This window comes from Atractosteus spatula, chromosome 2 (genome assembly GCF_055471065.1).
Source record: "Atractosteus spatula isolate fAtrSpa1 chromosome 2, fAtrSpa1.hap1, whole genome shotgun sequence".
In the NCBI taxonomy this organism is placed as follows: domain Eukaryota; kingdom Metazoa; phylum Chordata; class Actinopteri; order Semionotiformes; family Lepisosteidae; genus Atractosteus; species Atractosteus spatula.
In genome coordinates this window covers 15554637-15842994 of record NC_142707.1, presented here as the reverse complement: position 1 = coordinate 15842994, position 288358 = coordinate 15554637, and the positions used below count along the sequence as shown (strand labels likewise).

Here is a 288358-nt window from a genome sequence, read left to right as displayed (position 1 = left end):
TTCTGCAAACATTAAAGAAAGGAAGCAAAAAAAGGTCTTCATTACTGCCATCTAGTTATGTGTATATCTGTACTAGTTACATGTACTCATTTTTTCACTTGTTTGCTTTTTGAACATGTGTATTTTCTAAACAGACATATAATTTGGTTGGTTATGTCTTCCCTAGATTTCACATGGTCAATTATAGTCTATGACATGGGTATTGTCTGTACAATACAAATATCTGTGTCTATGTCTTTGGTCTATAAAAAACAAGTATCTATAGTCTATGAAGTGACAGGCACATATTTACAGTTATAAATCATTTAAAAATTAAAAAATGCACATTTTTAGAGAATGTTTGAATCACAAATCATTTGAGGATCCTGCCACATAAGAAAAGGTACTTGATATTGTATTAATATGTGTAGATGAATCTTTTAACATCATCAATAAAATGTTGTAAGGATTAAATACATACGTTTGAGCCAATAATTAAGTTTGATTAGGTAATTAAAAGGTGAGTGTGGAATAAACACTGAAAGACTCCGTGAGGACCAAAATCTTTTCTGGAAGGGTCTAACCATACATACTTCATAGTACAATCATAACATATAAAAAACAATAATGTTTTTTTCTGAAAATACACCAAATATACTGAAGCTGTTTATTAGCTTCGAAACATTCTATCATCACCATCAGCATAACATACAGCTGCACAACTTGACTTCTGAGGAATATTTGTAGCACAAGAAAAATGTGTTATCCTTCTTAAGATCAGTAGATGTCAGAAGTGGCTCATAAACTGTGCTGTAGCCTGTTCTCTAACATTGCAGAAATAGACATTAGGAGATGCAGTTCATTGGAGGGATACAAAATTAAAGCACCTCTGTTTAAAAATTGCTTCTGACTAGGAGGGATTGGGCAGTTCTGGCTCCAGGTATAATCCATTAAGGGTAATATACTGATTAATGATCTTAAAAGCTTTAATTTCTGTTGTAATATTATTTTATTTGAAATAGAAAGAACCTAATGAAAGTAGATAAATTACATCAATAAATAATTCAATATAAACAAATGCCAGTATAAACAAATGTAATTAAGAATCTCGGGCTTGTGATTAAATTTAAAAAATCTTTTTTTTTTTTCAATTGGTCAGGAACAGTGCTATTTCCCTGTTTAATAAAAAGCTGTGTCAAGAAAGCAAAGGTCATACATTTCAAGCAATTTTTCACTGAGCGTGTGCCCTTTCCTGTGCAACACAAGATTCATTACATCAACCTTGTTAATTTTTCTTAGAGCTCTAACTTTGTTGGTACAAAACACAGCCTAAAAGAAGACACGCGCAATCACAAATGAATAATCATAAAAAAGGATCACAATTAGTTTCATTGTCATAATGATCACAATAAAGCATTATCACATCACAATTCATTTTTAATGTTCATATACAGTAGGCTTTTTCAATTCATGCTTCAGTTTAGTTGAGTTTGCAAAGCTAGGTTTCTTGTACTCTTTTGAGTGCAGTGCATGTGGTTATATCACACTCAGAGACGAACTTTGATATTTTGCAGTTTGAAACGAAACATCTCTGTATCTGATTTTACAATGCCAAAGATGTTACAGCGTATGCCTCAGGAGATAAATTTGTAACAAAAAAGTACAGGTATTCAAATAAGTAGACTGGACCTGTGATTTCTTTTTAAGAATTACTACAAATACAGTAAATGTAAATTACATTTTACGTGTAAAAAATAAAAGCTTCTAAAGTCAGGTACTGTATATGACAATATAAAAAAACAAGGTAACCTTTAAAGATTTTAGAATATTTACCACAATTCTTTGAAAGCGTTATTATATTTTGCAGGTCCTAGTACAAATGAACCCCATGTTCTGGGCATGCCCAGTTGGAATAGAAAAGGTATTTATAGATTTTATACTTTCATAACATACTGTAGTAGGAGATGAAACATTTAAAATAGTTTCTTTCTCCACATTTCAGAGCAAAAATAGCTCAATTTTGAAGTATTTAGTATAATTTAAATAATTTAAAATTAAAAAATTCAAACAAGCATAATTATTAGAAAGAATAGGAGAATGACAGGTGCTTTTAGTAGTACGGTTTAGTGGAATAAACCTATTGTTCCTTTGTAGCCTACGCATGCTGACGCAGCTACCCACCTGAACTACTACAGTTTAGTACAGCACATGTACAGTAGTACAATTGATTGAAGTATAAGATTGTAACCAAAAATACTGTTGGGCATTATACATTGAATTAGTCCAGTTCTATATTAAATTCTTGAGCTCCTCAACGAGAATAAGACAAATAATCCCTTATAGCATTTATGACAGCCAACACACATAGCAAAAGTAAACAACAACAATAATTTTGAGGTGAAAATTCCCTGTTAACTGGACTTTTATTAAATTTCTGTATATATTTACTCAGCCAGTTGTAGAATGTAAGTGTTCAATTGCACAAACATGTCTATTTGTTATATACAGTATAGAAGAGAATCAGTCAAAACTTTATTTTTTGACTGTTTAACTATTCTGTTCAGGCCTAACTAATCAGTTTATCTGTGTTGTGCATTCATTCATAAACTCTTTTTTACTAATGGATTTTATTCCACATTCCTAAGAACACAGTTAGATTTAAAATTGTTTCATTTATTTTAAAATTAACATATATAGTAGTCAGTGCCATCTAATAATAGTACACTTATTTGAAGGTAATTTGTTTCCTTGTACTGTCTTGGTTCAAATGACATGGAATAACTGGAAAGAGATGGGGGCTTGTCATTGTATATTAAACAAAACACACACTATAGGAATAACCTAGAGCTGGAAGCCAGCAAAAAACAGAAATTGCTGCCCTCCAGGATGGATTTTTGTGTCACATTACCAACTAATGAGTTAAATAATGATTAGAATCAAATCTTCAGAATAACGTTTTGTGAATTTGTTATTAATAGGCACATTTTTTTGTAATTTTGGGAGCACTGATAAGCACTCTTTCTAATGGAGTGATGATTTTCAGGTTTTTAAATATGTCTCAGTATTAGTAGCAGTGTGCACAAACATAAATGCATCTTGAGTATTTGCTTCAGATTTGAAATACCATCTTCTGCTCTGCGAATGTTCTCTGTAAAGCAGGGGTCCTCAAATATATAACTCATCTTTTATCTTCTATTCATAGTAACTTACAGAGACATAGGGGTGTACTATACACAAGCAGCTGTTATTGCAGAAGTATTTATAAAAGGACCTATGTGTCACATTTCTCCAAAGAATGGCGTACAAGGAGGTTCAAAGTTCAATACCTTTCTCATGGCGACACACAGTGTGCCAGTGGCAGACCAAGATTTCAAATCAGAAAACTCTTGCTGCTGTAGGTCCTCTGTCTAAACCTCTGTTTGAGGCGTATTTTTAAAGGGGAACTGCAGACCAGATTTCTCAGACTTGTTATTAAATATCTGTAAAAAATAAATTAATTGACAGTATCACAAAATGTTCTGAATTCTGAACTAAGCACATTCTAGTGAAATTTGTGAAAGTACTGTATGGTCTATTTTGTCACAAACCACTGGTCTCACCATGGGCAAGGGCGAGAGTACACGCAAATTGCGATGTGAAGCACCCCTTCCTGCTCACTAGTTACCATAATGACTAATTTAATGCAATGTATATGTAGATAAGTACAGGTTGTGCAGCAGACATTTCACTACAAAAATTTGTATTTGTTAAATACTTTCTTCAAGTATTTAAAATCGCGTCAAAAGTATTGTCACATTCTCCTCAATCAGCCTTATTCACACCAACAGTAAGGGCCCTGATGACACACATTGAAACTACAAGAGTGCACTTGAGGGTTCAAATAAGAGGCACATCTAAACACAAAGGCTTGTGGATGTCAGAAAGAAACTGCCCAGATACACGGTTGGTGTGTTTTTTGTCTAGAAATGGCTTGATATGATCCAGATTAATGAGCTGGCTGTACAGATCTTGCATGTTCTCTATGTATTTGCATGAGTTCCTCAAACCTTCCAAATACATATACTGCATTTCTTGATTATTTTAATTGTCCTTTTGTGGGGGAATTTCATACCTGAACTTTGTTCCATCTGCTGCTAGTTCTATAGTACAAGCTATAGCAATATAGAGAAATAGAACCAAATGAGCCTGATGTACTTAATGGCCTCCTCTGGTTGGTGGCCTTTCTGATGATGTACCATCAGGCAATGAGCAAGATGGGTCAAATGGGTTCACAGCGGTTTTTCTGTTCTTATGATCATCCTAATCTCCTTTATCATCCACCATACTCATTTTTAGAAATAAACCTGGTCCTCCATCTGTCTGTACTCCATCCTCCATAAAACCTTTTAGAAATGTTTCTTTTAGCAAAACATACAGATTCGAGATTTTCATCTTTACACTTTCTCATCTATTCCAATGCGCCCTGGAAGTGTGAGGGTTTAGAGAGCTGACAGTGTAGTTTAGTACAGGAAATGCCAAGTGTTTTCTTGCTTTTTTTCACTTCATGAAGCAAGATTTGAAAAGCCTCAGCCTTGAGATCACAGCAACGCTCTTGTTAAGGACAACAACATCTTATTCAAATAAAATGAATAACATATAAAACTAACACGATACTTCATGTCATCTGTCAGTGATAGTTATATAAAAAATATGTATTCAAGTATGTAACTACTTGAAAAAATGTTCTTCTTTTGGTGAAAATAATATATATTCAAACAATGTTATATAAGATATACATTTAAACATTCAGAGGAAAATGTATGTATTAATATTTCATGTTATTATTATTACTATACATTTATTAATTTAAACAGAATGAAAGTTGGTTATAAAGCTGGCAGACTGTGTAATTAAGATATTGAGAGATATTAAGTTTATTAATTCAGTTATTTGTATCATACACTTTTCAGTTTTTTATTTATATACTGTAGGTGGGCACTCTGAATGTGTGCCACTTTGAAGTGCTTTGCTCAGAAAATTGACAGCAAGATTTGAAGCCACATCATTTCACTAGCAAAACCAGAGTACTAACAATTACACCACACTTGCAGTGCCATTTTAGATTTCTGCCTTTGATCTAGAGCTATCACAGATGTGCTTAGTTCTCCTGTAAGATTTTCAGCTGGTGAAAGATGGGAATCAGAATTTCAATGCCAGTCTTTATCTCTTTGACCTTTAGGGATGGATTAGCATGTGTTATTGAGCTGCAAGCTTCTATTTAATAACATAAGAAATTATGAAAATTAGGAGGCCATTCAATTCATCTGGCTCATTTGTCTTTTAGTAGCTAATGGACCTGAGGATCTTATCCAACTGTTTATCAAAAGAAGTGGTCAGCTTTGGCAACATGGCTGTGTAGCCTGTTCCAGATTCCCCTTGGCACTTAAAGGAGTAAAAGTACAAACCAAAGCACAGGGATTCATCAAACTAGAGCTCACCCTGATTCCTGTACATACAGCAGCGATATGAGTACAGCTCTACCTGGATGCTACACCAGTCCATCACTATGTTTACTCCCACATTGCTGGTCCACATTTATGGAGGTGGATGAACTGGACTAAAGTACCTCAATCAAGCACACAGCAGCAGTTACTGCAGTGGGAGCTTGAGCCCACAAACTCTCAGGTGTGAGTGTAGAGGCATACCCACTTACCCACTACTCAATGCTGTCCTCAGCCCTTAAATGATACAGATTATTACAGATTCCTTTCTTCATCTTCAGCATCCCATAAAAATAAATCAAATCCTTTAAAAACAAGGTTTCATGGAGGGATTTCTGTCTTCTCATCTCTAGGTAATACCAACATAATTACCTGTGAAGTGCTATTTATTTTTACCACATTCTATATTCACTATTTTAAACTGGAAAAACCTGAATATTGTGGGAGCTCTGATAATGGCAGTTGATATTCTCATCACCTGCACTTCTGCCGAATATGATAAAAGAGATGAGTTTTGATTTAAATTATAAAAATATTTTAATACCTTTCTACCTTTAAAAAGCACCCGAACATAATGCTTCCAGGGCAATGTGAATTTTTCCTGTGCATGTGATTCTAAGTGTTACATTGTACATTACAAATATTATGTTAATTCAATTTTTTATGCATTTTCTCTTCACAAATGTCACCTCCCAATAAAGGTGAGAACCTGAAAGTGGAGATCTGATTTCTCTGTGCAACACTCATCAGGAGATATCACACAAAAAATGCAATTAAAATTAAAAGTAAATTCCACCTTTGTGGGTCCTGGTTTGAATTAAAGATCATTGTCTCTTAGTAAATTAAAGGAAGGTCTTTAAAGTAATGCTTAAAATGGAGAAGTGATTTTCCAATGCTTTAAAGCTGCATTTTACCTTGATGTAATAAGATTTGTATCAAAATGTTTTACCCCAGGGTTCTGTTCCAAAACTCAACAATTTTTATCAAATGGGGTTGCAAAATATCAAATAGAACAATGAGGTTAAGCACAAAAATGTATATGTGCCTTTTAAATAAAAACAAATAAAATGAATTGCATTAGAATAGAGAACAATAGAGCATTTCGGAGCAAGTCAGAGGATGGAGATTTATATGCAATATACCTGTGTTGGATTTGGCATGAAAATACAGCTGGCTCCTGCACTATCTGGAAAAAACAGAATCATTTAATTGTCATTAGTGTGAGCATTGCTTTAATATGCTCTTTGACAAATTTCAGCTATCACAGCTCACCATGTCCTGTAAATTGACCAAACTGACTGTGCTTGTATAGATCATCTGTTCCACAGGGCATAGCGCCATCTGGTGGCCTGCCAAATTTCCTGCATCTATTTTTTTTGTAGACAAGGTGTCCTCAGGTCTGTAACTCATCAGATCTTTTCACCATGGTAACGTCCATAAGTAGACCGAGGTATTAGTGGCTGCTACTGCAGTAGTAATTATAACACAACCTAAGTGTCACATTTCTCCAAAGAATGGAACACAAGGGCAGCACATAGTGATTCAATGGTAGACCTAGATTTTGAATCAGTTAAAGCCTTTACCTAAACCTCCTGACCAGTGGCTTCCAGCCCTGTTTTTAGGAGGCAATGTATTAATTTTAGGGCAACCGATTTAAATTGTCTGTTTTAAAATGTTAAAACGTGCTCTCACCCCTTTAAGAATTTACCAGGTTCATAATTCCCCTCATTCAGCTGTGTTTATCTTAACTTAACTCGTAACTTAATGTTTATCACCTCAATTGCAATGAAAACCAGAAGACATAGGGGGTCACTCAGGACTGAAATCGACCAACACTTCTAGAACTAGATCACCTATAGTTTTTTTTTTTCTATCTCAGTTCTGAATTATTTAATTTAAACAAATGTATGATTTCCAGGGTGTGTAGCAGGTAATTATTTAACAAGACCAATACACCTAACCCTAACCTCTATGTGCTACCACTCTTACTGATGAATGGTCATACCTACTCTGGTTCTGTTTTTAGGATTTGGGAGACCTAACTAAAAAAGTGATAATAAATTAAGGCAATAAGTTTCCAATGTAAAAAAAAATTGTTCATCAGCTGCTAAATATAAGCTGCTTTATGTCAGAACCATTGATTTCTGCAGTTTCTTTGTGGTAAACCAAATGAAAACAGTACAATTTTAATGTTGACACTACTCATAGTGTAGTATAAGTGTATTTTAGACAGCACCCAAAAAGTGAAAGGGATCTTTATGTATCACATTAGGCAGTCAAGAAAGTAGTAGTTGTGGTATCCTTCTAAATAAGTTGAAATTCACCCATTGGTGAGGCCGTTGCTTACTGTAATAAAGAGGCTTAGTGTCTGTTATTCGGAAGTACTCAAAGGTTGTTGACTTTGTTATTATGTGACTGAGTTTTAAGTGCAGTATCAAAAACAAGAAGAAACAGAAATTCTTTTGGAGCTACTAGAAGGAATTAAAATTAGATGTGCTGTAGCTGGTGTTCTAACTTTCTGCTTTTTTTCCTTGGCATAGTTCTAGTTTAAGAGACAAAACTAAAACAAAACTAGGTACTAAGCCTTAGGAATTAATACAACCTTCTCTTCACATTTTTCTGAACTGGTGTACAGAAAATTGATGTATTTGTTGTTTAGTGGAGATGCTCCAGAAGGCCAAGACTTCTTGTTCTCACACTGTCATCAATTGGCAAATAAAAGCCATTACATTTTGTACAACAGTAAGTACAGACTGCTACTCACAAGATAAGATTGTTGCAGGACCTGAACTTTTCAATCTAGATTTGTTCATTCCATGACTACATCGACGAAAAAGCTAATGGTGTTATCTTGAAATGTATGTAGTTTACACAGCCAGGGGGAGGGGGATCACTTTTTCTTGTAAATGATTCAACACAAATGCAAAAAACAAATATATACCTTTCTGTAGCAGCTGGAAACTGCTCTCTCCATATACTGTAGATACAACTCAGGGATATTGTCTCTCATAAAAGACTTGTCAGCTAAGGTAAAATGTTTTTCCTCACTGCCTTTAACTATGTTAAAGAAAGAAATTACAAGGCAAGTGAATGGAAATTTTGAGGAAAGTAACTATTTACCATAGAGCAAAGCAGTTGCTATATGATGAGCAGTACCCTGTTTGCATTTCAGAGCCTTCAAAGGTTCTTTTGTGTTCATGTAAGGCAGTTTGCTGCTCATTGGTGACTAATATAAAGACAATGCTAAATTTTTCCAGGTGGAACTGATAAAGAGTGAATTGCTGACAGATAGGATGTATTTAAGCAGTTGCAGAGAAACTAATCATTTATTTAAGAAGCTTCAGATACATTTACCAGCAGGATGTATATAACATGCATAAAATAAAAGCAGCTGCAGATAAAACTAAGTAAATGACATCAACAGGGAGACTCTGTAAGACAAGTGAGAGGAACTTTGGAAAAACTTACTAGAAAGCTAAAAAAGAGAGATAAAAGGATATTGCACGAGGAGCTAAAATAAATATTCAAAGTTTCCTTTTGATATAAAACCAGTAATAGTATAGTAAAGGATGAAAGTAAAGTGTCTCAGCGATAATACTGGGAAACCTTTAGATGATGAAAGGGAAATTTCTAATATATTAAATGGGTATTTCACAGGTAGTTAACAAGGAAGAAATTAACTGTACGCCTCCTGCTGATCAAAGAATGAGTTCGATATTAAATAATATTAGAATAGAAGAGGCAGAAATGTTACAAGTACTAGAAGCACTTTATATAAACAAACCGCAAGGGCTCAATAGTATTCTACCAATTGTACATAAGGAAATAAGATATTATTTCTAGGCTTTTATAATACTCCAAACAGACACTAAACAGGTGTTAATAACATTGACTTAAAAATTGCTAATATAGAGCCCTCCTTTTGTCACTCATTTTGTGACCCATTCATTGAAATGGGTCACAAAACGAGTGACAAAAGTGAACCAAGTTTTTATAGATCATACTCTTATTTCTCTCATTGTGAAAGATTATGAAGTTATATAACAAAAGCAGAGAATAATCCATCTGTTTTCTGACTGTTTTATCCAGTACATGGGGAGAACATGCAAACTCCATACAGATAGTAGCCCAGGAATTGAACCCAGAGCCACAGCACAGAGACAGTAATACTAATCACTGCACCATCGTGCTGCCCAAGAGCATAATCTATAGTCAATTTACTAGAATGGACTATATATACATACTGTATATAGTACAGTAAAAAGAAACAATATACAATATACAGTATGTAGAACTATAAATATCGTATATAGCGCTTTCCATTACAAAAGACCCCAAAACATTTTACACTTACTGTAGGATGAAATGAAATTAATTTCACTGCTATTGATTTGCCATTAGGGGCAGCGCTTTCTAGCCTTTGATTTACTTACTTTTGGGAAAAATACATTCTGTGCTTCAGGCATAATATATTTAAAATTCTCTCATCTATCCTCTGCAGATTCCTTATTTATATTATACCAATCTACTTCTCTTAAGCTGTCATATTCCCTCATAGCCTTCACTGAAATTAGAAGCCTTTGAATTGTGCAATTTCAAAGAATACTTCTATATAGGCATACTGTACTTGCCATATTATAATCATAGTTCCCCAGTGGCTCTTTTCTCACTTCTCTTTTCCTCATTTTATCTTGATTCTTCTGAAAGGGTTGATCAATACAAACATTCCCTCTTGTAGGTGCTCTAAATGAGACAGCAATTATTACTGTTTTTTCACGGTCTGTGAGAGGAAAGTAAAAAATCCATCTTGTTCTACATCAAGGGTGCCCAAATCCAGTCTTCACGAGCAGCTGTCCAGGAGGTGTTACAGGTTGCTTTAAATCTCTAGTGTCTCAAGAACAAGGAAAGCTTATCATCTTAGCCAATCAAGCAAATATTAAGTTCAAGTAGGTAACTCAAGGTTAAACCAATAAAGTTCCTGGAATTCCTCAACTCCAGAACTCCAGAACTAGAGTTGTACAAGAGAGTTGTACATGTGCTCGTTTAAAAAGTTCCATCACGATGAAAACATCTTTATCTCAAAACATTATTATTATTATTAATAATAATATTATTATTAATATTAATTATTATTAATATATAATAATAATTCCTTACACTTATATAGCGCTTTTCTGGATACTCCACTCAAAGCGCTTTACAGGTAATGGGGACTCCCCTCCACCACCACCAATGTGCAGCATCCACCTGGATGATGCGACAGCAGCCAAAGTGCACCAGTACATCATCACACATCAGCTATCAGTGGGGAGGAGAACAGAGTGATGAAGCCAGTTCATAGATGGGGATTATTATTAGAAGGCTATGATTGGTAAAGGCCAATGAGAAAATTTAACCAGGATGCCAGGGTAACACCCCTCCTCTTTTCGAGACATGCCCTGGGATTTTTAATGACCACAGAGAGTCAGGACCTCACCCATACGAGGTTTACCAATTTTCACAGTTCTACGCTTATACAATGCATTTGATGTGCTCTATCGTGGTCCTTGTCGAACAATACAAAGAACTGTTATGGAGTTCTTCCTTTTCTTTTTGTGGACAACAACTGGAAGTCGCATACTGTTGGTATGGCAACTAGCACTGCCTCCTTCTTGAGCCTTAGGCTTGATTTAAAACAGGAGAGCTTTATGTGCGGAGCTTGCATATTTGCCTGTGTTTGGATTTTCTCCGTGGGCTCGTTACCACCTCTGTTAATCAGTGCCCTAAATTGCACTTGTGTGTGTTTTCTGTCATGGACTGGAGCTCCATCTTGGAAGTAGCCCCGTCTTGTACCATATGCTGCTGGGATTAGGTCTAGGCTGCTGTAACCTTTAGCAGCAATAAGTAGCTTTCTGAAAATGGATGACAAACGTAAACATATATGTTTAAAACAGTATCTGGAAACTTTTAGTTTAATATTTTTTATGTTTTATTTTGGATGCAAGGTGGCGTGGTGGTTAACATTGCTGTCTTGTAGGCCTGGAGCCCAGTGTTCAGTTCTGGACCTAGGGTGCTGTCTGTGTGGAGTTTGTTTGTTCTCCCTGTGTTTGCTTGGGTTTCCTCCCAACATCCAAAAACATACTGGCAGGTTCATTGACTTCTGGGAATACTGGCCCTGTTGTGAGTGTGTGCGTGTTTGTGTTTGTGTGCCCTCTGACGGAATACCTCATCAGAACATGCCCTTTGCTGAGACAGGCTCTGGCTCCCCTTGAAGTGGAAGAAGCAGTTAGAAAATAGATGGATGATTTTTCCCTGTCATATTTGTTCATCTCAAAAGGATGTTTAATTAGAATGATCATTGTCCATCATTTCTCAATTCTTTCCTGTGCTTCTTATTTGGTATATATCTATATACAGTATGTGGAAATGTATATATATATATGTAGTTGTTCAAAATTCTGTACTATCTCTATGATTGTCTGAGATCAAGGAGTCAAGGAATTTAGAGTGTAATGTTAGTATGTCCTGCAGCCTATAGGACATACAGCAGGAGAGAAAATCCATTAAGAAAGCTGTAGTAGAAACTCTACAAGGTTGTGTCCGTGGAACAGTTTTGTTGTTTAAAGCGCTCAGCACTCATCAATGACAAGTATAGGTTAGTGTAACCCTCAATCACCTCAGTCATTCAGGATGAATTGAGTCTGGTTCCAACTGTGAACCCATTAAAAAGGTAAATAGTCCTAGTCCGTGATGTCTGCCACAACAGAAACTACTTTGCTACCTTTTCATTTACATTTCATTTAGCATTATAGGACACATTTGAAGATATTCTTTTATTGTGAATACCACGGTAATTATGGTGTAAGAATTAATAGTTTTTCTTTAGAGATATTTATGATAGCAAAGCTCTGACAACAAACATGTAGAAGCTGGACCAATTAAAATATATTCACTGGTAGATTGGCTCTGTAAATCAAGTTGCAGGTGGCTGATATGTTTATGAATTTCTCATTTCCAATACTAGGCTATTTAAAGTTAACTGTGAAAATTAAATGTATTATTCTAGAAAGCCCTTTTTTAAATACTTCAAGATTTATCAAGGTCACGTCTTCAAAAATACTTGATACTAATCTATTTTAAAGCTCACATTTGCATACTGTCAATATCAGTCAATATCAGAGCATTTCATTCTAAGGTAACACTTTATAGGAATGGGTGAACGTTTGGAAAACAGGACAATTCTAATCCATTTACCAACCATCAGAAGCTGCTCACTTCCAGTTACAGAAAGCCAGACATTTTTCTGGAAGCACAGGGCTCAAGGTTTACAACCTGAATTGGAAGCCAATGTAATTAATGTGATTAATAATTTTAAAAGACATATTGATTTCCAACAGTATTGTGTTTTTTGTATCACAAAAGAGTTTTTTTAAGTAATCCAGTAAATTGTAAAATGTTCTACATTATGCAAACAAAATAGTATTTTAGGAGCTCTTGGTGAGGTGGCTGTCCATTAAACTCAGAAACGTTCAGTCAGCAAAGTCAGCTGTGAAAACGTTAGAAATTAAGTGGAGAGGTTTGAGACGGTTTGTTTTCTTAGCATGTGAATATTTGTCCATTCTGACATGCAAGTTGACTGGGTGCTTTCATCTCACATACAGGACAGTGTATTTTTTAAATAAATGAATTTGTTTTTGCTGCTTCCAAAGCTTGATATTATTGTTAAATATGTTCTCAGCTCCGAATCTCATGGGCCCAGGTCTGACTAAATTTCATTTCACCTGACCTTTTGATTGTGTATTAGCAAAGCCTCTTCTAGCCTCCCCAGCTCTTATGCCCTCTTTTTAGTGAAGCTTGTAAAAATAAGGCCATAATATGGCCTTTTCAGATGTGATGCAAATTCTCGTCATGTTCAAAATTATATCATATTGTTTGACCAACTCTATATCTTATATTTCATGGCAGCTTTCCATAGGATTGAAGGGTTCAAGAAGACTATAATTTTTCATTGACATTTTAATTATGTATTCGTACAGCCTATTCCACAACATGGAAGAGGATTTTAAACAGACCTACAAAAGCAACTATGAGGATCAGCACTTAAGATTCCTGATGTTTTATCTAATGAAATTCTTGTGATATTAACTTCCCTTATGAAAGCTTACCATGCAGGGTTTATTGTAGTTTTGCTTTATTTACTGTATGCATTTACTGTTTGTGGCTTTAATATGCAAACACAACTAAGGTGTTGAGTTACAGAGAATCACAACAACACTATAATTAATTTACTATGGAAATATTGTATTCTCACTTCATTGTATGTGTTATGACTGAATGATCATTAAAGCTTTCAGCCCATCTGACACTTTTGAACTATGAAAATGCTGAAGAAATCAGAAGCTAAGCTATTCCTAATTTTCATCATAGTCTGCCCCACTCCCCTCTTTTCTAACAAAAACTTTAAATCCTAGATTTAAGATTTGTTTTTGTTTCACCTCTTTTTATTCACAGTTTTCATTTGTACTGCAAGACGTTATAAGATCAATTTCAAAGGCCTTTGATCTAATGAAGAATTTATTCTCTTTCTTCTTAGTTTAGAATTATGTCCAGCTAAGTTTCCAGAACTGTGCTTACACCAAGTGAAAGAAAACAATCTTCATCTCATTTCTCTTTTCCATACTGTACCTACACTATTGCTCTCTAAATCTTTGCACTGTGTAAAAGGTTAAAATAGTTCTAGGAAAAACAGCCAATTCATCTAACTGTAGAGCATGCAAAAAAATTGTCTCCCTCCATACTAACCAGTCCAACATGTTTCTTACTTAAATACGTATTATTACATTTTATCTTATTAAGTATTATTACATCTTCCTTTTATGGTTATGCCATCTCAAAATGCTTAGGAAAGAGGCACAAAAGTATGCTATAGTTACAGAAGTGTAACATAGAAAATAATCACAGGAAATAAATCAAACTGGTAGTCTGCATAGATTTTTTATTTTACTTTCAGACATTTGAGTGGCATCCAGTCAAGGGTCTTTCTTGTCTTGCGCCTGTTGTTTACTGGAATAGGCTCTGGCTCCCCTGCAACCCTGTATTGGATAAAAAGGGTAAGAAAACTGATGGATGGATGGATATTTGACATTTTAGAATCCATGACTAGTAGATTAAAGTATTAATCTATGCTTCTGTATTTCAGTCTATAAATATATTACAGCAGTCAAAGCAATTATAAAACTAATAACATATATGCTGGTGGCATTATAAAATAATTAGCTACTTCTCAATTAAAAAGTTTGTGTGTTTTTTTTTGCAAAAAGGCAGAATGCTCAGAGCAATTCTTGGAATGTTTTAATTAAGCATCTTTTTCAGTATGGCATAATTAAAAATACGTATGTACTGTCACCAAAATAAATGTCTCACATCCTGTCTCTTTTTGTATGTGTTACAGTGAAAAGAATTCTTCAGATTTCTTTTCCTAGGATTCATGTTGCTTCCCCCAGCTTCTTAGAACACTTTTCTTCCACAGCATATACAAGTAGTGTGAATTCCGCTTTTAAACTGCTCATCATAGTGACAGATTTTCTTTATCTGCACATTGCTGCAGATTTGAATCATAAATTAAATATATTTGCAATTGTAATGTCTTTTAATAATTCAATTACTCTTATATTTGTTACTTTCAGATATACCACACTTACGTTTGCTAAATTATATTTGTTCAATATCTAAGAGACGTTTTGTGTGCAAAGGTGTTGCAGAACTTGGTAGAATTCTGAAATTCTATGTATGTTTTTGTCTCTTGGTAATCTAAGGCCCCTGTGAAGAGTTTGATGAAATACCTGCAACTATTGTTATACTGTATATGTTGCACAAAGCATTTGAGCACAATTTAGTCAAAATCCCAGTTGAAAGTGAAAGTATACTTTGTTACAATTATTATTGAAAATAATCAATGTTCAATAACCAGCCCCTGATTTATGACAAATGGTGTTCTATGAGATGTGGGAGAAAGCAATTTAAAAAGCATCTGACAGCTAGATTGACTCTAATATAATCATACTTTCTTTACCTTTTTAAAATTCTAACAGAATTAGACTTATTACATATATGAGAATATCTAGAATATGGACAGTTTTGAGTCATATTTTGTGTTTTGTATGCCTCCTTATGGAAGTTTTGGTCAGCTTGTCATTTTCTTGTAACTCAACATTCCATAACTGAGATTGTGTGTCTTAAACTTGATTCTTACATGGATGTTACCTGTTCTTTTTCAATAGCTATATAAAACTTTTAGACAGGCATGTATTTCTTAAAGCACTAAGGCTGTAAGCCATCACATTTATTTCCATGCTTAGACAAATGAAGATAAGTAAAGACTAAACCATTTGAAATAATGGTTTCAAATTTGATTTTGAGGCTTATTCTATGGCAATCCACCAATCAATGTGACATTTCCATTCCACCTCATTTATATAGAGTGCTTTGCGAGGTGAAAGTTACAGCTTTTTATGTCCCAGAAACCTTAGATTTTTAGCTTAGTGAGATCATCATTATAATACAATGAAATCTAACCTTCTTTATTTAACCATGAGGATATTACCATGTGTAATAGGCAATCAATTGACGCAGAAAAGAAGATACAGTTTAATATATTTAATTAAAACAATTTTTTTAAAGATAATTGCAATATTTTCCCTGAATGAAGTAAACACAGTTTTCAAAAATCTGAAAATACCTCTTGCATTTTGTTTGTAATGCAATAAAGATAATTTATGTTAAAATGACATGCTCTTTAAGATCGTTTTACACTTCTCTAATATACTTTTCTGTAATTTTCTGTAATTGTTTGTATGGTGTAATATTAACATAAATGTCAGAAATAGCACAACCTATTTGGATTATTTTTCATCCTGATATGGCCGATGTCACATATACATTTTATAATAAATACAGTATTAATTTAATAGAAAAACAGCCTTTGATTTTAAACTAGTTTTCTTTTTGGTTAAACAATTAACTAATCACAAAATAACTCTTAAAAAAACGCAGGTCTAGACTGAACATTACATTGAAAGGTCTTAAAAATTAAAGCTCTGTTAATTGTTACACATCAGCATTTATTATTTCTCTCTTTCAGTTTCTAAATGATCCTTTCTTCTAGCCTCTTTTATCAAGCAATTATAACTACAGTATTTTAGATCTCAGAGAATAACTGATGAATGCATTTCCTTCTGTTGCATACACTACATGTTTATTAGACTTTATATTTTTAAAAATGGCAGATTCTAAGATTAAATTTATACACCAGGTATGAACTGTAGGAATTTTAAGGATAAGGATATGATTGGTTAATTTCATCATTTTGATTTGTTATCTGACTGCACAACAACTGTATTGTATTATTTTCTTAAAGGACATTCTGCAGAGATAAAAGACTTTATTTTCTAACAAAAATACATAAATCTGTTTGTTTTTTAATTATAAATAATTGTGGGTTTGACTTGTTGGCTAGCCAGATTAGTGTATCTGCCTCATCTGGAAGATGATAGATATGCACATCAATCCGTAGAATGTGGGGTGCTCTCTTCTATGTCTTTCTTTGTATCATATTTGTTTTGTTTTGTTTTTTGCTACTTGAAATTCAAGAGCTCTTTGCACCCTACATGAATAAACTCCTTTTTAATCAGTCTTTAAAACATATACCCATTATCTTCGGAATCAGTGCCTGGGATTTAAAAATGCAAATGAGAGTCCACATTTAAAAAGCCATTTAGTATTGGTAACATGGTACAGTTATTCTTTGTTTTTCCTCTATAGATTCTGACTTACAGCTATACAGTGTTTGCATTAATCGATTGATTCAGTCATTGAAGTGAATTTCCTTCAACCAATTCATATGTTGACATTGTTCAGCAGTGTCTCAGCCTTGATTTTGTAATGCAGTATATTAAAATAATATAAGAGCTGTGTGAGCTATGTAGGCACATAAAAGTGTTCTTTCTTTCGATGGCAGCTAGTCTCTTATGCAGAGAACATGAGAACAGTTACAAATGAATGAAAACCCATCTAATTTGTGTTTTTTTTCTTCCAAGTTCATCCAAGTAATTAATCCAAGGACCTAATCCAACTGTTTCTTGAAGGGACTTGGATGAGCAGCTTGTTCCATACTCCAACAATCATCTGTGCAAACGAGCGCCCACCTTATTTCAGTTTTAAATTAACTTCTACTGGTGACTTTGTTGAATGTTAAAGCCTTTGATGATTTTAAATACTTGAATCATTTATCTTTGCAGTCTTCTCGGCTCAGGAATGAAAATATTCAGTGCTTTATACCTGTCATCATAGAACATAACTGAGAAACCATTTACAGCATTTTTGTTTCACAATGACGAAAAGTGGTACACAATATGCTTAATGCATTTTAGTAAGGCTTTGTACAGTTTTAACAATCCCTTGATTTAAATTCTATTGTTTTACTTCATATCCTAACATTCTGATGGCCATTTTTATCTGGTAAATAGAAATGATGCAGTCACATAAGCCTTTCACATACATAGCTTCTTTGGGGTCATCCATCCACATTTTCTAACACCTTCATCCAATTCAGGGTTACGGGGGAGCCAGAACCCATCCAACAAGCAATGGGTGCAAGACAGGGTACACTCTGGCAGGGCAGATACACAGAGACAAACACAGACACGCACACCCACACCAGGAAAAATTTTCCCAGAAGCCAATTAACCTACAATTATGTTTTTGGACAGTGGGAGGAAACCAAAGCACCTTGAGAAAACCCATATGAACACAGGGATATCATACAAACTCCACATAGATTGCACCTCAGGTCTGGAATTTAACTCAGGTACCCAGCTCTGCAAGGCAGCAATGCTAACCACTGCATCATTGCACCACCCTCTTAAAGTTCAGTGTGTTCTATTTTGTATTTGTTATTTGTTTTTGCTTCCTGCCTGCAACTCTCCGCACACATGTCTACAGTAAATATAAACTTCCAGGTGGTAGCCCAGTTTTGCATTTGGTCTTTGAAATTCTAGTACAGTTTCTACAGTCATTGCTAATCCTCCCAACTAGGTATTTTTTGTGAACTTGGCTATTTTGCGGGCTATATCAAAACCTAGAACATCGTCTTTCATTCTAGTACTGACAAGGCTCAGCCTTGCTTAGCTTCTGGGATCTGACAAGACCACACTACATGGCGATAGGGCTGCTGTCCAAAGCTAGTAGTTTGGATCTGTGGTCTGTCTACATGCTGTATGTTATACATTGAAGTAGCAGTGTAATCAGGGTAATTTAAGATCTCTTGAGATATCAACGTGTTTCTTGACTGAGCTTCAGATTCCTTTGCTAACCAGCTTTTATGAACAAAGACGTCTTCAGTTTAGAAAGAGCAGCTTTACGTAGAAAGACTGGAAAAAATTGCTCACATCTACACCTCGCTTCCTGCAATTTAAAAAATTTTATCCTCCCCCATCTTTTAAAACTTGAGAGGCACCAATGATTTTCTTTTATATTACATTCAACTTTTTGTTTGCCATTGTAAATCAGTTCCACTCTATGCCCTCATACCAGCACATGAGGAATGAGTATCTCTTATAATGTCTGTACCTCAATAATGACCACGCATGTCTTCAAAAATAAGTGCCTGTCGTATTCATTTGCCATTTTTTATGCTTTGTGTCTACAATGCCAACAGGAGAGCTGGAATAAATTGGAAGAGTAAGGTAACTCTCACATATTACAGTGCAAAGTAATAGAAGCTAAACCACAAATGTCACTATTATGCAGATGAGTGTTGATGAATTTAATGAATCAAGGCTTGGTGGTGCTTGTCCATTTGTGTGTTACAGCTTGGCATTGATGAAAATGGAACAGACTGGATTGGTTAGAAAGAAAACCAGAAATAAACAAGGTCTGCCTACACATGGACCAGTAATGGTGTGGAATTATAAATCAGACCTGGAATTTATAACACATCTAAATGTATGTATGTGTTGCACCAGGTCTATAGCAGAAAGTACTAAGGTTGCCACAGAAATGCCACTACAATCAGCCAAAACTGGCCTCCAAGACTTGAGTTATTGTGTGCACTTCACGATCAATAATTGCATTATTGGTTGCATTGCAATACTGAGTTCTGTGCATATAAGAGCGTGACAGTGTTACACTACACTCACTATACTATATTCTGTGTTTGAGTATCACATGGACGAAAATGAATGCTTCTCTTCTGCAAACGGCTTCATTTTGTTCAATTTCAACACTTAAAGAAACAGGTGAGCAAAAATGAGCAAAAAAGCTTTTCATGTATAAGGGGGGAGAAAAGGGTCAGGAATATGCAAGGAATAAGCAAAGGCCTTGATAAGGAGAATAAAAAGAATTTGAGTGTCGAAACCAATGGAAATCATACATCAGATGTATGTGCTTGGCCGAGAAGCCAGTGATGGAAGGATTATGATTGAATGCCTCTAAGTCAAAACTCTGTGCTTGTAAATCCCACCTAAAAGTGCAAAAAGCTTAAATCTGTAAAAGAATGAAGAGACTCTAAAAATGAATCTATCACTGAGACGACTACACTGGAAGATGTAATCCTAGTTTAAGGGTAATTTAGGCTTTGGGGCCTTTCTGAAATAAGAGTCTTGGAATCGTTGTAAAAAAGATGCTAACAGGAAGGACAGTATGTAAGTATATAGCTGGATATGGTGAAATGGAAAACTGTCAGAAACTTCTTTACTCCCTACTGATGTGTTGTTTTGCTAGTCTGCAACAGCAACACCCATGTCAGCTCCATTGGTAACAATATCATTCCTGTTGTGGTGTTATTGGAGGGCATGTGCCTCAACAGTGGTGAATATTTAAGAAACTTAAAAAACAACATCAGCTACAGATAGAAGTTTATTCTTTTGTGAAGCCTGACCATTAAAACGTCTTTGCTCATAGGCATTTATACCTCCTCTCAATATAGTCATTGAATGAAGAGTTCCCATTATGATTTATTGTGTTCTGATTCTACCATGTGCTGTAGTTTGTAAAGAACCTGACTAAATTTGCTATTGAGCTGTATAGAATAAACCTGGCTTTAAGCAATGCCGTGCAATTTCAGTGGTAAAAGAAGCACACAAAAGTTAATTTATCAAGCAGGACATACAGAACCACAAAGCAACTAAAGGCTCAAATAATGTGCGACTCTGTTGAAATGATATTTGTTTTTGTTTTTCAGATGGTATTTTACATCAAACACCCGCAGTGTTTTGTGACAATTTTCCGTGTACAATTTTCAGTATAGTCTCCTGAGCCAGTAGTCTCTGAGACCTGTGGAAATGTGTGATTGAAGAGAGAAGTGAAGCTTTCCAGATCCTGCTCCTTTTCCTCCCTTGTCTATATCTGCCGAAAAGGAAGAAAATTACTCTTGTAATCTATTGTACAATAACTATCTCCAGATGACATTTGAAAACAAATAAATACAATAAAAAGAAAAGTGCCTCTTGAACCAAGTGCCAAATTGGACCGAGACTCACACAAGCTGTCAAGCAATCAGTGGAGTCTGATTAGTGCAATCACCAAATTAAATGCTCATTGTCTCTGTAGCTACAGTGCTGATAAAATAACAACACCAAGTATTCTATTTGTCAGTCCTAACCTCTAATTAACTTCCTCCTTGTGCAGAACTGTATTTTTTTAGAAATAATTTTGTTTCTTGTTAAAAATCAAATGTTATCTCTACAGGCAAGCAAAATATAACTTAAATGATTGCTGTGTATAATTGTGTTGTGTGTGTATGTAGTGTATGTGTGCAGGTGGGGGTGTTAGGAAGTTTTATTACCAAGTACATTATAACACAAAAGCTTTAGGATGTTCATGATTTATCCCTTCACCTTTACAAGGCTCCAGCAACAAAAACAAGAGATAGGATTTTTTTTGTGGTCAACCCAGTATGCTAACATTCCTGGGAGCACCTGTGGGATTATTTCCATACATAAACAATTACAGCTGCTAACACAGGAGGACATGATGAAAGATCCATAACCTTGATTACAGTCATTGAATGAGTCAGAGCAGTGGGTATTTCATGCTGGTGCCTGTGCTATGGTAACGTTATGTCTCGCTCACGTCAAAAAGCTTTGCAAATGCAAATTGTGCATTACATGATCAACAGCTCCTGCATATTAACAGATCTTGGTATTTGCTTTGGAATTTGCTATAGGAGAAGTCATAAATCATTGAAGTCAGTGTAAGGTAAAAATATTGATTATGTGATGGTGATGTAATGTAGCCAGTAACGGAATCTCTAGTGGTAAGCTTACTGTTACCAATGAGAACAGTCTTACTGCACAGCATTGTTCTGGTAACATTTAGACCCCTGAGTGCCAACTGTTGTGACAGTAACACCAAAGTCAATATAAACCTTTACTTGGTAACTTGACAATGTTCATTTTCACATGGTAAATTATTGTGGTTCAAGTTGCACAGCACACTTGCACTCCAACTGGTACACAGAAAGGATGGTAAATCTCTGCTTGATCTGAGATCTGTGACACCACAACTGAACCTCAAGGGTTTCAAGATACACAGATATTTTCTACCCTGTAACTGGTTCGCTGCAGTGGAGTTGAAAGATGCTTACTTTAACTTTTTTGTCTGCCAAAGTCACAGGCAATACCTTCAAATTGCCATTATTCCAGGGCAAAGAGTACAAATATCAAGCCCTACCATTCAGTATTCAGATGGACTGAATTCAGTCTGTCTGTACCTTACAAGTTCATGGATGAGGCCTTCTTCTCCTGAGTCTACAGGGTGTAAGGTTCCTTATCTGAACCCTTATATACAGTGGTGTGAAAAAGTGTTTGCCCCCTTCCTGATTTCTTATTTTTTTGCATGTTTGTCACACTGAAATGTTTCAGATCATCAACCAAATTGAATTAGTAGACAAAGATAACACAAGTAAACACAAAATGCAGTTTTTAAATGAAGGTTTTTATTATTAAGGGAAAAAAAAAATCCAAACCTACATGGCCCTGTGTGAAAAAGTGATTGCCCCCTAAACCTAATAACTGGTTGGGCCACCTTTAGCAGCAACAACTGCAATCAAGCGTTTGCGATAACTGGCAATGAGTGTTTTACAGCGCTGTGGAGGAATTTTGGCCCACTCATCTTTGCAGAATTGTTGTAATTCAGCCACATTGGAGGGTTTTCGAGCCTTAACCGCTTTTTTAAGGTCATGCCACAACATCTCAATCGGATTCAGGTCAGGACTTTGACTAGGCCACTCCAAAATCTTCATTTTGTTTTTCTTAAGCCATTCAGAGGTAGACTTGCTGGTGTGTTTTGGATCATTGTCCTGCTGCAGAACCCAAGTGCGCTTCAGCTTGAGGTCACGATCAGATGGCCGGACATTCTCCTTCAGGATTTTTTGGTAGACAGCAGTATTCATGGTTCCATTTACCACAGCAAGTCTTCCAGGTCCTGAAGCAGCAAAACAGCCCCAGACCATCACACTACCACCACCATATTTTACTGTTGGTATGATGTTCCTTTTCTGAAATGCTGTGTTACTTTTACGCCAGATGAAATGGGACACACACCTTCCAAAAAGTTTAACTTTTGTCCCGTCAGTCCACAGAGTATTTTCCCAAAAGTCTTGGGGATCATCAAGATGTTTTCTGGCAAAACTGAGAAGAGCCTTTATGTTCTTTTTGCTCAGCAGTGGTTTTCATCTTGGAACTCTGCCATGCAGGCCATTTTTGCCCAGTCTCTTTCTTATGGTGGAGTCATGAACACTGACCTTAACTGAGGCAAGTGAAGCCTGCAGTTCTTTGGATGTTGTTGTGGGGGTTTTTTGTGACCTCTTGGATGAGTCGTCGCTGCGCTCTTGGGGTAATTTTGGTCGGCCGGCCACTCCTGGGAAGGTTCACCACTGTTCCATGTTTTCGCCATTTGTGGATAATGGCTCTCACTGTGGTTCGCTGGAGTCCCAAAGCTTTAGAAATGGCTTTATAACCTTTTCCAGACTGATAAATCTCAATTACTCTGTTTCTCATTTGTTCCTGAATTTCTTTGGATCGCAGCATGATGTCTAGCTTTTGAGGATCTTTTGGTCTACTTCACTTTGTCAGGCAGGTCCTATTTAAGTGATTTCTTGATTGAGAACAGGTGTGGCAGTAATCAGGCCTGGGTGTGGCTAGAGAAATTGAACTCAGCTTTCCAAAGATGTGATAAACCACAGTTGATTTATGTTTTAACAGGGGGGGGCAATCACTTTTTCACACAGGGCCATGTAGGTTTGGATTTTTTTTCCCTTAATAATAAAAACCTTCATTTAAAAACTGCATTTTGTGTTTACTTGTGTTATCTTTGTCTAATATTTCAATTTGTTTGATGATCTGAAACATTTCAGTGTGAAAAACATGCAAAAAAATAAGACATCAGGAAGGGGGCAAACACTTTTTCACACCACTGTATATCATCTGGTTGATTTATGTCCTGTCCAGAAAACACAGCATTATAGACTGCTGTGTTGGATCAGTCAGTCTCACAGTTAACAGAAAAGCTGTCTATTGCCAGACCAGCAATCTGTCTTCCTAATTCTGCAGATGGACACCCAATCAATATGTCTTGCACTGTCTTGCAACAGGATCCCCTCAGTTGTCCTGCGCCTGTCTCATTTCAAGCTTGGAGAGTGATTGCTGTTTGACCTGTTTCAAAGAAAATTAGGTCTAGGAGCAGCTGTCATTGAGGCTCAAACCCCAGCGCTAATGCAGGCATGGAATACCTTTGCATTGACACCAGTGTGCAACAAAAATCACCAGCTAGTGATGTCATGCTCTTGATGAAATGCCTTAGGCTGGTATTGAGACTTGATCAACTTCATCATTGGTGCTCCTTTGTGATGGATCTGCAGTCTGGAATGAGAAAAGTTCCAAGCCATTGACACTTCAATACTCTGGAATTCAAGGCAGTGATCCTTACTCTCTACACTAGCACACTAGCATTTCCTTCTGTTGTTCCAGGATTTACATGCTTATCTGGATTATAAATGAATAATGGATGTCAAAGGGGATTGAGATCTCACTCCCATTGGTGGTGATGCAGATTTACTGAATGCACCATTACAGTTCCATTGTCTTGCCACATAGGGTGCCACAAGCACTGGCAGCAGACACAGCTTCGCAGCAGAGGTGCAGACCACACAGATGGGTCTAGCCAATCACTTTTAGACTAGTATATGTAGGACTCCACACCACCCCTCCTCTACCCTATATAAACTGTGCTCCTAGTCCTTCCAGTGCTCAGGATTGTATACCTCTGCTTAATACCTCTACCTACCCTTTTTTTCACTGCTCCTAGTATTCTACTTCTTGCCTTGCTTCCTTCTCCTGTTCAGTTTCAGTCCTTGTTCTTCTTTTCATGAAAATTACCTTCTTGCTTCGATTATTTCCTTTTGGTTCTGCAAAACCTGCTTATTGAATTGGGTCTGTTTCTAAACTTCAGGTGTGGATTGCATTACATCTTTTCATATATTCTATTAGACATCCCTGTATGTTGGAACCTGCATAGGTTCCATTCCTTTGCTTTTTGGAGCTGTCTAGGCAGGCCTTACATGCACAGACCAACCTCATCTATCTCTGCGCAGTACACTTACCAGAAGCATAAATCAAGTGGAGGCCTATTGGCCAAAAGGTGAAAACTTTGTCCTCAGCTGGTGAACTTAATTTTAGACGTCAGAAATAGATCTTTTGCGAGAATAGCAAAGAATCTCTTGTTCCCTCTTGAAAGGAAGCTTAAACTCTTTGTTTCAGCCTTTACACACAAACAATCCAATAACATGTTCGATTTCTTGAAACCACCCCCTTTGCATTTTCACAAAGTACAGGTATCACGTAAGTCCGACAGGACCAACTGTGGAATGGCAGGAGAGCGATAAAGACCCTATGCGTAGCGGTGAGACGGGGGTTAGCCCGGGTTCAGCTGTTCAGGAGAAGCTGTATATAAACCTATGCCCTCAGGCCAAGGACAGGAGTGACCTGGTGCTAGGCGGGTCTCAGGGCAACTGATCAACAATGCTGAGCAAGTAGCAGAGCAGAAGCAGGAAATAAATAGGCTACACAACAAGACACACCAGAAAGACATGAATAATCACAGGGAACTAGGAACAGAAGGAACGTAGAGCGCCCTCTAGGTGTAATGAGCGTGACAACAGGCCTGGATTAAAATATAGGTTTGAAATAAACCAAAAAAACCTGTAAGGTTCCGAGAGAAGAAAGTTGTTTTAATTCACAGTTTTCTTTTCTGTTTTTATTCACATTTGAACTAGAGCACTTTTATCATCACTCTGGATTACTTAATATGTTGTTCCTGTGTCTGTCCAGTGTGTCGAAACAACCACCTTGGCTCTATACATTGCATCAGACCCAAAGCCAACATCCTAGAGCCAACTTGGCAGATATCCAAAGCCTTCTAATTTCTGTGCCCGAAGGTCCTAAATCAACATTTCTTCTAAATGTTGTTTCCCCATACCATGTTAACAAAATGTTGAACCCAATAGTCTTTTATTCCTCCATTTACCTTATATAAGGGCTGGAGTTTCATATTTTATGCCCTGGGCTTTCTTGGCACTGTTATGTGCAGTGGACTCAGCCAATATGCCACACTGGAAATCTTCTAAGTACGCTACAGTGCATCTCCACATTCACAGAAAACCTTTCATATCTATTAGCGACTCTGAGTCATGGTTTTAAAGCTTGTTTAAAAATGCACTTTTTATGCAATTAACTCTTAATACCCACATGTGTTTATGTTTATTTTGATCTTTTTAAATTTTTTACAGCAAGACAAGATGAATTTTCTCTGTTTTGTTAGAATAAAGATCAGTGAATCCTTTTCTCATCATCTATTTCTGCTTGTTGAGGGAACATGACCCTATAAATATTCCATCCGTCTCCAATCTTATTTGTATTTAATTTCATACATGGTATATTATAAAGTGTGTATCTATTTTTCCCCCAGAGATACAGGGATTGTAATGCTAATACACTGTGACCTTATGCACTGTTATTCATTATTTGTCTTGAGTTATTGTTTATATATTTGTTTAGATTGTTATTCACTGTTTTCAGATTCATAGTGAATATGTTCTCTTAATGGTAGGAAAACAAATGCAGACTAATTTACAAATGTAGACTAATTGACTAGTAAGAACAGATGCAGTTTCCATTTTGTCCAAATGGGATAGTAAAAAAAAAGATATCTCATATAAAATTTAGAATGTTAATCCTGTAATCACCGACGAGAATAAGTTTGAAAACAATTTGAACACCTACAATAAAAAATGTTGTTAAGTACAACTTGGTGATGAAATGAGCTAGATGGCAGAATTGTGTAATATTCTAAAAAATGAATGCTTTGGTCTGTTGAAGGACTTCTTAGAATTTCAAAATCAATGCATTTCTGTCCACAAAAAATAAATTGTTGTGAAGACTTCAAAACTATATATGAATCTGAAGAATATCTGGAATAAGCATATTTGATAAAATAGTCATCTGAGTAATGAATACTGTCAGAGTAGCAGACTGCACATGTAGCAGGTTAAACTCAACCAACTGATATGTAATCTCTGAAAATGGTTTATCTCCGTAAATCACAATCTTTCTAATAAAATCGTTCATGCACCAACCTAATATTTTTTGTCTCTGATGAAATTCAAGTCCAACTGAGCATCTCCATGACATCGTTGATCCTGGTGTTTATACTCATCTTCAACAGCCAGAAGACCTTTAGCAGGAGCTCATCAGAAGAATGCCTTTCCCCCGATTATAGCAATATATACCAATCTATCAATTATATATATCAACCACAGTAAAAGCGTTCCTTTGAGCCTGCCAGTGGTGTTCCTGTGTCAGGCTTTGCATGAAACTCAGATCCAGGCTACTGCTTAGTGATTTCGTCTGTTGGTGACCATGGTTATAATATTTTAATAACTTATGAATTGTAACCAGAATAAATCTCTACACATTATGAAATACTGTATGTCAGGTGAACAGTAAAAAAAAAACATTCTTTTGCAGCCTTCAGATTCTTAGTTGTGCACTGGCTAGCTTGGAATACTATGTCTTGTAAAAACGCACATTAATTCACATGAGGTTACGTGAGTTTCCAGGTCCCTTTTCCACTTTTGATATTAGTCAATGGAAACACACCACCAAGTTTTTCACACCACTATAGCTGAGTTCAAGTTTCCTTTCTCAGAAATGAATTGTAAAAGTCAGCATATACTTTGTAGTGATCGAGAACACTACCAGTCCTCCTTAAGTTGTTGAATTAGACATAAATAGCTCATACTTCACTAAAAGTCAAATGCCCCTACAAAACCTTGCACAGAAGCAATAGAATTCCCATACTGCTAATAACGTTTTCAGTCATGCTGAATGACTCTGTCTTGAATAGCAACTGGTCAAATGGGTTCAGGAATATGACTTATAGAAGATATAATTCATCTGCCACCTGTTTTATCTCCATGAAAAAGCAGCTTGCTGCTCACTTCATACATAAAATGTTAGTAAAAAGTAAGTATGAATATTGTTGAATGTTAGTCATTTGTGGTCAAAACCTAAGAGCTAGAATAAAAGTGGTAGGCAAAGACCTCCGCATGTGAGGTCCTGTCACATGTACAAATATCTGTATTGGTGTAATACTTTATGCTTTCTCATTCTTTCTTATTTTTTATATTTGTTGTATTTCAAAGTTTTTAGGCATAGCTTTCTAATGCTTTATTTACTAACTACATTAAAACTAGAAAGTTAAGTAATGTTACAGAATGTTATCTTTGATAAATTGAGTGAGTGGGATGAGGAAGTGTTATTTTAATTAAAGATATTTTTGTTTTTACATTTTCGTCTTCAGGGTTTCACTCTTTAAGCTTCTTTACAAAAAACATCTCTGTTTTGTTATTTTTATAATTCTAGCCCCCATTAAGGGGAACTGCAATGCGATTTGGAGATAAAAAATAGCAGTATTGATGCATTTCAAACCACAATGAAAGTAAAATACTGGGCACAGTAATTAATAAAACCTCCAATTTTATTACAGAGATTTAATAACAGGACTGAGAAATTGAGACTGCAGGTCCCCTTTAAGTGCAATCTGGATAAGAAGAACCTGTAACTGGTGTAAAGATGTTTTCTCCTGTTTCTGAGGTCAAAATTCCCACAAAAGCTTGGTACTAAAATGACTGAAAATAGTGCTCATATATGTTGAGTCCACTGATGTTTGTTTTGATTGATTTTCATTACATCTCAGTATCAAGGGAATGTTACCATGTCAGACCTTAACTGTAGTAACTGTAGTGTATTGACTATGAACACAATGCTCTTCTCTGTTTTGCGTTTTGTGATCGATTATAACTTGTATTAAGAAGTCATTGAACAAACTGTTGTTTTGTAAAACCCTTAGGATGTCAGTGATTCAGGAAAACATTTGGATAAAAAATAAAGCCAGACAATTTTTCTGAAAGGCCCTAGGAGAGGTTTCAGAGGTCACATCAGTTGTCATAACAACCTTGACATAATTATGACACTATTAATTGGAAATAGAGCTATTACTATTTTTCCAGTCTCTTACGTTCCACAAATGTAGCTTCTAAAATGTTTTGAATGTGTAGTGTGCTCTCTGAAGGCACCAGTTATGTAGGGTTTGTGCATTTACTGGGACAATTATTAATTGTAGCAGTAAATCACAAAATTGATTCTTTTAATGGCTTTAGAATCCAACCTTGCGATATAACTCAAACAACGCACACACACAGGTACTAATACATAAGGATACATTTATTAATACATAGAATATGCATGTAAACCTAACAGATCTTATCAAGAGGGATATCAGAATACAAAAGGTATATATTCAATCAGTTACGAAGAGTTACACATATCAAGAGGACATACGTTCAGTATATCATTCATTTAGACCGTTTCGTAATTGAACTTGGTTACAACTTCTACATTAGATATTCAAAACAAGTACATAACTCTTAGGAATTAAATTGATATCAACTGGTTGGGATAACAATTGAATTCTCGAGCTGTAATGCATTGAAGTTGAATACTCATCCAATCTCTGGGGATTCAGATCTCCTGCGGGCTCTCTGGCTCCGTGCTAGGCTGTGCTGTGCGGCTTGCAACAGTGCGCTGCTGATGCTCACTGAAGACCGGCTAGTTAGTTTTGGCTGAAACTAGCAAAGTTTGTGCACAGGAGGAAAGATGACTGTGGGTCCCAGCAGGTCAGGAAGAGGACCGGTTCGTTCCTGATGAAGCGCTAGTTCTGAATAGTGATTCAGCTGTCCACAGTTCCGACCTGTTCACGAGGCTTGCTGCTGATGCTAACCTCGGGTGGATCCTCTGGTTACTCTCTGGCAACCTCTGCTCTAGACTCTTAGAACAGAGGAAAGTTCTGGCACTCGGACACACTGGCCGTTCCGTGGTTGTCCGGGCTGTGTCTCAGGATGGTCAGGAGGCGCGCTGCGAGAATGTCCTGCCCTTGGGAGCCTGTTTTTGCTCCTGGGCCGTCCTGCCCTGGAATTGTCTCGCACCCCTGGAATTCTCCTTAGAATTCCCTTTAGAATTCTCTTTAGAAAAGTCCTTTTTAAATCTTGGAGCTCTGTGTTGCCTGTTTTTACCTGGAGGAACTTCAGCTCGTTCGTTGGCTGAAAGTCTCATGGGCATCAAAGACCCATGTGGGTTACTCGGCCCTACAAGTTCCTGATTGGATGATGATGAGTAACCATGCCCTCTGACCTTGGGGTTGTAAACCACTTGGATGAGGCTCTCCCTTGGAATCTTACAGACTTTTAGGCACCAATGGATGACCATTGATCATGATAGCCAGGCTTAGCTAAGTGCATCCCCATTTGGGAGCTGTCCCTTATCAAAAGAAAACATCTTTACATCAGCCTGCATGAATAGTTTCTCTGTGGCTGCACCACAGAGATGAAGAGAGAGATGGGGCCTCATTTGGGAAAGCACAGCAACACTTAATTCTGTCTTATTAACAAGCATTGCCACTACAAATGTAACTCATTTTATTTAACTTATTTCTATTATTTCTGCCTTATTTTGAAAAATGCAGCCTAGGAAACTACACTGCATTGTGCAATTCCAGTTGAGAAGTGAAGATAGAACTGAATCATAGAAGCAAGAGAAACTAAGGATCTGGAGAGACTTTTACTGTTTATCGTCAGACTTGTGATTCAAAGCATTTCTGTGTATTATTTTTGCTTATTGATGAGGAAGAGCTACATATGGGGTCTTCAGTCTTTCATTCCAAACCAGTTATAAATAGATTAATTTAAACACTTATATTAGAGCTCTTTACTTCCTGGGGGTCAATGACAGCAATGTTTTCTTAAAGAATGTAAGGACAAAGATATAAAACTCTTTTGAGAGTCTTACTGATTTGATCCATTTCAATTTTTACCACCTGCCTCCTCTTTTACATAAACCATTACTAGCTGTTGAATGATCTTGCCTCCTACCTCATTTTGAGTAAACATATATAGAACAAATTGTCAATCTAGAATATTGTTACAGTATAGGTGACTGGGAAGTATCTCTATCTGGTAGTGTAAACGTTACCAGCTTCAAAGCAGAGGGGTTGTTTGCTGAGATGTAGGGAATCCCCTGATCAAAAACTATTACAAAGTTTACTTTGGTTTATCTAGTTAATTAAGTTGTGGGTTAATTATGGTCAATGAGCAGACCAGAAACACACCGTGTAAGATCACATGAAGACGACAGAGAGGAGAGGGGAAAAGAGAAGAAAGATGGGAGACCACAACAGAGGAGTCAGGAGGAGTTGGAACTTGAAGCTTGCACCAGTTGAGAGCTCCTACTTCATGATCATCCAGACAAAACCTGATTGGAGCAAAGTATTTGAACCCTGCTAGACAGAATTTATCAATAAGCTACACTTGATATAGCCTGAAACAGATCCATTTGAATTTTAGATACAGTATCACATATGAGATGTGATAAACTTGGAAAGGGATGGGTTGATTCATATGCTACCTTATGGCTAACTTATCATTGCAATCCCCTGCTTACCTTCATCAATATGGAAGAGTTGGCCATTTTCATTAATTCATTGGGATGACGTGGATGAAACCCAAAACGGGATGATTCCCTCCAGGGATTTTGTAATTTATTGTTTTTCCAATAGCTGCATTTGTTTGAAATTTAAATTTCAGTCACGGTTCTTGTGTTTGGAACTCAACTGCAATGTGTGAAGTGGAGCAGAGAAAACATTTGAGTGATATTCACAACATTTTCTCTCATTATTTAAATATTCAGAATCTGGAACCCAGTACTCAATGCTTTTTTGCACAGCAAAAAGTAATTCTCGAGTAATTCTGAATATGACACTACTTTTTTCAGACATTTTCAAATGCAATTTGAGTTATCAATTTAATATTTATTATTTTTCTCAATGATATTTTTAAGCAAGCAACATGTTTATTTTTACCTGCTTATCTGCGTGCCTTCATTGTGAACTCTACTACCTAATTACAGTATTTATTTTAAGACCTCAACTGTCTTCTATGTATCAGATACTGTATATCAAATCTGTATGGATATCTGTCAGATTGTTATGTAGTTAGAGGGACCATTTAATAAACTCATTTAAGTGTTCAGGTGGGTAGCTGCGTCAGAATGGTTTTTCAGCATGGAATAAACCTATTACTTGTTCATTTAAGTGTTTTCCCATTAAGCACATATTATTTTTCTTAGTAGGTGTGGTTAGGTTGCAAGGTATCCTTTACCTTTATTTTTAAAAGTGACCCTTTCCTCAAAGCAATTACATTTTTTAACGAGCAGGAAGGCCTTAGCTGTCACGATCGCAAACCCCTCCTCTTAAGGGCGCTTCAGCCCTTCCTTGTTTGTTTCATCCTTCGCACCTGCTCCCTGTTCCAGACCCTTTTCAGTTCCCCCTTAAAAGCCAGACGCGGACGCTAATCTGGGCTCTACATTGGTTTCCGCATCATGTGAGCCCGGGACCTGGATGCGCCTGGCTCCGTTATGGTTTTAGTTTCTGTTTCTAGTTCCCGTTCCCGTGCCCCCTGCTGGTCCCGACCCGGTTCTGGATTTTAATCGTTTGTCTCTGATGGATTGCCTGGCCTTGGACTTCTGTCCTGTTTTTGGATTTCCTGTTTGTCTCATCCCTGGATTGTTTGCCTCGGCCACACCTCCCCCGACCACCAGCACTTCATGGACACACCCCCCCTGTTTTCATCCCCGTATCCTGCATGCCTTTTTTCCTCGTGTTTTCTCACTCAACCCCAGATTGTGTCGTCTTCATAGGGTCCGGAAAGAACTGTTCCTGACATTAGCAAGGTGTCAGTGTGCACATAAAGAGTTGTTTAATGAAATGTAAAAATTATATTTGGATGATCTTGTTTATTAACCTTTAAATGAGTGTTCTTTTGCATGTCTGTATTATTCAGTAATTTCATTGACTTTCCTATATGAATCATTATTTTTTTAGACTGTAGACCAAAGAACTTACATTACAGAATTTTTCTGACATCCCAACCTGTATGACACACAAAGAACCTACCCAGCTAGAGCCGTAGCTTCTAGTATGGCATCATCAAATCAAATGTGCAGAATGTAGCACTAGACTGTAGAACTTCAAGGCAGATGGCAATATCCCATTTGGAAAGATCTACAAGAGGCAACACGAATCATGTGGGTAACATATTTGCTGACTTGCTTTGAGGAGCTGTTGGGCTTCTGGGATTTGTGTAGAGCTCCCAGCACCTCTGAAAGAAAGGTATGGCATAGAATGATTAGAGCATCCTGAATAGTCATTCTTACCCCACTGAAGGAAATAAATGAGATAGAGCTAGATGTATTGCTGATCATAGGGGTGGCTTGATTGATTAGTGTGTTCCTGCTAAATTTTAAGAATACATGTTTGTAATAAATTGGTCCTTGGCCCCTCATTGACAACCTTTTAATAACTCATAGAAACAATATATATATATATTTCAAAGGCATAGTATGTTTCAAACACATGGATAAAAAAAGATGGCTTCTTGTTAACAGCACACTGTAATTCCGTTAAACTGATGTTGCATTATTAGAGCAGAGAGGAGGACAGTTAAACCCTGCAGGGCTGACCACTCTCAGACCAGGACAGACTTACAGGGCATTTATTTTTCCCTTGCCCTTTAACACAAAATTAGTATGCTAATTGTCACACAAAGGAGTTAATTGCAATCCTCAGAGAGAGGATATGAGATGTGATCTGCATGTGATTGTTTAGGTAAGGCTGTAGCTTCACATTAAGGCTCATTTGCATTATTTCCCACTGATGTTGTTGACAAGCAGTAAGACTGGTGCAGATTGAGTTGAATCAAGAATGAGCAGGACTGTAACAACAGAAGTAGCCACAAACTTGATCTCTTGTGCTCTGTTTCATGCAAAAGAACTTAAAAAAAGATCTTTTGGCAGTGGCCTTGGCTTACTCATTTATAATGTTGAAAGTATTCCAGTAGGGATTCTTTCAATTTCATTGTGGCTTTCAAGATAACATTAATAATTTGCTAAAACAATGGTGTGAAAAATGCACTTAGGACACAGTCAGTTGTTAGGGAAAACTATTTCTAGTTATTCTAGTGTTTATTACAGTTAGTATTCAATTGTTATTCAATTATATATTTCTATTATAAAATGATGACCATCATATTTACTTAAGGTATTTAAATATACTGAGTATCAAATGAAACTCATAGCTTTATTCCTGCATCCATTGTATTTTTTTAATAAAAATATGTGATGGATTTTGGATATTGATTAAAAGGCATTATTGTGATTAATTGATCGTTCCCGACTGTCCATAATAAATACATGACTTTGTTACAAAAACAGTAAAATCCTTGTGTACAGTTCATGAAGTGAATTAACCTGTTAAATGTCAAGCATGATGAAAATAGAAAAAGAATAACACAGTGCCACAATGCAAATGCCACTACCATTTGTGGTTAGACAGGAGGCACTACAAAACTCCAGATGTTGAGAGCACCCCTGACTACACAGTGCTACATTGATCAAGTCCTGGCACCTCACCTGTTGCCCTTCCTGCATGCTGATCCTGAGGTGACAAAATTCATGAAGGATAATACACATACTTATGCTATTAGCCAGCTTTATTGAGCAATGAAAATTTTCACATTATGAAAATTGTGGGCATGTAGGTTGTGGATGTCCTTTTCCCCAGACTTGCCTCATTTAATAAATATTTGCAGGGAGGGCTGGTATGGCAAGTAGCATCTAGAGCTTGGAGACCAGTGCACAAACATATGCTTGTCCAGACTTGATGAGAAAAATGGGACAGTATGACACAAGTCATGTAGAACCTGGTGCATTGTATGTGCTGCAGGTATACAGCTTGTGTTGTGAAATTAACCTTTGTCTTTTCAACAAAATGCAAGTTCCTTTAATAACACTGATCCATTTCAATTTCTTATTACTCATTATCTGTGATGCCAAAATATCTGAAATGTTAAAGATTATCCTGTTTCAATGATTTGATTGATGATTCCAATCAACCATTTGTAATTCAATAACACGAGATGTCATCGGAAGCAGGCAAGTGCTTTTGCAAGTCACTGTAAGCTCTGCAAAGGTGGTTAGCCTGTCATAGCTTGATGTCTGTAGTATTGTGCATGCTTGGTACATGCTTTTTTTTCTTCCATATTAATGTGCACTTGCTGTGTGTTTTGCCAAAAGCAGTGAGAGAAAAATAATTTTGCCAGCATTAGTCTGTCTCAAGATAAGCTGTAACTCTGACCAGATTTATTAAAAATTCTCTCAGAAATAGCCCAGCTTGAGGATTCTGAGTCTCTCAGAACCTGAGGATATATCAGTCCTATTCTGCTGGCATGAGCGTTCTGTCGTAACAACCAACCCCAGCAGACCCCCAATTACTGACCTACAGACTTGGATGTCCTGAATCAATGTACTAATGCTTACCAGGAGATGTTTTCCTGGCTGACATTCATTAAATTGATACATCTCAGCATGTAAAGGTGAGAAGATTGTTCACTACTGCTCTTTTCCATTTTTTAGTCAGATTCTGTTAGTAAGACTGTAGACGGTAAATGTTTATATTGCTGTAGACTGCTCTGATGAAATACCACATGGTTTTGGCCTATATAGCTATAAAAAGCATCACATCTGCCAGAAAATGTATGTCTTATGGTGTTTAATTGTATCTATTCAAGGATCAAAGGGTTTGTCTCTGTTATAACAAAAACAGGTAATGTAAGAGATTTCTATTTTAGAGTTAAGCCAATAGACCTGAACATCTGAGCAAGTACGTCAAGTACAACATTCTGTGCCTATGGCTTGTTCACTGCCTGAAACAAATATGTTTTGTTTTCCAAAACACATTTCTTATAATTTGAAAACATGCAAAAGTGTGTTCGTTAACACAACCATTGCAAAATCATGCCCATTTGCAACTTTGTTAGGTATGTGGAGTGGATGTAGACCATTAGACTACACAGATAGCTGCAGGAGGATGTTTGTGTTGATTACTTTTGTATTTCAAAATAGTTTATCCTCTGCCTCTAACTCTCTTGGTTATTGACACAAAAATGTTTTTCAACAATACCAGAAAGCAAACCAAAGATATGCTGTAATGTATCCAAGTGTTTTCCAAACACTTATACATGGGGTGCAGCATTATAGCAGGTGTGATACCCCAAAGATATATTACAAAAGCATAACCATCAAAAGAGAAACTTACAAGACAACTCATGTTCTGTCTACACAGATCTTAACTGTGGTGAATAAAAGTTCATGCTCAATGTTCTATACATCTACTCAGGACCTCAGTTTTACATCTAATCCGAATGACAGCACCTGTTTATTGTATAGTGTCCCCATCACTATACTGGGGCATTAAGACCCACACGGGCTGCAGGGTGAGCACCCCCTGCTGGCCCCACTAACACCTCTTCCAGCAGCAACCTTAGTTTTTCCCAGGAGGTCTCCCTGTGATCCAGGAACTGACCATGCTCACACAGACCTAATGACAACGTATCATACATTCTGTTTATATCCATGATGATTGCTGCAATTCAAGTCTAATAAATTAGTCAAGCAAGTTCTACCTTTTTCAATCCATATTGTATGGCCCTTCATAATTTTAGAGAACAGATAATTCTCTAGATTACTTCTAATCATTGTTTCTCTAAACTTAGATGTGACAGAAATAAGACTTAAAGGTGTATAATTATTTGGTTCAGACTGGCTGCTCTTGTCACAGTATTACTCATCTCGTTGAAAGTGGTTTGTTAACAGTCTAAAAATAATGTCTCTCCTTTTCTTCAATACAAAATATCCTAAAGGAATAGTAGTGTGGGAAAAGACATAAACCCAAATCCACATAAATCAAGGCTCCATATTTATCTTGGGTAATAGATAACATCAGTAAGAAGACACCCATATTGTTCTCCTGAGAATTCATTGTTGTTTATTTTTGTTTATGTTTATTGTGTCAATAGAAAGTCACTAGAATGTTGCATATAACCTTCCAAGCGTTGTATGAATTATTTACCTGATACTAATAGCTTTCCATCTATATTTTGTATTACTAACAGCCTAAGTCAAAGAATAGTTTTTCTGTAATGCAGTGGAACTCCAAAGGGATTTGGATCTCTTTAGTTAAGATATGTTTTAAAGGTGATCCCCAAGGGTTTCTACTACATAGAATCTGAGACTATGAAGGCAGCCCTTCTCTAAATTAATATATGCATGTGATTAGCTTTTAAAACTCTGCAAAGAAAGGGAAGCTGTACTTTACTAGAACATGATTAGGTTCATGTAACCAGGTCATGTTTCCTTGTAAAGAAAAAATATTTATTGGAATGTATTTTTGTATATGTTTGTGTTGTCTGCTCAGCATTTTCCAATATATCCGTGACAATTCACAGCAATCAGATTGCCTTTTTTGCACTTGTTGCCATTCCTTAATTTCCAAAAAATATCTTATTTTATTTTCAAATTCTTATTTTAATGTAATATTACAATACATACTATACTTGTCTTGGAATATATATTCCAATTTATATTATCATACTTCAATGTGTGAACATGTATATTGAGAATTTTAATATAATCCTGCAGCTAATTAATTCAATTAGCTGTTAACAATTATCTAGTTGTCATCTGAGTGAGTTAGTGGTAGAAATAGTTTTGCTAGCATAGATGCAGGCAGATCAGAGGACTCTCCAACAAGTCTGTGAATCTGGATAATAAGCTGTCGGACTGTTTGCGGGTGCCATTTTGATGATCTTTTCGTGAGTATGTTCTTTAAAATAAACATGTGCAATCATTTTTTTCACACACTCTCACTCTGCTTAGAGTGTCCTTTAAAAACATTTCTTTGATTCCTTCAACTGTCTGTGGATGCTACTCATAAGTGTAATGAAAGAGACAGAGTATAAAATACTGGCTAAATCAAAGAAGAACAAACAATTCTGAGTTCAGCCTTAGCCTTCCAGTGATTTGTTTCCAGCTTCTTTGAATCGCGCTTTCAGTCGATTCTGATCCATGCTGTGCAAACTCCCTACTGCAGCCATGAGTCACTAGTGACACTAAACTAGAACGCACAGGGGCTCAACTAGGTAGAATAATTTAGAATATTTGCAATAAAAGCCTGACACTTTCATGAAACAGAAGGAACCTTCTACCACGTTTCTGATCTGCATATTGGTTTAATGAGTCAGGTATGAGTCTAATCAAAGCATTCTTTCTTAGTTTCCAGAAATATTACTTTTTGACAACACATCCATCAACATTTTATTAAACATTATACTTACATTGGTTATCTATCCAGCACCTCTTGCTCCAGATTTTACCATCACCATAGAACAAGGAAATGAATTTGGAATGATCCCTTGGTCTTTAAATATATTTTGCTTCACAATGAGTGAGATCATTTTCTATATTTTTTATAGACAGAATAAGAATCATTGTGATGTAGGGTAGCAAAAGCTATTTATGAGACTGTCACCTTTTCTATACCAAACAAACGATGAATAACGATTCTTATTGGCATGTGTTATAAAAATAAGGAAAATAAAACAACAGTAACATTAACACAATCTGGTGGCATAGTTAGATGTAGGGGTACATTTTTAAAATTAAGAATCCCTACTTAACATTGCACTAAGACTAAATGTCTTTTCATAGTCCTGGCTGACAAATAATCAGATTTTAATTTTAATATATCAAGATTGACAGCAAAGCGGTAAAAGGAATTGATAACTTGTCATGTTAAACAAGTAGTTTTTAAAATTTGTTTTAAAATTTTCTCCTTCTTAGAAATGCATCCATGTTGCTTTCAATTCAAATTGCATGTTCATAGCTCTTAGGAAGACAGATCTACATTTACAGGTAGTGCAGTCAAAAATCTCTCATTCGGGCAGTGTTTCACATTCTCTCTGATGAGTGGATACAGAACAAGAAGACAAAGCTCCCTGAGAAAGTGTTTTTACCGATTGCTCAACTGTAAAGGACAAAGCGAAGAGACAATAAGGTCAATAACTCTCACTTTAGCTGTCGGAACTTTTTCAATTGCTTTAATTCTCCAAATTTAAAAACAAGAAAAGGTGCTGAAAAAGTAATTTCTCTTCTTTCTTCTGTGCCAGAGAGTTTTGTATTACTAAGACTTTAGGAGAAAGAGCTGACCGGATTAAAGAGACAGGTTACTTGGTGACATCAGTTGGTAGGAATTTAAAATTTAATCAGGAAGTAGAATATAAACGAAAAAATACATTTGATCTTTTCTCATGCATCTGTGAGACAATTAATGTAATTTGTTATGTACTTTGTAAATAATGAGAAACTGAATAATTTTGACTCTTAATTTGACTATTAATTCTTAATAGTGATAAACCAATTTAGGAACACATGACCATATTAGACCTCCAGCTGCTTGTGATACTATTTGTTACTTTTATTAAGAACCCTATTTTATTATAATTGCTTTTGAGCTGGTGTGCTGCATTGAGAGGTTGGAGAGTTAAAGGAAGACCATGTTCTTGAACTAGCTGAAATTGTCCATTTTCTCAACCAGATGCAATGCAATCAAAGGACCAGCAGTTGCTATTTATTAAAACTTAGATGGTGGAAGATTGCTATGCAGATGTATTCAGCCATTGATTTCAAAAGAGGACAGGATTTCACCTGAACAAAGGAACAGGAAATGTGCTTAACACTCATAAGGTGATACTTCAGAGTTTGCGGATTGATGTGGCCATAATGGATACAATCCCTTTATAGTTTCCAGTTTTGGTGTTGCAGAAAACCTGTGTTGACATTATTCCAGTGGATAATGGATTCCAGTGGATAAAAGTCAGGAGTGATTATTTTCAACCTTTTTTTTTCTAAAATGACATACAATTGTTTCTGAAAGAAGACAGGTGATCTGGCCTCATTCATTCTGCTGGGGACTATGTGCAGCAGCTACACCTGCTTTAAACAGTAACTGTCCAATCACCAATTTAAACTAACATACTGTCCTTTTTAATTGTATCCATGTTGCTCATTGTCCTTCATACTGGTTGTGGGCTGCATCTGATTATTTTGGAACAGGAAACAGTTATTACATCTAAATAGCTCACTTCCTCAGATCAGATGGAGTTATACCACTATCATTTATAGAATAATAACATTCCCTGTGAAATTCCCTTGTTATGATTGTGTACGAGTGTAAAATCAGACCAAGCAGTATTTTGTTTTGTATCAGATTCCCTTTTTATGAGACGTCATAAGGGTGGTGTAATAGGGTGGTGTAATCACAGATTTTTTGTAATAAAGTAATTATCATTGGGGACTAAGGGCACAAACTTTCTTTTACATTTATAGTTTTATCCAAAGGACTACCTGTGTTCTTTGTGTTTCTTCAGATACTGTTCTGTTTAAAGGCATGCTCTTTTCAATGTAGAATGTTTTTCTAGTGGTATACAAGAGTGAAGTTTGTTTTCCCTAACGGTTATTGAGTGAGGTTAGTGCAAACTCTGAACCAAGAACATTGATAGTGAAATGTCCATACTTACCTGTGTACGTTGCTTGGGTTTTCACACCACAGATGTGGTGTCTCTAAATTATGTACTCAAGTAAGTGTCCCAGCAGGCACAAATTACATTCTACTTTCCTTTAATATTCCTTTAACTTTATTAATATTTCAGCACCTAGCCTCTTAAATGACAATTACTGTGAACTCAGAAATTCCATGTGCACAGATGTATTTGGACACATTTTTACAGATTCCCTCCAAAAAGATTCATATAGCTTTGCCCAGAATAATGTCTGTACAGCTACTGTAAATATATTTTTACATTTTCACTTATTTAGTGAAGAGGCTGCATATTAGTTATTAGTGCAGTAGTTAGCATTGCTGTCTTGCAGTGCTGGGGCCCGGGAATCAGTTCCAGACCCTGGATGCTATCGGCATGGATTTGTATGTTCTCCTATGTGGCGTTTTTCTGGGTGTTGTGGTTTCCTTCCACAGTCCAAAGACATTCCGATAGGTTAATTGGCCTTTGTGTGAGTGTGTGCGTGTTTGTGTCTGTGTGTTTGCCCTGCAACATACTGGCATTGAGTCCATAGTGTATTTTGATCATTGCTTGCTGGGACAGGCTCTGGCTCCCCCACAACCCTGTATTGGAGAAAGAGGTTTGAAAATGGATAGATAGGTACGAAGGAAAACTACTATGAAAGGTTTCAGTTATTCATTAATAATTTCATGGAGTTTTCAATATTGTTGGGTTGTGGATAAAACAGGATGCAATGACAAATGACAAAATAATGCTAATTTACTCCACCAATATACAACACTCCACCAAAATATCTTACTTATAATTTGGAACCACCTCCATATATTTAAAAAAGGTACAAGGATGTGCAGTTGTTATTCTGTGTATAGCCTCAAAAGAACACTTAATGAAAGCACACAATACAAAGTTCTGCTGCAATCATGTTCATTTCAGATTTCAAACCCAAATGGCAGCAGTTGTCAATGCCTAAGAAAAATCTGTCCATAAAGACAAATCTATGAACACCTTTTGAAAGGGACTCAGTACAACCTTCTTGCCTTCTCTTCTCTGAAAAAAAAACAACAAATAATTTGAGTCGTTAGTGGAAATTCCTTTTCTAGTGGATTGGATTTGTTCAGTGGGGATCTCAATTTTCTTACTATTTGTGCTCTGCTGTCTCTTTCAGATCTTTCCAGGATTTGAAAAGGTTCATTTTCTACATTCAATGTGCCAGTTACCTCAAAGAGGAGTTACTTGTAAGTATTTCAATAGTCTTACAGCCACTGTGGATATACATTTATGATTGCAACAACATAAAAAAAAAGTTTTGTAGTTTGATTTGATTCTTTTCTGCCTGTACTGCATGTTCTTTCTTCCCTCTCACTGAAGTTTCACCACTTGTAGGCTTGTACAATCAACCCAATTGGTGTTATTTCATTGTAGATGGCATTTATTAAGGAAAAAGAAAAAAAACTTCTATAACATCTATGTTTTTCTCTTAAATTCATGCTTTAAAGGCAGGCCCAAAAAGTGACAAATCTCAGCTGGTTACCATCGCACAAACTGTGCCTGAAACAGACCTGCAGAAAAAGATCAGCTTATGATTTTCTTTAACAATTTGCCCTAGATAAGTCTTCTTTGCATTTTTACTGTATGTTGTAATGTGTATTTTTATGTCAAGCTACTGCAATACATACAAAAAGCACAAACCTGGACAATTAGTGGATCTTTTTTGGTGTTTTTATCTACCACCAGTTATTAGAATAAAAATGGAATCTAGGACCAGAGCAGCAAATTAAACTGGAAATGGATTTAATACAAAAAAGAAAAAAGAGTAGACTTGTCTACATTAATATATCAGCAGCAGTGTGTCACTGTAAAAAGCTGTAAAATCATGTTTTACAAGTGGATGCTGCTTCAAAAAGCAGCCTGATGATTTATATTGATCAATATGCTACAAGATCCCAGATGAATATCCAAGAATCACCTCCTTTCATTTCTGACCTCTCTTATGTTCTTATTGTTTCTCTAAGACAGATCTAGAAATAAACCCATGAGCTTTACTCTTTGGCTGCAAGTTATTTTTCATTTCCACCTTTTCATAAATAGTGATGAAAATGGCTATACATTTCTGGAAGAAACCAATGAACAGACTGTAAATTAACAACCGTAAATGGCAACTTAACATTAAAAAAGATTAAAGCAGAATGACCATTTTGCAGCTGGATTTCATTACATCTCAGACCTAACCAAGGATGGTTCTGTACAGTGCTGAGACTAAGGGAAATCAGGAGCTACTAGAAGGGTTCTGTTGGACCAGTAGATGGCACACTTCTCTATGGACCAGAATCTCCAAACCAATGCCAGTACCCCCAGTGTGGCGACACTACACTGTTGGAGATGGCATCCTTCAGATGAGATCTTAAACAGTTAACAGACGTCGAACTAAGATCCCGGTTACTTGGACATGTTAAATATCCCACGGCACTGTTCATAACAATAGTTTTCTAGCTAAATTCTCCTTTGGGTTTGCTTAATCTGACCTACCCATATTTCCTTCATAATTCAACTGGTGATGTAAATTTCCACTTCTCCTTCTTATCTTCTGTATTGCCATCCTGTGCAGAAAGATTTTCTTCAAGGTTGGTGCTGCAATTTAGTAGCAGATGAAATAGTGGACTCCTCGGGATACTATATGTAAATTATTTTGAGATCCCTTATAGAAGGAAAATGCTATATAAACACACATAGTATAGTATATCAGGTGGGTATCAACTTCTCCATCCACTTCAGTCTATTACAAACTCACAGATTCACACAGCTATCTCCTGTATAGCTCATTTCACCCCAAACACACTAAAAACTCTCTCCCTTTTTCACAGTCCCTTCGACTATGATGATTATGCAGCGACGGCATTGACTTCCAGAACCAATCCCTCAAAATGTACTCCTTTTTCATCAACAGAGGATACCCCAACAATGTTATTGACAGGGCCCTTTCCCTAGCCAAAAACACCCCTTGGACCATCAACTCAATCAGGAACCCCCGTCGTAACAACCGCATTCCTTTGGTGCTTCCCTACCACCCCAACACACTTCCTATCCTCAGGACTATTAACAACAACTTTTCAATCCTACAGGATGATCTCTCCATTGGGGCCCTCTTTTCTGACCACCCTATCATCTCATATTGCCAACCACCTAATCTGCGTACCCTTCTTGTTCACAGTTCCCTTGACCGCCCTCAGCAACCATCCACAACAGGCACTTTCCCTTGCAACAGAGCTCACTGTATCACCTGCAAGTACACATCTAACACCACCCTTATTCAAGGCCCCTCAGGACAGTTCCAGATCACCCAGATGGCATCGTGTACCTCCAGCAACCTTATTTACTGTATCTCTTGCAGTAAATGCCCAGCCATCTACATTGGAGAAACAGGAAGGAGACTCGGAGACCGCTTCAGAGAACATGTTAGGGCTGTGAAGATTAAAGATCTCTCCAAGCCCATTGTCTCTCATTTCACCTCTGACGGCCATGACCACTCTAATCTTTCTGTCTGTGTTCTCAAAAATGGTTTTCCGAACTACATCAGAAAGACTACTGAAACCAAAATTATTGTCACGACCACTAACCGGCCCAGACCAGCTCCTAAGAGGTCTAATCAGTCCCAGCAGCAGGGTGATAATTACAAACGCCGCCGCACGTGTTAATTCTCATCAGACGCCTTACCGTGCGGCAGGCTGCATTATTTAAGCCTCCCTTACCCGCATATCACTGCTCGGTATTGAGTTCACAACGTGTTGCTCTACCTAGCGTTTCTTTCCCTTTTGCCTTTCTGGATTTTCTGACTTCGCCTTTTGCCTTTGGACTTCGATTCTCGTCTCGACCCTTGGATTGTTTGCTACCAGTGACTATTTTTCGGTATTGACCCTGCAGCTCTTGTTTCGACCACGTACCTGTCTCTCGTTCTGGATTGTTCGCCACCAGTGCCTTTATCGGATCTTGACCTACCTTACACCTTCGGATTACGACTCAGCTCCTGGATTTGCTCTGTCCGCCTACTCACCGCCCAGGTTTCCTGCATCTGCATCGGATCCTTTTCACCACAACCTAGCTTCGTTACAGAATACCGAGCCATACAGTATGGATCCTGCGGATGCGCAAGCTTTTCACTCCCTCCTCCACCAGCACTCCCAAGCTCTATCTCAGTTACAGCAGTCTGTTCAACTTCTTACCAATCACGTTGCCTGGCTTTCGTCACCCCCGGTGCCCCCAGCACCTTCAACAGCTCCTCCTGCAGTTTCTTCCGCTCAAGCCGCAGCCCCGCCCCCCCCCAGCCTTACCGTTTGTTCTTCCTGAAAAATATGATGGAAATCCTTCTGGTTGCAGAGGATTCACTCAATGCTACCTCTCTTTTCATCTGCATCCAGAGCGTTTTCCTACGTCGCGATCTCCCTGTTGACAGGCAAGGCTTTTGATTGGGCTTCTGTTTTTTGGACCATAGCAGATTCGCAACCCATGGATTTCAATAGCTTTGCGGATCGTCTTCAGGCATGTTTTTCGCAGAACAATCTGGACCTGGTTCACCTTCGGCTCTCAGCAATTCATCAGGGTGATGAACCTAGACCTAGACCTCTACAGGATTATGTGGAGGAATTTCAGTCTCTTCCCACTGAGTCCGCCTGTAACCCAGAGGCGCTTGTTTGCCTTTTCTGTAAGGGTTTGTCAGAGGAGTTGAAGGAACACTTGGTATTCATGCCAATCCACTCTCATTCCCTGGAAGCAGCGATCTCCCAGGTCCTGGAATTGGACACCCGCATCAGAATCAGGAAAGCAGACAGACCCACTGGATGCAGACATGGCCCTCCCAAGGCATCGCTTCCTGCTTTGCCAGCTCTGCCACATGCTCCTCTTTCCCTTCAAGAAAAGGAAAGGCGCCGCCGAGAGGGACGATGTTTGTACTGTGCTTCTCCTAACCATCAGCTTGCTACTTGTCCTTCAAGACCACCGTCTGCACCTCGTGCTCTACCGCAGCCTTCAGCTAAGGTCAGCAGTGCTGTTTTTTCCCCAGCCTCTTCGGGCACTCGGCGGAATTGTCATGGTCTGATACTCATCTTCCCCTGTCGATTTTTGTTGTTTCAGGTGCAGAAGGATCATTCATAGACGCTTCCTTCGTCCACCGATGGAATATCCCCGTGGTTTCTGTGTCACCCCCCGTCAGCATTCTAGCCCTGGATGGTTCTCCACTCACCCCTGCTCAGGTTTCTCTGCAAACCATCCCGCTCTCTCTCAGGGTTGGGGCCACTCATACGGAAGATATTTCATTTCTTCTCCTGGACTCGCCTGCCTACCCGCTGATCCTGGGCCTTCCCTGGCTCAGGAAACACGACCCCCACATCTCCTGGGCGAAGAATGAGATCATTGCCTGGAGTCACACTTGCCATGCCAATTGTTGTCGCCTCCCTGTTTAGGTCTCCGCCGCTATCCTCCCTGTGGATTCTCCACCTTCTATTCCACCTCAATACGTTCACCTGAAACAGGCATTCGATAAACAACAGGCTCTCTTGCTTCCCCCTCATCGAACTTGTGACTGTGTCATCGATTTATTGCCAGGATCACTCCCCCCCAAGGGTCGCATTTACCCTTTAACCCAAAAGGAGAATCAGGCCTTACAAGACTACATTAAGGAAGCCCTGGACTCAGGTTTTATTCGCCCCTCCTCTCCTCCTGCCTGTGCTGGTTTCTTTTTTATTGAAAAGAAGGATGGCTCATTGCGCCCATGCATCGACTACAGGGGGTTGAACTCCATCACAATTAAACATCGCTACCCTCTGCCTCTAATTCCAGCAGCTTTGGAGTCCTTACGTGGAGCCACCATCTTTTCGAAATTGGATTTATGTGGGGCTTATAACCTTATCAGGATACGGGAGGGGGACGAATGGAAGACAACCTTTATGACTACGCATGGGCACTATGAATACCAGGTCATGCCCTTTGGCCTTGTCAATGCTCCGGCTGTCTTCCAGTCCTTTATGAATGATATTTTTAGGGACATTATTGGTAGCTTTGTTCTGGTATATCTCGATGACATTTTGATTTTTTCTACCAACCCTCAGGATCATGTCCGCCATGTACAGGAGGTCTTGTCAAGATTGATTGACAATAGGCTCTATGCTAAGCTGGAAAAATGTGTGTTCCATGTCTCCAAGATCCATTTCCTCGGTTACAGTATCTCTCCTCTGGGTGTGGCCATGGACTCATCTAAGGTAGCAGCCATTAACGACTGGCCAGTTCTGCGCAATCTAAAGCAGATCCAGCGTTTTCTGGGTTTTGCTAATTTTTATAGGCGGTTCATTAGGAACTTTAGTTCAGTTGTGGCGCCCATCTCTGCTCTAACTCGCAACCGACCTGGCCGAGGTAAGTGGAACCCGGAGGCGGACAAGGCATTCCTACGCTTAAAGCACCTCTTCAGCACTGCTCCTCTTCTCCATCACCCGGATCCCTCCCGGCCCTTTGTAGTGGAAGTGGATGCCTCTGCCTATGGGGTTGGGGCAGTCCTCTCCCAGCGTCAGGAAGAAGGACAGGTTCTACATCCATGTGCCTTCTTCTCCAAGAAGCTCTCTCCTGCCGAAGTGAATTATGACGTGGGTAATCGCGAGCTCCTTGCTATCAAGCTGGCCCTTGAGGAATGGAGGCACTGGCTGGAGGGGGCTCAGCATCCTTTTGTTATAATCACGGACCACAAGAACTTGGCCTACATCCAATCGGCTAAACGCCTCAATTCACGTCAAGCTCCCTGGTCTCTGTTCTTCTCGCGCTTCAACTTCGTGATCACCTATACCCCTGGATCTAAGAATGGTAGGGCGGATGCTCTTTCTTGACTTCACGACCCCCCGGATCTGGATTATGCACCCGAACCGATAATTTCAACTAACCGTGTCGTGGCAGCAGTTCGTTGCTCGATTGAGGATCAAGTCAGGCGGGCCCTGGACAAGACTACCATCCCGCTCCATTGCCCCGTGGACAAATTGTTTGTGGTGGATAATTTACATTCGGCAGTTTTACAGTGGAGTCATGACTCACAGTTCGCAGGCCACCCTGGGGTCAAACGTACTTTGGATCTCCTGAGTAGGGACTTCTGGTGGCCTACCATGAGAGCGGATGTAGCAGACTATATTCGAGCATGTCCTACCTGTGCCAGAACCAAGACCCCGCGTGCCAGGAAGATGGGTCTCTTGCACCCCCTCCCGGTCCCCTACCGCCCTTGGTCTCACATAGCGGTGGATTTCATCACGGATCTCCCCAGCAGTCAAGGTAATACGGTTATCATGGTGGTCTCCGATCGATTTTCCAAATCAGCCCACTTTGCTCCGCTCCCAGCCTTACCCACAGCCCAGGAGATGGCAATGCTGTTCGTCCAGCACGTATTTCGCCTACATGGTTTGCCCAGGGATGTGGTCTCAGACAGAGGTCCCCAGTTTGTCTCGGCCTTTTGGAGAGCTTTTTGTCAGGCCTTGGGCACTCATGTGTCCTTAACGTCGGGATATCACCCTGAAGCCAACGGGCAGGTAGAGAGAACTAATCAAACGCTCCTGGCTTTTCTTAGAGCCTTCACTTCATCTTCCCAAGATGACTGGTCATCTTTACTTCCCTGGGCAGAGTACCCTCATAACTCCCTTACATCCTCCTCCACAGGTGTCTCTCCCTTCCTTTGCTCCTTTGGTTACCAACCTTCCCTCATCTCTGACGCCCCTCTGGTTACAACAATTCCTTCTCTGTGACAATACATCTCGAAGTTAAGGAGGATCTGGAAGGTGGCTAGAACATCTCTTCTCAAGTCAACTCAGCGCCAGGCCGCTTTTGCCAACAGACGTCGTAGACCTGCCCCTCGGTTCAGGAAAGGTCAGTTCGTCTGGCTGGCCACCAAGAACTTACCCTTGCGCCTGTCCTCCAAGAAGCTAGGCCCCAAGTATATAGGTCCTTTCCGGATCCTCTCACGAATTACACCAGTCACCTACCGACTAGCGCTCCCCCCCACTTTCAGAATCCATTCCGCTTTCCACGTCTCTCTTTTGAAACCATTTCACCGTTCACCCCTGGTGGCCCCTCCTGCTCGTCCACCACCTCCTCGTACTATTCAGGGGCGTCCGGCATATACAGTTAATAAGATCCTGGATTCAAGATGGCACCGTAATACCATTCAGTATCTTGTGGATTGGGAAGGGTATGGACCGGAAGACAGATCTTGGGTTCCGGAGGGAGATATTCTCGACCCAGCTCTCATCACCGATTTTCATCCTTATTTTTCCCTAGCGACCGTCTCGGGCGTTGGGAGCCGCCCATGAAGGGGGGGGGGGGTACTGTCACGACCACTAACTGGCCCAGACCAGCTCCTAAAAGGTCTAATCAGTCCCAGCAGCAGGGTGATAATTACAAACGCCGCCGCACGTGTTAATTCTCATCAGACGCCTTACCGTGCGGCAGGCTGCATTATTTAAGCCTCCCTTACCCGCATATCACTGCTCAGTATTGAGTTCATAACGTGTTGCTCTACCTAGCGTTTCTTTCCCTTTTGCCTTTCTGGATTTTCTGACTTCGCCTTTTGCCTTTGGACTACGATTCTCGTCTCGACCCTTGGATTGTTTGCTACCAGTGACTATTTTTCGATATTGACCCTGCAGCTCTTGTTTCGACCACGTACCTGTCTCTCGTTCTGGATTGTTCGCCACCAGTGCCTTTATCGGATCTTGACCTACCTTACGCCTTCGGATTACGACTCAGCTCCTGGATTTGCTCTGTCCGCCTACTCACCGCCCAGGTTTCCTGCATCTGCAACGGATCCTTTTCACCACAACCTAGCTTCGTTAAAATTATCCTGCAGCTAGGATCACACCTTCCCCCTTCTCTTAAGGACAGACTACTTTTCTTCTAAATTCTCTCTATTCATTGCAGGTTTCAATTCACACCTCTCTACACCTATCCTGACTTCACACCTCTTGATTGGACTCTCTTTCTGTCCCCTGCTCCTGCCCCTCGCTCCTCCTCTCTCCCAGCTTTTGTTCTCCCACTACATTACCTTTGCTTACTGCCCGGTCTTTCTCACACCTGAAGAAGGCTCCACGGCTGAAATGTTGTGTTTTCTTTCTTCTTTTTTCAGCATGGAATAAACCTATTACTTGTTCTCTAGTATCTTATATGGTATAGTATGATATTACCTCGTTTGTTTTCAGGAGTCATTTATTTAAAAATGCCTTGCTCAATTATTTCCAGCAATGCAAAGCTGACATTCACCCAAGGATTTCATTTCAGTTATTCCTTATTGCTTTTGCCTTTGATGTATTTGTATTGCCTTTACCTGAAATAGGCCATCCATCTCCAGCTTTTTTCTCTGGCCATCTCTCTTTGATTCCAGTCTGCTGAAACTGGAAGTAAAAAATGGCTCACATACCCATCTGCTTTGTTTTATTTTGTCACTTTGTAACGGAATAACAGCCTGATTCTGAATCACTGATATTTTTTGGACCTGCTTGGAGTCTGGATGTGGTTGTTTGAAGAAAAATGTGTTCACACCTCGATGAAAACTCCTTGGAAAATAATGTAATTGTTGATGAAGTTATAATGCTAAAACATATAACACAAATTCAGGAGGAAGGTAGGATCCTAATCTTGCGCCCTTCCACTTACGTATGCACCTGTGACTTCCCATAGTGAACAGTAGTTCTCTCAGATGGTGCGCATCCTTCTCAGCACTTAGTGTCTTGCTTCATTGCAAATGGACGTCTTTGCATACGCATTTGGAGTTACCCAGATGGTCAGGACGCCGGGGAATAAGACCTGCCCTCGGGCTACCTGCGAGCCCGGGTGATAGGCCAGCCTTGTGGTGTCCATCTTCCAATACCGAGCCCTAAAATCTGGAGATGCCAAACTTAAGTAGAGAGGAGGAAAATAGGAAACAGGTGCACGTAATGATTAAACTAAAATACAAAAAGGTCAGAGTGCCCTCTAGAGGAGGGATGACGACTCTGACACCATCATCACTGTCTCTTTCAAGAACTATATGCTAATATTTAAATCCATTCATCCATTTTGTCTTCTTTTGCTCAAAGATTGTAGCAGAGCATTTTGTGTGTCAGAAGTGTTCTTCACACATTTATGTTAAAGCACAAGGCAGTGGTTTGTTTACACCTTCATATATGTGAAAAAAGGTTAATACTTTTAAACCTTAATGGAGGGCGTAATTACTTAAAATCTGTCATTTACTTCACAATACTGTAATTCTGCACAGAAAAGAGGAGAATTTGAAACAGTTGTACATTAGCTGATTTGTTTGCTTGTACACAGATTTCATAACTAACTGTGGAGGATTTTTTGCCTTCATTCTTCACTGACAGCAACAGAATACCAGTAAGTAGAATGATTTTTTAGTGACAGCACAGGAAACCTTTTGAAACCTGTTTCGTCCCTCATGTTTAGCAATATATGGGGTATTAACATCTGAATTTTCATCTTGTTTTATCAGTTCAGCTCTTTGAGGATCATAATTTCAGACCACACTAGGAATCAAAAACAGATGTTAAGTTTGTTGGTTTATCTCACCTGAAGTCTCATCCCCTTTCAACTGGTGTTTGAAAAAAATGGTTTTGGAATGACTATTTATTATTTAATGTTGTCAGAAATGCATAAGGGTAATGTATATTTATAGGTTTATCTTAAAGCCTACATTTAATTATGACAAATCACTAAGGATCACTGATGTATGCAGCCCTTCTGATGTACTGTTACATGCATAAATTGGAGATAATTTCTGCATGGAATTTTCTAGTTATCCAAAGACTCTGGGAGTGTTATTTCTCCAAAGGTGGAAACAGCAGTTTCTAAAAATATGTAATACGTTTGTCTCAAAATAGCTAGATGTTACCTGAATGTAGGGACCCTTTAGAAGGAGGTATATCTACAGGTTTTCAGTACAGCTGGGCTCTTAACTACCTAATTCAGCTCATTGCAGCCTACTTGGACCTACTTAACTCTTAACTTGTCCCAGCTCTTCAGATGTTGCTGCTTCAAAAAGAATGAGAAAATCCACATACAGTGATCCTCCAACACCAGACCTGTGAACACATCACTTTAAGATAAGATCACTTTACTGGCCATATACAATTTCTTGTATTAGGAATGTCTTTTTTCACATATCCCAACTTGTTCTCCATGAGATACACAGACAGGGAGAGAAGCTTGGGGTCAGAGCGCAGGGTCAGGCATTTATACAGCACCCCTGGAGCAGTTGGGGTTAAGGGTCTTGCTCAGAGCCCCAACGGAGTAGGATTTCTCTGCCGACTGTGAGATACAAACCGGCAACCTTCCAGTCATAGGCGCAGATCCTTAGCCACAGAGGCACTGCATCGACCAGGAATTTAATAAATATAGTCAAAACCAAATCTGAGATTGGAGGATTTTTATTCTACCATATAGAAGACTGCACAGAATGGGTAATAAAATCTTATCTTGTGCAGCTCAATGTCACAATCTATTAAAAACTGTGAACTGTTTAGTCACTTATTAAAAATAATTGATTTATTGTAAACAGATCAGTGTTAAAACCTAATCTCCTCCTCATGAATCTAGTGCACTGTGAGCCAGAGAAATGTAGGCTTTAAATTTCACCTTTAAACCATGACACATTTCGCAAGTATAGCACAATTCTTTGCCATAGTGTCTGGGTTTTCATTCTACCTCTGCTCTTAAAAATCCTGTTGAGCTGATCATTAGCTTAAATGAACCAATTTAACACTTTGCAAAGGTCTTCAGCTATTGATACTTTAGTATTTATTAGTAGCCCTCATGGACTGGAATTGTCAGGAATGACCCGCTGAGGAAACGGGAAGATGGACCCTATGCAGTACCTAAGGGGGCTAGACGGGAGGCGAAGTCCGAGTCGAGTTCAGAAGATCGTAGAAAAAGGCAGGAGAGAAGGTTTCCAATCCAGAATAGGGCAAGGCTGAAGTCGTAGTCAAAAAGGCAGTTCCGTGAGTCAAAAGGTGAAGGTCAACGAGTACGCTTCCAAATCCGAAGGGGCAAGACAGTAGACAAAGTCGAAAGAGAGTTCCGTGATTGGTAACAAAGAGCAAGCAGGAAAACAGAATCTAAGGCGAGGTAGGTATACAAATGAACAACCAATACCAGGCAAAGAACAGGGGCTTCTGGAGGGTTTAAGTATTGTGCAAAGGAGGAGGTGCGCTGATTGATGGAGTGTCGTGGTTGGCTGATTGGCAGGAGCGGTGTCGTTTAGCAGAAGTGCTCGGGACTGGAGTGTGATTAGTGCGAGTGCGCTTCCATGTGAGAATGTGGTGGGGAGAAGGCGTGACAGGAACAGTGTACCTAGGCAGTATGTAATAAAACTGAATGCAACTGACTGCACATAAATCGGGCTGTGTACTATGATCTTAAAGAAAAGTGAAATTTATAATTACAATCATTTTAAGATATGCCTCAGTGCAGAGTGTGTAGCCCTACAATATGTAAAAAAACACTTTTGTTTTGCATCTATTTTTTAGTTTAAGTCTGACACTGCTATGTCTTGCAAAGAAACAAGTAATAGGTTTATTCCAAGCTGTAAAAAGAAGAAAAGAGACACAACGTTTCGGCTGTGGAGCCTTCTTCGGGTGTAAGAAAGATAGGGTAGTCAGCAAAGATAATAAAGCATGGGGAAACAAAAGCCAGGAGGGGGGAGGAGGGGAGAGGCAGAGTGGCCAATCAAGTGGTGCGAGGTCGGGAGAGGTGAGGAGAGGTGTGAAACGAAACCTACAAATGAATAGAAAATTAGAAGAAAACAAGTCTGTCATTGTCTTTCTGCTGTAGGAGTTAAGAAACCCTACTTTGAGAAAGCAGATGGAGAGATCAGTGTGATCATGGCTGTCAGAGGTGAAATTGCATGGTAAGTATGGTTGATGATATTGAACAATGCTTCCAAGAAAAAAAGAAAGCGGGTGCTGTTCTTGTGGACTTAACAGCAGCTGGCATAAAGGACTCATACTCAAACTGCTTCGTATTATCCCAAACAAGAAAATGGTCCTCTTTATCCAAGAACTAATCTCTAACAGATCATTTACCTTAACACTGGGCAACGATACCTCCAGGAAATTTTACCTTAAGAATGGTGTCCCACAAGGTTTGGTGCTGGCTCCAATGCTATTTAACATCTACACAGCTGACCTGCCATGTACAACTGCCAAAAAGTATATATACGCAGACGACATTGCTATTATGCATTGCTCCACAGACATCAAAGCAATAGAAACTACACTATCGAATGATCTGAACAAGCTGAACTGCTACTTCAAAGACTGGAGGTTAAAACTTAGCATCACCAAGACAGTGAGCAGCATTTTCCACCTCACCAATCGCCTTGCCAACATAACAATCGACGTCAAGTGCGAAGACAAAACTATTCCATTTGAGAAAAGCCCAAAATATCTAGGAGTTGTCCTTGACCGCTCACTGACCTTCAAACAACATCTCGAACAAACAGCAGCAAAAATCCAAGCAAGGAACAGCCTCCTACGAAGACTAGCTGGCACTAGCTGGGGTGCAAATTTCACCGTCTTAAGCACCTCTGTGCTTTCTCTAGCCTTCTCGGTAGCTGAGTACTGCTCTCCTGCCTGGCACAACAGCAGCCACACAAAGAAGGTAGACACAGCCCTGAACAACAGCATGCGCATTATAACTGGGTGCATTAGATCTACGCCCACTGAATTGCTACCGATTCTCAGCGGCATCTCTCCACCTAACCTTCGCAGAGAAGCAAGTTGCATCAACCTTGCACTGAAAGCCTCGGATGACTCCAACCACCTGCTGCACGATGCCATCTGCAACCAGAACACTACAATCCTCTGATTAGAAAACCGGCACTCACCTTCTAACACAATGAGGCGCCTTATGAAAGAAGCAAACAACGACAATGGCACTAATTGGGCTAACAAAAAGTGGCAAGACGCGTGGAATAATAACAACCACAGACTGAAACAATTTATTGACAAAGTATCCAACAAACCCGCTGGAAATGACCTACCCAGACAAGCCTGGGTCAAGCTGAACCGACTAAGAACCGGACATGGCCGTTTCCGGGTCACTGATGACCCAACTTGTGAATGCGGCGATGGCAAGGAGCAGACGGCCGACCACATCCTATACTCCTGCCCTCGCTTCAGATGCCCCGGCAACTTTATCGATTTGGATGAAGGCAGCTGCAACTGGCTGAGGCACCTGACTGTGACAATATAACTATGTAACCTCTGCGTGTTAAGCTCATACAAATATATATAGAGGTGAAATGAGAAACAATGGGAAGCAATGGGAGAAATCTTTAATCTTCACAGCCCTAACATGTTCTCTGAAGAGGTCTCCGAGTTTCCTTCCTGTTTCCTCGATGTAGATGGCTGGGCATTTACAGCAAGATATACAGGAAATTAGGTTGCTGGAGGTACAAGATGTCATTTGAGTGATCTGGAATTGTCCTGAGGGGCCTTGAATGAGTGTGGTGTTAGATGTGTACTTGCAGGTGATACAGCGAGCTCTGTTGCATGGGAAAGTGACTGTTGTGCATGATTACAGAGGTCAGTTGAGGGAGCCGTGAACAAAGGTTACGCAGATTAGGTTGTCGGCTATATGAGATGATGGGGTGGTCAGAAAAGAGGTCAATGGAGGGACCATCCAAAAGGATAGGAAAGTTGTTGTTAATGGTCCTGGGGATAGTGTGTCAGGTTGGTAGGGAAGCACCAATGGAATGTGATTGTTAGGCCAGTAGTTCCTGATCGAGTTGATGGTCCAAGGGATGTTTTTGGCTGGGGTGAGGGCCCTTTCTATAACACGGGTGGTGTATCTTCTGTTGATGAAAAAAGTGTGCATTTTGAGTGCTTGGTTCTGGAAATCGATGAAATCGACGAAGAGTTGTCACAGCCGAAGGAACTGTGAAAAAGGGAGAGAGTTTTTAGTGTGTTTGGGGTGAAATGAGCTGTACAGGAGATGGCTGTGTGAATCTGTGGGTTTGTAATAGACTGAAGCGTAGAGTCGGGATGATTAATGGATAGGTTTATGTCTAGAAACAGAAAAGTAGCGGAGGATATGTTAACTGTATATTTGAGGGATGGGTGGAAGATGGTGAAGTGATGCAGTAAGTGCTCTAGCTGGTCATTAGAGCATGTGTGATGCAGAAAGTGTCTACTTGAAAAAATAATCGCCTTGCTGCGTAAACTTCAAGAGTTGATATACACTGAGCACCTCTTAGTGTGTACTTTTTGCATAATTATTTTTGTGCAATATTTTACAACATTTTTAAAAAATTAAGATGCCATTTGATAGAAATATTTTAGAAATGTGGAATGTGTGAAAGGCAATCATGGATTATAGGTCATGATAATAGTTTTCTTTTATTTTTGTGTTGTTTTTTGTATTTATTGTGTTTGAGAATTAAAACATTCAAAAATAATCTGAATGCTGGTTGTGCCAATTCTACTCCACTTATTTGAGCACACTTCAGTTAAAAGGGATGCTTAGAAGGCCTTTCGAATTGACATTATTTCCAGTGTATTTGAAACTTGTTTTATTCGTTTCTAGCTCTGTCTGTTCTGTTTACATTTGTTTTGCCTTGTTTATTAGACACACTGACCAGACATGCATTGGTAATGTACACCCCAGAGATGTTAACTGTAGAATGAGTAATATTATACTTGATAGTCCATGATTACATGTAATGCATGAGTTATCTGTTGGTTCATTTTAAAACTTGAACTGTATTGACCATTTGACTGTGATTTTTTCTGTTTTGCCAAATTAATATTTATGCTTCCTCAATTACAGAATAAAAATCAACAAAACCCCTTTCTTTTGAAAGTAGTAACTGGAGGAGGACTAACCTGGTCTGATTTTTTATATTCTTTAGATCAAAACGAGAGAAAAAAGCAGCAAGAATTCACTCAGGATACCGGGAAATATAAGCAGCTCATATATCTTATTATAACAAAGAGGTGGGAGGAAAGAGGAAGGGAGACTTGGAGGAATTAAAAAGATTAAGTTTTTCCTTCTGCAAATCTATGATTGAAATCAGGCCTACTAAAAAGATTAATTCCAATTGCAATTTATCAAAATATTGTTTTACAAATTTAATGCCATGTTTTAAGGCACTTTTTTCAGTCTGTGATTATAATGAGGTTAATATATCTTTCAGATATTTATTGAATGTACATTTTCCATCGATACACCAAAGTGCTGGGGCAGTGCAAAACACTTTTTTATAATATGTATTGTTTTGCTGCTCTTTCCCTGAGTAATTAGGCTGTTAAATATCCTATAATAACGTAGACAAGTTGCTGCCTCAATGTTCTCTGAAACAAAGATGAAACATAAACCTGCAACATTTTACTGGCACATCCTTTTTAATACATTTAGTCTGAAATACATCCCATTCACAAAGGTTTAACATCCACAGCATGTACTTGTTACACTGCAGGATAATTTTTACATAGTACAGCATGATTTTAATGATTGGTAAAAACAGTCCGAATGTTTTACTCGAAGATTGGTTAAAACAAGCAGAAGTTTCATTTTGGAAATGCAATAAAAAGAAGTACATACTGGCCTGCTGTCACCATTCCAACACAGTGTGTCATACATAATTTTAAGATAATGGCAAAAAAACATCTATGAACCATGCAGTGCAAAAGGGTGTCTATTGAACAGGGGGAACTTTTGTGCTTTTTGCTTAAAACCAGAAATGGATTAAATTTGTTATTCAGGAGGCTTCCTGCAGTAAACAATCATAATAAAATGATGGCTTGTCTTCACAATCATGGTTCCCTGAAAAGAAATGTACTCATCACCATAGGGGGAATTTCTTGTTACTGATGTTGTACTGAGTCCTTATACCCAGTTAGACTGAAGGGACTCAATCACATCATCCTAGGGGTCCAGCCTTTCTTCTAAACATGGAATGGCAAGGGATGCTATATGATCAGGTGCGACTAGTCGCTGATGCCTGCACTGGAGCTGAAGGCTGCATCATACACCTTGGAACCATCTGCCATGAGGTTATTGGGTTCCAGTGTCCTGTTGGGCTGGAGCCATAACGAGCAGTGTCATGGAGTGGGGTCTCTCATGAGGAACATCTATGACTAGTGCTACTGGGGTTTTGGCAGGTTACATTTGTGCTTCTGGGCTGATAACATAGCAGGATGTAGTCTCACAGCAGCCAGGAGATCAGCTCCATGCTTTTAACCAGGCAGTGGGCTATGTCATCCACCTTCAGAAAAAGGCTCTTTTAAGGCTCTGGTGCCACAAGGCTGAAGGGAGAGCGAGGAGTGCTACGGCAGTTTTAAAGGGGATTCATAATCTTGCACCTCAACCGAAAGCAGAGGCAAATGCCATCAGAACAGGAAGGAGGTTCTGGAGATCAGTGTCAAGAGTTCTTAAGGTGTAGACCAATTCTTGAGGCTGAAGTTGGTGTTGTTGATTCCGAAAAAAAAGTTGCCGGAGCTCAGGGTTGAGGTTCTACCAGCTAATATCCTGAACTCTTGTAGTTGAAGAAAATGCCATTGAGGCTGTAGTGGAATTTTAGAGGCCCAGGACAGAGTTCTCAAGTCACAAGATCAATGAGGTCCAAAGCATGGACCTTTGTGCTCCACAAGAGTGATAGTTGGAGATGGTGACAGAGCAGTATAAGGATTATGGTTTATACAGCTGTGAGACAAAAATGGCAAAGAGCAACCTAGCCATTCTGAATTAAGGAGAATAGGCAGACCCCTGGGAAGACTTTGCTTGGTCCCTTCAGACTAATTTGTTTCAGTATAACTTTTATTCAGTATTGAAAAGGGACGTCACTATTTCTTTCTGACATATTGTATATTGCCAAGCCCTTATAGTTATGCACTATAACAAGCCAGGGGAAAACATGAATAATGCACTGAAATACTACTTCTGCCTTTCCCCCAATGAAATATAAAGTTTTTTTAACTGAGATGGAAATATTAAAAACCCATCAGGTATATTTCTGCTATGTAATGTACAACTCCTTTCATGCCTTTGTGTTGCAGATACATTCTTATGTGGCCAAAAAGGTTTCCAGAATGTATTCTGTATCACAGTTCTACAGACAGAATAATTCATAAGACATGTTTAAGGTTTGACTTTGTGTCTACTTCCTGACTTTTTATATTGGGAAAATACTCCAGAATTAAATGGATTGTCTAGCTGTTAAACGCATAAAATATATCTGAAATTGTGATATAGATAACAACAATTCACCCTTTTCTGAAAAAAAAAGATAAAGAAATCATTTGAAGTTGTTTTGTACACATTATAAAAATATTGTACATGTTTTCATTGCTTTTTAGACATTACAGAGAGTGTAACCAGATAAGGTCATCCTCAGTATCACCAGTTATCTATCCCCATAAGAGTACATAATGCACAAAAAGGTTTACGATCCAGACTGAACGGCACTAGAATTCACAAAAGGGTTTAAAATCCAAACACATTTGCACCACAGTGAAAGAAAAGGCTAAAGATACAAACAGAACTGCACAAGAAAATAACTCCCCTCCCCACCACAGTCCCAAAGCAGTAAAGGTAAGAGGGAAGTGTGATGACAACAAGTGGCAATTTTCTTCACCCGATGAAAGGACCAGCGGGATGGTAAACTTTGGAATCCAAGTTCTTTTTCTCAGTGCTGTGCAGGAACATTCACTGCAGATTCAGTCACAGTTCAGACTGCCAGAGTGCAGGGCTTTCAAACACGCATCACCAGCTATTCCTGAAGAGTGAGGAGGCTGTTCTCTATTGAACTGGGGTGGGAGGGGGGGATGGGGGTTTGATTTGAGAGAGAAACGACTCCATAATTAGTTCTGTTGTAGCCTCTGTGCTTTCTAAACCTTGGATTTCTTCAATTTATTCCTGTCAGAGGTGGCAAATGTTTCAGAATAGTCATTGATCCCCAAGTCACCCGTGACCTGTGTTATAAATTGTGCAGGTGAGGCTATGAGCCAACTTAGAATTGTGTGGACCCAGCAGAAATACACATTGTGCTCAATGCTTATCTCTGTTGCTAATCAATATCTCCTTTTGTCCTTAAAAAGTAAATAATAGTTTCATATTTATACACCTGTAACCTCTTCCGGAGCCAGTTCATAAACCACTGTAAAGTGGCTCACTTGAATAGCCTTTTTTTCATACAAAAGAACAGCTACAAATGTGAACAGGCCATTTGGTCCATCTAGCCCATTTGGTATGGTTCTGCATTGTTTTGTTTTTTTGCTTTTGCTTGCTGTTACATCCCAGTGTGTGGTCTATGTGTGTTTGTTGTTATGTTCCACACTGACTTTGATTGTTCTCCCTTCCCCATTGGCCAGCCATTACACTATTGTTTCCATATGACATCATCTTCAATTAGCTTCTCGATCAATCACAACTCATCTTATTCACTATATAACATGGAGGTTTACAGAAGGAAGAGGCCTTTCGTTTGACTTCGGTCCTGCTCGGCTTTGGTTTTCGCTTCGCTTCGCTTCGCTTCTGGTTTTCACTTCACTTCGCTTTGCCTCGCTTTGCTTTTGGTTTTGCTTCGGCTTTGTTGGTTTGTTGTTTTGCTTTGTGTGTGTGTGTTTTCGGATAGCTTCGGCTTTGTTGTTTTGTTGGTTTCTGTTCGTCTCTTTGTACTTTCGTTTGTTTGTGTTATCCTTATTTTGCCACTACCTTGCCCAAACTTGTTATTGTATCAATCTCTGTGTTCTTTTGTACCCTGTTACTTGTCTACTCTCGTTTGTATTCGTAGTTCACTTGTGTATTTGTGTGAACTTTTGTGTATAGAGTTAGTTCAGGTTGTTGGGTACACACGTAGTTGATTCTTGTATTAGTAACACTAGTTAAGTACGGGTGAGTGCCGTTTGTCTTGTAAGGTTTTGGGTAGTCAGTGGAAGTTAGCTAGGGTGTTGAAGACGCCGAAGACCATGTGTTTCGGGGTTTTTTGTAGTCAGGTTAGCTTTCCCTCATTTCCCTCATTCATTCTTAGCCAGCTCCATTTTGTTTGTTATTTTCTTTTCTTTGGCACCACTCTGTGTGTTATTGTGTCCAATTACAAACCAGTCACTTATTCAACTTAAAATCATCACTTTTGCACTGACCCTTAATATCACGCTTCCTAGTCCCTCACCAGAACCCACCTGCATCCAAAAATTATCCAAAATGTTACATCCCTTTACCCCTAGACACGTGGGGTTGTAACACTTGCTGTTTGACAATCGAAGGTCATTCAGTTAATTCACCTGTTTGACAATCGAAGGTCATTCAGTTAATTTCACCCTTCTGTGTTCAAAGTAAAATTGTTGTTGAAGCACCAGGGTATATTGGATGGGCTTTAATGTAAGATTATTATTCATGGCACCTGAAGTTGGAGATTGACACACAAAGGGAATGGATATTTTTCTCTCCGCCTGTGCAGGTATTTTCTTAAATTTGAATACTCAATCTTTCATTGTACAAGTATTTGAGAGTAACCAGTGTATCCACAGCCTAATATACCATTAGGACCATACAAGTAAATCATTCCTTTTCTGTTAGCTTTGGCAGAGATGAAAAAGAAAGCTCAAAGAATACATTAATTTAAAGGTCAAAGCTGCTATCTCCAGAAAAAAAACAACAACAACTGCTTGAGAATATTAGTTAAAGGGACAAAACGGTTGGAAAGCTCTAGCATTGTTTGCCAGATATAAACTAATGTTGCAAGATGAAATCCCATTCATTGTTGACTTAAATTGCTAGGAAATCCATGAAAGACTTTTGTAGTTATCATAGATTTCCAGGAGAAATATTAGGAGAATCTACCCACTTCTATTTTTAATCCTGATTACTTAAGAAAATGAGCTCAAAACAAACATTTTAATGGCACAATGGGTTTGACTGTGTCTACTACTTCACCTGAGAGAGGTTTAATTCACTATTACACCAAATAATATACAGAAAGAGTACATTAAGTTAACTGCTGCATGTCTCTAAACAAATGTAAAGTAGTGCCTTTTTGTACCATTCCCAAATAAATTCACAAGGGTCATCTGATGTTATTATATATTTGTGTTTTTTCATTAGCTTAAAAAGTGTACTTGAAACATATTTCTGATCTTAAGGCAGCACATTAAGGCAGTTACACAGTTCATTTGCAGAAGAAATAACTTTGTTTGAAGGAGTGTGTGCTACAGAAATACATGAGCTTTTATTACCATTAGGTCATCTGTGCCTTGGTAAAGAAAAAATAATTACACAATTCTACCCACAAAGACCAGTGAGTTGGTCTGTAAAAAGATAACTGTTATAATCTATAATAGTAACCCCTGTGGCTGTTACTTTATTTTAAGTGCACCTAAAATAAAGTAAATTAATAGCAGTTAGGCTCTACATTTCTGACAGCAGTGTTGCCACTTTGTAGCATGGTGCTGTCAAAGCACATGGGGTACTTTGCTGTAAAAGATAATGTTCTTTGGATAAGTCATTAAATTATCCTAGCTACCTGGTTATTAAAGCACTGTTCATAAGAGCAGAGATGTTAACTGATGCATCCTGACTGAATTTAGATTTGGACTTCCACAATCCTGTGTATACTGTGCTGGAACAAATCTGTAATATTAACTGAATGTTCCCTTGGTGTCATCAGTAGCTAAAATAGAGTACAGATAATCTTGGGACTACAACTATGTACTGAATTGTAAAGCACCATATTTCAGCTACAATGCCTATTCAACACAGGTTAACTTCTAAAGTCAGACTTAGAAGCTTTTTTTATCTGTTTAAGAGCAGATTAAAATCCTGTCTGCTCTCAAAAGTTCAAAGAATGTCTCAAAGATTCTAGGGACAGATGATTACCTTAGTTTGATGGGACTACTCAAGTACACAGTCCACAGATTTGAAGAAGCATTTAAGGTACAAATAAGGAATCACTTAATTAAAAAGAAACCTAATTCCTCTTTCTGCTACTTAAAGTAAGGCTCTTATGTAAGAAAAAATAGTTTCCATGTGATTGGTCCATCTATTTTCAGAAATTTGAGTCTATTTTTGCAAAGCACAGGCAAAACAAATACAGTCCTGTACAGGATGCCAGCTCATCACAAGCCACACATAAACTAATATGCACTGGCACTATAAGGCCAATTTAGAAACACAGAGGAACTTAAAATGTCTTTGGATTGTGAGAGGAATGCAGACCACTGGGAGAAAACACTAATGGAGAACATGCAAAGTCCACAAAGAAGCAGCTCAGACGCAGGACTGAATAGCAATAAGGCTACATTACCAACCCTACATTACACAGCTGTGACAAATTAATATATTTGATAAATAAAGACTGATATTTTACAGAGGGTTTTTAGGATCTCAAAGAGTAACACCGAAACTGGCTGGACCAGCGCTGCAGCTGTGAAGCAGTCTGTGTTCATTTGCTGCTAAGCAACAGTATTGTAAAAAAGCATCTTGCTGCAGCACGTTTTTGGATATATAATAAATCTTTGTTGCCACACTAATAGCTATAAACCTAAGTCTTAAAGCTGTACTGGTATTAGTAGGTTTGGTCAGATAGAATCTTTTGCCAAGAACTACTAGAACTCAGTGCTAACAAAGCAATTCTACTTTCTAAACAATCTCGACTCTTTTTTGTCTGTAAAGCAAAAGCAAATGTCTTAAAGATACATGTAGTTTGGAACATTAGAAACTGAAATAGCTCGACAGTGATGTTCATTCGTTTGTTCTATAGCCACTGAAAAACATTACAGATCTACTGTAAATAGCAAGAGCATGGATTAAGCATTTCAGATTGGGAACCTGAAATTGTGACACTGGTAGCTCCATTCTGCAGGATTTAATGGATTAAACAGCAGTTTAATTCAGCCATTTCCTTTTAAGTGTCTTTAAGTTTCTTTTTGCTGTCAATCAAAAACAAAATGTGGCTCTATTTTGTGAATGAGAGTATTATGATGGAAACATACCCTTCTGCTTTTGTAAAATGAATGTCACTGAGACCTGAGTCAGCAGTGATTGTAAAATCTCACAGCCCATCTTAACTCAGTGCCATAGTCCTGTTCTCTTTGCAATGGACAATAGTCCACAATGTGACTACCTCTGCTCCCTGTTCAGGGGTCCCAGGCCTGGCACACTCCAGCACCTAGGGGTGTTATCTTCTCAATGTCCTCAATATGGAGGCTCCTCTTGTGAGGTAGTTGCAGACTGTTGGTAACCCCTGTGACTCTGACTCCACCACCCCTTCCTGTACTCACAGCAAGAGATCCTCCCCGTCTGGCTCTTGCTGTGTTTATTGTCTTCTCCTTGTCAACAAATACTGACTCTGTAGAGTCTCCATCAGTATAGACTTTGTTTCGTACCCCAAAGTTGAGGCCATTTCCAGCACTGTCCCGTGTACAGTAGGTGTGCTGGGCCCCCCCACCACATGAGCAGCACTGGAATCTGAAGGCTGCCTGAAAGCCCCTCTTGAAGTTCTCATTGAAGTAGCCATAAATGATGGGGTTGACACTGCTATTGGAGAAGGCTAGCCAATGGGCAAAGGGGAAGATATAGCCCGTGAGCAGGTTCAGCTGTTCATCGCTGAGCTGGGCATAGTCTGTCAGCAGCATTAGGGACCAGAGTGGCAGCCAGGACAGCATGAACAGCAGAGCCACCACAATCAGCATCTTGATCACCTTGATCTTCTTCTTGGAGATGGGGCTTCTGCCCTCACTGTGGGAGTGATGGTTTTGGAAATCAGAAAGATGGTGCTCCACTCTCTGATTGCTTGTGGGAACTGAGGAGGTATAGAGTTTTGCTCCGATGCGCCCGTACATGAAGATGATGAGTGTGAGGGGGGCAAGGTAGATGTGGGCAAACAGCACGGTGGTGTAAATCTTCCGCATCTCTTTGTCAGGCCAGTCCTCATAGCAGGAGTACAATGGGTAGGTGTGGTTGAAGTCGTCATTGTATACCATGTAGTGGTTCTCCACTGGCCCCACCATCAGCATCACTGCCGAAGGGCACATGATGGCCACAGCAAGGACCCAGATCACTACAATGGTAACTATAGCAACCAGCAGGGTCAGCTTAGGTTTGAATGGGTGCACAATGCAGCGGAACCTAAACAGGAAAAAAGGCACAGTTAAAAGATTACACTTCCACTGCAGTGTTTCATATATGTAAACAGCTCACCTGGTGCACAATGGGTGCCTTGGCATAAACAATACTGTATAGATATAATTCATTGTTTTATTATTATTAAATTACTTAAAGGACATTTCTTCTCATTAATATAATTTATGGTTTTCTCTTGTACTATATTATATCCTTCCAACTCCACATGAACTTCAAATAATTTGCAAATAAAATCTGACTTGGAAAATACATTATCCACAGCTACATTTTGTCTCATGAGCTGCGGTACACTACACACTTTAAAATGTCAGGTAACTGAAAGCTTTCCCGTTAAAAGTAAGCTTCAGATGTCAGTATATGGCACACCACAGACACTCACAGTCTTTGACAGTGATTTTGTTGAGAAAGAAATGTAGTAAAATGTATTTTCTATATATATAAATAACAGAAAGTTAATGTACTTTCTATTAGAAAGTGAAAAATTAGGGTAATAAACAAATGCATTTTTAGAATCTTCTAGTAACTATCAAAGTACTTGGTACTCTGTCAGCAGCCATATCACCCTGCAGCTCACAACTGCCAGCCCACTGAAGCTAAGCAGGTGCGAGCCTGGTCAGTACCTGGATGGGAGACCTCCTGAGGAAAACTAAGGTTGCTGCTGGAAGTGGTGTTAGTGGGACCAGCAGGGGCTGCTCACCCTGCGGTCCATGTGGGTCCTAATGCCCCAGTATAGTGATGGGATACTATACTGTTGCAGTGCTCCATAGCGAAGGGCATGACAAGGCACAGAAATAATAGGCACAGAAAGGTGTCACGGCCATCCACTACAACCAAGGAGGTCTCCAGTTATAACAACTACTCGTACCACTGGACCCAGGCTTCTGAGGTTGAGAGAGTGGGACTGCCACAGTGCAACGGGTTGCCCACTTCAAAATGAGCTGCACAAAATACAACCGTCATCATCAGTTGGTACTCTGACTAAAGGCTAAAGGAACTGGACCTTTTTAGTCTTGATCAGAGACAACTACAAGGGAACTTCATTCAGGTATTCAAAATCCTCAAAAGCAGCAGTGAACAGTGAAACATGAACCAGACGGCACAAGTGGAATCTATGCAGAAGTGCATTTAAAACCGAGAACACCAGGCACTTCTTTACCCAAACTTTTGTGGGAGCATGGAACAAACTACCCAGCCATGTTGTGGAAGCTTATACCACAACATAATATTTGCTTATATTTGCAAATATAAGCTCATATTTGCTTTAAACAAATCAGGAAATTTCAGCTCCTGGCATTAAGTACTAACCACCAAACAGGCTAGATGGGCCAAATAGCTTCCTTTCATTAGTAACCATTTCTGTTTTCTTATGACTTTTAACTAAAAAATAGCAATTTTCCATATACCAAGAATGCTCTCTCGTTCATAACCTTTCAGCCCATCAAGTTCATTTGCTTTGAGAGTACCTAATTTCATCTAGCCACCGCTGGGAAGAAGACAGTTTGTCAGTTTCAACAACAGGTCTTGGCAAGTTGTTCCTGACAACCTTTTAAAGTAAAAAAGTACCTCCTTAAAGAAGTCAGTGAGATGATCAAGTGTCCTTGATTACTTGAGTCTTTTCAATACTTAAATAAGATAGCTTAAATTTAGAATATATACATTTAAGATATATAAAAATACAAAATCACACAAGAAATGTATATAAAATGTAGTGTATGAAATTAACTTATGCAAGCATGACAATTCAAACTACTATAGCAGTGCTGGAAGCCTGTATAAACAGCAATATCTCAACTGAATAATAATACTATTTGCAGAAACACAGCTGAGGCCAGTGACTTGAGTACTTCACCCTATTAAAGAATACAGAATGAACTAAGGCTTCCATGTTGGATCTAAAAGCAGGATATATGTTGAGAGGGAATGTACATTGCTTTTTTCCTGCTGTATATTAATGGAAATGCCAATGTGGAGTGTAGTCCCACTCACTCTTTGCTTTTAACCCTCAGCTTTTTTTTTCTTGCTGCAGCAAGACGTCTTGAGAGAGTTAATTGCATCTGTAATGCTCATCATGTCAGAATTTAGAATGTCTTGGAAAACTGTAAAACATTTACCAATTTGTAAATTGAAGAAATCTACAGTATATTAATTATTGATATCACAAATAGCATATTTTTATAAGCCAACTGTATGTTAATATTTACATTATATAGTACCATTATTCTTAATAACAGCTTATAAAGCAGTGTAAAGAAGTCTAGTTCTCTATTATTATTAAGCAACTTAATAAGCATGACATATTTAAATAGTTTGCATTATTTGAAAACATAAATGGAGATAATGGAGTTTTATTATGTCCATCTCTCCTTCTGGAAATTGAAAAAGTTGATGCCTATGTAGACTGTTATCTAGGCTGAGAGAATGGACACTTCTGAAGGTGTGACCCTGAGACAAGGCAGACAAATGAAAAATTGAGTTAGTAATAGAACTTGGAATACAAATTTTTATTTTAATTGTGGTCAAAGTAAAGACTTTATTTATTTGATGCAGCTTAGGTAATCAGCCTCTAGTCAGGGAGTGAAAAAATGAGTTAGAGCTCAGTAAGGGCTACAGGTAAGTGTTTTATCTGCACACTATTCCTAAGCTATAAAGTCAGTGTTTTCACCAGATCTCAGTCTATTTGTGCTTGTTTTTTATTTGTACTTGCTCAATTCAAAATAGTTTCTCGTTTACAAAGGTGATGTGTAAACCCATGTATACAACAGGGCAGGACTAGGATAGATCAGGTTGGTCAGCCCGTATAGCTGAATATTAAATTTGTGGTGAACAGTGCAGCTCCTGGGAAGAAACTCTCATACTGACTGTGGTCAGTATGTGTAGACTTCATTGGATACATCATTGATTTCTCTGCTCATCATGTGAGATTTTCTTGCGCATTCACCAGGCATTGCTGTTCAGCTTGGGTTGAGCTCATGTTAAAGAAGAGCAGAAAGTGAGTTAAAAGGACATCGTATCACAAGCCTGCTTTTCAAATTTGCAGAACAAGAGGGAGAGTCAATGACACGAAAGGTTTGCATTTTAAGAATTTAAGACAACTTGTGATAATTTATGCATAGTGAGTACACAAAAACAGCTGTCAGGAGAACTTGTGAAATGTTGCTCTCAACACCTTACAAAGAAAGATTTGAATACATCCTTAGTAACAGAGCTCTGAGAAATTGCACATATTTATGCAAGTACTTATTTAATAAATTGTATCTTGTGGCACCCAGAGGCTTTTGGTAGGGCATGTAGCGAGTGAGAGAGGACTTGGAATATGTACACGGGGGGTGTAGTGCTGCCCACTCCTGGCATTGCTGTTCATTGTTAAGAGTATGGTATCGATTCCTCTTCTGAACATAGCAAATCATTTTTTTTTCTTCTTAAGCAAAGTTCTGTTTATTATTAAAAACCCACAGCACTTGCAAGCACTACAATTTCTTAAATATTAGTGTGAGGCTGCTGCAGATCTCTCTCTTTCCCCAATACCTTGAGCTGCCTAAGGACTGGAGTGGCAATGAGCCAGCAGAGCACGGATTGGACAGCGCTGTGAGTCAACTGTTCCCCATCCTTCTGTGCGGGATTTACAAATCCACGGTTGTGGATGAGTATAATTAAATACTCACCCTCTCAGGAATAGTGTTATATTAACATGCTAATAGTAATTTAATTAATTGAAGTAGCCGTAGTTACTTAAGAGTGCCTGAAGGTTGGTTATGTTAATGAGACAGATTAGGAAGTTAGTGTATTCAACTGTATACTAACCATAGTATCCTTGTTTTTATATCTCTTTACTGTATCAGATATTGATATTTTGAATGTTTTTGTGCACATGTTGTTTTATGTATCAATAGATGTATTTTGTGTGTTGTAAATCCTTGTAAAGACTGTTCTGCTGATTGATTCCTAATAGCCAAAATAAAGTCACGCAATTTATTGTTACAATTAAATATCGTGCCTGTAAATTCATAAAACCCCTACAAAGCCAAAATGGTTCAAAGTATATTATACACTATAAATAGTTTTACAGCTTGAGTATTATAAACATAAAATAAAATAGAAAAAACAAGTGTTTCATGTGCACATTTTGTCTTATATTTGCACTGATCAAATAAAATAGTCTTCTTATACTCAATCCAGTGGGCCAACATTGGAATACCTAATTGTTAGTGATGTGATATTAGAAAAGAATGTTTTGAACTGGCAAAAGTTGGTATTTATAAGCAAACACCTCAGAGCACCGATCCCTCATAAGGTTAGTAATTCTGTATGATGGTGCTTATAATTTTAAGCAAAATTACCATCGTGGCTTGAATGTGGCACCTTAAAATGGGCATCATTTTAAACAAAAAGCATTTTCCTTCATGATGTTCCACTAACATTCTGTGGTACAATTAGGCGTTCAAAGGTTGTACCCAAAACCGTAGACCCCTCCATCAACCTTGAGTGTTAGCAAGACACTAAGTCGGTGGTTACAGCTCAAAATTAAATGAACAATATTAAATATTTGAATTATATTGTGTTTTTCATCCAAATGATCACAAAACGTTTTTACATGTAGGAAGAGAACTACTTGAGAACTTGTTTATGGAAAGAAAACAGAGGACAGATAAGGGGTAAATGCTAAATTAAGGTGATATGTTTAGTGGAGTACCACAGGAATCATTATTAGGATTATTTGTGTTTATTTCTTTCAATAATCTGCATTCTGTTACGGTTAATAGACTACTCAAGTTCTAACGTGATACCAAAAATAGGAGGATCAGCAAACATTATAAAAACAGCAAAGGAAATTTAAAAGACAAAATTGAAGAATGGACCAACACCTGTCAGGAGACTTTTAATGTAGGCAAGTTAAGAGTAGAGACCAATGCAGGTAATGAAAAAATACTTTTCGTTCCATAGGAATGATAAGGAAAAAGACTTGATAAAGAATAATAATGTATTTTACTTTTATCTTCTAGAAAATAGAGAAAAACATTTAAAATGGCAGTAAAAGTGTTAGAATATGTAGTTAAAAGTGTATAATTTAAATCATGTGATCTTTTGTTGAATGTATGTACAGTAGTGCACTACTGGAAGTCCATGTAAATTTCTGTGTACAATTTTAGTTGTTACCAAGCAACCAAAGATCTTCACATGTTTAAAAGAATACATATACTGACAGGTTAAAAGAACTGAAAGGTTTACAATAAGTTGTACTGTCGTGTTGCTGATGTGGATACTCTGGCTTCTTTCAAGAAACAGGTTGATGAGATCCTTATATTGCTTACTGTAGCTACTGACAAATGAGGTTGTTGTGTCAAATGGCCACTCATTGTAACCTTTCTTATGACATTAAAAAACAAAATGGAGATAGCACAATGACTAAAACAACTAATTGTGTGGAAGGTAAAGGGTCTCTAATTCCAGACAACTGTTTTGATGTACAGGTTTTGTTGTCTCTTATGGGGTTACCTTTCTGCCTATAACCTTGAATTCTTACTTGTGCGTTCATTTCCAGTATTTAAATTATTTAAAATAGTATAAAATGTTAAAACATTTTTTAAAAACCCAGAAAACAGCTCCGTATGAATTCATCTGGCTGCCGTATGAATTAATCTGCCACTGCATCAAGATCCATTCCTGAAGAAAGCTGAAGACAGGGTTTATGGGCAGAGAGAAAGGGTGTAGGGTCAAAGAGACACAGTGTAGGGGCAAAGAGACAGGGTGGAGGTGTACATCAGAAGGATCAGTGTTCGGTTTCTCCTACAGTGTGAGGATCTCGGCTCTGACTCATCTCGGCAGGGACTCCTACATGATTCAGTCCAACTTGATGGAAGGTTCTGACTAAATTGTAGACTTAAGGTAATTTTGAATTCTGCAAATGATCTTTCAGATGTACAAGAGGAGACTGGGATTATGATTCTTTGCCAGACTGACCAACGTTCACTTTTCTCATATATCAGTACGTTTACTACATCCCAAAATGCTGACAAATCGTCATTTTACTATGACAATTAGTATATCACAATAAAGCTGTAGAAAATCAGTGTCAATGTCCAGCTTGTTGACCAATGCAATGTATTTGCTGTCATGCCTCCCCATAACAAACTATTCAATGCTTCATGCATTCCCAAAAAGTTAAACTGAAGTTGTTACACAGTACAATTATTACAAGACATAATTGTACCAGTGGTAATGGTAGAATTGTTTGTAATTCTTATAAGAATTGAGACAGCACCTTATACAATCATCAGGGACCTTTTGTGTTCATGGTCATTTTGTGCTATCCAGATGTAACAATTCTGACTGAAATGTCTCATGTCTCATCTACAATAAGAAAGAAAAAAGTAATCACCATAAGTAATTCACAAAGTACATTCTGTTACATAATTGAAAGCATTTCATTTGTCAAATCAGTGAAAATTCAGTAGTAGACTGATTGCTCTAACCAAGTTTTTAATAATACTGTAAGTGACCCTGACACAGTATATATCTTATAGAAGACAATTTTCTTTAAAGTGCATCAGGCTTCTTTCATTCGGTTTAGATCACCAAATGCAGGCTGTAGTTAGATTAACATTCGCTTTAACGGCTGTTACTATGCAGGCTCTCACTAGGTTTTTCACTTGCAAACCTTCCTAAAGCCATTGGACTTTGCTGAACTTTTCTGAACTTGCTGAACTTTTCCTGAATGTAATCTCTGTCAGGATCTTTAGCTCTGGATGAAACTGGTGCTTGGATTTTAGCTACTGAGTCACAAAATACCGTTGACTCTGGGCTTGTGATTCAGCTAGTTCTAACCTACTGTCCCTGATAATATCTCTCACTTTTGTTGTAAATGGAGCTACCATGGACCTTACTCATATTAGTGTTGGTCACACTGGCACCTGATTTTGATCTTGGCCGTTTTATTTTTTCTCAGCATCTTCAGTCTTGCTCTGTTCAGTCTCAAATGTCACTATGCTGTTCCTCTCCTTAGTTTTCTCATCAGTAGGGAAGGACTTTTCTTTGCCTGATTATAAATCTATCCATAAACATGAAATGCACATACTATATTAACAAATGACATTATGAAACTGTTTTCTCACAAAAAGACATGATGTATGTTTTTCGAAACATGTGACATGATAGCAAAAATGCTCCTTAATCTGAATTATACAATATACCAGGGTACAGCAAATGAAGGGTAGAACAGGAAGTGATAATAGTCATGCATATGAAGGGATATGTGTGAAGGGATATTGTGATAGTTTTCTGCTTTTGCTGCTTTATCAACATAAGTGATTGTATATTCTCAGCTCTGGGGCATGCCTATGCACTCTAGGTGTGACTAGGACTTTCTCTCTGTCTTTTGCTTGGCTCCTTCTCATGCTAGTGCACAGTGAATCTGCCCTGTAGGACACAGAAAGGTGTTATATTTGTATATGGTAGAAAAAGTTGCCCAAAGAAATTATAAATAAAAAAATATGTTTTTTTGTGAGGGGAATCCTCTACTGTCCTGGAAGGTGGGAGGCTCTAACACATAAACCAACCAAACCTAATCAGCAATCCCTCTTGTCCTTGTTTTCAGCTCTGTAATTCTGACAACACAAAGTGTAACTTTTAGTTATGTCATGTATCAGACAATAAGCTCCTGTTGTTAAGACAGCCAAAATAATGGCAACACCCACTTGAGACCAACATAGCACCAGGACACCGACCTATTGCTAATAATGGGCACTTACTGTGCACTGTGAATTTTGAATGTACAATGAACTTATTTTTTGGAATCATTCAAGCGAGATGTAAAGTCACTAATCATGATTGTTAAATAGATTTAACAAAAACAAAACCAAGTTGATAAAACTGGAGAATAATTTAACTGACAGTATAAAAAGTTTTTCTGTAACAGCGTGTAATTACGGAGGACAGAAAGAACAAAAAGTGAACTGGAATAAAGAAAAAAAAGGTATGAAAAATTAATCATAAAAATGTATTCATTAAGTCACTACAATGAATAATTAAGAAAAATAGAAATCTCATACTGGGATTTGTATTAATACCACAATTAAATCTCTCATTAACAGGTATTTTTGTTACAGAGTATGTTAAAACCCATATATTATACACTATTTGGTAAGGATAAGAGTAAAATACATACACATATATTGGGTGGCATTGTTTTTGAGGATGTCCTATTCACTCTGAATTCCTGAAAATCCATAATCATGACAAAAAAAGAAACAATACATTTGGACTTTAAAAAACAATAGTTCCATAAAAAACAAAAAATAATTTAATGTGTAAAAACATCTGGTTATTTCATTCATAATAGCCTAGGAAAATCCCATTTGAGAGTAACAATATAGTCAGCATTCTTCGTGTACACAAGCAACATGAATATAATTCTGCTCAAGACGTTGTTCCCCATTGGTGGGTAAGCTGTAACCTTCTATATACAGGGGTGCAGCATTTGGAAGTTAGGCCCCAAATTTCAGCCTTCTTCTCAAGAAGAGGGAAATGACACGAGCTTATGATGCACAATGGTTTCTATTGCAGTCTAGCACTCTAAACTCTCCAGCACCTTTAGAGACTAATAAACAGCAGACCTGAGTCACAGCAATTATTGTACAGCAGCATATGAAGTCAGACCCCAGGTCTGAACCTCAATCTCAGAGAATCGTCTATCACTAAGCTTTGGATGTGAACCTCACAGCATAAAATAGCTTTAAGAAAAACCCAATCTTTGCAAAAAAGGAACATTGACCCTTGACGAAATAAGGGGATCTGAACAGTATGCAGAACTAGAGGAATCATGTCAACACAATACTCATTGTATACTTTCAGTAGTATGTACAGTATATGTGTAGGTAGATACCTTTTGATTAGGCAGGCCAGCAGCACTCTCAATTACAACACACAGCCACACTCACCTGTCAACTGCGATGGCCACAAGAGTGAAGACGGAGGCAGACACAGACATGCCTTGAACCAGACCACTCATCTTACAGACGGAGTTGGTGAAGGGCCAGCCTAGAGGAGTAATACAATGGAAGTTACTAGTCTACACATAAATTGTGAGCCCTGTGAGGAAAGCAGGTCACATTTCATAGAAAGCAGGCTCCTTCATTTCCTGTAGGTCAGGGCTACACCTTCAATAATCAGTGATGTCAATGTCCTTTAACATCATTAATAATCTTAAATCATGATAATGAAATATTTTATAGGTAAACATTTGACTTTTTCTTTCTTGTTTTAACATTCCATTGTTTAGATACTTGGCAAAAAATGGGCAAGGAGATCCTGCTGCAAAATCATTTGAAAAATGAAATAGAAGTACCTCAGGTACTTTCCACAGACTACTGCAAGTGAATAATGGAACTGGTGGACTTTGTATGAGAAATATTGCCCACTCCAAGTCTGAAGGCAGAGCTGTCTAGGAATTGTTTGGTGATAGTACCGCAGCTAGTGGAGTTCACATTAATATGACAGAAAGACAAAGAAAACAAAAATGCCCTACTCAATAACTTATTATTTTAAGAGACGCTCATGGAAAAGATAAAAAAATTAGTTATCTTCATAAAGAGTAAACAATGACTTGATCAGTGCTGAGATAGTCACAACAGGCCACCTTCATAAGATTTGAAAGAACCATGATAGTGAAACTGGTATTAATATCCATCTATTCAATTTCAATACAGGACTGAATTGCTGATATACAATAGACACAAAGCAGGATAAACCCTGGATGCCACTCCATCACTAGGACACACACAGAATTTAGAGATTCCAAATAACCCAGATAGCATGTTTTTTAGATTGTGAAACAAACCCTATGTAGCCAAAGTGAGAACTTTGTCTTCCACACAAAAGACAAGAATTAACCCTCATCCTATGAGATGGAAAACAGTTGCACCAACAACCACACTCCCATGCCATCCACTACTGAAAAAGTTCCATTATAGCTCCCACAATTATAGACAATACAAAATTCTTATAAAAGTTATGATTCACATAGGAACAACTTTACATTTATGGCAGATACATGTAAAATAAGGTTTTTAAACAAATCACAAGTATATACTGTAACATTGAGGGAGTGGGAGGAGCCACGGCAAACACCTGTAAAGTCGACGTCCCATTTGAGGACTGGACTATCCCTATCTAACAGGTTCCAATCTAGAAAAAAGGAAACCAATTGGAACAGCAGCAGCCAGACTGGACTGTCTCTGTTTATTGGGGTCCAGTCTGGGTGACAAGAAAGACCACTTGGAACAGCAGTATCCAGTCTGGACTATCCCTTTATAATGGGATCCAGACTGGAAGAAAAGGAGCACGAGGCTAAGTAAAAAGAAGAAAACTCAACCTGCCCGGGGGAGTCATCACAGTGGGACAGCAGAAAAGAAAAAGAAAAGAAAAAGAAGCAAAATCACAGTCTCAACACTCTCGTCACAATCACCTCCGGGACTGTCGCTGAAATGTTCTCCCCTTGTGGGGATGTGCTCGTCCCTCTGGGGAAGTGCTCAGTGTGTTCTTAAAGGGCCCCAATAGCTGTGGCTCATCCTTAATTAACCCCAATATATCAGCAGGCTGCAACTTTTCTTCCATATCCATGAGTGCTGCACTTGTGGCCCACTTGCAACCAGTTCAAACACCTATTTCCAGTCCAACGAATCTTCTCACCTTTGCTATCTCACAATATCATGACTTGGAGTACCTTAGTTGTTTTAAACTCTTCTACCACAGATCTTAGCAGTAGCTGCAAATTACTGTTTGTGTTATAAAGGCCAGAGGAAGAAAAACTTCTTGGAATGCCCAGCATCTCCTGAGAAAGTTGTTGTTGATTTTCCTCTCAAACAACTCCACTGTTGACAGGGGTACCTTGTTAACCAGCAGAGGCCATAGGAGTCTAGGAACAACTCCTTGTTGATAGCACCAGGCCTTAAATTTGCTGGGTGAGCCACTTCTCTCCAAAGATTTCATTTAAATAGCAGCTTGTAAAAGCATTTCCTTCATATTTTGCTTGTCATTGAGGTTGGCTCTATACCATTTCCACAAGCTCTTAACTGGTTTCTCGCTAAAGTAGTGATGGTAACTTCTCTAATCTTGAACCAGAATCAATCCTGAACTTGCCCCTTTTTCAAGAATAAACTTCAAGATTTTTCAGGCTTGAACTCCATTCTAGTCTAGCTTATGAGCTCTACAAGGTCTTCTAGTATCCACCTGGCCTCTGGCACTGACTGTAGCTGTAACTGTCAGATCATCCATGAACACACTAATTGCAACCTGCTGGATGCCACTTGCCAGAATTGCTCCTCTGCTCAAGTTTTCTGATTTCACAAGAAGGTTCATTGCTGCAGAAAACAAGATGACTGATATAGTGCATCCAGTGACGATGCAAAGGAACAGGTATTCCATGCTGAAAATAAAATGGAATAAACCCAGCATGGAATCAGCATGGAATAAACTCATTACCTGTTCCTTTGCAGCCTACGCATGCTGACGCAGCTACCTACTTGAACTAATCCAGCGATGATGCCTACCTCGAACCTCTCCCTCTTCCCTACTTGTGAAGTGTATCTTGAAACAACTGAAGCAGTCTTGAAGGAGCACTTGAAACCTGAACATAGTAGATCTATATCTTGGTGATAACCAACTTGTGAGGTATAGTTCCATATGCATTGGTTAGATCTAACCATAGGACTGCTAGGTCTCCTTGATTCTGCTTTGCACTTCCTATGATCTTAGAAATGATGCTTAAATGTTCAAGGCAGCCAGACACTCCTGAAATGCTGCATTTTTGCATAGATGTATCAATCTAATTGTTATTCAACATGAACCTAGTCAGCCTTGCCAAAATATTATTATCCAGAGAAAAAAAAAAGAAGAAATTAAGATTCCTCACTTTGTTTAGAGAAATTGGCAAAGATATTTTTCAACTAAACAAGATTTCAGCACAGTGGTTACGAAGGGCAGGCCATTCATTTGGTAGAAAGTAGCGAGTTGAATTGGCAATATTATTCAGCCATTATGTGAAAGAAGCCGCAAAAGGCTTTGTAACCTGACATTTTGTATAAAGAACTGCCAAAATCTTGTTATAACTCAATTGACAATTGTCAAACTCGTTTAAAAAAATACCCTTTTTTCAATGTATTTTTAAAAAATGTAACTTTCAAAACTCACTATACAAGGTAATTAAAGGTGCTCTATTCTCAAGTTACTATTATAGGTAAAATTACTAAACTAATCAACAATACAGAAGAAGAACATAAGTCAAATCAATTATATGGATTGACTGCTGGGCAAACACTATGTAAACTTGTATATAAACCCTGTATAGCAGAATGCATTCTCACCGATTCTGTAACGATCTTCGAGCAGACACGAAAAACAGATAATATTTGTTATTGTAGAAATGCGCTCACAGAGTTTTACAGCATGTGATTAGTCTGGCTCGAACTCCTAGATCTGTGTTCAAATTAAAGCATTCTAGCTACTTAAATGATAAGTGGGAGTTACATAATAAACCCTAATGGTTTATTAAAACGTTTCACAGACGGCAGAGTTTCTCAAGAAGCAACACTTACTTTTCATAACAAGGTGCATTACAAAGAATTTTTCCAGCTCTGTTACGATCTATTAAATGATTGCTTCACTTAATACATATTCATTGCCATCCACTGTGTGGTTTAAACTTGTTGCAACTACAATGTTGGAACTGTAACTCTTTTTACCAGAACCCCCAATCATGTCATGCCACATGTCCTAACACAAATACATTTAGTGTCCACAGTTTCCTTTGCCATTCAGTGCTGACATCCAAACATTTTCTTTCAGCTTGGTTCACATAGTTCACTAGCACTTAACAATTGACTAATCTCTGTTTAATCGTTTCATATACAGATTTCTGCTTACAACACTTTCCCTGGAATTCACTGCCCAGATGTCCATCTCTTTTAGCCCTGATTTCACCTACCCTACTCACTGTCACATTTTATGTTTTTTATCTTCCCTACCCTACATCTTTGCCTTATATTTCTGTTCTGTCACCCTCTCTTCTACATACTTAAAGACACAAGCTACTGTATTTCTACTTTTCAGATTCAAATTAACCTCTGTGTATTCTTTTCACACTACTGTTACACTGACTTTGTTTCACGTGACTTCCCAGTCTGATTAAGTGGACAAACTTAATATTCCTTTCCAGGTCTCTCAGATTTATTCAGATTGTTTTCTTTTAATCAAGAGTATCTTCAAACTCGTGAGCTATATCTTATTTCTAAGATGCCTGATGTATCTGATCGAGCACATGCATGACTCAACTTTACCTGAACACAGTAATAAGCGGCAGGCTCCCAAGAAACCTCCAAAAATAACAATACAGTGCTGCTCAATAGCTACAGAAAAGAAACAATTCTGCTTTTACCATAACATAAGACATCAATTTTAATAAGGCACAGTTGATCCTAGTGTAGTGTGACCCCAGCAGGAGGCTAACCTGTAATGAGGTTGTCCACCAGTGTAGTTGGGATGCAGAAGATTCCCACAAGCAAGTCGCTGATGGCCAGATTAAGAATGAAGAGGTTGGTGACGGTTCGCATTCTCTTATTCCGTAGCACGATTAGGCACACCAATCCATTCCCAATCATGCACAGGACAAAGATGAACAGGTATGCTAGGATGAAGCTTGCTGCCACAGAGGGAGAGTGCTGATAGTAAAAGGAGTAGGTGATGTTTCTTTCAGAGACAGTTGAGTTCATATCCTGTGTCTCTCCACTAAGCTCCTCTAACTCATTCAGCTCCTCAGCCATGGTTCCCTGAAAGTCAAAACATTCCACAAGTCAAAAACTCCTTGGTACAACAATATTCTTCAAGCCATTAAATCTCATGGGTGTAAATCTGAACGTAATTAAAGAGACACTAAACTACTGCATCTGTGTGTGGTTAGGACTGCTGCCTCACAGCGCTAGGACCCTGTGATTAATTCCTGAGGTATTATCTGCAGGGAGTTTGTATCTTCTCCCCATGTTCATGTGTATTTCCTCCATTTGTGCTGGATTCCTCCCACAGTCCAAAGATATACTGATCAGGTAGGTTAAATGACTTTTGGGATGAGTGTTTGTGTCTGTATGTGCACTGTAATGGATTGGTATCCCATCCAGGGTGTATCCTGCCTTGAGCCTGTTGCTTGCCTGGATAGGCTCCGGTTCCCCTGTCACCCTCTCCTGGATAAAGTGATTAGAATATGGATGCTTGGATAGATAGACTATTCATTTATTTGCCCTCAATCAATACCAACAACCCTAGTAATGTGTCATAACGTGTTTTTGGGCAAACAAGTGAAAGAAGAAAATCTGATTCCACTTCTGAAAATAACTCATTTAATGTAAAGTTTAAGACTTTATTTGCATCTTTGAGTTTCATTCAATCTGTCCTCTGCATCTATCTGAAATAGTTCAGGTGGGTAGCTGCGTCAGCATGCGTAGGCTGCAAAGGAACAAGTAATAGGTTTATTCCATGCTGAAAAAAAGAAGAAAGAGAACACAACGTTTCGGCCGTGGAGCCTTCTTCAGGTGTGAGAGAGACAAACATTGGAGAAACAGGAAGGAGACTCGGAGACCGCTTCAGAGAACATGTCAGGGCTGTGAAGATTAAAGATCTCTCCAAGCCCATTGTTTCTCATTTCACCTCTGACGGCCACGACCACTCTAATCTCTCTGTCTGTGTTCTCAAAGACGGTTTTCCGAACTCATACATCAGAAAGACCACCGAAACCAAAATAATTCTGCAGCTAGGATCACACATTCTCCCTTCTCTTAATGACAGACTACTGTTCTTTTAAATTTTCTCCATTCATTGGAAGTTTCATTTCACACCTCTCTGCACCCATTCTGACTTCACACCTCTTGATTGGCCTCTCTTTCTGTCCCCTGCTCCCACCTCTCACTCCTCCTCCCTCCCAACCTTTGTTCTCCCGCTACTTTACCTTTGCCTACTGCCCTGTCTCTCTCACACCTGAAGAAGGCTCCACAGCTGAAACGTTGTGTTCTCTTTCTTCTTTTTTTCAGCATGGAATAAACCTATTACTTGTTCCTTTGCAGCCTACGCATGCTGACGCAGCTACCCACCTGTACTACTAAACCTATTACTTGTTCCTTTGCATCTATCTGAAATGATCATCAATCATGACTCCTTAGATTATATTCCCTCTACCTTGATATATTAAAATTTTAAAAATAATATAAATATAAACATGTTCTTTGTTTGATTGTCACCCACATGATCATTAAGATCTCTATTTATTACCTTGCCACTTGTCATTATTATCCATTTGTTAATGACAACACAGTCTGCAGCCTAAGTAATTATCAGCAAATATTTAGCTTATCATTTCAACAATGGTTCTTGAACAGGCTGCTGCTATTCTATTACAAACTAATTTATCTACAAAGAAGTTATATGAGCTTTTTCATTCTGAGTACAGATTGAATCATAGTACTAATAGTACTACTATATATGAACAGCTCTGGTTAGTTACTAATAATCTGCCTATGACTGACAACTGTTTTTATCTATTCTTATCCTGCTAGACCACAGTGCTGCCATAGGTACTGTACTGTTAATCATATCATCTCACAGAGGGTTGTTGGTATTGTTCTATTATAAATCTTATCTAACTGACAGAAAACAATTTGTTTAAACTGGACATTGTTTCTCTTCTATAAGGATAGTAACAGATTCAGACTGCTTAAATCTTAACTACACTAAAATACATGAGCATACATCTTCTGCTTTAGCTTCTTTGCACTGGCACTGGATATCAGAATAAAATTAAAAATACTCCCATTAACATTTAAGGATTTGAAAAGTTTGGATACTGACTACACTAGAATTATTGTAGTGCAGTTTGTGTTGTTAAGCACATGTGTACATCAGTGAATTCAAACTTCTACACATCCATATGTCATTTGCACTCTTCAAACTGTGGCCTTTGACGCTCAGAACACAAGGGACAGTTGAATGGTCTCCCAGCTCAGATCATACAGGTCAGTGTTTGATTCAAACCCGGTCTTAGAACTTTTGTAATTCACATTTACATTCTTTTTAATTGACTAATATGGGCTTACCTGTATCTTTTGTCAATTGTTTTGTGGTATCCTAAAAAGTGTTTGAGAGATACTGCAAGGTGGCTTTTTGATTGAGATGCTTTTTAAGGGAAAAATATCTGTAGAATATTTGAAAATATCTTTAGAATATTAGAAATGGAAAAATATATGTAGAATAACACCTAAGTGAGTAATTAGCAATCAGAGGGAATGGAATTCCACATAAGGATGGAAGCTCATCCAACAGTCCAAAGACATACTGGTACTCTAATCGACTTAGGTGAAAATTTGTGAGTGTGTGTGTCTATATGTGCCAAGTGATGGTCTGGCATCCAATGTGTCCATTGTTTGCTGTGATAGACTCCAGCTCCCATGCAACCCTATACTGGATAAAGTAGTTAGAAAATGGATGGATGTAAAGGAGCTGTCAAAAGACCTATATGGAATTAGACAGTTCTCTAGGCTCATTATGAGGCTTACAAGTATAGCTAGGATGGAAAAGGCTTGAGTCGGTTCACAGGTTCTAAATAGGAAGGAATGTGAGTGCTCCAGAACAGAGGTTTCCTTTAGTAACAGGATGAGCTGGCTTACAATCCTGTAGGACTCAGCAAGGGATGTTTGAGAAAATGCAGCTTACTGTAGGTTATACTGAGGGATGTCACAAGTGCTGAACAGGCAGAATACATAATAGTTGTTTGCCATGATCAGTGGAGTTAAAGTGCACTGCCGAGGGACAGGACTGTCTCTCTGAGCCAAGGTTGTCTATCTGAACCAGGGATGACTGGAGACATTAACACCAGGAGGAGTGGGGCATTGCTTGGCAAGGTAGCACTGTAACTTCTCCCCACAACTGTGAGAGAGAGGACTGCAGGTGAACTTGGTGTGACAAAACTGGCAGCTGCTGTCAGGGGCACAAATGGTGGTTATAGAGAGGGATCCCTGGTTAAACAGGATCAGCCAGTAGAGAGAACTGTGACTGGTTGTTAGTGAAGATCTACTGCTTGGTAAAGAGTAGGAGCAAAGATTTGAGTTTATGAGACTTTAGGGACAGTTGTTTGGAGTGAGACTAACTGAATATGGCACTGCAGGATTGTTAGTAAATAATGAATAGTGAAGCTTATTCAAGCTATTACTAAATGAGAACTTCTCTCCATCACTCTCACCCTCCTTCTGGCTAAACCCTCTTTGTCCTAGATGTGCTTAAATGGCTCTTAATTAACCCAAGGGAGTGGTTAACTCCCTGCAGAGTCTATCCTGACAGCTCCATCCTCTCATGTGGAATTGCGCTTCATCTGAGTGCTAATTACTTGATCAGACTAGGTGTACTTCATTCTACGTTTTTTTTTTCCTTTAAGAGGTAGCTCCGTCACAAAACTGCATCTCATTTCCTCTGTGTTATATAAAACAATTCTTATTGAAAATATATACTTTATTTTTTCTTTTTGCCTTTTATTTATAATTCAATGTCCTATTACGGTCTCCCACTTCAATTCATTGTGAGATAAATCAAAGAAAGCTGCATATATATTGTGTCAGTCACCGCATCTCTGACACAGGTTCAAAGTACTATGAAATGATAACTATATATCTATGTAAAGAACCGTTACTGGCCCAGAGCAAGCTGACTTGTACCTACAGTTCACCGAGTTCTGGTAATGTAAATTTTAACTGTCTCATTTTGTGTAGGTGTTACCTTTATTATATTTTTAGCATAGTTTATTTATAAAGATATCTGGGGGTCACCTTGAGAACCTTCAAATCAAGACTCAAAGGCTTCTTCTTTAGTAGGGCTTTTATTTAACTGGTTCTGTATCTGCCCTTTTGCTTTCCTACTCTATTCCAAACCCTTAATGTAGTTGTGTAATTGTGCTGTCTCCTCTCATTGTGTACTTTTTTTTTCAAACTGTAAAGCTCTTTAAGAAGCCACTTTAAAAGGTGCTATATAAAATAAAGTTTACTAGTTATTATACTATTTCCATTGAGCTAGCCAAACTTTGGGCTTGGTGTTGTCATAATTATGACCAAACATTTCTGCATAGATTGATGTTTAAGTTAATGAATGAAAAGGCAACAAATGATATTGGTCCTGATACTCATCTTATTGGTTCTTCATACTGTTTATGCATGTCTCTGTACCTCAAACCATTTAGGAAAACATGGGAAAGATTATGCTTTGTCAATTTTAAAGAAATTAGCTCATCTGCATGCTCACTTCAGTCTGACACCGAGCCAATGCAGATTACAAGGCTTAACTGTAAATCTAAGGGGTAAATCTAAACTTTAAAAACCCTATGCAGTTAAACAGTCTTCCTGCACCAAATTTTTGAATGCAACTATATTTGATTTTAAGGAAGAAAATGATAGGAGAGCTGTTCATAAGAAACTTTTGGAGACTGTTTTGGAATACTAGTAACAAACACTAAAAACAAAATAATATACTGTATATATAGATATACAAAGTTATTTTTTAATTGAACAAAGGAGTGTTGTTCAATACAAGATACACTTGTAAGGAGATGGACAAAAGGCTTCATAGTTGTGTGCAATGTGATGAGAAAATCACTTAACATAGCTGTTCAATTCAGTTAAACATCTTGGTTTTGTTTGCCCAAAAACTAAAATATCATTTTGACATCAGATCAACCTACCATGTCTTCCCTTGCTAAACTATAAGCTTGGCATGCAGTGCTTGGGAACATGGGATCTCTCAATTCAATTACCAAGTTCTGCATTTTGTTTCCATGTCTAATCAAATTTATGTAAATATGTACCCCATCTTCAGAGCGCTCCTAAAAAGTAGTTCTACAAATTAAAACTCACATTGCATTTCTATGCCAGAATTTTCTAGAGAACCTACTGTACTACTAGAATATCTCCAAGAGTGTTATTCAGTAATATATGAATCACAAAAAATATCGTTTATAAACTAGACTTCTCTCTCAGTGATGCTACATCTGGTTGTTGAGTCAAAGTGAACTAAAGTGAATTGTAGGATCAACACTTCTACAATTTTACATTTATATACAAGATGTATATTTTAACACAAAAAGGATATGTACATATATACATTTACTACACTCATACACTACCAAATGCTATTTTGTTCTGCCAATACTTGACTCCAGCCTTACGAGACGTACAGTATACAGTTACTAAAAAATATATATTCGTTGAACAAGCCATTGAGAAATGGACTCTATTAAGCGGACTTAAACGCACGATACCTCACTATTGCTAATGTGTATGACATCTGTTCGCTTTGTTCTAAATACACGACCCTCTTTACAAAATTACAACTTAAAAAACAAAAGCAAAAAACGTGGTGTTCATAGTCCAGTCCTTTAATTTGCATAACCTTACTTACATTCGTTTATTACTATACTAGTCTGTAAGAATTTACCTAGAAGAAATGATCATGTGCTACTAATAAAACTACCTCTTTAATTCATACATATATATTTATAAGCCAAAGTATCTCTTAAAAAATAAAATACTTGGTCAATTTATAAAAATGAAACGCTTACTACTGCATTCATTTTCTGATTTCAAACACACATCTACTGAAAATAAAAAAAAACGTTATATGCATTATTCTGCACTTTGTAAAAAAATGCATGGCAAAAAATCATTTTGTAATAATAAATGGCATAATATTCATAATAAGAACTTCGTTTAAAGGCAATTTAATATTTTATGTTAAATTTATAATAAATAGTGCCGATAATAGCGCCTGCAAATGATATATTTACTAACTGTCCTCTTACCTTGGCATTAAAACGTGCGAAATCCGCTGTAGCCTTCAAAGACGCAGAAAAAGTATCGTTTCTGCAGTCTGTTAGATTTTTCGATTTACCAAGTTTTCTTATTTGGAAAAGTACGTTCAACCGCACATCTGGAATAGAAGGGTATGTGTTTGGATGCAAACCAGAGCTGGAGAAGCGTAGGTAAAAAGAAAGTAGTTCATGTACTGAAGAGAGATGGACAGATCTAATTAAAGTGAAATCCAGTGTCGTTTGTGGGCATTATAGCTCCAATAGACGAGGTTCTGTCTTCTCCCAGTCACAACGTCAGACAACTTTCATGCTCTCTTGCTTGTTCTGGGAAAGACATGAGAAGGAAGGGAAGAACGTTAGCAACACTTGCCGACGCCTGGATTAAAATTTTAAGATAACCATAATCGGAACCAAAGAATCACGTGCAATTTCTAAAAACATTGGCCGACAGAGTGCACCGCTTTCTGCTCAGAATATATGCTGCGATAAAAACAGGCATTCGAATTTGTAATTGAACCTCCGCAATTTTAAAATGTCACCTGTCAAAATGCAATTTGACAATCTCACATTGGATTTATTTTTAATCTGTCTTTCGTTCTATCTGTGAATTTTGGATCAGAAAATAAGCAACCTAAACATTCTTTGAAGATAAGAAGATACTGTTTGTAAATTTCTGGAGAAAGGCTGGTAATAGAATAAGCAAAATTCTATTTAAATAGTGCGCTGCGTGATATTTTAGCATTCCAGAAGAAGTGGTTTCCCCCCACATTTCATTTCTAAAAACGAAATATCACATTTTATTATCCCTTCCCAATGCAAGTCTTTATTACATCCATAATTAAGTAAATAATTATCAACTAATTAAGCAATAAACACCGGTTATGATAAAATGCTGCAATTGAATGTGATGAAAGGCGTGGCACGTGACTCCTCCCACTGTCTTTATGAAAAATTCGAGTCTAATCATGTTCCCCCGTAATGAGTGTATGACTTATCATTCCCTACCAGCTATTCTTTGCATGGTCCCGAAGTTATTAATATGTTTTCATATATTCATATGTTTGATCAAGAATACTGTAAGATCCTTATACTAATATCATAAATCAATTGCAATCTCACGTAAACTTTTTTCTGTTCTTTAATAGTCTTGTTTAAAGAAAGAAAACACAACGTTTCGGCCGTGGAGCCTTCTTCAGGTGTGAGAAAGACAGGGCTATTCGACATGATGTTCACTGAATAGACAGGTTAATCTCACATGACCAAACTATAGTGTTTTTTGCCACTGCTAAGCTTACTTGAACTGTTCTGTGTAAGGTTACCATGGTGGTTTTACACCATAATTTTACCTTTGTAGTACTGTAGTATTACGTTATCCTTATCTATGAATTGGCTTCATCACTCTGTTCTCCTCCCCACTGATAACTGGTGTGTGGTGACAACTGGTGTTAACATGCTTAGCAACACATGTGCTTAACAACAAAAACTGCACTACGATAATTCTAAAACTGAACGCAGCCTATATATATGATACTGCTTTATTTTCCAAAATAACCACCATAACTTAATGATGTTACATTAATATGCATAATTAAAAAGGAATCATTAAAAAATAAATCTAGGTCATTTTTGTGAAGTTTCATGAAATTATTATTGGAGCTTCACTGACTTCATAAAAATGTTCAAACAAAATTGATATGAGGAAAGCCAGCTTCATTTTTTGAAGGCAATGAGTTTACTTTTTTTATTAGCAATTTAAGCCACCGGTGGCTCCTGTGGTGTCACTCTTCTAACAGACCTGACCTTGAGTAGAAGTGATGGCACACAATGGCTGCCGGGTTTCACCCAAGATGTTGCTCTTCACTTGAGGATAACGGGGTGCCCTTCTAATTTGTGATTTGGGATCCAAAGTACTATGTAATTGCAAGGAATATCATTACCACTAGTATTACCATTACAACAACACTAGACTATGACCCTTACCAGGAATGAGTGGCTTCCTGATTATAGATGGGTAAATATATAGATAGGATAATGTGTACAAGGGCAAGTGAATTTCTCAATATCGTTACTCAATGCAATCTCATTGCATGTATCCAATTTGTCCTAATGACTACAAAATTCATGATAATTGAACTCTCCCCACTGTCCCTTTAGGCAGTCCTTGGCAAAGGAATTGTCTTTAACAGTGATCACTGAAATCAGATGTACTTGATCCAACTATTCCAGGTCACTTGTGCTCACACCACATGTGTCACTACAACGTTTTTCTGCTGCAGTTGGTTCAGTGAGCATAACCAGTATAATGTGTTCCTTGTTGATTTTTATAGTATGAAATTTATTATCAATAAAAGATTTGAATTCCAAATTATGTTGGCCATAAGCTTGCTATTTAAGCTCAGTCAGCATGCATCCCACAACTTTTAATGTCTGCTTTTTCTTTTAGAATAACTGCCCGTATAACACTTGTTTTGTCTGACAGATAATGTTTTCCTGGATTCTATGATGGCTATCTTGCAAACTGAAGATTTGGGGCACTAATATGGCAGAAACCTTTAGCATACCAAAATGTTCATGAATAATGACCTAGTTACTTGTTAATAAAATGTTCAGCTTCTACAGGTTCTGCAACAGATCAGACATTGTGCTTTCTGATATTCTCAGGCCTTGAAAAGTCCAGCATCTTCACAATTTATATAAAAAGGTCTGTCATGGGGCATCAGAGAAATACAAAGAGAAGGGTTTATGTCTGCAGTTTGGGGGGGCTTCCATGTATACTGTTTAGGTTTGCTTATGAAGCAAGCTATGATGAATAGCCAGGACCACCTGGAGCCTTGATTTACATCTGAGCCAAGGCTCTTCCACACCATTAAATTAGAAACCTTCATTTGCAAAGAAGGCCTGCTCAAATCTTGTTTAGATAATTGTGTTCATTACAGAAATATGAAATGTAAAATAATGGCTTAGCTGTTATGTCTTTTGTTCTTTATTATATATGATTCATGTTCTTAATGAATGATCCATTTGACCTTATTAGTGGTAGAGTCTAAGCTCAGCTCTTTTAAAATACACATTTCCACACTCAGGAAAGTTTCTTATTATGAGTGTGGTTTCTATTCCAGTTAAGTGAATGAACTGTGATGTTTGATCCTTATTAGGTAAAATTAATTTAAGCCATGCTCTTTAAAATTGAGTTTTATTGCTAATGAGATGGATTTCAGATATCATCAGAGAAATACAAAGAGAAGGGTTTATGTCTGCAGTTTGGGGGGGGCTTCCAGGTATACTGTCTGTATACTTTGGTATACTTTGTGATATCAGTGTTGTTTTAAATTGTAACCAAAATAAGTTCTTAAAAAGTTTGCAGTGAGTCACTGGAACTGCATCCTAATGTGTTTGGTAAAACATTTTATACACTCCTACCACGGTATCTGAACCTAATTCCTGAAAATCTGTTTGGAAGATGGGAGATAGTAAATTGAAAATAATTATATTAATTATTATAATATATAATAATTATATATTATAGCAAGCTTAGTAAACAACACACTTCTACTCAAATAAGCCAACTGTAGCTGTAAAATAATTAATTATGTTCTATTTACATTTTTCTCTTCCTTAGGACCCCATAATGAACAGCAACTACAAAACAAACAAAATCACTTTGAAAACGAGAGCAATTACAAGATACAAATTTTCATGTTCGGATTAGCAAAAATTCGTATACCGAACGTTCTTATACAGGGGTATGAGTGTACTGTGACGTTTTCAGGGGTTATCGGGTCACAACCAACTGGGACCTTGTACTTCCTGAGGAAAGCCAGTAAAGTACTTGTTCCTCAATTTCTTCACAAAACAGTATACCATAACACACTCAAGTTCCCACGTTCAGGAAGACTTGAGGGTCTTATTACACGGTAGACTGTGTAGACATAGACATGAGGGTCTTATTAAACTTTCCACCAGTCCATCTGTCTGAGGATGATACACTGATGTCCTGATGTACCTGACTTTTATTAATTTACAAAGCCCCTTTGTTATCTTAGACATGAAAGCTGTTCCATGGTTGGTGAGTATTTCTTTAGGGAAACCCACTTCGCTAAACATCAACATCATCTCCTTAGCTAGTCTTAGAACAGGTGTTACATAAAGGAGTTGCTTCCAGATACCATGTGGCATAATCAACAATTACCAAGGTGTGCTGATGGCCCTTTGCCAATTTAACTAGTGGGCCCACTAGATCCATTTCTATCCTTTCAAAAGGCACCTCAATTATTGGAAATGGAACTAAAGGACTTCTACAACCCAGGGAATTAGATGTTCTCTGACATTTTGCAACATCAGCAACTACACCAAGCCAATAAAACCTTGTTAAAATTCTCTTTCTTTGGTCTTTTCTATCCCAAGGTGTCCACCAAGCACGTGGCTATGTGCTTTATCTAAGACAGTCCATCTAAAAGCTTGTGGTACAAGCAGCTGTTCTATTTCCTCAGTGCCCCTCTTGTCAAAATGAGATTATACAAGAGATTATTTTTCAAAGCAAAATAGGAATAAGGAGTCCCATCAATTACATTTATATTAGCCTGTGTATTTGCAAGGGTAGGATCCCTTAACTGGGTGGAACCAAAATTCTCTATGCTGACTCCAAAATCAGGAACCTCTTCAGAAGCTGCAGACGATTTAGCCTGACCAAAGTTTGTTTAATCTCCTACGAAGACTGGAACAAGGGGTTCTTCAACCCTTTCATCACCAAACAGATCTATGTCTGTAAAAGAAAAAAAATTACCGTCTTCCTCCCGATTACTAGCTCGATATATACTACTATCCTTTGACTGACATAATACAGGGAAAACCCTCTACAATATGACAGGTTTTGGTAAGGATGGTACAACACCAACTTGGCAGATCACCGAGCCAGCCTCAGTCCTTATATTAACTTTGGCAGTAGGATATTGGTAGGTGTCACCATGTATGCACGTTACGCTTACCGTTCTATGTTCCTCAATGAGGGAAGGCTAAACTAACTCTCTTCACACCAGAGTAACCATACTGCCAGAGTCTAACAAAGCAGTAATTTGCTGGTTAGCAATCTTTGCAGTACACAGACGTTTACATCCATAATTTTCCCCCAAAAATTCTGTCTCCATGCAACAATTTTTTGTTCCTCTTTCTACACTTTCTCCCAGGTTACAATCCATATCTCCTTCCCCCAGGGGACATTTGCTGGCAGTTCTTGGCAGAAGAAACACTGTAGGACAAATTTCCTCTCTCCAGGTTGAGCAATACTTTTCTTTTCACAGGACACGTCCTTGGCTCTTGAATCTTCTCTCTTGTCCATATTCGTCTCCTTCCATTCATCCTTCTTGAGCTTGTCCAAGTTCTGTGCCTTTGTCTTAAAGTGATGTTCTGGCATCCCACTCCTTACCAGGTCTGTCGTGGTGAAATAGCTTTCAACCATGGCAATGACCTGATTAGCGCCCTTTGGGTCCCCCTGACTGACCCATCTTCTTAAAGGCGAAGGCAAACTCCTCAGAATCCGGTTCAGGACTATTAACTCTACAACCAGGGCTACACTGTGTATCTCAGGCCAGAGCCATTTCCTCGACAGATCAAGGTCAAACAATTGAGACCTGGAAGCCAGCCAGAGCTGGAAGGTTCAAGCGTGAAGTCTTTGGGCCTTTATGGCCAGTTTAACCCCAAGATGGGCCAGGATTTCAGATTTCAGCTTCTGGTCACAATCACAGGTGTCAGTGGCCTCAAGGTCGTGGTAGGAGGTCTGTGCCTCACCACTTAAAAATGTGGCTAGTAGTACAGTCCACTGGGCCGGTGGCCAGTGTTCTCTTTCTGCAGTCCGTTCAAAGGAGAGTAAATACGCCTCTACATCCTCGGTAGCTGTCATTTTCTGCAAGTAGTGGCTAGAGCAGATGTTCCGAGGCTTCTCCGTTGTCCTTGCTGCTAGACCAATCTTTTTGGCAATATTCTGCTTTACTAGCTGTAAACACTGGCTTTTGCACTTCTTCTCCTCTCTAAGTAGCTGATTCTATTCATGTTGCCTTACAACCAATTGCTGGAGTGCTGTCATGGCCCATATCATGGCCGTAATGTAATCTTCCATTCTTCTTTAAGCTTTTAACAAGGTGCCTGTATCCTCCTCCAAACGTGACATTTTCAGGGGTTGTCAGGTCACAACCGACCAGGACCACAACCTTGTACTTCCCGAGAAAAGACAGTAAAGTTGGTCTCAATTTCTTCACAAAACAGTGTCCAAAAACACACTCAATTTCTCACGTTCCGGAAGAATAATATAAACAAACAGAGTCCTTAACATAAACACCAAAACCTCCAATATTACTCACTTTGTCCTTTTTGCATCCAAGATAAGTCAACACCAAAACCCAGCCTAACTCTCTGGTCCTTTTCAAACAAAAAACACCAACTTGTGTTTGATACACCCTTTTAAAGATATCAAGCAATTTTTCAAGAAACAGGGTCAAAGAGGGTAAAGGCTTCTGAAAAATCTAGACCCAAAATGTTACGGGTGTTGGAAGGGCAAGCCATGGAATGGCCAGGAGAGAAATAAAGACCCTATGCGTAGCAACACGGAGGTTAGCCGAGGCTCAGGGGGTCGGACGATGTCAGTATAGAAACCTATGCCCTCAGGCCATGGACGTGGGGCGACCTGGTGCTAGGCGGTTCTCAGGACATCCGTAACCTCAATGCTGAGCCACGAGCAGAGCAGACACAGGAAGTAAATAGGCTACAAGACAAGACACACCAGAAAGACATGAATAATCACAGGGAAGTAGGAACAGGACAGAAGTAGAGCGCCCTCTAGGTGTACCTGGCGTGACACAAAGTACACTCTCTCTATGACCCTGTCCCACATATTGCCACAATATATTATCATATGACTTTACTGTAATTAGTGTGAGTGTGGATATTAATAAAGACAACACCAGCAAACAAGTTTTATTATTTCAGGAACACAACATATATTCATACAACAAAACAATGATGGCATCTCCTCTCTTCAATTCTCCCATGTCAATTGGAAGAGAAATTAATACAAACATAGACTCAACAATATAAATACACTATGTTAAACATGTAGGTTAGCCATCTAGTTATCATTTACCAGAAACAAAACTACCATGTAATTAAATTAAACGGGGCATATATATGATATATATATGATTGGAAAGATGCATTCCTCAACCCTGTGTTGTCTAAAGAGGTTAGAAAATATATGGGTAAATGTATGGATATTTAATACATTTTCTCTAATTTCCTCCTATATAATTTTTATCAAACTATCAGTTCACTTTGAGTGCTTCCAGACTTTACGTCTATGCCTAGATATTAGTTGGATAATTAATCTTCCTTTTTTATCAACACACTGAAGTGCATCTCTAATAAGTATACCCATTATCAATTCACAGAATCTCAGATAAGCACAATGGGTAGAATAGCCTCCACTCATTTAGGCTTGCTGATATTTGTGCTAATTGCTGAACACAGTGTATTACCTGGAGAAAGCTATTGAATTTTCTTGCCCTCTGGAGCACAAGATAGTGATGTATCTCTTATACTACAGTATAGTCTCTGTGATTTGCTTTGAACTAATATCCTGCTCACTTATTATTTGTTATTATGTCAACATAAAATGGTGGTTAAATAAAACCTTAAATTATTCCACCCTACAAAGTTTTGGAAAAATTATTATTGCGGCTAAACATCCATATTAACCATAAATATTAACTATATTAGGGAACAAGTAATACGTTTATTCCATGCTGAAATTCCAGCATGGAATAAACCTATTACTTGTTCCTTTGCAGCCTACACATGCTGACGCAGGTACCCACCTGAACTACATTAACCATATTAACCATGGACTTGGATTTGCATCATTGTAACATCTTTGCATAAAAGTATTTTCACAATAGCAATTCATATTACTGTGCTTCTTCCCAAGTCTTACTTGCTTGTTTTAATATATTTGTATATACTGTATGTATCTGTACATGACAGATAAGTCTGTATGTGCAATTGCTTTTAAAATGCAGTTAAAATTAAAAACACAAAATGTTGTTTCAGGGGCAAGAGTTCTTCTCACTCGACTTGCCCAGCTGAATGGGAATGGAAGGCCAATTGGTTTCATGTTCATAGCTGATCACTCCTTTCAGTCATCTGAGTTTAGGATCTTGCCTGACATACAATGAATCAGCACTTCGGAAAAAAAAGAGGAGCTCTCGCCTGTCTCATCCTTCCTTTACAATCATGAGGATTTTTATTTAGAAGGACGTTAGAAATATAAGAAAAGGTTTAGTCATTCATTTTGCAGTCAACATTCAGTAGACCGCTATTTTAGGCAGGTTTTTGCTGTTTTTCTGTGCCATGGCAGATCACAGCAGTCATGCAAAACATAAAAGTTTCCAGAGTTAACTTGCGCAGACAATAGAAGAATTACTTTGAAGCTATTGATACCTTGTATCACCCAGTCTTTGTGTACATATTCTTTTATACACGAGGTCTGCCCTTTTTACACAGATCTTGGAGAATATTCAAAAACTGAAATCTCTTTCGCAGACTTAGTGCTTCAAGGTGTTTTTTAGATGTAAGTAATTATAAGTAATATTTGATGTAAGTAATTACTTGTTGGACTGTAGATGAAATTACAGACATTAAGTAAAAATGTGCAATCATTTTATCAAAGGATTTCATTTAGCACAATGAAAATTTATGCATCTTTTATGTCTTACTCTCCAGTTTGAAGTCAATAGAAAAATTTTAAGGACTCACTTTTTAAAGTCTCACTGGGTTTATAGCAAAATGTAAAAACATTTTCTTTAGTGGTAAAAAATGTAAATTATTTTTAATTGTTAACAGAAAACTGTCTAAACTGTTATTTTTTTAATCAAAATTCATGTATTTCTGTGCAACATTCACTGTAGAAAATTATATATTACTAACACCTTCATTAGAGAACAAAAGTAATTAAGTGTAATTAATGTGTCCGCATACTTAAATACATTAAAGACATGGGTCTGTTTGTTACAAGGCTATAACTATGTTCTATTAATTATATTTTGTGTAATTATAGGTTAGAATAACTGGTTGTTAACTTTTTTTTCCTCTTCAGCTTTTTTATTCCAGCTGCACATTCAAAATAATTTCTCTGGCAAAATATGTAAACCTCATATCGCACCCCAAAACCCCCAGAAAAGAAATAAATCTTGTAGAAAAGTTAAAAGTATAGAAGACATATTTTGGCTTTCAGTCTTCTTTAGGGACCTGCTGCTTGTTTGGAATACAGAATGTGTTTAACATGGAAACATTAATTCTGACCACAGGTGAGCCACTTCAGGCTGAATAATCTACAACAGTTCTGCCCTTTGAAAGACTGGCACTTGTGCTTCTTCTTAATTTGTGTTGCTGCTCTCCAAAGAATGGGAAGCAACAACAACAAAATTCTAGTAAAACTAATGATCCGATAGGAGCTTTTGCTGCTTTCAACCCTTGAATTATAACATACAGTATGTAAGTACATAATGTAGAAATAAGCAAAAAGATTGAGCAAACCAATCAAGCATGATTATGCATTTGATTCAGGTCAATTGATTCGGAGTGGAACTCAATGTGAAATGTAACCACAATCTTTTTGTAACATGACTTGAACCTGACACTGTGACTGTAAGTAAATTATGGATGGCAACACAACAAAGAACTATTTACAACTGACTGATAGAGCTGTGGAAGAGGAAATGGTGGAAGAGAATGAAGTGGCTGCTATGTGACAGGAGATTCCTCATGGCACTCATGGCAGTCTGAGTGAGTGTCCAAGTAGATAATAAACCCTACGAATAGAATTTACTTATATAACCATATACTTTGAACCTGGAGTCTGGTGAGGTGGGAGAAAGCTACAATTTTGTGCACTGAAAAGTCTGCAGTACACGTGACACCTGTTGTGGACCTTATTCCTGTGATACTTGTATATCGTGTTGAAAAGGGTAGTTATTGAGTATGTAAGCATTTTTGGCAAGGCTATAATAAAGATTTTAAGCATGTCTTTACTTATCGAAACAAAACTGTCCTGTTTTAATTAAATCCTACTTTGTTGAAGTGATTATTTTTTTAAAACAGTACTTTATTCCTGCAATGACTGTATGAATAAAAGCATTTGTGTATAATTTGTATTAGATCCACTTAAACTTGCAGACATTGGAATGAAAGGTATTGCTGTGAAGCCCTTCAGGGAAATTAAACTAAGAATGAAGTGTGAAACACTTTTTATAAGTTTGGCAAAAAAAAGAGAATATTTTATTATTTTATATAATGCCACCCCCATGTACTAGCTTTTTTTGTCAGTTTTCACATCACATAAAACCTATTTATAACTGTACCTGAACCTCTTGTGTATTACAGTGTCAACAACTAGATGGAGCAAGGCATGAACTTGTAAGAGTAGCATAAATGGGTGGGCCACAAATTTGAAAAAGTATTCCAAACAACCAAGCTTGTTTGTAATATTTGCTATTTAGTGACCAAGTACCTGACAATAACAAAGCTCTGTGCAATGTTTGTTCTGTTTGTAGGGAGGGGGCAACTCCAAATAAGTAACAAATAAGCTCCAAATAAGTAACAAAGCCCCTATACCACAAGGCTGGCCTCATGACATAGAGAACTTGTCTAGTGTTCTAGCCTCAGGAGAGTTACCATAACATGCTAATTTTCTAATTAATGATACTGAAACTATACAATATGATACTGTAATGACACTATAACACCAGCTTGTTAAATTTGTTCTTATTTGAAGGTCATCCCCTCACTCTGTGGTAATGCTAGAGCTTAATAGCAACAGCATCAGGGACACTTCAGATTCTGACTGTGAAATCGAAATGGATGGCTTTCTGGTTTTCAGAGCAGTATCCCTGAATACCAAAATAGTATTCTTATTCTGGTAGCAAACAAATAGGAAATGTAACTAATTCAAAATTCAAATTTTCTATTTTGATTGTGTTTTTGTATTTTACAAGACAAGGTCTTTAGGAGTTGCCTATAAAGCCTGTACAAGAGAGTCGCGTTCCTACAGTACATAATCTTCACAAAGATAACCCACACAGTAGCAGTCAAACCTAGGTCTGGAGCTCTTCAGAATGGCAAAAAGATTTCCCTCAGGTTTAGTTTGGCCTGTAGAAGGGTTCATGTTTATTAGTTGTGTCATGGCTAGTCATTTTCCAAGCTCTACATTGTCAGCTACACTAATGTTTAAATTCCCTGATTTGCTCCTTCAGTTTTTTTCAATAGTCAAGTTTTTTTGCTTTTAAGCAGAACTGTCTCGGGTTTCTTTTTCTACAGTCTGTAGATTTAGGAGGCTACTGTGCTAAAAAAGAAATACCAAGAAATGCTAATAATGGACAAAGAGCTTCAAACTGTATGTGTGTGTGTACACATGCAGATTGTATTAGTCACCATTCCAAAATTAAAATTAATCAGATCCGATCACCCTGCCTCAGTAACAAAAGTGTCCTTCTTATTCTGAGCTGGATAGGTCTGTAAAATGGTCTGGAAATACACCAGCTTTACAAAACATTGACACTTAAAAAGAAGAGGAATTTTCTGTGTCGAAAATCAATGGACCCCATTGCTTTCAACCTGGTATGTGGTGCCACTGTGTGTCATTAAGATGCCACTCCAGTCAAAATGGGAACAAGAGAAACAAGGATGAAATAATATGTTCCATCCAGCTCCCAGATCACATAGATACACATGCATAAAAATGGATGTAGAATCCTTTGAATGAATTGAAATACACAGTATCATCTAGACTAAAGTCTGTAATTTTTCTGTCACAAGCAAGCCTTTGAGTAAGGTGGATGTGCTCTGGCTCTCTGGAAGGTCCTTCCTTTCCAATTTTTACTAATGCTATTGATGAGCTAGACTGATGATCTGTATTTTATTGGTAAAATATTCTGTGAATGGGCATTTGAACAACATAACAAATAGATCAGTGACAATACAAGCATGCAGTTCTACCAGAAAAAGGTAGCTGGATACAGTATGTGTTTGATTCCTGATGGCTGGGGGATATGTTTTATAATTGTGTTTTACATGGAGCCTAGAATAATGCTCTGTTTTTATTCTAGAAACTTGCATTGAGTATTTTATCTAAATCTGGCCGTAATCCAGACTGTTTTTGATGTTTTTTAATTATGTTTATCTGAATCTTGATTACTCGTTGAACATAATTGTTGTGTTTTACACTTACTATGGCAACCATGTTGAGATGATGTTCATCATGGAAATAAGCCACAGAAAATGGATAATTATTTCAGTTCAATCAACATGTCATGGAAAGGGTCATTGTACAGTATTCATTCTCATTTAGCTCTCACCCTGCATTTGGCAGTTACAAACTTACAGCTAGCGCAATTCTGATAAAAAGTGTAAGACAGCATGAGTTTGCAATGCATAGTTTCAGCTTTATTTTAAATACTCTATTTTATATCTCAATATTGACATTCCAGGTTAGTTATGGTGATGCAGTTACTTAGTTACCCGTTTCTATAAAACATATTCCTGAACTGGAATACATAAATAGAATCATGGGCATCTGAAAGGCAGTAAAAATAATTGTGTCTTACAGTCATACAGAGAGCAGATGCAGAGTTCACAGTTTGGGTCTAGTTTTTAGGTAGGTTAGACTGTATTTATTGTATATAGCTTTACTATATTAAAATATGTACCTCCCTTAAAAGGTAATAAATAACATATAATGCTAAGTAATATGCCAGCTCAGAATGTATCACAATGGATGCTGAAATTCTGATAAACATGGCTTCAGTCTGCAGAATATATTTATAACATGAGCAATATACTGTGTCTGCAAAAAATGACTCTGTACAATGGGCTCTGTAAAATGGCTCTGCACTCTGCTATGAATTTCAAGCATATTGGAAAAGCAGCTATAGAAATATTCTTCCAGGAGATGAATAGGTAAAACTGTGTTTTACAGTATATCTGTTAAGCAATCCAATTCCAATCTAAGAACAATAAATCAAAATGTGTGCCATTTCTTAATAACAAACTAAGAAAGGGGATATGAGCTGAATGACATTAATGTAATCTAAATCTTTATTTGATGTCTATGGGAATTCAAACCAGAGACAGTATAATCCATCACTACAGTCTGTTTCAACCAAATTCTGGACCTCTGAAACTATTAGCATTAATCAAACAATCACTTCTGTTCTCAATTAAAACATTTGAATACCCTAAAAGTGTAAATTGGCATTTCTGTTGATGTAAAAATAAATCAAATACAGAGAGAAAGAAAGAAATCAGTTCTGAACTGATAGGTGAACAGCCAGTTGCAGACAAAAGGCTTAACTTTTTGTGTTTATTTGGCCATTGCACACTTCAATACAACCCCTCCATTTTAATGAAGGATAAGCAAGATAGCTGCTGCAAGGGTGAAGATGGGGTGGAGGGAGGAATGTAAAAATAAAATGTGCAAACAAGTAAGAGAAAGTGTGATATTTATACATAGGTAGGCGTAAATTGGTGAGATAGGGTTTGATCTTTCAGACTTTTGTTTCAACCCCATGTGTTTTTTTTGCTGACACGTATAGAATGAAAAGCAAAATACTTCAATAAAATACTTTTGACTGTCAAAAGATGCTAAAATGGAAGTCTTGCCAGTTCAAGCCTGGGTCTTGTCAATAGACAACAGCATGCAGGATTCACAGAGAAACAGGGCACAGATGACATGGAAACCAGCAGGTTAGGGTTGAGGTTAGCTGATCGGGGCTGTCTCAGCTTTCTGGCATACAGAGACTTGTAACTTGTCAGGCAACAGCAGGCTTGCTGTAAGGCTCACCGCTCCATCAGCTGGTACTAATTCTCCTGTCAGATGTGGTAGAACTTCCAGCATGTCACAGGAGAATATCTGCTTGTCTCATTCCCTTCCAAACAGTACAGGATTTGTTGCCAAAGAGTTGAGTCAACACAACTGATGATTCCAAACTGAGTTGGTGTATAATAAAAATATCGTTCATTCAAAAATGATAAAAGTGCAATGTGAAATAGGATTTAATTATGCAAATTGAATTGTAAGGGAACAAAATATACCACTAAGACAGGTACACTTCTTTAAACAAGTTTTATGATGATTTCATTCTTTTTTGTGTATGTTACCAAGCAAGTTGTGCTTTAACATTAAGCTTTTATATCCTTCTTACACTCCTCTCCTGCCTATTCTTGCTTAGTAGAAGTAACATTATTATAAATGCTGTTGTTGTTGTTATTACTTCTGTTACTGCTGTTGTTGTCATTTTTCATAGAAAATGAATTATGTGCATTGCTGTAAGCATGTTGTAATTTCCTATCCTAAATGCATATATAAATTTGCAGAAACCTTTGTAACACAGCTTGGTAAGAATTCATGTCACTATGAGATGACATGATGAGGATACTGCCCTGAAAACCAGAAAGCTGCACATAAATAATTAATCAAATTTGAACAAATTACAAATTGGGTTACAAATAAGAAAATGTTGTTTGAATCATCTTTCTCACTTAACATATTAATAGTAATAGTTTCTCATAGTGACATATTAATTCAGGAATATCTTTAAGTTGTTTTTAGAGGTTACTACAGATTCAGCTTCTACAGTTCTGCTGGGAAGGTTTGTTCCTGAGACTCCTTTACTCCCAGAAAAGAGGTTTCCTATTTTCTATCCTGAATGCTCCTGTACATAATCCAGTGTATATATAATGTCAGTGTATCATCATGTCATTAATGAATTTGAACATTTCCCCTATACTGACTTTATATCTACCTTTAAGGATTTTAAATAAAGATTTCTGTAAGAATTTCCCAGACATTTTTCTGTTGTCCATCTCTGAATGCAACATTCACTCAAGTGCAGCAGGTAGTATGGTTAATCACTTTTGCATTGTCATCTAGGGCAGAAGTATTTATCTGGTAGTGTGGTCCTCTGTGACCCTTATACCTTATAGCTCAATTCTTAATAGTTTACTTAACTGATTATTTTGATTGAACTGTCTGCTTGATTGAGACCTTTACCTTTTCTGCTCTCAGTCCTGGATTTCACAAATACAATAGGTGCAGGTGTATTATTTATAGACATGCAGAAACTCTTTCAGTCTTTTTCTCAATGTGTTTAAGTGTTAAAGTCTTTGCTGCTTTACTTCTGTTTAAACAGCTAAACATATATGTTAAACACACACTGGTAGTGTCACGAACAGTTCTTTCCGGACCCTATACAGACAACACAATCCGAAGAAGTGAGGAAACACTGGGGAAAAGTCATGCAGGAATACGGGGATGAAAACAGGGGGGCGTGTCCAAAGTGCGCTGGTACACGGGGGAGGTGTGGCCGAGGCAAACAATCCAAAGGTAATCAGTCCATAGGCGAATTCCAAAAACACAAGCAAAAGTCCATGGCCAGGTGATCCATCCAAAACTAAAGATTAAAATCAGGAACCTGCAAGGGGAGCAGGAACAGGCATAGAAACTTAAAAACATAACGGAGCCAGGCACAACCAGGTCCCAGGCTCGCACGATATGGAAATCAGATGCAGAGCCCGGATTAACGTCAGCGCCTGGCTTTTAAGGAAAGCTGGAAGGAGGCTAGAACAAGGAACAGGTGCGGGGAATGAGGCAAACAAGGAAGAGCCGGAGCGCCCTTAAGGAGGAGGGACTACAATCGTGACAGGTAGGAATGTCCCTGCTTCAAATCCTCCCACAATAAGCATTATTAGCTGTTCAGAAGACTACTTGCCTATGATATAGGTACACAGATGAATTTTGATCATTTTGTAGTCTGAAGGTCCTATACCATGTGAAGTCCTGAAAGACTGAATTTACATTTTCAATGCCAGACAGGAACAAAGGGTTGTTTTTTCTTCTTTTCTAAAATGTGTAGGACATTTTCTTTTATTTAAGAAATAAGATCAGAATATGGACAGTACCACATTTAACTTACATCTTTCAGTCTAAAAACCTATACAGTAAATCTGATGCTGATTTGTAATTGTTTGAGTGGAAAAAATAATGAAACATTTTAAAGTAATATTAATAGATACATCTATGTATTTTCTAGCCATTTTATCCAACTCAGTGTCACATGGGGATTCTGGAGCCTACCCCAGCAAGCAATGGACTAAAGGCTGAATACACGCAGTACAGGATGCCAGTCCATTGCAAGGCAAACACAGACATGCACATACTTCGGTCATGTTATCCCAGAAACCAATTAACCTTCCAGTCTTTTTTTTTGGACTTTGAGAGGAAACTGGAGTACCTGGAGAAAACATACAAACTCCACTAGATAGCACCCCAGGTTCACAACTGAACCATTGCATCATTGTGCTGCCCTTGAATTAATAATTTAATATAAAAACCAAGATGCCCACACAGTGCAATTTTGACATTGTGGTTGATGTCTGGCCCCACATTGTGAAAGAATGATACATACCACTATAAAGTAGAGAATATGAGCTTTTAAATAAATAATGTTACTGATTTGTACAATTGGCACATTAAGTGAACCTTGAGAATTAATCACCAATGGTAAGGTGTTCAAAGAAGCACAAAAATATATTCTAGAAATATGATTAATGCTTTATACAGGTTGAAAAGTGAAAAGCAAAACATTGTTTTCATTTACCTTGAAAGCTCACTGAAGAATGGTATATAAAGATTTCACAGGAGGGAAAGAACAAAAACTCATTGTGTTACAAATTCAAGATTTAATAAACTGTAGATGGTGAGATGACACATAGGAAAAGTAGACCACAACATAATTCTCAACACTTCTTTTATACACCATACAAAAGAATAATTTTCCTAGCAAATTGTAGGGCTTTCACCATCATTTTTTTCAAACAGCAACACTGCAAACAACTTTCTGTCACTCATGTTGCAGCTAGTACAAGCCGGTAGCAATGTAATTGATTGCTACTTTCTGTTAAGTGATATTGAGTTTTACTTAACTCTGTGTATTGATTTTTTTAATTTTATACTTCTGAAATGTGCAGATAAAAACATAGATTATATAAGAACACTTGCTGAAGAGCATACATGACACCTCTTTTTCTTACAGATTGGCAGTTTTTGATCAGCTGAGAGGGTTTAATACTGTTGTTGGTTTTAATGTTTTTCCAAATTTTAGAACAGTTAACTTGAAACTGTTGACTCGGTTATACTGAGATACATTTCTACTGCTTTGAGAATTATAATTATTTCTTACTATACTGTAGTTATAGCTCAAATTAGATGTTTTGCTGATTCCACTAATGGATATGCACATGATTCAACTGCAGAACCTTTATTCCAATCAGTGAACACTCTTGTTACTAATAAACTGTGTCATGTTTTGTACCTTGCAGATACAGACACAAATAAAACAAGATTATTCTCATGTAGAACAGTGGTATATACAGATGTCATTCTGTACACACATATGTGGATATAAAGATGAAACTACATCATTATTTCCTCAGCTCGATCTTTCGTCTTTTTTGAGAGAAAATGGAGACAACTGCATCTGTGTAACCTCAGACCTCAGGATGACTTCTGAACCTCTCATGGTCAAAAAGCCTTCAATGTTCCCTCTTTCTCAGCATTAACAACATATTATGTATCACTGATCTGTGGACTTTTGGAATCCTCTCTTGACAAACATGGTCTGACAATCCTCACAAGATTTGAAGGATTTAACCTACTTGTCCTGCTTGAAAGTTTCAATTATGTTTCTGATTACAGGTTGAACAAGGTCTGAATACTAATTGAACTACTCCTGTAGAATAGGTGTTAGATACATGACCCTCTCAACAAGTTCCCAGAAGAGTTCAATTAAAGTCTTTTTGTGTCAGTCAGAAACACGGGAATGTGGTCTTTTGTGCTTTTCTCTTTCTGTATTGCATGGTGGGGTTACTGCCTTTTCATTCAGAGGCAGAAGATTAGCTTAGAGTGAGCAGAAATGTTAAGTGGTGTGGTTTTGTGATTATTATTTATAAATTCAGCTGATGCTCCTAAGTGAATAGTTATACAGTATTTGTACTCACTTTTTACTGCTGGGAATATTACTAAAGCAGCCTGGGATTTGAGCCCACAGCCTTCCTATTAGGAATTCAGAGCCCTAACAACTACTCTACTGTTTCCACCCTATAACTCTTTAACTCCTCTGGATTTCTGCATCTCTGCTGAGAATCTCATTATCTCCTAAAAACAAACTGTAGTACTGAAAGTAGAAACAGAAACAATGATAAAACTACATAGGTGTTAGGCTTCATCCGTTCCCCATCAATGTGTATACAGTACCAAATACTAGTAAAGAAATAAAAAGGCATTCTTTTCATCCTAAAGGATCCCAGAGCGCTTTGCATATACTGTGAACGTAACGAATGCTGTGTCCATGAGGTAGAGGAAGGACCCAGTGCATTGTTCTGAGAGTTTCAGGAGCTCGTTGGCTACTTTTCCAAATCGCTAGGCTGAAGTCGGAGTAAAGGGACGAAGGTAGGATGTCGAAGACCAGGGTTTCAGTCAGAGGGGATTGAAGGCTAGATATCCAAATCGCAGGGCTGAAGTCGGAGTCGAGGGACGAAGGAAGAATATTCAAAGACCTCAGTATCAATCCGAAAGAGAATGTCTCAATGGCAACGGAGAGGTAGGAGCTCCAAGAATAGAGGCTTATACCGAGCGCAGACCTGAGGCTAATGAGGGTTTAAATATCCCGGGAAGTGGAGGGTTTGGTAATTAGTGTGGTATCATGATTGGATAATTCATCAGTGCGCTGGCGCTTGCTGGAATTACCCATAGCTGTGGTCAGTTTAGTGATGTCAGGCTAACGTCAGGTAGTTTTCTGAGGATCCCGTGCATAGCTGTGAATTCTGCGGGATGCAGAGACAAACAATCCAAAATCGTATTCCAGAAGCAAGGTCGATAGGAGAAGCTAGAGATCAGTTAACCAGAAAGAGCCAAGACAAACTGAGAAGACAATCCAAAAGGCGAAATCCAAGAGATGAGATCGAAAAGGGAAAAGTTAAGTCCAAAAACCGGGAAATCCAACGAGACAAAAAAGCTCACTAGAGAACTCTAAAAAAGGCTTCTCAATAGTGAGCATGGGTTGGTGCGTGAGGGAACTTTAAATACTGAAGGGTGAGGGATGTGGTTGAATAATTGGTCTAGGAGTGAGAATCTGTGGAATCTGGTGCCTGTGAGAATGTGATGGGTTCAGTTAGGAATGAGATCATGAAACAGTGGGTTTGGGAATGTAATGGCGTTTGCGAGGGAGAGTGCAGGGCGTGACAAGCGAAAGGTCGTTTACGGTTGCTGGTGGACGTGACAGTAAAAGAGGATCCATTTTATCCAACGCTGTAGAGCTGCACCCAACTAGGTGATGCATGGCAACCATTATGAGAGCCCTACTATGCAAAAGATCAGGAGAACTGAGAAAAGGTTTATCAATTGAATTAAGTGGGAGCAAGTTCATAGTGGAATGTAGCCAAAAGCCAATATCCTTCCACTTTCATAAAGTTTCTTTCACTTTCAAAAATCTTTGATGATCAAGTAATCAGGACCTTGGATTAGCACCTTTCTCATTTGAACGACGGCAACTTCCACAGCACAGTGTTCCTGGTCACCATACAAAGGACATTGGTCTGGCAAATCTAGTCCAAACTGAGACGTGCCACCTACTGGCCCACCAACAAAACTTGCAACTCTGCCTTTTTTCCTTTGAGTTCTACCAGTTACAGCTTTTCTTAATATGTGAGATCTAATCAGATGCAAAGTGGGAACACATTAGCTTTTACTACTACTGCTACTACTACTACTAGTTTTCGTGTTCTTTTATTTTTGATTCCATGAGCAGAATTTAATTTCTTGTTAAGAACAAAAGCAAAAAGACCTCATTAGGCCAATCCCCCCAGTTGAGCAAGATATCATATCATGTCTCTAAAGTGGCTTTCACAACATTTTTATTAAGAATAACTCAGGAACATGAGCTGAATTTATAATAAGAAGAGAAGTGTTTTTCCTACATATTTTCCTTCTTCTCGCTGGCTTTAGTGGTTGCCAATGTACTTTATGATATTATTTTAATCAAATAATTCTATCACTTAAAAAAATATTCAATCACTTAAATTAAATAAATTGAACACAAGTAAAAGTCCTAAAGAACTGTCACTCATTCTTTTACGATGTCTGTTTGTTCAACCCAAGTCCTCCATGTGATGTTTTTCACTTCACTGCTTGCTTGATTGCTAGTGTGAATAATGTCAGGTGTTGCTCGAAGCTATTAATTAAGGATTATGGTCAGACAAGGGATCTGAGAGACATTGCTTTAACATTTGATTAATTCACTGCTGCTTACACTGAAAGCTGAGACCAAAATGCAATGTGCTTGACATAGCATTTTCGATGCAATACAATGTAGTGTGTAGTCCATTTAAAGGAGGAATCTAATATGTAATATCCCTTTTTCAAAAATAAATAACAGGGTTAAACAGTTTTCCATTCGGAGCATTCCAGACTTCTCATTAGGACTCTGATCTCACTGAACGATTGCTAGACCAAATTAAAATATATACAGTACAAACTATTTTTTTTCCTAAGAATGAACTTAATGGAACTGTCAGTGTCAGTGCATCGAATGAATAAAAGATACAGTTACCTTTGAATTGTATGTAAATAACTCTGACAAATATCTGTTTTTTGTCTATATCTCTTTTGCCACAAAGTACTGCAAGAACAAAATTTCTTCCACTTCTGTTTTGAACAAAGACCTTGCCTATGCCATAGCGTCTAGTGTATGCTATTTCTGATCTACTGTGAATAAAACCTTTTAAATTAAGGTAATAGTAGAGCAGCAGCAAGGCATATTACACTAAGAATGAAGTGTTAAGGAAAGATTTCTAATAATCTTTCTGTGGCCTTGAATGAACAATAACTCTGGCACAGCATGTCTCTGCTGATTCCAGCCCTTAGGAACATGTCTGAAATGCAGCCCCTTCTGATATGCATTATGTCCTGAGTCTATAACGCAAGCCAGAACATTGTAAATTGGGTCCATTTTGATGCTTTTAGTAATAATTTCCCAGCCTCAGCAGCTCTTTGTCTGCGTACCAAGACCAGCTCATATGGATGGTGACACTAGCTGCAGATAATGAGTCAGTCTTCCAAAAGATGACCAACCAGTAAGGAACCTGCTTGGTGGAGAACAACATTATCTCTGTTGACGTCACACCTAACCACCAGCCATGATTACTGGAATTTCTAAGGTATTCTAACACTATGAACTTTGCTGCCTTTCTCTGCTCAGCTCTCTCAATTAAAACCAGACAAAAGAATCAACCATATGATTGTAGCTGCCATTGTTCAAGTCAGGAAACTGAACTTTATTTGAAGACACCATACCAAAGAGACGTAATAGGAATTCTTCCCAATGGACCTGTTTTAGATAACCTGAATAGCAGAATATATTCAGTAACAGAGCTATCACATTTCTCTAAACGTATCTAAATTGACTGGACCTATCCAGTCCGACTCTCCATCTGTATGGAGCCATCTTTAGTACCAAGCAAAGAAGCACTCTCTATTCTTGTGCCTTTGAACATCCTGTCACAGAGCAAGCTGTGAGAGACTGTACACAGCAGCAATGAACCCAGTGGGAGTTTCAAACTTTTCATTGAATGCATGGCCAATGTGGTCAGTTGGGTAAAAATTTAATTTTCACATTAAACTTCCTGTTAATTAAATTATATTTTTCAGAAAACATATTCGATAAAGTTTAGTTCATGACAGAAACTCATTATTTACTTGTGATTCAGAATATGAATTTGAATAATTATATGAGAGATGCTGTAGATGATGTATTATTACATTCTTAGATTTATTTATCTCCAAGATAGACAACATTCGGCATCACATTCTCTCCACCATGCCTATCATTTCCATACCTCCTCCCTCCTTATCCAACTTTTCTGGTTCCCTTCTCTCCAACATCTCTCCTTTTGACTCAGCATCCCTCAATAAACTAGTTACACACATGAAACCCACCACACCTATTTTAGGTCCCATTCCCACCACTTCATTTCAGTCCTGTTTCTCTTCTATCTGTCCCATTGTCCTCAATATTATAAATAAATCCTTGAGCACTTGTGTTGTACCAACGGTCCTCAAAACTGCTGCCATTACCCCTGTGCCAAAAGAGTGTAATATGGCTCTCGACAATCTAAACAATTTTCTCTCCACTTAACCTTTGTTGCAAAAACTCTAGAACATGCTGTCACATTTCAGTTATATAACCATCTCATGTCAAATAATCTTTTCAAACCCCTCCAATCTGGCTTCTGTCAACTTCACAGCACAGAAACTGCCCTGATCAAAGTTACTAACGATCTTCTAATAGCTACTGATTCTGGTTCTCTTTCTATACTCATCCTTCTTGATCTCAGTGCTGCTTTTGACACTGTTGACCATGACATCTTACTTTCTCGTCTTGAGACTGTGTTTGGAGTTTCTGCCACTGCTCTCAAATGGTTCAAGTCTTACCTCACTGATCTCTGTCACTTTGTCTCTCTTAATGGGTATAGGTCTGAAATTGGTCTTGTTAAGTCTGGTGTTCCACAGGGCTCAATACTGGGTCCCTTGCTCTTCAGCATTTACATGTTTCCACTTGGTCAGCTTTTAAGATCACATGGCCTTAGCTATCATTTCTATGCTGATGATACTCAAATATACATCCATACCAAACCTGACACTAATGTGGCTGTCTCTATTCTATCTAATTGAATCTCTGACATAAAAACTTGGATGACTCAAAATGTCCTTCATCTTAACTGTGACAAGACTGATGTCATGCTTATTGGCACCTCCTATCAACTTTATAAAGACAGTCCTGTAACCCTATCTGTAGATGGTTCTGTACTTGAGCTTCAGTCTAAGTTGAAAAACCTTGGGGTGATATTCGATTCTGGCTTAACTTTCGTCCCACATGTGCATCATATTGTCATCTTTTTTTCACCTCCGAAATATCACTAGACTACGCCCTATGTTATCACTAACTGTGGCTGAAAAGCTGATCAACACTTTTGTGTTCTCACAAATTGACTACTGTAATGCTCTACTCACTGGGGTATCTAAATCTACATTGAACAAATTGCAGTATGTCCAAAATTCAGCGGCCAGAATTCTGACCAGGTCTAGTGCAAGTGATCACATTACTCCTATCATGGAGCTCTTGCACTGGCTTCCTGTCAAATTCCCTGTGGACTTCTTTTTGAAAAATTCCTTCAAAAAACACTCACAATTTACTGTTCCAATTTTTTATTCTTCAAATAAATCCACCCATTACATAACTACAGTAGTAAATAGAACAGTGATGAATTTGGAAATCTTTGGACACTCCTTTCACACACACACACAAAAGAGAGTCAATAAATTGCTCATTTTTCAGAATATTCTAAACCTCTCATTTCAGTAAATTCCATTAAAATTTAATTACAGCTGCTATGTTCTTAGCAATTGCCAGAACCATTTATCATGGTTGATATGTTTTTAGCAATGGTAATGGAAATTGTAAGAGACCTCAGCCTTGCTAATCCATTAAACATTTTCTCAACTTTTGTGGAGCATGTCATACTTTGTATGAAATGTGATGGCAAGGAAATAATTTTTTTTAGTTATTTTCCTTTCTGTCATTACACATCTATATTTAACAGTGCCCACTCTGTGGTAATAACATTTGAATGTAGATATGACAGAGAGGCATTATACACTCCTGAGTGCAGATTTAACATAGGTCAAGTCTTTAGAGAAACTTGTTGAAACAATGTGCCTCTTGCTGAGCTCTGTCCTTTCCATCAAACAAGTTAGATGATATCACGCTTTAGTGACCTCTTTTTAGCAATCCTCCCATTCTATATACAGTATTTCATAAAATAAATAGTAGCCAAAATATTTTGTATGCACAGTGTCATTCAAACAATGTTTTTTTCAAATTATGATTCTTTCTGATTTTCAATAAACCTTTTTTAAATAAAAAAATCTAAATCCCATTTTTCTTCCATCCTGGACATGACATTCACATGTTCTTGCAGGGATATGCTGCTTAACCCCACTCCTAGACCTACATTAAAAAGGTTTTGAGTGTGGCATTAAGAGATGTGTTTGGTTCACCTTCTCTGGGAGTTGCAGTACAGGTCTCAGTGAGACTATTTAACTTTTTTAGGTTAAATGAGAGCATTTGTGTATCCACAAGCTCAGAAATATTAATGGGACTTTCTTTTCCAGAGCTGGCATGGTGGCGCCATGGTTAGCATTGCTGTCTTGCACTGCTGGGACCCTGGGTTAAAGTCTGAACCTTGGATGCTATCTGTGTGGGGTTTATATGTTTTCCCTATTAGTTTCCTCTAGTTGCACTGGTTTCTTTCCACAGTTCAAAGACGTAGGTTAATTGGCTACTGGGAAAATTACCCCTGGTGTGTGTGTGTGTCAGTATTTGTGTTTGTGTGTGCCATGTGATAGACTGGCATCCTTCCTTGCACCTGTTGCTTGTTGGGATAGGCTCCCACTGGCCTTCAACTCTGAATTAGATAAAGCAGTTAGAAAATAGATGGATGGTCTTTCTTTTCCCAATGGCAGAGATTGCTTCTGTAAGACATAAAATGACACAAAACATCATACTGTACATAGCAACACAGGGTGTGAGCTAAATATGCTTTATTTTTAGCATCAAATTAAAGTAGACAATTTGATTTCATAAGGAATTACATTAGGACACCATTCAGCTGAAGAGGTATCTCTTAAATTCACATTTCTGCTTGTTTATAGAAATATATACAAACAATCCAATCTATAATTGAATACTATACATAATACTATGTGATCTTGTTGTTGCTGTTGTAGTGTGCTCTCACGAGGCACCAGTTCTGTAGGGTTTGGGCATTTACGGGGACAATTATTAATTGTAGCCGTAAATCACAAAATTGATTCTTTTGATGGCTTTAGAATCCAACCATGCGATATAACTCAAACAACGCACACACACAGGTACTAATACACGAGGATACATTTATTAATACATAGAATATGCATATAAACCTAACAGATCTTATCGAGAGGGTTATCAGAATACAAAAGGTATATATTCAGTCAGTTACAAAGAGTTACATATATCAAGAGGACTTACGTTCAGTATATCATTCATTTAGACCGTTTCGTAATTGAACTTGGTTACAACTTCTACATTAGATACTCAAAACAAGTACATAACTCTTAGGAATTAAATTGATATCAACTGGTTGGGATAACAATTGAATTCTCAAGCTGTAATGCATTGAAGTTGAATACTCATCCAATCTCTGGGGATTCAGATCTCCTGCGGGCACAAAGAAACAGTTGCAGGCTTGTTGCTGTCCAATCCGCGCTCTCTGGCTCCATGCCAGGCTGTGCTGTGCGGCTTGTGACGGTGCACTGCTGATGCTCACTGACCGGCTAGTTAGTGTTGGCTTTAACTAGCAAAGTTTGTGCACAGGAGAAAAGATGACTGTGGGTCCCAGCAGGTCAGGAAGAGGACCGGTTCGTTCCTGATGAAGCGCTAGTTCTGAATACTGATTCAGCTGTCCACAGTTCCGACCTGTTCACGAGGCTTGCTGCTGATGCTAACCTCGGGTGGATCTTTTGGTTACTCTCTGGCAACCTCCACTCTAGACTCTTAGAACAAAGGAAAGTTCTGGCACTCGGACACACTGGCCGTTCCATGGTTGCCCGGGCTGAGTCTCAGGATGGTCAGGAGGCGCACTGCGAGAATGTCCTGCCCTTGGGAGCCTTCTGCTCCTGGGCTGTCCTGCCCTGGAATTCTCCTTTGAATTCCCTTCGAAAAAGTTCACAGAATTCTTCTCAGGCCCTCTGTGTTGCCTGTTTTTACCTGGAGGAACTTCAGCTCATTCATTGGCTGAAAGTTCCATGGGCATCAGAGTCCCACGTGGGTTACTCGGCCCTACCAGTCCCTGATTGGTTGATCAAGGTGAGATATGAGTCATTTACTCCTGACACCTAGGAATGCAGTCCAGATGTCCATCTGGCACTCCATAGACAGATAGGCGCCAATGGATGACCATTGATCATGATAGCCAGGCTTAGCTAAGTGCATCCCCATTTGGGAGCTGTCCCTTATCAAAAGAAAACATCTTTAAATCAGCCTGCATGAATAGCTTCTCTGTGGCTGCACCACAGAGATGAACAGAGAGATGAGGCCTCATTTGGGAAAGCACAGCAACACTTAATTCTGTCTTATTAACAAGCATTGCCGCTACACTGTAAGGAAGCAAACTGTGATTATTTTTCACTGTGCTATGGGTTTAAGTAACTAAAGTTCACATTGTTTGCAATGAATGTTAAGATGTTACTTTGTCCATACAGTTAACCTTTGATTGTGTTCCTGGGAAATTACCTTAACATAGCGGGAATAGTGCAAGTCCTTACGGGCTACAAATGAACTGTTCATAATGAATGGTACCTAGGACCCACTGAGACCAACATACAGATTTATTATCCATTCAGGTTTCAAATTCTATATTTAGATATTGAGACTAGTCACACAGACAGCCAGCAGCCATGTCACCCTGCAACTTACAATAGGCAGCCCACTGAAGCTAAGCAGGTGTGAGCCTGGTCAGTACCTGGATGGGAGACCTCCTGGGAAAAACTAAGGTTGCTGCTGGAAGAGGTGTTAGTGAGGCCAGCAGGGGGTGCTCACCCTGTGGTCCATGTGGGTCCTAATGCCCCAGTATAGTGATGGGGACACTATACTGTAAGAAAGCGCTGTCTGAGGTCCTGACTCTGTGGTCACTAAAAATCCCAGGGTGTTTCTCAAAAAGAGTAGGGATGTAACCCTGGCGTCCTGGCCAAATTTCCTATGCCTCCTAATAATCCCCCTTTATGAATTGGCTACATTACTTTGTTCTCCTCCCCCCCACTCCGATGGCAGGCAGAGCGATGTGCTGGTTGGAGTATTCTTGGTCGCATTTAATGGCAATGTCAACTCAAAGATTTGGTTCAAACCACCAAATGGAGACCTATTAATTAACGCTAATTAACAGGATTAACGCTAGGATGAGAGAGACTAGTTAAACAGACAGAAGACTCACTAGAGGTCTGGGAAGAGTGGGAAGCTACAGTACCTCTGGAGCAAAACGCTTTGATAAATCACTAATAGCCAGACCAACAGAAATTTGCTAGATATAAATTTGAGATACTTGAGCATGCCTCACTACATGTCAGTTTTTCTACTTTATGTGCATTAGGACATTTCCAATTGTAAGCTAAATATAATCAATAAAATATCCAAACTTGGAAAGGCAGAATTATATTTTGATCTACAGATCCTTCCAATCAGCATTATTTTGACACTAAGAGAGACAGAATTTAATTTTTTAATCACACACCAGGCATTTCTGACATTTAAGGGAACCTAAGAGGTGAGCATTGTTTTGTTTTGATTTTGTGTCTTGTTTTTTATCATCAGCAATCAGTGCTAAGTAGTTAGAATTCCAATTTGAAATAAATAATAACATGTTAAGACCCTGTTCGGGGCTTTGCATTACTATCTGAGGGCTTCTCAGGATAGATGATAGCCACTTTAACCTTCAATAGATCAAATTGATATGCAGTTATCGGATAAGGGTGTTGGTTTTCTTTTAAATAAAGGTCACAACAAAAGCACAGGATGCTGCCCACATGCTATTAAAGCAGAAGGAAGAAATTAATGTCTAATCTCCTGATGTCTGCACAAGGGATTCAAACTAAGGCATTGCAGATAAACATGGTAATGCTATACAAAACATTTCAATCCGCATTTAAGACAGTTGTTCATGCTGCCTGATAAAAAAAGAGTGTCACAGGCAGCTGGATGCAGCAGCAAGATCTATAATTACACTTAGAATTAATTCTAATAATCTTTGTGTTGCTTTGACCAAGCAGCTTGGTGCCTCTTTGTAAGTGCAGAAGAATGTGACTGACACCTATAAGAAGAGATATCGTAAAGTTGTACAGTATGCATCAAATTATATGAAGTGCAGATGGGATCCATCGAGTTTATAGTCTGTTTCTTCCCAAGACCATGGATCAAAGGTCACTGTTCATCACCCAAAGGAAGATGGATCTGCAGGGTGGGTCGCAGAGCTATACCTGATAGCACCTCAACCAATCACTATCTGTAATGTTGTGCCTTAAAAGCTAGCACCCACCTTATTTTTGGTGGTTAAATCACTGGCTCCTCTTCTCTCTCCAATAAAGCTGGCTATCAGACTTTTCCAAAAATGTGACTGCAACCAGTCAGAGTCAGGACTTAAATTTTTCTCCAAGATGCCAGGCCAAGAGAGGGAGTCATTAAAGTGTAGAATTCTGCCTGATATTCTTTCTGCAACAGAAGAAATCTTGTGTTCGCGTTCCCACTGTTATTTTCATCTCATCAACAAAACAAGACAGTTCATCCTGAATATCCAAGAATGTTCAATACCAAGCTATGGCTGGGATGAACCGAGTTCTCCTACCTGTCTAACTTGCGGTCAGATCCAATAAGTCACAATGCTACTTCCTTGCAGGGCTGCTCAGTATTAGGCAAAGCTCTCTCTCCTCTCTGGCACTAGGACACTTCCTGCAAAAGCAAGCAGCTGCCAAGTTGCCTAGGTCTGTCTTCTCAGCGGGAAGTTTGAACTCTTCAAAAATGTTTAGCCAATGGATCTTTGAGTATAAAACTTTTTTATTCACATTATAATTCTTTAGAGGTGAACTATTATTCCAAACATGTTTGATGTTTAGTTCACAATAGTAAATGAATATTTACTTGTATCTAAGAATAAAAATGTGATTTTAATTCATGTTATGCATACTTATAGTGTCTGCAAGAAATTTAGGTTGTATATACTGTATAGCCAGTGAATCTGGGCAAAAAGGGGTTTGGCTACCTCTCTTTATATAGTTTAATTACAGGCTTCACACAAACCTATAGCAGTATTAATATTTAGAACAAGGACTTGAATGTTGCACGTACTGTACATCTATTTCTTGTATAATATAAGATTTAGATCTTGGAATGATCCATTAAATGTTTCCTGTTCCTCTTTATCATCTATCCAGTGGGCTATAGGGGCAACATTTTACATGTTTGTGGAATGTCCTGATGTAGTTAAGGTTAAGAATTGTCCTTTCCTTGTTTTTCCTTAAATAGGAATCTTCTTTGTTCTCCCTTGGTAATCTTCATAGATGATGATTAATTTGAGACGGTGATTAAATCTGCTTACAATCAGATAGGGGACCTATAACATATGAACATTTGTCTACAAAAATATTTACCCCTTCCAATGATGTCCCATTTAATTGAATTACAAGTGATCCTGCCTTGCTCTCATTGCTTGTCAGTGTATCCTGCCTTGGGCTAAAGTTTTGCCAAGTTAGGCTCCAGCTTCGCCTGTGAAAGTGGTTAGAAAATAGATAGATGGATGGATTCAACCAAGAAGCTCTCAGAACAACTCAGGAATAAAGTTATATAAAGTCAAACCTCAGGAAAAGAGTATAAACAATTTCAGGGGCCTTGAAATTTTCTTGAAATTTCCTTGACCTTTCAGGTGTATTGTAAAACCTAGACACTGCCCAGACCAGTCTCTCCAAACTGAGCAGCTTATGAGCCATGAATAGCTGAGATTTGAGAAAATCTCCAGTTATTCCACAAAGCTGGCCGTTAATGAAGAGTGGCAAAGTATTCACTTTTACAAATGTACCATTTGTAACTCATCAAAATGCAACTTCATTGAAAAGTGATGAGTACTTTTTGAAAGCAGGTTATACCTCCATCCTTTATACTGTGTAACTACACAAGCCTGAAATTAGACCATAGTAAATGGTCTTTGCTTTTTACATGAAGGGCAATAGGAGCTCATTTATCATCTGAAAAAAAATACTTTGCAAAGACAAACTTGATTCCTCACCACCAGCACTAGTTCAGGTGCAATGTCATAATAAATGTGAAATTTCCACTTTTGCACAGATTAAGTATCTGCCTTTCTCTTCTGGAGATTGCATCTTGGATGTTTAAAGGCTAAAGCACTTTATTTCTATTACACAACAATAATTTTCATTTTAGCAGGAGGTAAGTGGCCAAGAAAAAATGCAATCTGGGAATGATTTAGGAAGATTGCTGCTCAATATGAGTGCTTTAGAAATGTCCACTGTATTTTTTTAAATGATTATCTAATGCAGTGGTTACAAGCTCTTCTGGCTTTCTTTCTGACTTTATGATTTAAATTACTGGTGCTAATAGATGCCTTTAATCTGCTTGCTTGTTTACTTGTTTTACCTGTTTCTGCACTCATTCCTGAGATTTAGGCAAAATCAGCTTTAAGCATATTGTTTTCAAGCAGTTTCAACTTGCTTACCCTTATTTCTGACTAAACAGTTAATAGGTGATCAATTTATAATTGACAAACATAGGTGGGAATGAAAATGTCTCAGACCTTTTAAAATGTGTGTGTTTTCCTTCTGAAGTGGTCCAACTGGTTACACTTCAGGCAACCTGAATTATAGACATTATTAAAATTGCACAGTGTTTGTATTATTATAAATCCATCTCAACTTGCCAAGAACTAGAGGCAAATTTAAAAATATGCCCCAATTAGAAAACTGAATTCAATTATTGTGTAAAGCTGAGATTAATTATTATATAATTAACACTTTGGCTGTAGCAAAAATCAAAAGACACAGTGCAACGTATGCGTAGACAGGTTTATAAATCTGCAAATAGGGAATGGTGGGTATAAAACAGAATCATTTTCAATTTGGGATTAGCATACAAATGTTATATTTTATTCAATTTTGAAACTTTTACAGAGATCTTGTTTCATTTTGAGCCATTTCTCCTGCAGAGAAATTTAGAGCTGGCCATTGTTACAGGTCATCTTCCAGTACCTTTGGCTTTGTTATATACAATATTGGACATTTGTGCATCTTTAAACTGAGATAAGTTTCAATTGTAATGCATGCAATACGTTTCGTACCGAAACATTAGATTTGAGCTCAAAAACTGGTCTTTGTGACCCAGTAGTCTATGTAAAAGGAGTGTCACAGGAGCCGGGTCAGACTCCCATGAACTGTGTAATAAAGGCCCTATGCGTGACAGTATAGTCTGGAAGAGTCTGGAGAAGGACATCAGGGGAAGAAACAGCAGGGTTAGAATGGGTTGACAAACAGGGGGCAGTGACTGAGGTGATCTGGTGCACGGGTGGAAAATGCCAAGGCAACCAAATCCAAGGAAGTCCAAAAGGGGCAGTCAGGGTGCAGTCCGTTGTCCAAAAGCCAGGAGATCCATCCAAGACGAAGACAATTAAAATCCCCGGAAAGGGGAACCAAGACCAGGAACACAGAGAGATATAAGCATAATGGGACCAGGCGCTCCGAGCCCCGGGATCAGAGGTCAGGATGTCTGGGATGAATGCCTATGCCCTCAGGCTTCCTCCAAGCCTGGTGGTAGGTGGACCTTCAGACGTCTGTCTTCCAAAGCTGAGCCAGGAACTGCGGAGATGCTAGGCTTTTAAACCAAAAAACAAACAAGACACACTGGGAAATAATAGAACCTAATCGATAACAGAAAAGGGTAGGAACATGACAAGGAGTTATTATCAGAAAGGTCCTGGTTCAAGTTCCAGCTCTGACAGACTTGATGAGTGTTATTCTAAACAAATAACTGAGACTTCTTTGTTATTTTTTAAGATATCAAACCAGGTAAATCCCTGCTGCTGCAGTTGTTATATGGTTTCTCCATTATTTCTGTATGTTGCTGTAGGGGTTTTGTGAATTTACTGGGACAATTTATTAATTGTAGCAGTAATCACGAGATGATTTGTTATGGCTATTAGAAAATCAATCGATCAGCGATGCACACACACGGATTCAATAAACGAGATACATAAATTGTGCATATTAAAAATATAACAGCCTGTCTGGATACAGGTGGCAGATTTTACTGTGAGGGTTATCAAAGTGCAAAGTATATAATCACAAAGAGATGCAAAACACTAAGAGATACAAAGAGTATGCTACAGTATACTATTAGCTATACTATCATTAATCAGTCTACATTACCTACTCAAAAGTAAATACATTACTCTTATGAATTAAATTGACATCAACCTGTGTTGAGGTAACAATTAAATTCTCAAGATGCAGTGTAGAACATTGGGTTTATTTATCCACATATGGGTTTGTATTTCCCGGCACAGACACCAAAGACCAGCTAGCAGCTGCGTCCAATCGCTGCAGCGTTCAATAGGCATCGTCCCGGCAACTTCTGGCTCACAGCCAACCAGTCGGGGTGCAGCTCGGAGTCGGATGAATTAGGAGGAAAGATTTCTGCTGTGGCAACATGCCCGACAGTGTCTCTCTCAGGGACCTACTAGTAGTCCGGCTGACTAGTAGAAAGTCTCTATGCACAGAGGGTGGCCGCGGGTCCGAGCAAGTCACTTTTAAGGGGGAAGAAACTCTGTTTGCTTCCGGTGAAGCACTGCTATAATAAAAACTTATTCAGGTTGTCGACAGGAGTCCAAACGTTTACTCCATTGATCAAGCAAAATGTCCACATTGGCGTCGGCTAGCGATTTATGTACGAGCATTCCCCGGGCTGACACTTTGCTTAAACAAGTTCCCAGTCCCTATACAGACAACACTGGCCATCACGTGATTGTCTCTGAGGGTGTGAAAATTGGCCAGAAAAGCAAAGTTTCTGAGCTGTGCAGTGTCTTTTAAACCAGGATCAAGACAGATTTTGATTAGTTGAAAGTTTAGCAGGTATTTCAGACCCACATGGGGTTACCACACCCTACAGGTTCCTGATTGGTTGGTCAAGGTGAGAGATGACTAACAATGACCTCTGACATCTAGGACCGCAGTCCAGATGTTCCCAAGAATCTCACAGACAGATGGGTGCCAGGAATGGCCATTGATCACGATAGCCAGGCATGGCTGGGAGCATCCCCATTTGGGAGCTGCTCCTTATCTGAGAGAAAACACCTTAAATCAGAACTGCATGAATAGCTTAGAATAGCAAGAAAGTGAGATGAGGCCTCATTTAGGAAAGCACAGAAGCGCTTAATTCTGACTTATTAATAAGCATTTCTGCTGCATTGCTTTGGATAAAAGCCTTTACCAAATTATTTCCGTGTCACTGATTTCTTATGAGTCAGAGTCTCTCCTACATTGTTCTGTGAAAGTCATAATTGTTTACTTGTAAATTTAGTGTTTCTGCATCAAAACATCCAATACAAATAGATACTGAACACGCTGGTTCAATTTGATTTTGATACTCAAATCATTCAATACAATACCCACATGTATCCTGCCTATTTTTGTTATCTTTTACTGCAATACATGTAATGTGTAGTCCTGAAGGCCAAATAAATGCCCCTCTGAAGCCTATATATACTGTATATATTTTCCAAATATGTCATCTACAGTATACTGTATGGTGTGATATTGGCAGGTGGGAATTTCTCTGTATTTAAAATGCATCTTTAATTGGAACTTCTTCAGAGTCTACTTTCTTCTCCTTTTGCGCACAGAAGCTTTTCTGTTTGGTCTTGAAAAGATGAGCAGCATAAGAATGAGAGAGCACTTGGAACCAACAGATTCATTATTTTTTACAGGCCATTTGAAATGGGGGGCATGGAGTTTCCTGACCAGAGCGATTCTGTACCATATCTATTCTGTCCTTACTCAAATTGACCCCTATGTTACAGTTGGCTTTTCCAGATAACAATGACCTCACACTCCCAACATTCCAATCTCTCTTTATATAATAGTCCAGTTTATTCATTGTGATTCAAAGAGTTAACTCTGTGGCCAGCAGCCATATCACCCTGCAACTCACAACTGGCAAGCCATTGAAGCTCAGCAGGTGTGAGTCTAGTCAATACCTGGATGGGAGACCTCCTGGGAAAAACTAAGGTTGCTGCTGGAAAAGGTGTTAGTAGGGCCAGCGGGGGCACTTACCCTGTGGTCTGTGTGGGTCCTAATGCTCCAGTATACTGACGGGGACACTATACTGTAAAAAGGCGCTGTCCTTCGGATGAGACGTAAAACCAAGGTCCTGACTCTCTTTGGTCATTAAAAATCCCAGGGCGTTTCTCGAAAAGAGTAGGCGTGTAACCTCAGCTTCCTGGCTAAAATTCCCATTGGCCCTTACCAAACATGGCCTCCTAATCCTAATCCCCCTGTATGAATTGGCTTCATTACTCTGTTCTCCTCCCCACTAATAGCTGATGTGTAGTGAGTGTTCTGGTGTACTATGGCTGCCGTCGCATCATCCGGGTGGTGCTGCACACTGGTGGTGGTGGAGGGGAGTCCCCATTACCTGTAAAGTGCTTTGAGTGGAGTGTCCAGAAAAGCGCTATATAAGTTTAAGCAATTATTATTATTAATTATTATTATTCACAATCTTAGTGCCTCTCCTAAACTACAGATGTAACAACCCTACTGTTTTATTCATGATGTCACATTTACACACTGTGACACCTGTATGCAAATTGATGATTTGCACTCAAAGAGACTGCTGGGTCTCTTTATAGGACAATATGCCATGCTAATTGGAAACCTTACAATCACATTTCTAATTTTTGTCTCCCTGTACCAGACCGACACCAATATGAAGTCAATCCATTTGTTATTTGTAATACATAAATTGAGGCTTATGAACTGATGATTAAATAAATATTCTTTTGTTTTTCTCAAGTTGATGTTTTTATTCTCCACACTCAAGCTCAAGCTGGCAAAGAGCAGGCTTGTCATTTCAGCAGACAATGAAAAAAGAAAAGGTTGTGACATAGTACTTGCAGACAACACAGGAACACAACAAAGGCAGAAGGTATTTAACCCACCTTGCTGTTTTGACGGTTTGTTGTTCCTTTATCAGTGGATTTTATCCATATATTTATTGAAAGATCCCAAATAAAGAAGTTCTTCCTTTTCTTGGCTCAAAATACAGACAACATTCATATTTGCTTAGCGTACAATATCCACCGATGAATGAAATATAATCATATGTCATTGTTAACTGTGGGGCAAGTTCAACTCAAAAGTAAGCAGCAATACCAGAGAAGACACAAGATGCCTGGGAAACCAAGCTTCTTAATCTGCCACCTGGAATTCCCTGCAAGGCTTCTTTTGATAAATTTTCACATCGCCCTAGCTGGTATTACAGTGTTCCTTCGAGACAGATGTGCCACATATCCTCCTACTCAGCTCAAACATCTCAGTGGAGCAATCAGTGCTGTGAGGTAGTGAAGCCATGACAGGGCATCCACATTAATTTTTTATATTCCAGACCTGTAATCCATTGTGAACTGCAGTGTCAGAAACCAATGATTCATTGGGCATTAAGCATTTTTTGTACTTCTTGCTTTTCATGTATGTAAGTGGGGCATGATCACCAAAGTGAATTCCCATCCAAGAAGATAGTACATCACAGTAGTTCTATGATGAGGACTTCCTTCTTATCCTCCACATAATTACATTACCTACACAGTAGCTTGTAGCTTCAGGTAAAACAAGATTCTCAGATTTAGTTATAAAGATTTAAAGGGACAGCTGGAGCTTTCTCGTTTTTCTAGACTGATTTAGAAGTGGAGTTTAAAGGCTGTAGTTTATTTCCTTTTCTTTCAGTCAGTCAGTCAATATGTGGCAGAGCTCTCATTACTCTCAAAGTACTTTCTCTGTCTGAAGTCTGGTTATGAATTTCAGATCTCATAGTGAGCCTTTAAATACCTCTCTAGTGATTAGGAGTGCCTTCTTTGAAATTTTGACATGGAATTCCAATTCCAACAAGATATTGTGCCTTTCTTCAGAAATTAAAAATTTCACATTTAACTGCCTTACAATTAGAAATGATAGCTTCTTGTGGCTTTAGAAATGTTTGTAATTGTATATGATTATATCTTTGTTAGTGACACATTTTGTAAGCAGCATTTTTTTGACCATGTGATCAATTAACAGATTGTGATGTGTTAAATTAACAAATCTTTTGGTAATACTTCAGTGTAGGATCTGCACAGGTCACGGCCTGCTTAAGTAGGAAGGGAGACCATGACGTAGCTATTGGATTGAATATTTCATCTCTTATTGAATTAGGTTAAAATTGCTCTTTCACTCTCTGTAGCTAAGATGAAGAAGACCGCCTGTTTTTTTTAAATTTCTGTAGCTCGCGGAACAAAGTTACTGCTTAGTCTTTGAAGGTACGCCTGCAAAACAAAAATCACTCGCAATAAATCTGAGCCTCTAATTGTTCTATCAATATCTTTTGATTTTTTTCAAGCATTTTAGTTCTGTCCTGATTCTTATCCTTTTAAACCAGCTCACCCTGGATCAACGTGTGAATAGAGGTTTTGACTTCAGTCAGTATTAGTTTAAAATTCCATTTCTGAAATAATACATCTGGAAGTTGCATTAAACATAATTGATGTCTCATTTCTGAAAAGTTTCATATTTATAGAATTACTCTAAAACTGGTTATTTCCCCAGGTGGGTGCTGCACTTTAATATTGTCATTACCTACCTATAAAGGGCTGTAAAGTCCGTTGGGAAGAAAATGCTATATAAACATAGGGCCATATCATTATAACCTCAAGCACAAAAAAACAGATCTTTGAAGATCGCTATAACCAGAGATTTATTTTTTATTGAAACTACTGATACTTATAACACTTTCTTCCTTTGATGTCCCTATGCCAACATGTATGATGTAATATCATAATAATTGTGGAAATTTCCCTAAAGCATTCCAGTATTTTTACTTCAATCTCTGCCTCCTGGGACCATCTTTACCAACATTATTTACTATCAGACTACCTGTAATTCCTATGTCTTCTAGAACCCCTGTACTAAAATTGCCTCTTTGCCTCCTTTCCGAATCCTCAAAAGCATATATACTGTAACAAAAGGTTAATTCATCCCTTTAAAATCCCTGTGAATGAATAAGAGATAACTTTTTTATTTTGTATTTACTTAGGGGTTAAAGTGTTTATTTCTCCCACCCAGTGGGCAAGCCCTATAAACTATTTTGTTATACAGTATAATATATTGCTGATTATTAGCAATTATATTCTATTCCATGTGGACATCTAATAAGGGATAGCTTGTGTTTCCATATTTCTTACTAGTGCTATTTTAGTTTACTATCTTTTAAATAACAGGTCTTCATTATTAAAAAAAGGAGAGTACACATTCTTAGACATGACCTTTACTTCTTTACAGATATTCCACTAGAATGTCTCCTAGCAACAGCAACTCCAATGCAACTTACATTTAACTACAATCCTTTTTTTTAGGTGTAGTCTATAGAAAGTTTATAATACCATTTCAAATTTTCGCCTTTTGTTGCTTTTTATCTTTTGTAGCCTGGGATGAAAATTATTAAGCATTAAAATATTGTTTTCATCCCACACATCCTACTCCACAAGTTTCAAGTGAAAAAATATTTATATATTTTTTTAAATGTAATAATAGTGATAAATGCCCATCCCCCTTGTAATACCTATCCTAAATTAGCTCAGGTAAAACCAATCAGCTTTGTAATCACTCACCAAGTTAATTGGTCTCCACCTGTCTTGTTAATTGCAGAAATTAACATGATTTCAAGAAAAAACCCAGTAGTCCCTGCAAGTTCTGTCTTCTGTGTAGTGCATTTCAAAGCAAAGTTTCAGCCATGAGCACCAACAATCTTTCAAAAACACTTGTGGAAATGAACTGATCAGGGAACGGGTCTAAAAAATTCAGTGGCCTTAATAAGATTTAATAAGAAGTTGCAGGTGTATGGCACTACAAAGACCCTGCCTAGATCAATCCCTCCAAACTGGACACCCAAGTAAGAAGAAGACCGATCACAAATGTTACTAAGAGACCAATGGCAAATTTTAAGGAGCTACAAGCTTTTATGGCCAAGACTTGTCAAAATATGAATATGAAACTATTCCAAGCACTCCACAAATCTGGCCTGTAAGGCAGCTTAGAAAGAAGGAAGCCAAGGTATTTATGTGATACTGCAAACATGTGGCAAAAACGTTCTGGGGCCTTCCCAAAATAAAATAACACTTTTTTTCCTTAATGTAAAGTATTATGGTGGCACAAACCCAAACCTACTGTAAAGTCTGGTGATGGCAGCATCACGTTATGGGGATGTTTCTCACTAACGCAGTTACCGGGATAGCAGGACTGGAGCAAAATACAAAATAGTCCTTGAGGAAAACCTGCTCCCCTGGCAGGAAAGCTGGAACTGGAACGGAAGTTCACCTTTCAGCATGACAACAACCAGAGGAACATAGACAAACAGATTAACTGGAGTCATTAAGGAACAAAAATGTACAGTAAATATCCTTGAGTGGCCCAGTCAGAGCCCTGACCTAATACAATTAATAATTTGTAGCATGCCTTGATGAGAGTAGTCCCTAAACACTTCCAAGGAACTTGACAAAGCTTGAACAGTTTTGTAAAGAACAATGATCAAATATTGCTAATTCTGGATGCACAAAGTTGATAGAAACCTATCCCAACAGTCTCACAGGTGTAACTGCTGCAAACTTAGTTTCCACCCAGCATTAGCTTGGAGGAGGGGAGGGGGTGGAGATCTACCTAGTTATGATCTTTCAGTTTTGTATTTTACTATATATTTATTTCCTTATAAAAACATTTTCTCCTTAAGTCCTGAGTGTTATATAAATAAATTCATCGTTTAAATGAATGAAAATTCATGGAACCCTGAGGCACTGACAACAAAATGGGAAAAAAGTTCAAGGCATTTAGACTTTTTATAAAGGGCTGTACATTTCTTTTATGTATATGTACTTGTTTATGATAAGGATCATTTGCTTGTTTTACAAGCATTAAGCATGTTATAGGATTAAATAGTACTCAAGGATCAGTTTAGGTCTGAAACATAAAAAATAGATTTGATTAACTGTGGAAATCTATACAGTAACGTCTTTAGAGATAAGAGCAATTTTAAAATGGGCTAAAAACTATTTGTTCAAGTTAGAGTTAATAAACTGAGAGCAAGATCACAAAATGCAAGAATGCAACACCCTGCCCTTACCCCCCCCCCCCAAACTGACAAATTTAATTACAAAATTTGACATCTGCTTCTTTCCCTGCTTAGTGATGCTTTTTTGTTGTAGCCAACCGTATTATTTCTATAGCACGTGAGTGTATCGCAGGGATGTATTTGCAGGGAATACACAAACACACCAACTTAGACAAATCGCCTCATACAACATAGATTAGATGGAGGAATCACATGTGTCGTATGGCCCATTTCTCAGACAGATGCAAGGTGGAAGATAATAAGACCAAATTACCACAGGTTGTTCAGTCTGTCTTTTGTTAAAGGGCCTCAAAAGACTGAAGAACATAATAACGAAAAAGCTCAATTCAACCTCACTTTCATGCAATTAAATGCAAATAAACTTATGCTTAAATAGGCTAATTAAAAGGGCCTAAAAACTGAATGAAATGCCCAGTAAGATAAGCGCTTTTAAATCCCTGTCATTGATTTTTTGTTCTCCCTGTTTTTCTATTAATTGCATTTCTATACACAGTTCATTTTTTCCTGCACCAAATCCTAACAGGTGCAAATTCCAAAGATTGTTTAATTTATTAGTTCATTTTTCTCTGATTCCATTGAACTATTTGATTGTGTCATCATAACAACACTCCCACTCCCTCTACCCCACCCCCAAGAAAAAAAGCCGTCTGGCTGCCCATATATTTGGCAATACTGATCTTTACAAATAAGGAAGACTCGACTGCAGGGGTGTCCAACCCTGACCCTGGAGACCTGCTATATCTGCAAGTTATACAGGCCATTTTAAAGCAACAGCTCTTGAAGACTAGACTCAATTGAAGAGTGGAAGTTGATTAATTGGTCCAATTAAGCCAATAATAAGCTCACGTTATTAATAGCCAAATTTAAAGGAAACTTTCAGATGCACTGGCCTTGCAGCACCTGGATTGGACAACCCTGTCTGGCTGTGAATATCTCAAAGTTCAAGCACTAGTCAATGATATAATGATATGTTTGTTGCGATATGTTGCAAATATTTTAGTGGGTTAATTACTTTGCAAGTTCATAAAACAAACAGCACCGCTATTACTACTAAACTACCATTTATTTATATTATTATTATTGTTGTTAAACACACTACATAACAGGTGGTAAAACCCCACCTGTCAACCATGAGCTCCTTTTAGAAAACTACTTAGTGATGGAACCCCTGTTATATATAATATATAAAACCCCTGTTATATATAAAAGTTATATATAATACCTGTTCTTTAGGGCCACAGTACAAGAAAAAAGCATGCATCTCTTTAAATTATCTGCAAATGAGGAACTAGAGGTGGTGCAAGAAATGGCCGCATCATATTTGTCTTCTTCACAGGGTACAGTATGGGATTTATTGAGACACAGGAAACCCACTTCACTGTGGTCCATGATAATTGTAACAGGGGCCCTGGTTTGAATATGGGGAGAATCTGAAAAAGTGACCAAGAGGGGTTCTGGGTAAATAGGGGAGATTTGACATCTTTTATGACACTGCTGACTGTACTGCCTCTGATTTAGTTTGCTGGGTGCTACAAAGCACTATAAAAGATTGAATTCTGTAAGCCCCACAGAGGTCCACATAGTGTTTATATGTTACCCAAAAATAAATTAAAATTATCCTCACAAAGACTGACTGTACACAGGAAAGCTTGTTCTGTCTATTCCATTTCAAGAATTTTGGCACAACCTGGAGTTCAATGACTTAATTAGCTGATAATTAATTCAAATATAAAGCTAAGGGCCTTATTTTGGCAATAATCTGCTTCTAAAAGATTTGGAAGCAATGCATTTTCATTGTTTTTTTTCCTTAGAAGTTCAGAGAACGTACAGACAGTTGGTCATACATAGAGGCAAAAGGGGAATCTTGATAAAAAGTTTGCTTTTTCCACTAATGTACTGTATTACAGAAATGTTTGTTTCCATAGTGACTTGCCTTTAACTTTAAAGCCCTGTAAGGAATGTTTACTTTAATTACGTTAATGAGTGTGGGAGGCCTGTTGATTTACTCCAATAATAAAAAGAAAGAGATGCAGAAAAAAAAAGAAGACATGAAATATTTGAAGTTGCAGTGGAGCAGCAGTACTTATGACACTGGAAGTTCTCTCTCTCTGTGAAGATTTCATTATTGCTGTAGGCTTTCTTCTGTTACTATAATAAATATTCATTCCCACGATGACTTTAATTTCTGGGAGCTGTTTGAAATACTCTGCACTGACCCTTGAGTGGCTCTTTCTGAAAAATAATAACTTTTTAAACATATAAATGAATATAGAAGGAGTAAATACACACCTTAATACTTCCTATTCATTACTGAAATACACCCACACTTATACGAGATTCACTGTTAGGGACATGGGATTCATGTTCAACATGGGACCTTGCTGTCAAATAAAACAGCAAAGAGTTATAAAAAATATAGCTTGTTCACATTAATCCTTCTTCCTATTATTCTTTTTCTTTTCTTTCCTGTTTTTTCTTTTCCTTTTGTAGTGGTGGTGATGTGCTCTCATTGTTACTGCACTCCAGCAACACAAGCATCAGAATTGGGCCCCATCAAAGGCTGCAGGTGGTTTTTGCTTTTCATTTCAGCCTGAGGTCTTGGTGGCAGATCTATTCTCTCAATTAGAAATGCTTCAGCCTTTTTGTGAGAGATAGGCAGTGGTAAATGCAGTGGTAAATGGTAAATGAGTCCGGTAAAATTACCCAGCTGATTAAATACTTATAGCTACTAAATTGACAAAAACCAGCCTACAGTCAAAATGAGAGGCTGGTTTGTTGCAGGGAATTCAAATTTGATTAAAACAACTACTTTGTTACTATCTCTCTATAACCAATGTGGCCTGAAGTCATCCCATTGGAATACTGGCATGCGGGAAGCAGGAGGGATGCTTTGTGTCTTTTCCTCTTTGTTTAAGCCTACTTAACTGCTTTCTTGCTTCTTACAAACTGTATAGGTTTTGACCTTGGGGATGATCCCCTTTTAGTGCCTAAATATTTAGAGACGTTTGCTGCTTGACTTTAAAGATAGCCCAATGTCATAGGTGTATGAAAAGTAACAGTAATAATGACAACAGTAATATTTAGAAGATGGCATTTTTAAATTTGAGATTCATTTTGTTTTTTGTAATCAGTATGTGAACTCATCTGAATTTGACAATAATCAACAAACATTAAAACAATAGATCAATTAGGCATTTGTAACTTTGGATACTGCAAAGAGGATCCCAAAGAGAAAACTATAGCAGGTGTTGACTATTCCACTATTGTACCACTTATAATAATAATAATAATAATAATAATTGCTTACACTTATATAGAGCTTTTCTGGACACTCCACTCAAAGCGCTTTACAGGTAATGGGGACTCTTCTCCACCACCACCAATATGCAGCATCCACCTGGATGATGCGACGGCAGCCATAGTGCGCCAGAACGCTCACATAGTCTTATAGCCTAATAAGCTTATAGTCTAATAAACCATAAGGAAATAAAGTAAAAAATATGCTTGACTGTTTTGTAATTCCCTAAAACATTAAAACTATTTGGTGTATAAAAAATATTCACTTGGTGTATTTAGTGCATTCATTTTAGGCTAGTCTATTGTTTTCACAGACAAGCTCTCAATTCGTGCAGCAGATAACATTTTCCCCAATTACTGTAAAGTCAAAACTTCCTGGACAAAATGACAGTTGCTAAGAAAGCAACGTTCAATGTTTGCTCGTTTCAACCCTTTTGGAGAGATGAATATGGATTTCATATTCAGTATAAATATCCAGTTAAGTATAAATCTCGAGGATTGTACTCTGTTGTGAGAGCGTCGTTTCTCACATGTCAAGTGTCCCACAACATTTTCAGACAAAATACGACAAAGGATGAGGGCGGACAAGGCTGACTGTATTAAACGCACCATAGAGGGATACAGCAAACAAAGCAGATTCTTTACAAATTTCTGTGTAAGTAAAGAGCAAGTCACAGGACGTTACAAAATCACGCAATGCGTCGCGTTACATGGAAGCCTTAGATGTTCGGAAGTTTTGTCTAATGGTTTGCCCAGCAAAGGCACGATCATTTCTACATTTCTAGAATTAAGGACTTAACCTGTGTCTGCTAGAGCGGTGGAGAGACACATAAGTGAAATGGCAAAAATGTTAACAGTCATTGGCGTTAAAAGATGTAAAAGTATTTATTGTTGCTCTTGATGAACACGGACATGAACAACCTACCGCAATTAACTATTCTTACAAAACACTGACTGAGGTGGAGCTGAACTGCCAGAAACCCGTGCATGGCACACCTACGGGGAAAGATATAGATAAGCCGTTTATTAATCATTTTAAGAAAAGAGAAATTGACATCAAGAAAATATTTTCTGTGATAACTGACGGTGCCACTGCTATGGTTGTAAGACAGAAATGATTTGTAAAGATCATTGCATATCACGTTGGCAAAACCCCATGGCAAATTTTGTTTGTTAGCTAAGCTGTGGGAAGGTTTTGGCATTCTTTGTGGACCTCCCTGTTGCAATCAAACACTACTCCAAACTGCATGATGAAAAATGTCTCATAGGAATGAACTCTACTTCCGCAGGGTGCAGCTCAAACTATTGTAGCGCCCTCGCCTGAAGCACACCTAGGCACTCGGGGGTACCAAAGCAGGAGGCTTTGGGTAGGTAGGGAGGTGTTCCGAGTGTGGGGTATCAGACCCAAGCTGCGTGTCCCACTCTCTGACACATGCCCTGCAATTTATGGGATAGTTAAAAGTTTTCTAAGATCTCACCCAATTGGCCATATTCCCCTCCGAGATGTCAGCATCCAAAAACTGGAAGACTTCGTTGCACCTCAGAACAATAGGCAGACCCCTGTGGGCATTTTAACATCAGCCCAAACAAGGAAGGTGTGGAAACACACATCCTCTAAGTTTCTGTGCAACGTTCAGAGAGACTTAGCCTGGAGTGTCATCCACCAGTGCTTACCGGTGCAAACCTTCTTGTACCACAGGAGCCTCACCCCCAGCCCTCGCTGTGCTAGGGTGGGCTGTGGTGAGGAAAAGACTGTGACCCATCTCCTGTGGTCCTGCTTTTTTGCTAAGGCCTTCTGGGCCCAGTTTGAAGACTGGTTGCAAGCCCTCTCACCCCAGTTTTCCCTGACCGCTGCTTTCGTTATATACGGCATCTCTCCTGTCAAACTTTCTTCTGACGTGTTTGACAGGATCTGGGCCGTGGTTAACAGTGGAAAAGACACCCTGTGGAGAGTGAGGAACATGGGGGTTTTCAAAGGCGTCGAGGTCCCAGTCAAGGCAGCAGGTAGCCTGGCCTGTTCATCACCCGAGAGAACTATTACCTCAGAGATCTGTGGAGAGAAGGGAGGGAGGAAGCAGAAAATCTGTGGGAAATAGACGGCATAGGACAGTATCTCAAGAAGCTGTGAAAAACATTATCATGTTAAAGTAAAGAATGGGATTTGCAACAGAACAAGAGAAATTGTTGCTATGTAACTGTTACCGTGTCAAAACTTAATGAGATGTGATCATATATACTGTTTTAAGTATGTATATTAATGTAAAGCTTTCTATTTTTTGATTTCCTGTATTTTTTAGTGAAAAGAAAATAAAGTTCTTAAAAATCAAAATCGATGTCCTATCTCGTCTCCACTTGTCCTTTGTCCTGCGTGAACCCGTAAGTGATACACTATTATGAATCTTTTTGAAATGTGGAAGGCATGTCTTGCAAAACGTGCAAAACGTGTCTTTTTCTCTTGGGACATTGATTGACACATTTCTGCTATTTCCAGCGACTTAAAGAATTTTCAAAACATTGCACAACCCGTTTTGCTGAGTTTGGAGCGTACATGCAAGAATTGGCATCAGCACTTTCTGTTAAATTTCAGGATTCGAAATGTTTTGGCCCGATGTTTTCTTTTCTTTTAAAACCAGACAGCTTAGATACCAGCAACGTAGATTTTTTTTTTACCGTTTCATTAGATGATTGTTGAGAATTTTTAATTGCTGCTATTTGAATTATAGTTCACAGCCTTATGGAACTTAAAGTTCCACGATCTGCAAAACACACTTGAGGCTGTTGAAAGTGATCACAGCACCTCTGTCATTACCTGTTGGAAGGCCCTGCCAGTGAAATTTTACTGAAAAAAGTGGCATTTTCACTGGTCTCAGCATTGGAATCAACATACGATACGTCACTGTTTTCATAAAATCAGTTTAATGTCCCTCTCATAGCCAATTTACAACTTGCATGCTGCTTAAAGTGTCAAGCTACGAGCCTGAGATTGAAGAACTCAACGAGGGCAGTAAGGGCAAGGATAACACTAAATGGTAATTGGACCCAGATATTATTATTTTAATATTAAACTTTTATTGATTGATATATAAGTAGGGCTATTATGGACATTAAAAAGTATCAATGGCACACAAAATCGCAAATCCATAAAACCAAGTACACGGACTAACTCTTTGAAAGCCCCTGCTGGGAGGTTGCTGACTCCTGATCTTTACTACTGAGTCTAGCCTAGTAACCTAAAATAGGATATAATCAATGTGGAGAGATTAAAATCAGTAGATTCGGTTAGAGGTATACACAACTGTTAAATGGACCTTGTATCAGTATATTAAAAACATAATGAAGGTTACAAAGGAGAAGAGACCATTCAGTACATCTAGTTAATTTGGTGGTTAACAACTAATTGATCCAAATATCCCATCCAGACATTCCCAGAGAGAAGCCAGGGTTTTGGCTTCAACAACTTGGTTGGATAACCTATTCAGTGCTCCCACAATGACTTGTATAAAGAAGTGCCTCATGTTCTCACATTTAAATGCACTTCCACATAGTTTCAACTTGTGACCTCTGGTTCTTGTTTCGTGTGTTGAAAGACTGAAGATGTTCTCTGAGTTTGTTACGGCCTTTGATGCTTTTGAATACTCAAAGCAGATCTTCAGTTCCTTTAGTGTGTCATTGTATGACTTTTCTTTAAGCCCGACAAAGTGTCATATTGCTCTTATCTGGACAGATTCCAGAGAAGCAACATCTTTTTTTATAAAGTGGTGATTCCAAATGAGGTCTACTTGTCACTGTACAATTTTAAAAATAATATCCCCTTGTTTTAAATTCTACACTTTAATTATATGTTCTAACATTCTGCTTGGCATGGTGTCTACAAGATAGAGAGCCTGTATAACCATTTTTTTTCAAGCTTGGTGTTTTTTTTCCCATGTACAGGCAAATTAGGGAGCAGAGCAATTAGGGAAATGGATGACTGTTGTAGTGCGTTGCGTTAAAAAAACTTTTATTTTGTAGGATTCACTTGATGAGATCCCTCAATCCTGAAAATCAAGGAGGTCAATAGTATACAGAACAGACAAGAAACAAATTATACGTTGTGGTAATCAGAAATAACTAACCCTGAGAAGAAACAAAAAAAGAGCCCAATTAAGCTCTTGTTAGAGGTACTTGACTGAGGGTTAATTTAGCATGTCTGTCACCGTGCACAGAAATGTAATGACACTCCCTCTCGCATTCACATAGTCCTCTGTGAGCAGTGTGTTTTTCTCACCACCATGTCATTGTCAGAGCAGTGAACGTTTGAGCATTCCTGTTAATTATTTTCTTGAATTTAGGCTTTCACTTTGGTTTTATTTTTTCAGATTTGGTCACTTGAATATTCTGTCATGAGATTCTAGATTGATTAATTCAGGGTATTAATTTAATTGTTCTTGATTGTGCCTGTCCCAAAGCCTGCCTGCATGATGAAACCCCTAGGTCTTTGTCACATTTGTAGTGTTGCACAGGTGAGACAAAAAAAACTCTAACAAAGGCAGAAAATTAAAATCTTAGTGATCCTGAGGATCCGTGAGTATGCTTTTTTTATTTGCTAAGGGGTGAGTTCCTAAACTGAAGCAAAGAAATTATATGATATTTAAACCTGCGTGTTTTTTTATCTTCTTTTTAAGATCAGAAATGTAATCTGTTTTTTTATTAGTATTTATTTTGCTTTACTTTTGGTCAAAGTGTCGAAAGGTGTTTGTAAAAAAGAACAGGAGATAATCAACACCTATTGAGCAATTAAGCAAAAGGCTGTGCTTACCTATTTTTTCTCTCAGGTTTTACCCAGGGAAGAGATTATTTTTATATGGTATTTTGTCAGATATATTACTTCTACAGAAGGAGGATGCAGAAATTACTATCTTTACACTTTTATGACAACAACAATAGATGATTTTAAATTCACTACCTTTAGATTTACCTCCTTATTTTCTTTTTGTTTCTGTTTCTACGTAAAAACACTAATATACAGCAGACTAAAATCAAACAATGAACAGCTAGCTGCAGGTACTGTATATGTTCATAGAAAGCATAGAACATTATGTTTAGAACTGTTAGACTTATTCAGAGCACAACAAAGGTTACTAATATGAGGACGCCATTCTTTCATATTCCTCAATCTGTTGCTTGTACATTTTTGATTCAGTTATCTCATTCAGCTTTTGAACCCCAGGGATCCTGCTTTAACAATATGGCTAGGTAATGTGGAGGGACAGGAGTCCAGTGATAAGACTGTGAAAAACCATGGACTTACCACTAGAGGCCGCCAAAAAGAACCTCACAGTCTTGCAAGGTACTATTGTTTACTTGGGAATGTTTTTATCAATAGTTGTGTAATGGGTTAATGTATATATATATATTCTCACATGGATTAATTTGGGAATGCACTTTCACATGAGGGATTTTCTAGGCTGTTTTATGTGTTAAGCATAATGTTTTGTCTTGTGAAATGGTTGTTACTTGGGGTTAGGTCATTGAGGAAGCAGTTTGGAGAAGTTGTTATTTAGTCTTAGTGTTACTTAATTTGTTCTTCTGCTGTATTTACGGGTTCATATTGTCTTCCAAATGATATTTATGTTTTAACCCTTTTTTTTATTTCTGAATGTTTGTTTTCATGCAAAAAGGTAAGGATTGCTGAGATATTGTAGGGCACTATTCTTATTTGGCTCTGTTGGAAAAAGTGCATCCCTGGCCATCAAGTAGTATTAAATGTTAAGTGATAAATGATGTCATGAAACATTTTAAATAAGAAATCTGGAAATATAAATATAAGTAAATTGCTAACCCAGACTGAAATCCATTCTGGTTCTGATTAATCTTATTTCAAGTTCAAGTTTATTGTCGTTATACTCATACACAGGTACAGTATATGGTATAACAAAATGGTATTTAGCTAGCTCTCAGATAGTAAGTAGTACAAAAAACAACAATACAATAGTATAAGAAAAGAAAGACAGAGACAACGGGCAATGTGCAAAACAACAACAGGTAACAGGTAATGTGCAAAACAACATCGGTTGTGCAAAATCATACGTTCAACAGAATGAAATAAAGGATACAAAATCATGAGGAGTGACCTCCTTGACATTTCAATGTAGATTTCAATGTGTGTTTTACTTACAATGTGTTATTTACTTACATAATATAATTATTTTGATATTTTTAGGTCTTAATAAGCTTAATAAGCTGCTATTTAAAAATAACCTTCAAAACTTGCAAGACTCTGGCTTAAAGGGAAGTGGTAACTAACATCAAAATCCTCAAAATGCTCCTGATTTGACTCTTGATTTTCTCCTGACAATGGTCAGAGGTTTAATATGTCTTAATTGCAAATGTTTTGGGAGTTTTGTGTTATACACCTCAAAATTGATTGTTACCGTGGACTGCAAAGCAGGGGTGGTTTTCCATTTCCAACAGTAATAGTAACAGCCTCCTAAACTGGCAAGGAGGGATCTATGTGTACTTCTTTGATTTCTGTTGAATGGTGGTCACAGTGTTGGGTCCAAGGACACTCCCGTCCTGGAGCCCTGATTCTGGGTGCAGAATGTTGAGTCACATAATCTTTGTCCGCTGATCTAGATGGGATGATGAATGCTGATAGTCTCAGTGAAGGTTTGTATGTGTTCTGAACAGGGACTCGCTCCTACATTGTGTTGTTGTTGAGCAATCAGAGATGAGATTTATTGGACAATCAGAAGTGAGATTTGCTGCTTAAAAATCTTGTAGTTGTCTTTCGTGTTTGACTTCATCTGTACTCAGATGTGCATGTGAGCTTTTGCTTCAGCAAAACTGTGTGACTAACATTAACTGATGTGGGGCTGGACATTCACTTGTGGTCCTCTCATCCCTGCTCTTATAAAACCTCTCCTACTAGGGCACAGGAAGCAGGCTTAATATCCTGCCTGCATTTCAGTCAAAGCTGTACTGACAGGAGGTGGAAATACAAGTTGTTGCTGGCCATGAGGACCTGCATCTTACTGACCTTCCCCAAGGTTCCTGTTTCGGTTTTTCCTTTCATGAGGCAACAGCATGGAGGGTTACGAGCTCCAGAATAATGGACATGAGTTGAAATTCTGCTGCTGTTGTGCCCCTGTGCAATGCTTGAGCATTCAGATTGCTCTAGTATTTCTGTTGCCTGCCTTGTAAATGGCAACTCTCCAGGTTGTCATTGTAGAGGAGAATCTGTTCCCCGCTGCCTAATCTGGTTAAATAAAATATTCCATTATTTAATGGAAGGCTACTGCCTTGTAGCTTAATTGTCTGAGGTCAAGCAATCAGACAGCCACTCAAGAAATGAGAATATTGGAGCCATATGTAAAGCATAGCTCTTCATCACTCCCAGACACATTCAAAACACATTTTCTAGCATGCTTAAACATCCTCTGACCATTGCTTGAGGGTCACAAGTGTTCACTACACCCAGGCCCTGCACTTGTTCCTTGAACATTCCTCCTCCTCCATACTGCTACTGCTACACTGTCTGCTTCATACACGCAGGTGTTAGATGCACTCTTTTTGTTCAGTGGTGCTTTAATGCAAGAAAGTACTCTGAGCACCTTGTTTTAGCTGGTATACTTGTGAGGTAGTAAAGGTTTAGTAGTAATGCAAAACGTTGGGAAAGAAGTAGTGAATAATTATCGATAAAGAATGCAGCTGTTAGCAACAGATAGCAGCATTGACACTGGTTAAATTATAAGGGGAAAAATCTGTAAATGTTTGAAATAATAAATTCAAAATATTGCTGTTTTATCCATATGATGTAACCATCTCCCATGCTAGTGCAATTGCAGAAAATAACACAGGAATTTGTATAAAGAATTCCAGTTCTCTCCTGAGCACACATAATGAGCCCATTTTAAAACACCACTTTAGGTTTGCTGACATGTTTTTTAAACAAAGAAAGAATAAACTTTGAATGCTATAAGGAAGATTTATACTGGCTAGAGTTTTAAATTCCTGAAAGATTTGTCTAATTTGCTTTGCAACCTTGTTTTCGCTGTTTTCTAAATAGAAAAAAATCAGATGTAGGTTTCAATAAAAGTTGCATGAGACTGGCCTTTTGCATTTTTAATTTGGTTGACATTTCATTTTGGTTAAAATAATGATTACTTGCCATGGTATTTCTTTTACTCACTGGTAAAACAACAATGCAGAATTAATATTAGGAAGAGCTGGCTGCTTCTTCCCTGTGGTGCTTTCTCAAAATCCCCTTCAGTGCCTCCATACTCCACAGACTTTGTTAGTGCAGTCCCTTAATTAGCTCAGATTGTAGGAGAGAAAGGCAATCTTCTTTTAATAATGTGAGGTATCCAATTCTTTTTTTTATGTTGATCAACAGGTGGTAATATAAAGTATTACCACAAGTAAAGTATAAAGTCTCCAAGAGTTCAGATACTGTGAAACAAGTGTGTAAAGGCATCTGTGAATCTTCCAATCCCTTTTAGTCCTCTGATGCTTTAATTCACTCTCCATTTACAGCAGGAAGTCTCCCTTGGGTATAGCAGATCTGCAGAGACCCAGCTGGGCCTCCAGATGTGCCTAAGATACTATGGCTGCTCAACAGTGTGTTCCTGAATAAACAACTACAGTAGCACAATTAAACTTCATATCTTTATAGCTTTCAGTCTTTCACGCTGCCTTTGTTCATTCCATATGTCTATGTGCCTTCTGTAAATGTACCAGTGCCTTTTAGTCCCCCAGTATTTTTATAGTATGCATGGTAACATACTGAACAGAACCATGTAAGTGTGTGCATTATTGAACAATGGAAATCAGATAATTAAAATAACATGAAATACATCCGTAAATACAAACACATGGCTTAAATCATGCTCAGGTTCCTTTCTGCATTGTTGAAGTATTTGTGTTGATTAAAACAAAGGTGTCTGTAATTTAAGTTATCAAGATGTGGTAAAATATTGCAATAAGCTGCAAATTTATTTCCAAATTAAAAACCAAACATGAAAAGAGCATAATAGTATATGCAGTAGTATTAGTGAGACACTACTCTCTTCATTGTTTGAGTACCAGAATATTTCTCATTTTAAAAGTACAATAGGATATAGAATTTAATACCTGTGCTCAGAATATCTTCCAACCAAAAATATGCAACATTATTTATATATTATTTACAAGTCAGCAAACAACCTGAAATATTTCAGGTAATGAAATATTACCTGACCATTTCATGCACAGAAAGGACAAATATTTACATTATGAAGCTTCACATTTTCAACTTAAGTTTCTAGAGTTTCATATTCATACTTTAATCTATCTATTTTCTCCTGAGTAGTGTGCTGCCTTTATCAGGGAAATGTTAAAGTATAGTATATAGTGTTAAAGTGTGCAAATAAGGGTTACACATAACCTCAGCCTTTGCTATGGGCTTTCCTCCTAGACTTTGTTGCATACCTGCCTAATCACACCTACTGTAGGAACAAGTAGACAGTAATTCCAGGATGAAAAGAAGAAAGAAAGAAGGAAAACAACATTTCAGCTGTGAGGCCTTCTTCAGCTGTGAGCTCAGCATGTAATTAACCTCTACTTGTTTCTTTGCAGCTCTCATGCTAGCTGAGCTCCCCACTCAAACCTCTTCTGTTACCATTTGTACATTGTAAAGAACTAAGTGCAACATACTGCTCTTTTTGTTTCTCAACTTCATGTGTGCCCTCCAGTTGTTCCTAAATGTGAAAAACTATAGAAATTTATTTTGAGTGGCACAGCTGGTTAATTCTTTAGTAAGGAATTTCCCCCAGAAATTGCATGGAAAATTATACAAAGCCTGCCGTATTGAAAATGACATAGAGATAATGCACCAGACACAAAACAAGTGTAGACATATCTGTATGTGATTTCAGATTTGCATCATGCATGGTTTAATGAAGAGGGCTGATATTTTTTCCTATAAAGAAACTGACAATTCTATTTTTATTTTGGTGAGCTCATTCTATAATGACAAATCTGAAATCAGCTGATTTGCTTGTTTCCCAACAACACATAAGTCCATACCAATCAGCCACAATCAGGCACCATTGTTCTTGTCTCAGCTTCAGAAACTTGTTAACATGGAGAGCAAAACATAGCATCCCAAACTGCTCTGTGCATATTAAATGGCATTTAGTGTTATTTTACTGATGCATGGGACACATACCAATGAATCGCTCTGATGGGTACCGGTTCCAATAACAACAAATGCCTGGCAAAACGATGATTTCAGTGACCCTGGCTAACATCAGCAAAATCCTACAGGATATTTGTAAATATCATGTATGAATTCTCCCAAAATTCCACAAGGAAAATCCTACAGAATTTTTATGGTGAAACAAATAAAGGATTCTCGGATACAGGACACTTGCAGTTAATCAGTCCCTTCCTTATGTAAAATGCTCTGGAATCCTTAGGGCTTAAGAATATTATATAAATGTAATTAATACTTACAATTCTTAATTATTCTGTGTATGTGTCCTCTGGAGTCTCTGCCACAGGACTGTAGGCAGAGGCCAAAAAACAGAATGAAAAACCAATAAAGAATACGTTAAGGCAGTACCACACAGAGTTGTTGCAAAATATAACAAACAAACTGCCCTCTGTCACTATGGGATTCTTTGCCGAATGTTAATGTGGTGGATGAATGATGATATTAACGTGATGCAAAAATAATATCTCTTTCTTAACAGTTAATTGCAAAAGTGACTAGAGAAGAATGGAGAAGATGAGAGTCACAAACAATAATCCCATGGTGTGTTTTTAGGCTGACTTTAGCTAATATAAGAAATAGGTGATGAACACTGCAATTTTCACACAGCCTTGCTGTCTGTAGTGCTAAGATTCTATGCACAAGACACATGGGATCTACTTAAAAAGATTCTTGGAAAGGTTTTAAGTGTGCATGGGGTTGTTGTGTACTAGGGGTTGATGGACTGTCTTTAGGGAAAGCCAGTCCACTATCTTTTTGTACAGTATGTCACCTAGAAGTCCTTGTGACAATTGACAATTTCATTGGCCATTTAAGGGGGAATGAGAGAATTGACACATTTCAACTTTCTAGGACCAAATCTGGGACTTGGTGCCTTCATTGAATTAGATGTTAACTTATGTTTTTTCCCTGCCTGTATAAACTAATGATAAATACTGTAGGTCTTAACTCCTGGTTTATGATAAGAAAAAGATTGGAAGTTTTCGATAACTTACAGTAGATGTACAGTACCTGCCATTGTTTTGAGAATTGTTATCAAGCACACTGAAATTATTTTTACCTTATTTTGTCTAATTAGCTTGCTCCTTTTTTATGTATCCAGTGATTTGTCCTTTCACAGACTATGTGAAACAGTACACTTTGATTGTTCTCCTCTTTTAATAAGCATAAGACCTTTACTTGAGTTTTAAACATGCCAGTCTGGAACGAGTAATTTTAGGTTATTAGTGTTTTGAACCATTTTATTTTGACTGCAAAGCCCAGCTGCTTAAATATATAGCAGCGTGATTCACACACCTCCACCTTATCTCATTGCTAGTCCAACACACTCCAGCTTTGTTTCTGCATCCTGTTCAGTGTGTAGGAGACTGAAAAAAAGAAATACTCAAAATGCAACTGCAACAATCAACACACAGCTTCACTTGAATTTGCTCCCTGGGCTCTTAAAATCATTTGGAACAGCAATCACTTCCCTTTTTTCCCAAGATTTGAGTTTCCCATTTCCTTCCTTGGCTGAAGGGAAAATTGAATTAACTTACACACTCTTATCTGTCAAAGCATTGACCTGCTCCATTCTCTGAATGGCATTTAGTATAGGAGTGAGTGAGTGACAGGCACCATATGCATGACGCACAGTAGTTTGGAGATAAGAAGCAATGTGCCCCAGGTGATCTTGCTAAAGGCAGAGAGATATTGGCTCCCTTACCCTATCTTCACTCTGCTGCAGCATAGAATTAGCCCTCCTGCTTTCCACTAATTTGCACATGTCAAGGCAGCTACTCAACACTTTCAAAAAGTAGTTTAATTTTGCTGTTTTAACCCTTTCCTTCCTCTAACTGTTAACTGCATACTATTTAATAAATAGGATTGTATGACCTTATATGACAGGAATAAAATAAATAACCTCCGATAGTAAGAGGCTCATCCTTACATGGGTGTGTATTTTGTGTTTTGTTTGCAGGTGAGCTGTGCTTATTCTGAAATCGACTCAAGACATTAATCTTGAGTTTTGACAGAATTCAATATCAATGTTACTAACATGAATAACTGAATTGATAATGTTATACTGACCTTGTTTGAAGATGCTATTTTATGTTTTATATGTACGATGACAAGTTTTATTAATGAAGGTTTTTTTGACACCCATTGCAGACATGTTTTGCCACCCCCCTAACCAAAAGATATGTGTGTGTCTTATTTGGAAACAGTTGATTTAATAGGTAGAAAGAAATTAAGTTATTTAAAATCCTGGTGTAAACACCTAAACCATTTTTGTTCCATCTTTAAGCAGACAACTGTTCACGACGTTCAAGAACAAATTCTCAAGCAGTTCATTTGGGTTGTCTGCCCTCATGCGGATGCAATTATGCAACAGAGTTACAGAGAAACAGTTCGCTAAACGAGTCTCTGCTGCTCTCTAGTGGTTCAAACAAATTATTACTTCTAAAGCTTTCGAGTTCTCGACTATCAATTTACATATTGCTTGTTCTCAACATTGCATGCCCGGACTTTTTAAAAATGTATATGTCAGTATTTTAATAAATATAAAATATCTAGGTATGTTTTTAACAACAAAAATGTTTTAAAAACATTCACTTGAGTTTTATGGATACTGTACCAAAACAAGTACACACCTGTGGGTTCAGCAGTTTACCCCCATTTGCAGAAAGCTCCTCAGCCCACCAGGGATACCCCCACAAACATCACCATGGGCATTAGGTGATACATGGCATGCCCAGCCAACCATGTATATGTAACGAATATGGCCCTGCGTATAACAGGGATCTCAGCCGCCCGAGCTGGGGGAGGTCTCCTTTAGCTCAGCCGGCAAGTACCCTGTTGCGTGACGCCGGAGACCCAGGTTCGCGTCCAGGCAGTGAGGGACGAACTGGCAGGGCAGATGCGGCAAAGGCAGAAACCACAAAAAACGTTACATATAGAAAACACCGTAGCATCCTCATGCACCAGGATGTTTGCCACTCACATCCCCCATAGTTCTGTTGCTTCCCCATACGAGGTGACCTCCTCCTTTCTCCAGAAGCCCTGTTTGCAAACTCCTCTGTAGTGCTTGCTGCTAGTCCCCCCACTGCTTTAAAGCTAGAGCCCATGCCACTCTGGTTCCTGGCTACACTGGCTGCGGAGCCCAATGCTGCTTCAGCACTGGCCACTGGACCTGTTGGCCACTATAGATGTGGCTCTCTATGCAGCTCCTGCTCCTGTTCCTCCAGTTGGCTTCTGACTTTCCAGCCATTGTGTCTACCAAGGTGCTGGTTCTCCAAATTCACCCCCAGGCCAGGGCCAGTTTTCCTGTTATGCAGTCAACACCAAGCTTCCTCTATCCAGTTTTGGACCCTGATCTCTCACACTGGTGTGAGCAGTCTTAATTCTGCCAGCTACAGTGGTAAAGTACTAGAGAAACACTTAAATTGCAATGCAAGGATCAACACACAACTTTACTGGAATTTGCTCTGAAAGCTCTTAAAATCAATTGGAACAGCAATCACTTCCCTTTTTATGTTTCCATTTCATTCCCTGGCTTGAGGAAAAATTGAATTAACTTAAACACACTCTTATCAGTCAAAGAAGCATTCCACCAATCTGGTTTTGTCAATCCATTCTGACACATACCTGCCCCTCTGCCTGCTCCTGTCCCTGCTCTGTTTTCTGCTGCCACCAAGCTGTCAAGTTACTTGCACACCACACTCCCTGGGTGACCGCTTCGCTGCCTGTCCCTCTGCAGCTTAGTGCCCCTTGATGGTTTCTGATGCCCTTCTGCTTCGCCACTCTCCAGCTGGTGTCTCCCCATCCCAAAGACTACAAAAACCTACCAACATGTACACACACCTGAGTTCAACAGTTTTACTGTATAAATCGATAAACGGTCAGAAGATCCCTGCACTGCCCAAGGGCATGAAACCCACCCCAACATACCCCTTCTATCAAACGCAATAGCACCAGGGCTAGAGTGAAGCAGCCCATCACAGACACAGAAATTGGTGCGGTGGCCCTGTGGCTAAGGTTCTGCACCTGCGGCTGGAAGGTTGCTGGTTTGTATCCCGCGGCTGGCAGAGCAAAGCCCTTAACCCCAACTGCTCTAGGGGTGCCATATAAATGGCTGACCCTGTGCTCTGACCCCTGGCTTCCCCAAGGGAGCAAGTTGGGTTATGTGAAAAGACAAATTCCTAATACAATAAATTGTATATGGCCAATAAAATGATCTTATCTTAATAGGGGAATAGCAATATGACCACTAAAAGTCTAAAGAAAGGCCCTGCAGAGCTTTGCAAAAGTACTCAGCCCCTTCTAGTGATGTCCCATTTTGTTGAATTACAAATTGAATGAAAAATTGTAATCAGAACTTGAGTGTTCAAAATCAACACATTTATGGGTGAAAGAAAGTCTGATGAAACTGCAAAGAAAAATCAAAACTTAAGTATGTTGTTGGCTTACATCCCTTTGCTATGGCAAACCTTACTTAATAAGCTCAAGTGCACAAAATAATTTCAAGTCCCACAATTAATTAATGACTTCTGTCTGCGTGTAAGCCACTGTATTTATAAAGTCAAGTCTTCGACTCTTGTAACTGTTAGAAATATCAATATAAAAGGAAATAATGTTACAAACCTAAAAGGATGAATAGCCGGAAAAAAATAAAACAGATGAAAAGCAGTTACAGTAGTTAGCAGATGATCACTTTTTGAAATAAAACACACACATTTCAACTACAGAAAATAAAACACAAGATTAGGAGCAGTTAATGAAAGTAGCTTCTTGAGCCAGGTATCTTGTACAACCCTCTTGTCAATCCTGATTTATTAAAGGATCTTGGGATTTAACTACAAGGCTGGGCCATTTGTTCCAGTCTCCGCCAAGCCCTGGTGTAAAACAAAATACTTCCTAATTACAATTTAAAACACATTTTCTCTTAATTCCCACCTGTTTTTTGGGGTCCTAGCTTCAGCATTGATCTTAAAGCTGTTTTTCAGGTTAGCTTTGTCAATATGTTTACAGATTTTAAAGACTTCTATCAAGTAACCCCATAGTCTGGGGATGCTCTTCTCTTGACTAATTACTGTATGTAGCAGCAGTACCTGTCCTTTAACAATAGTGTGCTATATTCTAAATCAAGTGTTACAAGAGCATTGTACAACATATCCTCTTTTGATTTGAATTCTGCACTACAGAATGTTTTTAGCCTTTTCATTGTTTCCTCATTTTATCTGTATAGAAGAAGGAAATGCTGTCAACATAACTACCTAAGCCTTTTTCCACAAATAACAACACCCAAAAAATAAATGCATTGAAACTGTTTATTAGGTGCTTAGCTATAGTGATATTTAGTTTTGACCCACTTGACTGACAGCCAGCCCTCATGTGGCACAAGGACCACCATGCAGAGTGAGACGTTAACCAAGGGGTGGCTGCAAAAGTGGAGATAAGGTGGAGAAGGGATTTGAAAGACTAATGCAAAGGAAGAAAGGCTTATGTGTGGTATTTATTTTGGCAATGATGTCAGGAATGATTACTGGTTAGGACAGATGAGGTGAGGGTGCACTTGGCTGCTCTTATCTTTCCCAAGCCTTCATTGTAAACTCTCTTAATAAGTAGTTTCTTCAAGCTTAATGCTTCCTATTTTTGTAGTTTGTGTTTTGTTATCTACATGTTTGTTATCTACTCTGTATTCAGTATTAAAATGTCAGTTACCTGGTATGGTGCTAAGCGATTATCATTGAGTTTTGAAATCTGAAGGCTCACCTCTACAAAGATTGAACGGGAAGAAATCTTCAAGATTTTTATCAAGACTTGATAAATGCCATAGCCTATCTAGAAGAATTTTGTCTTGGTGGCAGATTGGTGGGCAAATACATAGTGGACAGATGGGCAAAGATCACTGATATCAACGGAGACTATGGAAAATGGTATTATGTCTAGAACCACATCAAGCACTTAATTTTCCTGCTATTCCTACTGTTGTGCTGATCAGATCAATCTTTGACTCAGTACTGAGCACCACAATGTACCAATTTGCTTTGTCCAGTTTTTGCTGGAATGTCTTTGTGCCCAGGCATGGCATGTTGCCCTATGCCAATTATTTAGTGTATAGTGGTTTCTAATGCCTTAATTCAGAATCCTCCATCATACTTGATAGGAATTGTTCTGGCAGTGCTCAGGTGTTTCTACAGTGGTTTGGAATGTAGGACAATGCATTAAGATGCATCATTCAGATATATCCATCCTGGCAACTGTTGATTGTTTATTGGAGCACATCAAAGGATCTGGACATTGACATGCCTTTTCTCATGATCTCAATGGTTGTTTTCATTTGTATCTTGTGGATACCCACATTTTTAGGCTCTAGGGTATAGTAACACATGAATATTGCCAGTATCACATCTATATTTGCATGTTTGCTAGCCATTCTACCAAATATACATCCACAAGTAACCAAGAAGAATATTTCATCCATCCATCTGTCCATTTTCTGACCACTACTTCTATCTCAGGATCACGGGGAAACTGGAGCCCATCCCAGTAAGCAATGAGATAGATAGATACTTTATTGATCCTGTGAGGGAAATTGCAGTGCAACAGCAGCTTTACACAGACAACACAGCCACAGTGTAACGAATGATACAATAATAATAATAGTACAATACATACAATACAATCAGTACAGTGAGGGGTGCACTAAAAGAGTTACTCACAGTCCGGACACACAAAGAACAAACTAGAACAGAACAGTACGCAGAAAAATCGTATCACACATATGAATATAAATATTGATGTAAATATAGATATAGATATAAATATAAATGTATTGCACGGGTCCCTGGCATATATTGCACAAAAAATGGTTGTAAACGGGAAAAGAAAAGAAAGAGAACAGATGTAGCAGTAGATGTGTAGATGCGTTCAGTCCAGAAACAGGTCACTGTCAATGTTGCCTCTGCCCAGACGCAAGGTAGTACAGGGATTTTGTAGTGCGTTGTACAGTCTTATGGCAGAAGGCAAGAATTACCTCATGTAGCACTCCCTGTTGCACCGTGGATGAATCAGTCTATTGCTGAACGTGCTCATGCAATGAGTATAAGGCGGGGTACACCCTGGATGAAACACCAGTCCATCTCAGGGCAAACACACAGACACACACACAAGCCTGGGGGTCAATTTTCCCAGATGCCAATTAACTTATAATTATAATTATAATATATTTAGCCTAATCCATAGTCATATCATATATTGTGGCTGCAATAGTGTTAGATCTTGAACCCCTCCAGTTTGTCTACCATCCTGGACAAACACATGGGCCCATTGTGGACGAATTCATCAGCTGGTGTGATATTTCCTACCTTGAGATTAAGTTGTCAAAAACAAAAGAAATGACTGTTGATTTAAAAAAAAAAGCAATATCATTCCCACAACGATCCATGCTGAGCCTATTGGTATAGTTCAAAGTTCAAAAACCTGGGCAATGTGTTTGATAATAAGCTTAAGATCACAGAGAACACTAATGTTATTGTGAAGAAATCCCAGCAGCACTTACATGGTTTGAGTTCCTGTGGAATCAAAAAAATAATTCTCTCCACATTTTATAGCTCTTGTACCGAACGTATTTTCTTTTATCTATTGGTTCACATCACTCAGTCAAAAAGACAAAAAACTGCCTTCGAAATGTTGTGAACCTCAATTCTAAAATCACTGGTGAACTTTTGAGACCCCTGGCACAGCTGTATCCCCAGTATATCCTGAGGAAGGCCTGTGCCATCATTAAACATCTCATATTCTTCATCAGTCTTTTGAAGACATTTATCTTTATGAAGACGTTTTCACTGTCCACAGTGCAAGACAAATAGAAAAAAAAATTAAGCCTTGTTCCAGAGGCAATCATCTATTGGATAGAGCCCCCTATGCAAATATATATGTTCTTTAATACTTTTTAAAAATCTAATGAGCTAATTATTCTATTTTGTACTTGTAGTGTAGGACAGAGTCCTTACAATACACATGCACTTTGTGACTTTCATTATAATTTTTGGGATGTTCTGCTGTTTTTGTTTTTGTTTATTTTTAGTTTTTCTTAGAAATGTTGTGATACCATGTTTTTTACCAGATTTATTTGGAATGTGTTGGATGTTGCACGGCTTGCTTCTTACATTGCCCCCTTGGGCATGAATAAAGTATTTTGAATTGAAAGATTTTTTTGGAGTGTGCAGGGAAAATGGAGAACCTGGAGAAAACCTCTGGGAACACAGGGAGAACACACAAACAGCTTGCAGATAGTACCACAGGTCCAGAATTGAACTGAGGGTCCTAGCACTGCAAGGCAGCAATGCTGACCACCGAAGACTGTTTCATGTTTGATTTATTGGTTGTTCAAAAACTAAGCGAATGAAAATGATTTATCTTGACGCCTTGCGAATAGATATTTCTAGGCAAATACTGGAACCAAAATCACTTGTTACATTTTTAATGCCTCTCAATATATTTTGATGCACCTTTGTAATTGATAGTGGCATCAGGCAGTGATGAGGACACACCCCCAGGACTAAGGAATGATGTTGTCAGCCTTAGCAGGGAAACTACAGGGGGTGCCAGAGGGCCTTTTGTATGCCATGAACTGAGGTGCTGAGTAAATGGATATTATCTTACTGTATCGATAAGAGTAGTTCAGGGAACAGCACCATAAAGGCTTAGCCTGCACACTGCAGAGTTAGGAAGAGGTCATCCGTGCTGAGCTCTACCTCTTTGTTCACTTGGCAACATCTATTCTGTGGTCTGTACCTGCAGGGCAAATGGGGAACCTGTCTTGATTAAGAGCTGAGGAGACTGGACACACTAATAAAGTGGCATTTCTAACAAACATTTAAGTGGTTTATGAATTAGTTGTGGTGCTTTTTTAATGCCAAAAAAACAAACATTGTTTGGCTGTGGAAGACTTTTCCAGTCTGAAAGAGTAAGTAATGGTCTGTGGGGGTAAAGAAAAATCCAGATCAGTTTTATTTTAATTTCATTCTATACAGTGTTATTTAACCTATAGTGTTAACCTATCCTGCACGTTATAACGAAGTATAGAAGTAATCAATTTATATAAATGTATATATAAAAGCATATAGAGAGAATTTAAGTTATTATTTTTTATTCAGTTTCTTTATGAGGTTAACTCACTCTTTCTTAACTTATTGGTTAATGTTCTGCTGGACAGATTGATTCCTATTTCGCTTAGTTCATGGAGCAAAAAAAAAAAACACCACCTAAGTAAGATTGATGACGCAATGTTCTAGTAAAATTAACCCCCTCACTGCAGAGACTCGAGCCGAACTCACTCCACTCCAGTTTTTACTGATCTCTTATCCTCTTTTCAGCAACGTTTTCTTTTCTTCTTTTTTCACTCAAAGAAGACCTCCAGACCTCAGGCGAGACAAGTAGCTGAACAAAAAGTGTGCTACTCCACGAATTTCATTTTCTAGTTTCGCACGTTTTCTTCTTCTGAAGAACTGCGCATAGCTAACAGTAAGTGTAAAATACAATTTTCAATTATCTTCTTCTCTACGTTTTGTTTTCTGATAATTTAGAATCTTAATAAGTTTTACATTTCTTTTTTTTACATTTGGGATATTTAAAAGTGAAAAGGAGATCTCAAACTTAGTTTTGATTATTTTTCTATTTCTAAGAAAACGCGTTTTTAGGACGTTGAACTTGGTACGTTTGAAAACATGTGCAATTTAATTTGTTTCATTTTCTTTTTATCCGTCACACTGGCGCTCTGCCGAGTGGCACGTACACCACATCAGCACTGAGTTGTGTATTGCCTTGTGAGGGTGCATAGTGTTACGAGCTATTGCAATTAGCCCAATACACAACTCATAGTTTTACAATACAAAGCAGGAGAGCCTTACAATAGGATAGCTGAGCAAGAAATTTATAGAACGTATTTGTACAAAAGTTTTTTTTTTATTCGGTAATGTGTGACTTGATGTATTTTGTTGCTTGTATGTTATCTTAACTTTAAAGTGCATTACCGATTATTATGTAGAATATAGAGTGTTGTTTATTTCTCCCCGTGGTGGTGATCCTGCAGGGGGCTAAAGGGGGTCTTGTTGATGGTGTCGACGTGTTATTCTCGTTAAGAAGGTGTTGGGAATAAACATCTGAATTTCGAGCAGTTGGTCTCTCTGTCGGGCACCACTGCTGAATAAACCACGTGCAGCGCAGTGGCTCAGTGACAGACTCCATCCAGCTCAAGAGTGACTTTGTGAGCATCGTAGAAACTTAGCTACATCGGTCACATGCGTTAAAAAGCATTACTTTACGTATGTTAAGAGTGAAAAAATACAGCACGAATTCAGAATCATTTGCTAAACTAATATCGATATTTTTTAGTGTTAGTAGCATTTTAAATAGGCTGAGTCATGTGGTAATCGTTACGTTAGAGGACGTAAACGCCCTTTTTCGTGTTTTAAGTCACTATTTTACGGTTTTCTTATGTACCTTGCGGTGTTTCCCGTAATTAGGGAATCCTGTATTATTTTGTAAAAAAAAGGGCAGTCGTAATTTTCATGTTGAGGTTTCCTTTAATCGCAACGGTTCGATTGCAATGACTGCTTATTTCCGACGCCGTGGGTGTTCTGTATTTTCCCTTTAAATGTTTCCTGACTTAGCAACTGTTAAATGAAAGATAATTTGGCGTGAGTTTTCGGTTCTTGTTACCGTACTGATATCAACATGTGGCAGCTTGCCGTGTCTGACCGTTCTCAGCTAGTAACCACTAAAACTAGTTTCATTACTACAAAACGTGGTATCATTTTAGATGTTTAACATACCTGTGTTTCGATTAAAAAAGCTATTTTTCATTCTTATGCATGATGAACAAACTCCAAGTAACGTAAATTAAAGGAGTGCTATTTTCTGTGTCGAATGCTGATTTACAACGTGGAAACAGTGGTTATTGAAAATTTATTGGCGGCTTTAAAAATCTTCCAGTTCAACGACGGTTGACTGCAGACAGCCTCGGGCCACAGAACAAAGGGCGCAGTGGCAGGCACTCCGCTCTGATAGACGCTCTTTTCTAATGCTAACAAGGTACAGCAAAGAAAGGACGAAGAGGGGGAAAACTCGATTATCGCCTAACACACTTTCTCACACTTAGCTTGCATTAATCTAAGGTGTTGCTACATAATTATATTTAAGTGTGTGTAAACGAACTGACTATTGGGCTGGTGCTTACGGTGTCTCAATAATGTACATTGATAATATACGTACATTCATTCATCCTTCCACTCTTAATTGTTTGGTCCGCTTTTCTTGCGGTCGCGGAACATATATATTGTGAATGTTATAATTTTATGACGTACTGGACTCCAAGCTTTGCGAAATGCCAGGTGTGGTGTGCTGTTTTTCTACTGTTTTAACAGACGACTCTTGACTGCAGGTTAAAGTGAAATAAACAGGTAATAAACGAGGAAAGAAAACAGCCTGTACCTACTGCCATATATTTATCCCCCAACACCACCGCTTTACAGACACAGGTGGAAGCAATGTCTGTAGAGCCCACACTACCAGCAATGTTTTAACTATTTTTATAGCAAATTTTTATTTTGTAGCATCGCTGGGTGAGTTATGGTTTAGTATAGGTTAAATATTATGAGAGAACCTCAGCTGTAATGCATATGTAAGTATAAAGAGATATCAGCAGAGGAAGTAATGGCACGTCCTTGGTAATTTGATAATAATGATCATATTACAAGGCATCATACCACAGTTTGACAGTTCAGTAGTAGTATACTCAGTATGGAATTCTAACGAATGTCATGGGGAGATGGTTGTGGAGCAAATCCTAGTATACCACTGACAGTGACTGTGTATTGTGTGTGTTTGTGGTCATCTGCAGTATTCAGAGGCCAGCTGTAGATGACAATTCAAACAGTTGTCAAGTGATTTTTTTAGGTTGCTCACACCTTTCTTCTTCCTTGGTATTATATAGCCTAGGTAGTAAAATAAGACACTCAATACTTAGTAGTTCCATTCATGACAGATGTTACAAGGTACAAGATTTTCCACACATTTATGCAGAATAAGTCTGCTTTTCTCTGCCCATAATGTTCTTTCAACACATATAAAGGTTCTGATTTCTCTTTTCCGATTTCAGGCACGCGCCAGTCCTGATGGTGCTGTCCTGGTGCCCCAGTGGCCATGACACCCTCACCTATCTGCCACCAGTGCTGGGCTGCACTGCTGAGCCACGCTGCTCATCTCAGGCCTGGTGTTCTTTGAGGTTGGAGGCTGTACCAGATCATGTGCCACAGTGTTCCTAGTGGCGCTGAGCCCCATCATACTGCTGCAGGGTCCAGCCCAGCCCAGCACGAGCAGCACCCAGTGACAGCAGGGTGCCCACAGGGCATGCATCATCAGGTGAAAAGGAGAGGTATGGTGTGGAGAGTACCAGCTTCTTGCTAAAGGTCATCAGAGCACACAAGTAGCACTCAGGTTTTCCTGTCAGGAAAGCGGAGAAGACTCTCATAATCGGACAGCTTTTTCCACTGGACTTTATTTACCTTATTTATCAGAGACAATAGACTGATACAACTACTCAGACATTCGTCCATCATTGTTTGCTTCTTCTCCAAGGTGAAGAAAGTGGTCATGAGGAAATCAAGGGGAAACAACCCGGAGGAGGGACCCCCACACTCACAGGACATTTACGACTTCTCCCTGGAGGGAGACGAGCCCAAAATTTTCTTGCGGGGAGGCGGTGGGACGGTCTCTCCCCTGGTAGAGTACATCCGAGCTGAACACCAGCACTATGCTGCCTTCCCTGCCCTCACAGCTGGGCTGGGGCTGTTCGCCGGTCCCCCCGAGTCCCCTGGGACGGCCGACTCCTCTTCACAGAAGAAGAAGCGCAAAAGGTGTGGGGTGTGCATCCCGTGCCTCCGCCGAGAAAACTGTGGTAGTTGTACTAACTGCTTCAATCGCAAGACCGGCCACCAGATCTGCAAGCTGCGCAAGTGCATCGAGCTGAAGAAGAAGAAAGGCAATTGGTCGTCATTGGTGAGTGTAGGAACATTGTCAATCTTGTTTCTCCTGCTGGTACATTTTCTTTATCGGCAGGGGGATGCCTTCAAGAGCTCTTATTCTGTCTGCATGTACTTGGGAATTGATTTAATTTCTTTGCCTTTGGTCATTCTGTGCACTTTACACTGCCACATTTTCAGTTGTACTGATTGCATATGTTTGTGCTTTTGTTGCTCCTGACTCTACTTCCATGACTATATTTACACTCTGTTGATCTCTACTGGTTGTCACTATGACTGTTCTAGGTTTTCTGTACTTCACTTTCTTCTCTACTCTTACCCTGCACCACTCCCCCACTCCTGACTCCTTTTTCTAGCTGGGGGAAGTGGCCTCTCAATATTTATAGCTGGGTCCTCTGCAGCTTCCTGAGGCTGTTATTGAAGTGTGTTGGGCAACAGAAGATCTATGTTCAGGAGAGAACAGCCCAAGCCGTTTTGAATACCCCGAGCTATATTGGGGTCTAGAAAGTCAAAGGTCATGCATGCCAAAAACCTGTTCAGATGATCTGATTTTCCTGGGTAGACAAATGGCTCAATGCTAGGAGGACATGCACTTTGTCAGAAGGTGTAGACCTGAGATTCATGCTAGAAATGCACAATGCTAATGTATTTCTGGTAATAATTTAAAAGGATTGGCCAAAGAATATTTGCGTATACTTTCCTCTTTATTAGTGATCTGGGATTTCCAATTAACAACAATCTAGGTTATTTAAGATTTCCACATGATTAAAGAAAAACTTGAAAACAAAGTTCTATATAATATCCCCCCCCCCCCCCCACGACTCTGAATTGGAAGAAGCAGTTAGAAAATGAATGAAGAGATATTCATTTTCTCTGTTTCGTCAATGACTCTTTCAATAACACGAGAATTGCTCCTGATCTTCTGATTTCTGTTAATATTTAAAAATACCAAACTTTTCATGGTCTCAAAATTTCAAACATTTTAAACTAATAGATCATGTTAATTTGTTAATTGTTCTGAACTTAGAAGGTCTGTTTTGGTACTCTCCCTGGTTCTGGTCTGGATTTGTCCCTCACAGCTTCCCATTGCTACAGCTGAAAGCTGAAAATGGGTGTAATGGTGAGAACCACATATGTTTATCTTTACCTTCCTTTTGTTTTTCCAAGGGGGGGAGGGCAGTAGGTCAGCCAGTCTAAAAACATCACAAACCGCACTGCCTGTTTCTTTCTCCTGTCAGTCATGGCTACGTGAACCAATGGAGAATGTGCCTTGCCATTGATGGAACTCCTACACAATCTGGTCCCTCCCTTCCCCCCATAAATGCTTCTACTTGTTGGAAGACAGAGTTATGGAGTGACCAGCACATGGAGTAGGGGGTGGGAAACCTTTGCATTTGGGGGCACTTAAGCTCACAGAGAGGTTGTGAAGGGAATCCTGTTGGGATTTGTCAGATGGAGTTTCCAGGATGCAAGGAAATGAATCTCTAAAGTGCAGGAATTTCTAATGGTGGCAGGAAGGAGAAGGAGCAATGGCAACAGAATAAAGAGATGTGCCTGCTAGAAATAACCAGACCAAAGAATGCGAAAGATGACACAATAGAGAGAATGTAACAATCAAGAGAGCAGCATGAAAAGTCAATGAACTAACATCTTGACAAAATATCCTACTTCATAATAAAGTTATACTAGTTGTGTAGGCAGTTTCCTTCTTGATCACAAAGTTGATATTTCATAACCATGTGCATTACCGCAACAAGACTTTTTTACTCAGCCTTTAATGTAGTTACTAGATAGCACATGTATGCTTCTCTACATTTTTGTAGCTGATCTGATGTCTGTGTGACCCAAACTTTTCAAGAATATAGAACACCTGCTTCTTAAGTTCATCAGACACACAGACACAGCAAAGTGGTTGCTACACCCTGGAAAAGTTTAAAAGAATTCTATAAAACATCAATGAGAAGGACACAAAAGGAGGCACAACAGACTGATAAACAATCATTAATCAAGCACATTTATTTATAGGGTCTTATATAGACTAAAGGTAAGACCCAAGCAATAACATCAAGTGTTTCATGCAGCTGTAGTATACACTTGAAACTGAAAGAATAAAAAAATAAAACTGAAAGATTAAAGCATCTTTATTGTGCTTTAATGCACACACAAACATCGTCATCTCTTGCAAGACAAATATTGAAAGTAATTTAGGATTGGTTATGAGAAAAGCTTTGTCCTAAATTCTAAACTAGACAACATTTTGAGAACGTATTGGAAGTTTTTTATCCTTATTATCTCTGATAAGCCATAATGAAGAGGTGATGCAGAAAGCTAGTCTTGTTACTGTGATCAAACCAAAACCACAAGACAATGGGAATTTTAAAGTGTAATAAATTCCTGAAAACATTTCCGTTTTGAAAATAAAGTTTGTTTATACACAGTACCTCTCAAGTTTCCTCAGTACTTTAAAGCTGAATGTGTTCTGTCTTGTGTATCTGCCTGTCTCTATAGTGAAGATCTTGCCATCCATTTGCAGTTTGTGCCTTTAATAGGACATGGTTTCTCTTATAGTATTAGAGTTTCTAGTATTGTTATGAAATAAATAACTAACCAATTATATTTTGTTATGGAATGAAATAACTGGTTACATCAGAATTCCTCAATGGGATAAACTGGAATACAATGCTTTGTATCGAGTTAATCTATTTATCTCTTATTATTTTACCAAGCTAGATACTGTGCAGCTCATTGACAGTCATGCTTCACTGTGTGTGTTTATCATTCTTCAGAGATGGATTTGAAATGGAGGCTGATTGTCACTAATGAAGGAAACAGAAAAACAGTATTTAAAGCAGAAGGTTAGTGAAAGGGTTAAGGCAGCGAGCAATGTGTGGCTTGTTTAAAACGTGTATTACGTGCTTTCAAAACCCACCCAGTGAGGAAGATGTCTCGTGTCTGTGTGTGTCTGGAGGCTGGTTTTTTACTGACCTAGCTTTGGCCTTCTCTTCATGGCACCAAAATTGCCAATTAATAATGTATGAGGAGCAAGATAATGGAAAAGAGAAGGCAGATGGAATGAGGGGGAAAGAGAAATTCTGGTGGCATTAGAACCTCTTCCCCCCGGGAGCTTTAGAACCCTCGATCCCAGGAGCAGGACACTATGCAGAGGGATGGGTGTCGTGGAACCGTTTATCTCCAGGGAGTTTCCACTTAAAAAAATCAAGATTAAAATGTGGTTGTGCAATTATACCATATTCCAAAACATCCGCATATTTTCAGTACTGAAAATATGTCAGTCAGATCTGCTAATTTACTAGAATTCAGACAATAAAAAAGGATCCAGGTAGCCCTACCAGCTTAGGGGGATAGCCAAGATTGGAAGGGACTGTTTTTGAAAATCAGTGGACAAGCATAACCTTCATGCAATATTTAAATAAACTGAATAATTAACTTCTCGTACCTGAGCACAACATGCGTAGTGAGTTAAGCATGTCTTTTTTGCAATTTTGTGCTTAGTTGTGCTGGACAGTTTTCAGGCCAGTTCATCCTGTCTGTGTTCCCTGAGTCCCAGGGGAGTGGGTCTCAGCTGCTGTCTTGGAGACCCCAGACAGCGGCACTGGACCTATTGTAGGAAACACAGTGAAAGAGAAAGAGAGAGAGGGAACGCCTGAGACAAAGACAGAGAGAGAAGGCAGCCAGAGCTCTTCTGTCTGTCTGTGAGAGCCTGTTCAATATTCAGCAATCATCAACCACGCTGGACTGGCAGCCGGCACTCCCTGTACTAGGGGAAATCCACGTGAGAACCAGCTGGGACACAGTCGCCAGGCAACAGCCTCTCTAGCCCAACGAGAGGGACTTGCTCCCTGTGCCACAACACAGATAAAATTATCTCAGTGGACCACTCAGGACCAATTCCCCTTTGCTGCTGGCAGAGTGAGTCTATGACCCTCACCCACATTTCACCCACCTCATAGACACACTCCCATCATGTTGGTTCATCTGCTTTGAACCTCTCATACACAAGTGACTTCATTAATTGATTCCTGGTACACAATTTCTCCTTTAGGTGTCCATCATTATACTAATTTGACTGATCAGTAAAAGTTCCTTACATTTTTTTTGTCATTTATTATTTATAAGAAGCATATCAACAATAGTTTAAAACTGTTTTTAAAGTGATTAATTATTATTTAATAATTATGATTAATAAATCTTAATCATGTTTTATGTAAGGCTAGAAAGAAACTGTTAGCTAGAATATGATCTTTATGAAAATAATATTCTAAGGGACAGAAAAGATCTGTTACTTTGAACAGGCAACAAAAGCAATGGATACAAATAGAGAATAAGATATGGTATATTTAGATTTTCATAAGGATTTTGATGATATTCCTCATGATTAATGAATCAATGTCCTTAGACTAGGATTTGGTTAATAGAAAACAGAGGGTACAGATGATGGGTAGGGTCTCAATTTGTTTTGATGTAATTAGTGGAGTACTCCAGGGTCTGTTTTAGGATCACTGCTCTTCCTAACTTATATGAAAAGCCTTGATTCTGGTATAGTTAGAAAACTAGTTACGTTTGCAGATGATACCAAATGATGAAGATTAGCAAATGCTTTAGAACCTGCAATATAAAGTCGGATATAGACAAATTCAGGATTAGGAAACCACCCTGCAAACAACATTCAGGGTAGACAAGTTTAGGGCATTGCATACAGGTAGCATCAACATAAACTACAAATATAAAATGCTTGAAGAGGCTACTTATGAGAAGGATGTAGTTGTTTATGTAACCACATCATATTCATCTTGCGGACAATGTGGAGTAGCAATAAAAACTGTGAACAGAATTTTAGAATATACTATAAAGTTGAAATTGTAGAATTCAAAATAAGGGATGCTATGTAAAAATTGTACAATGCACTAGTAAGACCTCATTTAGAATATTGTATGTAATTTGGTCACCATATTATAAGAAGAATATTGCTGCTTTAGAATCACAGAAAGGCGAAGAGCTAACATAAAGATTCATGGTGTCAAAGGAGTCTCCTACACTGACTGGCTAAAAGAACTGAACTTTTTTTAGTCTTGAACAAAGAAGGCTAGAAGGCGACCTCTTTCAAGTCATCAAATACTCAATTAAATTAAATGCTGTGGACTTCTTCAGAACCAACAAAGAAGAATGAGAAGAAGAAGAAGAGGAAAATCAGAAGAAATGCATCTAATGCATTTAAAACTGATAACAGGATGCACATCTATATGCAGAATATGGTTAATGGGGAATATGGGGAATATGGAAAGGGCTACCCAGTCATGATGTTGAAGCTGACACCCTGACTTCATTCAAGAAACTGGATTAGACCAATTGCAAGTAATGAAAATTGTTAGATGTGCTGAATGACTTCCCATTGCTTGCAACAGTTCTTGTCTTCGTAATAGACTTTACCTTCATCAGATATGTACCTGCCTGAGCAGTCATTTTGCTTCCAATTTACATTGGTGTGCATGTAATCGTTGGATACTACTAATACTGTAAATCTATCATGTGAAATAAAAAAGTTATGTTTTTCACTGTAGTTTTGCGTGAAACTACTTAATTTGTCTGCCACAAAACTCTCCAGCACTCTCTTGTCACTGTTACACATATAGCTTCTCCAGCTCACACCCCAAAGATTAGTGTAAGTGTAATTCACTCTGAGACCACATTATCTCTATCTCTAGTATTTCTGATCACCAATGGGGCAAGAAATGATCAGACGTTTCTAAAAATTAGAAATTAAAATTAAAGAGATCAACAGGGGGGATTCTAGGGGGTATGGATAATGCTGGAGAACCTGTAGTGAATGGATGAGCTGTCCATAATTGTGTTTTTAAATTTAAATTTCAGTAATTTTGTTGCAGCTGTTTTCTCTTTATACAACCGTTGCTTTAATTGTTTCTGCCCCAGCCCAGTACAGTACAATGATGATGTCAGTGCGGACAAATATTCCAAGTGTGTATTATGTAATTGAATGTAGCTGATGAGCTTTTGAGAAAATCACACCCTGTTTATGAAACTATGCTTGAGTTTACCAGGTTATAACAGCACAACATTGTTATATCTGGCTGAGTGAAGCATAGAAGTCATAAACCATGAGAAACCAGGAGACACAGATTAAAAATGCAGCATAAGAAAAATAGAATGTGATGAGCCCTCAGATTTAGGGGATCTTGGTATCTTATTCTACTTTTACATTGATAAGACCCGTGTCCCCTTCCTCCCAGCCAGGCATTACACACATTGTTGTGATAAAACTAATGGCAAGAATAGTGTTATAAAATTATTAAATTAGTATCATTACTATTTTTCTATCCCTTTGGCATGCTGGGAAAAAAAGCAGACCTTATTTTGTTAGGAATTAAAACACAATCTTCAGGACAGAGCACCCAGGTGTGCCCCATGTAAATCTCTAAAGCCGAGGCTATGGTTTGTGTTTTTTTAAGTGAGTGTGTGTGACAGAGGTGTTGGGGGGGTGGAGCATTATAATTAAGGCCATTAATTCTGCTGTAATTACAACCACGCTTCCCTTTCACTCCTCCATTCACACAAGTGCAAATTTTTACAACTCATTATCAATGCAGCTTTAATGACCCCCTACTCTTTCTTTTTTACACTTGAGGGAAAGGGGAGCAGAGAGGGGAGCGCTGAGGTTAGTGTTGCGAGCAGGGGTTGGGGGTTGGCAAGAGCCAGGTTTTGGGGGAGGGGGGCTTGTGTGTACACACTAATCTGCATCTGTGTGAGTGTGAATAGGGACCAGAGAACTGAATTACTCTGTAGGGTTTAAGGGTTTGAGATTTCAAATCCCTTTGTGTTGCCCCAGTTTGGCAGGCATGCTGGTTGCAGTGTTTGTTAACCCTTTTCAGTAAGACTCTATGGTACACACGTGCTTACAGACGTTCACGCTATTCTGAGACTGTTAGAAATGGGGTGTAGCTCTGTTTAACTCACGAGCGAGGCACTTGACATGGTTTTTGTGTCAAAAAGCAATTGCTTCATAAATTGTTGGTATTATACTGTACAAATTTTTGTAGGTGATGTTTGTGTGATGTTTGTAACCCAACCACTGGTACATAGATACCATATCATTGCATATGTAGCATCCCTGTCTTCATATGTATATACTTGTGCTCATGCCGTTCTGCAGGTGAATCCTATTGGGGGATCCTTGAAACTAAGATTCATTACTGTAACAAGTCTATGTGAGTCTTAGTACACATATTACAAGCTCATTAACAAACTTGTGTAGCGTAGCATGCTATTAAGTATGCCAAATAACAATGGTGTATAAATCTAATTTAAGAGGGTTAGATTGAAACAGATAGAGAGAAAGGTGCCATTTAAATTGATTACCTGATTCTAATGTTTATGCTAGTTTGGAAGTGTTAGCTTGGTGGTGGAAGTTTTAGCATTGCTGGCTCACAGTGCTGGGGCCCTGGGTTCAATTCTTCGGGTGCTATCGACGTACGAGCTGGTATGTTATCCTCATATACACATGTTCCTCCGGGTATTCAGATTTCCTTCCATAGTTCAAACACATATGGGTATTTGAATTGGCTTCTGGGGAAAACTGGCCCTAGTGTGAGTGTGTGCATGTTTATATCTGTGTGCATCCTGAGATGGTCTGGCATCCTGTCCAGGGTGTGTCCTGCCTTGCTAACCTGGATAGGCTCTGGCTCCCCCCACAACTCTGTATTCGATAAAGTGGTTAGAAAATGGATGAATGGGTGTTAGTTTGAAAGTTTCTTTTTAACCTAGTGTCCTAGTGTCTTTTCTGTTCTTTCATTTGTGAATGTGGCATAAGAGAACAGCACTGTATAGTGCAGTACAGAACATCCTCACAGAGCACAGGAGAATCAAAAATATCTTCATTGAAGGAGACTGCAAACAGCCTGATAGGATAAAAAGAAGTTCTTATTTTGTCTAAAAGAAGATTAGCTCTAATGAATAAAAGTTTTTTTTTTCATTGGCTCTTCTTCTCTCTGTTTCAGTCTACATTAGAGGAGGAATCTCAACAGAAATTGGAACAAACAAGACCAAAGCAGCAAAGTCATGAGAGCAAACAGAGAGACCTGCAGCTGGACTGTGATTCCAACACCAATGAACTACAGCAGCTCCAGGTAATAGAAACTGTACAGTATGTGTGCTGTGGCCTATACTATTGAAATTAACAATTTATAAGTTTGAATGCACATTGCTAAGTAGGCTGACGCTTAGGCTTAGTGGTAATGCAATACATTTGCCTTATAAGGTCAGCCATTGGTCATCCAAGCACCTCCATTTTCCAAATGTAAACTTTCCAAAAATAAATAGGCATCTCTTGGCCCACAAACATTCAGACCTCCATTTCAATGAATAAGAACATTTTATATGTTCCTTCAGTAGTTTTTACTAAGGAATGTTTGTCCTCAGGTATATACTGTATATGTGTCTCTGATAATTCTGCCAAGATTAACATTGTTAATGCCTTTGAAGATTTAGAATACTTTGATGGGGTCCCCTTATATTTTTTGCTGTTCAAGACTAAAAATGATCAGGTACCAAAAATGAAAGTTTCCAATGATGTTTCAAAAGAAGATTGTGGAACAAAAACTCCAGTAATGACCATTTTTCACAAAATTGCTGGTAAAACACACCAACTAAATGTTCTTTTGATCATAATCTCATTTTATCTGGGAGCCTCTGCCTTTAGTTAATGTTAAAACTGTATAGCAGTACTGTTTCTGCTGCTCCTATGGCCAATATGCTGCAGTTGCCAGACCCTCCAAAAACACAGCTACTGATACTTACAATGATATTACACATATACATAAATTATTTTGCAAGTATATGTAACTACAAACTTTGAAATAACCATAATGATTGTGCAGTTGTAGTCAAAGAAATTATATGTTAAGTTCACTTAAACTATGTACAGAACATTTTTATTATGTGTAAGTACACATGTAATTACTATGCAACTGTATAAAATGTAAATGTATAGTTAGTGTTACCACAGGCTTGTTTTAGGCATGCTACTAAGAATCAACAGAACAATTCCTAACTAGAGCATCCAAGCATGTAAATAAAGGCGATTTTCTGACATTAAGTTATGAAGTAAAGTAATAACAGCATTGCAATTTACATCTTTACATTTCCACATTTACATTTCTGAAAACCAGTCTGGCAAAATGTAGGTTTGCTTTTTGTTTCAGTCACCAAGAGTGAATGTGCAAATTTGGTTTAAATCACAGTTTGAATGGGGGAGTGAGAAGAATACTTTTCTAAATCTGAGTCAGCCGCAGGCCGGTCTGATAACTTTAAATGGCACCTTAGAAAAAAAAATGAGACAGTTATAGTGACATCATTCTTTAGGGCTCTAAATGGTGCTGAGGCTTTTGTGTGCTGGGAAACTGGCCATTTGCTGCAGTGAGTTTGTCTGATGCTTGTAAGAGCTGTGCAGAATCAGGTGCTCAGAGTTGTCTGAGAGATGGAGATTTGAATTTGGATACAAACGCACATTCTACAGTAGAATGAGTATACTAGAGGGAAGCTGGTGGCACATGTTAACTTAAGATAAACTATGACAAAATAAATAGTCATATTGTATGGCATAGCGATGGGAAAGTTGTAAAACTATTGTGCAGTTTTACAATGGCAAACTGTATGACAGTGAAGCAGGCCAGAGAGTCTTCTAAAATCTAAAATCAGACTCCAAAAGCATCTCCCATCAGCCTGAATGTTAGGGGACCAGAAAACTCTCATTTCACTGGATTGCAGGCTTACTGGGAGCTGTTGGGGTCTACATGTAGAGTTAAAAGTTCCTCTACTCACCCTGTGCTCTTCTCTCTTAAGCTTCTCCTTTACCCTTCCCCCACATCTCTGCTCCTTCTGTGTTCTCCTCTCACTAAATCTGGCCTGCTATCACTGTTTTTTCTCTTTACCATGATTCCATCTCCTCTTGCTACACCCTCTCTGTTTCCTCTCATTGCATCCTCATGTTACAGAATGTTCTGTTTCCTCCTCTTCATCCTCCTTGGTATCTGTGTATTAATCAGCCTCTTCTTTAGGGCAGGAACACTGCTAAAACAGGCCCTTGGCAGAGCAGTAGAACATCTGACTCATCTTATAACCTGCTCTTCCTGTACAAAGTGACTGGTTAAGTTCTACATGTGGGTATCTTCTTTGAGAGTGTGATCTTGCATTCGGTTCAGAGAATTTCCTTGCTGTTCAAACCATCATTGTGAAAAGAGTCTCCAGTAAACCCATCAGAACTGCTGTGTTATAAAGAGTTGGACAGGAGATTTGTAGGGATTTGTTAATGAAGAAAAGTTGGCTAAATGTCTTATGAATAGCTGCAGATATTGTTGATAACAATAATTACTTACAAAATATTTGTTCTGTGTCATCTTTTAGATACGTTATATTAAAATATAAATTATTGCATAATGAATTTCAAGGGCATTTGTGTCAATCTGCATAAAAGTTTCTGACTATATATTGACAAAGACTGAAAACCTATCCAAAAGGATTCTGTTTAAATCAGCAATGAATAAAACACTTCTTGCTTTTTCAGATTATTTATGCTCTATTCACGTTTTGCAGGTAATTCCAGTCTGATTTGACCTAACTGACATTTTAAACAGGTCATTTACATTTAAGAGTGCTGCCTTTCACGTTTCTCAGAGTTTCAGAAAATATTGTTGAGGTACTTTCTGATAGGTCGATAAGAACAGGTTTGGCAGCAGAGTCCAGTTTTGTTTGTGGGCTCTTTTTTAGAGCCATTACATGCCCAATGCCTGGTTTAAATATTGCAACTAAACCTTACCCAGCCTCTAGCCCTCATTCTTATCCTAAATTGTGCAATCTAAAGCCATAGAGGTTTGGAGATGGAACCACAGTTCAGCTCTTCACTACCTAACTTATTTCCATAACTGGGACAAGTAACTCTTTTCCAAGATCCTAGACAAAGTGGGTAAGTAAAAGGTCCTGTGATCAGATCAGGGTCAGGCCATGACAGTCTTTGATTCACTCTGTGTTAGCTTGGGGCAAATTTAAGTCTAACTTTAAAAGTAACAGCATCTATCATCAGGACTAGCCCTAAGCAGTGGTTCCTGTGCTGACAAGAATATGGTGAGTCCTAGTGTTTATTGGGTGGATCTGGAGATGGACAGAACACAGGCAGAGCGTATTTGCACAGACAAATTAATCTGCTGTGAGCTGTGGGCACAGGCGGAGTCTCACTGTTAGGTTGACATTCTTTGAGGAGTCTTAAGCTCACACATTCTTCCTCACACATGGAAGCTCGACTGAGAATATAAGTCAATTGAGGACACGCACTCTCAGACAAACACACAGGCTTTGGCTTGTTGAGTTGAGATAGAAGCTTTGCAAGTGCTTTTTTCTCCATTATCCTCCTTCTTGGCTACTTGAATGTGTATATAACATAAATATAATTCATGTTGATCAGAAAACTGTGGAAAAAGGCAACCTGATAAGATAACTAAAGGGGGAAAAAATGCTAAATCTTTTTAGATATGATTCTTTAATTTCTTTTGAGCTGTGTTTGATGGTGCATTTGATCTGTAAAGGGTACATTATTAGTATTCATGTTTAACTGTCCAGTGGCATTCCACTCAAATGTACATGTGTGTGTTTGTACATCTGTCTGTTTGCCAATTTTATGTTATGTATATGAGTGTAAGCTTTGTGTATGTGCTGTTTTGCCTTGCCATGTGCCAAGATCTGTGTGATTGTTTCTAAGAACACCATAGCAGCTCTTTCCCAGATACCTCTTGCTCACAGTTGCTAAGCAGTTAGGCTTCCTTAACAACCGCCGGGTTTCACAAACAGAACAGCCACTTTGCAGCCACACGCACTCACGTGTCGCCGTGGGATACCACGGCGCAGACCCTTAACCCTGTCAGAGCCTCACTAATCGAGGCTGTAGGCGGCAGGCCTGCGACAATTCTACAGATAACTTGCACAAATCAACCAGGCTGTTCTAACTAATTTATAAGGTTAGGGCATGTCTGAATGCAACTGTCCATACATTTAGTTATAGTTTGCAGCTGAATAGTAGGCTGCCTATATGGAAATTTACTTCAATAAATACACTCTGCTTTTTCTGTGGATTTCCTGTGCTGTTACTGCAGATTTATGTGCAAAGTAATCACAGTTCCTTTAACAACTTCCATTGTTTACTACCTTTTTACCAAGAATGAATAAGCTTCGTCAAAGTTTTGCTGTGATTTACTGCATTAAACTATGATAATACTATGAATTCTGTTAATCGGCTTTTTAAAAGTAAGCTTGTAAACTTTCTGTTGCTTCCATATTGCAAAAGCATTCTAGTTCATTTTTATTGCCTTTGAGTAGTTCACTCCTAGATATTTCTACACATTTGTTAATGAGAACCAGTACAGAAGGAAGTCAGGTGGGTAGAGGAAAGTTTGAAAGCACCCAGACACAGCTTTATTAAACATGGAGAAGTAGAACACCCACAAATTCACTGTTCAGGTCTGTGATCCGATGCTCTGCAAGAGTTCTCCTTATCCACACTGTTGAAGAAAGTGTGAACAGAACAGTAAGCTCAGATATTTTCTGACCTTCCACCGACTTCTAAACCACAAATGGAATTTGTTATTTGTGTGGCTTTTCTAGAGGTTGTTTTTGGCTGTTTGTTCACAGCGATTGTGTGAGGTATTTGGAATGGAACTGCTTACTGTATCCAGTGTAGGTAAGGGAACTGGCCATGCCCTTTTTAGCCTCTATTATGTACTCATCAGTCACAGACTAAATAATATTTAGCCTCTCCTCCAAATCAGACACATTTCTTTCTATCATTCTGGCATAATTACTTTTGCCAATATCCCCACTTTATAAGGGTTTAGTGGCAAAACTAAAAGATAAATATGGTGGCTGTGTTTTGTTGCTGTCTTTTACAGCTTAGCAGTAAGATACAGAACACTGAAGTAAACAATTTCCATGAAAAGTGGGATAGCAGGGAGGTCACAAATGCTAAGGAAAAATCTTACCCTTATTATCGGAGTATTAAAATGTCTGCTTTGTTAGCATTGCAGTTCTGCTTTGAAGAGAATCACAAAATGGTTATTATATAGATGTGTTAAATCTCATCTCTAAGCCTGCAGAGCAGTATCGAAGGAAGGGATTTTGAGCTCTTTTCTAAAATGCCACACGGGGGGACTGTCGGCCACTGTATCCTTGAAGCTTAGGTGAATTCTCCATTCCCACTTAATGGATAGTTAAATAATTGTAAGGCAGTGTCGTATCTTGTGTTCCCTGGGTGACAGGTGTACATTTCAGAAGTTGCTCTCTGAGTAATTCTTCCCCAGCAGGAAACATCGACAAAGTAGTTATTTTCATTGTGGACTAAAGACAAAGACCAGAAGTTTTTGGAACAACTTCCAATGCTTTTAGCTCCAGCACAAAAACCATTCTCATGTTTTGTGTTAGTTTCTTTTAGACAGTGGAAAAACGATGTTGAGTAAAAGAGCTGTGAAAATTCTGTTATCCCTTTAGTTTTTCTATGGCATTCTTCTTGGTGTATTGGCTGTGAACTATATCCTACAAGTTCAAAAGAAATTCTGTTTAGTGTTTTATTTTCTGACAGAGTTATATCATTTTATGACATTGGATTATGAATGTCCTGCTCTCTTTCATTGTCAAATTCACATAGTCTCCTACAGTTTGTTCTGAGTTGAGTATTTGAATTTACAGATACAAGTAAGTCTCATGTCTGACGGTTTTCAGGGAGGAGGATGAACACAAACATCTTTTTTTCTGCTGTCCATGCTTTATAACAAAGTTTGTATCTTCCGCACTATTCATGAAATTTAAATTGCCGGTCTACAAATTCAATTGTAATAATGGCTATTTTAAAGCTTATTTTCACAATTTCAAAATCAACTTTGGACAGGGTTTGAGCAGCTTTATTTGGCAATGTAAAAGAACACATCTATTCATCTTGCCCCACAGGTGCAAGAATGAGTCTTGCCATGTAATATAAAGCATTATCATGTTGTAAGGCTAGGAAATGCTGGTGTTGCGATAAAACTGTGGGAATTATGTCAAGTTTCAGATTGGTGTTAGCTGTCCGATGAGAATTCCATTGACAGCAAGAAGCCAAGGGGGACATTAAAGTTGTCATCAATGTCCCCCTACTGCCCACCCCCACGTGCACCCACAGTGCACCCAGTGAGACACAGGACCCATAACCATCAGAAAATACCACCTTCAGTTTATCTATGAATAGCTGCTGTCTGTGTTCATACACAAATTACAGGTATCTGGTAACACTTGAGCCATGATATTACTATTTTAGGGGCACCTGATGAATTTAATTGGTTTCAGGGGTCTTCTGTGGCACAGTAGACATTTATCATTCCTAAGTAAAAGCAGTCCTTTTGATGATGCATCTAAATTTGATGTTTAGACCTGTGCACCACTGCATACAGTTGTGTCTGGGTTGGTCATGACTCTTTCCTGTTAGTTGCAGTGCTTTTACAGTCTAATGACAGATTTGGAAGGAGCATTAATGATTTTATGTTGTAGAGTTCCTTCCAGTAACATTCTCAGAACTCATTCCTTCTTTTTCACTGACCCGTGGAAGCACTGCAGTTAATTTACCACATATCACCTTTGCCCTTGAAAAGCCCAAAAGCTTGTAACAATATGGTCTCAGTACAGTCTTTTGTGTTGGTACTAATTACAAAACTTTTTTGGATCTGTTTTTTTCACTACTGTCAGTAATGAAAGTACATGACAATAATTATCATAGACTTAAATAAGGAATACAAACCACAGTTCAATGGGATCTCTTGATACAGTATCTATTAGCTTTAGTTAAACAGCAAGCCCTTTACTATATGCTCCAGTGTGGAGACAGAGTTGTAATATTGGCTTAACAAGACAACTTCCAATGCTTTTAGCTCCAGCACAAAAACCATTCTCATCTTTTGTGTTACAGTTTCTTTTAGACAGTGGACAAAGGTTGATGTTGACCTTATGAATGCTGTAATTCATGAAAAATTGACAATGCTGTGCTATTCCCTGGATTAAATATGTAGGGATTTGGTTGCAAAATGTATCCGAAAAAAATATTTTAATTTTGTCTGTGTTTACCCTGTGTAAAATGTAACTTGAATTGAGAAACACCCTTAATATTGAAAGTGAATTGGTAGTTTCCATACACATAGAAGGTAATGGTGTACATGTGTTTGTGTAATTCCAGTCCATGTTTTTCAGCCAGCCCTCTCACAGATGGCTCTTAGTGATACCACATACCAGAGATATTGTTTAGGGAAGCTAGGCTACGGAAGATAATTGTCAGGCAGAGGGAGAAGAACCCTTCCCCCTCCTCTCCCTCTCCTCTCTTTTACTCTGCCTCTCCCTCCTCTGTCTGCCTCTCACCCTCTCTTACAGACGTACATGCACACTTGCACACCCCCCCCCCTCCCCATCTCCACCCCCCACTCTCAGAGTTCCTCTCCCTCTCTTTAATTTGCCTTAGCAGCAAGATGCAGCCTGACTGTCGATTGGTGGTTCAGGCCCTTTGTGCATTATCTGTAGCGTGACGCTGTAGCAAAGGCAGTTGGGGCTGTATTCACATCACGTATCCAGTTTGCTTTGCTTATAGGAAGAAAGGGGGGAGGGGTGGAGAGAAAGAAAAAAAGAGAGAGAAGTGGGAGGGCGTTCTGTAGTATGATAGCAATAGGAGAGTCTGGCATTTAAAAAAAAAAAACTGTAGTAGTCTATTAGTGTAGGAGCGAGCCCTAGTGTACTGCGAATGTAACATGGATTAAAAGACAGGCAAGATGGCTTCCTGAATGGGAAAACAGAGGCAGAGGGAGAGACGAGAGAAAGGCTCAGAGCTTGGCTTCTGATGGGGATAACAGAGTCTGACGAAGTACAGAAGAAGGAAGCTTGGCTTAGTAGGTAAATATAGATAAATGCACAGGCTTTCGGGGAAAGACTTAGGCTGGCAGTGCTTTTTTAACAACAGGAGGGGGCTGGAACAAAACACACCCAGCGAACAGAACTGGGATACAGGGATATAGTTTTAAGGGCAACCCCTGTAGATGACGGTGATGATGATGATGATTTCTGTCAGTAATGACCACAGTTTTTTTTTTATTTGTAGATGAACAAGCACATGTGAAAATCAGCCATTTAAAAATATTCAGAGCAAGGATATGGAACACCAAATAATATTATTTGCAAAAATATGTCATAAAACACACATAAAACACATTGAAGCAAATGCTGTACAGTGGGTACGATGCTGGTTCTGGTGACTGATGCTTAACAGAAAGAAAAAAGAGAAAATCAAGCAAACAGAACAGGTTAAAAGGAACCAGACAGTTGATTTCTCTAGCGTTCCCTTCCTAGGTAATGTGAATGGATATACTGTGCCTTCTTGAGAGGGGCTTGTCGCATTCTTCTATTGATTGTTATTCTCTCCCTCCCCCTCTCTCTGTCTCTCTCTGTCTTTTTTCTTTTCCCCTTCACTAATACGCTGGCCGTGAAGGTGGGATTTAAGGACAATAATAACGCCCAGACCAGGACCCCAGCACTGGCGGCAGAGGTAAGAGACCCCATCTGGGGTTGAAAAAGTCAGGTTGAGAGGACGTGGGGGAGAAAGGGAAAGGAAAGGGGAGGGCAGATGTGTGTTTGGTTTGGTCTGGTGGGAAATGTACTTGAGAGGAAGATCATCCCTATTCCTCTTGATTCCTGAGTCCATATAGTAAATAACATACAGGGCAGCAGCAAAATATTGAATTTTTTTCAATTTGAATTGTTGTTTGCATAATAGAACCATTTTGTAAATACTGGCCAGATGTGACATATATTTGTATTTTGTGTTTGCATAGCTTTGTGTTCATGACCGAGGCGTTCTGTATGCCTTTGTTTGTATATGGCCACATGTGGAGGTGTACAATTCACTCTCGGGTGCCATGAAGAGTGTTGATGCCTAGATATGTTTTCTTACCTGGCAGCATGTATTTTAAAGCCTATGAATCTAAAAACATGGCAGAGATAGCTTTCTTCTTCCAGAGTGGAATAAACTGAGATTTTGCGTGAACCAGTTTGGGTATATTTAGGCGTGCTGTGTGCTGTGGACTCAAAAGCACTTTGCTCTACGTCTCCTTGCTATAATCCTACTGTATGAAAAACCTTAGTGATCTTTTCAGTCTAGACAGTCGCGATGTTTTGATTTCGAGCTCTTGACCGCGGCCTCCATAGCTTTTCAACGCCAGTTTCCCAGTCTATCTGCTTTCCTTTCATGATTTTTGGGTATACTTTTACTGTCGGCATTTTTAAACTTGCCGGGTCCGCTGTCGCACTAGCGGGTGGAGCTGCCTGGCACGTGCTTTTGGTTGAGGAGGTTTGATGAAGTTTTGATGTCACTTGAGGTAAAGAGGACAAAGTTAGTCGGCCACACGCGCATGCGTATGTCGGCACGTGTGCGTGTGCGCGCGTTTTTCAAGAGTTGAGGAGTGGGCGTCAAGCCTGTACTTATACAGCTGTTTTGCTGGTGTTATGGTGACACAGCAGCTTCACCCATTGGATTATGTAACAAAAAATTTAGCATTTATTTTTTCATTACTGATATCTCTGGTACTGAAATGGTGAAGGTCAGGGAGCTGTAGCTGTGGATTACTGTGCTGTGCAGTGCAGGGCGGATAGCTCGTTGCATTTGGGCCCATTGTGAAGACCAGAATTTGAAACAATAATTTCTTCATTCAAGGAGGACTTTTAACAAGCAACAGTATTATAATATTATGTATTTTTCTATTTTTGTAAGATCCCGTGGTGAACCCAAGGAGAGTCCTTTGTGTAAGATCATAATGAAGGTTTTTATCAAATGGCTAGTACAATGGGTGCAGTCGCAGTACATCCGAGTACCCGTTTATTATTTTGTTCATTATTTTGTTTTGTTATTTTTCAGTTTACTTCTTTAATTTATTTTATTTTTTAGTTATTTGTCATTGTAGACTCTTCTAAAATGGTGATAAGACAACACTATTGTCAGAGATTATAAGGAGCTGTCTAAATGACTTGGAAGATTCTGTTGGTGACACTATGAGATCTGTGTGCTTTTTAATTTGAACTCTTGGTTAACACTTGTATAATGGAGCTACTACTTCCTTTGTACATCTGTTTGAGCCATTTTGTGATTTATTAGTGTCACGTAGTGTGTAGAACCCAGCGATAGGATAAATATTTCAGAGATGGAGTTAAAATAACATGAAAGATAATTAGCAATTTGTAAGACACTGTATTATCAAGAAGCTTGAAAATCATGCAATGGAACTAACTCCCTCTGTGCAAAGAGAGTGTGATTTCTATCCCTTAAATGTGCTCAAAGTTTAATCTGTTTGTACTCTGCATCTAGTGGTATTATTTGCTTATGCAGTATTTTCTATCCTAAATAGATAAGCATTCCATATCAGTGCTGATATACAATTTAGCCTCCAGAAAAAAAAAAGCAAGGTACAAGAACAGTTTAATTTGATCATCTAAAGAATGCTAGACATGGAAGTAATGACTGTACAATTCATTGGCAGGTCTTTTTAATTTTTTACAATAAATTATTCCATTTTATCAATCAACAAAGATAAAGAGAAACCATACATTTAATTTTGCTCCACAGATTTTTACTTTATCTTGCCTAATTGCAAGAAAAATAGGTTACTGAAATAATGAGATTGTTAGCCTTCTTCAAAGAGAAGAGAGAAGCAGAGAACACAATGTGTACAGAAAAAGCACATTGCTCTTGTTGCACTATATGAGTTGAAATCAAAAAGGATTTCAAAGCTCTTTAAACATAGATGATGACCCACTTCATCCACCTCTGAAAAGCGGTACCCACCTTGGTGACACACAGTGGCTATTATGCACCAGCAGTCCCAGCACACAACAGTTTAGACAGAGAAATTAGAATTGCTTCATCAGGTAAAATAAAGGAAAACGTTAGGAAGGCTAGATTGCACAAATGCAGAGTGGACTTTAGACCGAATACTAGAGTTAATATGTCTTTGAAAAAGTGCTATGGATTCTCATCCAAAGGATACCACATACTACAGAATAGTATCCCCTGTCACCATGCTGGATCCTGGATTTCTTTGGAGGTTACGCATCTCAGTAAGGCCTGACCAGGCTCAAACTTCCATAGCTTCTGAGCTTTTAGGGAGTTTCTGGCTGGTAAGATAATATTCTAACCCTAAAAATAGAGGAGTTAGATAATGTTATGACGATCTTTGATATCTGTTTTCCATGGTAGAGTTGCATAGTTACTTTGGACTTTTGTAATGGCTCCATTGTGATTTCTTAAGATTTCACAGTGTTCCTAATATAATGCACTATATGTAATACTGTCATTTAACTATAAAACTTGAGAAGAATAGACAGTGAGAAAAATAGATGGATGTGTTCAATTTTCTAATCATTTTGATTACACAACCTGGTCATTCACTGTGTCACCCATACAGAGAAGAAGGGATTAAATATGACCTACTTTCCATGGGAACAGTGAGTGACAGATGACATCATTGTTGTAATCATGGCTCAGTCACACTCCTACAACAACTGAGCAGTGTACCCCTGTGACTCACTGAAAGAGTGAGGAGAGAGGGGTTAGAGGTCAGGGCATGCATGTGCGGAAGCCCAGAATGGGGGTGGGTAAACACAATTTCACACCATGCGCCCCAACAAGTATTGGGACTCCTCAACACGTGCCCAGTGAAAGAGAGCCACAGGATTCACAAACGAACTTTGAAAAATGTAAAGTAGACGAAAATACCAGACACCATTTGCTTTGCTACTTGAAGTGTTTATGTAAAAAAAAACTATGGTGAAAATGTAAAATTCCTAAGAGATTTCCTACAACTTCATTATTTAAAAATTAATTTACAATAACAATATAATATTTTACATATTGGCCATCATCTTTTGTTACTAAGCAGTCTAGGACATCAGTATGTGTGTCAGGTAGCTGCTCAGGAACAACCCAGTCTGAAATTATGGGCCACATTCAGAGAAAAAAAAAGAAAAAAATCGATACAGAAGCAGTAGCTTGTTGTCATTGGGCTGTATGATACTGTTACTAAGAGGTAGACAGGGAGAAAGGCTATTTCAGGTGCCCACGAGCATAAACAGTTTAGCACTCTACAGTACAACAACAGTGATGACCACAGAGGAATGACGCAGCAATTGACTCATGAATTACATAGGCACCTGTCCAACATTGTCTGACTCATCTCCCATATTGAAACCTTAATTTAAACCTATTCAGGAATGCTAAGACAGTTCAGAACTTTTCATTTTCCCAAATTCTTCAGGAAAGTTTCTTAATTCATTCTTCCATTTTTACAGTTTCTTTTAGTTTAGCTTCTTCAGTGTTTTTTGTTAATTTTACCATTACAAATTTGAGATCATAGGTAACTAATTTCACCCAAATTTACCCTGGACATGAATGAGAAAGTAACATGACAACAGATCCTTCCCTGCTGGGCTTTTGAATTAACCAGATCATCTTTCTAACTCTGACAAACTACAGATACAAAAGAGCGGATATACCTGTTTCAAAGAAGTGAACAGAGGAGTGTTATCAAAAACAAACTGCCACCTTTTTAGCAAAATTTGACTTTGGATGAAGCAGGTGACAATTTCCACCATCTGGACTTGGTCATGTAAAAAACAGGTCAGTGTTACTCCATTAAGCACATCCAGCTGTCAGTACAAAGAACCCCAGTGTAGTGCATTGTGACCAAGTTGAGAAGATGAAGCCCCACCTAGATTAGTCTGCGAATTGAGGTGGGGTCAATTAGAACCCAACCATTTTAAAGCACCATTTGTTTTGAGAAGGTTAATTGCAACAAAAGTACTTGTAGGGCCTACAGACAAGTAACATTGTGAAATAAGTGATGGATATCACTGAAATTTGTAGCATTTACTAGAATGTTTCAAAGGTGTCTGCTAATGAATTATTGATAGTGGTTATGATAGCTATGAAACTAGTGTATGCACTTTGGTGAAACTGTAAAATCAGAGTTGTATGTGGAAGATGAATGGCACAGAGCACAAGTAGGGGTGACTATTACCAATTAATAAGTTATATAGTGCTTTTCAGACCTAAGGATCCCGACATTCTTTTTATACAGGAGGGAACACACTTCACCTATCAATGAAGTGCAACACCCACCTGTCTAGGGTTCCTTTATAGAAGGTAGTGGAGATGAAAAAATAAAACAAAAGAAGCAGCAGTTCTGATTAAAAATTAATGGCTTTGCCTTTAAATAAAACAAGAGCTGTTCTTAGAATGGAAAGTTTAGAGGAGGGAAATACAGGCTGCCATTCAGATGGCTGTTAATTATGGAGTAGAGCACAGAACCAAACCCCCTATTTTGTAATGAAATAGTACTGTCCTAGGTCCTTCCTCTTAAGCTATTGGTATCACATGATTACTAATACTTAACATCTTAAGGGACCGGAATCTGGTGTGATAACTCTGTCGATGCTTTACCTCATAGGCCTGATCAAGTTTGAGTTTGTAAGATAAGGCTCTGATACCACCATGTTTTGCATAGTATGAAAAAGAATGAACACATCTGTAGAAGGAATCATAGAATTTTCACCTTACCTTGGACAACATGCCTAAAATTATGACTAGAATAAGAATATTTCTCATGGTCTCTAATGGTTAATATCAAGTTTCAATATTCCCATCCTTTGCTTTATCATGATTTCATGATTCGTTCAGAGTGATTAATTAAATGTTGTTTGATATCTGCTTCCGTTACCTTGGATTCACTATGATATACATTACAGTGGTACAGTTTAATACCGCTTTCATGAATGTGTTCCTTTTTTTCCTTCTTTCTTTACTCTTACAATATAAAAAGGAGAAGAAAATTATATTTCTTCAATTCCAGACCTTGTTGCAGTTTGGGCAGAATTGCATCTAGGCAGCCACTGTTGGAGGAAGAGTGTGGTAGAGATTAGTGCTGTGAGCTAGGCTGCACCATGTTGCTGTAATGAAGCATGCTGGCCCTTTAAGGCTGGCCCTTCCTTTCTGTAACATATGGGGAGCTAATCTTAGCCCAGCTCCCGGGAGAACCCAGTGTGTCAGGGAGAGAGGAGACTGGCACGTAGCCAGCCGGCAGGGGCGGGGAGATGGAGAGCCGCACTATTCTCTCCCCTGCAATTCACTGCACATCGCCTGCGATGATCACAAAAAAATACACCGTAGAGCCCAGGGGTGGGTCAGTTCCTGTTTTCTATTCCAATGTAGTCTCTTAAGTTCCATTTTTAAAACAATTGCCACTTCCTAAAACCAGTTCAAACAACCCAAGCATTAATTCCAATTCTCTTCCAGCATGTGCCCTTGACAAGTTGTAAATTTGTGTAACAAGTGGTAGATGTGCTGTTGACAAGTTGTACATATGTTTGAAAAATTTCATGCTCTCTTAATAAATCCTGTGTTGTAAATGGAATTGAATTTGGGTTTAAATGATGGGGTAAATAAGGCGTAGCCACAGGAGAACATGGTATATGCATGGTAAATAAGTGCTCCTTGTGTAGGAAAGCCAAAGGAAAAATACAAAATCACCCTTCAGATCAATCATAAGCTACATTTGTTTGGTCTGATCTTGTTTTCACTTACATGACATGGGGTTTAGTGTGACAAATTGAATACAATATGACTGTGTATAAGTACGCTTTAATCATTGTGCTTTGTGCTATATTGTTGTACTGTTGTACTGTTTTGTGATTGTGCTTTATTATACTGTGTTGTATCACACAGTCACTGTACTGTACTCTGATGTTACTGTACTGTCCAGTTAATGTGCCATACCACAGTCCTTGTGCTGTATCCAGAATTCACTTTACTGCTCTGTCACTTTACTCATATTACTGTGGTGTATCAAATTTTCAATAATATTCGCTGCATGTAGTTGAATTCAATTGTCAGTGTGTTGTGTCTTGTCTGTCTTGTCACTGAATTATACTACACAGTGACTGCACTTTAACACATTTACTGGTCTCTACCCTGACCTTATTTTCACTATTATAACCTGCTTTGATTGAGACCCCCAGCTTCTACTACCCCTAGCCTTGTGCTGTAACTCTCTCCTCTTTCATCTGACCATGTCTGCTCATTGTATTATTTCCCTCTCTCCCCCTCCCCCTTCCATTTTCCCTCTTTTCCACCACACTACAGCTGTCGCTCCTACTCCTTCTCACTGCTCCCATTTCCCTCTTCACTTTTTCTTACACTTTTTTCTCATTTCACCTTCCTAACATTGTATTTTTTTTCTGTTTTCCAAGTTTCCAGCAGACGTTTTAGTAGTCTTTTCTTTTTTTTTTCCTTTTTCCTCAAATACCTTCCACTCGCGGCAGCTCAGCCCAGTCACCCCCCTCCCAGCCCCCTTTTCTTTCTCTTCTTTGTGTTGAGGGGGCCTCCCTCTCCCTCTCTCTCTCAGCTGTGTGCTGCGTGCTGTCTTGCACGTGTCCTGTGTCAAGGAGGGCAGAGCCAGGAGTTATTAGACACTGGATACCCTACACCACACTGCACCTAGTCTGCACCGAGAAAGAAAGAGAGGGAGGGAGCACAGGAGGCAAAGTATTCAAAATGAAGTCTGAGGGAGGACAAAGAAATTCAATGCTGTGGGATTGTGCAACATTTTAATTGTTAGGGCTGAAACCATTATCATTTAAGTATTGTTATGACAGTCCTCTGAAGGATTTGCTTTTCTACATCTTTTTTTTGTAACTGCATAATCCCCTCCCCCCATGGGTTAATGTTGTTTTCTCAAAGCTGAAGTTTAAGGACTGTGGTCTTCCAGTGTAAATGCAGTTTGGAGGCATCACCGTGTGTATCCGTACTCTAACTTCACTGTTAAAAGAAAATATTAATAATTAACTGTTGTCTTTTAAAAACTTTAGTTGTAATTTCACATATAGTATAAATGAGTATCTGCCTTAATTTAGTCCATGTTGTAATGTTATTCCTATGTTTATACTGTGCTTTTACAATATTTCATTCACTTTTCTACAACAGCACTGGTTAGATGAGATTAAAGTAGAAAAAAGCACTCAACGTGAATGGTAGAAGTGCTTTACGCATAGGAGGTGACCCACTTTGTTCATCACTGAATGGCAGCGCCCACATGGGTGACACATAGCAGCCATTCTGTACCAATAGCCCCACTACGAAGACCAGGTACAGAAGTGAGAAATTGCTTCCCTAATTGAACTAAGGGGAACTTTGGATAATCCAGAATTCTGTCCATATGCAAAGAGCACCACCTACAGGTCTACAATGTCATTTACAAAATCAGCTTCCTAAAAGGTTTTCCTTGGATATCGTCCATCCCAGTACTGGCCAGTCCCAGCTTTGCTTAGCTTCTGATCTGATGAAATCAGGTAGCGGGGTGGTAACAATGCTGTCAACACACGTACTATGAAACTTCAGTAGACCAATGTACAGGGACAAAGAAAACAGTATTTTAAAATATATAACACTATTGTAACACACCCCCAGTGATTCTGCACATCAAAGTGAAGCAATAAAAGCAAAATACAAAAGAAGTTAGGTAAAATGGGAGTACGACTAAAAAGAGATCAATTAAAATAACTGTTGTAAAACTAGTAATAAAGAAGGCAACAGAATTGAGGTTTTGAGAAAGGCATCAGATTTTGTGATTGTGTGTATATGACAAAGCGCACATATGACAGATAACAGGAGGGCAAGTCTTTGATAACATCAACCCAGACACAGAGAACAGGGAGGTGGGCGAGTGTGTGACTAGAAACACAGAAGAGGAAAGCGATGATCTGATTGAAGGGGTCTGCAGGGTAACCAAGGTGTCTCAAAAAAAAAGATCTTTACATGTGGCAGGAAGCTGTAATGGCAAATTTAGCAAACTGTTCTCAATTTGCAGTTTCCTGATGTTTGTTGGTTTTTTTTAGCTTCTGTTTTTAAGTGTTGATTTATGATACACAGTGCTGGTAGTTTTGTTTTACACAATTCAATAAATTAAATTAATGTGTACTTCAAGGAGATGCCAGGTGTTCAAGGAGACTTTTAACAATGCAATAATAGGGCATGGAATCGTAGTACAGTAACACAGAAAGCACTGACAAAATCAATGCAACAAAAGATTAGGCTTTGGGTGGAGACAGTAACATGGTGTCTTTTGAAGCGGTGGGTGTCGGTAGTGTTTCGCAAAAGCAATTTGCATGAAGCAAACTCCAGATACAGGAATCGGTTCGGAGTACTATACATGACACTTCTGTCACTAACAACGACATTTGTGGCACTTACAAGAAACCCAATCATGACTAAGATCACTACCCAAACAAAAGAGGCTGATATACAAGCATAGATCAAATCCAGTACATGTGAACGAACCTGACTGCTTGTTCAGCCAAAATGACAGTTTAATTCAAGTCTCTCTAGTATTGATGCTTGGGACCCTAGTGACCTCTAGTTTTCATAGAAGGTCACAGTGACCTTAATGAATATTTTAATCTATTGATCACAGTATTTTAATAGTACTGTAGAGCTAAGCTGAAGGGAGGCATGGTGGTAGAGTGTTTAGTATTGCTGCCTCACAGCGCTGAGGCTGTATGTTCAATTCCTGGGGTGTTTTCTGTAATGTTCTCCCTGTGTTGGCGTGGGTTTCCTCCAGGTATTCCAGTTTCCTCCCACGGCCCAAAGATATACTGGCAGGTTAATTGCCCTTTGGGGAAAATTGGTCCTGATATGAGTATGTGTGTGTTTATTTCTGTGTGTGCCCTCAGATATTCTGACATCCTATCCAGGGTGTATCCTGCCTTGTGCCAGTTGCTTGCTGGGATAGGCTTTGGCTCCTCCATGCCAAATAATTGGATAAAGGGGTTAGAAAATAAAGAGATGAAATGTGTTAAACAATTCTGATTGCTTAAATGAACATCTTAAAATTAAGGGTTAATTAAAATTTGTAAAAACCCAACTGGAATGAAAACAAGAGTAGGTGGACTTTTTAAGAAAAAAAATATCATTGTCTGTTTTTCAAGCATTCTTCTTTTGAAAACCAAGGTTGAACAAAGCTACAGAGAAATGATAATCTGCATAAAGTGGACACATCGAGTTTTACAAAGATCTAATAGTACATTAACAGAAATGTGTTTTTTTTCTAGTGAGAGACTGCGTGAAGAGAGTGGTTCTGAGCTATTTTTCACCATTCACATTAGTGAATAGTGCCCTCCAAAAGTATTGGTACAGCAAAGCCATAATATTTGTGCCTTGCAGTCAAGCAGTTTTTATATTTTTGATCCTTTTATAGGTCATTCTTAACCATCAGTTTTTAGTGCAGGTTTTGGATCAGTTTAGAAAGGAATCTTGTTCAATTGAATGGGAGTAGATCACATGAGGTTTTAAGCTAAGCTATATAATCTTCTTCAAGACCAAGACTGACCTCCCTTTCTTCAGTGCTTTGGCTAAGGATGAAATTCACCAAGTTGTTTATTTTAGACACACCACAACTGACCAGTAGGAGTCGCCCAGCACAATGACATGAGGTGATATGAGTTCAATAACCTGATATTAAACAGGTCCTTCAAACTGTATATGAGGACAGTAAATGGAAAGTGAAGAACTGATAATCGTGACAGTCCATATAGAGTTGTTTCAAGAAACAGTGACCAGAGCATTTAGAACAAGCTCACAGGACCAAGTGCACAGCAGATTTAGGGTGTGAGTAATCGTTGTTTTAAACTGCAACATTTTCCAAGAGATAGTCATGCCTCACCACTAAGAACCACTTATCGTTTTCCTGTAAACAGCACTAGGGGAGTCCCCCCTCTCTCTTCATTTCTACAACTCTCCTCCTTCCTCTCACTCTCTCTCCTTTTCTGTCTCCTTCTCTTCAGTTTAGTGGTGCTGTAGTAGTATGAGTAAAAACAGAGTTGTTCCCAAAGCAAATGTGACGGTTAACACGAGACATATAGTAACAAAATTGTATTGTGATTTCAAAGGGCTAGATGTACTGAGAGATATTCCCATTAACTAAAGGTAAATTCTTTGTTGTATTGAGAAAATAACTTTGAGAAGGATACAACCCATTGAGTTCACCAAACAGTGTCAAAATGTAATCAATTGAGCTGACAAGTCTTTGCAGCAGTCACAGTTCTTTCCTATTCTTTGGGTGTTCTGACTTCAGTTTTCCTCCAGCTTGTAAAAGGCAACCTCTCTTGAATTTAAATCTGGAGATCAACTTGGGCAGTCTAAGATTTTCCATTTTTTTCTCCTGATGAACTCCTTGTTTGCATTGGCTGTGTGTTTTTGGTCATTTATGTGCTATGTGGTGAAACACTAACAAAATGTATTGAAGCATATTCTCCTAATTGAGGAGGTAAAACATTTCTGTAAATCTCAGAAATCGTTCTGTCATATTTTTTCATGCTGTCATCTTAAGTCACTCCATCGATAAACATAAGTGAGCCAGGTCCACAGATGGACCAAGTCATGACATTACCTCCACCATGCTTCACAGATGAGGTTGTGACCTTTTGAGCACAACCTCTGCATATCTTTTTTTCTCAACATTTTAACATTTCTGGCTCTTCAGTAAAGCCTTATCTTGAGTTTATAAAACTGTCCATAAAACTTTATTCTACATCTCTCCATATCATTGTAGTTGTGAGCAAAATATATTTTTTCTCCCTGTCTTGGTACTAATGAGAGTTGAACATCTTGCAGTTTAGCCCTTGTAATTCTGTTTTCTCTGTCTTCTGTGAACTGAGGATTTTGATACTCTCACCTCTCACTCTGAAGGTAGTTGGCAATTTTATCGAAAATTGTTTTCCTGGCCAGCTCTGACATTTTTTTCTCTCTTCAACTGCAGATGTTTTTCTTGTTTAAACAAGTTTTGGCTGATTGGTAGATTATACCAATCTTCATTCTTCTCTTTATTTCAACAAATTGCTGATTTTGGTATGCCCAATTCTTGTGCTTTCATTCTGATTTGATTTTTTCTTTCAGCTTTAAAACTGCCTGCTTTTCCTTAATAAAATGTTACTTAATTTTCATTTTGACTTTCTACTACAGACTCCAAACACTGAAATCAAAGTGAGACAGATTGATAGGAATTTTGCTGCAATGAGTCTTTTAATGAATCTAATTACCCAACAACAAACACATGGCCAGGAGGAAAGATCTGTCAGCCAATTGACCCTATACTTTTGCTCCTTCAAGATGCAGAGCTTCAACACTATCAGTTTGTTTAATTGACCTGAGAGGGCAGAACTGAATTCTCTTTGTGTAAGTTTTGTAATTAAATATCATATTGGAAAACTAAACTGGATTTTTTATGTCTAAAATCTGTGTTGTGTTAAGAGGCATGACAATTGGGCAGTAAAATCAGTGTGGGCAGTAAAATCAGGGTAAAGGGTAAGTGCATACAAGGAGGTTTCATCATATGTTTGCATTGGAGCTTCACAAAATCCTGGGGCTGTGGCCTCACCTTGCTATCTGATAGTTAGGCTGGCATGCGAGTACGAGACTCTCAGTTTGACAAGTAACGTCTTTGCAGGTCAGGTGATGGTATGTTACACACTCCTTGATTAACAAGTACTTTAACAAAATACTTCCTTTCAGAAGCATGTTCTGTCCTGCTCTTAAGTGTATAGGTCCTTCTGTTTCAAAATCCCGAAGGTCCTGTAATTGATAGGAGATTTTTTAGACAGTACACATATTATAATGTGTGTTAATAATAATATGCACACACTTGCTTTGCATGCTTTGTTCACTCTGCTTTGTGGGTGTGATGAGTCACCGATATCAAGAGCTGAGCACATGGTTGGGACTGTGTTAGTATCGGTCATCACTTCTCTGGTGGAGCCCCTTGTTGCCGCCCCCCAACTTATGAGCAAGTGTGTGTGTGTCTATAAGATGTGTGTGAGTTTGTTTTACTGTAATGAGTATACGGTTGCGTTTTTTCAATCTCTGTTTCTCTGTCGGCGATGAGAGCACGCTGCCTCAGTGAATCATGAAGTAAAGGACCGGGGAACAGAGGACAAGAGAGCTGTTCAATTGTACACACTTTTATCCAGTCGCTTTCTGCTCCTGGGCTCATGTTGCGGAATGGACAGTATTACTGTGAGATTCTGGACTCATGGTGCATTGTTTCACATGTGGAGTGTCTAAGGAAGAGGGATTGTAGTTGTTCCTGGAATTGAGTGATCTCATCATTTATGCAGACTGTGAAGAGTTTGTTTTATGAGTTTTCTGTGCCAAAAACGCGCTGAGCTTTTGAAGTTATCAATACGAGCATTTAATGACAGGACTCTGAGTGATTCGGAGTGATTTGAGGATGCTATCTTTTCTATGGGTAAGCTGTTAGGATTTGTTCCCTTTAATTCTTTTCACTTACTTTTCCTTCTAATAATTTCAGTTCTTTTTATACCTACAGTATATTGATTAATATTTTTATATATCTGCCTATTTCATATATTTAATGATTTCTGTTCAGCATTTGTGTTTACTTTGGTCTCTGATGAAAGTAGTTATTTTTAGATCCTCTTACATTTTCACAACAACACAGATCACATGTTGCTTGAAAATACACAAAAAGCTGTAAAGCTTTCAAAGAGTAAAAGTACAGTACCTTTAGTGTGTGTTCCTGTTAGATTCATATTCTGTTTTTTAAGGCAATTGAATTTTATATGTACAGTATATGTGCATGTGTGCTGCCCTCCCAAGACAGGGCTCTTTGAGGTCAATGTTCAGCAATTTTCTATCTTCTGACTCATTATAAAACTCAAATTTAAAAGAGCCATGGGTTACATTTGTATATCTTTATTTATTTTCATAAATGTGGATTTATAAAGGCAATATTTTTGTGAGTTTTGGTAGAATCAAAACTGTAATATTGTAAATTAATCACATTTAAAATGTGTTTTAAAACAGTGCATGATTTAAATGTTTGCATAGAGGACCATTGTGTCTTGCACTACTATTTTTGAAGTACCAGGTATAGTAACGTGGATTTTTTCAGTAATAGTGCTGAGATAAAGCAAGACTTGAAAGAGACTCAGAAAACACTGTCATATCAGTATATGAATAGTATTTATGTTCTTCTGGTATGGTCTTTAATTTCTCACACTGTTTCAGCCCTCTGCCTGAAAAGTGTAGTGTCTGTAAAGTTGTTTAGTTTGTCATGATCTTCAGTTACTGATGATAGTTACAGCCAGGGTTAAATGTTGTAATACATTAGCTTGTCAATATGCCTTAAATGACTGAGTCCTTGTTTAAAAGCCTTGTAAAATAATAAAATACTAGTTTATTTCAACCTTAATAACACACTGGCACACACAGAAATTCCCTTATAGTCTGCACAGTCTTGAAGGTTGGGGAGACTTGTGACAGAAATGAAAATTAAGCAAACACGGATGGAATGAAGTGGTTAAGTTGCAATGGTGTTTCCGTATGAGTGATTGTGTTTGTGTGTTTCTTGTCCTTTCATGGTGGGATTTCTCACTCACTTAGGGTGTGGGTGTGTTCACTCTCACACCATGTGTCTCCAGGGGTTCACCAGGCATTCTGTCACAGACCACTCGTCGGGCTGCTTTTCATCAGAGAAAAAAAAAACACCAGCTGGCTCTGAGACCAGGCGATGGAGATGTAGTCAGAACTGGAACGCCAAGCTATAAGCCACCTCTCTATCCAGCCACTGTACCTCTGACTCAGAGCGAGCTTGCGAGAGTGGGTCTGTGTAAATGTGAGTGTCAGTCTGTTGGTGTTTGTGTTTTGGGCCACTGAAAGTGGTTTTGGTGGGGTGAGAATATGAGTTAGTTTTAAAATAATGTGATGAATTCAAGAGAAGGTACCAGGTCACTATTTCATTGCCAGCCTGTAGAATAAACCTATCATGTAAATATTGTATTTACATGATTGTAAATATCACACATCTTCCATGAGCTTTCCATTCCTCCTCCTTCCTGTTAGTATTGTTAGGGTTATTAAAATGATGCTATTTTATTATTATTTATCATCCATCCATCCATTTTCTGTCTGCTTTATTCAATTCAGGGTCACAGAAGAGCTGAAGCCTATCTCGGCAAGAAAGGGGTGCAAGGTGGTATACACAATTTAAGATATAGAGATGTTTATCCGGTCATTATAATAGTAAAATACTGGGTACCATCAGAGGTGCAAAGTTGACCTGATGCAGACTGTGGGTGATGGGTTGACATACTGTATCACCTTTCTCATACTGGACTTCACCTTCACGTCTCCCTGTGTTGTGTCAGCTCTCTTGTTTCTCATTGTTTGGAAAGAATGGAGCTTCTAGCAACAGTTTACAATGCCAGCCAGGCAGGAGGGCTTTTGCACAACACCACTGTGATTCCATGTTGTGGTTAAATATCCACAAGGATGGACATGTAATGTGTCCACCCCAGTTCTAGCTTAATTATTAGGTAAGATTGGATAATGAATCAGACTGGACATAGAGCTGTCTCTGTGTGAAGAGTTGACTATCTGACACATCTGGTGATGTCACTGTAAGCAATGACCTATCTTTTGTGTGCCATAAAAGCAATGAGGTCAGGTACCTTACTACATTTTGAAATAGAAAATCATCAAGCTTGATGATGTGATCTCACAAAACATCTTAAAGAGATGATCTGGATAACCAGCTACTCCAAAGGAGGGTTAAAAGATGGTCTTGAATCGTTTGAAAACTGAGTGAATGTATGAAGAACAGACCTCAGTAGGGGCCAGGACACTGTGGTGTGTATAGGACCCCAATCTCTTTTGTTGACCTTAATCTGATCTAATCTTAATCTTACCACTGTGTCAATGGTGGTGTGAGAGTTTTACCTGGCAAGTAGATAAATTGGCACCTGATGTCTTCTGCATTACTGGGCAGTGTGGGGTGGTCTCACACTTGATGTACTGTAAACAGGAGTGCAGTATAGAGCGGCTGGTGCATTGAGCCTGACAAAGTCTTCCTCTGTGTATATCTTATGAAAAGAACCTAGCTGTGTTGCAGCTGTGGACAAACATTTGCACACCCCCTAGCGGAATGCAGAATTGATTGCACATTTCTTGCAACTACTGATAACAACAGTTAGCTGATTTTACAGAATCTTTCACTGCTTTAGATGTCCTTCTGGTATTTATTCCCTGTGAAGATGTTTTTCCAGTTTAATCAATAAATGAATGCAGAAATTAAGGTGATTCCACTCACAGTGCTAGGTTGAGTGTTTGAGTAGAGGGAAATTCAGATTGGCCACTGTTCTGCCTACTGCACTCTTTTGTTTTTGCAGATGAGGGTGTGGGTTTTGAGGATCTCAGTATTAAATCATTACTGCGTGATTGATGTTGTTGGTAAATGTGTCCTTGTAGTGGTTTAATAAAGCAGAGCAGCATGTTCAAAGGTCTGGGCATGTGGGAGTGTTTACTGTCTAAGTGCTTTATCTCATCTCTGCCTTTTAAAAACCAGTCCTTCTGGTATTGAGCCGGCCTGTGAGGGTAAAGGTGTGGTGTTGACACTACCTCCTACACCATGAAAAAAACCTGTTAAGTAAGTCTGTTTATGACTGCACTGTCATTTCTAGGTGAGTCTCCAACAGTTTGTGGGTTTACATGTGTATGTGTGTGTCTGCTGTGTGACATTCCGATTAATGATGATACAAACACCACTCCCACAGTTCGCCGTGTTTTCATCAGGAATGTTTGAAAGGCTTTTACTGGTTTCTGAATTTAGGTAGATCCTTATCTTAGCTGCCTGCCATTACTGAGTAATAAAATACAGAGAAAAAAACATAGAATAAAATTGCCCATTAAAAATAGAAGTGGATGAACATTTCCTTCTACATGCTCCTTCTAATTTCCTTTTAATGTGAGTCCATTTACAAGCATAAAAGAAAAGTAAAGAGAACAAAGCCAAACAAGGACACAGTCTTATAAATGTGTATGGAATCCAGGACAATCCCCTGCCACTGTCTACTGTATAAGAAGGTATAAGAAGGAATAATTATAATAGAAATAATTATCCTTGGCTCATGTGTTTTGTCTTTAATTTTTCCATACATCAACTGTTTGTTTTAACATATACTGTACTTCTTCACCATTCCTCCCTGTGCCATGCTGACTTGTGATTCACACAGCACTTTTCTGTGCTTTGCCAAGTAGTTTGTGTCCTGTGTCTGTACCAGGGGCATACTGTGCCTGGCTGTGTCTGGTACAACATCTTTGTATATTTTTGTTTTACTATTTACTGTTCCCTAGCTGCAAAGTTGTTCTTCCTGTGTAGCGTGGTGCGCTGGCTGTGTTAGCTTACTTACTCAGCCTATCTACTGTGGGAAGTGCAGTGTTCGGCAGGAGAGCACATCAGACAGGCGGTGTAGAGACACAAGCTTCCGGAGCTCCGGGGTCTCCCATCTCATCTTCACAGAGCTCCGAATCGTGGTCTGGTTGCTAAAGACCTTAAGGGTGTGACGTGCTACACTGTAGCACCATGAGTGCTACAGTGCTGTGTGCACATCTGCGGTACGGCAAGCCTCGTGCCTCCCCGTTTGTAAAGAGAAACTGACTGCTTGTCCAGGAGTGACTACACAACACACAACTGGCATAGTGTGACACGGATTCGCCAGCTACCAGCTCTGCCGTCTTTCATTTATTTTTAAATGGATTTCGTTTTCCACATGTTCTGATGGACTCCCATTCCTGTGAGCGGTTGTATAGCAGTGGATTCTGTCGGTGAACAAGAGGTTAAGTTAAAATGCAAGCCGAAATGCTGTGTCACGAAAAGAAGGCCTTTCGTGTTTTGGGGGGAGGTGGGCACCTACGCACAGTGTCATGTGATACAGCCCACAAAGAGAGGTATGTGTATGGGTGGGTGATGAAGTAGAATGGAGTGGTGTGGTAACTGTGTTGCGTCTCTCTCTTTCTCCCGGCTTGAGCTACATCGTCCGAGTGACGCAAGAGCTCGTGCTCATTCCCTCCCTGGTTGGCGCTGTGCTGGGTTTGTGTTTTGGCTGCACGGTACTGTGTCTGTGATTAAGCCCTGAGCCCTGGCTGTCTCATTGGCAGGGCTGGGGGGGCTCGGCCCAGAGGAGCTATGCAGAGTAGATTCCCTGGCAAGCCCGTGACTATGACAGCGTGCAAGATTACATCACTGCAACCAAAGAGAGAGAGGGAGAGGGGAAGCAATAGAGAGACTTTTAAATCCGCTTCCTCCAGTCAACAAAACCACTGAAGGCAGAGTAAAAGAAAAAATTATATATAACAATAATGATCCGAAGAACAAGGCGATAAAGACCAGCTTTGCTAAGCATATTTTTTTTTACAAAAAATCCTCACCAATGTTAATAATGCTTAAAAAATGAAAACAAGATCGAGAGACTCGAGCAGCGGATGGAGAACAAGAACCGGGGAAAGGGAGAAGGAGACCAGCGGGGAGAAACAGAATGAGAGGGGGTGTTAAAATTGGACAGAGAAAGGACATTAGATGAGAGCCATAAGGCGGTTGAAGACCGATGAGGGGAGCGTTTTTCTCAGAGATGTGGGGATACGGTGAGCGAAGGAGGGGAGAAAAAGAGAGGTGGGTAAGAGATGAGAAGGGAAAAAGGATTTGTTTATTTCATCTGGGCCGTTTCACAGAAACAAGACCATCCTGTAAATCTTGGTCGTGCTGTGGGGGTTTATAGTGTTCTTGTACAACTGAACAATTTCTGTTCAAACAAAACCTCAGGCATCCTCTGAAAACCTGTAGCTCCGTGGTCTTTCCCCCTTTTCCGTATCCCTCACTTTCATCCATTCTCACTATTTCCTTGGCCCTGCTTTCTTGTCTTCAGTCAGCACATAACAGTCATTTCTCATTGCCGTGGTCTAAGCCTCTTTTCTGTCCTCCACAGTTTGCTCAGAAGCCTCAAGTGTCGCTTGTTCATTCTTTCTTGGTGTATTTTTCTTGCGCTTGGTACGTGGAGTAAAAACAGAAGCCTGGGAAGTGAAGACCTTTATCCTTCACCATGTTGGTGTTTTCAATCTCAGACACGGTCTCTAGCGCAGGAGTAAGAGATTTGAGCCAGACGGCTGATTAGTGCATTGACTTTTCCCTTTGTATGCCTCATTCTCCAGCACACAGTGGCTCCACTTCTCTGCAGTCATGTGTGTCTGTGTCTTTCTTTCTCTTTTCTTGCGGTAAATTCTGAAATTGTGAAACTCTTTCAAATCCTTCAGCTAAAAGCCGGGTGTACCTTCTGCATTATTCCTCTCACACACACAAACCTCACATTCTCCTTTCCTTTCCTAAACATGGAAACATTTAAATTTACATTTACACAAAACGAAAAAAGGAGGGGTGTCGTAGATATTAATAAGGAGAGAGAATCATACCAACTTAGGCAAGTGGAGATAAAGGAATGCAAAAATGAAACGAGAAAAAAATCATAGCGACCACATCTAAGCTTTTTTTTACATTAATATTGTTGTCTGTTCAGCCTTTAGCAGCTGTAGCAATAACAGTGTGAGCACATTTACCCAGGTGCTGCTGCTTTACTGCCATGATAAAGTATATCAAGGAATCACATTAAATCAAAAAATACCACCATGGTTTGATACTGATACTGCCTTTCTTGCTGCAGGTACCAGTGTTGGTACAGCTGCCCTTGTCCTCCATCCCCCAGCCCTCAGCCCTTTAACTCACTGCAATCCGCCATGCACAGTAATGTACGTGCACCGTGAAGCTTAGATAATGGCCTCTCTCTGTCTGCAGCAGCAGCTACCACTACAGAGGAGGAGACAGCGAGGGAGAGAGAGGAAGAGAGAGAGAGGGGGGTTATAGGGACAGGGAGACTGGGAGAGTGAAAAGAGAGAGAGGGAAGGGAGGGATAAGAGTAAGAATGAGAGAGGAAGAGGAAGAGAAAAATAACAGAGAGTCTGAGGGGGAAATAGAACGACAGCGAGAGACAGAGAGTGGGGGAAGGGAGTCAGCGAGCTGAGCGTGTGTGTGTGTGAGAGAGAGCGCGTGTGTGTATGTCTATGACTGCCGTGCTGACTGAAAGCTAAACCAGATTACTGGCGAGTTTCCTGCTCCGCACAAACCTGTCACTGCTGCTCAGAATCTTGCGCTCCCATTCACCTCTCCCCGGCTGTGTGTGTCTGCATGAGTGTGTGTGTATGTACCCCCCTCCCCCACACACACACCCCAAGTCCTCGCACCTCTGGCTGGTCTGAGTCGACGTGAGCAACGTAAGTAAAACCTATGGGGATCCTTTGCTTTTTTTTCTTTGCTCTCTTTTTCTCTCTTCTGTCAAGGCTTAAAGGTGGGAGAGACTGAGTGTGGGGGAGGGAAAGGGGGCAGTGTGTCTGATTGTGCAGATTTCAGCTGTCTGCTCTCAGGCAATGAGATGCCCCCCCTCTCCCCCAGACCCCCATTCCAGCCTCCTTACTCTGTCTTTCTCTTCTGTCTTTATATTTTCAACCTTGAGGGGAATCTTTGTGCTTTATTAAGGTTATGTTCAAGGTAATTGCATTGAAAGCAGTTCCTCTATGAGACCTGGAATGAAAGCCAGACTTCTTGTTTTAGAAAACTGTCTGATCTGCTGTTAACTAGTTAAACAGTCACCTCTAGCTATGCTCTGCTGTGAACAAGTTAAACTGTGACTTCTACTGTGGGTTGTTGGTATTGTTTCCCCAAACTGTTTTTAATATAGTTTGTGTGTTCCTGGACCTGCATTTCTGCAAATTTGTTATTCTGATTGTTTGTGCACGTGGGTCACTTGTAGTATCCAGGCAGTGTTGGGGGTGTTTGTAAGTAGGTGAGTATATATAAGTAAATGTTTGTGTTTTTGTCTCATCTAAGAATACAGTTTAGGATATTAGTTCTTTCTATCAAGACCTAATTCCATAGAACTATAAATTGAAAATCTAAATTACTATCTACTAGAATGACTAGTGTCTAATAGACTTAAAAGGTGTGTCAATGTCAGATCTAGTTTAACACAGAGTATTATCCTTAATACATAGGTGAATAATCTTAATTTAGGTTACAGTGTGTCAGTACTTGTATCTGCTACTGCATATCTGTTTGCTTTGTTCCTGGTAGTTCATTGAATATGTGATTTGCAATTCTCTTTTTCAGTGTGTCTTATCACATGCTCCTGTGAGTATGTTCTGTGTTATTGGCTCTAATTGGGTTTTATGTTTAGAAACAATGCAGGATGCTTTCCTGCAGTGTGAGTTGCTGTATGTGATTATTTGTGCCTGGGGTGTTGGATATGCTTGTGTATTTTTACTGCATTGGTAAACTACTGCATTGGTAGTGATAATGTGTAAGTGCTTTTCATTCCTGCAATGCTTACCCTGTTGTGGTTTCTATGTCAAAAGCTCCTCTACGTGTAATAAGAAAGAGGAACTGGGGCAGCATGACTACATCTTGTGAAATTGTGGCTTGCTGGCTCACTCTTTCAACACTTTTGTGCAGAGGAGCATTTTCTTTTTTTCTGTACAGGCTGTTTAGTTCTCCTTTTCATTACAAATAAAAATGGAAAGCTTGCAATCAATATGTAACCAGTGGCAGTACACAGTGGCAAAGGGAAAAGGGTTGTTATTTGTAGGTTTCTGGTTCGAGCACCTGCTCTGCTCTTGATTATTGTGTGATATCTTGAGCTATGTCCTTGTGCTTTGTCATTTTATTAGACGTAATTCTGAAGCAGCAAATAACATAGTTTGCCACCTATTTTCTTTGAAAGAAAAGCTTCTGAATGATAATCAGTAATGTGATTTTTACAGTGAGACATAGGAAGTAGAATCCACAAGAGAGATGTTGTTTCAGATAAAAATAACTACTGGTCCTTGCCCATCACTGGCCTACTACCGGATCATAAAGGTGTCCCCTATTCCTTCAGGAGCAACACTGAGGGCTCTTTTGATACCCCAAATGTTCCCTGTAGTGTCCCTACTGTCTGTAGAGATTCCCATAGTTCAGAAACCATGTCTGTTCTCTATAATAACTCTTCGGTAAAACTGAAAAATTATGATGCCGAAGCTCATCTAAAGGAACAAAAACATTACCAAGAATAGAAAAGTGAAGGCAGGAAACATTTAGTGGCTGCGTATCTAGACTGGGGACATAGCCCCTGTTTTTCAGGGAGACAAACAGTATCTGTCCTCAGGTGTTGTATCATTTTCCTGGATCCATTTTTGGCTTTACCATGTCTACATACAGTACATTAGTATACACACACTCACATGTAGTCATAGGAAAATAGAGATATCACCCGTGAGCATTTGTGTGTGACCACATTTAAAAACATGTGGGTGTGTAAATCACATGCATAAAAGGCTAAAATAGTTCTCTAACTCCAGACTGGCGCATCTAACTCCCACTCCTGCTAACTATAGCAACGGTCTTTGAATGCAGCCTACCTCAGCTCAGCTGGGCACTTCACCTCATGGCTCTCTCTCTCCTTTTTGGTGTGAGTCTCTTTCTCTCCCGCTCTCTTCCTCCTTCTCCTTCTTTCTGTACCTGTGTCTCTGGCTTCTCTACCTGGTTTCTCAGGTCCAGTGGCAGGGCTATACCCTGACTTGCTGGGAGGCGTTCTAGTGGTGTGTGCTGTGTGTTGCGCGGCGCACTGTGATGACGCAGTGATGAGAACGGGATGGGGGCGGCGGTGAATAGGAGGGCAAGAAAGAGAGCGCTGCTGTGCTGTATGTGTGTGCGCATGAGGAGGTTGGCATAGTGAACGGAAACAGAGGCGTGAGAGAACCAGAGAGAGGAGAGAGCTTCGTTCTTCTGTACTTCCTAGGCTCTTCGTCGCATTCTTTCTGTCAGTCTTTTTTCTTCTGTATCTCTGCTTGGTTCTCCATGTCTCCTTATCAGTCTTAGATCTCTATGTTTATTGTGTTACAAACTCCCCTTTTTACCCTTCACTGTCTATAAAACCATATTTCCTCCATGTCCTTCTCTCTTTCTCTCACCCTGTCTGTATATCTGTGTATATCTGCAACGGCAGTAGATTGGTCTGGATGGCAGTCTTCTCCAATAATTAGCGAAATGGCAGAGCGAGTCCTAAGGTCTCACATTTAATAAGACAAGCCTTAGGAAACTTGTAGATTACAGGTTTGTGATTTATATTCATTGCTGTATAATTCTGCAAAGCGTGGAAAAGATTAGACTTTAACTCCAGCCCTGGACTTTAACTCATTCCTGCCCTTACATGGCACAAAGCTTAGTAATGATTTTGATTGTAGAGCAGAGATTTTGTCTTGTTTTTTTTGTCATGATGTGTGAATCTGAAAAAAAGCAATCAACCTTTTCATTTCTACAGGAAAAGTAAACAAAATGGGAAGTTAGAAACAGTGGATCAAATTTTTGCCCTGGAGTTTTTTTAACTCTGTCCTGTCAGTAAAGTGACATGTTCCCTGCATCTCAGTTTCTCTGGTGTTTGCAAAAAAACAATGGAGATCAATAACTGTGCTTCCCTTTCAAGTTCCATTAAATATCACACAGACTTTAATACTGAAATCAGTGGTCAATACCACCCATTTGAAGTTCTGGATTAGGCTGTCCCTCCTTCTTGCTGGATGTTTAAAACATGGCAGAGCTGCAGCAGGTGAGGATGCCACCATGCTACAAAATGGAACTAAGGGTTGATGGCATCAAAGCACAGAGTGTCATCATAACTAACATAAACTGTAGAAAAAGGTAAAGCAGACAGCTACTCCCAGATTAACAGGATGCTTTGAGACACAGAAGGTTTTCCATGTGTCCTCTAATCTTAAATAAATGAGCTAGTTGAGCGGAATTTGCTGAATTGCAACAAGGTTCTACTACAGATGTCTTCAGCCCTGATTTTGGCGAGCCCCTGTCTAGCAGGTTTTATACGTAGCCCTTAAATCATCAACTTTACTATAGTCCTGATTCAATTTAATTATGATCAATTAAAGAGTTGGTAATTACTATGCAGAATTTAGAAATAATTGGGAACAAAAATCTGAATATTTTTCAGCTCTCAACAACCAGTGTTCCCTTCAGTGAAACATTGCTTAACTGATCAAGTGTTTCTATTTTTTGAATAACAAGGAGCATAGGGTGACCTTTAAGAATAACTGGATTGGGAATCTTAAGGACCAGAGCTGGGGACCCTAGTTCTCCTAAAATGAAGTCTAAATAACATTCATTATTTTTATTTCTTTACTTTTGCAGGTCCCGTTACAATTTCTTGTTGCCTTGTGTTAATTAGTAAGTCACCCTCATCTTGAAATGTTGTTTCCCAGAAGTAATTTATAGTGTTGATTCGTGAAAGCTTTTGTGCACTGAAAATGACCAATTTAAATTATTTGACTTCTCAATCTATCCGGGGCACGTTGAGACATTACGGGCTTCTCATGTTTCCTCTAAAATGTCCGTTCATCATAATTGAATATTTTGGTTGGTAACCTGCTGGCCAATAAAGATGTAAGTGAAGAGAACTGAACTAACTTACAGTGCAAATGGTTTTATGTAAGAAGAAATGTCCTTAGGACAAAGACAGGTTAAAACCAGAGAATAGCAGCACAGAGTTTACAGAACCTGCAGGTTAAAACTGCAACAGCCAAAACAAAACCAGATGAGAGTGTTGGCAGAAGGGGAGGTTCATTGCTCCAGGAGACTGGGTTAAAGTTCAGACCAGGTTAATGTTCTGTAATTCCCAGAAAGCATTGTGTCTGCGCTGAAGACTTTACTCTGATTATGGCTCACTGGTAAAATCTTTTTTAACCTTCCTTGATCTACCTCTGATGTTTGCTGATCATTCGGTTTAATAACTTACCAGGAGTATCCAGAGGCCCTGGATTCTCTTGTCAATTTTGTTACATTTTTTAGGTTTTCTAAAACTCACTATACAGTATAACACAATTCAACATGATATCCATGGGTTATAGTAACTGATGTGCAAGTGGAGCAGCAGAGGTGCAGGCCAGGCAGATGCTGCTGGAGACTTTGCGAGTGGTTGTGTGTGGCTTGCCTTCCCTTTGTGAACCGAACTGTGTGCCTATACTGCAGACACAGGAAACAGGAGGCAGTGCGCACTAGGTCAGTAGGCCATGCAGCCAGCAACAGGCTGGCCCTCTGTCATCCCATCCACAGAATCCAAGAAAAAGAAAATAAGAAACGCCTCATTTTTAATTGGGGAAGACATGATGTAAACAGAGACTGTTGCTCCAGGGTTGTGGAATGATCTCCGAATCCCTATCAGATCTTGTCAGTTAGCGCTTTCAAAGCCTGTTTTAAAACTAACTTACAGGTATATCCTTTAATTCTGTTTAACTAACTGTTTTAATTTGTGTATGCAGTTGATTTGACAAAGTCTGTACTTTGGTCAATTGTATACTGAGTCTTTTATTTGATAGTTTTATTGTATAGTTTTTTTAGATGATGTACTGTGATAAGGCACTACATATTTACTAAATAAAAAATATTATTATTAAACTAGAAACAGGAATGCATGAGAAGTGAATAACACAATAAAGAGTATGTTGAATAAAACATTTCTTGTTGTGTTGTTAATCTCCACTGCTTGGTTGTCTGTATTATACTGTCTCAGTATTTTGGTCAGTGCACACTGCAGAGTTCTGCTAGGTTTCTCACTGCATCAGAATGGGGCTTATTGTGGTCGTGCTGAATGTTCCTGATGGTCCTTTTTCTGCAGTGCTGCACAGCTCCACCATCTCTTTCCACTGCTCTTCACTACTTTTCCAATAAATGGAAGTACAGCTGTGATCAATATTTGTAGCACAGGGGCTCAGAACACATTGCCTTTACTGCCCTTGGAGTTCTGCCCAGAGTTTTTTTAATAATATGTATTGATCTCAACAAAAGCAGAAAGAAAGAGGGAGAGTAAACCATGAGAATGAATGGTGAACATGTTAGTGACTGGAGAAGGATATGAGATACTAACCTCACAGTTTTGAAATCCATGTACATATAGGTGTGTATCTATTGTATAGGAACAAGTAATAGGTTTATTCCATGCTGAAAAAAAGAAGAAAGAGAACACAACGTTTCGGCCGTGGAGCCTTCTTCAGGTGCCTTCTTCAGGCACCTGAAGAAGGCTCCACGGCCGAAACGTTGTGTTCTCTTTCTTCTTTTTTTCAGCATGGAATAAACCTATTACTTGTTCCTTTGCAGCCTACGCATGCTGACGCAGCTACCCACCTGAACTATCTATTGTATATATACATTGTATACTGAACAGTTCCATACCATAATAAAATGAGCAGCTTTGACCAAAAGACTACAATTGCAGCACAACATCAAGAGAACAGAGCAGTCAAGAACATAGCAGTATTGAGTAGGATTGACTTCATATATCATCCACAGCTTCAGAATACTGATAAGTATATCACAGGTGCAGCAGATCTTTTGATATATTCTTATATTTTTCATATATAGTCTTTTCATATTGTATTTTTATTTTTCATGTTGTATCTGCAACAGGTTGCACAGTTTCACAGTGATTAGCCTTTCTACCTTGCAGTAATGGGGCCCTGGGTTCAATTCCTGGGGAGCCATCTGTGTGGAGTTTGCATGTTCTTGTCGTGTTCACATGGGCTTCTTCTGGGTGTTCCAGGTTCCTTCCACAGTCGAAATATATACTGGTAGGTTCATTGGCTTCTGGGAAAACCATGCCTGGTGTGAGTGTGTGCTTGTTTGTGTCTGTGTGTGCACTTCCATGGTCTGGTGTCCCATCCAGGGTGTATCCTGCCTTTGTGCAGTTGTTCACAACTTAGACACTTTAAGGCCCATCGTGGTTGATTGTTGCTGAGCGGCCATACAATGCCAGAATTTCATTTATTAGTTTGCTGAATTGTCCCAGCAGTGTCAAATTCAACATCTTGGATTGAAGGCAGCTATAATAGAGGTGCCCACTATTTCCACTCACCTTTTCTTAATTTTCTTTTCAAATTTGCATCAAGGAAAAATACTTGCTCCTTTACAAGAAAAAAGTTAGAATTTTTAAGGGGATTCATCGTCATGGCAAGCCATTTTATTTGCTTTTCAAATTTTTAAACAATGCCTGTCGGTGAACGTTAGCCAGGATTTGCATGTTGTGTACAAATGGTGTGGTAGAGATATATTCATACTGTACTTTATTTGTCCAGTGTAATCTATAAAAGCAAGCTATCATAATACATAATAATAAACAAGGTTTCGAGAGTAACAGATGGTGGCAAGTCTCATTCAATTGTTAGGACAGCACAGTAGATCTTAGAGAAAACTGTACAGACCTTCTTAATTCTGTGAACAATCTGAAAGTTAAGAGTGGGGTTTTCTCAGTGTGCAAGGAGCACAAAAACTAGCAGATCTGAAAAGTAAAAAGAAGAAATTGCAATATTTCAACTGTAATAAGTTCTTCAAGTGTGTACAAGCTCATACACCTGAAGAAGTCTCCACAGAAGAAACTTTTTTTTTCTTTTTTTGACATGTAATTTACATTTGCATGCTATTGTTTCATACTTTTCAGTTTTCTAATCTATTTTGCCATTTCCTATACATCATGGTTCCCTATTTTTTCATACACTTCTTTTTTACATCTTGTGGTTTGCAGGTTATTGCTTTAGGAACACACTACTGGGTCTTTCTCCAAATATCTTGTATGTCAAAAAATAGTGGTTTGTTACACATCTCTTCCTCTTTGGGTAGCGATCAGTGAAAGGAGACTGTGTCATTTTTCAAACAGCTTTGTCTTTCAAACCTATATGTTGTTGAGCAGCCAGAATTTAACCTTATTATTGAGGGATGTTTTACCTTTAGCCTTTTTTGATGTACTGATAAATTATATACTTACTCAGAGCTTCATGATCAACCTTGTGAGGATTTGGGCAAATTTGAAGTTGGTTAGTAGACTCATTAATTAATACATTTGCATGGACTTGATTGTAATAATAATATCTTTAAAAGAGACTTTTTTTAATATGTGTATTTGCCTCAAATCCATATGGCAACCAGATTAACATACACCTCAAATTCTGCTGTATCAATTTTCAAAGGAACTAGTGCTTTTGTGCTTGAAATATTAACTACAGGATCCTGTTACCTTAAAGATCTGGAAGAAAATCACAAGTTGCAAGTTGCCAGGCTTGAAAGCTTCTGCTGGTTACCACAGCCTATCCCTGTCTCCACATATCTCTCTGTATCTGTGTGTGCTAATAAGAGGTGATGAATACCCTACTGTCATCCTAGCTCGGCAGCGAGAAGGCAGCATTAGCTAATAGATTCTGAATTCATGTCAGATCCCAAGGGAAACAGAGAGAGTAAAATCGTGGACTGGACTTATCAAACAGGAAAAATGGATACTATGCAGAGAAAGACAATGGTATTGCAGATAGCAACTTATTCTGGAAAAATGTAAAACCTGGACTGTAAACTTAAAAGAGAATAGATACCAATCATATGGAGTGGATCAGGAGTCATGTAAAACCCTTTTTCGATTCCAAGTTGTTAGAAAAAACACTATACAGTACATTTAAGCTGTAGGAAGAATTTAAGTATGATAAAATTGAGTGGCAAATTTTTAAGATTCCTGTTCAGATTTATTTGTGGCTGGATTTATTGATCTTTCCATCAGATGTAACACATGCATTTTTTCCTATAGTGATTTTAAGGGTTACTGACTTCTCAAAATCACTTCAACCAAGAAAAGCATAGCCTAATTTTGTGAATGTCATGCACATAAAACATGCATATTATATCTTTGTCCTTGTCAATAATTCTTATCTATTCACACATCTATATATAAGTTAAGGTCAGGACAAGAAACATGCCTATGGTGAAGCTAACAGTGATGGACTCCTGTTGTAACCTGCACTATTGCAATGGGATGAATGTTGCAATCATTCTTTATTAACTAAGATTGAGTGGGGTGTACTGGAAAAGTCTAATGTTTGACTTTGGCAGTTTGTGCTTGTCTGTGTGCATGTGTGTGTTCTTCTTTAATTTTGCATACTCCTGTAAATAAGGGAGAAGGGGCAACTTATTTATCATGATACACATCTCCTACACCCACAAGCTAACCTTGCTTTAATTTGCACCTCCTACGATGTTGAAGTAAACAAAAGCTGATCGAAGATAACCCTCATCCGTTCGCACTGGAGCCTGTTTAGCCTGTGCAGAGTGCAAACGAATTGAACTGAAGTGGAGCAAAGTGTAATACCTTAGTAGACCAGTAGTCTGCTATTGCATACCAAACTCAAAGGAATATTAGTAGTAGGTACTACTGTTTCTAATATTAATATAACAATATCCAAAGTGACTTACAGAGACTATAACGAGTACAATATCTCAACATGTGCTGCTGGGGAATAAGGAGGTCCTCTGAGTTGCTCAGGGTGACAAACTAGGGAGTCTGAGGCATAGCTAGTTCTTGCAATGGGCAACTCTTGTTAACAGGTCTTCTACCTTTGAACCACAACCTTTAAAAAGCTGGTGAGCTGTGAAGGTAAAGTGACAAGGGAAGGAAATTAAAAATGGGATGTAGGGCATTGTTATAATATGTGCGGTGAGGTTAAGTTTTTTTCAAGATCCTTTAGATCTGTGCTCGGAAGTTGTTCTTTTGCTAAGGTCCTTACCATCCATAGCAGGCTCACTTCAGTGCGTATATTAGGAAAGACATTAAAAGTCTAAGCAGGCATGGTCCTTAAAGTACAAATGAAAGTTTTGATTAACAGCTTGCCATTTCCCATATATTTTAATTATTTCTCAGAGTAAACTATTCATATTCTAGAAAAGCCTCAGTTCACATTACATTTTACATTATACATTTTGCATTAAACATTATACATGTACATTATACATTAATAAAGTAGTATACTAGTATAGCCCAAATGTTTTAATTTTATAAAAGATTTCTATTATTCTATTATTAAATTTGTGGATTCATGGTTTGCAATATAAATTGATCATCAAAAAGCCATACAACATAAACTTCAGAAAATTAACAAAGTTTTTAGCAGGAAAAGGGCAGCATGTTGTGCACAGCTGCGAGTGCACTGACAGTCTGTTAAAACAGACATGATGTAAGTAAATTCATTATGTCGATTAACATGAAAGTCATTGCTCATCAGGAGGAGTGGGCGTGTCACAGCCCACTCTGATATTTCACCACATCTATGACTCGTTGTTCCCTGCCTACCCAAATTCTTTTCTGCTGTTTTAGCTGACCTGTGGTTGCATTTGTTTTTGTGGCCCCGGAAAGTTCTTTTAACACCCGGAGACTGTACTTCCATCCCTAAGTTAAAAATTTGTCTCCTCCAGAACTGGACCTCAAACTTAGTGTGATACACTAAGCTTCTACAATTACTCTTGGGTTTCCCTGTGGCAGTGCTTCTCTCAGTTTCAGACTCTCTCTCACAGCAGGGTTTCCCCTTTCTCTTACCGCATTGGTTTCTTTAACCCCTCAGAGATCTTCAGTCGGGATCTCAGCCCCTGCCAGGGAACTCATCTCTCTTCTCTGGTTCATCCTGAGACAGAGCTTGCTCTCAGTGGAACACACTGAGGATTTCTCTGCCTTCTGACTCCTGTGCTATGAAGTGTGCTCTTGCTGTCGACCTCTCTTCCACTCAGCAGGGTTCTCTGGCAAAGACTGCTTTTTTTTGTCCACAAAAAAGCCCTGCCACAGCCCTGACAATCTCCTCCAGTGTCGTAGCTTTAATTTCATACCCTGTCAGAGAAGAGAGCTCTTCCTTTAGTCACCAATTTGTGCTGGAGCTTTGTAGGAGGGTAATATCTGTCTCTAGCTCTCTCCGTCCTTTCTGGCTTTACTCTCCATCATGCCATCCCAAGCTTTCAATTCCCAGGTCTCTCTTTCTGTGGAGTTCTTTTCCTCAGCTGTATAGTTGAATGTTCTCCTTGTGTGTGCTCCCTACTCCATGTCTATCGCCTCAGCACAGGTGTCCCTTATTTTTGTCTACTCATGAGCAAGGGGAAAGGGTCTCTCTTATATTGCTGCTTTAACATCGGGCAGCTCCTCCCTCTCTGTCAGTACTAATACGAGGACCTTCTCTGCATGAGACTATGAGCAGACTGTGGCTCTCTCTTTTGAGTGGCTTCTTTATACTCCTACCAATTGATAACACTCATGGCCAGTTCCATCAGAGCATTCGCCAATTACTTTTCTAATTTGGAAGTATCACTTTGTTATGTGAGCCTCCTCAGTGTTATATGATTGTATTGCCTCCCTTCTACTAGGCCCTAGTAGAATATGTTTCCAGTAATAGCAATACTTTTGCAATACATGCTTTGCACCAGGCTGTAGGTGCTGTTTTGAGGGATTCCCATTCCATTCCTCTCATAGAGCCTGGATAAGCATGTGTCTTTTCACTGGTCTCTGAGCCCTAGATGCCATATATCATCCCAGTTCGTTTCACAAATGTTCAATGGTTCTTAAGTCTGGCAAGTAGGGCAACCACACCTATCACTTTCTTATGTCATGAGAAAGTTGTTACTATGCATTCAGGATGTAGATGTGTAGGGACTATATACACATCATACAGTTAGGTTACCAGCAAAAACTGCACATGGAGTTCTGTAGCAGGAAGATACTCTTGATAAGACCATCTGACATGGACTTACCTATTGAGCATGGTGAGGTGTTGTGACATGTTGTCTACCCAGTCGTGGACTGACAGTTGTTTAGTTGTCTTGCCAGGTTAGATGTTGCTGGTTGTGAACACTGCAGATGACAAGCAACAATGCACTCATTTAATCCAGTCTTAATGTGCCAATGATACAGAGGTCCTGTTTTCTTCATAAGTGAAAGATTTCTTGAATTTCACTAGGCTAGACATTCCACAGATTATATAATTTCATCGGCGCTTCTTAGTCAACTTCCATGCTAATTAGGTAATTTAATGGAACATTCAAATAAGCTTCATGTTCAGTCATGTAGCATCAATTAATCAAAATAATACCAAAAACAATTATGATAGTGATATTTTTTTTCATTCTCAGTGTAAGAAAATACTTAAAAGGATACCCACTACACTGTTCTCTTTAGTCGTTTTTAAGAAAATGAATGACCTATTATTTATCCTTTTATACACTTATGATTAGAGTCATGAATTCATCACAAGGTTGTGATGTCCTGGCTATCACAAGCCTATTCAACTTTGATGGTGTGAAGCCAGTTGTGTGGTGTGTTTTCAGAAATCATTCACAGCTGCCTAATGACATAGCTCAGACTCAAATTGGAGATATCTGATTTATAAGTTTAACTTAAACATAAGACTACAGTCCTAAACGTTTCCTTACAGGCTGAAGAAAGAGCTTGCATCCTGTGCCTTGTGTCTTTATATACTTCTCAAAGTTCACCTGTCATGAAGGAATGAAGTCAAACTTTGCTTCTTTGATTGTGGGCCTAACTCTTTCTCTTTTCCTCTACAGACAGGTTCCAGGGTGGGTTCAGTGGATGGCCCCAGAAGAGGCCAGATGGAAGTTGGGTCAAGTGACCACGCAGAGGAAAATGGGCTGAACCTGGGCCTCATAAATGGGGCCAGCAGGCAGCCAAGTGAGGAGGAGGAGGGCAGAGATGGACAGGAGGAGGTGAACAGTACACTTGCATTCACAGAGGGAGCTCAACAGGCCTGGACAGAAGAGGCCAAAAAGATGGTGCCACCACACCTTCTGCTAGAACACCAGCAGAACCCAGCCAATGGATGCTGGGACAATCAGGAGGCTCACCCAGATTTGCCTTGTACCACAGACTCTACTGCCACTACTACAAGCACTTTTGCTGGTGCTACACACAATGATGTGGACATGGAAGATGCCAGGAATTTGGTTGCCTTTTCCACCACTCCAGTGTCCATGCTGCCTCCATATAGCACTGCAGGCATAGGCATGGCAGAGCTACAGACCATGCATCTATATGAGAAATTCAACCAAGAAATGAACACGGGTGGTGTCAGTAGTGGGAAAACAGAGGCAAAGGGAGGAAGTGTGGGAACTGGAGATGGCTGTACTGAAGACTTGAACACCTTGCAGATGGCTCTGAAACTAGCCAAGCATGGCACAAAGCCACCCAACTGCAACTGTGATGGCCCTGAGTGTCCAGATTACTTGGAGTGGCTTGAGAAAAAAATTAAACTGGCTACAGGGGATGAGAAACAGTGTTCTGCTCCAAATACTAGCCCCCAACCACAGCCTCTTAACAGGGCCTCCCAGTGCCCCTTGCCCCTTTCCGCTTCAACTCCGGTGCCCCCAGACACCGTGAATGCTGAAGACCAGGCTGTCCATCCAGAAGCCCCCCTGCCTTACTCTCCAAGTGCACTGTCCATTGCTAAGGAGAAGAACATCAGCCTGCAAACAGCCATCGCAATAGAGGCGCTTACCCAGCTCTCCTCAACAGTGCCCCAGACAGTGGTACCACCTGGGGAGTCTTCATCAGCAAACCACCTTTTCTATCAAAATCACCATAATCATTATCATCGTTATCCTAATCATGGTAATGGATTCCAGTCTTCCAGTGGCCCCATCTCTTCCTCACTCACAACTTGTGGTTCTAGAGACCAGTCCTCTACACCAGCCCCTCCCTCTTCTATATCTCCCATGAATGCTGACCTGAGCTCCCAACAGCCCATCCAATATCCAACCTCATCAAACCATGGAAACACCCACTTGCTTCCCCATCAGGCCCAGTTCTTTACAAGCTCTTCAGCCCTGCAAGGTAACCAATCCCGGGAACACCACAAAATCCAGCCCCAAGGTGACTCTCCACTGCACCACCCTGCTAATTCTTCTACTGCTTCTGCTGTGACCAACAGCCAACACAGCCAGCAGCACCATACATCTCCTCATCCCTCTGTCTCTCCGTTCGCTCACTCAGGGCCCAGCTCCCAGCCCCTTCCAGGAAATACCCAGGTTCAGTGGCAGAGCAGTTGTGAGAAGCCCAGAAAACCAGTCAATAATTGGATGATGGTGAACTCCCAACAGCCCAGCTTCCCTGGCTGTGACCCCATGTCTGAGTTGCAGCAGCTGTTAGGTGACACGAGTGGGAAGTACATCGGTAAGTCTTCTAACAAGATCCCAGAAATACTACAACAGCAACACCCTCAACTGCATAATGAACAAGTAAAGGACAAAGGCACATCAGTGGCCAGAGTTAAACAGGAGCCCTTCAGTGGGGAAGACTTTCCAGGAAAATTTTATGGGATGGCCAATGGGCAGCAATCAAGGCACCCCATATCTCCAGGCAGTGCTATTCACCACAAGACCCAGGTGGCTCTGCAGCAGCACCTTAACCACAAGAGGAGTCTCTTCCAGGACCAGTCAGACCAGACCTCAGCTCTGCCCTCCAGCTTTCAGGACCTCAGGAAGTGGTGGCCCCATCCTGGAGGAGACTTGAGTATAAAGCAAGAGCTCAAGGAAATAAAAAAGAAGAAGACTAGCCAAACGTCTCAGTATCTTAAACAGCAGCAGGCCCTTTTGGGCTTGCAGCCACAGATGCCCCAATTAACTAAGCCCAAACAGATTATAATCAAGAAGCCCAAACAGAAAGCCTCCATCCCCCCCTTCCTCCCACAGTTCCAGATAACTGTGCAAAAACCACGAAAGCTTGAAGAGAGCCCCACTACCACACCAGCGATATCAACAGTGGCCAGGCAGGAAGGACTCCGACACATTCTGCCCGAGGACCCCTTCCTGGTCAATAGTTACCTAGATCATCATGCAGTGATGGGTCATTTGGCTGGAAGCAACACTCAGGAATCAATTTTGAATAGTGCTAGTGCTTCTACTACTACTCCTACTTCTACTGCAGTGGGCTTGGCTGTCCAAGCCTTTGGTCAGTCTGTATCTTTGCAGAGTGGAAGTGTGAATAATTCCCAGCTATCTTCCTGTATCCCAGAGTCCACCTCTACCCCCCCAGCTCCTACATCCCAGCCTTCTTTGAGCTCTGATGGCCTTTCTCTCAACAGTGAAGGCAGGACAGCTCAGGCCAGTTCCGGGCTGAACATCCCAGAAGAGCCATTGAATAGCACCAGCCTGTCAGCTTCAGGGATTTCCAGCTCTGCTCCTGATGGTCTGAATTCCATAGATGACAAATTTGAGGAGCTGATCAGGCAGTTTGAGGCAGAGCTTGAAGACCGTGTGGTGGCCCCTTCCCAAACCCAGACCCAGATTCAAACTAAAGCCCAAGCCCCAGTAACAATTCCGGCTCCGGTGCAGGAGCCTCAGCCTAACTCTAACTTTAACTCAGGACAAGCCATTGATTCTGAAGACTCTTCAGGTCTGGCTTCTGCTAACGGTGCTTTGCAAATGCTCAATGTCCCAGGTCTGCCAGGAGAAGAAATGTTAGTGAAGATGGAAGTGGATGGAGAGAAGAGCACGACCATGGGTATAGTCCCTGCCAATCCTCTAGTACAGGAGGATAGGGGGGAAGTTGGGGCACCATCTCAGGGGATAGGTTGTCCCTCAGTGCCCCAGCCACTCCAAGAGGCCCTTCTACAGCAGCAACAACACAGAGTCTTGGAAGACCCCTTTACCATCCCTTTCTCTAGCCCTCATTCCCCAGTTAAGAAGATAAAGGTTGAATCCTCAGGCGGTATCACTGTGCTGTCCACTACTGCCTGCTTTTCCACTGAAGATGAGACCCCCACAAAGAATGAACCCCCCCTCACACCATCACTCAGTGGGTTTCTGGAGTCACCCCTGCGCTACCTGGACACCCCTACCAAGAGCTTGCTGGATACCCCAGCCAAGGATGCCCAGTCAGAGTTCCCTATGTGTGACTGTGTGGGTAAGTACAGTAGGTCACATTCCTCTCCTGCACACATAGAAATACAGTTTATATTCTTCTTCCATATTAACCACTAGTATGATATCCAGGTTTAACTAAGATTTTATGTTTTTAGCATGTAAAAGGGTAATTTCTGTTGTGATAGACTCGAGCTTGTGGTAGCAGCAAACCTTTGCACACTCAGCTCTCCTATCTCTAATGCATATGATGGTTTCTTTGGCTTCACTTGTAAATATCTTTTAACCAATTGTACAAAATAACAAACAATAATGGCTTTAGAGAGGGTAGTTACCACTACCCCCCAACTACTCTAACAGTTACTCACGATTATTGCAAACTGCTCCAAACTCCTACCCTCATTCCAACTGACTCTCAACCAGTGTCCTGACTAGTCTCAACTCCTACAATGACACACCCTTATATACACATCAGACACTCACTAATCATCCCCTGGTAAAACTGTGCATTCCTTAATAATTTAAAATCATTACACCAAGTGAAGTGTTTAAATCAATTTGGAGGTCATTTTGGCGGCATCTAGTGGCTGGCCCAACCAGACACATTTACTCCTTATATTGCTGCATTCGAATATTTAAAAGGATTCACATGGCAATCACTTATCACCTTGGCAGGCAGTCGGAGGATTTGGGCTATTTAGTATGTTTACTCACAGTAACCCTACAGAAAAGAAAAACAGATTAAATTGCAGAGTAAGCATTCTTTCCTCTACTTATCTACTGCAAATCCCATTTCAACGGCACTGAAAGATTTTACAGTTCATTCTTTTGATATGTGAAATGTGAGGAAACCTTTCCAAGAAAGTACACATTTTCTTGCAATGCAGTGGGGGATGTTTTGTGGATATGTAGGACCTCCATCATGTATAACCTTTGTACTGTGGCAGGCTGCATGTGCTTTTCACATTGAAGGGAGAAACTTATTAGCAGCAGGTAGCAAATCCACACATGTTGTTGAAGGTACATATCCTGGTATCCTTCAATAAATAGATGAGATTATTGGGTGAACAACTCATAGGAAACTAGATAGATGCTTTCTAGAACCCATTCTTAGCTATGGGAAAGTGTGACTGGTGTTCTTATTTGTGGTGCCATCCTTCACCTTATGTGTGGCAGCAATAGTTTGCACTACAATAAATTGCCCTTTCCTTACTTTTTTAGGATTTAATTGGGCTATTTAGAGTACTTGTTTCTACTCTTGACAGACAGGCAAATAGATGAAGGAGGAGCAAAGTTGTAGACATAAGATAATTCACTGATTTATTATATATATTGTTTGTTAAAAAGATACACCTCACTGTTTGTCACAAATGCATCCCCTATTTTTATTGGTCTTTCTTTCACCTTAACAAGTAAAAGTTAGGGTCTTTGAAATGGACTAATTTAGCACATAAGTTCTTAATAACTATCTTTGCAAATGTAAACAGACAGATATGCAGGGAGATGCAGAACCTAAAATGGAACATTTCACTCTCTACATTGCACCTGCTTACACAACTCTGACCAGACATTCTGCCTGTTCTGTCTGTAGGTATTAGAATAAAGCCAGTTCTTTAACAAGCTTATAGTGGAGCATACAGGACAGAGCAGTGGCTAAGGAGAAGCCCCCCCCCCCCCCTTTGTGCCAGTCGACTAGGAGCCAGACATGTCTATAGACAAACATGTTCATCATTGATTAGCTGCCATCAGCCCCACTGCTGCTGGCTGATGAGTCTGCAGCAAGCAGCCCCCGATAGTCATGATACAGTACTCTACAAACAGTCCAGCCAAGCTGAGAGAGAGGGAAAGAAAAACAGGAAGAGGGAAAAAGGGAAGGAAATAGATTAAAAGGCAAGAAAAAATGCCAGTTTTCTTAATTCAGTGTAAAAATAAGAACAGGACTTAATATTTTAATTCATACCGTCTGATACTCTGAGAGAGGAAGTGTATAATTAAATTAGGTTCCTGCCTCTCCTGCCTCAAACTAGAGTTGTTTTACAACAAGCCATTGTGTATTACAGGAAAAAAAGGTTTAGTTGAATGCATCAACCATAGCATTCCCTTTAAAAGCCACATGTTCCATTTCATTATGTGTCATTATATTCTGTCTCAATTTTCAAAGCCCAATTAAAATCTCACTAAGCTATTCAAACCTTTCACTCTCACAATATGTTCAATTCTATTCTTTCAACCTGTTCCTTCCTCTCTTTTAACCCACAGACATGAATAAAATTCCCATTGTAGTATAAATGTTAGCCCTGTTTCAGGCTATAGCAGCTGCAGGCTTACATTCAGTAATTTTGCTTAGATGTGCAGATAAAATATTTAAAATATATTATAACAGGAAAACTTTGAACCCCAGCACTCTTGCGACTTATTTCTGAAGACTTCCTAAATTATCTGGGTTTTCTCCACTTCTCAGTCCAGCTTTTTTTCATCCTCTCGCTAGATTCCTAAAATACATTTGTCTGGATGATAGTTTCATCTCCTTCTCTGCCGAGTAAAAACCCTCCTCCCATCACTAAGTGTGTTTATTTGTTGGGTATTGATCTGTGCCTGTGTGGCTTGGATCCATCTAACCCCTGCCACACCTCAGCTGGGTTCATGCCAGATGGCACCAACCAAGCCCACGGTGACTTTCTGCCAAGGAAAGTTCTGTTTAGCTCCTGATGCCAGCTGTAAAACTGGTTACCAGTTCTTGGCAGGGCTTTGAAACCAGCTGTAATTAATTGGAGTCAGTCAAGTGGTCTCCAGAAAAACAAACTGTTCTGACCAAGAGTCTCAAAGTGACACCAAGAAGTGTTTTTATTCTTCCTTTGAAATGCAATATAACCTGTAAAGCTGAATAAACAGGTATTACTGAAAACTGCTGCATAGAAGCTCAATACAGTCTCATTATAGCATCTAGTTTATGCTTCCTGATCTGGAGGTGTAGGCAAAAACTCTTTTATATTTATAGAAACAGAATAACTATGCTGCATTGCATTCTCAAGAGCCATTGTACATACTATATATATACCCATTTTTCAGATTTCAGTGTAGTAACTCACGATTGCTTGTAGAAAATAAAGGGCTTGACTTTTTTTTGTGGATAAGTTATTTTTGTGGACACCAGAACACCAGAACCCCCAGAACATTCCTGGCAATTCAGACAAATACTTTGCTCTGTTATTCCCTCCTCTGTCTCATTCACAATTACCCATGGTGCACTGCTCAACCTGTTTGGAAAGCACACCTCACTAATTTCAAGTGACCTGAAGAAATGAAAACACAGACTTTCTACACGCTTGTCATTAGTCATGGGCAAAAGTCTAACTTTTGTTTTATGTACTGATTTACCACAGAGCATCTGATCTGCCCATGTTAGCTTTTTGGTCGGTAAACGACTGGAAAAGAGAAAGATCATAGTTATTGCTTTAGGGGCTTGGCCCTTTAAACTCAGGCTGGATTTAAGATTAATCCCTCAGGGCAGTCTTTGAGTAAACCATTTCTGCTGTAGAATGAAATTAAGCTGCTATGGCATTCATAAACCAAACCTGACTGAACTAAACCCAAAGCTGAACTGGAATTTTCTCAAACATATTTCCAAGACCAAACTTACTAAATAAGTACTGTAAAATGTATAAGGAAAGGTTTAGTATTGAGCCTTGTGACTTTAATCTGCATGTTGGTGTCAAGGTTTGGATCTGCTTTGAGAAGTGAATGTGGTATGAGTGATCAAGTGTAAGAATGGTTACAAACTAGTCAATATGTCTTGCTTGGTTGCTAGCAAGACACTGATTCACGGCCATCATCAAGATTCGTCTCAAGGAATTGCAGTGAATCCCAGTTTCCATGTCATGGTTTGAAACTTTTCATCCAAATGCCTTCAGCTCTTTACTCTGTGTCTGAAATGGTTTCTCTCTTCCTGTCCTACAGAGCAGATTATAGAGAAGGACGAGGGGCCATACTACACCCACCTGGGATCTGGGCCTAATGTGGCCTCCATTCGTGAGCTGATGGAGAGCAGGTGAGGGAGCAAAAGGATGGTAAAAGAGCTATGAAGGAAATGAGGCCATTCTGCCCATCTTACTATAGTAGTAGGTTTAATAAAAAAACAATGGACAGTTTATAACAATATATTACAATTTAACAATATTTAAAGAAGTGGCTTATTGGTTTTTGCATAAATGACATAATTATCAGCATAGGTCCTTGCAGTATATGATGATACATGTGACACTGAGTAAGAATTAATTGTAGTTTTCAATCCTGGGATTTTAACACCTTTGCACAGAAGTCAGGGGGTGGAATAAGAATCACTCATATTAAAAACAATAAGAGTCCATTAGCCCATTTGATAATAGCTAATGGATCTGAGGGATTTGCACATAGGAGTTTGTGTAAAGAACCTCTCAGCCATATCCCAATACCTGTCACTGAGTTCCTGCAGATGTGCTTTTTACATTTGCTTCTCATAATCATGCAGTGTTTCCATTCGTAAATTCAAATATGTCACTTCTTTAATCTTGTACGAAAAACACTGTGGCAGTGCTTAAAGAGACAAATGTGGTTCTTCGGGCTTGTAAACTGAGATAATGCAGACAAAGCAAAGGAGCACACTGTGCTCCAGTCTCCAGGGAATTAATGACCCAGAATTGCGTTAAGTAAAGAACAACAACATCAGCACAAATGTCTTCAAAGTGAGAAGGCAGATATCAGCCTATAAGTAGAGCTACGGCACACCAGTGTGATGGGAGTAGAAGAGAACAACACATTTTAATTTCTGATGCCCCTGGCCCATATGTGCTTGACTTAAATTGACGACATTTTTAGTGCGGTTATTGTTTTCATTATGCTTTGTTGACAAAGTCAAAATAATTATTGATTTGAAGGCACTTTCATTATGTCTGAAAGCCAATGCAACTTTTAATAAATAGAAAATGACTGAACGCAATATAGCAACATTTCACCAGTTAAATATATAGAACTACTGATTGTGCACAGATATTTAATGGGATTGTGATTTGCACAACATAAGAATGGGGTAATGTCAACAGGTCATCTTTTTTAACAAGCTGCTAGTGGGAGGGATGATTTTCTGTGAGGGATCTTTTATTCTTTTAATTGTGTAAAAGTGACGTAATGACAAAACCTTTTGCTGGCCTTTGCGTGACCTGCAAATAACCTCTAACCTAAAGGGTCAATCTCTGCTGCTAGAGGCTTGGCGCTCTGTCCAGCATGGTCCACTCTCCAATTTAATTGACAGATAAGGACACGGCCATTATTGATAAACTGTCAAAAGCTTAATGAACTATAAAAATACATTTTTGTTTAATCTTATCTCAGTCATGGACTCAACTGCTGTATCCATCATTAAAAGCAATTAGAGATAAGCAAAATGATGCACCTCAAAGCACCATGGCATGCTGTAAAAACGATCACACACAATCATTCTTTCTTACACAGGCAGCGTTTGTTTAAAAATAAATTAGGAGCAAAACAACTGTGCAATCTGAAATGCTTTTTCAACTCGCACATTTTACTGCTACAATACAAAGAGACCGGTAATATTGCTAGATCAACGTAAGTAGATCTCTTTGTCAGGATTGCTAGAAGGGGACCTGTATTGGCCTACAAATGCTGATAATCTTTCTTTGCTTTGTATCAATACAGCGGGGAGAATTGTAATGTATAAATCATATATTTGTGTAATCAGTAAAGGCTAGTGGAAAAAAAAGGTTTTGGGGGATCTAAGTTATAGAACACATAAGGTACAGTATATAATCCTCCAGAGACACCTCCTAGCAACTTGCTATTCCCTTTTAAAAAGGGAATGAAAAGCATTCCCTTTTACGAGTATTGCTGGTCTTTTCCAAGGAAAAAACAGGCAAAAATCCACCCAAAGATCTCCATCCCAACATATTGAAAAGGTGTTTACGCTATGCCAGGTGGAGCAATACTGCTGGATGAGCTTTTAACTCACAAGTACTCCCCTCCCCCTATCCCACAAAGCATGCTGCCTGAATTTAAAGTGACTGTTTGCAGATGGGAGGCAAGATGACTGACAAAAGGCTGCAAGTACCCAGTCACCCACAAATATTGGCAGGGGCATGGGAACAGGCCACTGTCTGCCAGCACTAGGTCAAGAGGGGTGTGTGGGTGTGAGTATGGTAGCAGATTTTTAGGGAGGAGTTGATTAGTGGCTTGTAAATTCCTAACTTATTAGATCTACATGTTTGTATAACTTCACACTGCTAAGTTGAGAGGACCTATCCCAGGTCATCAAATGAATTCTGTAATCCCTTGATCAACTGCCTCATTTAGCTGTCTGCATTATTACAGGAAGGATAAAAAGGGTCAATGCTGTTTTCTGACCCGTCGGCCCAAAACTAAAATATTTTATTCAGTAGTTTATTAAACACTAATGTATTTATTCTGAGAACTTTATTCTTGCAAATATCTAATGTTAATGGTACCTACTTCCAATATAATGTTAGCAATAGCACTTTAATACTCTCTTCTAGTGCTTTCTTGAAGGATTAATAACATAAAAAAAGACTTAACCTTGAAGAGCCTGTTTCTAAAAGAGCAGATGGAATTTACAGATCCATTTTTAGGTGTGGTGCAAAAGTGAAATTCCTACACTTACTCAAGTTTACACAGTAATGCAAAGCTATGATAGTCTCTTCAGATATTAGGTAATATAACACTACAAATTGTAAACTGATAACGCTGGCAAAGTTCATAATAAAATATTTTTAAATCTCTTCAGTGATATTAAGGTAATATGGAAAATTGTTATTTTTATATTTGGCACTGGTGCTTAGGGGCTTTCTGGTGATTCTTAGTTGAACTTTACCTCAGATACATATCTCAGTGTTGTAGAAGATAGTTTTTCTCGTTCAGTTTTAATGATCTCAGATGAAAATGTGTCACTTCTAGATTTACAGAATAGATCTCTAAGATCTCTAATGATTGTTTTTTATCCAGGATTTTAAAAATACATGCTTAGACTCACACATTTCACTCAGAGTTTGCTGTCTACAAGTATAGCTTAACACCATTATAATTCCTCCCTGTGATCGTCTGTGTACAGTAGTTGCTTTTTCAGTGAGTCTGTTAGTTGAGTCCTGCGCTGATCCTTAGTGGTTACAGGATTTTAAGCTTCTATTCATTTATTTTGTGACTGCTAGTCTTTTTTGGTTTTAATTGTAAGGGACCCTGGACCACTTATGCCTTTTTCTTAATGGGAATACTTGTGACACTATTGAAAATCAAATAATAGCAAATATTCCACTTCTAATTTAAGTTGTTCTCATGGTTTCTCAGGGTGTAATCCAGGCCATACCTCTATAAGTTCACTCCCTCCTTATCATATTTGCTAGAAAGTATTTCTTTACTAGCTGGCATTAAGGTGTTGATTCAAGACTGGCATAATTCCTGATGCTAGATTTCTCAGGGCAACAGAAAACATGCCTTCTGGTTTCTGTGCAGCTGTACAAAGTGAATGACAGGATATACTGCTCTGATCAAGGGTGTTATTTGTGATGAAAGGCACTGGGGAGAATTAGGTCTTGTTCTGCTGTGTTACCAGGTATGGGGAGAAGGGTGAAGCAGTCCGCATTGAGAAGGTGATCTACACAGGCAAGGAAGGCAAAAGCTCTCAGGGATGTCCCATCGCCAAATGGGTAAGTGTCACCTTGTTTGTGGATCTGTTATTCAGATGTCTGCCATACTGGTACTGCACATCCACAGTCCTACTGGTAATAACAAAGTGTAATCGGTACGCTTTGCTAACACAAATTGTCAGATGGCTTGCCTTAAAATTGCAGAACAATAGTGCGCATAGGTCAAAACCTATTAATTATTAAAGACAAACGAAAAACGTAAGCTGCAGAAGCTTAAAACAAAAAACGGCTGATCATTGTTTATATAATGGAAACCACATTGTGTTCCTGTAGGACAGAACTCAATGTTTCATTAATCATTGCAGAGAAAATTTAACATACTTTTCAGTGCGTAAGATTTGAGCCTACGTAAGCCGACGTAAGATTTGAGCCTTAGAACTGTATCTTATTGTAAATGTTTGGTAAGTTTTATTCTTTCAAGGGTTATTGTTACGACTTGATAGAAGAGTATTAAGTTTGAACTGGATACATACACATTTCAGTGTAAATCTAAACCCCTTCTAGACAGATTTTCTGCATTATTTTTTTTAATAATAGTGGAAGTCTCTTCTGTTTTTGAAAGAGTGATATAAGTCAACATTACAGAATAATTTAGGAACAGTCTTTATGCCACTATGAACATTTTGTACTATAAGTAGGTCTGAATTAAAGATGCTCACTTACATAAAAGAGATTTTAAAAATAATTTTGCAGCCTAGTTCTTGTTTTTGACTCTTTTGAAAATCATGTTTTTCATAACTTACTGGGTAACTTAAGTTACTGGGTGACATATTTCCAGTTAATGTACACCTTATTACTAAGACTAATTAGTACTAATTAGAAGTATTGAGCTGTACATTATTTTTATCTAAATTAAGACCTTACATTTATCAAGCCAAGAAGCATAGAATGCTTTAGTCTATACATGTTATTTTTTTTTTCCAAATGCCAGTTTTGGAAAATGTGGGAGCAGTGGCAGATTAGGGCTATCTGAAATTGCTGGGGTTTCTACTCTCACTGCAAATTTTGTTCCACACTTTAACTGGAGCATATTTCATTCATATATTTTCAGTGAATCACCTGTAAAGCTGCTACAGACTGAGCCCCCCACTTGGCATTGTGTTGCTTAGCAACATGCAAAAGCCATCACTGCTACTAATATAGGTTAAAAATAGGATGGATTAACTACAAATAATTAGGGGCAGTGAGGAGGTGGGCAGATGCTAAGACTGAGCCTTACAAACAAAAAGTGGTTTGGACATGTTATTAGTTGTACATGTTCCTACTATTATAAAACAACACATTTAATTAATTTATTTTTTTGGTTGCCACTTTTCCAACATTCTAAGGCTCACTTATTCATGTCTGACAGTACACCAGTTAGAAAACACCGATTTAGTGAGCAAGACTGCTTGCAATATTGAGAATATTTCTGATCTTTCTCCTCCTCTGAATAACCAATGTGTCATGAGGCAGTTCCTTCCGGGCCCTATGCGGACGACGCGATCCGGAATAGTGTAGATACACGAGGGAGAAAGTCATGCAGGAAAGGGTCAGGATACAGGGGGGCGTGTCCAAGGTGAGCAGGTGTCCTGGGGAAGTGAGTCCGGGCAAACAAACAAAGCCAAAGTCCAAACGGGGAATCCAAATGGGATAGTAGAGTCCAAAGCCAGGAGATCCATCCAAGGGTTAAAACCATGAGCCGGGTCGGAACCGGCGGGGCAGGGGATCAGGAACAGAAAGTTAAAACCATACTGAGCCAGACGTAGCAGGACCCCGGGCTCTCACGATGCGGAAATCAATGAGGAACCAGGAGTGAAGTCCGCGTCTGGCTTTTAAGGGGGAGCGGGAATAGGGAACAGGTGCAGACAATGGGAGAAAACAAGGAGGGGCTGGAGCACCCTTAAGAGGAGGGGTAGCGATCGTGACACAATGGCCAAGCATGCATAACAGTCTGAGAATATATTTCTTTGCCTCATTACCAATCTGGGCATGAAACTTTGTAACAATTTTGTCAGCTTATAATTGATGAGTGTTGATAAGATAATTGAAAGTTATTACAGTAATTTAGACATTACTGGTAGCCAGTATGGTTCATAATATATCTGCTCTGTAGAAAATTAACTTTCAAACGAAGGCTCGAATGGAGGTATTACATATAAGTATCACACTTCTATGTTACTCACTTCCACATTCAACTCTCCAACACATCTTCGCTGCTGCTGCGGCTCCCTGGCTCATTCCTCTTAAAAGTGGAGTTCAGATGGCCTCATCCTCGCAAACAGTCATTCTCAGCAAGGCTAATTAATAATAATAATTAATAATTATTGCTTACACTTCTATAGCGCTTTTCTGGACACTTCACTCAAAGCGCTTTACAGGTAATGGGGACTCCCCTCCACCACCACCAATGTGCAGCCCTAACCTGGATGATGTGATGGCAGCCATAGTGCGCCAGAACGCTCACCACACATCAGCTATCAGTGAGGAGGAGAGCAGAGTAATGAAGCCAATTCATAGATGGGGATTATTAGGAGGCCATGATTGGTAAGGACCAATGGAAAATTTGGCCAGGACGCTGGGGTTACACCCCTACTCTTTTCATGAAACGCCCTGGGATTTTTAACGACCACAGAGAGTCAGGACCTCGGTTTTACATCTCGTCCGAAGGACAGCGCCTGTTTACAATATAGTGTCCCAGACGCTATACTGGGGCATTGGGACCCACATAGACCATAGGATGAGCGCCCCCTGCTGGCCCCACTAACACCTCTTCCAGCAGCAACCTTAGTTTTTCCCAGGAAGTCTCCCATCCAGGTACTGACCAGGCTTACACCTGCTTAGCTTCAGTGGGTTGCCAGTTGTGAGTTGCAGAATGATATGGCTGCTGGGACTAAAATACCAGACTAATATTGTGGAACTAATACATACCATAAATTACATACCATTTCATATCATACCTTAAATTAGGGATTGTCTGAACCCTGGAGACCTGGTTAGTCATTTATACTAAGAGAGCAAATCAGTTAAGAAGCATAAACTGTAGACAGTTTCCAACTGCAGACCTTTTCTGCAAAATTTGTATAAGTCGTTACTCTTATATGTTAATATACTCAACATTTAAGGAAAAAGAGAAGAGAAATTTAACAGACAGATTTAGAGTTTAATGATATGTACAGCACCATGAAAAATGTCTTGTTACAGTACATTTGGTCCATAAACAAAATTTTACAATACCTAACATTAAAAAATATAGAAACCTGCTGAAGCAGAATTTTATGTAAAAAACATTTTACGAAATAAATAATTTAACATTGAACTTCATATACCTCAATTCCTGTTTTGAGCTTGCATACATGAATAGGTGATGGTGATGGTGAGATGCTGAATTTCTTATTAGATGAGTAAGGGTAGGACGGTACTGGAGAAAGGGCAACACGTATGTAAATAAACAGCGGAGCAATGCACACAATACCATGCAGTGGAACACACTGACAAGCCCACACTGGAAGACTATAAAACACACGGCACCTCAGCTTTTTTCCTACATGAATAGGTCACACTCGCTTACTCTACGCGAATTGTGAATTGAAACTTCCGCATTTCAGATAAATTTAATTCATGAGACTTTTTAAATAAGGTCAGATTGACATCAGCCAAGTATACTTAACCCCAGGGACTGTCTGTATACCCAATTGCAATTTAGAATATATCAGGCCGTGGTATAAAAACCATATGCTCAGAAGGATTTCTATAATGCTTCAGTGCAAATCCCAAAGAAATGCATTGTAGCCTTCTAAGCCACAAAAGATGCATTCCTCAAGTACAAGAAGCTGAGGTGTTTATACTGATACATTCTGATACAGTTTCTGTGGATGCCCTAAAACATCTGTGCAGAAACACTGTAGGTGGCAGGCAACATTGGGTAAAAGCTGTGTCATAAATCTACAGGTAACACTATTCCACTGCCATAAACATAATCTCAGATCCTTCGTCCTTGTTTGTTACATCTTGTTTAGCTACCTCTGACTAGGTTTAGGTGCAAATAAGTAATGTATTATAATTGGTAAACATGATATACAAATTGATAGCTAATTAGATTAATTTGTGTACAATATAATTGTTGGTGGAAGCTTACCAAACCACCAAGGTGTGTTCTCAGCCATAGTTCATCTAGAATATTAAAAAGTGGACTTTGTGGTTCTGCAAGACTAGGCCTGCAGAATTATGCTGGAACTGGTAGTCTGAATGACACATGACCAGGTTCTAGTAATGACTGAATTGTGCTGGGCCACAATGCCTAACAAAAGCAGGTTACTGATAAACACAGTAATGGTTCTGTGACTGAGGCTGATCAGTAAAACACCTTATGACTGAATGACTTATTGATTTTGCCATAGCTATAGAAGCAGACCTTATGCATCAATGATTGCCTAATATAAATCTACGGTAATGATGTGGAACGATCTTAGAATTAAATGACTGTTCTGTGACAGCAGTACTTGTGCCAGGTGACAGATTGACGACATTGTTCATTGGGGATTCAGGTGATCCGGCGTGCCAGCGAGGCGGAGAAGCTCCTGTGCTTGGTGCGAAAGCGGGCAGGCCACCATTGTGCCCATGCCGTCGTCATCATCCTCATCCTGGCCTGGGAGGGTGTGCCCCGCGAGCTGGGAGACAAGCTATACCGCGAGATCAGCGAGACTCTCACCAAGTACGGCAACCCTACCAGCCGGCGCTGCGGACTCAATGATGAGTGAGTAAAAACCTCGCCCCAGAAATCAAAGAAAGATATGGTAACCTGAAACACAAGTGAAATCACGGCAGAGCACAGCAAGGTGCGTAAGCTTGAGAAAGCCATATGACCTATGAAAATAAATGAAGGTAATCTTTCATAAGTACACCTAAAGATTCAATAATCAACTCTTCCTGCATCTGTAAATAAACTGCAAAAGAGATTCATCTAGTGTCAGATTTGGACAAAAAGCATACCAGATGGACAATTAAAGGTAATTCACTTTTAATTTAATCCTGTCATCAAATCAGGTAAGGAAGTGACAGACCCAAACCCACAGAAACTCTTAATAGGAATTGTTGTCACAGCTGGACATCCTCCACATCCTAATCTAAAAGACAAGGATGGACTGAAGAAGGCCAGTAAACAACATTTTTTCTTAAATCTAACAGGATTGATCATGCTGTGTTCTGTTGAGTGCCTTAACTAGTAAAGGCACTTTCCCAAGCACAGGTTGAGGTCTATGATCATGGGAACAGGCCAGGCTCACAATACCAGCCAGCTGTGACTGGAGTTTACCAAATGGCGGCGTACAATTGCCTGAGGTTCACCAAGGGTAGGATGAGATTAGCTGGCCAAGGATATCCTGGTTATCAGCAACACAGCAACCCCTTTGATCTGTGTGTGTACTTGCGGGCATCTGGTAAGGGATGTGCCTCTTCTTTGTTTGGCACTGAACCTATGGTACTGGTGTACCAGTAAGATGGGTGGTACAAAATAGGCTGCCACTCCCTCATTGTCCCTAGTGTGTGATTGTGGGTTATGTAGCTGCAAGCTGAGATGTGAAAAACTCACATGAGTGACGATAACAAAGATGGGTTGAACAAAAAAACAGCTGTAAATTCTAATTTTAAAAATGCTAATGTCGTACAGCCTACTCTTAAAACTCTATGTTGGTTTGTGTTCAGTTTTTATTTTTTGTATGTTTCCAGCCCGTTAACAAGACCACCACACAGAACTACTGTGTTAAAGGAAGGTTCCACCAACCTGGTATCTTAAACAAGGGCACTTTCTAATTTAATTTCTGCAGTGGAGAGTGTATTCTTTAACTTAGCATGTAATGTGTCCTGACTGTATTGCTGTCTGAATGAAAAGGGCTAATACATCATTAAAAACATTGTAATTTATTAATTATTTATGAGTTCTGGTGAATACCTGTACGCACACAACCCTCTCTGTAACCAATAACCTAACAATTAAAAGTGGAATCTGAATGCTAAGTGTTTGTCTCTGATCTGCTTTGCCTTCATCTTTCCTTCCAGCCGCACCTGTGCCTGCCAGGGAAAGGATCCGGAGACCTGTGGTGCTTCCTTCTCCTTTGGGTGCTCCTGGAGTATGTACTTCAATGGGTGCAAATATGCACGAAGCAAGACCCCACGCAAATTCAGATTGCAAGGAGACAACCCCAAGGAGGTCAGTCCTGCCAGGGGAGCTATGAGGGTGTAGAATGAGGGATGCATGATGACCTTAAAACAATGCCATTGTTGTTCAGTGCAACCATAATTAGTGCCAGATGTTCCTCTGCTATTGACAATAGCATTGTCTTGATTTCCACCAAAAGCTTCTTATCCAGGAATGTTACATTTGAACAGCACCGACAATAGAACTCAGACTGAGTGAAATGGTTCATGGGCTCTCCTAACATTTAGTTAGAAAAGCCACAACCATGCCCTACCTGATCCTTCTAGAATAACACTGTGTTGTTCGTTGTATTTCAGGAGGAGAATCTCAGGGATCATTTCCAGGACTTGGCCACAAAGGTTGCTCCCCTATACAAAAGGCTCGCCCCCCAGGCTTACAGCAACCAGGTAAAGTAAATCAGCCCTAACACACAGTACAGAGCTGTGCAGGAAATCAGGATTGGAAACAACAACTTCTTAACTGAAGTCTCCTGTGTTGTTAAAACAAACATATTTATCTTCTAACTACTGTCATTAGGGAAAGAAAATATCCAGCTAGACACTTTGAAAGGGGTCCTGTTGGTTTGAAAATACCAAATTAAAGATACAGGTACACTGGAAAAGGATGTTGTAGCCAATTACTAACCTGCCCTCTGCCCACTAAACTTTGTGCAGATATCTTATATTGCAAGGGAAAAGCCCTGAATGCAAGTGGAATCCCTGTGGTTTAGAGTACAGTGTGGGGCAGTGCTTTTTTAATGAATGAATAGGGTGATCATGCATGTGTAGGAAAGGCTTTTCTTCAAGATTAAGATAGCCTGGCTGTTTCTGTTAATAATTACCTACACCTCCATGCTTGAGACTGTGAAGAAATTTGCTGTGGGTCACTGTGCTTCTGCAGCAGGTCAGTGGGTGTCTGGTTACCATTCAGTTAACCTTAAGGCCCTGTTTGCTGACTCAGGACTGTTTTGTGTCAAGCTGTGACCAGAATTGCATTGTTCTCAGGAGCACAGCCATAGGATAATTATAAAATTATTGAAGACCTTCTGACTCTGAATTTAGGTTGACATGGTGACAAAAAGTCATTCCTTGTTAAAAACTTAAATTGATTGATGGAAAAAACATTTTTAATGTGAATATGATATTTTTATGTTGTATATGGTGGTGGCTTGAAAGGTTTTTGAGAAGGAAACATTGTACCTAATGACTTTTCCAAATTAAAAAAGATGACAAAATAAGTCTCCTGTCTTGTAATTAATGGGTTGTAGGTTCATTTCCCTGCTGTGAACTTGCTTAAAAAGATTAATAACAACATAATAAATTTCAAAAGGCTATCAACAACATTTTTTTTAGCAAACAAGATTAAAAGATTAATATATTAGTGAATAACTTTATTTCAAACTCAGCATACCAATACAAAAAAACTTAGTGTGGTGTCTGATGTTCCTGTTGGTTTGTTTCTGCCCAGACTGCCACAGAAAAGTCAGCCCCAGATTGCCGGCTGGGTCTGAAGGAAGGCCGCCCATTCTCAGGGGTCACCGCCTGCATGGATTTCTGTGCCCACGCCCACAAGGACCAGCACAACCTATACAATGGCTGCACTGTGGTATGTCCACCTCTTTCCACTCATTCTTCAGAAACATCCAAGCATTCTGGAATACCCATTCGTCTGTAGACTCAACCACAACCTCACTTGACAAACAAATGTTGGCAACATACAGTAGCATAGCCTTTGGGCTGCTAACTTCATGTTGTGGGTTCAAATCCCCTCTGCATCCAGCTAGCAGGGTAATTCCTGTAATAGATTCCATCCTGGGGGGGAGTCATGTGCTTTGTTGTCTGTTTAACGCTACGTAAACCTTAGTGAGACCTGACCTGATGAACCACTCAGACTGTGCTATGGACTTTACCTACATTACATTACGTATCAGTGGCTGAGCATCTTAGGATGTCACTGCCAGTGTCTTAAGTGTTTCAGTATGTTGGTGTCAATGTGTCTCTGTATATCTCTGTATCAGTGCCGGCTGACTCTCTGTCTATGCAGGTGTGCACTCTGACAAAGGAAGATAACCGCACTGTAGGCCAGATCCCTGAAGACGAGCAGCTCCATGTGCTCCCACTCTATAAGGTCTCCTTGACTGATGAGTTTGGCAGCGAGGAACGCCAGCGCCAGAAGATAGAGTCTGGTGCAATCCAGGTGCTCACCAACTTCCGTCGTGAAGTGCGCAAGTTGCCCGAGCCTGCCAAATCATGCCGACAGCGCAAACTGGAGGCCAAGAAAGCTGCGTCTGAGAAGAAGAAAGGACAGAAACAGCTGGAAACACCAGAGAAGATCATGAAGACGGAGCTAAGCCACATGGGGCCCCCTACACAGCAGCACTGTAACAAAGGTATACCCTTCTTTATTCTCCTTCTAATGATAATGATTTCTATTGTTATTACTAATTGGACTTGTAACTTTACACAGGGCAGCTTGAAAGGATTGCAGTAATCAAGAGGAAATACACAGAAATACAAGTTACATTGTGCAGCAAAAAAGTGTTCTCTTTTATATTGTTACCTGGAATTATGAGGCATTTCTTTCACATTTCACTTGTTAGTTCATCTAGCGTTTTATAGTCTTTGAACCTTTTAGGCCCCAGGACTATACAGTGGATTTCTGTGTGTGTTTGTGTCAATACTGAGGGCTGTTTCTTTATCCCACTCTCTTCACTTGCACAGGAATCCCAAAACAGGAAGTGAAGCCCACCATCAAGATGGAGCCCAAGGAAAATTTTAAGTCATACAATGGGAACAGCAATGGTGTCCTGGAGAGCTATTCTGTCCTTGGCAACTGCCGCCCCTCTGACCCTTACAGCATGAACAGTGTCTATTCCTACCCCTCATACTATGCAAGGAATGGCCTCCCTGCCACCTCTCCCAATGGCTTCCACCCCAACCTCCCAGTGCCCTACAGCTTATATAACTACCCACCCAACCACATCTTTCCACCACAGTTCCTAAACTATGATGGCCACAGTGGCAGCTGGCCTAAAGCCACCGTTTATGAGAAGAAGCCGGATGTCCAGACACTGCAGGCCAGTCTTGGGAAATCATCATTCCCAGACTACCCAGAGCAATCCCAAGGAGTTACCCCCTCAAAAACCGGTTATCCCCTCCATTCCCTGGTCCCTGCATCTCTGGAGTTTGCCCAGCCCCTGGTCCCACCACACCGAAATCACCAGGCCCCTGAAGGTGCCCGGCGGAGTTTTCCCAGCCCTCTGATCAAAATGATCAAGCAGGAGCCAATCGATAGCCCTCAGTACACAGACTGTGGTGGAGCGCCGGGAGGGGATGCAGATCCTCCTACCAGGGATGACATAACCCAAGGATCAATACAGGGTCCCAGCCCAGGCCCACAGCACGAGCAGTGGCCTGGATACAAGATGAATGGGAATCTAGGATCAGAGTCCTGGGACAGCAATCGTAAAGTCTCCACTCCACATGATGGTAGGAAATCCTGGGCTTCATCCCCCTCCTCTTTTGCTCCCAGCCCTGCAGAAACTCTGAATGTATTGGAGAAGCCACACCAACACCAACAGCAGCAACAGTGGAGCTCATTTTCAGGTGCAACCACTCCTCTCCCCTCTCCCTCCCCTTCCCCATCCATCCCTTTGACACCCTCTCCTGCTCCTTCTTGCTCTCCTCATGTCCCTAATACCAGCTGGGGCACCTTTGGCAGACCTGGTGAAGGTTGTTGCCCATCCCCTAACCCTCAAGGAAAATCCTGGAATTCAAATGGATACAATGCAAACTTAAAGAGGGCCACACCTGTGGGGGGCTTCCCAGATAAGCTGTGGTGCAAAGATGGAGAGGGCAGAGGATCTACACCTTTGGGGCTACAGGAGAAAGCATGGAAGTCTTGTGGAGGCTCGGCAGCTGCCAGTACTCTTACCCCAACCCCTGTGCCCACCCCAGAGGGCAGGCTGTACCCAGATGCTTTCCAGGCATCAGATATTACCAACAATAAAATGTTCTGGGACCCATATGGGCTAGAGGGTGAGGAAAAGATGGAGCAGCAATCGCAGATGAAGGAAGAAGAGGAGGTATGGTCTGATAGCGAGCACAACTTCCTAGATCCCAACATCGGGGGGGTGGCAGTGGCTCCGGCACACGGGTCAATCCTCATTGAGTGTGCCCGCCGCGAGCTGCATGCTACCACGCCACTGAAGAAACCCAACCGCTGCCACCCAACTCGCATCTCCCTGGTTTTCTACCAGCACAAGAACCTCAACCAGCCCTGCCATGGCCTGGCACTGTGGGAGGCCAAGATGAAGCTGTTGGCAGAGCGGGCACGGCAACGACAAGAGGAGGCAGCTCGGCTAGGGCTGCCACAGGAGGACATCAAGGCCTACGGCAAGAAGCGTAAGTGGGGAGCGGCAGGCAGCAACAGCTCGGCAGCTTCAGGAAACAGTGCATCTGGACAGAGCCAGAGCAAGGACAAGAAAGAAGGCATTCATACGCGGCATGCGCCCACACCACACACAAACTCTCTTGTCACTGTTTCACCATACGCACACACCCAGCTCACTGGGCCCTACAGCCGCTGGGTGTGAGAGACTCCCCGTGCAGGGGGATCAAAAGGACAGGAAGTTTTTTTGGTGCTGGGGTGGCCAAGAAGAGAAGGAAAATCTTTCTCTCCTTCCTAGTCGGTTCTGCTTTGGAGTTTTTAAAGTTTTTTTCATTTTTTTACCTCAAATTCAGCAGCAGTGCAGTCACTCCCTGTCACAGGGTGTTCCTGCAAACAGGCTGCTCGTGGTGCTCTCCCTCTCTCTATTGTCAGAGGGATTACATTGTTTCTTTCCCTTCATACTATAATGATCCCTACTATTATTATTGTTGTTGGTGGTGTTATTACTGGTATTGTTATTATTATGACATTGATGATTTCTATTATTATTATTTGATTATTAATATTATTTTAATGTTATGATTTTTTTTGGGACGGGGGCACAGATGGAATACGACCCCTCTTGCAGTCCTGCTCACTCCTGCCCCCAAATCACAGATATTGCAGAACAACATTTTTCATTCATTCTTTTTGCGAGGATATGTTTATAAGAAGGTTTGACCTGTAAACAGGGGGCAGGCCAGATTACAGAAGCGACAAAAAGGAAACAGAAAAAGCAAACAAGAACATCAAAGCGGAATGCAACACCTTGGAAGTCTCCTATTTATAACCTTTTTATCCAGGAAAAATACCTGAAGAAGAAGGAAAAAAACAAAATAATTTTAAAAAATAAGTTAAGAAGATAATAACAATGACTTTGTAGCTTCTTCTCATGTGAGAAGTTTCTTAAAGTCTATTTTAATAGCTATTTATTTTAATTGTTTTTAAGTTGTTTTTTATCAATGACAAAATTATATTTAAGTCAATGATAAGCAAACAGAGAGTGCTCTTCTCCTCCCAAGTCATGGTCTTCGCTGTTCTTTAAAAGAAGGAGGAGGTGCATTTCTCTGCATCAAAAAGAAAACAATGTCTTGTTCTGTATCTTGGGCCCTCAGACACCACCTGTATCAATGCACAGTGATGCCCCTCTTTAGTGAAATCTCTGACTCTTTAAAAGACCTCTGACAGCTCTCTGTAGACACACTTGAACATTGCCCACACTATCATGATTACGCAGCTGCTTTTTCGTTATTTCATTGGTGCTTCAGACTTACCTAAATAATGGAGTGCCTCATGTTTGCCTTTTACCATTTTCCCTGCATCTTGCTCAGCACGCAGTGCCACATGCAGTAGTCTCAATTAGTTCAGGACTTAAAAACCCCTTTACGAGACTGCTGGCTTTCTCCATCCTTTGCAATAGGCCCTTGCTAAAAATTTGGCCGTACATAGTGTTAACTGGTATTTCTTAGCCTTGGTTCAAGAAAATGATGTTATCTATCAGTCCAGGTTGGCTTGATTGCCCTCTAACTCCTTACAGTACTGTTAGATAATGACAGAAAGACATTTACTCCACACCCTTGTGAATTGGTGCTGAGAAAAGTCCCATGGTACTGTTCTCTCTCTCTCTCGGAATATAATTGAGCCTGACTACGAGTGTGACTTTGAGAGTGCCTTGCACTGATATTTTCATTCTCCTGTCAGAGCACAAACACAAGACCACCAAAGAAGTAAAGACCTTATTAGAAATGAGAAACCCATGCCTTACTGTTCTAGCAGTCAGGGATGGACAGGAGGGAACAATGCCTTCCATTGCTTTACTGCAAGGAACATTTAGAAAACCGTCTCTTTAGACAACGGCATGAATGCAAACAACCTGTCTGACCTATTAACTGCTTGTATGTGACACGAGTGGTGCTGTATTGTTTTATGCAATGCTACAGGTACAGATCAGCGTGCCTTAAAAGTAGAAGAAACTGCGTGCTGTAGCAGTGAGGGAATTGGTTTGTGTGCTTGGCAGACAGAAACACTTCATTATTTCTTCTCTATTCAAATGCAACAGCCTTCTCTTCACACAGGTGCAAACTAATGGTGCCATTCTGACGTACTGTACTCAAACAAAAACGGTGCTTTTTCACATTTTACTGTCCATAATACAGGACCAGAGAGAACAGAGGATCACCAAGCTGTGCGTGCACAGAACATATGCAGTACACACACCAACTACCAGCGTTACAGACGAAAGCGTTTGTGTAGCTGCCTCACATAACAGCTGCTGCAGTGAGCATTGTTATACCAGATGGTAGGTGTACTGATACTTACTGGAGCCATTTAAAATAACACCAAGAGAATAATATGGAAATCAAATCAAATCAATTATTTTATATGCAGTATACATCCAGTAGCTCCAATGAACATTTGAGACCCTAGTGATCTGAAATACTCTTTGGTGCCACTGTATTAAAAATAATGCTGAATGCTTTGTTTCCATGTGAACCAACCTGCAGAAACAGAACTAACCATATATTCAACACTAGGGCTAAGTGCTTTTCACATTGCAAAAAGACATAAATCACCAGTGTCTCTAATGCTATGGTGCTGTTCCATGGGCTAGTACATTATTGCTGGCTTTCAAGGTTGATAGAGGCAACACATAGTCACTAAACATTGCATCTGGCTCCCATATAGTTCTGTAGATATATTTTCTGATTTCACACCTGCACAGTGTCCATGCATGCAATTCTCTGTGATGTTAAAAATACCAGGGTCCTAATTTAAGACTTGTCCAGACCTGGACTTAGTACAATTGGTTCCCAATGTCTAATATGGAGACACAGCATTAGAGGGGCAAAAGAAAAATGTTAATATAGTGAAACAACTGTGAGAACTGAGGTCATTCAATTTTATGTCTAAGCTGGAGTGAAAGAAAGGTTGTCAAAATATGTGAATGCTGCAGAGAGAGTTTTAACTACAAATATGACCTAAGCAAGAGTTGAAATAATTTACGTACTGGCACTTAATTAAAGTCCAAATGGATATTCATTGCAGAGGCCTGTTACACCTCTACTTAACCCTTAATTGAGTTTTTATCAACATAACAGCGTATTTGGGTATTTACAATATCTTGGTCAGAATTCAGCTTCACAAGCAGCTGTCTTTACGAAATAGCAACATGTAACACATGCTTCATAGTCTGTCACTTAAATGACCACAGTGTAAGAAGTCAGGATAAAACTCAGTGCTACTAGCAGTCTTCTGCAGAACGTTGACAGCATATTTTCCAGTAAAACATCTCCTCTCCTATGCTTCTGTAAACAGACTTTAAAGTGTGCCAGACTCAGCTTTGCTTAGTATCTAAGATTGAGAGAACAAATGCCTGAGGGGTCAGCCCCCATTCTAAGTTTGGCTGAATTCAATTCGATTTCTGAAGATGTGGTTGTGAACACAATCATCCACATCAACAGTGAACTGCAACTGGAGGCTGTGCTGTCTCTCTGCTTCTAAACCAGTTTCCTCCAGCTTTGATCAATTGAATGGGATCTGGTAATATCCATTCTGTACTGTATGTTTATTGTATTTAAGTTAAAAGACTTTGGAAGTGTGTTTTCTTAGACATTCACGACTAAATATCAGTATATACAGCCTTTAAATTATTGTGGTGGGTTTTACATGTTTTCACCACTGAGGTACCAACTGAAACAGGGCTGATGTGTGCAGTCCTGCAAAAAACCTTTACAACCTCTCCAATCCCCTTCACAATTCTAGTTCAATTGGGGTCATTTGGCTTCCTGTCCGGGGCATGGCCAAGCTTCCTACACCCCCTCCCTTCTACCTGAGTTGCCCTCCTCTGTTCCTGAACTGGGAAATGTCCCTAAGGGCAGGTGCTAAAATGGGTTCTTGTTCATCCCTGATGATGCTCCCACTTTCTACTCAACTGAGGTACAGAGGAAATGGGGCAAGGGTTGAAGAGCTGGGTCTTATCTCCCAGGTTGGACAGCTATAACCACATAGCCTTGGCCTTGGTATATCAGTGGCACTGCAGGCTAGGACAGGAAGTGTTGAGGGAGACATGCCTTTTTTTTCAAATTAAAGTCACCCAGGAACCAAAGATCCCTTTTGTAAGAAGGGTCTGAGCCTCTGGTCCTAGACAACCACAGTCCATCAGGTTTAATAGGCAGCTTAAAATGGTCAAAGGATGGAGGTCTTAGAAGCAAGTTAACCTGTTCATTTATGCATTCAGACCTCAGCTGGAAGATACTGTGTCTCTCCCTAGCCAGGACCTCAGATCCCTGCATCTAAAAGTTATTTTGTTTTACCCTAGAGAACAGGAAGAGTTGTTTGGCTAGATAGATTCTAGTACTCAAGACTCAAGGGTTCAACATTGTGGTCTCAATTTAAATCAGAGTCTCTTTTTTATCACACAGTTACCTCTCCTCTTAAATGAGGAGCTGAAAATGTGTATCATCAATAAGTACTATACAGTGATTTATCTAATTGAACATAATTTTAAATAACTTTTAAATAATTTCTTTTTAAAAATCCACTGTTTTCAAATTTACTGAAAGATGACCTGGTATAGTTTGGAAAGAGAGATACATACAACATTTCTCCCATGATTCACCCCTTCCACTGTCACTATTAACACTGCACTCCATTGTGCATTGCATTCCTTCTGGCCTGTTTTGTGTGGACACTGCTGGGGTAGGACTCCTCGGTTTGTAGTGCCCAAAACAGGCTCACTGCCCTAGCCTGAGCCTGCTATGCCACAGTTTGTTTACAGATGTGCAGATACAGCTGTGTTCATCCTTTACAGATACAGCATGGTGCTCTAATCTGATCTAGGTGCTTTCAAGGTGTCAAGCTTACTGTATCTCTTGTTTCTATCTTGTTAACACTGGCACAAAAGAAATGAAAAACAAAACAGGGGCTTTTGGAAAATGAATACCCTGGGGATTTTTTTTACTGTGTTCTGGTCTACATTTTAGTTGTTTTTTATTATTGTTATTATTAATGTTTTGTTTCGGTTTTGTTTTTTAATTGTAAATACTGAAAAAAAAGATTTTATAAAAGCACTTTTAAACTTGATTAATAAAAAAAAAACAAGAAAACAGGAAATAACACAGGAAATAACAAAAAATGACAAATTAATGACGACTTGAAACTAATTTTTATTTAATGGAATATTATGGGAAGAGAAAAACAACAACTTGTAAATATTAACACAATATTATTTAGGGAAGAGGGTAACGTCTGTTTGTTCATGACTCCGGGAACGTGTATCTGAAATCCTACAGTGATTTTAAAAGAAATGAAGAGTGGTTTACCAATGTGTAAGCATATGTCAGTCTTTTTCTTTGCATTCTCAAGACTATTTCAGGAAGAGTTGTTTCTCTTCCCTTTTCTTTTAATATGGCTGATAGCAAAGGACAAAGCCTTCCCTACCCAACCTTTATGTTCCTCTTTATAAGAAACAAACAGGTAAAGCCTGTTGGATTTCTAAAACCTGTCAGATTGTTTTATTTTAGAATGTCTTGGTTAAAGAATTCCCTTGAGGTATTTTCTAACTAAAAATATATAACAGTACATGCAATATTTTTTTTACACATAGCACCTGAGAGAAGCAGTTTAACAGTCTTTAGCTAGTATGCAGAAATACAAAGTATCCTTTTTTAGGTATAAGGTTTTAGGGGGAAACAATACTGATAAAAGCTATCGAATTTTTATATAAATGCTCTAACTTTCTATAAAAAGTGTAGGCTGTGCCCTGTAGAAATCATTGGTTTCTCACAAGATAAAAATATAACAATACACAATAGTATTGTGCAGTAAGGTAAATTTAAATTGCTTTTGGTATTGTCATTTCTGTTGGAATTTTTAACTTTCTCAAGAAAAGGCCAGTACTGTATTTGGAGGTAGTCTGAAAGACTGAAATGAGTGAATACAACTGCAGACTCTTTTGACTCTAAGCTAGCTTAACCTAGTGACAATGCTTCATTGAATTGCTCACTGTTCAACATGAAAGGAAAGCCTCCTGTCCAACAGGGACATGTTAAACTGGGCCTGTAGTTTTGCATATGTGAAACATAATCTGAAACATGACAAAATTGTCCTTAAGTCTTTATTTTCTGTCCTCCAGTGTGAAAATCGCACTAATTAAATGAGACATACAGATAGTAACAATAATAAGCTGAATTGTTTTCAATGTAAAAAATAGGATAGCTTCTTAAATGTTCCTTGGATTCACAGTAACTGGAATAGTCCTGTAACTAAAAGAAATCAAAATAATGCACTTGTTCTCTTGGACCGATAACTATTGCCCAGTCAAACATTGCTGTATTTTTCAAAAAACCTGATCCCTTTGCAGTAATCAAATACTGTAGCTTTTTAAACAGCTCTATGAGACTGGAATGCATTCCTGAAATTTAAAAGAAAAACAGTTGAATGTTTCATTTCTCTACTCCGGCTCCTAACTGTTCTTCCAAACCAAAATAATTTGAGCTAAATATCTTCGTTCACTTTTGATATTGCCCTTATTTCTCACAAAGATAAAGTAGCTTTATTTTGTTGTGATCTGGCCACAACTGTAACACAGGCCCTGGTCACACAGTTAAATCCCTCATAATTTTGCTCTTTTTGTAACGTTACTGTGTTGATTTTCTTGTGGTGCAAAACGGAGCCCTTTTCACACTGGCTAGGTTTCTGCAGACACAGAAAAGGTGTGTTGCAATACAGTGGCAATACCTATTCGGGTAATTTATTTTTTTTAGCACTGATCAGTCTTTTGAAGCACTGTCACCCATTCTCAATTTCTACATTTCAGGTGGGGTAAAGTTTAGCTTGTAGATGAGCAAGCAGTGACCTTTGGATTCTGTCACATGCAAAAACAGGCAGCTACATTCCTTTGTTGAGTTTTAAAGATTGTTCTCAGCTTTTTTTTTTACTTGGGATTGATGATATGTCAAAATGCAGTATGTAAAAAGTGTTTTTTTTTCCGTCTCTTCTCACTCTGTAGCTGTATTGTGTATTATGTGAATACATAGTGTATGTGGTACAACCCACATTTTTTAATGTTCTGGGATAAAGAAAGAAAAAAAACATGGCAAAATGAATATTGTGTTTAAAAAGAAATAAATGTTTTTTTTTTCAAAATAAATAAAGATCTCTGAACCAAATCATATGAATGGATGTAATAGTTGTTCATTTATACAGGTGGAAAAGTGGGGGTTGTACCACTGTAGCTAGGCTGTTGTAAGCAGGGGGTAAGAATAAGCTAGGAAATATCTAGGATTTTCTGGCTGGGCAGTAGATCCACTTCAGCATACAGGTGTACTATATTTAATAGAACCCTGGACTCTGATGTAACTGTTCAATGTATGAATTATCTCCAAATAAAGCTTTTGTAGCATCTACATAAGATAAGGGACAACTATGGTAATTTATCCCATCTCTACCCGAGGAATATACAGTACCTGTATATCTAGACTTCAAACACAACACATACCAATTCGGATGATTCTTCAGCTGCTGCATTTCATATACCCTGCTCAAACAGTTAACTCTTCTGCGCTCTCAACAGTGCCGTTTTCAATCTAGTTGGCGACCTCTGGGCAACTTCTGGTTGCCTCTAGTATTCTAGAGTAGGGACTTTTTTTTTAGAAAATAGAAAGTCACCTACTGTACATCAGTTCCATGCAGTAAACGAACCTCAGATTCTCAAAGACTGTACTCAGAGTGCACTCCCTAAAATACAATTAAGGAACGTCGTTTTTGAAAATGTGGAACCTACTGGTACACAAAGGAATAATCCAATTGGGAAACACAGAGGAAGAAGTTTTAAATGAGTCCATTCAGAGTGCAGACGTCACTGGCTTAAATACGGGCTATGTAATTAGCTGAGTATGACCAGGTTTCCCCAAGTAGTGTAGCTCCGCACTGCCAGGGAAAGGTGACATCAAACCAACCAGTGTATACATGACACAGGAGCAGCCCCAGTGGCCTGCCAGGTGCTTGTGAACTCGCAGTGTTTTCAACGTGTGCAGCATCTGCTCTGATGCCCCTTTTCTCAGGCTTGCAGAACAGACATGAGTTGTACATGGCCTGACAGTGTCCTGTGTGTGTTGGGGGATGCACTTTGTATACTAAACCTTGGTTCATGCCCTTACCACAATAGAGCAGACTTCAATTATGAGTATGTATATCATTTTTACTTCTATCCAACACAAACAAAAAATACATTCAGGGCACATTTTGAAGAGTTTACAGACATGTTTTGCATGTTACAATTTCCTCTGTCCATCAATATACTTGTAATTGCTTTGATACTTTTTATGGAGGTTAGAAACACAAAAGAACAAAGATGAGGAAAGCCAAAAGGAAACAAGAAAGGGGGTTTTAAGAAATTTCAAGGAAGTGATGCAGCACAGAAGTGATACTAGGGAGGTGTTGGAAACTTCAAGCTGTCAAACAGTTACTAATATTATTTTATTGAGCAAAACTGCGCAATTAAATGTTGCACTAATCTGTCAGTGGCATAAAAAAGTTTAATTAGCAAAGTGATGCCCCAGCACCTATTGACTAATGTTACGATGCATTTATTTGTGTTAAAATTTCAAAGTTCTTGCATGAAAATATGTAAAAGTTAAACATACCTAGTTATTGTTGAGCAATTTATAAAGAAAAGACGGGGATTCTTGGGCACACTACAGGGTAGTATCGTAAATTACAAGCATAAGCCACTTTAAATTGAATTTCAGGTTCATGCTAGAATGTTCTGCTTTCACTATAGACTTTAATACTGGACTTGAACATTAGGAGTTTAGTAGCCAGATGTCAGTGTGGGATGGTTGTGAAAGTTCTGTCACTGCATTTCTCACCTATTTCGTTAGGAGAGAATGAGAGGGAAGACATACTGTATGAAAAAGGTCTTAACAGGAAGGGTTAGAAATGAAACGTAGTCATTTAGCCATCTTGCTTATTTGGTTACTGTAACGTATTGATACAGCCTATTCAGCGGGCTCCCAGGGAATCAGCTTCAGCCCTATGGCTGGGTGGTATGCTTGAGAAATTCAGAACTCTGTAAAGAAGTGCCTCATATGTTTAGTTCAAAATGCACTTCCTCTTTTTTCATTGCTGAGCCTGAAGTAATCCACTGGGTTAACTATCAAAACCTTTTGGGATTTTGAAAACATGCATCAAGTGAACAGTTCAGACTAAAGTGTTTTTGGTTACTTTATCCTGTCTATGCATAGCAGGACATGAGTCTGCCTCGATGCCACTTCAGCTACCAGCAGACTTCTGTGGGATTTGAGGGTCAAGTAACTGAAGTGGCACTGCAGTACTAAAGTAGGCCAATGTGAAAGTACTACTGTTTCCCTAAAATTTAAAGTTTTGGACCTCAACCCTAACAAGATGTTCTTTCTGATCTGTATCCTGACTTTAAAAATTACTTCAGAACTACAGAAATAAGCAAAAAAGCAAGCATATACCAGTTTTTGCTTCTACCCCATTTAAGCCTTAAGCAAAATGTGTCCCCCACTCCATCTGGTGTTGCCACTGAGTAGTGTTAAACCCTGTGGATTTTATCTTGCTCTCTCAAAGATGCATTGCAGTTAATTAATGTTCTTCTTATGTACAGTATGGTGTAATATCTCCCCCTTGTGTTAGGAAATTCATAAGTGCAGAATGTCTTTATTGTGAGCTAAGGAGTACTGACTGGGATTTAAACTTTTATATCAGGGTTTCTGGTAAAAAAAAAAATCTGATAAAGTTTCTTAGCACATTTCATACCAGGGAGAAGGTGAATTTTGGCAGTAGGGAATTTTAAGGTACACAGATATGTGATATTGGTGCTAAAATAATGCTGTTCTCTGTTCAAGTTAACTATGGTGCTCTGCAGTGAAAGCACACTGGAATTCAGTTAAAGCTCCGCAATCCTCCTGCAAGAGCAAAAAAGAAAAGTGAATGAAACTACTGTGATTTTTTCAAGGGTTGATTCCTCTCTTGGAATTTCCCCCCCAAGGGTGCTGTGGGAGCAATAGGCTTTATAGTATCTGAATTTGGAGAATGTGAGCTATTGGGACCATCTCAGGACATGTTTCAGTGCTGTAATGGAGCCAAATGTACTTAATCTCTGTGCTAATTTTTCATTCAAATATTCATCAGAAAAGACAAATTCCACATAACCTTGAGTTAAAAGATAACAGGGTCCTGAGAGTCACTCATTTATTCTTTTAAGATGTCAGACTAGCTAAATGGATGGTGCAGCTGTTTTTTTTTGTTTAATGGTGGTTTAAATTAATTCAGTGTGCTCAGAATGTTAGCTTTAAACTATAATCGCCATTCTCAGAATAATAAATGTTCCATAGGCTACATTTGCTGATGAACTGTAGAAAAAGTGTATATAGAAATGCAAGTTTCTCATGCAGAACTGGTACTCTCTATACCAGTCCTCCCAACTGGTTATGTCTGATCAAGAATTAAACAGCTGGAACAGACCGATTCAGCTTTTCTCTGGCCTTCCCCAGTGGGGCTGGCAAAAAAAGGGTTATTTCTCCTATTATTTTCTTCCTTCAGTCTTTAGAAATCCTGGTTTCAAAATGCTTAGAAGTCAACTAATGTTTTCAGCCACATGTTTCCAACATATACTTCCTCTTTACCAATTAGACACAATTAGACATATCTCAAAGCTGCCTCCATCAAATTCTCCAAAATTGTCCATATTGAATCCCTCCCTACATGGTAGCATTGGGGAACATGACAAAGCAGCTCTATAGATCCAGTACAGAATACTGGACATCCATTTTCTCAGAGCTGTAATGAGTACTTCTCAAAAGCAACTATAAAATACTTAAAGCATTTAGATCTTGGTTAACTGCAGACAAGAGCTGCAGAATATTCTTTTAAAAATACAAATGTGGAATGTATAATTTAAGAGTATTCTGTGGTGGTTCTTTACATAGTCAATCTCAGAAGGCTGCAGTAACCCTGTCTTTTTTAATCCCTTCTGTTTCTTTTATTGACCTATAGGACATTTTTTAAAATTATTTCTTGGTTTAATACTCATGATTTCTGAAACATTATATTATGCAAAGTATATAGACACACACCTGCCTCTCTAAATGGTGAAATGCTGGTCTTTGGTGGAAGAGGTAGCTTTTTCCAGTCCTGTTTGAGCTGACTTTCTTATTTACTGTGCTACACTAGTTTTATCTTAAGTAGTCACAGTTAATTGTTGCAGGTTAACATAGTGTACTTGGAGTTTAATAGGTATTTTTTCCTTACATGTTTCTTATTTGGTTTATGTATGTTAGCAATGGCTTCATTAAAAATCTTGTAAAGGAAAAATAGATTTGAATGTGATGTTAATGTAGGACCTCATTAAATCCTCATCTGTAAGTTTAGTTGTCAGTTTCACATGTGCGAGTTAGGAGGTCAGACAGGTTAATGTCAGCTCTCCTGATCAATACATGGCAGTCTTGTATCTAGAGTAATCCCAGGCCCTGTATATTTTAAATGATATTTGCAAAACATCTTTCCATAATCCTATATCCCTTACACCCTCCCCAATCCACTGTCATATATGAACCTCAACATGATTCAGGGAATTATCACTCTCAATGATATTCTGATTTACTGTTAACAGATTATATAAGCTGTTGTTACTTATTGGTATTTGTAAGGTTCTTAAGTTATATTATAGTAACCATTGTACAGTGTGTATCAATATACAGTATAAAATATTAAGAAATAAAATTATGATATTAATAATACAATAAGGGGTTAAAAAGGTTCTTTATGTTAATTTTTCTAGGTGTTCTTTAATAAGAATTTTATTTTAAAAGTACAAATGAAAGTCATAAATCCATATTTTAAGATGGGAGAAACAAATATCCAATGCATTGGAATCTAATAGCATTAGTTGAATCTGTTTCATTTATTGGGTGGTTATGACTATTATATGTTTTTTTTCTTTTTAGTTGAGACAGTTTATTGGGTATTCTTGAACATCTAAGTACTAGCTACTTAAAAATGAAGGGTTTTAATTTATGATTTCATTTTTTGGGACTTTTTTCTCCTGACTTGTTGCTACCAACATGAGCTATAACCTCATTATTGTTCCTTGTCCTAAGGATCTGTTCGTTCTCTCTTAGAGTACATAAACACAGAAAAGAACTGAATTGAAAAAACAACATTACATATGCACATTAAATATAGTTATGAGCTACTTGCATTTAAAAAATGACTACTTGATTGTACTTTCTGTACTTTCTGCATCTGTCTTCTGCTACACATTTACAATAACATTAGAAACCTGACTACCAAATGTGGTGTAGCCTGGTATTCACCAGCAAAAAGTGCTGTATGTGATTTAATTGACCAGTTAGCTTTAGGTAAATGAATGTGGTCATTCCTGTCTGTGAACAGGCCTTTGATAAAAACTTTGTGGATGCTGTTATTTGGTGTCCTGTCCTGTTCATGGTGAACCGCACATTGTATACAGCAAAGTGTTTCGGTATTTTGTCTTCATTAGGTCTGAAAAGAGTGTACAGGACCTTGACCCAGATCGTAGTTTAAATAAAAAATTCAATCTGAATAACACCAATTGCAAAACTAAAAATACCAGTCGAATCTCAAGTGAAGAGAGCTTGGATGAGTTTATGTTGGTAGAAACCAGTTTTTGAAGGGGAACAGGGATGTTTGTTTTACAGTGGCATATTTCTTAGCTTGATTGGTAAAAGGTAGATTCCAAGACAGTAGGATAAATCTGTATTCAAATGTAGATGCTAGAACAGTACATTTAGGCTGGTGAATTTATAATGCATTTTTATTTCCCTGTAATTTTAATGAGTTTGTGTTTTTGCTCAGTACCCTGTGAGAATGATTTTAATGTTAATTTTTATTTTAGGGATTGTCAGAAAAAAAGATTCATGAAGCAATCTTTTTATGTTGTTATTGCTGTTGGTGTTCTTTATATTTTTTTATTCATTTGGGGTTGATTTTTTGGGGGGGTAATGTCATTGTATTGTACACAGACTTCTGGTATTATAAGTATTCCTGATACCTTTGAAATATTGTGGGTGTTTTAATAAATTTTATATTTATTTTTTGCACTCAATCACTGGCTTCCTGTCTGTTTTCTTATGCATGGTACAGACATCTATGAGATTAGGAAGATGATAGTAAGCATTAACAACTTGTATACATTCACTGTAGTATGGAGAGGAAACTATGTTTCAGACATCTGGGTTTTGGTTGAGGAAATACATTTTAAGATGGTGGAAACAAATATCCCATGCATATAGACACCCCAAATTGCTAACCTATTCAGCAGGTAACAGGTAATACCAGGTATTAACACATAATACCAGCAGCCATATCACCTTGCAACTCCCAACTGGCAGCCTACTGAAGCTAAGCAGATCTGAGCCTGGTCAGTACCTGGATGGGAGACCTCCTGGGAAAAACTAAGGTTGCTGCTGGAAGAGGTGTTAGTGGGGCCAGCAGGGGGTGCTCACCCTGCGGTCTGTGTGGGTCCTGTCTGTGACAGGGACACTATACTGTAAACAGGCACCGTCCTTCAGATGAGATGTAAAACTGAGGTCCTGACTCTCTGTGGTCATTAAAAATCCCAGGGTGTCTCTCGAAAAGAGTAGGGGTGTAACCCCACTGTTGTAGCCAAATTTCCCATTGGCCCTTACCAATCATGGCCTCCTAATAATCCCCATCTATGAATTGGCTTTATTAGTCTGCTCTCCTATCTACTCTCTTCTATCTGCATGGAGTTTGTATGTTCTCCCCAGGCTCATGTTTCCACATATTACATAGTACTTCCTTCAAACACACTGGTATGTTGATTGGCTTCTGGGAAGATTGGTCCTTCTGTGAGCTTGTGTTAATCTGTGTGTTCCCTGTGACTGGTGTCTTGGCTGGGGTCAGTCCAGTCGTGCCCCAATTGCTTGCTGGAGAACAGAGCCCTTGTGACTCTGTCCTGGATAAAGTGTTTACAAAACATGGTTGATGAAAGGTGTTACTTGTTTCAGAAACATGAAATAATTATAAATATTTAAATTTCAAATCAATGATGTTCAGCACCATGATGTGGCAGATTAGCACCTCTGTCTCACCTCTTCAGTCAATTTGTGCTCTGGATATATGCCTGTTTGGAGTTGACATGTTCTCTCCAGGCTCTCTCCTGGGTGTTCCAGTTTCCTCTTATCTCTTATCTCTGAGACTACAATTGATTAGCAAGATTTCACGGACAATTCTAACCGGCTGTTTTTCTATAATTTTTGATGGACAGCTGTTTTGTCAAGGAGAAGATCAGTCCCAGTCTCAATTCACAACCTTTAATTCAGGCTCCATCTAGAGAACTCACAATAATAGGTTGGTAATCAATGATCTTCCCAGGGCTGTTGTAATACTGAAAACAAACTCACTTACTGAAAAACCAGCGCCGGTTTCCACCACAAGGAAACCTGCACTTAAAAATAAAAGATGTAAAAATGTTCATGAAAATTTAAGTACGTATAGTAAAAAGGTAACAGATAAGAGGAGGCCATTCATCCCATTTGGTATCTTATTGATCCCAGGATCACATCCAGGAATTTTCTTAAATTAAGCCAAAATAATGTCTTCCCCCACATGGATGGGCAGCTTGTTCCATACCCCCACAGCCCTCTGGGTAAAGACGGTATGGAACAAGCTGAACAATTCTTGTTCTTGGTTTTAAGTGCACTTCCACTTCTGGCCTGTTTCACTTTGCACTCTGAAGACATCCGCTGTGTTGCACTGAGGATTTTGAATACTTGTATCAGGTCCCCCTTCTCTGTTCAAGATTAAAAAGGTTCAATTCCTTCAGCCTGTCAGTATAGGAAATTCCTATGTGCCTCAGCATGCTTACCTCTTGACTGATTCCAGAGCAGCAGTATTTTTTGTGAAGTGGTGACCAAAGTTGTACACAACATTCTGTTCTTCTGAAACTAAATATACTGCGTTATACCCTTGGAGTGTATACATTACTGTTAGAATAAGACTGAAACACTATTTTGATCAATAAACTCAATCGCTAAATGAAAGGAATTTCTGGGGAATTAAATGCTCTCAGTGAACTTCCCCAGTTTAAAAAAAAATGAACCTAGAGAAAATATCTGACATATTTTTGATGACTTTAATATACTTTGTATTTTAAAATTCAAAAATGGCAAAGACAGAACAAGTTAACTGTCCATGACTAACAATTTTGACTTTATGATTGCAGGAATAGAATTAGTCAAGTATCCAAAATCCTGAGGGACCACTGAGCCCGTAAGTTCATTCCACCTGGGCCCTGAATCACTGGCACTAACTGATGCGTGTAATTGATCTGCTTGCTCATTTAGACTTTCTTCTGCACTTACTCCTTGACTTCATAAACACAAAAGTATAAAGTATGTTAGTTTAAAAAATTTCAGCACACTGAACATCGAGCATCAATTCTTAGTGACTGCTCTTGACAGAAGACATAACCCTGAAACTGAATTGATTGTGATGTCCCCTGGTGTTAGTGATGTCACTGCTAGGCAACAATGTTCTGTGGACATGGTCTTGCCAGTATTCCATGTTGAAGATGTCAAGTAAATCCAAAAAAGCTCTAAGCGTTCAAAATACCATTTTCATTATTTAACCACCGATTTAAGGAGCAGTTAGGCTTTGCTGTTGTTTTTCATTCAATTTTTTCTTATGGTTATTTTTTACAGTTATATTAGTTTTATCATTTTTAGAAGCAGCTATGATTTGTACAACCACGTAATGTATTTTTGGTTACCATTTACTACTTACAAAAATGTTACTGCTGCTATTAATATGATTATTTTGCCATACTTTCCAACATAAAAGGCATTTTGCCCTAAATCATACTTAGTCAAACTTATACACTATTGTTTCACTATTGTAAAACCAAGGTCCTGACTCTCTGTGGTCATTAAAAATCCCAGGGCATTTCTCGAAAAGAGTAGGGCTGTAATCTCTCCTCCCCACTAATATAGCTGATGTGTGGTGAGAGTTCTGGCGCACTATGGCTGCCGTCGCATCATCCAGGTGGATGCTGCACATTGGTGGTGGTGGAGGGGAGCACAAGAGGTCAAAAGCATAATACCAATTATGTAGTCTATAAACTAGACTTAGTGAGAAATATCATGGAGTGTAGCAAAAGGAGATTTCAGTCGGCCTCCAGTTTTTGTTTAAAAATGCTAGGCTGAAATCTACTGATGACTGCTGTCATGGGGAAGGAAGAACATGGTTTCAAATCCCAGGAGGAGCTTTGGTGTACCTTTTAGCAAAGCACTCCATGATGGCTTCAAAACACCCAGCTGTATGAACGGCTACAAATGGGGGTTACTTTGGACAAAAGCATTAGCCAAACAAACAGCAGCACATTGATCCCAGGAGCCCATCAAGAACACAGGATCAGACCTTTCCATTCCTTGAAAGGAGCAAGCACAACAGCCTCAGGAACAGAGCTACAAATCAGCTCATAGCGGCAAACAGAGCAACATCTGTGCAAAGAAACGACTTGCCATGTCCTCAATGTCTTGTGGTTGATAGAAATATTCCCAGCTTGTTGTCAATTACATAATACATACTTTTTTTTATTAAATACTACCATTACAATTTATCAACATATGTATGCCAGCAGCCATATCACCCTGTAACTCACAACTGGCAACCATCTGAAGTTAAGCAGGTGTGATCCTCGTCAGTACCAGGAAGTGAGACCTCCTGGAAAAAACAAAGGTTGCTGCTGGAAAAGATGTTAGTGGGACCAGTATAGGGCACTCACCCTGCGGTCTTTGTGGGTCCTAATGCCCCAGTATAGTAACGGGAACACTATACTACACAATAGGCACTGTCCTTTGAATGAGACGTACTGTAAAACGGAGGTCCTGACTCTCTATGGTCATTAAAAATTCCAGGGTGTCTCTCAAAAAGAGTAGGGGTGTTACCCTGGTTTTTACCAATCTTGGCCTGCTAGTAATCCTCACCAATGAATTGGCTTCATCACTCCTTCCCCCCCACTGATTGCTGCTGTGTGGCGGGTGTCTAGAAAAGCACTATATACTGTAAGTGTAAGGAATTATTATTATTAAGTAATAGCATTACTATCACTGCAGTCCATAAATTTGAGAAAGCTCACCATCACTTTTCCTCAGATATGCCAGGCTGTAGCTGGCTGGACCATGTGGACAGTATCCGGACGGGTTGTGTATTGACTGCGCGTTGGTTAGCATCGGCTCCCACACAGTACTAGCGGCTAAACCAGTGGGCACGCTGGAGCAGCTGACCTGAGAAGAGATCCAGGCTTTGCTGGTGGAGGACCGCGACACCCTGCAAACACAGGGCCTCAGCGTGGGCGGGATGCGCTGCTCGCTCCTCCAAGACAACCTTCTCGGTCACAGCGACGGCACCATGGACTTGCGAACCAAGGCGCACCCCAGCCAGGGGGTGGCAGTGTCCTATGCCAGACGCTTCCTGCTTATCCTCGTCGGGCACCCTGGCATCCATGGAGGAGCACTCAACACCAAGGCCTACCACACCTCTGCTTACATCTGAAAGACAGGCTGCTAACACCACCAACCTGACTTCCAAACAACAAAGGCAATAGACAGTTCCAAGACACAGTAGGGTTGCACCAGATGTACAGCGTTTGTACATCACTGAGCAGTTGGGGTAGAGCTGAGCCCTTTTTCAAACGGATTCTTCGGTTACAATTACACATCCACCATCGAAAGGGCTAAGAACATCAAAAATCAAGGGCCAGAGCGAGTTTCTCCTGCAGTTCAGTAACGAGCAGATTCTACCTACTGATTCTGGATTCCTTTTTATGTGCTCGAGTTTCAAGAGCAATGTGAGTACCATGAAGAAACAAAGCCCTTCAAATGAAATTAACGTCATTCTTGAACAGCTGTCCATCCAAACTACTTGACAACATGTAAACAAACTCACATTTGATCATAACCCTGCTGTGTCATTATCCGATTAAGAAAGAAATGTAATGCAACAAAGAAAAAAAAGGATTTGCATCGTGTCTTTATTTGGATTGATTGTAACCAACACTATTTTTACCTTCCTGCGCAAACCTTACCTGAGAGTTCTGAAGAAGAATAAGGCAACCTCTCTCACCCTAGTTCCATGTATACAGATATATTTCTGTGGTAATCACCACTAACAGCAGCTTCATCACCCCCAAAATTCAAACAAAGATCCAGTCACTCAAACTCAGGCAAGCAAAGTGCCTCACTGTCAAAATGAGGTAGCCAAATTAAAACTGAACAATTTCTAAACAGCTTAAGAAAGAAAAACAATGATGATTCCTTTTAAGTTGTCAGCACAGCACTTCTTCAACCATCAATAGATAATATTTGGTAAGCATCTCTTCTGCCACACAGTCTTTAGGTTCTAACATCAGTAACCATGACTGGATTCTCTCAGATCTTGAAGGGTTAATCATATCAAATCCCTGTGCTCAGACAGGTTATGTTTATCCATATAGTGTTTTATGAGCCTATTTTATAAAATCTCTTTAAGGTCAAAAAGCTGATGTAAATTCCTCTTTTAGATCAAAACACTGTCTCACTTTTGCTTTCTGCTATAGTCACAGCAGTCAGGTTTCCAAATCAAACATACCTCAACCTTTAAAGGTTAAACACTGTACACTACTCAAGTAGTCTAGAAAATGATTATACAGTTTTTAATTTTACCTATCACTTTATAAATTACACAGCAGTTTCAAAGACCACAACAAGCACTTTTTCTTTTTCCCCACTTGTGTTTGGCTAGTGAAAGAATGTTTTGGGAGTTTCAGAAAGATTCATTTCCTTAACCCACCAGATTACAAAACTACACATTACATAAGTGAGGGCATGACATTCCTGATGAGTGGCTTCTCTTTTCCCATTGTTGGAACAGTTCTTAGTCTTCTTGCTGTCCAATCCACCATTAGGAGACCCATTTGACCACACTGTTCAGCCTCTCAGGATTCTGCAATCCTGTACATCTGTACGGCCATCTTCGGCCTCAAACTGTGGTGGATGTGTTGTCTGTCAGCCCCTTCCCATCATGCTCTGTTCTCCAGTAACGCGTGAAAGTCTGGGGAGCAGACCAGCTTGTGTTTGATGTGTCCCAAAACTGTCAAATCCCCTGTCCTCCCATCCCCTGCTCCTACTGACACCAGCTCCTGGGAAGTAGAGACAGAGGAAGAGTTAACAGGAGACTGGAAGATACACTTAATATTACATGAGGAATAGAATTTGTTCAGACAAGAAAGAGAGCAATCATTTTTTTGTTCAGTCTAAATTCAGAACTTTAGCTTTCATGTACCTTAAGAACCGAGTGAAATATAGGACTGAAAAATAAGACTAATAACACTTTTCACAAGTTAATTTTAGTTGTTTTTTGTTTCGAATTTTACCTATTTTATCCAATAGTTCTCAGTGTGACTCAAAAGATATTTCAATTAATTCCTATTAATATCTGTTCAACTGAAATACAAAGGACATGGCTTTGAAATAACTGCTCAGTGATATTTCTGGAGCCGATTCCATGGGGTCTTTCAAGTATCACCTGCATGATAGCTGTGGAGCAATAAGTTACTAGCAACCAAAAAACAAAGGCCAAGTGACTTCCTCTGTTTTGAAACCTTATTCTGTCCCTATGTCCTAGTCTGTATCTCTTTAATAACAGACCGTTCAGGGTTATCCTAGCAACAAACCAACCTGCAGGAAGGAGCAAGGTGTTCCCAGGGAGATGTCCAGCGTGTTCTGACCAAGGACAAGCTGCACACGACCCGACTTCCTGACCAACAGTTTCCCCACCTGCCCCTCTGCCAGGTCTGCCAGTGAGCAGGTGTTCTCCGCAAGCTGGACCTCCTGAGCACAGAGCACAGTGCTTTTAGGGACACTTGCTATAGAAGACAACACATGCCAGCCTACATCCAGCAAACGAAAGGGCTGGAGCCCAGGGCAACATCACTTTCTTGAGGTAAAAGAATCGTGTTTGTATTTGCGTCTATTTTTTGAGTCTCCTTCAAGATTTTGAAAATTGTAAAGTCAGTTGCTTTTCTTCTCTGTCAGATGTTCATTACAGCTGTATTAATAAATTATGTGCTACAGTGGAAGTCACTTTCTTTAAATCCATAGCTGTTCCCATAAATAATGCTTTCAATAAACCACAAAGCAGGAAATGGCACAGCAGTTCTAGAGATAACGCAGTAGAGGAGTGTGTAGGGTATTGTGTCACCGTTTCCCTTGGCCATTATGATTTCATTATAGCCAGCTACTTAAGTAAACTACATTTCTTTCAGGGTTTAAAACCGCTATAAACTTCATATTACCTATAATCTACATAGGCACTCTTAAACATCCAACTTATAATGAATACAACTTAAAAGGATCAAACTAGTTATTTAAAGAACAATTAAATTTTAAACCTACAACAGAACCATGTCAGACATGTGATTTATTTTATCACAAGGCAATACTGCAAAACTCTGCAAAAAAAATTTTTTTTTACTGATGCTACTGTTGGTGTCAGAGGACATCAAAGATAAGAGGGTAAGGGTAAAGTTTAGGACAACTAGGCAGCATAGGAATAGATTTACAAAAGGAAAACTAAATTTAAATAGAAGTAGAACAGGAAACTAACAACTGTTCCATTTTCTTGTGGACAGGCATGGGGACTTGATCATTACAAGTGGCTGAGTGACAGAGACAATTTAAATGATGAAATGAATAGGGATTATGCCAGGACTACTCCAGCACAATCTCTTCTATGGTACTTTCTACATTATGACTAGGAAACCTTGGCAATTCCATTCACTGCTGGACATGATCCAATGAGTACTTAATTCAATGAACAGACCCTTAACTAATTTACCCTTCTGCTGAAGATTGCTGAGCACCTGAAGGGAAATCTTGCGTCAAAAAGGATTTGAAAATACCAAGGTAAGCATTCCCTCTGATTTCTCATGATGTCACAGCAGACCGCCACGTACAGTATACCTGGTTCTTCTCTGTCTTTACAAGAAGTGATTGTCCATCCTCTGTCTGCACCTCTGTCTTGATTGGCCGCTGCTCCTGAGTGGGCGGCTGGCCTGGAAGAGTGTCTGGCAGCTGCAAGAAAAGAAGCTCCTCCCCCTTGGACTGACTCCAGCCAATCAAAAGCTCCTTCAGGGACTCTTCCTCTGGCATTGATGGAGGCCTGGAGGATGGTTCCACCTTCTTAATCACAGGAACATCCATAGGCTCCTGCTTGACTGAGGAGAAGGCAGTACCATCACACAAAGAAAAAAAACATTTTTTTATCTGTGCTACAGAGCAAACAATTTATGAAAATTGTAAAGAGAATAAAGAAAAAGTAGAGAAAGTTTACAGGACCTTACTTTCTACGCTGTGAATTTCATATGACAATACAACATTTTAGCATGGTTCTGAGCAAACAGAACACACCTTTCATGGTGGCCTGGCAATAAATATCCAACTAGTCTCCTTGTTCAACAAACTCTTGATGGGAAAAAAAACGTGTATTATGTTTTTAATATTAACCACTGCCTTGCATGTTCCAGCTATGAAGGTGTGCATTAAGTTCACTCTGTGTTTTCAGAAGCCTAAGAGTAGCTGCTGCAACACTACTATTTTGAAAGTATGGCAAACAAATGTATTAAATTAAAAAAAGAAATCATATATTTTGCTTTTGAAATGAAAAATCCATTAACCAGGATTTCATATGCTGAGGAAGTCAAAACCACAGAATAAACTGGCACACATATCTTCAAATGACGAGTCAGACTACTGGGTTCCCTACCACCATTTGCTCCAGGTACCTTTCACAGTGGGCACGGTGTCCAGTTCCATGCTCTCCTCTTCTGTCTTCAGCCCCTCGGATTTGATGCTTCCTTTTAGGTTCTCCTCGCTGGACTCCTCCTTGAAGACCCAGCCTGAGATGGCCAGAGGCAGCTGGACCGGACAGCTGCGCAGGTCACTGCAGAGCCGAGGGTCGTCCAGAAACTTGGGGGTAAATATAAGTACAGGACATAAGAAAGAGAGAAGAGGGAAACACGGGGAGGGGTAAAGGGTGACAGAGAGAGGAGAAAAAGAGAGGGAGGGGAAGAAAGACCGTGTATACATGTAGACGTGAAAAAAGAGAAGAGATATACTTAGAGAAAAACAATAAAAAGAACAAGGAAATTAGAAAACGGTCAATGGCCAACAATGTCCATGCATTATCAAGGCCGTGCCAATATATCAGAACTTACCGACGCAATAGTGACTGACTGACTACCTTTACAAGCAATTTGCATCCAGCAAAATCGTGTTATGGCCCAAAAAGTAAAGTCACTCAAATCTAGGGTTGGAGACAGTTACCTCAGCTCTGAAACTTGGAAGCACGCAGTGACCTTAATAAGGAGACATACTGTACCACTCCTCCAAAAAGCACTGCACCATTTATATGTTAATGCAGAGCTTGTCACATGCTAACAAGTGAAAGGTCAATATGCAGAATGGTCACAGGTGCCAATCTGAGCTTCCTTGTTCTCCCTGGCAAAATAGTTAGGTGCACAAAAATTTTAAGATTAAGCCTGAATATAATTTTGTACAAGTGATCTATGCTCTGTTAGGTTTATCCATTAGATCAGGTCTTCTGGATAGGTCTACCATGACAAGACCCTGGGTGGTTTGTTTTTAAGCTTTACTGCTCACTGGAAAGCCATGTACTAAATACATGAAAATGAAAAGCCTGTTACCAGTGCACACTTTGCAAAACACTATATAGACCAAAATAAAAAGTAAAAACTATTAAAGAGCAAAGGCAGACGAATTGGGAAAGTGTGGACAGGCACACTAGACACATAGACAAGCATCTGAAGAGAGACAAAGAACAGGGTAGACCGACATTGTCTCGCTCCAGCATGCGCAGTATCTCTTTGGTCTCCTCCTCTGTTTCTCTCTTCTCCTTCTTGATGTTGATGATGGGTGAGGGGCCCATGGTGGGGGTGTCCCTCTCATTCTCCCAACCACCTGAAGGGGGAGAGACAGGATTATTTCAGAGCCAACATCACTCCTCAAAGCCCCCCTTTTCAGAACCCTCCTTTACACGTACTGTGCACGAACTGTGTTACTGTGCACTACTAGTGCATTAACTACACATCCTAAATTTAAATCATAAATATCTATTAATATAAATAGATATCTATTGACTGTGATACAAATCTGCTCTGAATCATGTATAATAGTATTCTGTACATTAAGTTTAAAATCATGTTTCTTGAAAAACCTTTGCAATGTTTTCTAGTGTGTAAACCGTGTTTCTATTTTCAGTAATGGGAACACTTATATAGCGCTTTTCTAGACACTCCACTCAAAGCACTTTACAGGTAATGGGGACTCCCCTCCGCCAGCACCAATGTGCAGCACCCACCTGGATGATGTGACAGCAGCCACAGTGCTCCTGAATACTCACCACACATCAGCTAACAGTAAGGAGGAGAACAGAGTGATGAAGCCAATTTAAAGATGGGGATTATTAGGAGGAAACGATTGGTAAAAGCCAACGGGAAATTTGGCAAGGATGCCAGGGTAACACCCCTACTCTTTTCGAGAAACACCCTGGGATTTTTAACGATAACAAAGAGTCAGGACCTCCGTTTTATGTCTCATCCGAAGGACAGCGCCTTTTTACGGTATAGTGTCCCCGTCACTATACTGGAGCATTAGGACCCACACAGACTGCAGGGTGAGCACCCCCTGCTGGTCCCGCTATTACCTCTTTCAGCAGCAACCTTCATTTTTCCCAGGGGGTCTCCCATCCAGGGTGAGACATGCTTAGCATCAGTGGGTTGCCAGTTGCGAGTTTCAGGGTGATTTGGATGCCGACTTGTTAGCTGAACAGTTGTCAGCTGCTTTAAATAATGTTGAAGGCTTCCAAGCAAGTCCAAGCCTACAAACTGCGGCATTTCGCTTTTTGTACAAGAGCATCTGGTGATGCTGGGTAAAGCAGCCCTCCTGGTGTATACAGGAACCCACTTCTGTAACACTGCAAATGCACTATTACTGCCAAGACTATTCATTAGGGTTAGAAGATTTTATTAGGCTGTTTTTGAAAAAAAAGCAATTAAGAGTACAAAGGGAGTGTCGTTGAGCAGGTCTTGAATTGTTGTCGGTGTAAAAGGTGTGGCTATAATCTAAAGCAGGTATTAGTGTGACGAAACCTGAAACTTGAAAGTTTCAATTGAATCACAGCAACGGTTACCGAGACAGCTGTAGGCTACAATTTGAGAATAAAAAGGAGGACACTGACTTAAACAGAAATTTCATTTCATCACTTTAACTGTAGTCTCATATACTGAAACCTACAAAGTTTAGAGTTAAGTGGTCAACCAATCTACGAACTGGAGCAGTTTGCACAACAGGCCAAAACATCTGATGACAAGTTGTGAGGCAGAAATCAGAAGCAACTTTAATGGTTAATGAATTTCACCAAGATAAAGTTCAAACAGTGTAAGGATTCCCAAAACAGGCAGCTCAAGTTGCAAGAACAAAATGGAAGTATCCATATAACTATTTTAGCTTATGCAGGAACAACAGAGCATCAGATGTTAATGACTTACTAATTAGAATGATAAAAAAAATTAAAACAAGATTAGCATTATAGGCTGGGGTATCAGAAATGAAGAAAGGGAAACTGCAGTCGGGTGCCTATGTTACTTTACACAGGAACCCAATTTTCACTTCTGTTCATAGACAGTATGTTACAACAAAGATTGTTAACTGGCTAGTTTTTACGCAGGGGCAGTTTGCATTATGAGTCAATTTAAGCAGCAGCAGGATTTGTTTATAGCTTTCTTTGTCTATTTTTTGGGGCCTAGGAGAAAATGCAATTGCTCTTTTTTGGTTGTTAAATTGAGCTGTTTCACAAAAAAGAAATTCAAATTTTTGTAGGCTTAAAAGTTCTCATAGCAACTCTTCTGATGCAAACCATAAGCTGCACACACTTTTCTACATATCAAATGACTAAATTATATCTACTGTTTGTAAATATAAACTGTTAGTTTTTAAGTACAAGAATAAAATATAAACAGTATCTTTAGCTATTATACAATAATAATAATGATAAGGATGATTTTGAATAACTATTAGGCATTCCAAAAAAGACAACCTACAACAGCATCATATAGAATGAGCAATTCTAGAAAGGCTATTTTTCCTGTGTAACATTTCTCAAACTTACTTTGGTAAAGACCATGTGCAGTTATATAAACTAATGTCTTCAGAATGACATACAAACATGCTAGGAACATAATCACATTAGGGAGCAGTTATGAAAACCCAACATCAAATGAGTCTCACTGAGTGTTTAAATCAGAAAATATGTCTAGCAAGAAAACTGTATTTAACATTGTTTTGGAGCCCTTATTGAAGGAATTCTCATTCACATGTTACTGAATTTCAAACAGTCAGAAAAGTGTTAATGGGATGTATGGGTCAACAGATGGCACTCTTCCCCTGGAGCAAAATGTCCACACCAATACTACAGTATGGGGACAGGAGATACTGTGTCGAAAGAGACTTTATCTTTCAAATCATACTTTAAATTGAGGTTTTACTACTTATTCATTACGAAAAATTACTAGAACTGCCTACTGATATGCTGACTGTTAACCCCAGTGTCCAAGCTAAATTCCACCATCCAGCCTCCATAATGTTCCCCCTGAATTCAGCCAGTGAAGCAATTTCCCACTAATCTGCAGAGCAGCCGGACTGCTGGCACTAATGGTTGACACATGAGATGACGCTCATGTGGGTTCGGCACTTCAGTGGTGGAAGAAGCAGGTCCCATCCTATGTCTAAAGCACTTGGGGAATGCTTTGGGATTACATGCCATTCTCTTTCCTTCCACTAGGTGTCACCATTATAAATCTATTAATTATCCATTCACTTACTGTACTAACTGCATCTTCTGATTCAGGGTCGCGGGGGAGCCGGAGTCTATCACGGCAAGCAATGGGAACAAGAACCCGGCACAATCTGGATGAAGCCAGTCCATCACAGAGCAGACATGCAGACACTCACAGTTAGGGCCAATTTTCTGAGAAGCCAATTAATCTACCAGCATGTTATTGGACTGTGAGAGGAAATTGGAGCACCCAGAGGAAACCCACGCAAACACAGGGAGAACACACAAACTCCACACAGACAGCACCCCAGGTCAGAAAAGCCATACTAACCACTGTGCCACCATGCCACCCACTCCATTATTTCAAAATCAAATTAAAAGAAAAAAAACATAAAATGAAAATTTCTGAATTCAAATATTGCTTTCTTGCCCAGTAACAATGCTAAATGCCACAGACTGTATATACATAAACTCATCACTCGTTTAACAAATTTTACTCAAGAGTAATTTCTTTATATGTTAATGAAGGGGCATTTGTTTAAAAAACTTGTGCACGTATTCTTCTAGTTTAGCTCTATCACTACCTCATTTCTACCAGTAACAGCATTAAAACTATTATTACAGCCAGGTTGTCAAAGGACTCCTCATTAAAAAAAAGTAAAAAAGAAAGTAGAAGCAGAAAAGTAACTGAATGCTTTCTGAAATCAAACCAGACCACCATTGAGGTGTGCCCTTCGTAGCTAAGCTCTCTGGTATTCTTGGGGGTACATTCAAAGAGGAGCTGCCTTTCTCACCCCTCTTCTTCATCATCATCTCGGCAGGGCCTTGCTCAAAGATGGAGTGGGACTGAATGATCTCAGGGCGTCCCCGGCCCCTTCCTCGCCCATCCCGCTGACGATCCCTCTCTCTCTCCTTCCTCTCCTTCTTCTGGTGGCCCTCCACCTTCTGCCTGTTGGAATGCAGAAATGCAGTGGTGACATCATGTACTCTAGACACTTCCCAACACACACTAAAGAAAGGATTTCCCTCCCTTGTTAATAGTATCAATCTCCTCCACTGTCTAGGCCTAGGCAGTCCCTCCAAGGAGCAAGAGAGAAGGGAGATGGATGTGACAGACCGAGGGGTAAAAGGAACTTGTGAGTTTGTATCTCAGAGGCTCTGCTGTCTGTCCTCCAGACAGCAGATATGACCAACCCTGGAAGCCTTTGCTTCCTGCTTTTTAAACTGTCGTATGACCACCTCTCTTATAACAACTGGTCAGGTGACTGAGGACAGCAGCTCTTTCCCCACAGTTTATTGGGTCATATAGTCCAGATAAAGGCTGCCATCTTGTCTGAACTTCCTGCCCTCTCACACCCTGCACAATTCACAAGTCCAGCCTCGCAAATAATGCTGTTTTGGTACTGGCTCTGTTTTGTGGTTGTCATTGTAAAATCACAGGCTTTTGTGGATAGATAGACAACATGCACATAGACACTGGATTCAATCTAACCAAAAATGTTAAATTATGCTTGCAGATGCAAGTTTGCTACCAGACTTGAGTCTTTCTTCATGTTTTGCTAAGCTTTTTAGATTGAAAAAAAGTGTAATACGGTTGAAGTACTTAAAATATACAACAAACCAGTGAAGGCTGATCTCACTATAATTTTTTTTTTCATCTAGGCCTAGTTCTCATTATGAAATCTGTGGAAGAGACCTAGTGGTACTTGTCTATCAAAGATAATTTACTTACTCTTCCTTGGCTTTGCGGCTGATGATATTGGGGGTGAAAGTTTTCTGTAAGATACAGAAAAAAAGAGACTGATTGGGCCTGTGGCATCTGAGATTTATACAATCTAAAACTCATCCAACAGCAACCAAATAAAAATGGGACAAATGACAAAAGACAAAAGTCTGAATGCTTGAAAGTTTAGAAATTTCTTTAGCATTCCTGGTTTTCTGGATTCTTAGGCAACAGATAGTACATGTGACACTAAATTTGCCACGCAGCATTTTTATAACTGGTAAAATATATACTATGAATGTTCAGGTATTATGTGAGATCAACATTAAATTACCAATCACAGTCACATATTAGTAGACCTAGAACTAGTTGACTTTATATTCTCATGAACAGACAACCTTCTTTACCATCTGAAGGACATGAAACAGATTTTTCAACTCATCAGAAAAACAGTTCAATGTTCCTGCTTTGCCCCCTCACCCCCTGATGCCAAGTGAAGCATATCAGGACACCTCACAATTTCTTTTATCGTCAAAATATACTGGTTGGAGTAGTGCAAGACACTGCATATGTCAGGCTTACCCAAAAGATGCCTTCAGCTATTTATTCAGAAAACTGTTGCAAAGCAACTGGAAAGTTTCACTTGCTAAAATGTTGCAAGAAATATTTAAGTTAGTATTTTGATTAGCACAGCTCAACTCAATTCTACTGTACCTACATTAAAACATTAAAACAAGAACTTCATCAGTAGAGATGGCACTGCACCTCATAAAATCTGTATCTGACCAATCTGCTATGTAATGGGGGAGCTGCATGCTCTGTCTATTCACTCCTACCTTCTTCACACCCCCCAGGGTGAGGTCGCGAGAACGCATGGAGGGCAGGCGTCCCGTCACAACAGGGGCAGGGAGTCTCCTTCCAGGCAGAGCAGGCCGAGACACCCCTGGGGGCAAGGGATCCCCACCACAAGGGTCTGACATCGCTGCACAATCACACCACTGCAGCAGAGAAAAGATAGAGAATGAGAGCGACTGAGAAACAGGCGTGAGGAACTCCTTACTAACAAGTCACTTTGCCACAATGGCCGCATTAAAAGAAATGACCAGTCGTTGAGAAAAAGGGGGTCATGTGATGCGCATCCTCAAACACATCAGTGTGATCCACGTAGCACAAATTCTATTTAGTACTTAATCTTTAGAAAAATATTTATGATGAAATTTACAGTCAGCCACTAACAGGAGAGGTCTGTAACTCTAGTTCTGAAAAGCAACAAGGATAATCGATTGGGCAACTGTTAAAAATGAGGCGACTGACCGAAGACGTGATCTTTTAGCTAAAGTGAAACTTTCACTGAGACCATTCTCCTGTCCTCGTCCTGTCCAGGACTAGAAAACCTTACAGTACCACGCACTCCCTTCACTCCGCTCTTTTCTGCAGAGCTCTTCGGCCATCGAAAGAGTACTACACGAACAGCAAATAACGTTGTGATGAAAATTGTAAAATTAATTCGCTTTTCGCCATCTACTTGAACTCGCTCGATCCTGTTACATATACAACAAGCTGGCTACACATGTAAATCACTTCATTTACCTGAATTCGAAAGAAAACGATCAAGACTTCTCTTCCAAATGTATTTCAGATACAAAACCAGTACAAATGATACTGGGAAAAAATCGTCACCAGCTGAAATGCACTATTTTTGTCGTTTTTTTTACAATCTGAGTTACACATACACCTAACTCATGCAAAAACCACCATGACAGACTGACGTTGGACTTTTCCCTTTGAACTTTCACCTTGCTCGCCTGTGCTAGCCACCATGTTTGTAAGGGCAATGTTGTTCCTACAATAGTTTTGTTCAGATAACGCTACCGTTCCGCTGCTGAGATAAGGTTGTACCTTTTGAAGTTAAAATTCTCGGCAATTTCGTCACTAGATCACACACCCTCGGGATGTGCTCAGGTTGTGCATCTCATCAGAAAAAAATTGAGCAGCCATGTCGGCAAACCAAAAGAAAAGCACATCTTTCAATGAAGTGGTATGCAAAATTTCCTCACTCTTGTGTGGTGCTGCCACCTAATGTGGGGATGTGTGAATCGCCTAAAGGTCAAGTAAAGTTTCCTATGAAATACGTTTGATACTGTGTAGGAGATCTATATTCCTATGTTTACGATGTGTCCTACTATATTGTTTTGCATTATGCAACGACAAATGTACACTTATACCTTGTAATATTTATGACATTGTAATGTTTATTATATATGCACCTCTTATATATTTGTTGTAACACATATGGCGTGTACCACTCTCTAGATAATTTATATAGCACCTTGCCAGCAATGAAGCCAAATTCTCTTTAAAGTCTAGTAAGGTTTTGTGTAGACCACTCTGATTAATGTCAGCAAGCTGACACACTTATTGTAGTGCACAACAGACCAATCAATGCAGAGGACCAAGAGTGATGGTCCAGACAGGAGTATCTAGTCACAGTCATTATTATTATTATTATTATTATTATTATTATTATTACTTCAGAACTCCGTCTGACAGCATCCTAACTGATTAAGTCCTGGGACCCCACTTTCCTACTGCGTTTCCTACAGGTACATCCTGACTTGACAACATTCCAACAGGACAATGTATGTCCTCAAACTACTCATATAACAATGGCTTTCTGGCAAGGTGAAAATGTGACTGTAACACCTGGGATTCCCACACTAGATGTGAATCTCATTGAACATTTGTGCCCAGTTGAACAGAGACAGTTATAGACGATTGTTGAACTGGAGTTCAGAGACCAGTGAACAGGCATGTGGCTTAAAGGATCTGCAAGAGGGATTGGCACAGAATCCCACAAGGCCATAACTGCAGCCTTGTGATTTTGCTTTTCTCTGCAAAGCATGCGTCACAGAATGTCAGCTTGTATGGTCTGTGGCCACACACACTTCTAGCCTGTGAGTTTTGCAGTACAACCCACTCTTGGTAGCAAATTTGTTGTAGTTATATGTGATAACTTCATTTTCATTGTCTTTATATTTATTTTCAGTGTGAATGTTCCATTAGTGCTCTTTTTTGTCTTTCACTCATTTCCTGCTTTTTACCTATTTATGTTTTAAAAACAGTTTTAGTGGATTTCCTTTGATTAACAGATTAGTGAGTCTTAATTTAGTGAAACCTACTATCATTGATAAAATGTAGACAAAGTAATATCAGTAGCAAAATTGTTGATAATAGTATGTAATGAATGCAGATGATGACAGAAGAGGATTAAACTATTATTACATTATAGAGGTTTTATGCTCCTTATAGTAATATGTTGTCTACTGTCTTTCTTGTGCTATTTACAAAAATAAACTATAAAGAATAAAATATAATGAAAAGTCAGAATTGCAATACCTAAACAATCAGGATTTACACACTTTGGCCCTCAATGATAATCTGCATCAAGGCTACAGTATGTTTTTGCAATCTAACACTCCATATCTTGATACCCATATTAAGGTGCCTATACACTCGTTAAAAATGTAATTTTCTAGGCATATATTATGATGATGATGATGATGATGCAAAACAAGGCCCTGCAGGTTTAAATTATGACACAGAAAGCTATTCTGTTAATATTCTACTACTGAGACATCATAATTGTATATCATAATTATCTTTCAAATGTTCGAATTTGTTCTTTGCAATGAGTAGAGCGTATTGTAGCCACCACACATTTAACCACAATAAGATTAACACCGCATTGCTTGCTAAAGACCTGTTCGCCTTACTCAGGAATCAGTCATTTTATAGACATACTGTACAGTAATTGTAGGCACAAGTTTTGCGAATTTCAACATGTTAGAAACTCAGACGCTGCCTTATTACTATGCCAAGAACAGGGCATTTTGACTGTTTTCCGTGGCTTTATCGTTCAGCTATTCATCGTTTGTCTGTTTAGCCCAACAACAAGCACCAATGTCTAATTTAGCCACTGGCTTTATAATGTTCTAGGCGAATTAATTTCTGAGCTGCCGCACTGCTAATAGCTGACGATCTTTGTCGGTCCCAATCTGCACCACGGGTACAGACTGCAGACAAATTCAAACTGACTGAGTCCAAGGATCTCTCGCCCCAGCTTCGCCCTTGCCTTGCTGTCACGGCCGTTCAAAGACGGATGGTTTAATTTGCCTTTGATGAGTTCGGTGTGCCGCGGCCGGCAGGGGAGAGATGAGACATTGCCGAGGCTCAGCGATGTTATCACTTGCGGCTGGATGGTTCTACTAAACTACGCTGTCAATAACGTGAGCACGATGTGCTCTTGAGCACATCGCTGATAAACTGTTATCGTACCGAATTTTTAAGGTAAAATTTACACAGTGACTCCAAACTACACCTTAGAATCTAAGTTAGATTCATCGCTATTCCCCCTGCATTGACGTGCACATTGCATTACAATCAGAAACATTCCATGGACAATAATAATAATACAAAACAATTCTGATAATACCATTAGAAGAACCACTATTGCTATAAAATGATTTTCTCAGAAAACTGTCTTAAATTCGAAACCATTTTGAGTGGGCTGTCAAATCGCCCTGTGTGGATTTGAAGTTGTTTGTAGTATGAGTAGTTCTCCAATCTCTTACATTCAGTGTTTCTCAAAGCACTTGTACTTAGTTTTCTTATATGGCATGTAACCTGTACTCTGTTGGTTGTTTGATCTTTTGCTGTTGGAGATGTAGTAGGGAATGATGTAATCTGAAAGGATCTGAATTACAGCCTCAGAGCCCCACTACAGGTGATTTTCCCCAATTTGGATATACTTTGGACAGGGAAAGAAGGCAGAGAAGAGGGACACAGATAAATACTTCATAGAAAAACACCTTACAGCAATACACATATTGTATTCAATGCAATACTGGCCTTAACTGTAGCTGAAACTAAGTTAACTGTATGGATTTTGAGTTTCCTGTAGAGATCTCCATATGGTGTAGCATCTGGTTAGCCTCTCAGGACTCTGGCAGTGGAACCTCTAGCCTGGACTGAATTAGATTCAGGCTGGGTCCACATTTATGTAAAAAAAAAATTGGGGTACCTGTTATTCCTGCCCACCACTGATATAGATTATCTTTCAAATGCTGATAAGATGGCAGTTTTGGACAATAAGTACAAATTGCATAATAGTGTTTGTTATTTTTAACCTCTGTGTTATAAACTGTTATAAGGTTTATCTGATACTGTAAATATGAGCACAGGAGAGAGCTCATTGGCTCATTGGCCAGGGCACTGTGAGAGGGGGTGTTGGTGGGGGGGGGGGGGCGTTGGTAGAGGTTAGGGGAGCTGTTCTCTTTATTGTGTGCTTGTATGTGCGTGTGTACATGTTTATAGCAGTGAGATTGGCGCAAATTTGGGCAATGCAGCTATGCAGCACTGAAGCACGCAGTGTTTTGACAGAGCTGCTGGGCAACTGAGAGGGATAGTGAAATAGAGAGAGAGAAAGACAAGGCTCGCTTCACTTTGTAATCAGTGTTCCTGAGGGATCCATCATCCACTACAGAAGACGAAAAGAATTCACTGCGGTCTCTCTCAAATCAGATCTGAAGAGTGGTTTTATTTCAGATCAGGGCTGACCACATAATCTTTGCTGCACGAAGGTAAGGAATTAACAATCCCCCATCCTTTTGGAACTGATCTCATCTGAGGGTAACTTTCCATTTACAACATCAAGTTTGTGTAAGGTTAATTAGTTGGGCTTGAGTAGCTAATGTGAAAGTTAGTGTGCTTGTTTGAGTAATACAGAGTGTTAGGTAGAAGGATGTTTTGTAGTGGATGTCATATGCAATGTACAGTATTTCAGGAGCAAAATGTAAAAAAAAAACTGGACTGCAGTATGTTCAGTAGCTCTGAGAGCATTCTGTGGTACAGTGAGCTCAGTAGAAATTGTTGAAAGTGTTGGGTGACAGTGTGTTTAGCATCTCCACATTCAAGAATTCTGGTCAGCAGTTTGATCATTGACTTGGTCTTGTATTGCTGTGCTGAAGCTTTTTGAGTAGATCTGTCCTGGAGTTCTGTTGTTCAGAATGTGGTAGAGTGCTGAGCAGCTGCATGTTTAAAATCTTCATGAGCAAGAGCACTGGGCAGCTGTTTGATCTTAGATTACTGTTCTGCAGTGTATTCCATAGCTCAGTGCTTTTGTTTATTGTACTGCAGTGGGATTGAGCAGTTTGGTGATCATTACATATCATTCAGTAATGCAGATATGTGACTTATCTGTGATGTTATCTGTTTGTGTACTGAAACCATCCAGCAGGTCCCGTTTGTTGTTTACTTCAGATAACTCAACTTGGCGAATAATGTATTGGATTATTTTATTCAAGATTGAATCGAAAAGCCAGAATATTACATTTCCACCAACATATATTTTTTTATTATTTATATTGCTGATTTTTTTTTACATCATGAATGTTTTTATTTTTTCCTTTTTTTAAAAAAAGGGAGCAACATGTGTTAAATAAAGGAAGAAATATGTAATGTGCACTTCCCTGAAAAGGCAAGCGATGTGAAGGACATACCTTGCTCTCGCTACAGTATAGTTTTGTTAATTCAACTCAAAATTTAGAAGGGTTCTTCTATTTGTATTTTTATAAAACAATGTATCAACCAAGGTATAAAATATACGCATTTGTGAATTTAAGCATTGTTGTTGAGTTCTACATAATTATCAATTTATGGTGTAGAAGGCATCAGTAATATTTACAGTGACACTATAAAAATGTGTTTGTGTATGAGTTTGCAGTATATATCGTAATAGGACAGGGGCAAGATGATAGAGGAAGTGTACTCTTAGCCAAGAGGGTTAAAAAGCCTCTATCCCAAGTAACCTTATGTGATAAAAGTTTGTACTCTTCCCATGTAACTAAGGACAACATTTCCCAAAAATAAACTGGAAAGAGTCTAACTAGCTGAAACCCTTTGTTATGAGGCGTAGCACAGTTATTTTTGACTGAAGCTGTATCTCAGGGTGTAAAAGTACAAGACAAAAAAACATCTTTCAGTCTTTTGTTGTGAACTGACTTTGTGCTGGTGTTTTGTATGCCACAGGAATGTTGGGAAGACACTGGGACTGAAACTTTGGTTTAGGAAATGCTGTTTTGTAGTTATTGGGTGGCTAAACTACTTTCTAATCATTAAACACTTCAGATTGGCTTGAGAACCAAAAAAGTAACCAGTGCTCCAAAACAGTGCTAGTATAAAGTAGTTGTTCCTCACTTCTTCTCAGTCTTGGACTTTGTGAAATGTTTTCACTGAGAGTCCTTTTATAAATAAAGCACCATGTCACTTGTACTTTACAGTTTATGTCTATTCCTCGGATCCTTACATTGGAGGACAAAGCTAACGGAGCCCAGCCACCAGTGACTTGGCACCCAAAACTGTTACCATCTGTATATAAATAAAATGGATTAATTTAGGTTGACTGTTGAAAGAAGTTAAATCTGAAAAGACGACTCACCTGTTTTGGTGGCCTTGCATATAAAAGCAGCCAATCTATTTAGCATCTACATACTGCTCTTCTAGGATAATGAACAATGAAATTGCCTTCGTGAACTTGATTTTTTGTTGTATTTTTCTGTTGACTGTGCCTTCGATGACTGATGTAATTTTAACATAAGTTCCCAGGATACCTTTCATCTCAGCATCAGTCCCATGCTGCAGAAAAGCTGACCATTCCCAACAATCAAGGGAGTGATATTTTTACAACACAGCATTTACCATATACAGACATAGAAAAGTTCATATAAATTGATTGAAAGACTGTGAAGACCACTGGACAATGTCCTCCTTTCCACACTTGTATGTTTTACACAGCAGTCTAACACGGGATTCTGACACACTGATTATGAAATGATTATGATTATGGTTATGTATCTGTTCTACAAACAAACCAAAAAATATTGGATGTTAATTACTCTGTGAATAGGCATTAGAGGAATTCATCAATTCAATCACTCCTCGGACTACAATTAAAGCTTTCTGCTGTCAGGCAAAACCAAGGTAAACTCCAGCGGTGTGAAAATGGAAATATAGGATTTGACACCTTTCTTTTCCTATTTTTTTAAATGAATAGTTATAGAATATTTCTTAAAACAAAATGCTTTAAAAATCCCTCTTTAAATGTTCATGCCTGTAGGTGTGTGGCATCTTCATGTGCTGTACACTGAGTTGCACTGAGTCTTAACCTTTTATCCTATTTTTTTCTGATTTACAAATGAACATACAAATGTGTCATTTCTCTCACACCTGGAACAAAAAGCTTTGAATGGCAACCTTTTAATGTTTTTTTACAATGTGTAGGCATCACAATATGTTTTGCAAGAAGTATTGGATGAATTCCTGAATCTGAAGGGATTTGGACTTTTTTATTTTGCCTGTGATCTGTTTTATTGCAGGATCAAAAAGGAAAAAAATTCAGGCAATTTTGCTCCATGGAGAAAATGCAGTTCCAAAGGGAATAGGTTTAAATCTAGCAGAGACTGGAGAAAACAAAAAAGTTATTTCATAGGTTGGTAAAATTAGAATGTGAATGTAGTATTCTACCTGTGAAAAAAACATATACATTATTCGGTTTATTCCATGCTGAAAAAAGAAGAAAGAAAACACAATGTTTCGGCCGTGGAGCCTTCTTCAGGTGTATGACAATTATTTAAATTATTATATAAATTATTCTACGGGAGAATTGATATAGTGCAGATATAGTGGAGAATTGAATTAGTGGATTTGGATTAATTCAATTCCACAATCACCTGTCATGTTGTTATGAATTTCGCAGCATAGAGCCTGACACTAATTAAACGTACTGTCATGGATCTGAAGCAAGGTGTCTGTTGGAGTGTGACTGGTACAGCTTACATAACAGAAGGCTGCTGCAACAGTCATATCACAGTTCCCTTTAACCATAAGTAGAGTGATAGTATGGAGGCTAGCTCTTCTGCCTCACAGCTGCAGGGCCCTGGCTTTGATTCTATGTTGGGGCTGTGTGGTTTGGATGTTGTTCCTGTGTGTACTTGGGTTTTTTTTTCCAGATACCCTGCTTTCCTTTCATCTCTCAAAGGCATGCAGATTAGTCTTTATGAGCTGTTCTATATTGCATCTTTTCAAGAGGATTTCATAGGTGGAGGGGAGGTGTGCTTCTCTACAACTAGTACTGATATCCATTCATACCAGCAGATGAAGACCCATTCTCACAACTTCTAAAAGGTGCAAAGTGTGGCCATGTTTCATTGTCTTGAGTATAGACTCACCTTACTCATACCTTCATGCTTTCCATCACACAGACCGAGGAGAAACATTTAGTGTTATAACCCTGACTATGGCAGATTAGTACATACGGGCTCTGACCTTTTCATCTGTCTGGGAGTTCTGATCATAGCTTTCATTACCCAGAAAAATCAGAAGTCATAGAGATCATTATTTTCACACATTTCATGCGAAACTGAAGTTGTATGTGCAGTCAATTTTTCAATTGAGTCCTGCACACTTTTTTAATTAATGTATCATATGCATAGGCTGTTACTGAATGGGTGTGATGGAATGGAGTGAAAGCAGAGTATTCAACCCAAGGGGAAATCTTTGTAATGGGAAACTGAAAATGAACAATTGTATTCTCCAAAATTTCTCTTAATGAAATCGGGCAGATATGGTTGATCTTGCTCATCGCTTCCAACAATCTTACATTAACTTTGGTTGTACTGAATGTGTATGTGTCATCTCCATGTGAGCTGATGTTAAATCCTGATAGCTATTGGCCACTGCTAGTTCACCAGTTACTTTCTCAAAAACTTTCAAAAGTCCCTTGTAGCTTTTGCCAAGGGAGACATTTCAACGTATCTAATTATGCTACTGTGGTGGACTGTGGTGTGGTTATTTTATGCTAATGTCCACTCTAACATAATGTATTTGGAATGAAAATGCTGGATTTTCCAATGTCTTGATGTATAATATTCAAACACTATGATCCCTGCTATCAATGTTCAACATAAGGTGCACAGTTGGGTACCATCTGGTTTTGTTTTTTATGTTAGTCATCAAAGAGCTATAAACTGTATATAATTTCCATTCTATTAAAGAAAAAAATCATATCTTTGGGAGGGCAATCCCTTCCACTGCCACTCCAGCTTTCACAAACTCCTGACATGTTTAACATCTATCTATCCAATTTTCTAACCACTTCTTTTAATTCACTGTCGGGGGGAGCTGGAACCTATCCTGGCAAGCTGCAGGCACAAGACAAGGTACACCCTGGATAGGACACCAGTCCATCACAGGGCACACACAGAGACAAACACAGGCAAACACACCCTCACACCTAGAGTCAGTTTTCTCAGTAGTCAATTAACCTATCAGTGTGCTGCCCTCACGATGAACTCTTAATCTTAATATATGTAAAATTTACATTGGGTTATATAGGATTTTATATAATTATGCAATATAGACCATATAAATATAGAATTACATAAAGCACATTTTCCACTGCATGTAGAGAATCCCATACCGCATTATGCCTGCTTATCTTGAAGACAAGCTGATGTTGATGCAGCATGACGGAAGAATGTTGCTTTTTACATGTGGAGAGAAATTAGTATTCATGTACAGTTTGCTGCAATAGCCACTGGTGCAGCAGCTTCTTCACTAGAAAATGCTGAGTTTTAACAGAGAATTCCTTGATTTCTAGTTGTACTGAGTCAGGAGTGGTCATGTACCCCTGCTGCAAACGTGTTGAGACTGTCAGCATTAGAGGCACAAGAGGCTTGAATCTGAGGTGTGTTACTGTACGTGCAATGGAAGCTCCATCAGCAAAAGCTAGCACTAGACAAGGTACATAGGAAGGTCAATCTCCTGATAATTTCCGATCAATAACTATAATGAGAAAATATTTCATATGTATATAAGGGCCACAGTTTAACAATCAGTTTCTCCAAATATTTCAATTTATTATTGCATGATTGAGCATGATTGTAGGATTTTACACAATAAAGGGGAAACTTTGCAGGCTTATATAGACATATTTTATAGTATAAAAAAAACAGATAGTACCTTTGAGAATTAATGGCATTGTCATGACATGCATTGTGTTCCCAAGTATTCCTTTCAGTGATATACAGTATATATACAGTATGTTTTCTGAGGTGTGAAATCTGTTTATCTATCTGTGGTAATCCTCCTGTTATACAATTTGAATCCTGAACACATGTGTTGGATGCAAGAAAATCTTTTCTGCACCGTGGCAGACTGATTCATGGTACATAATGCAGAGAACACCATGGTGTAGCTAGAGAAAAGGAGAAAGAGAGAGAAGGAAAGAGAATGGGAGACAGAGAGAATTTGTGAAAAGGAGAAAGTGACCATAGAAACCGGACACAGGCAAACCTGGATATCCAGAGAGGACAGGCTAGTTACCACAGCCTGGCCATAGAAATTGGACACAGACAGACCTGGATACCCAAAGAGGACAGGCTAGTGACCACAGCCTGGGCATAGAATTTGGACACAGACAGACCTGGATACCCAGAGAGGATATGCTCAATGGCCACAGCTGGGCCATAGAAACTGGGTATCACAGGCAGACCAGGATACATAGAGAGGACAGGCTCAGTGAGCACAGCTCACTGGCAAACTGGACACAGGCAGACCAGGATAGCTAGAGAGGACAAGCTCAGTGACCTGAAATTACGTAATAGACAGCCTGGATATTCAGAGTGGAAAGGTTATGCTCCTACTACAAAGTGAAACAGCAACACACTTTTTGCTACATCGCAGAAAATGCTTTGCAATTAGATAAAGATACCTCCCCAAAATAAATAAAATTCCAGAACCTGCCAGAATCAAAACACTTATCAGTTCTAGTGAGGGAGGAGGTATAAAGCCTGAGGGAAAAAAAAGATTAAGCCCCTTAAATAAAAATATTTTTCCTAAATATTTGAACATTTATTAATAATTGTTATTTTGGCAAACCTGTAATTCATTGGTCATGACAATAGGGCACTTTAGAATATTTGAATTTGAAAAAAAAAGGCTGGACAGAAGAGAATTTAAATAGGGAAAAGAAGTAGATAATGAGAGATTAAGAGAGCACAGTAAGAAAGGAGAAGTTGGTGAGGACAGAAAGAAAGATAAATGGGAGTAGAAGGAGGAGATAAGGAGAGTACAGAAGAAGGAAAAGGACAGCACACATAAATCACAGGCTTCTCTCTCCATCTAGGAGACCATCCCTGTCAGATAAAAGAGGGAGATAATTACCTGACTGAGAGCTGCTGAGCTGTGTCATCGATTGAGGTGGAATGACTAGCCAAACGTGCTGGATTGATACTCAGAAAGCCCATCTCAAGGTTACCAGTGGTGCTCTGGGTCAAAGTGTCTTCAGTCCAGCGGCTTATTTCACCTTATACAGGACCTAAAAGCTGTTAAATTAATTTATAAAATTCTGTGCTGCTGTTACTCCTTTATTTTTGTCCTGCGTTCTGACTCTTACAGAGAACAAGAAGACAACAGCTCAATAATAGTTTCTCTTAAGTTCTGATGTACAGCTGGTTCACACTGAAAGAACAACTTTAAGAAGTGCTAAAACACATATTATTCTGAAACATTAAAGCAATTTAATTTTGTCAGTGAATTTGAGTAAATTAGTTGTGGGAAGAGAATGCTTTTGTGCTGAAAAGCCTTCATTGATGGGTTTCAGAGTTCTTGGTAGCACCTTTTCAGCCTCATTACATTTCACTGTAGCCCTTCAGCAAAGATGAATGTGCATTGAGCGAAGGCCGAAGTGATGCATCATAACTCACTTTCTCTCTGTATTGGTCTGTATTTTAAATAGAAATAGGTTCTTACTGACCTGTCAGGTTAAATAAAATATCCAAATGAGCTAGATGAGGATCTCTGATGGTAGCCATTCTTGTGTTGTATTTCAGGAAGAACTTCTGGACCAAGAATGATGTACATGCTTGAAAACTACTCTAATTAATTCTGAATGAGTAAGGTTATACAACAATATACAGTGTGTTCTGAACACAACTGAACTCATTATATGAACTGCTATTCTTTCTGTCAGTGCAATGGGAGATGCAGCTACAGTTGCTCTTTTCACAGCTTTTCATTCAATGTTAAAATGGTTTATTCTCAACACTCGCTAATTGTCTTGTTTCAGTCCGTTCATTGGTTTCGTTATGCAGTGATCAGAATGGAGCTGCTCTCCACACCCCATAATATCCAGATCACCGAGGTGACATGTGACTCTTTCAAGATCGCCTGGGAGATGCACCCCAAGGATGCTGGGAAAGTGACACACTACTTCATTGACCTCAGCCGTAAAGAGGCCAAGGATCCCAATCGCTTCAAACATCGGGTAAATCTATTTGTCCCTTTCACTCTCTCTGAAGTTAGGCCACTTAAAATGGTTAACTGTCATGTGACACTCCAGTGATGACTAAGGAAAACCAGGCTGTGAGAAAATAAATGCAGGTGATGCCACACAGAATAGTTTGGACAGCCAATATAGTCCACAGCGCATGAGTAGCCAAGGTAGGCAAGTGTTGCTTGATCACATTTACTAAACAAATCTAATTGACTGACCTGTCAGGTGTTCTCCATCTTTAACATAATGTATTCTTCTCTACACATTCAGAAACTAAAAGGTTTAGGAAACTAAAATACAGACAGATCTGTTCTTTTTATTCTACAAAATACAAATCTACTGGGATTAGAAGTTTTTGCAGAATTGAGGACATATTAAGGAATAGGACAATAACATAAATCAATTGCACTATTTCTATTGTTGTTAAGAGTATAATTACGTTTGACTACTGTTTTCTGAAAATACAGCAGTTGCTTCAGTATTGTAATTGAAAGCTACTGTGCTTCCACTGAGCAGCACTTCCAGCCACTGTGTATGCTGTAGACTATTGTATTTGAGTGAACACCAGGAGTTGAGAATTGCTCTTTTACTGTGTAATTTTGACTACTTTTCATAGCTATTACTTTAAAGTTTATATTTTTATTTAGATTGGTAATAACCTATCTGCTTCATTTGTACAGCTTGTGTAAGAGCCAGAAACCTGATGAGACTGCTGTCCAAATGGAAGGAGATTGAAGTCTTTTGTGGCAATAATTTCACATGGTTACATTTTGGAAAAATAGAAGATCACCCAAGTTGAAATGCCCCTTTTTGTTTACTTTATATGACTTGGTTGTGTGGCTCTAAACCTTGTAGCTTTAATCTGCTGATGTAATAGCGAATAAGCAGTCAGTCTGAGTCTGTGCATTTGACAGGGCCATAACTTACAGATATAAGGATCTAGATTCGTTCTTCTTTTTCTTAATAAAACAACAGTCAAAGCAGGTCAAAACTGCTGTTTCTTTTTACTTTATTTTCTCAATCCAAGTACATAGGCATTTTTGGGGGGGGTGTTAAAGGAAGAATGATAACTAAGCTAGAGTAGGGTTATATTGAGTGCTGATACAGTTTCCGCTATAGTTACATGCTCACACTGTGGTAGTACAGTGGTAGTGTAGTGTACAGTGGTACATGTGATTAGTTGGCAATTAGCAGTTGGCCTTTTTGTTGCTTTTCCATAAAGATGTTGCATGAAAAACAGAACCCTTTTAGGGCAGCAAAAGAGAAAAAAATAGGGAAAAAAATGGTGATAAGTAAGCATGAGAAAGCAGGAGGGAGGCAAGGAAAGTAAGTACGAAAGAAGGGGACAGAAATTAAAAGCAAAATGCAGACAACGAGGAAGGCAGAATCAGAGAAAAGGTAAAAGAAAGAAGAGAGATTGAGACAAAAAGAGAGGAGTTCAGGAGGAAAGAAAGGACAGAGAGAGACTGTTAGTTAACAGGAAATGAGTTGGGTATTTCTCTCAGTGCTATTTACAATTTCTTTGAAGGGAGTGCTTTTTTAAACTCCTCACTGACAGAATCCATCATATCAAAGTACTTAACAGATGAAAGCTCAATAAATAATTTGATGGGCCCCAGTTCCCTGCCCTATATTTTTCACTTAGCAGAAAGGCAGGAAAACAGGAGAGAAATGGACAAGCTGAAAGATAAATAAAGCACATATACTGCATACACATTGAGCAACACAGAGTGCAGCCTCTCTATATCTCTGCATACTCAGCCATCAGGGCAGAATATTCTACTCTGCAATTGTCATTTGTACCCCTCCTGTTTCACTCATAACTTTAATAAACATTCCCTGATATATCATAACCATGAAACCATTTTGCTTTAAAGCTCATGTAATCCAAAGAGAAGAGATTAAATGTGATGGAACTACCTCTGAGGTTGCTATGGATACATGGCCCTCAGACAGTTTTACAATTAACCCAATTACTGAGCTGCTGTTCCACAACAAGAGGCTAATTTATTTTGAGAGAACTCTTGGGTTCTTGCCTTCTTATCACGCTCTTAAATCACTCACATTTTATTATCCATTAGAATAAGAAAAGGGTTAATTATAAGTAGAAATAATGTTGCTATTAACTTAGTGACAAGGTAATCCAGCGACAAGGAGTTATTCCTGGTTACTAAATTCAGATAAAAACAAAATGAGTTAAATTGTCCTCCAGTAGTAACTACAGTACACGCTCAATAATCACATGCTCGTGAGGCTAGTCAACCTATTTTAAATTTCAGCAAATCTGTCATTTAAAAAAACATTCTAGTCAAAGCAATGATATCTCAAATGCAGGTCACACAAGCCCTTACCTTCCTTATTTCCTTTGTAAATACATTGCTTCTCATTTTGACTGTCCCACAGAACACCCTCAACATCATCAAAGGCAATGATTCCACATAACCTTCAACGAAAAAATCCCATTAGGACTTTAAAAAAGCAGAAAAAATCCAGAGGTCTTTTTAATTCTGCAACATTATACTAAAGTGGGCATAAATCACTTGTAAAACATGGCAGGTAATAGCACAGACTCTGATACACTAGGTTATTTTCTTGTTAGAAATTATTGACATTTGTGTGTGGCTGTCCTAGGGGATAACAGAGAGGCCATTCATTGGAGTCTGTGAAAGTAAAAACAGCTTTGCCTCTTGCAACCTTATAATGTAAAAGAAGAACTGGTTTAATGACCAAAACAGTGTTTGCTCAGTAAATCAATAGATACGCAAATTGGAATATGGTAATGCAGAATAGTTCATGCTGCATTACTTTCTGTATATTCTATATTCTATTCTGCATTACTTTCATTGTATACACTTCATATTAATATATGAATTCTGCATCTTGAGTATTCTTATCTACATTAAAATATTAGCATCCATTTAAAATGTCAAATTTTGAATTGGCCCAGAGCCTACTAAAAGCACTGCTCCTTAAAATTACAGTTTAAGACATAAAATGGAAATAGTTGTAACTTACCTGTTTTTCTGCTTCTTGTGTGTTTCCTATCATACCTCTGTGATGTGCTCATGTTCAGGATGTCCCGACGAAGCTGGTGGCAAAAGCAGTGTCCCTCCCCCTGACAGTGCGTGGTCACTGGTTCCTGAGCCCGCGGACAGAGTACTGTGTGGCAGTGCAGACAGCGGTCCGCCAGTCCGACAGTGGGGACTACATGGTGTCAGAGTGGAGTGAGGTGGTGGAATTCTGCACTGGCGGTGAGTCAGCCAGTACTTCCTCCATTCACCCACCTTCCCCACTAGTATCTCTGAATTAATTAATTATTATGAATTATTAATACTGAACCTCAGCCCTGCTCCTGACCTTCTAGTCAGGATTTCCAATGGGATAGCACACCATTAGCCAAAATGTGCTGGACAAATAAGAACATATAAACAAAAGAAACCTGTCTTGCTCACTTGGTAAGCAGGAGCTATTTTGTCTGAAGATTCAACTCAGCCATTTTAAAAGACACATTGGAATCAGCTTGAGCAACTTGGGTGGGCAAGTTGTGTCCGGTTGGGTGGGATTGAAGTAATCCTGGCTTTCCATACAATCTTGCCCCCTGTGGCTGTCCAGGGCACCTTTTTGCTTGAATCAAACCCAACCCTAAGACCCGTTGCTTGTACTATGAGCTTTGATGTAAAAAAAGCAGGTGGCCAGAGAGATTATGATCACTTAGAAGATGTGCAAACGCTGGTGTTGTCTCTCCTGTGCCGACAACACCAAATTTGTGGAGCATGAAAAGAAAACTGACTGGCAATAGTAAGTATAAACAAAGCAGAACATTGCCTGCATCCTAGTGTTTTCTGTGTATCTCTAGATTACGCTATAGATCACCTGCAGCAGCTCCTGGAGAAAGCAAAGTGTGTGTCTGGACGCATGCTGAGGTTCTCCATGTTCTACAGGAACCAGCACACCGACTACTTCCACTACGTCAGGTACAGATTGTCCTTAAGTCCGTCTGTCAATACACTGTGCTTCTTAAAAAAATCAACAACAATTCAGTTACCAATATTGCTACCATTACTATTACTATTTTTATGTTTTATATCACTTTCTCTATTTCTTCATGATCATGCTCTTCATGATTCTTCATTTTGAGGTACAATTAGTTTTTTCAGAGCTATCATGCGTTATCTTGTTGAGATATTGGAGAAATTTGTAGCCTCGGAGCTCTGAGAAGAAAACGATGCTCCATGTGTTTGTTCCAACAGGCTACAGTGTGGTGGCGCTATGCTGCCTACTCTGAAGGACAGTAGTGGGAGTCATGGCTCACCCATCAACGGCACACTGAGGGGGGTGTTTTTCAGCTGTAACACTGAGTTCGACACTGGGCTGCCCCCCAGCGATTCACCCTATGGCCCTCTGCGCTTCCAGGTCTCAGCAGGACAGCTTCTCCACCCCAGCACCCGCCTCTATTTTGCTGACTTCTACTGTATGTACACCCCCTACCACTATGTAGTGCTTGTGATGGCCCCTAGTGGTTCTGAGGGTGACAGCTTTTGCAGAGGTCGCCTGCCCGAGCTGGACACTTCCAGTAACCCCTTCCTGACCATTCAATCCCCACAGCAGGAAGGGGGGGAGCCCACCTTTTGGCATGCCCATGATGTTATCCTGGAAGTCCTGTATACTGAACCTGTACCCCTGGAACAGGGCATCTTGGAAGAGATAAGTGGGCACCAGCTAATGAGTCTGTCCACTGCCAATGCCAAGAAAGACCCCAGCTGCAAGGTGTGCAATATTAGCGTGGGCCGCTGAAGCAGGCAAGGAATAATGGCTGGAATGGGCTTCAATTGTCAGCTTCTTGTGAGTTTTCTTTCTTGTTACTTTTTAAGAATTTCTCATATAATACATGCCCTGCAGGAATCAACCAAAGCTCACATCTTTCTCTCTAATCGTCTCTGAACTCTGTTCTTCTACAAACGTCTATCTTTGGATCTCTGCATCCAGCTTTCTCACACAAATTTCTGGATTTTTCATTGCTGTCTTGCAGAGCATATTCTTCTTGATCCATTTCAGTAAAGGTCCAGTTCTTCTTCAGTTCTTGGTGTTGTTTTTTTTTATTTTTATAGCATATTGTTTGCTTCCTTATTTATATCTAGAAATATGAAAGAGAACTAATTATCAGAAATAATGGTAATTCCTTGCATTTATATAACATTTTTTATCTCAAAGGATCTCAAAATGCTTAACTATAGGAAGGAACTCATTTAAGCCAGCCATTATGTGCTAGCAGCCCCACTCCTCAGCAGAAAGAGTAAAGAAGCAAGTCATTACTTCATTAATTGGTCCAGAAAGAAGAGCGCCATCTACTGGTCCACCAACAGCAGTGGCAGCAGCAGCTGCTTTTCTTTGGAGGCCTCCCATGTCAGTACTGACCAGGCCCAGCAAGGAATGATGCACAAAAAGAAATTGAGGTCTAAGGGATATAACTTAATCATTTTAGAACAGATATGAAAAAATGTGAAACAATATACAAATCAATATGAAACAGAAAATTGCCATTTTAAAAACAAAGTTAGTTAGTACTGGATATAATCTCGCTAAACATTACCATAATCCTCTGGACAGACTGCTAAGGGATGTTCTGCCACTCTTCCTGTGCATATACACATAGCTGGAAATGATTGACCACTTATTTTCTCTTATTCAAGGCACTGATGAGTCGGTGGCACAGTGTCACTAAGGTCAAAAGCAGAAGGAATTGTTTTTCTTTAGGTCATACAACTCAATTTTTGCACTTTGTGGTCTCCCATTGTCTTGTTTCAAAACTGACACTTCTGCTCCGGTTTCCTGCAACAGAAAAAGTGTTGGCTCAATGATTCATCAAGATATTATTGAGCTTTATTTGTTTTAACTCATAGTGCACCAAAAGGAATCTTTCATTAAAGGAGATTCTTTTTCAAATTGTAACACTTCCACTACCTTACTGGTTGGCTTGGCGAATGCAGCAATTGTCAGATCACTTTCCCCGTGAAGTCTCCTCACAACCGGTCTTTCAAAAGGAAATAAAAATATACAGTAGTGAATTAAACACTTCATCATACTTTCTATCACCACCTCAGATATCCTCCAACCTATAGAAGAAGTGCAATATCATCTCCCAGTTGCCAATAGGTTGCCTTTGCCTCACCTAAAAACATGATTATGCAGCCATTTAGATGATGCATGGGTTATTTCACTCTGGAATTTGTCTATCTGTGGCCACTGCAGTCTGAACTCAATTACACGTGATGGACGTGGACGTGATGGTCTTGGGCTGGAGTGGCGATTTCCACGTTGTGGCCTGATCCTCATAGAGTTGGTTTCCTGGTCTTCTCAGGAGTAACACGCTGACTGTTGAAGTAGAACATCTCATTCTTTGGGTATCTTTTCTCAGAAACAGGATAGCCTTCAATCATGTTGACTGCTGAAATCTTCTTTACTAAAGTAGGGCATGGTTAGATACATAGATAAGACTTTATTGATCCCGAAGGGAAATTGATTAAATATATTGTTCATTCTTGCATTGATGAAAATAATGTCTGTATATACTGTATGTACACATTGAAATCAACGCATTTTGCCAAATTTAATTCTTGTCAGTCACCAAACACTAGTTGTTTTTATGAAATCACTTGATTTAAGCTCAATGTTTTAGTTATTCCAAAGAACAATGCTCTCAGTTTTCTTACTATTTAAACAGACTTTATGTACGTTCCCAGTGTTATATACTGTAGATGTAACATGTACATATTGCATTTTCACTGTGCTTCAGTATGTATAGCAATGCAATGCTTGAAATATGCAGTTGTTCTCTGTTGTAGTACCTGTCAAAGCACAGTGAGAAGTTTTCAAAGTTGTAAGGTTTGTTTCTTCATTAAGCTTTAACTAACTATCCATAAACTATTAGATTAACTGTAAAAACATTCAAACTTAAGAAATCTGCTTTTTTTAATTCAACAAAATGATACTACAATACTGTCACCAAAACTCAAACAGATACTATGACATTAAATGTCAACTTTCCATTTTCTTTTTTTTTCCTTACACCGCTATACTCTAAAACAACCCTTGCTTTGAATAGAAAGGCCACAAAAAGTCTGCCACTCATTGTATTCTTTTTCCTTGTAACTTTTCACACTGCCAGTAAATTCTACCATACAGGACTGATTTGGTATAAAAAGATATGAAGTGGTTACAGTGTGACTGAACATTTGTATTAAACAAACGAAATGTTCATCAGAGAAGATGTCAAGACAGTTATCTCTTTTTATTGTGATAGGCATCAACAAAAATTCCCCTTTCCCTCAAAAGTTGATCAAATTTCCTTTGAAATCATGATCAAACATTTTTCTCTCACAGATTTGGATAGTGTGATCACAAACATTCATGACCATGCTACAAATTCACAATACATAACACAGAAAGTGTGATATATATACTTCAAAAATTATATTTATGTGTCTGTTTAGTACCAAAGTCCTGACAATTAATCTTCCTGTATTTCAGTGCTGTATTGTAAAAAACAATCCTTTGTGCCGTCACTAGATGGTACTAATGGACTTGCCGAGATTAGACAGGATGAAATGGAAAGCCACAGTATTATTGCACCTATTTAAATATGATAGTATATGAAAATTGGTATACATTTTCAGAATTAGGCATTATTTTTACTGTAAAGAAAGCCTAATTCAATCCAAATATTACACAGATACAAACCCTGTTCTTCATTTTTGATATCAGAACTTTAAATTGTTGTCATTATCTATTTATTGGGTCAGTGCTTTTACCGAAAGCAAATTACACCAGTACCCATACAAACAGCTGTGCTTTTTGCTGATTTAAAAACTTGCTTGAGGGTATAACTACAATGCTCAATTTGGGATTTGAACCTGAAATTTCCTCTTTATTAGCCTGCTACTTAAAGACAGGAGGTAATCTTGTATTAACAAGTAAAGACTCACTATTTAAATAAACTCAACAAAATCCCTGTCTCTTTGTATAAGTAATTAATATTAGATTACAAATCCCTTGCTATATATACCACTAAGGAGGGTCTGAGAGTTTGTCTCATATGCTAACTGATTGAGTGGCTGCCTGTCAAGAGGATGAATAGAGGCAGCGTCAGTGTCCCCATCCACCCAGAGAGCAGGAGACACAGAGGTTAATCCGGTTGCGCTGTAATCAGATTGACCGAAACACCTTTATACTAATACAGATTAGACCCTCTTTGCTCTGTCTGTGTGCTGCAGAGTTCGTTGAGGTTGAGGGCATGGATCACACCTTTTTAATTGAGAGAAAATGTGCCTTCTTTCACTCCTGCATAGACAAAACACCCATAAAGTCACTCCCAATCCCTCTCTTCTCCAAAACAAAGGCACGTCTGCTATCTACAAATCTCCAGTGAATACTGATATCAGAGATCTTCACATTTGTTCCTTAAGAGTTAAAGTCCACTCCAGGTCCTGAGGGTTCACAGACAGTTCAGGATGTTGATTTAAACACTGGCATTTAAGATGTAGTGAAATACAAAAACAATATATATTTTACCCTAAACCAAACTAACAAGACAATCAACAATTTTAAGATATGAGAGCTATATTTTATGTGAACATTTTTTTTCACTTTTATACTCCTTTAAAATTAGGTTTTTCCAAATTTTCCTTTATTTCTCAGCTCACAGTACCGGCTCCTGTACTATAGTGGGATAATGGCAAACGTGTTCTGCTCAGCATATTTGTCCTCATCCTCCATGGTCCCTTACAAGAGAGCACAATAGAGGAGCAGCACTTGTGATGAGGCAGGAATTTTATTTTGCCCTGAGAGAGCCCTGGAAGAATAATCTCAAAATCACTCCCAGTGATGCTCTGTCCACTGAACACTACCACTCGAGAAACCCAGGTAACAGTTGGCTATTAGCAATGTCTGCATCATCAACCTACTCTTGGATCAAGCACCATATTTTAGAGTCTTCAAGTGAAAACCGCTCTAGATTTAAAATGAAAAACCTACTAAGTAGAAAAAATGGACTGTGTGTGGCCATGACAAAATGGAACTGTATTGATATATTGATCACTTTTTTGTTTTAAAAGTGCCTTACTTGGGTGAATACCTAATTAGCTGAATTAACTAGGAGCTTGGGTAAAATGAAAATTGAGAACATTCTATAGCCATTTGATTTCAATTGCATGTACTACATGTAAGCAGGAGAGAGTAGTTCACACCATGTTGGATGATGGGAAAATGGATATACTTGAGGCACACAGTCAAGTCAAACCTAATCTACCTGTTTTGGGGAGTAAGCACCCAGAGAAAGCTTGAGTAGTCATTAGGAGGACATGCAGACTTAGAGAAGATACTTCAGTCCTGAACTGGGCCAAGCATACAGCATACAAACGTACCAGAGCTGTAAGGCAGCAGCACTAACTGCCATGCCAAAGTATCACTTTTCTAGCCAAAGATCAGGACCTTTGATATGAACAGATTACACTTGTGCATTTTCATTATAACTAAATCATCTGAAAATCTTCGCTCAGTGTTATCCTTTGCTAGCTGGCACTTCCTAGGCCAGTTTTATAACTGGAGCGGAAACAGTAAAATACATAGGCCTGACTTCTCTTCTACGTGAAGAGAATGAATGAATTGTACGGCTGATATTGGAGATGATTATTGTTGTAAAAACATTCTGAATTTAGTGATTACAGGGAATAAGCCATAGTGCTGTCCTCTTCCAGAGCCCAGAGCTACTTTAAGCTTTTGCATGGTGCAATATAAATACACCCTGATCTAATTTAAATTTTAGACTGGAAACCGGGCACATCAAATGGCATTTTATTTCCAGAAATGATAACAATTTGTTGAATGATTTGTCTTGGCTTTGTTTCATACAGTACATTTATATATTTACCATAATCAAAAATAACAATTTTATTAAAAAGATTAACCTTTAAGGGATTTTGCATTAGAATTATGTTGATCAGTTATTTTTAACTGTACATAACCTTGCTTGAACTGTGTGGTTTTCTGGGGGTAGCCACAGATTGTAAAAGCTTGTAAAGATTCTCCTTTGGTGAATCATGCCCCCAAAAAACAGTTTAGTCTCATGCAATTTAAACTGAAGCCCCTCCTACTCTCGATACTCCTACAGTGGTACATTTTTGGAGGTGTTGAGTGTTGCAATATGACCAAAATCATTCCAAATGAAGAAGACTTTGGGCACAAATGGGTATCACCAAACATGACCAACACCCTAAAAGTAGCCACCCCCTGATCTTCTCTCGCCCTCTCACTGCCTTGGGATTTCAGCTGCACTAATACATCAGGTATTCCATGACGTAAGCAACTAATCAGTGTCTGACCTCTATCACTGCAGCATTGCTTGGCTTAAGAAAAGAGAGCAGTCCTAGAAGCTGTTAACTATTACTGAAATTTTGAAGCAGGCAAATCTAATCCCAAAACACACAAACCAAAAACCAGGACAATGTGTGTGACTTGCAAAATTCTGGAGTCATCGTGTATTTAATCACAGAGAAACCATGCAAAGGGCAAGAGAGTTTATATGGAGATTTAAAGCTGTTAGACCAGTTACTTTCTGGGTTCCTCATAACATCTCAGGGGATACCAAAATCTTGGCTCATTAAGATAAAAACCAATATTGTTTTCATAGGCGATTTTGAATATTAACTGTGCCAAGGCCAGATATACGGATACTGTTAAAGTGAAACCCGATCGGCTGCAGTATTTTATGGAATCTGCCTTGAGGGGGAAAAGTAATTACACGATTAAACCCCAACCCTGTCAAATGACTAATATGAAGAAAACCAAACTGGGTGGTTTACAAACAAAAAGGTACAAAGTGTACACGCACACATTCCTCTTGTACCTTTAACTCCCTTAAAGTTATAATTTGCCAACTAGTGCTCATTCTGAACCATTTGAGACTTGTGACACTAGTGAACTGCACATTGCTTTGATGCAGTACAGAGTCTAAAACCACCCAAATGTGCACGGAACGGAAGACAATTTTCCCCAAAGAGACACCAACCAGCTGCATCGTATAGAATACACGATGTAGGACCCATGTGAAAACATGCTGTGGATAGAGGATATTGCCAAAACCCCAAGCTCAAAAATCTACAGTACTTGCAAATAAAAACAGTTACAATCAATAGGCAATTTTGAACTTGCAGTTCCAATGAGCTGATCCCAATATCTCATCCTGACACTTTAGGGAGGGTTGGGGTTACAGTTTGACTGTAGGGTAGAGCCCCTGTATTTATAATTAAGGATAAATAGAACAAAAATCATTTCATGCATCCAGATTACACCAGTGTAAATGTTTGTGCATCATTTCAATTTTCTTAATGGATTTGAAAATCCAGGAGCAAAAACAAATTTAAAACCAAAGCGTCTATGCGTTACTCAATGTTGTCTACCATTTAAGAATGGGGTGCATGAAATAACTTCAAAGACCAATGCATTTTTAAACCACTTTATTTACAAAAGGCAGCAAATTATCATCATCATCCAACTCCTGATATGCCCATCATTCAATCACACACACCCACAGTCTGCATAGCAGGTATAAACCTTTCACTACATCCCCTATGAGGGGGAAAGAAAGAGCATTAAACTAAGTCCTGTGACACCAGATGTGTCCACAACACCTAAAAAAAAAAAAACCAGCATGTGAAAACAGTGTGACAAACCTAAAAGACAATTATAATCGTTTTCATGAAGTGATCACAGGCAGTGAACAGGTTGCACTCTTAAACATTAAGTAATGATGGAAGCAGTTAGTGCTAAAATTAAAGGCTGTGTCCATCTGAAATGAGTGCCTTATGGATGCAGTGGACAAACACCACAGTATTTTGAATTAAGTGGCGACAAGTTTTCTGATCTACTGCCACTAGAAACTGTCAAAAATAAGCTTTTGAGCTACACCTTTTCCACATCATTATATAACTTTTTTTAACATATACCCATAATTCGTGCAAAGTGAGTCATGAACACTGCAACAGACTTTGACTGATAACTGTCAGGGACTTATACAGTATGTAAAAAGGGAACATGTCATTCAAGTTAAAATGTAACATAAGGACTCTTCACCAGTCACACCCATGTTCGTCACAAAACAGCCTCTTGGAAAGTAGGGGGGAGGGGCTCATCGTGTTGCAGAGGTAGGTCAAAGTTAGGTAGCTGTTTTTAGAAAGGGAGATACATTTTAGGATGTGCACTTAACTTGAAGAGGTTTACCTAGGACTCCTGAACCCTGACACTGGAGCACCCGCTTCACAATCAAACTAGTATATATTAACATAAAATTAGAACCATGTAGTACAGGTTTTCCATTTCTACAAAAAACAGGCTGGAAGACCACAGAGACTCTTGAAGCACTGGACAATAAAGCTTTTTTTTTTATGTAATGCATAAATGTACTGAATACCACTGCAAAATTCCAGTTGACTGCAATTTCATAGGAAGCAAGGAGCATGTTTGTCCTCCAGTTTGATTCGGAAGAGTTTTCAGTAAAGCAAGGATGCATAGTAATCAAGCATGTTCCTTCACTTTTCAAAAGAGCTCACATCAGGACGGGACACAGAATTCCAACTTCCAAGCCATTCCTCCACACTCCATTTAAACCTGGATAAGAAGGTGGCTCTTGTCATGGTCCATCCATGTAGTACACAAAGAGTGAAGTTGTAAGGTAAATCTGCTTGTGTTCAGAGGTAAGAATGTACTGAAACAATGGCAAATCAAGAAGGCAAGGAGTCCCTTCACTCCTCCCTTTCATAAGGAAGGACTCAACTCAGTCTGCCGTGAGTAATGCAGTCCGTAGTCCTTTAATTTTTTTAAGCCATTTGGATAAGATGGGGGAAACAGTTTCACCACTTGCTCACCAGTAGCAGGATGTGCTCTCTAATCTCCCCCAGCCCTGAAACTGCGAGAATAAGAAATCCGTAGTGGCTGCACGGGGGCTGCCCAGGGGCTCAAGCTTGGACAGCTTGCCCTCGGGATTGAGCCACAGGCTACGGCGCTGGGGAGGAGGGGTGAAGGAACGCCTGTGCTGTCTGGGGAGGGAGACTGGCTCAGGATTGGCGAAGATAAGGATCCTGAAGTTGCGGCCATGGTTGTTGTCCCAGAGGGTGGTCCTGGAGCCCCCGGGAGTATAGGAGACGCAGAACTCCAGACGTTCACGGGGATCTAGGTCATCAGGAAGCAGGATCTCAAAAGCAAAGGTGTCCGTGTCGGTGCCACCATAATGCTGCTGCAGGTAGGAGCAGGGCACATCACAGAAGCTGCGCCAGGAGTCAAAGGTGATGCGAATGTTTACAGCCTTCTCAAAGCTGATGTTGCGTACCTTGACTGTGCCACTGAGCAGTCGCTCGTTGACCGAGCAGTTCTCCAAGCGCACCAGGTTCTGCTGCAGCTGGGCCTTGAAATCCAGGTAGTCCGCAGAGGGCTGGGAGAAGGCAAGCTTCAGCCGCCACCTCTTGCCACTGGCTCCTTCCCCTTTAGCTACACTCACGGGCTTCCCCAGCCCTCGCAGCTGCACCAGAGGCAGCTCAGAGCAGGCCATGTCCTCATCTTTCTCGGAGAAGAAACGGACAGCAGTCAGCGACAGACCCTTGGAGTCGGCAAACACCACGCGCTTCTTTTTGGTGGTGGTCCCGTCACCGCTGATGCCACTGCTCTGCGTAGCGGGTCGCTCGGAGGGGGACGGGCTAGCGGGCCGACACACATGCTGGTCCCGTTGCCGAGAGGTGCGGGGGTTGAGGCAGGGCCGCAGGGGTTTAAGAGAAGTCACCCCAAGCAGGTGGCACAGTGGTTGGGACTGACTTAGACACAGACGCATGGCCAGATCCACAGGCATCACTGGTTGGGGAACGGAATGGCCACCAAAGACATGTAGGACTCTAGAAAGAGAGAGATGGATCTCAGACAACACCTCAACACTGTATACGCGTTTGACAAATATTCACAGAATTGCAAAAATCTTTAACAGCGTTTGGACTATTAACCACTCTGTTGCAATTGGCTTTTCACTCCACACTTTCTGCTTTTTGGCAAACCCTCTGGCAATCGAATGCCAAAGCTGCTTTTTTAAATATGCATTCAGACACAAAACTGAAAATTCTTGACTGCAAATACTCCCCTCTATCCTTTAGTGGGGATAGTGGCCACCTTTACCTACATTCAGTGAAAAGTCATAAAAGAATATGCAAGGGGGGTGGAGCGGAGATTATGGATCTGAAAAAAAGAGTGAAAACTCCCCCAAATTATTTTTCTTACAGAAATAGAAAGTCATTATTCAATACCAGCTTGTCATTCATTGACTAAAGACTGTGGAGTTTATTATGTGCAGAACTATATTAAAGAAAGATAGAGGATGGTGTCTAATCACTGAAATGAAGAGAGAAGTACTAATGCAGTGATAAATTATTCACAGATCTCATTGCTCTGCATTAACACGGTTCACAGATAAAGCACGAAAGCCATTTATACACAGGGTGGCAAGGAAGACCAGACAGGGAGTCCAGCAGGATTTCGGAACCTGGCAATTACAAAGCCCAGCCAGAGCCCACCCCTGTCTCCCAGGCAATTTATAGATCAAGGAAAAAGCAATTCACACACAGTCAAACAATACGAACAGCAAGAGATGTGGAAAAGTCAACTCTTTTGGAAAAGACAGGAATTGACTTAATATTTATTTTACAGAAACAAACTCTCCAGAAAAAGCTTCGATACTTTTAAAGAACAAATTCAGGGTTCTTGTCCGGCCTGAAAAGCGAACAATTAAATGAATGTTTGTTTTTTGGTATTTAAACTAGTAGGGGGGCGGCAATGTTCCTACATTCAACCCAGAATCAAGCGAAAGCAAAGAGGACGGGTGGCGAAGGCGATAGCGTGGAATATAGACGCCAGTTTTCAACTAAAGTTAAATTTCAACTAAAGTTCGTTTTTAATCCCCAACTATCTCTCATTAAAGTTACATTTAAGGTTTTACGAGAAAGGACAGGACACCAGAACATACGCCACAGTTTACTATATATATTAAAAAGAACTCCTCCTTACTTCGTGCAGTTCATAACTGTGCAAGTGATGGTGAGAGGAATGGAAAACAAGGAGACAATCGCCCTTGGACTGGATAAACTAGAGCATGCTGGAGTCAAAAAGCACCCCTGCAAGAAAAAAAAAAAGTAAGGTTACGGCATGTTCATAGTAAAAGTGAACCATACAAAGATTAAGGGAAATCTGCCAAGCTACACGACAAATTTAAACTAAGGTTTTCGCAGATTAAAAGGTAGGCATGAACATAAATGTACTGTTTTATTCCGTGTGCGGTAAAATAATGCACAGACATTACAAAAACGTATAACTAATATTCCGGCTAACCAAAAAAATATAATTATTCAATTGTAAAGTCTAAGAAGAACAATTTATTCCTAACTTTACAAGAACTTGCGCTTCAAATTATCAGAAGTACACACCATTGTAGCAAGTAATTTCCTGAATAGTAATTAACTGCTACTGCATATTAACAGAATGAGAGTAAATCAAAGTAAGGAAAAAGTGTTACTTACACTCTGGTATTCCGAAGGATGTAATCTGCATAAATTACTCAGAGCAAACAAAAAGTCCCCCTTTCTTTGACTTATTCCTTACGAAAGGTTACTTATTCTGAAACAGTATGAGGTCACGGCGACGATAAAGAAATCCAAAAGTACCCCCCAGTAATATTCCCCACCGCAAACCCTACTTCACTACCCCCCCTACCCAACCAGCATCAGATCCAGGAGTTGAATTGAGCTTTCTGCTCTTGCTCTGCAGGTATTTAATCTGAATTTCGGGATTCGCAGCCTCTGTGCTGTTCAATGTCTTCACGTGAAGTGCGTCACAGCCAATCCCCTGCGTCGCCTTGTTGAGACCTTAGCCAATGGGTGCGGCTGGGACGGTTTATTGAGGTGATGATCAACAGCGTGTGAGGAATCCGTATTGGACTTCTCGACATGAAGAGGTGGTGAAAGACGAATGGTAGTCCCTTCTGGTAGTGTTCTGAGTGACATGAACCGATCAGTCGTAATTTTGTTCGTCAATCAGCACTTTTCCACATGTATACAAATAGACATGTTAGATAAGTTAATGATGGCAAAAATACGTCTTTGTGATGGTGTACTTTTGGATCATTTTCAAGTGTATGATTTAAATGTTCTTAGTGTATTTTGTCTATTATTTTAGAGGAGGCATTACAGATATGTGATGCTTCGAAAACCAATCTATGAATCTTCCAAACAAGCTCCAAATTATTTTAAATGAGGTTTAGCCAATCTTATACTAAGAGGCATTAAATCAACAACAAATCCTATTGTTTCCAATGTTCATTTGTTGCATTCATCATACCACTTGCTATATTTATCTTAAAACGTACTGTAGGATTAATGTTGTTATAAGGACTCTACCTTTTTGTCATCAATCCAGACTGAGTTTATAAAATTCTAGCTTGTGCAGACCAGAGCAAACAGCCAATAAGAGGAAACAGTGAAGCCTGTTTTGGAACAACCTATGGGGTCTGTACCTTAAACAGTGTCACACCCAGTGATGTATTCAAGAACACAGCAAGAAGCTCTCACAAATGCAAATTTTATTTCCATTTATTTTCAGAGATGTTATCCTATTGAACGAAGGCTTCTCCCAGGTCTTTTTAAGTAAATAATTCAATAATAAGTTTTAGGGATTAAATCGCCCTTAAACCAGTAGTTTACAAAATTGGAAGAGTGTCTGCTGTCTTCCCGCTGGCAAACACTCCACCAATATGTAAGCCTTCATTCAATACTTCATGTTATTATTAATACATTTTGCTGCATTGATAGAGAACTGAAAATGTCAGTCCCTTCCGATCACTGCAGTTAAAAGAAGAATATTTGTCTGGAGAAATTTTGGGCCGGTTACTTATTTATCGTTCTAATGAAAAGTACGACCCCTACTGCTTCTTCTCCTAATCCAAATCAATCATCTCAAAAATAATAATGCTGGTGAGATAAACTGTTGTCACAGTCTTGTACAAAGCAACACTGTTACCATTATGCCATCATAATAAAGTAAATGTGCAGTCACACTAGTCTCTGTATTGGAAAACAATACTCATGGGACCAGCCAAAATGTGGAGAGGGGAAGGCCTGACAGTCTTTAACAGTCTAGAATAAAACAATGTAGCCGTGAGTTGGAGGCTAGGGTGGGGAGCTGTGTTGAGTTTGGGACTCTAAAGCAGCTTGTGGCTCCCAGGTAAAGAGTTTACCTTGTTCCCAAAGATCAGTGCCAATTACTACAGCTCCTGCTTTAGCTTTCTGTAGGATCAAATCATGTAATAGTGGATTGCTTTGTACAGGTTAATCTCCATGGCATCTACAGGAATAGCAGGTCCTAATGGCATTGCCAAAGACAACAGCCTCCTTAGTAAAAGTGTGCCATAAAAATCATAGTAATTGGCTTTATCATGCTGGAAGACAGCAGTGAAGAGAGAAAGCATACTAATGCACAATGCATTTACTATAAAATGGTGGACGAGCAAAAGCAACAAAATTACCTTTCCAATTTTATTTATAAAGAACTAGTATGAAGATGCTCTGAGAATGAACACAAGAGAACATAATTTCAAAACATTTTTACCATTACAAGTTTATATCTCTTCAGAAACAACATGGCATGACAAAATCAAACCTCAAAATGTAGAAGAGTTAAAAAATGTCTTTCTGTTGTATCCCACCAAACAGGAGGGCCAATGTCCTTTTGGTGACCCAAAGAAAAGGCAAGAAAAAACATGGATCTCCTCATTTATATATACAGTAGCTCCAGAAAAATTCCAAAACATTTCAACTGGAATGGAAAAGAAAGTATTCAAAGAAAATCTGCAAGTGAGATTCAAAGGGGGTGAATCCAAAATTAGATCAAAATGACGCAACAAATTTTTAGTTTCAGTTAGCCACTTAAACTCCAGACGAACACAATAAGCTGAATGCCCTTATTTCTTTTACGGTCTTTATTAACGTAGGCACTCCCAAGACTGCATTTAGAATATTGTTCACTATTTTCCTCTTAAATGCAAATTAGCCACAAAGCAAGTAAGACTGACTACAAAAGCAGCCCATAGAGGAGTAAACAGATATATTCCCAGATTGAAGGACTGTATTACTCTGATAATATAAAATAACTAAATGATTTCAGTCTCACACAGAGACGACTATGAGGATTCGAGCATTTAAAATCTTCTTGGATACTGACAGTCTTCGGACCTCTACAGAATCATCAGTGAAACCCATGACGAATCAAATAGAAATGAAGTTCAATCAAGAAAAAGAGGCTCTTTTTACACAAAGAGGACTGTGGATACATTACCGGGCCATGTTATCAAAATTGATACCAATGCTGCTTTCAAGAAGCAAATCTCCTCAAATCTCTGTGCTACAAAAAAAAAATCAAGAGTGCTAGATGGGCCAGATGATCTCATCCCATTTTCACACTTTCTTATGTGCTGTTATGTTTTGAATAAAAAGACAGTGAAATTATTATTTTATCACTTCCCTACAACAGATGTATAGTGTATGTATACTGAAGTAGTTATGTATACTAAGTATGTATACTAAAGTAGAAGTAGGTAGCTGCATCAGCATGCGTAAGCTGCAAAAGAACAGGTAGTGGGCTTATTCCACGCTGAAAAGAAAAGAAAGGAAACACAATGTTTCGGCTGTGGAGCCTTCTTCAGGTGTGTGTACAGTATGTATACTATATAATGATTACCAGTTAACAATCATTCTGCAATTTCATTCTGGATTTACTATTCGATTCTCTCAGTGACAGGCCTCTTTTAAGGAATAATGCTAAATGACAATCTCTAATTCTTCCCCAGAATTCCAGGGTTTACTAACCCTCCAAGACAAGTCCTGGCTTTCCCAGAAGGACCAGGGTCTGTGCAGATTAGTGCTGTTTCACTTTCCTTCAGAGGGGATATCGGATTAAAGCCTTCCTGTATTGGGAGGTGAAATCCCCATTAGCAGCCTACACAGGGACACCAATCCCATTTGCTTCATCCTGTGGAGTCCACGTGCCAAGACCTGCTTAGGCAGGGGGTTGATTTCCCATGTTAAGAGTTAGTTATACAATGTCATCGCGCAAGGCCCTTGTGCACCCTCTGATACAGACAGACAGACAATGTTGATGCAGTAACAGTGAAGAGAGTGGTATTCTGAGCTAGATGGCAAACCTTGATCAATGACACTCTAGGCAAACGTGTTATGGACAACATTAGACCTTGTGTGTTTTGCGGATACTGTCTTCATAAAGTAAGGGCAATTCCAAAGCATACATTGGCTAGAGGCACAGACACCTGGTTTGAAAAACAGTTCAGACATGTATTGTACAGTATACAGTATAACAAACCTTTAAGCACAAATTAATTAGCAACATAATTAAAACTCTGCAAGGAAACCACACAGCTGATTGAAGTGTACAGCTTTCCTGCATCAGCACGTATCACACTACTGTCACCTCAGCGTGTTGGAAAGGAGGGGTTTTACAATAAAGAACAATGTGGCATTTTAACCAGTGAGAAAACGTAGATTGAAAATGTCCCATCTTAAAGTTTGCCATTCTATATTATTCAAACCACATATCAGTAATTAATCTCTGTTGGGTTGGATTAATTGATCAAGAACAGCACACCAAGATTCTCTACTTAGAAGTTATTACAGCATCAGTGAGAACATGGTGCCTATTTGTGCAACTTTGGTGGATGTTACAATGCCTAAATTAGACATCTTTAGTGGCTCATTTTTATGTACTATAGCCTTATGAGTTTTTAATAACGGATTCTGTATTTTAATCTTAATTGTTCTTGAAGTATTTCATCCATCAAGTCTCAAAGTGGAACATAATATTGTTGTGGTCTTCTCTTTCTAACAGCAGCCCCCTTGGATCTGCCCCTGAGACAGAAATTAAAAACCGACTGCCAATGATATAAAGTATATTAAATAGGGAGTGTATTGCAGTAGCAGGTATAAAGAATGTTGAGGTTAGGATGTCATTGGTCCACCTGTTTTGGCAGTTCCTCACATGATTGCACAATGTCTCTTGCAATATTTTATTCAAGTATCTCCCTGAGAAAATATTAAGAAGTAAAATAACCTGGAGGGCATTTTTATAAGACATTTTATTTGTGGACTCCGACCAACCATCACTATAGTACAAGTGTACAATTCCATTAACCTTAATCTGGCATTCATGTGTCTGATGCAGCCGCTGGGTGTTAAAAAAAACACCTCCTTACAGCCTCTATACCTTAAGCCGCTTGGTTTTCCATCTTATGGCTACCATTGGTGTCTTCAGTTCAATTAGTCCCTCTACAGCATTAAAGTGTTAAGGCACCTACAGTAACTATGCACAGGCTTCTTTCACACTGCTGAAATGGGATTTACTTGTCACAAAGGTAGCTGGCCCAGAAGACAAATTCCTAATGCTACTGTATAGAAATTCATAATTGGTTTAAAAAAGCTTGTTCCTCTCACGTTATTGTGCCATAAGATAATACCAAATTCAAGCCCACGGAGGATGAATGACTTTGTAGTAAATGTACTGTGATGAAATCAGTCAAATCTTATATTTTGTGTGTGGGGCGATACTTGTTTGAGTACACAGGGTACTGCATGTCACTACAAGGGGGGAAAGAAGTAATAGTGCTCTGGGGAGAGAACACGTATATGCAATCAAAATGCAGGTGGGGCAACAGTGACCTGAACACTCCTCTGCAGACACACTTTTTAATGCCTGCGTTCCGAGAGAGAGTCAGGATTAGACCGAGTGAAGAGAGGACTCCAGGTGTGCCTGCGTCAGGGTAACAAAAGGCTATTACAACCAGATGTTTAAAATGCAAGCGAAGGGTTGCATCCCTGTAACCTGCTACAGCTGGTTAAGCAACATATGATATCCATTTCCAAATCTAACATACTGACTTACTTTTGAAAAAAAAAATTCCAGTTTCTAATGCAGTTTTCAGTGCACCTCTGTTGTGTCCTTTGACCCCTTCCAGTTAGTATTTTATACCCAATCTCAGTCCTCCATTGTAAAAATAATTGCCTATAATAGTAAAAACATAATCACACATTGAAATGGCCTACCCAAAATCTAGACCGTTTGAAGAACAGAACTTCTGTTTTTTGTTCCAATCATGTATTCTTAATTCAAATAATTAAATTGGTCACATTCACCATTCCTTGTGAAAGATGTATAATCCTATACACACAATTATTTTTTCCCAGAATGTTACTACTTAAAATAGCCAATATTTAGATCAAAAGATGAGGGGCTTCTAAACTACTCCTCCAGGAAAGTGAAGACTGAGGCCTGTAGCTCACAGGTTTGAACTTCGGCTATGTCTTTGTCGACAGATTGGAATTCTCAAGTCATTCTTAATGCAGGACACACCAGTGGTGAGAAGGGGTGACTCAACCAGATTATCCTCTGTCTTGTGCCCTCACCAGCTAATTTCTTTGTTGCTTGTCTTTACCTTGTTATTATTTGAACAGTCTTCTGCAGTTAAAAAAGCAGAGGACAGGAAATTGTTCACAATGCATTCAAAGATGGCTGTGAAGAAGTGTGATAGACCCTCTATTCAGGGCACTGTGCCTCTTCAGCAACCACAACGACATTGTCGACATTTTAAAATTTAAATATACTGTATATACACTCTAATTCTTTGTAAAATTTGCTTAATTTTATATTAAAAAAGTAAAGAATAATATGTGGAATCAGTTTTAATCCTATTCATATTTTGGCTCCAAAACGTCTGAAGGACATCAAATCCAAACACCTAGTTTTATACTTGCTGACACCTGACATGATGCTTCATAGGGAAAAAATGTAGAATGCCTAGATACTACTTGTGTCTGTTTCTCTTTTTGTCAGTAAAATGGTTTCACATGTGTTGAGGCACAGCACTGTTAGTCAAGAACTAGAAAGTACAAGCAAGACAAGCTATAGTTTTAATCTCTACAAACCTTTACCTCAGCTGAGCATTAACAGGTAGTCTAATAAAGCCAATTCCCTGGCCTATTTCTGCAAGCAGAAAATCTCATTGATACAGGAGCCAAGTTTCCATGATTTTCTTAAAGGTTGGATTCTTCTCTCAGCTTTTTTTTTGACAGTTCTTTCTTTAAAACCCCCCTCTGAGTCACTGTCAGTTCCTTAATAAGCTCAACAAAAGGCTGATAAGTGTCTAAAAAATTATAGGTTAAATCACCCTGTCTTCAGCTTTTCAGTTCTTAGGATACATACCGGTTAGGGCTTTTCAAAGCAATACAGTACCTCCCTTATTTAACAAGGAGGTTCTCCTTTCCACTTTAGCAACCTGTATTTTCTACCTCTTCACTGGTTGATATTACAAAAAAAAGGAATAGATTTTTTTTAATAAAAAATATTTTAGGGGAAAATAACCACAAATAACCACAATTGTGTGAAGAAAATTATGATGTCAAACAGAATAGAGAAATTCAGATTTGAATACCTGACCTGTCTTCCTGACAAATTTTATATACGTAGCTGTTTTTCTTTTTGGCAAACAAGGAATGAATGCAATCTAAAAAGTAGTGCAAAGCCCAAATAAAAAAATGTGCTGAACTTGGTTTGATAAGATCACTGTATGTTCGCTATGGTGTGTGTGTGGGCACGTAGCTACTTGGGTTTCATCATCCACTTTGGCCAATGCCCTCCAGATAACCCTGACACAAGCACTGTCCTCTACCTGTCTCAAGTCTTTTTTTTCCAAGCTTTTTAAAAAAATGAGTGTGTGTATGGGGGAAAACTTTTCTGTACTGGAATTCTATTTTACTGTACATGAATTTTAATGTACATGTATTTGGAACTCAATACAAAGCAATCAACAGGCATATACAGATGGGATGTTGTCTGGACAAAACCAAACGACCATATTGGAGGACTGGAAATGGGACAAAACCTGCAGATTCAGTCTGCATAGCTGGAATGTGGGATAACTACAGTTAATACAACAGCAGGTTGCAGTCTGTCATTTTGAGAAGTTAGATGATGCAAGATTATATTTTCTGGGTAACATCTCTCAGCTCAATGCCAATAAGGCAAACCCACATCCTGGCCCTGTGATTTACTATCAGTAAATCAACAGTGACCTTGAATGGCAAATTAGCTAATCAACGGAATTTGCAACTGTCACAATTACAGTGCAGATTATCACTGCTAATCCTCTTTTAGTTTGGCCTATTGTTTTTCAGAGGGTGGGGTAAGAAAACTCTTCAGTCACTTTAATGTTAATCAAGCATATACTGTATCATTTCAAACAACAAAGAAGCATCAAGATTTGCTGGAAAAAAAGGAGGACTGGAAACCATCATGGATTCATGGTGAAGGATAGGGTGTAATGTGGAGGTGGCATATGTTATAATGCTAACATTTCTCACACCAGTCCACTCCCGTCTTCAAAGTGTATCCCCTTGAATTAACCACAGATTAAAAATTGTTTCATTTTACAAAAATCTCCTATACAGGTCCATGACCCAAAGGTCTTCACTGTAGTCTCTTTTATTTCACAAGCTCTGTCTTGCAGTTCATGTTGTGCTGTGCATAAAACGAGTCAATTTCAGAAACTAAAAGGTATATGTGTCACAAAACTGCCATTAATGTTGATTTTGTCCCTTGTTGTTTTGTGGGTTTGTAACTACTCCTACCTATCATAAATTTTAAGAAATATGTGCAATTCATTTTAAAATATTTTAGCAACCCACACAGGATTTCTGTCCTTCTTCCTCTGCAACATTTCTCATAAGTATCACATTCTCCAAAGAGAGGATGTTGATGATGCTTATAGTAGCAGAAATATGGTCCCTCCCTTAAACCTCTATGAATCAGCATATCTCCACATACCCATATTTGGATAGAGCCCGACATGTTTATAAATATTGAGCGGAAACCTGTGAACTTGTCAACTTCATTCCATAACCAAAAGTGCATTTATTTTGTGGTGTGCAAGCTCCACTTGTGGTCTATGTTGACATATTTCCTTTCACATTCCTGTAAGCTGCTTCTATGTAATTTAGACATTATGCATCACAACACTATGAGTTGCACTGCAGCCATAGAGCTAAAGGCTGTGCTACAGAAAGAGCAAACAAAAAGCACCTAATTTATAAAACTCAGGGAAAAAAGATTGATGTACAGTAAAAGACCCCTAGAGAAAAAAAACCCAAACACATGATATTGAATAACTCTGGCAAAACCAGTTTTTTTTCCAAGACACAGGTTTTAGTTAAAGCTCAGCTTTAAAACTAGTTCATTTTAAGCAGTGGAACTTGGTAGTTAACAAATGTGCCCAGTTATTCATGAATTGGCAATTAAAAGACTTATTAAAATGCTGAAATGTGCAAAGAAGGGATGTAAATACTTTGATAAATAAAACAAAGCATATGTAAAAAAAACAGAAAATACTTATACATTTTAGGCATGTATAATTTAATTTATATTCTCAAACTGGATTTGGTTTCTCTAAAGTCAGGTCAGTCTAATGACCTCCTACGGTTCAATTTCACTCTCATTGTTAGCAGAGAAACCAACAGTACACACCAAGATTCAATATGATCTATATAACAGCCATCTACATTGGAGAAACAGGAAGGAGACTCGGAGACCGCTTCAGAGAACACGTCAGGGCTGTGAAGATTAAAGATCTCTCCAAGCCCATTGTTTCTCATTTCACCTCTGACGGCCACGACCACTCTAATCTCTCCGTCTGTGTTCTCAAAGACGGTTTTCCGAACTCATACATCAGAAAGACCACCGAAACTAAAATTATTCTGCAGCTAGGATCACACATTCTCCCTTCCCTTAATGACAGACTACTGTTCTTTTAAATTTTCTCCATTCATTGGAAGTTTCATTTCACACCTCTTTGCACCCATTCTGACTTCACACTTCTTGATTGGCCTCTCTTTCTGTCCCCTACTCCCCCCTCTCACTCCTCCTCCCTCCCAACCTTTGTTCTCCCGCTACTTTACCTTTGCCTACTGCCCTGTCTCTCTCACACCTGAAGAAGGCTCCACGGCCGAAACGTTGTGTTCTCTTTCTTCTTTTTTTCAGCATGGAATAAACCTATTACTTGTTCCTTTGCAGCCTACGCATGCTGACGCAGCTACCCACCTTCAATATGATATGTTTGAAATGTTCAAATGATCCTAACTTGAATAGCCAAACCACTTATACAGTATAAACTTACACTTATGTTTGTATTATGTGCTTTTCTTTAATCTTCATCTTTAAATTGTAAGCAATTGGTATTTAATCAGATTTGAGATTCTCTAGCTGCAACACCTGGTCATTTTATGTCCGAGATGAGCGCACTTCAAATCTCTCTACTGAGCAGAGTACATCAAGCCAAAGCACCAGTAGTAATTTCTGCAGTGAAACAACTAAATGGAACAGGACAGGTGACTGTGGGGCTGGGGACCTGCCCATTCTAGACACACTGTCTAGTTTTGTTTCATCATTTGTCGAGGGCCCAACCCTTCCGAGTTCCAAAACTCAAACCCCAGCAACCAGAGACGATAAAACAAATTAAAAGGCCCCCCCCCCCCCCCCTACAGTCTTAAAAAGTAAGGAGAGCCCCCCTTCAACAAAAACTGGTAAACTGCTGGGCACTCCAACCAATAAAGAACAGGTCATGGAATTAAATGAGATGCATGTCTTGCTCACTGCAGGTGACCAGGCCTCCTCCTTGCAGTTCTAGAAAGTAACAGGAGCATTTAACACAAGAGAGAGGAGGCCACCCGGCCCATCTTACTTACTTAGTACTGTTCTGTACAAGATGTGACATTAAAATCTCATGACCTCATTACGTGCATACATTCTATTCTAACAAGTACAGTCTGTCTGTATCATCTCTCAACACGCCCTATGCATGCCCCAGCAGGATTCTGTTTTGACATGAATGTGTCCTGTAAAAAAATTAATGATCCTAGGGCTTACCTGGCACACCTCACATTCCCAGATGAAGTGCCTCATGGGAGTCACCTGTTACAGGGCTTAATTCACGATTCTGTTAAGTTACTTGGCCAGAGTTCAATCTACGATACCCACCAGGGACCATTTATAAGAATGTCACAGGGCTGAGACTGCCATTAGTTTTTTATATATCCATTTTTAAGTATGCAACTAATGCAATCAGTGCATTCGTCCACAATTCAAGATGGATGTTCATTTAAAAAAAACAATTCAAATCAAAACCTACAAACAGTACAGTTCTGACATTATTTTTATTAGAATGCTTCAGATTGATCACTCTCAGTCTGGAATTAAAAATCTCACTATCAGAGAGCAAAAATAATTCCTTTCAGATTATTGGCAATTTCTCAACATCAAACGGTCTTCATCAGAGAAAGACAAATGATCAGTAAAAAACAACTATTCATAAATACTGCATTTTCATGTTTTTCTACTAATTATTTAGCAGGCACATACATGCAAATTTTATTTACAGAGACGTAGTGGGGAACTATGGTTCATATACCTGCTACTGTGGCAAAGACAATTATAACAAAAAACTTTAGAATTAGGTGAAGAGTACAGAGGCTCAGCACCTTGCTCGGGGGGGGCAAACCTAGTCTCTTTATCAATCTACAATGAACTACCTTCTAACAAGTCCTTTACCTTAACCACTGATAACCTTAGAATATCCTATTGCATTACAAGCACACATTAATAGACTTTAAGTGCAGTACAGACAGTACAAACACAACATAAAAAACCTTAAGACTCGTCGTTGCCGATTCCCTTTGATCGAAAACGTTTGTCAATATTATTTCACAACGTATTAAAATATGTACAATTACTATTGCCAAG

General features: G+C 39.0%; 5 protein-coding genes and 1 long non-coding RNA gene across 12 annotated transcripts; 2 read left to right on the top strand and 4 right to left on the bottom strand.

The window, feature by feature from the left end:
• Nucleotides 1-63710: 63710 nt before the first annotated feature.
• Nucleotides 63711-78476, bottom strand: npffr1l2 (neuropeptide FF receptor 1 like 2). The gene is made up of 3 exons (XM_088935836.1): nt 78215-78476; nt 73650-73749; nt 63711-64701 (listed from the first exon to the last, which is right to left on the bottom strand). The coding sequence occupies exons 1-3, from the start codon at nt 78474-78476 to the stop codon at nt 63711-63713; spliced, it is 1353 nt and encodes a 450-aa protein (XP_088791962.1).
• A 68222-nt stretch (nt 78477-146698) lies between these two features.
• tet3 (tet methylcytosine dioxygenase 3) lies at nt 146699-233508 on the top strand. Of its 6 annotated transcripts, XM_088933301.1 has the most exons (14): nt 146699-146800; nt 149436-149711; nt 149915-150334; nt 158349-158477; nt 166886-166942; nt 198777-202128; nt 206043-206133; nt 209701-209794; nt 214321-214529; nt 215831-215981; nt 216287-216376; nt 217437-217574; nt 218013-218358; nt 218690-233508. In XM_088933301.1, exons 3-14 carry the CDS (start codon nt 149930-149932, stop codon nt 220561-220563), a joined length of 6936 nt encoding a protein of 2311 aa, XP_088789427.1. In that variant the 5' UTR covers nt 146699-146800; nt 149436-149711; nt 149915-149929; the 3' UTR covers nt 220564-233508. The 6 variants fall into 6 exon arrangements, with proteins under 6 accessions (XP_088789427.1, XP_088789417.1, XP_088789435.1 ...); XM_088933291.1 differs by having other exon boundaries at nt 149436-150334; XM_088933309.1 differs by lacking the exon at nt 166886-166942 and having other exon boundaries at nt 149436-150334.
• Nucleotides 150229-188921, bottom strand: LOC148839360 (uncharacterized). Its single transcript, XR_016094158.1, has 3 exons — nt 188783-188921; nt 153776-153937; nt 150229-150301 (listed from the first exon to the last, which is right to left on the bottom strand). It is a non-coding gene; the product is annotated as an uncharacterized LOC148839360 (long non-coding RNA).
• A 4932-nt stretch (nt 233509-238440) lies between the features above and the next one.
• Nucleotides 238441-249812, bottom strand: polr3d (polymerase (RNA) III (DNA directed) polypeptide D). 2 transcript variants are annotated; one of them, XM_088908667.1, is made up of 9 exons: nt 249631-249812; nt 248877-249038; nt 248050-248093; nt 247112-247266; nt 243318-243442; nt 242248-242431; nt 241427-241680; nt 240143-240295; nt 238441-239604 (listed from the first exon to the last, which is right to left on the bottom strand). In XM_088908667.1, exons 2-9 carry the CDS (start codon nt 249018-249020, stop codon nt 239485-239487), a joined length of 1179 nt encoding a protein of 392 aa, XP_088764793.1. In that variant the 5' UTR covers nt 249021-249038; nt 249631-249812; the 3' UTR covers nt 238441-239484. The 2 variants fall into 2 exon arrangements, with proteins under 2 accessions (XP_088764793.1, XP_088764794.1); XM_088908668.1 differs by lacking the exon at nt 240143-240295 and having other exon boundaries at nt 239341-239604.
• A 3334-nt stretch (nt 249813-253146) lies between these two features.
• On the top strand, nt 253147-266506 carry phyhip (phytanoyl-CoA 2-hydroxylase interacting protein). The gene is made up of 5 exons (XM_088934256.1): nt 253147-253679; nt 261249-261421; nt 264504-264681; nt 265287-265404; nt 265681-266506. Exons 2-5 carry the CDS (start codon nt 261257-261259, stop codon nt 266222-266224), a joined length of 1005 nt encoding a protein of 334 aa, XP_088790382.1. The 5' UTR covers nt 253147-253679; nt 261249-261256; the 3' UTR covers nt 266225-266506.
• A 6417-nt stretch (nt 266507-272923) lies between these two features.
• ppp1r3c2b (protein phosphatase 1 regulatory subunit 3C2, duplicate b) lies at nt 272924-277255 on the bottom strand. Its single transcript, XM_088906073.1, has 3 exons — nt 277033-277255; nt 276524-276630; nt 272924-275364 (listed from the first exon to the last, which is right to left on the bottom strand). Exons 2-3 carry the CDS (start codon nt 276535-276537, stop codon nt 274344-274346), a joined length of 1035 nt encoding a protein of 344 aa, XP_088762199.1. The 5' UTR covers nt 276538-276630; nt 277033-277255; the 3' UTR covers nt 272924-274343.
• Nucleotides 277256-288358: the final 11103 nt, after the last annotated feature.

Excerpts from the sequence above, each read along its gene's own strand:
- npffr1l2 (XM_088935836.1), bottom strand. The coding sequence starts at position 78,476 with ATGAACTCAACTGTCTCTGAAAGAAACATCACCTACTCCTTTTACTAT. Across the intron at positions 73,750-78,214 it reads GGTGGACAACCTCATTACAG|GCTGGCCCTTCACCAACTCC; the intron begins GTTAGCCTCCTG and ends TTACTCCTCTAG. Across the intron at positions 64,702-73,649 it reads GTGGCCATCGCAGTTGACAG|GTTCCGCTGCATTGTGCACC; the intron begins GTGAGTGTGGCT and ends TTTCCTGTTTAG.
- phyhip (XM_088934256.1), top strand. The coding sequence starts at position 261,257 with ATGGAGCTGCTCTCCACACCCCATAATATCCAGATCACCGAGGTGACA. Across the intron at positions 261,422-264,503 it reads CCAATCGCTTCAAACATCGG|GATGTCCCGACGAAGCTGGT; the intron begins GTAAATCTATTT and ends GCTCATGTTCAG. Across the intron at positions 265,405-265,680 it reads GACTACTTCCACTACGTCAG|GCTACAGTGTGGTGGCGCTA; the intron begins GTACAGATTGTC and ends TTGTTCCAACAG.
- tet3 (XM_088933301.1), top strand. The coding sequence starts at position 149,930 with ATGAGGAAATCAAGGGGAAACAACCCGGAGGAGGGACCCCCACACTCA. Across the intron at positions 150,335-158,348 it reads AAGGCAATTGGTCGTCATTG|TCTACATTAGAGGAGGAATC; the intron begins GTGAGTGTAGGA and ends TCTCTGTTTCAG. Across the intron at positions 166,943-198,776 it reads CCCCAGCACTGGCGGCAGAG|ACAGGTTCCAGGGTGGGTTC; the intron begins GTAAGAGACCCC and ends TTTCCTCTACAG.
- polr3d (XM_088908667.1), bottom strand. The coding sequence starts at position 249,020 with ATGTCAGACCCTTGTGGTGGGGATCCCTTGCCCCCAGGGGTGTCTCGG. Across the intron at positions 241,681-242,247 it reads CACCGTGCCCACTGTGAAAG|TCAAGCAGGAGCCTATGGAT; the intron begins GTACCTGGAGCA and ends CCTTCTCCTCAG. Across the intron at positions 240,296-241,426 it reads TAAAGACAGAGAAGAACCAG|GAGGTCCAGCTTGCGGAGAA; the intron begins GTATACTGTACG and ends CTCTGTGCTCAG.